Here is a 218,905-nt window from a genome sequence, read left to right on the forward strand (position 1 = left end):
TAAGCATAATTTGGTGCATGGGTTTGACCAGAAGCCTACAGTGCCTTCTATTTTCAGGGGGGTGTAAAGGAAATTGCCTCATAGCAGCGAATTTCTTTGACAAGATACAGATAAAGCAAAGCCACAGTGTTACTTAGTAGCAGTAGCAAGTCCCAAATACGCTCAAATACTGAGAATATAGACTGGTGCAACCAGTGTGCATTTGTTCTATAGTTGTAGTTCAGTTTAATTACCTGAATGTCTGAATGTGACATTTCACAGCAGAAATGGTTTCTCAATTCAATTTTTATTTATTTTCATATAAGGATATATTACAAAATCATTTTTTTAATGAATTATAATAATAATAATAATAATATGAATAATAATAATTAAATCAAGAGCCAATTAAAACTAATTAGAATGTTTTCTGTAAAAAATTCTTTCACCTGACTGGCCTTTGGAGGAGCTGCTGCCGTTACAAAATTTTTTGAATATCCATCTACAGATAGAAAAACAAAACTATTAACTCATTATATACAGGTATCTATACAGTTATTACATCAGGAAAGAAACATCAATTCAGTCTGCCCTAAATACTGCAGTGTTTAATGCATGAACATTTTAACTGGCTTTTCCAACAGGCTTACTTTACATTCATCAATAATCAGGTTTCCTCTGCTAGCATAATGCATTCTAATTTGGTTAATTAATGATTGTAAAAGGCATTCAATTAACTTTTTATTTATTTATTTTTGTCTTGAAATGACACTCACTGTCAGGAAACTAACTTCAACCTCTCCCTGCATACACAGTGTGCATATTCTGTCAAGAAAGCAATACAGACCAATAGCCAACGGCATCAAAGTAGTAACTGCAGTAGCTTCCACAGGTCCTAGTATGCCCAAGTTTCAATACACTGTTAATATGGAGGGGGGACTAAAGAACATTTTTGAGGGTAAAACAGGTCTAACAACCTCTATGGTGTGCTTTATAAATGTTTGGACTGTACTCTGTATGTTTGCTCATGGTATCCTGAATGAGCCGCTGATGTATCTACATTTCCAATATCTTTAGATCAAGCTTCATTCAGAGCCACACCTTCAGTCTATAAAATACGTGCTCTAAGTCAACAGTTTTTAACCTTTGTAAAAAATATACAGACACAAACCTCCCAATGCAGAAGTGTATGTAGCAAGTGTACGTTGTTGATGACACATAATGCAAGATTAGTTATTCAATGATGATCCACTAATCAATCATCCTTTTTCATTAAAGACAGTGTGTACATGTTTATCTATGGCAGCAAGGGACTATAAGTGAAACTAAATCATATTCACTCACTGCAGTCCCTGCAGTAATAAAAGTATTAAGAGATTTCATTTTACAAAGAATTCAGTAGTTCAAAGTATTTGTGAGGTCTACCAATTCTTATGTAATTTTGTGACAGCAGACTTGCTGTCCTTTTGCTCATCCAGAAATGTACATGTTGAATCTTGTATGACTATGTATTATTAATTTGACAAGTATTTCAGTGGCTTTGAAAAATGTTTTCAAAAATTATTTTAAATTGGATCTGTAAAATATTTACATGGAGGCATTTCCCTGAACTTTGTTAGCAACATAATGGACACTGTATACAGTATATTGCCAGTATAAACTGGCATATATGCAGTATTCAATTGTCTGCCTTTGAATACATATGAATTTGAGTGACATTCTTAATTCAGAAAGTTTAATATGATGTCGGCTCATCCTGCTATAACAGCTTCAACTCTTCTGGGAAGCTGTCCACATTTTTGAGGTCAGACACTGATGTTGAACAAGAAGGCTCTATATTTTGGCAGTATAGGAGTTGGGTGTATTCTCACAGAGTCTGTTTGGGTTTCCTACAGGTGATCCGATTTCCTCCCACAGTCCAAAAACACAGGTTGGCAGGTGGATTGGCTACTCACATGTCCATAGGTGTGAATGTGTGAGTGTGTGTTGCCTTACAAAGGACTGGTTCCCCCCTCCAGGGTGTGTTCCTGCCTTGCACCCAGTGATTCTGAGTAGACTCTGGACCCACTGTGACCCTGAACGGGATAAGCGGTTACAGACAACAAATGAATCAATGAGAACGCTGTGAACAAAGCTATGAACCAGCGAGAATAAGCCAATCAAAGTAGTCAAAAGAAACGTTGACTCATACTCATCCTCTGTCATATTTTATTTATTTGTTTTTGCAGTGGCTACAGCCTCTGCAGGGCCATGCTAGTTTGAGAAGTACCTCCCTCCTTTTGTTTTCATAAAAAGAATTTGGAAACTGACTGCATTTGTGTGGTAAGAGAGAAAAATATGTCTGAGATTGGGTTGTGGTAAACTCAGGATGACCTTGGTGTTTGGCAGTTGATCTGAGTTAGGTTTAGATTTAGCTTAGACTTCATGCTGGCTCTCCTAGGTCATGTTATTGCCTTCCTGTCATCTGAGTACTGTAGTTTTTGGCACTGATTTTGATACCCTTTTTTCAGTACTTATTTAATGCTGACCAGGCCTGTTATACACACACTGAAAATATCATCAGTAAAAAAAAATCCCCAAACAAATCAACTACTTTTTTGGCCCCCAAAGATTTTAATAGACTCTTGAGGGTGTAATAAGTAGTAGATTAGTATGTGTGTGGGGTTTTTAAAACACATCATCCCATTCCACCTTTAACCTTTATTTTTCCAGTTAGACAGATTTAAATATCAGCAATTTGAGAATAACTCTGTGATATATTCAGTGCTGTCCTGCAGTGTGAATCCCTACAGTGATTTTTCTAATGTTTTTCCTCTGTCTGTGATCTGTCTACTGTTACTGAATGTTGTTTAAGGCACCACTCTCCTCTCTGAAATTACACATTTGCAGTATAAGGTAGCTTTTGATTCACTATTTTCATTTATTTTCAAATACATTTTAATTCTGAAATGGTGGCTAGGGGACTTTATACAAACAAAAGAATTCAGATGTTATTATATGCAGTCTGCAGTACCCAATAAATGATAGACTAAAGCAGAAGTATGAAGATAATCATATAGTTCTTGCTAATGCAGCATTTTGGGTAAAGTGGAAAAATACAGAGCAGAGATTTTAAGCCACTTTAAGTAGTTTCTGTTGGACAATTTAGCTTGAATTATTCATACAATTTCATGATCATTTGATGCAAAGAAACCGACATGGAGTTGCCACAGAGACACAGCAACAATATGCTTTGGAAATATATGTTGAAAGTTATCTGAATGTTATCATACATTTACTAATACGGCAGCTACACAACGAAATGACATTTTGTGACTAGGGTTTTAATATCTTTTTATTTTCGTTTTGTTACCTCAGTAACATTCTTTCTAAGCACTGTCACTGACCCAGAGGCATCTGCCAATGCAGTGTGGCAATGTTCCTGTTAGTTATTCCACTTTGTATTCTGAAAACTATTCTTTTGTGTCTGCTTCCAGAGTACAGTCACCCTTTAGCAAGCAAGTGAAGTCATTATGACCTGTGTCTAGATTACTTTACTGGAAAGAGGGTGCAAATGGATGATTTTGTTATTTGATTTTTTTTGTTTTATTTCAATAGTTTTATTGCATTTACATTCTATCCAGCGTATGTGTGTGTTTAAATATCTTGATGTTTGCGCAAAACAATTTTTTTTTCTGCAAACATTGCTAGCATCAGGAGGAGCTGAAATAGGAACAAAAACTTTCAATCGCATCAGAGGAAATTGATGTAATACATTAACAAGAAGTGATCTCATGACTGCTCATTCTTTCTGCCACAATTTTTGAAATAACAGCCTTTAGCTTCAAATGTGATCTTAGTCATGATTTCAACATTCCCTTTTGTAAACCTTTAGAGAGGAGTCTTGCTTCCTTATGGCATAAGAGGCACTTCTCTATAGTTATTTTCTTTGAGTGAGTGAAACTGAGTAATAAATGTTAACTTCCTTTCCCGCAAAGGATTCTGTGTTTTGTTGGTCTTTTTTTTTTTTTTTTTTGTGCAGATTACTATTATACATAACAAACTTTGATGCATGATATATTATTTGCTGATACATGTTATTTTTATAGATCTGATATTGGAATTTTAGCCAATATTACAACCAATAACTTGGCACCTCTTTTGTGCTACTGTAAATACACCACTGTAAATACACATCTGTGTAATACAGAAACTTTTCCACAGTTTCTGCAGAGAACAGTTTCTGAGATTATATTTCTCTGTAGTGAAAACTGACTTAAAATATCTGTTACGCTAAGTACACGCACACACGGATAGTGGTATAAACACACAAACACACTCACACACAGCAACAGCTGGTTAAAAGACAGAAAGATTATTTCAAACAGCATGGTGCAGGAGCTGTTCTTATATAAAACACATGGAATTTGATATAGAGTCATTCAGCTAAAATCTAATCTTTCATAAGTTGTGTTTTGTGATGTAACGTTGTATATAAATTTGACCAAAAAATATTTTTTAGTCATTGTACTGAGCAAACCTTTTGACATTGGCACATCAAATTATTCACACAATATACTCTTAAACTTTGCTATTTGTCAGAGTTTTTTTTTATCATCTTTCCACAGGAGAGTGTAACTTCAGGCGTCTAGCTGAAGGACACCTTGGCATATCAGAGGCATTTCAGCCTGGACAAGGAATAATTCTTTTGGCCTTCTGTGCGCAGGGCAGAAGTTATCTGCTAATTGTAGTTAACTAGGCCCATCGATGGCACTACCAGCAAAAGATTTGGTTTCAGCAGGAAGATGACTGGAAAAAAGCCATTAATACAATTTTTAAACAAACAGAAGAAATTATAGAGCTTATTTTTGACCTGTCCAGAAAGTTTATTCTATAAGTATACAAATGTTTTCTCATGCCCTGCCTAATACTTTTCCTGATTTATCTGCTCACATTTTAGGTCTTCTCTGCTCCTCCTGGCTCCTCTCCTGGCTGAGGCAGAGGTTTCCTCTCGGCCTCCAGGTTCTGCTGGAGCTGCAGGACTACACTCTCGCTTTCACTGGATTGCTGACCATGTGCCGGCTTTCCAGGTACCTGGAGGCCGAATCCACATCCTGCACTCCCCTGATGAATTCTACCAGGCTATGAAGGTGTGTGCATGCATGCAGGAGTGGAAGTTGGATGTGATTCCACGATATATATTTCTTTTAATGTTGCTGTTTATCCCCATAATTTGGCCGCCTTTATGTCATATAACATGAGGACTTTGTGATGAATTGTAGCTATAAGATATGTAAACCAAATGTCAAGCAAGATTTGTGTATATGTGTATATATATATATATATCTTATAGGAGTTAGTCATATGACTAGTAGATCAGCTTTGAAAGCAATTATGAAAGGAATTTAAAATGACCTAATTCCTGCTCTGGAACAGAGAATGAAAGTACTTCCAGTTTGCCTAAAATTTAACATTAGGATGATACAGATCACTATCAGTGATAGACCGATGCTTTGTGTGTGTTCACTGCCCCTATTCACTTATGTGAATGTGTTCATTGCCCCATTCACTTGTGTGTGCGCGTGTGTGTGCGTGTGTGTTCACTGCGTTCACTGCCACTATTCACTTGTGTGAGTGTGTCACTGCCACGGATGTGTTAAATGCAAAGGTCAAATTTAATGCAGTGTTGCACAATGACTATAAAGTATACTGTAAATTCACTATGGGTCCAGGTAAAAATATAAATGTTTATTTATTATTAAAGTATGGGTAAAGTGAATGGACCTGGAGGTTGTGGGTTTACGTCCCGCTCCAGGTGTCTGTGAGGCGTATTCTCTCTGTGTCCACGTGTGTTTCCTCTGAGTTTCCTACCACAGTCCAAAAACATGCTGGCTACTTAATTGTGTACATAGGTGTGAGTGTGTGAGTGAATGTGTGAGTGATTGTGTTGCCCTTTGAAGGATTGGCGCCCCCTCCTGTGTGTGTTCCCACCTTGCACACAGTGATTCCGGGTAGGCTCCGGACCCACCATCACACTGAACTGATTAAGCGCTTACAGACAATGAATGAATGAATTAATAATGATTTGATCATTTTCAAGACAACCATTGGCTAAACCAGAAGATTTGTCAGATCAGTCAAAAAAATAAAGATCTCACTAAAATTATAATACACAATTCATTTCCAGAACACAAATTTATATTTATCATTTAATTAATGTGATAAAACTGTATAGAGTACATATAGACGAGAGTGACGTTTAGTGCATTATAAACAAATTTAAATGATCTATTTTATTATACTGATTTATTATACTGTTTTGATTAGTGAGTAGACAGCATTTCCTGCTTTTTTTCTGGCAGGCTTTCTGTTACTACTATGTTAGGGAGTGTAATTGAATTGAAGCAAATATTTTGTGTTGTTAGTTGCTTCATGTCCAAATTTTCATTTACCCCACCTTTACTGTCTTCTCATTTGTCCTTGACTCTCCCTGGTCATCATTAGATTAGATGTGAACGGCTTTCTCCATTTGAAAACAGTAATGACTCCTCCTGTGTTGAATGTTTTTCTATTAATAAGAATGTGATTTTATTTCAGAACATCCTGAAATGATTTAAAGAAGCCTAGGAGTTTTGTAGGTTTTGAAAATGACCTTGAAGCCACATTCTGCATTTGAGTGTGATTTATTTATAGCAGCCTTCTGATTTGCAGCCACTTTTTAGTAAAAAGCATATATTTGTACTGATATTTCTTTTTCTTTGAAAACATGAATTTCAAAAGCATTCTTTGCTTGCTTGAGAAAACATTACAAATACAGTAGCTCAAATATAAGATTGCACAAAACATGGAATGGTGTGAATATTTATATTGAATCAGTTTTAAAAATCAGTAGGCTTAATATATTAATTATTAAATATGGAATCAGCTTCATATAACTTAGGGCTGTAACTATTCATTATATTAGAAATAATGCTAACAACTTATGGGATGTTTTAAAAACGTCACACGGACGGCTATAAACTAACTTTTAATACAGAGAATCACAGCCTATGAAAAGTTTAAAAAGTTTAATTGATTATTTATAAAAACCATAATGTAATGCTGTAGTCTTTAGTAAACATTTGGAAACCTGATAGCTGAAAGTGGAATTGGGAATAAGGAATGATGTTGATAGAGGAAGTTATTACTGCTGAGTAAGGTAATTGTGGTATAATGTAGCATTTAATAAATAAAAGTATTTTACACAAGGGTCTTTATTTGCTACAGTTACTCTTATCTCAGAAGATTCTATTTAGAATAACCAGTGAATGTATAATTACCAGGATTTTGGACTTATTATTGCTCAGAAAATAAATGATTATTGCACAGATTGGTTTCACAAAGAACTTCAAATCTCCATGTAGTTCCGTATTTTGGAGTATAGTACACGCTGTGTTTCCAGAAGGTACGATGTTTCATCGAATGCGCTAAAACAAACTCTCTGATAAAAGTACAAAGAAAAGATTTTCAATGTTTGGCCTGAACTTTATTTGTATTTTTAAAAAATAAATAGATTTGTAGATTTTTCCCCATCTAGTGTGCAGGTAATATTCTTAAAAGATCTTGTTAGGGTACATCAGAAAGCCATTGTCATTTAACCTAACAACCTGGAATATTATTAATGCCAGACCTCATTGTGTATATACTACAACAACATAGACAGAAATGGCATTTCATTGACTGGCCTGCTTGCACTACAGGTCTGTCTTATGTAGGATGTCATTAAGAGACGCACAGTGAGTGAGTCATTTTGCAGTTCCTATACAGTGAGTGATTTCTAGAAAGGCACTATAAAAGTGTAACTTTTAAAAAAATAATAAATACATAAATAAATGGTAACACAGTTTATTTGAACAGCTGATGTGTTAAAGTAATATTTATTGCTTTTTTGCAAAAATCTCATCTTTCTTGAAATGGTATATAGAAAATATCAGTTAGCCTTATTCATTCATTCATTATCTGTAACCGTTATCCAGTTCAGGGTCGCGTTGGGTCCAGAGCCTACCTGGAATCATTGGGTGCAAGGCGGGAATACACCCTGGAGGGGGCGCCAGTCCTTCACAGGGCAACACATATATACACACACACACACACACATTCACACCTACGGACACTTTTAAGTCGCCAATCCACCTACCAATGTGTGTTTTTGGACTGTGGGAGGGAACCCACAGGGAGAACACACCAAACTCCTCACAGACAGTCATCCGGAGTGGGAATCAAACCCACAACCTTCAGGTCCCTGGAGCAGTGTGACTGCGACGCTACCTGCTGCGTCACCGTGCCGCCCCAGTTAGCCTCAGTAGTAGCATAAATCTGTTGTACTGTAGTGTAAATGTGCTGTTTCTTTAATATGTGTAACATAAAATGTGTGTGCATGTGTGTTTCAGACACGTATCAAGACAGCCAAAAGACGAGTGGTGATGGCATCCTTGTATCTTGGCACAGGACCTCTAGAGCAAGACCTTGTATGGGTGCCCCACCAATGTTTTAGTGAAACTGTAACGCTTAACCATAAGTAATAATTGTTGAATGTGGAGTACTCACTGTTTTTCTAAAGGTTCTGGTGTCACATGTTTGGTTTCTAATTGCTTATGAATTACACTGCATACTGTGTTTGTAGACAATTGTAGTCACTGTAATAAGACAAACAATAAGTGTTGCACGGGAATTGCCTGTAATGATGTTTATGGTTCTAGGTTAATTGTATGGAGGAGGCCCTTAAGCGTTCTCAGGAAGACGTTGCTGCTAATTTAAAAGTGTCTATACTACTAGATTATACCAGAGGATCAAGAGGTTAGTGGGCTGCTTTTGTTCTTCTTTCTAATGTTCTCCTCTGTTCTCACTTTCTCCTGCCAAGTGTTACCCTCATGTTTAACACATAAACATTTACAACCAGTTTAACAACATAGCATGATCATTACATTTGAGTTCTTGAGAAAGCGTGATAAGGATTAAACACATGGGGGAAAAACCCAGTCTCTTACTTCCTTTTTCTGGATTGATGGATGTGCATAACTAACAGTGTGGTATGGGCATAATTTGGTAATTTTGTTGCTTATTGCATGATGTACTTTTCCTCTTTAGTAATGTACAGTTCCCATGTGCAAAGCTTTTCATGGAGCAAGTTTGAGCAATACAAGGAAAGGAAACTTTCAAGAATTTGCAACTTTAATTTTTTACCTAAATATGTGTTTTAAAATGTCATGCATAATTGGCTACTGAGGATTTGTGCTGCTTGTTTTGCATAGTGACTTCCGTGTCACAGGATTGTAATCACACATCCAGTGACTCCACATTATGCACCTATTTGTGTTTTGCTTCATTTACAACTGTGGTTCCCAAAATTTACATAGATAAGAATATTTTCGAGCCCACCCTCCCAGATTTGTTGTGCCCCCTACTTTGGGATCATCTGACCTAGCACAGGGATCAGTGAACTAGTTTTATACCAAAATTGGTTATAATCCTGGCAGGATGTGCAAAATGAGCGGTATATTTTTCTAAATAAACTAAATGTGTGAGTTGTAGGGCATTTATCTGATTTGCTATTTGACAACAAGTTAATTAATTCATTCATTAATGATCTAAAACCGAATATCTTGTTCAGGATCGTGGTGTGTCCGGAGCCTAGGCAGGAACACACCCTGGAGGGGGCGCCAGTCCTTCACAGGGTGAAACACATTCATACATGCATACCTATAGGCACTTTTGAGTAGCAAGTCCACCTACCAATTTGTGTTTTTGGATCAGGGGAGGAAACCCACATGGACAAGGGGAGTACACACCAAACTCCTGGCGTGGGACAGGATCCTGGAGCTGTGTGAGAGTGACACGACTTGCTGTGGCACCATGCCACCCAACATATTCATGCTTATTTTTATACAATCCTTAATATAAATTATATTAAATAACCCAATACTTATTTTTTTAACAAAATGCCATCACCCGCTCACTCGTTCCCCAGCTTTGGACCACCAGAAAATGCTTTGTGTCCCACTATGTTTAACCCATTCTACTCATTAATATAATTGACTAGTGTACTAGGCAAGGTGTATGGAGTAGTGAAAATACAAAAAAGTGCTGAACATAAGGTCCTCAGGACTGATGTTTGGAACCACAGAGTTTGCAGCATTTGGACTGCTGCTTGAAAGCCTGTTTTTATCTTTGGATCTGTCCTGTATGTGTGTTTATGTGCATGTGCTTTTGTGTTTGTTTTCTCCAGGAAAGAACAATTCTCGCACAATGCTGTTGCCATTGCTGCAGCGTTTCCCGGAGCAGATGAGAGTGTGTCTATACCACACTCCAGACCTGAGGGGTCTGTTGCGCCTTTTAGTGCCTGAACGCTTCAATGAAACCATTGGCGTGCAGCATATCAAAGCTTATCTGTTTGACGACAGTCTGATTATCAGTGGGTATGGACAGAAAAAATAACAGGCACACATCTGTCATCAAATGCCAATTCTTACAGTTCTGGTGTTGTGATAAGGAAATGCAAATTTGCTAAAATGATTTATGTTTATTTAATAATTACGTTGCCTGATTTATTACATTAATTAAAGGCTTGCCATACACTCTTTCCCATGATCAGCCAAGGCTTAATGCCAACACCAGAAAGTTGAGTTTATATGTTTTTATATGTTAGAGTATCTTTTGAATGGGAAGAAATAGCAGTACAGAAAATGTTTGAACAGTTCTCTGGTGCCGTAGACTGTTTATAATGCTATATTAATTTGCAGTATTTACCCTCCAGTGCCTCTTAAATAATAATGAAAAACACTGAAAAAACACTGAGTGCATGTAGGGTAATGCATGTAGTGCATAGGTTAATCATTTGTATTACCTTTTGTTACAGAGCAAATCTAAGTGATTCATACTTCACTAATCGTCAGGATCGCTATGTACTCTTGGAGAATTGCAGAGAAGTGGCTGATTTCTTTGCTGAGCTGGTGGGAGCTGTGGGGGATTTATCAATGCAGCTGGAGTCTGATGACAGTGTTCACATGAAGGAGGGAATGGTGCACCCATACCACGGTAAGTGGAAGTTGTTGAATCAGTGAATTGCAAAATCAGATTAAAAAGATGAAATCTTATCCTATATGTAATAACATAGCCATTGGTACAAAAGTACAGTCAAAATGTAGGCTTTATAGCAGGTACTGCCACTTGTATTTTGTCCTATGCAAAGTAATTTTGCACTTTTTAAATATCAAATTATTTCAAACTCATTCATAAACCACACATGCAAATCTATATATGATACCTAACTCAGTCCAGTCCTGCAGTGCTCAGTGGCAAGTTTGTAATGATTTAAGCATGCATTATTTAAGGAAGAACACACTAAATTCCTCACAGGCATTCACCGTGGGAATTGAACCCACAACCCCCGGGCCTTGTATCTGTGAGGCAGTGGAACTACCTGTTGTGCCACTGTGCTTCTCTGACAGCTCACAAATGTTTCTTACATTTTTGTTTGTCCAAATTTTTTTTTTGAAATATGACATGTCATGATGCACTTTCCCTGCTTCTATATTCATCCACCTATCAGAACTTCTCACTGTTAAAGCTTCGAATAGGAATTGCACCATTTGTATAGTTTTTAAACTTGGGGCTATTGCTGTAGGTTCAAACCAGTGCCAGCCCAGTTTTTCTAGGCTCCAGAGATGCTGGTAGTGGCAGTGGAAGTAGCATTGTTGTCCTGGTTGATCTATGACTGGTGTGTCTTACATTCAGACTGCTCCCCATGCTCCGAAAGGAGCACAGACGAGTGAATGAGCGATTACGTTCACTCCGTAAAGCCATATCCGTAACCTAAGCGCTGCTACTGAGAAGCCAGCCCCAGACCATGACATAACCACTTCAGAATGGGACTACAGTTTGTCACAGGTCCCGGAAATAGACTGGTGTCGTCACCTTGTTGGGGGTAAATGATCTGCAAAAGGAGGGGCAAATGGTTTTTGCAACGGATAGAAGGACATGAAAGAGTGAGCTAGGCCTACTTGGACACTGCCAAAAAGAAATGGGCTAACAGGCAAAAAGTGAAACCTATGAATTATGGCTAAGCATAGGAACTGCAAAATGGGGTACATGACATATTAATCATTGATGAGTGGGATAGATTATTGTTATTGTCTTAAAATAACAGCCAGTAATTTGACGGTTTTCATGCTAACAGATTCAGTCACTATTGGATTTGCATTTCTATTTAAAATGAATAAACGATGAACGAATTACACTCTCAAAATGAATGGCATAGTGGATAATCCCACCTGCATAAACATGGGAGAATATGTTTTATTTCCTGGCCAGGCACTGACACCACTGCTATAGCAAAAAGTTTCTTTGGCAAGTCTCTCAATGCTGAGTTTTTAACCTGTCTTATGTTCACTTCACTTCATCTATCACATTTTGTCCTAACTCCTCACACGGTCTTATTAAACAAACTACACAGAGGAGTAATAAAAGCAGGCCATACAAACTCTGCTTCCACTAAACTGCAACTGGATGACCCATTGAGAAGCCCATGTGCTGAGTCTGCACTTCACTGCCGGTGTAGCACCAGTAATCAGATCCTCCTGCCTGTCGGTAAGAGCGGCTGAACTCCAGGCCCTCTTAACTGGATGTGTTTGGTCCTCAGAGGTTTCAGAGGCTTGGGGTTGCTGGTGCATTGCCTGTGGGGAAAGCCCCTGCCCTTGCCATCAAAGCATGACTTGTGTTCTCCACACATATTTGTGGCTGTGCTTCCATTTTATGGTCAGTAGACAGTCTTTGTATTAGCCTCTCCTCCTCGATTTTTAACATATCCTCATTGTGCAGTACACAAGCAAACTGACCCCAGATCAGTAGTTTTTGGCCATACATTACAAACACACAGCACTTTTTTTTCCAGAAACTAATTCATTATTTACAGATTGCATCTCTTTCTATGACTCACCGTGGCACATTATGTCTAGCAGAGGCGCCAGGCTTTGACAGAGCGCCTTTCCAGACGGTCAGCAGTTATTGACCCGCGTCTCTGAGGTTTGGATCATGCATTTGCGAGATCCTTATATGTTCAAAGGCCTTTCTGCGAGGCATGGAACACAACCCCCCTAAAATTTTTATTTTTGACAGTGCTTTTGAAATATGCTGGGGAACAAACTGGGTTTGTGATTGAGTTGTGAATTTTATTATTATTTTTTTTTATTTATTTGTTTAAATCATATTTCTATTTAACCTAAAAGTAGTCAATGAACAAAGATATAAGCTTGCTTTTGTAGTTGTGCTGTGGAGCTATGTGCATTTTAGCAAACAATGGAATGTACTTCACATGATCACACTGATCTGAGATAGACTTTCTCATCTTGTTTCTGGCACTGTAGCACATGATGATCTATAATGAAAGAAAATATAGAAGAATTCATGCTTCAAGTTGGCTGCTACAACTGTTTTTAGCTGTTCAATTCACAGATGTCTTATTATCTTCTCGTTGTAGCCTCACATCTCCACCTCACCATAGTAGATGTGTCTTGGCTAAAAGACTAGTTTAGTCACAGAGTAAATTTGTGTAAATTGTACATTTATATGTTTATACACATTCTTCTGGGAAGCACTGAATGTATGATTTTCCAGAACACATTTTTCTTAGTTGAACCTCTGATTCTCAGGTAATCGCATGGAATTTTCAGCTGTAGCACGGCAGCGGATTATGGCAGTGATGAACACAGCTAAGACCCAGCAGCAGATGCTGGATTTGGAACGCTCGCAAGATTCAGACTTTGAACTGGAATGTGGAGAAGAGAGAATTGACACCTGGGTCTTCCCTCTTGTCCAGATGAAGCCTTTGGGAGTCCAGCTGGATGAGGAAGTAACTCAGAAATTGTTGTGGGAGGCAGATGGAGACTCTACTGTATACTTGACCTCAGGTTACTTTAATCTGACACAGACTTACATGAAACTTGTTCTGGGAGCTGCAGCAGATTACCGTATCCTCATGGCCTCTCCTGAAGTCAATGGGTTCTTTGGGGCCAAAGGGGTGGCAGGAGCCATTCCAGAAGCTTATGTTCATCTTGCACACCAATTCTACAGAAAGGTGAACAAGTGCTTGATTATGCACTCTTCATCTAGGAAACCATTATGCTAACACTAAGGGTCCTGAATATATCAGAGATTGTATGCTAAATACAGTATAATTTAAACATGGCTGCTACCATGTGGGGAACCGCTAACTGAGAATTCTGATTTATTTTGGTACTACAAAGCAGTTTGATTTGGAGCGAGTTACACTTCATGAAAAAACGTATAATCACTTATATATATGCTTAATGACTAAGCTTGTTTTTGATACATTTTGAAATATTCAATGCATATTTATAGATATATTTATTTGTTTATTAGGTATGTGAGCTAAGTCAACACGGTCGTGTCCAACTACATGAATATTTTCGCCCTGACTGGACTTTTCATGCCAAGGGTGAGTAAAGTTTATGCAGTCGCCTTAAATACACTTTATTATTGTTCCTCATATAAAAGACACTTGAGAATACCTGGAAAACTAATTTTAAGGAAGTGAGCTGGGTTTCCCAGCATCTCTTGTCTGATGGGTTAGCCTCTGATCCATTCCCGCTCTACTTTAGGCCACAGAGGCTGCCAGACGTTTGTGATGTTTTCTCTGTAAATCAGAGGAATGCACACAGCAGATTATTTGTCTTCCACTGAATTTTGAGGCACCTCATGTTTTCTGTTTTTGAAGACATAATGGAAAACCTTCAGGAGAGCCAAAAGTGACAGCATTATCCCGGTCTTTGTTCAGTTAGTGTTTTTGAAATCTAATGTGATTATATGCATGTGTACACTGACCTAGAGATGAGTTGAAGGGAGGGAGGAAGTAAGCCAGGGAGGGTGGGGTGAGACTAGAATAGAGCAAGCAGCAAGAGCAAGTGAGCTGAAGTTCAGTAAATATGGGCAGCATCAGTGGAATTCAATTTCACGCTCCCGTTGAGAAGTCCCGCTTATTAGATAAAGCTCTGTCAATGCCGTCATTTCTAGTAAACAGAGGAGCAGAAGTGGGAATAGACGGGGTGCAGAGGTCCCCTTGGTCAAGCAGGAAAAAGAATCAATGACCATTAGCTGGCATTCTGACGCTGGCCCTCAGCCTGCAAGGGACCTATTCACCCCAGGCAAGAGACAATAAGCTGGCCTAAGTGAGGGTGACTGAGTGAGAGAGTGAGAGATGGACAGAGGGAGAAAGGAGTAAGAAAGAGAAAGAGAAAACTGACTACTATATTTCAAGCGGTTAGGTGACATAAGTACCACAAAGGTATGTTGGACAGGTTATTGACAGTTTGTACTTGCAAGGAAGTCCAGAGGAATGTGTTTTGAGTGGCTTCCCATCAGCTGTTTCATGATAATCACCATCCATCAAAAAAAGAATGTTTCCTGAGGGCAAACTGTCTGCTGTTGTGACAGATTAAATGGAGCACTAACAAACACTTTTCCACTTTTGTCACTTTTTGGCACTTTTGCAAAGTATGAAAAATGACACTTTAATGTCGTTTTTAATTTTATTCAATAAAAAAGTCTTTTTAAAATGGCAAGCAAAAAGAATTTGCCACTTCATTTATTATGTGTTCCATAAAGGAAGACGTGCTGCAAAACACAGACTTGTTCTGTTGTTGGGGCTAATGTTGTATCCAAATGAATAGTTGAGGTTTGGCAATTTTGATGTTAGCTATTGTGGCGTATTACAATTTTTAATTATATATATATTTTTAATACTATGCAACACCTACCATAAAATGGCAAAAGTTTGGGAGAATGTTTGAATTTTGATTTACAGTTATATGTCACATAAAAGCACTTTGCAACTAATACATCATGGTTTGTTTTGTTTACTTTGGATTTTTTTTTTTTTAACTTCCCTGACGTTAAATGATCTAATAGGCAGCTGGGTCAATGTATTTGTACTGAAAGCATGAAGGATCTGTTTATTCTGCAATGCCAAGATATCATATTTCATGTTCAGGGTTTCCTGTAAGAGCTGAATGAAGGCCACATGTCATTGAGCTCATAAACCCTGTGCCAACAAAGGAATGCAGCCAAATTGAAATAATGCTATTTAAGCCAAGGAGTGTTCATACAGAAACTCTGTATGGACTTACAAACCCTTTTTTTTGTTAGGAACCATAAGTAGCTTAGATTGGATTTGCTCAGAATATCTGACTAAATATTTCTTTGAAATGCTGCTCCTTCAAGCTGAGCTGATTAGAACAGAGTGGGTATATGTGTGTATTTTGCCACTGTGTGTAAACACAGCAGGAGATGTTTCTGATGTTAATGTGGCATCAAATTCGGTTCTTCTCCAATAGTTCTTTTTCCTCGTGTTCATTTTGTTCGCATTAAGTCTTAATTCTTTTCTCACAGGACTGTGGTACTACCAGAAAGGAAAAGAGCACCCTTGTCTCACTCTTATTGGCTCCCCCAATTTTGGCTACCGCTCTGTACACAGGGATTTAGAGGCACAGATCGCCATAGTAACAGAGAATGAGGAGCTTCAGGCCCACCTTCAGCAGGTCAGCCTCTGTTATTTCATTAAATATGAGCATTGGTTTACTGATTGCAAATTTTTATGGACATCTCGTCTTATATAATCATGACTGATATTGTAGCTAATGTCCACGTTTAAACCTTTCCCCTGGTGTCATGTTAGGCCGTGTTGGTAAGCCCATTGTATCATTTACTCTTTAGTATATCCTTTAGCAAAGGCCATGTGATGCTTCTGGGAAACCAATACATGAGTGGTAATAAAACCTGGGTAACCATAAATAGGTTCATATACTCATTAACTGTTTAAATGACAAAATTCCTGTCAGTCCTTATCTTATGCAAGTTATATAACCTAATGGCAAGGGCAGTAAAATCATGTATTTTGATGGCCATCAATTGTGAAAACTGGGAATGGTTTCTAAAGAAGTCTAAAGATTAATTATTTTGTACAAGCTCCAAATGTTTTGGTAAAATAATCTAAGCAAATATGTCCAAGACATTCTGCCAAGTTTTATAAAACTCTTTAGACTGAAATCTGTTTTCTCTCTACTTCAGGAGCAAGAAATGTTGTATAAGAGATCCACAGAAGTATCAAGCAGCACATTTAAGCAACCAGACCGCTATGTTAAGTTATGGGTGAAGTTGGTAACTCCTCTTATAAAGAACTTCTTCTGAGGATCCATATGCCTGAGTTTCTGAAATTCCTACCATCCTTACCAGGTTAGTAAATGTAATACAGGGGTTCTTCACTGCACACACAAAGTTGAGCTCTAGGTGAGACTGAAGGGGCCTAGACTAAACCAAACTAAAATTGATAAAAAGCAGGTTGAAATTCAGACATTTTTTGTTCAAATGGCATTATTCTAGCTACATGTGAAGTGGGTCATATAACAATTTGTTGACTTTTGAAAGCCAAAACCTTCTGAGATTGAAGTTCACAATAACAATCAGCATTTTGTTTTTGGGTTTGTATGATCAGTTGTTCTTTTTCATTTAACACATATAGAGTTGCCATGAATATGGATATACACATAAACCCAAAGCTGCCAGACAGTGGCTTCTTAAGAATGTGCAGTGTCACAGCAGTGGTTACTCCAGCCTAAATCCCATATCATAGCAGAGTGTAGTGTGGCCAGACCACAGCAAACCTTGGCCATACAGTATTCCAGTGCTGTCAGTCTTTAACCTCTGTGCTGCACTGGCAGTGACCTCTTTCAGTCAACATCTGGAACTTTTTCTAGAGGTTTTGTGTCTGCTGTGCACCAGTCAGCCACAACATTAAAAAATTGACAAGAGTGAATGGCTGGCCCAATTGGTGTGACCCCATAGAAGATCTACACTGGCACAAACTGCAATACATGGTGCTGCTTTTTTTTTATTATTATTTTTAATAATTTTATAGATAGCAAAAACCCTTAGGGCAGTTGAGGCTACTCGGACTCTTCTGTGGTATCAGAACGGTTGCCAATATACCTGTTGCTAGTTGTCGAGTTACTGGATTACTTTCGAGAGTTACTAACCACTGATTAACGGGAAAACCTTACAATTCTTTATTTATTTATAACTTATAACTTATACCACACACCACACAAACCCATTCAATAGAACAATTAATAGAACAATAGGACTTCCCTCGCTTATAGGAAATATTAACCATAACAATAAAGAAGTAGCAGCTTGTGTAATTCCTGTTTATTATATGCTGAAATACCCATAGATTCTTTATATAAGGCTGCCCCCTTGTGAATGTCTGATGTGCAATCTGATCTTTTTAGCTGAGCAAAATCTTTACTGTGATAATTATTAGAGTGAAATAGTCCTTTCTGAGTCGTTTAACTGAGGTCATGTACTTTTTCAATTTGAACATATTCATTGCAGTGTTTGTGGATTAAACATTGACAAACTGGCGTAAACCAACCAGCACCCACTGAGTGTGTTTCTCTTTATTTTCAGGTTAAATGTCCACCCAAAGGTAAGCTCTCAAGTGCGTCTCTTGTTCCGTTAGACCACTGGGAAGTGGCTTTGATGAAGATGATGACAAAAATGGCTGGTGTCAGCTCCATCAGACGGATGGAGTGTCTCAGAGAGCTCCTGTTTTCCCACAATGTTGAATACCAAAGAGCACAGTCCATAATGCAGGCTTTAATACTTGCCCTGTACTATCATCATAACTGGGTATTAAACTGCTGAACTGAATCCGATGCATAGCAAGGTAAAAGCTAAGAATGTTAAGCTACCCTTACTCCCAATGTTTTACTGTTACAATCTAATGACTTGTTTTTTGGCATGTCCATGGCTACAGAAGGTGAATAAGATGTGAAAATGGGTGATATGGGTTTTTTATTTTCATAAAAAACACTTTAATGTAAGAATATTTATAAAAATAAGAATGCAGTATTGTTAGAAGTGACTACTGTGACTCTGTCGATCTGAAACATGCTGTTACTTTGCTTCCGTTAACAACTGTCATTTCTGTCCTAAGCACTGGTCATTTATTACACATCTTTATTTTTATATTAGTTTTAAACATGACAGCAACATGAGTGCAATTTGAATATAGAGGTGCATCGAAATTGTTGCTTCTGTAAGAAGATGTTTCTTTAACTGGAAAGTAATCCAGGCAATGGTGAATTAATACAGTTGGCCTTAACACACCTTTGCTCTTGTATTCAGTGACTGTGTATTTATTTTCAGCCCTAGAGGGTTTATACTGTGGTAAAAAAGCTGAACATGCATAAAGCTTCATGTTTATACATTTTAACTTAACGCAAACTAGGTCAACTTCAAAAACTGGCAGGTCCATAGACATTCACTCCTCATAGATCATCACTAAGCCCTACAAAATGTGTGTGAAATGTTTTGGTGAAGCTGTAACCTGTGTAAATACAAAGTGTGTAAGGAATGTGATGGTCGACAAAACGTTCTTTTTTTTTTACTTTTTTTTCTTTTAAATAACTCTTTTGAAGTTACATTTTTAAGTGTTGGAAGGAGACCAAAATGTCATTTGAGGAAGTACGAAGGAGTCATGTTTTGAATGGTTTCAGGTCTATAGTAAGTTGATTTCTAATCAAAGCGTTAGGTCGACTGGTTGAAAGAAATTTAATTCCCAATGCAGTATAATTAGTGTGTATTATTTTTATTGTAAAATTGTATTTTGTCTGTGAAGGAGCATTTCTTCAAAAATTAAATATGTATCTGTAATACAAATTGTTTTTTAATTAATCTACAAGCTCTCAAACACACACACACACACACACACGTGTGTATATTTGAACATTTGGAATTGTTCTTGGTGATGTAAATTGCACGCAGCTGCTCTGCCGTGGAAACTCGTGCCAGGGCGCCTGCACATGGATTTTCTGCTGATGTTAATGCTGAAGGAGGTTTGGAACTCTGCAGTTATTTAGTCACATGGGTGTTGATGATTTTACACACTATGCACCTCAGCACTAGCAGACTTTGCTCTGTAACTACATGGTCTTCCCCTTGACATCCACTTTTCAATAATAACTACTCACAGCTTATCGTGGAAGAAATTTATTACATCCTCTTATATTACCACACGTAGTAAGCTCTTTAGAAAGACCCATACTTTCAAAAAGGTAAAGGCTGAGTGTATGCCTAGGTGTGTGACTTTATTCACAAGTGGCAACTAATCACCTGAATTCAATTAGGACGTGTGGCCCAAAGCTAAAAGTTTTGTCCATATTGTTGTAGAAAATGCTGTATATTTATATATTAAGTTAATAATAGTTACAAATTATAAGTAACAAGGCAGAATCCTTTAGCATTTACTTCCAAGATACAAATCTACAAATAAGATTGGACAGTACAATAAAGAATTCATTGCATCCAAACTGACTACCAAGTAATGTTGATCCTATAGTTACATTTTCAAATCAGTAAATTCAGGAAAAGACATTGCAGTGCCCTCTGCTGGTAGATATGTGTAGATGTCCCAGTGTGCTTTCTCTGCTGCCTGGACACGGGCAGCCATAGCCATCACCTCCTGGCCCTGACCTCGAGATACATTGTGGAACGTTTCCTTAGCATTATTTCTGCATGTTAATTCATTTAATTTAAACATACACACATTGGTCTATTTGAGGTACCCCTATCATGACACTCAATTACATGTCCATTTCATTAGGTCCACATACCCTTGAAATAAATTAGAAATACAAAGTGCACCTATGTAATTTATTTAACCCCATGTCAGGATTCCCACAGAAGGTGACCAAGTACATTTAGGGTTTTGTATTTGATCACAAGAAAAGCATTACTATTTGCCATAAGCATTTTGTGCTGTGGGTGGCACAGTGGCGCAGTCACACAGCTCCAGGGACCTGGAGGTTGTGGGTTCGAGTCCTGCTCCGGGTGACTGTCTGTGAGAAGTTGGTGTGTTCTCCCCGTGTCGATGTGGGTTTCCTCCGGGTGCTCTGGTTTCCACCGACGGTCCAAAAACACACGTTGGTAGGTGGATTGGCGACTCAGTGCCCAGTGATTCTGGGTCGGCTCTGGACCCACCACGACCCTGAACTGGATAAGCAGTTTCAGACAATGAATGAGTGAATTAATTTTTTGCTGTTTTTCAGCTCTTGCCATTGGGAACATTCCCACCTGGAGCAAACGGGATCACTACAGCTGCAGTGACTTTGACCACAACTTCAGGGGTAAATCTAATACCTACTGAGCAAAATTACTTAAAAAACAGCATTAGTACAAAATCAAGGCTGATGCGAGTATTGATTAAAATCTGTCATGTTTTCAACAACAGTCTCAGTCAAAATCTGCACACAAATTGCAACCTGTTAGGACTGAGCAACCATACATGCCTGGTTTAACATGTTTAAAATGTCTAGTGAAGCAAGCAGAGATTTGGCTTTGGCCAGGTTTTCCCCACAAGACTTCTGCTTTTCATCTTGCTTTATACAAAATACATAAGTCACAATAAAAACTATATATCTTGTAGTCTCCATAATTACTGGTGAATTGCTAAGTTGTTTGAGCTTTGTGCTTTATGATTTACTAAGTTTGCATAATTTTAAAAGAGTTTTCCCCAGGCAATAACTTGCTGTTTCAGCACTTTCTCAGCAAATAATTTCTCCTTGGATGCTCCTATAGCTACAATCAGCAACTGCATTCTTAGCTTTCAAGTCATCTACATGTTTTAAGTACATATTCATACAGTGCACGTTTGGTCACTTCATCCTCAAGTCTGTCTGCTTTCCGAGAGCTCTTCACCCTAAGCAGATTTTGTAAAGCTTAAACATTCATTCATTATCTGTAACCACTTATCCAATTCAGGGTCACGGTGGGTCCAGAGCCTCCCTGGAATCATTGGGCGCAAGGCAGGAATACACCCTGGAGGGGGCGCCTGTCCTTCACACGGCAACACACATTCACTCACACCTACGGATACTTCTGAGTCACCAATCCACCTACCGACGTGTGTTTTTGGACTGTGGGAGGAAACCAGAGCACCTGGAGGAAACCCAAGCTGACACGGGGAGAACACACCAACTCCTCACAGACAGACACTCGGAGCGGGAATCGAACCCACAACCTCCAGGTCCCTGGAGCTGTGTGACTGCGACACTACCTGCTGCGCCACCGTGCCACCCAAAGCTTAAACATTAAAATGTTAAACGTTAAATGTTGCCAGTGAAATATCAAGATATCGCTGGTGATCACTTTCCTCACATTAATTATGTGGCAAGTCTTTGCAATGTACCAGTTTTATTTCAGCACATGCTTACATGGCAAAGATAAACAAAAACAAATTTGTTGTTTCAATTTCCTCTCAAATCCATACCTTTATACAAACATACAAAGCAACAAACATTCTGACACAAAAATACCATTTATATCTTTACACAGCATAAGTTAAATTGTCTTAATAGTCCCTCTTCTCTCAGTTATCAGTGCACAAAAAAAAACAATGTACACACTATGACTTACACATTGAAATATGTATTGAACACCATCCACACGTAACATGAAAAAGAAATCAAACAAAAATTAATACAGCATTATTTTCTACATTAAACCCAAAAATAATCATGCTTTAAAATAAATGGATTTTGAAATGTAAAATCTTTTTACCCAAGAATCAATCCCAGATGAAAAGTCAATCTTCACTTCCAGTTTCCGAAATCTGCTCCGAAATACGTAACCGGTTTATAACAAAGTAAAGCAAAATATCCAAAGAGAAATGTCCTCATGAGATCTGCTATAGATCTTTCTATAGAGCTGCTATTGAAGTCTTTAATGTAAGTAAACAAATATATATTTTTATAAGATATATATTTAAAAAAAAAAAAAAACAAACAAAAAAAAACAGATACATCAATCAAAAAAGCAAATAGTCAATATATTACCAAAAAAAAAATAGCAAGAAAGCCAACAGTCACATGAATGCGTTTATGGAGGATGATGCAGAAAAGGTTGATCAGATAACTCAGAGGCTGTGTAAAAATAAGTTTACGTTTCCTTCATTTATACATGTATCAAAGAATATGGAGAGCAAAGTCTGGGTGTAGCTAGGTTATAAAAACAGATTCAACATTCAGTCAGACCTGCTGATTTGAGATGATATATATTTTAAAGCCCTAACCAGAAACCAATGATACGGTGCCCCAAGAGCAGCTTGGAGTTTACAAGTGGAGTGCAGGATAAACAAGTACAATTTACACATTGTTATTTTCTGACGTGTCTGTCGTTTGAAATCTCCTGTTGTGCAGTGCCCTAAACTAGCCTGCCCCAAGCTGCAGCAAGACCTCACCTAGGCTCGTTTATACGCTGGTGTTTTAAACTAACACCAGAAGCACAGAGTGAATCCTGATAAAGTGTTCATGAGAATAATTCATGAAAACAGACTTATGGCTCAGACAAACTCTCAGTGCAGTTAACCTTCTCTCAAAATAACAGGGCATTCCTGAGGAGCACAGGTCCTATACAGGCTTATGGCTTTTTTGGGTTTAATTCGTCCACTTCCCAAACCACAGGCCCATTTTCAGGTCCATAGCGAAACTTTCTTAGCTCAAACTTTAAAAAAAAAAATAGGCGAGTCCCAAATGTCTGTGAGAGTGGCGAGGTCCTACTGCCTCTTTATAGACGACACCTTCTTTTTCCTGGCTGCAAGCATTTCATAGAATGGGTCCCTGCTGATGGCAGCTCTGAAAAAGAGAATACAAACTAATTTTACAGCAGAACAACTTTCCTTCTCACTAAGTCACATCATTATTGTTCGCATAGTTGTAGTTTTTGTAACCAGTACCGAGAGCTCAGGAATGCTCAGAAGACCACTCACTTGATGCTGTTGATCCACTCCTCTTTTTCCTCGATGGTTGGTGCTGAGATTCGGTAAAACGTATGGTTCCCCTCCACAACCCGTCCGTCAGCCTCTGTCTTACAGGCCTTAATTACCTGATCCTTATTGTCTGGGATGAACAGCTCAAAACAGTTCTGTAGAATGAATCATAGACAGCACTCAATGTAAAAAGCAACAGATTTACACAGGTATACAATACAAAACAAAAAGCAGTAGATATGACAAAAAGACAGAAATCATACTGGTTTCTTTGAATCCTCCACTTCCCTAATGCTGAGATTCTCCAGAGGAATGATCCCTCTTGGTTCTTTATCCTAGAAAACACAGATTAATTTGGAAAACTAATATAAAGCTCAGTATTATACATCTAAGTCCAAAGTTTGGGGTTACTTACTGTTGTGTATTCAAAGTAATACAAACAGTTGTCTGTGAGGATGAACCATCTTCTTTTCCATGTTTTTACACGGCCACCTGTAAAATGGGTAAACGTGTTATTAAGTAAACGTCACTATTTTTCACTTGTATAAGAAACTGGGTTAACATTTGGAAGAGCAGACGAAATGACAGCAGCATAGAAATGCAGCAGGATGAAGCTGGGGTACTGCAGCAGATAGATGTGCATGGTTAAGTCACATTAGTGAATGGGAATTTAAAAACTGTTTCAAACTGCATGTCACTAAAAAAAAAAACACAACAAAAAGACAACATATGCAATTAATGACCAAGAAAGTTTTCCGTTCGTTCTGTAATAACATGTGTTACAAATGCCCAATAATAATAGTACTAATATATTATTAAAAAAATAAAATGCATTTTTATTTTTGCTTGGTAACGGGGCCTTTCAGAAATGAAGGTAAATTTGATCTCTACAGTAAACACTTATATTCAGGTCAGTGTATTAATGAAACATCGATTCTTTGGACAATCCTGAAGGTCTTTACTTTGATACTTTTATTAATAAATCAAACAGTCAGACAGTTAAACAAATGACACATGCATGGGTTCCCCAATTTATTTGGTGGCCACAACAAATACCTACCATACATCCCCCAATATCAATCACAAAGGCACAAGTAAAGACAGCAGTAAAAAACTCAAAAGACTTAAAAGATTCTTTTGAGACATTAAAATGCACTACTGAAGTAGTTTAAACCCGCAGAATGCAGACACACTCTTTTATAACTGTTCTTTCTCTCACTTTAAACAAGTCCATGAAGGCTGCATTACAGGACTTAAAGTAGGTTTATTCTAAAACCAGGATTTCAAAGACATGACTCTCCCTCATTCAGTAAATTTAAAAGAAGGCTTTTAAATAACTATGAGCTCATGGAGCTCAAAGCAGCTCCAGTTATGAAAGCAATAAAGTATAATTTATAGTCAAAGTTTCTTTTAAAGCTTGTAGGATTAAATTGCACCAGACAGAGCACACTAGTATAGGACTACACAGAACACAAGTAGGACAGAAGTATCCAGAAAATGCCAGTTATAAGCGCAACATCTCAGCTTAATAGAGCAACAACAAAAAGAGATCAAAAGCAATAAATATTTCATTTTAATAAAATGAAATACTGGTTAGAATGGAAAAAAAAAATTGAGAAAAAAAGAAATGATGAGAGCAAGGCACACCACAAAAGCACCCAGAAGCAGAGCGTATCAGCTAATGTGAAAAGAACCAGTGTACATACCTCCTGAAGAAAGAGAACATGGAATAAACAAAATGAAGGGTGGAAGGAAAAATAAAATTAAAAATGAAAACCATAATCATCTATACATTAAAGAAATATTTAAATTTAAGGCAACATAAAAAAAATAAATGATAATACCTGCGGCTCTTGCACTTTCAATTTATGTCCACCAGATGACACCACAATCATAATATATTCATGCTCTGACTATGGATTATGCAAGTTTCAGAGTTTAGCTCGAGCTCATTGTGATATAATTGTGCCCTTCTCTACTGTCCTTCTTGTTTCACCAAATTTAGGGCACAGGGTGTCAGTGGAGGTCAATGTAGTTCTAGAAGATCAAGTATCTTTGATGATATACATCAAGCTGTAGCTGCCATAACGACCAAATCTAAGCTGACTGTATGAGGAAAAATATGAAATTGTGTTTACAGATGGGGAAAAAGAAAACTAATGTATTAGGTATGGAACATTATTGGTTAATACCAGGGTGGGACAATGACAGTGTGTGTAAACAGTGCTCTATTCTGTGCAGCATTACTTTTACCCTGCAAATTCATTATGTTAAAAAAAAAAAAAAAAGGAATAACTTGATATTCTAACTTTGCACGTATTTATATATAAATTCAACATTTGCAGGAAACCCTGCAAAACCCATAGGCCAAACAGAAAAACACTCCATACTCACCTAGTTTCAGCAGCCAGCCCTCGCGGTCCGGGTTAAAGAAAGTGTGTGTCAGGTCATTGCCATCATCCTCTGGTATTTTAAAGGGCTCATTCTTGATACTCTCAAACAGATTCTGTAGGTATGAATGAGGGATGAGAGATAAACACAAAATTCTGAATGATGTACTCCCTCTGTAAAGAAACTATAGAGCTAAGCTGAGAGATGGAATTACTTGCTGCAAAACAATAGGTTATACCAAATTATTGATTGTTTCAGATGCACTTCATGGTCTGCAGATAACCCACTCACATACATAATAATTCACATTTAGTATCTTGACCACAAGAAGTACTATTTGGTGCTTTGTTTTCAGTTACATTCTACATGATTTTTCAAGTAAACTTTTATTCCAAGTAAACCCAAATGAGTGAAGGCAAGAGAACTGTGCTCTTTCAAAGCATTTTTGAACTTCTGCCATGATGGAATCCCTATTTCACTGTTAAAAATTTAAAAAATTATTTAATCGTCTGTAACCCTTATCCAGTTCAGGGTCGCGGTGGGTCCAGAGCCTACCTGGAATCACTGGGCGCACGGCGGGAATACACCCTGGAGGGGGCGCCAGTCCTTCACAGGGCAACACACTCACACCTACGGGTACTTTTGAGTCACCAATCCACCTACCAACGTGTGTTTTTGGACTGTGGGAGGAAACTTAAGCACTCAGAGGAAACCCACGCGGACACGGTGAGAACACACCAAACTCCTCACAGACAGTCACCCGGAGCGGGAATCGAATCCACAACCTCCAGGCGCCGGGAGCGGTGTGACTGCGACACCACTTGCTGCGCCACCGTGCCGCCCAAAAATTAAATTAATCAATAAAAAAAGGCCAGAAAGAAACTTTTAAGAAAGAGCTGATTCATTCTGTAGAGAATATTTTGGGAATTATTAAGGAATGTTACATGGTATTAAAAGCACAGCTTGTTAGCGCACTCCTGCACATTTAGGAACTGTTCCACAAAGGGGTTCTATTCATTGCTTCACATCTTATTTCATTGTTATCTTAAAATGAAGCCTGTGGTACGTCTATAACTTATCATACTTAATGATCAATTTAGAAAAAAAAGGCAGAAACTGTACAGTGATGAACTGACCCTGAGCAGGTCCTCTGGTAGATCTCCTCCATCGTTGATGCCTCTGTTCATAGCTATGAAGCGCTCTGCAGAAGGCTTGTCCTTTACATTAGGGTTGTGGAGACTCGTATTCAGCATGATGATTGCAAATGACAGAACATAGCAGGTATCTACAGAGATTTATTTGTTATTGTTAGAGGAGATCTGTATTGAAGAGGACTCTACAAACACCATACCTCCTGACTGCTTACAACATGTGGCAAGTTAAATGGTATTGTCATGTCAGCTCTGTCACTGATGCTAGTTTAGTAAACATTCTCAGACTTTGAGATATTTATGCCTATTTGCCTGGTTAAGTGCATGACACTAAACAGAGGGGAACAGAATTGCAAAAGAAAAGTAAAATAAGAAGTATACAAAGAAACAACCATCAAAATAAGGACATGCCTACCTGTGGATTGAAAGACTCCAGGATTACACTGACAGTAGCGCTGGGCAAAAGCCTCCATCATGCGATCTATCTTTTGAGCTTCACCTGGCAACCGGAAACTCCACAAGAACTGCCTTAATGGTGCAATGAATGAAAATTAATTAAGATCTTTCTTATATTCTACATACTACATCATGTAAACATAATGTACAAATCGCATTTCCATGAAGTTAAGATGCTGTGCAATCTTAAATAAAAAACAAGAGTCTGAAATTATTTTAACCCTAAATTTAATTGACAATTGACAAAGACAATATTTTAAATGTTGAGACTGGGAAAGTTTGTTATTTGAGAAATAGTTACCTATTATGAACTTGATGCCAGCAACACATTAAAATAAATTTGGAACGGGGGCATGTTTACCACTGTGTTGCATCCCGTCGTCTTCTAACAACACTCTATAAATGTTTGGGAACCGAGGAGACTAATTGCTGTAGTTTAGAAAGTAAAATATTTTCTCATTCTTACTTGATATAGGATTTCAGCTGCTCAACAGCTTGGGGTCTCTGTTATTGTTTGTCACCGTTTGCTTCATAACGCACCAACTTTTTTCAATGAGTTATAGGTCTGAACTATTTTAGCTCCCAGAGTCTTTTACCAATGAAACTGTAGTCCATACTAAATGTGGATCGGCCTTCTGTAATCAGCAGACTTCCCAGCTTTTGTGCTGTGCACTTATAACCACGTCATTCATGATTTCCAAAAATAATTTAAAATGTATGATTTGGAACACAGGATACTTTCCCACCGTGCCTCAGTCCATCTTAAATGAGCTCAGGCCCAGCGAGGGTCACAGCATTTCTGGATCCTGGTTTCTTCTAGATATGTTTTCTTCTTTGTATTTGTGGAAGCAATAACAAACTGTGTTGATAGACAATGCATTTTAGAAGTGCTTATTGTTTTAACTAGAGAATCCTGTCGGTTTTTCAATGTCATCTTAGGGCACAAAGACCACAGTTAGGCAGTGCCAATTAACCTTAACAACTTTGCCAATCTTTTGTTGCCCTAAATTTTTTGGAACGGTTTGCGGGCATCAAATTCAAAATGGGCAAAAATAAATAAATACATCTCATATAACGTCTTTGTACTTTCAATGAATTACATGGTTTTAAATATTTACATCATTGAATTTTGTTTTTATTTTAATTTGGCAAAGTGTTCAAACCTTAATCATTATCTGGATTCTTATTAATATCACATTACAGATCTTTATTGTAACAACTGGGTGCACACTTCCCTCAGAGTTCAGTGCTTGTTTCAGATCTTGTTCTTGTGTGTGTGTATAAATGGACAGAATTTCAATGGGGTTCATTTTACCTGACAGGTTTGATGCGATGCATAAATGGCAATTGGATTTTAACTAAATATGAGAAATCATGTATATAGCAAGCATTTAGCTGACTGTTTGTATATTTAAAATCCTGTATGAGCTCAGCTACACTATCAGGTCTGATTTGTCTTAGTTGCGAATGATACCCAGACATGGTGTAGCACTAAATCAGTTTTAAAAACTACAGGAGATATATAGCCAACAGTTATATAGCCTAAAAACATGAAATGGACACAGACTGTTTGTCAAGGTTTCATAAGATATGCTTATATTTGATACAAGCGTTTGATACACACATTTTGTGAAGAGCAGGTATGACCTTGTCCTCAGCCTGCAGTTCATTTTAATATTCTTTACAAACATCCACTTAGATCTTTTGTTTCTTATCAGTTCTCCATTACTACAGTGTCTGTCTGTGTCACGGATTTTACCTGAGGGCCTGAACCAGGTTGAGGTCTGTGAATTCATGAAGTTCCACAAAGGCATGGAGGATCTCTATATTAAAATCATCTCTGCAATCAAGAAGAGTTATAAAATCACTGCTAGGTTACACATGATTCTGACAACTCAAGCAGTGCCCACATTGTATAGAACCAAGTGTTGTCTTTATTCTGTGTGTGTGTGTGTGTGTGTATATATATATATATATAGGGAATGCCAATACCACTCACTGTTAACACCTTAAAAACATTTTAACATAAAACAATAGTATATAACTGACAGTGTATGCTGTTAACGAAATTCAGTAAAAAGTGTAAATAACTGTTATTAGAAGGCTTAGATGTGATTTTAATTAAAAGCAAAAGCATACATCTGTGTTACAAAGGGTTTCCGAAGCAATTAATTTTCAATTTTTAAATGTGTTTACACCTGATAAAACCCCTCTTTCTGGCTTTAAAATATTAAATACAGACGATAACTAGACGTAAGGACTTAAATGTGCCTCATCTTTGAATTTTGATTCAGTGTGCTACAATGAAAAAAAAGGAAAAAAAATTGTAATTTATAAATGTAATTTTTAACAATAAGAATAAATATTTAAAAATCTCTCAAGATAATGTAACAATCAACCAGCTTTGGTGTTAATGTGGATAATATTAATACATTGTGAATACATTAACCTACTATGAGAATATCAATATACAGGATGTCCTCGGGTTACGTCAGTCCCGAGTTATGATGTTTCGTGGTTACGACATCTCCCATTTACAGTATAAAGCCTTGTTTCGACTTAAGTGGTTTTGCGTCGTAAACGTCGTAATGCGAACTTCATGTTTGATGTGCGCGGCAGAAGAATACACGGTTACACGATTCGGGACCGAGGAGGATAGGTGTTAGGATAGGATAAGTGCTTACAGTATGTACGTATGTTCCGACTAAATCTATTTACGACGCGACACAGGAACGGATCAACATCGTAAGTCGACGACCCCCTGTATAACTGCCCACAACCCCTCTCCTTACTATTTATTCATTCATCATATTAATACTACCACTAGATGAGAATGACCTTACATTACCAAACGAGTTCAATAATTCAGTTCACACGAGAGAGAGAGAGACTTGAAAAGACAAAAGTAAAATCACAAAAGAAACTTGATAATATTTTATGAAGTGTTTCATGGAGGCAATAACCTAGTACTGATAACCAATTTAAATCCATGAAAGAACATAGATCACAGCTGTAATATAAACCACAGTACTTTAGCAAGAGCACAGGCCATCTTGATTAAATAGATCATGGCTTATGACAGATGACGTCATTCTCCTCTAGAAGCAGTAAGACTGAGCTCACCATCCAGCGAAACAGAATGAAATGTCTTCTTTTAGCTGTATAAAAAGTAAAATATTCCACCATTTTCCCATTTGAATCTACACTATAAGGTTTAACAATTATGATCTGAAAAATGACCTCATTTTCACAGTCCATAAAATGATTTCAATGATTCAATGTAGCTGAGGATGGAGACCTAGGTCCTTTAAACTGTAAACCTACACTACACTGCCAAGAATCAATTATGAAGTCATGTCATTTTCACCTTTCACCAAGATAATCCCCAATGGCCGTCTTGTTAAGGCCTTCCCCTTTATGTAGGAACTGTGCAATGTCCTCACAAGTGTTCTTCAGCAAGTCATTCTCTATGAGAAACTGGATCCCCTGCAAAAAGACAAGATTATCAATTTACCTTGTGACTGGTCACTAAAGGGGCTCAAAAGCAACCAATTCTATTAATACAAAAGGGCACATGAATGTAACCTTGGTCAGCCATATTTTGTTATATGTTGTATTGCTTTGCTGGAAGTTTTATACAAAAAAAATTGTTTTAAAGCCAGTTGGCATAATAGGTCTTTGTTGCGTTAAAATGCTTAATGTGAAGTATAAATGACATTAAAGTGACCTTCACAGGGTCAAACCCAAAAGCAGAGAAAGTAGGTAAAAGGATGAGATCCAGTTAGATACACTCACACACTGCATACCTTTTTGGGATCCATGTTGAATTTCTTTCGGCCCATAGCAACCTGTTTATTCCTCTGCATGTTTTTCCTGTGGAAATTAAACATCAGCGCCATATCAGTAATACCTTTCCTCTATAACATTTCACATGGATGGATAAAATTAGCAGAGGGCAGGGAGAAAGTGTCATGAAACCAATAAATACTCCCTCAATATTTTCGATCACCGGTTCCTTATGACCTCATTAACAAGCTCATTTGCATATCTTACAATCAGCCATTAACTGAGTGAGCGCACAGCAACAGCTGTTGGTCTGACAAAAATGTTGTTTTTTTGGAGGTGTTGTATTCTTGAAATACAGAAAATCAAGACATCTACTTGTAATGTATGTAAAGCCAGTGTGCAGAGGGGAGGAATTAAGTTTTATCGAGCACCTGCAGAGTCATCACCTTAAGGATTATCAGGAATTAAAAGACAGACAACACCTGGCAGCTGACTGGTTTTGAGAAATGTGATAAATTTCCAGTAGACAACTCAAAAGCTTTAAAGGGTTACAGAGAATTTGTCAAACTTCTGTACTGGAAAAAGTGTGATTTTGCAGCCTGTTGGAACACTCAGAGCCCAGGTATAATCTGCCTTCCAGAAAATACATAGCACTAACATGACAAGAAGAGGATAAATATAAGGAGTAAGGTGATCAGGCCTATCACTAGTGCAAATATTATTGTGAAGGACCAGTCCCTAACCTGTACTGTGTGCTTCTCCTTCTTTTTAATTTAAACAGTTTTATTTGACTCAACTATCACAACTGTCTTCTCACTCACTATCATACACACGCTTATTTTTCCATTTCTAAACTCTCATAATTCCAATCATTTAGGTATATTTGCATATTGTGCTTCATTCCAATACATAATTGAGATACAAATATGCATACAAATCCACATGGCAATGGGCATTATATACACATTCAAAAGAAACAACAACATCATACAACCTAACACGCATAACAAGATAACAAAAGAAATATGATTACCACTGCAAGACTTCATCTAATGACATCCAGCAGGCTTTAGTTACATTCAATTACTTTGCACAACTGAATGAAATAATTTTAAAATTTGTGACTGATTGTAGACAAAGGATGTAAAACCTCTTCATTTTAAGCATCAATGAGGTACTGTAACTGTATGAATATTTACAACAAGCAAGAAATTCTACACTACCACTTTGATTTAAGCCTTGTATTTGTTCTTCCTTTGGTTGATTCATTTTCCTTTTATGAAACATCACATATTTCTTTCCTAATTCTTACGGACACCTTATCAAGTATCAAAATTAGTGAGCAATTAGAGGAATATTTTTACTATCAACTTGAATATCTCCTAAAATTTTGATTATAGTATGAAGCGCAGTAATTTGGAACAACACAATTACGCAGTCTCCTCAACAGATAAGACAGCGAGACAGGATTCAGTAGACCAATGAGTGAATTTCAGTTTCTATAGCAACTAAAGCTGCTTACAGTGTTTAAAAGTTGGTCCCAAAGATTGCAGCTTTCAGAATGCAGACAGTAAAGACAAGTGCCCCAAAAAATCCAACCCCTAAACTGTTATTACTCCCTTTCTCTCCAAAACAGATGTGTATAATTCAGAAGCATCACAGAGGGGAACTGTCATTAAACATTTACATAGGAGAAAGTGTGTGTGGGTGAGTGTTTGAGAGAGAGAGCGTGTGTGTGTGTGTGTGTGTGTGTGTGAGTGAGAGAGAGAGAGTGACAGAGCAGACAGCAGCTTCACCTGGTCATTACTGTTTAATGGAGAGTGAAAGTTACTGTCTGTGACTATGTTATAACTCCACACAATAGAGTCAAAGTCACACACAGAAAGACTGACCTTTCTTCAGTGGAGCCCAGGTTCTCGATCTCATTCGTCACCTCTGCTATCTCATCTTTCAGCCGCTACAAAGAACGAACAAACAAACAAACAAATAAGAGAGAGGCAAAGAAACAAAAGAGGATAAGTGGACCATAATGAGGTGCAATCAATATGAGGCTGGACTTGTAAAGACTTACATTTTCTTTATAAAAGTAAATACGACTGTAAAAATAAATGATTGGAGGTATATTATTGCAGGAATATATTGTAATTTTTATTCAGACATTTCAACAAGCCTGACCCAGTCCGGGTGATGTATTGAATGTGAAAATCTTGAAAAGGGAGTAAAGAAAGGAAGTAACATGATGAAGAATGAGAGAGTGTTTTCAAAAGAGAAATGCAATCCTTAGGCATTCTTTCATCTCTAATGAGAGGCTGGTGATACAGTAGCTGATACTAAGGGGGTTTTAAAGACTTGCGCCTGTCCCATCTGTGAGTCATTTGCTAGGGCCCAGGGGTGTCAACTGGTCAGCCTTTGCACGTACATGTGTGTGTGTGTGTGTGTGTGTGTGAAAGACTAACTCTGAAAAATCAAACACGAGCCTGTTGATATAAAACAATGCTCTGATAGACAAGCAATATTTCTCTGATACAATCGTTCTTATAATAAACATTAGTTGATGCCATGATATTACGTTAATTCTTAATGCTCTAAATTATAATCATTGTTAAAAATTCAAATCTGACAATATTATGAACAGGTCTTTTTCAATATCACATTTAAATAGCAACTGCAATAGTGATATGACTCAATTGTATAGCTATAAACATTATATAAACACTACTTGTATGTATTTATTGTGAAAACTGCATTAATAACTGGGATTTGTACATGCCTAGTATGTGTATACTGTGGCTATGGTTGTTTTTATACCCTTGAGTTTGCTGCCACTACCTCGGTAACCACACACCTTTTATTAGCCCTCAGTCATCTTCCAGTAGCTTAGGCATAAATCAATACTGCTCATATTTCAAATCCATCAAGAACAAACACACACACACACTTCAAAGTTAATTTCTCTTGAGCATTGCACTGAGTGAGGTCAGAGCAGCACCCTCTTAACACCTGACCTGACCCACTTACTGCTGAGCTCTTCTGTGCTCAACTGTGTGACCCAGAAACTTCACTTCAGGGTCAGGGTACTATATAGAGGACAAGCTAATCCTTACGTACTGCAAACCCCAGGACAGCACTGAATTCAGAGGCATCATGTTGTGTGTGCAATTACAGAATTAAATGCGTTTGTAGTTTTCTGCGGAGATTTAAACTAATGACAGAAAAAGATTCTTAACTCTCTCACTCACAGCTCATTAAACAATCAGAGAAATTATGCCAAAAAACAGAGTCAACATTTGGGAAAACACAGGGAAAATTTCCAGAAATAAATTATATGTGAGCAGTTTAGTCATGTTTTAACATCAAAGCACATATGAGTGATTAATGTAAATGGCATAATTATCTTTAATACATTCTGCAAATAAAATGCATGCCGGTCTCATATTAATAATACAACAAGGCTCAGGCCCAAAAAACATATGGCTAGACCTGAATATTTGTGGGGGACCAAAGTGACAGAGGAAACATCTAGGCAATAATATTACACAATATTCTGTACGTAAAATATGTTGAAATAACTGTTGAAAATAAGAATTTAATAAGTTAAATAATTTATCATTTCAGGCACAACTCAGAGAGACAGGAAGATGACTTGAACAGAGACAAGTGAACAAAGGTTCCAGTTTGCTTTTTTTGCTCTGCAGGAAAGAGATAAGAAGAGGTAACAGCTGCAGGACAAGGCCACTGATACTGAACGAGAACGGGAAATTTAAGTGTTTCATATCAATTAGTGTCTCATGACAGTAACTTGAGGTCCTCAGTTTCCACATGTTTCTTTGTGTCGCCAACATTTACTACTCCTCTTCTCCTGAACGTCTCAGTCTTCAAATTTACTGCACTGTCTCTGCAGAGAATGCTGATATCTGTGGTCACATTTACAGCATGTTGAGTTCTGTCTTTTTAACTAAGCACTATATAAAAAGATAGAATTATCAGGCATGCTAAAGGGATAATTAACTCTTGCAGGATGAAGTAGTATAGACTGATGTTTACCTTGTACACTGAACATTTGGACAGAAGACAGATCTGTTAATATCAATCATGATCTGATCATGAAGATTGGATTATCTTTAAGTCAATATACTGTGTGTTTACACTTGACATTTCCAAATACAGCTTTTGCATCCAGATGATTGAATCTTATTTTCCTTAGCAATATTCAAATTAAAGGATGTCATTTTCAGCATTCATTCTCATTGAACAACACCTTTCAAAGATGGAGAGGGAGCTTCAAGACATCAGACATAATGTGGACAAGCTGGCCCCACTATGTTGATACATTCACAGATGCAAATTTATTGTTGACTACCTTGAGATTAGTATTTTTCATTCTGTTTATTCAGAAAATAAAATAAAATAGTACAGTGCAGTCAAAAATAAAATTATAATCTCAAGAGCCAGACCAGAAACCAAATTTACCCATCGCTGATGTGCAATAATCAACATAAATGTTCATATTTTACAGTGCCTAGGGTGCATATGAATAAATTGGTGTGATTTGTACATTTAATTAAATTTAAAATCTGTTATTCATAAATGCCAGAAATACCAATGTAGCAAAGACACTAGCAATCAAACAGAATCATTGATACCCGTCAGTGGCCCTTATAAGAATGAGAGTGCTGTTGGACACCATCAGTAACTCACAGTGTATGTAAACCCCAACGCTAATTACAGCTTATGTCAAGACTGGGACAGACTCACTCGGGGGGGAGACCATTGCTGGTCCAATGAACAACAACAATAGCCATTTAGCACAGACAGACAGCCACTGATACTCAGCCTTACCTGCTATTGAAGCAAAAAACCCAAAGGAGAACTCAGAAAAGAGAGACTGTTACTTATATATGAGCCCAGTTCCACAGGTATGTTTTACCAGCCAGTGTGCTTCATGAACATGAGAAACACAGCATCAGGCAGAATGTTCTTTTCACATTTCTTCATATCCTGCTATAAATTCTATTCAGTATATGTGATATCACCAGTGCTGGTTTGGTAGTATGACCTATCAACACAGACTACAAGCCATGCGGCTCAACAAGCATGCAAAGCTGCCAAAGTTGCCCCAGAAAACACTGCCCGTTCTAAGTCAGAGGGCAGTTTATGCGCGGACAGGGTTCCCCTTAGGAGCATCACATGGCTCATCAAGTAAAACCATGTGAAGTTCTAGCAGCAGTTGAACAAAATTAGCCTGAAGGTCTGACAAAAGGCCAGTGAACTGCACAAGAACTCCACTCATGAGCAAGGAACACCAATGTTTCTAGCAAACAAAATCTCTGCCTATTCCTCTCTTACTCAGAATGTTTGAGTGGAATAAAACTACGTAACATAATGGAATATGTACGTAGCATTCTTACACAGTTCATCATGAGGCTTCATGTGATTTTGCACTCTGGGAGTTCTTATGACATTTTATTTTCCTGGAGAATAATTTTAATACAGCTGAGCATTCATCAATCAGCATTATGTCAAGAGAATTCCTCAAGTGGTATGTGCTGTTTCCTAATGTTGTTGTAAAGACAGCCTCTATACCAAAAGATATAATTGTGATTGTTCAATACTTCTTTAATCTGTCCAGGAATGAATCATGCAAAATGTGTGTGAGAATCTGATAAAAAAAACAGCAATAAAAGAAAATATATAGAGCTAGAAGACAATACTGCCTGAAGTTTTCCTTTGTTTTTTGTTTATCTATAATAAACCATGCACTAAACATACTGTTTATTGATGCCATCTGAAAAGTTCCAGAATTACGCAGGCTGGAAAGAGTAAGTGAAAAGATGACACTCCTGCATTTAGCGTGTAACAGAAGATTGACCTGCCGTTATTCTGGTGATTAAGGAAATGATGAATTACTCCAAAGGGACTCCAAACGGTGAACAGCTAGTCAAAAGGTATGCAACCAAAATTCTGTTAGTGTTTACTTAATTGATTAAGTAATTTAAAGAAATGGTCAAATGGTTTAAGCATGAAGGGGATCAATAATTCCAAATGCATAATACAATCAGTATAATTGAATTTGCAAAACCATCTGCTCCAATGTACCCAACCCTTCCCTCAATGAAGTGCACACATCACTGGAAATGTTCCACACTCATGCCTTACTTTTCTTGTGCAAGCAAGTTTATGAGAGCACTTCATACTCCAGTAGAGTAATTAATTACACAGAGAATTAGTTACTCAGAACAAAACAAACATTTGACAAATGAAATGAAAGCAAAACACCACCTCCCTAATCTCAAAATCCCCAACCAAATCTCCACCCAAACACCAAAATTACTTTTCATGTGTTAAACATGCTCTCAGCCACCCACAACCCACCAAAAAAAATAATTAAACCGGATGGGGTTATGGGTAAATAAACATAAACTCAGATCTGCTCAGTGATTTAAATTCAAACCCAAGAAAAAAAAAAAGATTGTATGCAAGTTATAAGATAAAATGTCAAATAATGCGATTAGAATTTTACCCATACCACAATAAAGGGGATGCCACTACAAATTACCATGAGGCACTGCACAGGCATATCAGAGCATAGACAGGTGTGCATTAAAAATAAAACCAGACACCAAAGTATTTATATAACAAAAATTATTTAATTTAATGCATGATCCTTAGGGTGTACTTTCTCTTACCCAAGCACCCTTGCAAAATGTATTAAAACCATTCCGGTGCAGAAGCTATTTTAAAACAGGCAGAGAACCCTCACCTGGATATCCTCAAGCAGCTCCTGTTTACGCCGCCGAATGTTCTCCAACTCCTGCTTCTCTTCTGGGGTCAGGTCATCCGGCACTGGGAGAAGGGAAGGGAGAATCATGAGCATGTGTCAGACAGAGCTTTCTTTAGGCTATGCATTCTAGTGGGTCAATACTTGAACAGACTGCAGTTAAACACAAGACAAGTGTGTATAGTGAAACACACGTTCATTGTGACATCTCACATCCAGCTTTGTTAGCTCTGCAGTTCAGAATACATTGGAGCATACCAAAGCAGTCTTATCAGAAACCTTTCCGTTTCAATCACCATTTAGAAAAAGAAAAAAACAAAACAAAACAATAGCTACTAGCTGCTATTATTTTAGGATGAACCATTACTACAATTGAGTATGATCTATAGGTATCAATGAATGTCGCTATTATTCCCCCCATTCTCCTAAAAACATACCCTTTACAAATATATAATTTTCAGCTGGGACAATATATTTACATGTAGACAAACATGGTAGACCATCTCTCCCCATCCATTCGGTTTGCAGTAGACTTTTAATGGAGTGAACACAATCCTGCTACTCCCCTCCCAATAATTAATTTAATAGACAAGGCAGGCAGAGAGTTAACAGAAAAAGGGCTGATATTGAAGTGGGTGAAATTGAGAAAGATATAAAAAGGAGACAGAATGAGAGATTTAATATGCCTGAGGCACAGCAGGTCCTGTAAACCCCACATACACTTAGCATCGTCTTTCTCTGCCAATCAATAGCTAGGAGAAACAGTGGAGTCAGAGGATAGGCCTTTGATTAAGAGGATACTGCATAGACAGTCTATTTTTCATGTTCTGGGAGAAAAAAATAATAATATACACACACACACATATATATATATATATATATAGAAAATAAATGAGTTGTCAATATAATAAATATTGACAACTTAGGCCATACCATGGTACATACACCTGAACTGCCCCAAGTAATTCCTGCACCATTGATTATGATTATCAACATATTTTAAAGCAAAATAAAAATAAATAAAAGCATTTGCCTTATATAGGGCAGGCCTCTATCTTAGCCAACTACAATGGTCAGCAGTTCTGATCTGCTGTGTACAGCCTTGATATAAGACCTATACTCACTGTAAATTTTACAAGGACACTAGATCTATTAGGCTTCATTTTAAGCAGCAGCAATTTCATTTAAGTGCTTTACTAAAGGGCAATAAAGTAATGCCCAGCCGCACCTGGGCTGGTGTCCAGCATCTCTCTTTTCAGCCAAAGAAAGCTAATACAAAATAAAATATTTTCCTTATACACACACACACACACACACACACAGGTGCATCTCAATAAATTAGAATATCATCAAAAAAAGTTAATTTATTTCAGTAATTCAATTCAAAAAGTAACTCATTATATAGGTTAATTACAAACAGAGTGATACATTTCAAGTGTTTATTAATGTAGATGATTATGGCTTACAGCCAATTAAAACCCAAAATTCATTATCTCAGAAAATCTGAATAGACAAATTTAAAAATGATTTTTAATACAGGAATGTTGGCCTACTGAAAGTATGTACAGTATATGCACTCAATACTTGGGAGGGGCTCCTTTTGTATGAATTACTGCATCAGTGCTTCGCCTCATGGAGGCAATCAGTCTGTGGCACTGCTGAGGTGTTATGGAAGCCCAGGTTGCTTTGATAGTGGCTTTCAGCTCGTCTGCTTTATTGGGTCTGGTGTCTCTCACCTTCCACTTTGACAATACCCCAAAGTTTCTCTATGGGGTTTAGACTGTACGCCATAATCATCAAAATTAAAATACACGCTTGAAATAGATCTCTGTTTGTAATGCATCTATGAGTTTTACATTTTGAACTGATTTACTAAAATTAAAATACAATATGTAAGTACAGGTTCAGCAGTCATGTTGCTTCCACGTCTGTCAAGAATCCAGCTGCTAAAAGTGAAGCTCCTTTTAGTTATATCATACTCTCCCCATGCTTCTCAGTCATATCATTAACAACCTTGACTAACACCCATAGCTCCAAATCAGTAGCCTGATCCTTTATGAAACCTTCATACAGAAATGGACTGGTGGGCTAGGGCTACAATAATTATTTATCTCATTTACATCCAACACAAAAATGAAGGGTTATCTCAGGATTACGCCTGTCCATAACAACTGTGTGGACAAACCATGGTCATCAAGTCATGAATTCCAAGTCAGCACAACCTCACTCCTCTAAGCAAACACCACTTTACCACTGAAGCAAATTTCTCAGAGTTCCTTTTGGTCACCATGGTAACACTCTGCTTGCATACTACCCCCCTTGATGCTTGACAGGCAGGATGTGGCGAGGAATGACTAGTCAACTCCCAAACTGCCCCACCCCCCCATCACTCACACCTACACCAAACCCTGCATCTGATGTTTCAGCAGCACTCATGTACACTGAAGAAATGCAGTAATAGCTGCTCAGATCTAGATGGAACATGTATTAAATGTACTGAACGCCTGATATGTACTAAAATTGCCCCAGACATGACCTGTCCACACCAATGGAAAAATTGTAGCTGCACTTATCAACAGCTCTGCTATAGGGAACAGAATCTGGGCAGCAGAGATAATCAATACAGCAACCACCAGAACATACATTAAAGAGCCTGGGCGTCTTATCATAACCCAGAAAAAAATACTGGTTATAATGACACAGCCTACTGCTGTTCCATTTAAGATGTGTTTATTTGGGAAACACTGTTTAGTCTTAACTTCTAAAGAGAGACAACGCAATTACCCTCTCAAGAGCAGATGTTTTGAGTCCTTACAGAACCCAAACCAATATTTGACTAAAAATAGAGTATGACGAGCAATCACCAGTGATGATGCAGCAATTTAAAACATTTAAAACATGTAAACATTCTGTTTTTACATTCTATCATTTCAAACACACAGCAGAACTACTCTACTCTTCGTAACACTAAGCTAAAATCAGAAACAAAAATAATAAATTACACAGAAAAGGAAAAATAGAATCATCTTCATTTAACCCTTTAGGGAAATTTCTATCGCCATTTAACCCATCTGTGTCAGTGAACACACAAACACACACAACTGTAAGCAATTCTTTACACACACTAGGGGCAATAAAAACACACAGCTGGAGCAGAGGGCAGCCAACTACTCCAGCACCCTGGGAGCAGTTTGGGGGATTAGGTGCCTTACTCAACGGCACTTCAGTTGTCCTGGGAATTGTACCAATGACCCTCTGGCCTCAAGCTTGTTTTTCTAACCTCAAGGCCATGACTGTCCCCCAAAATCATATCATGTACAGTAACCGAGGATGAAGAATGATATTGGATTCATAATATTATATAAAACTTCATGCCATTATCCTCACAATTTTAAGCCAGTATTGTGATGGTAACCCAGCATGCCCCACCACTCCACAACGACATCCAGTCTCTTCCTGAATGCAGTATCAGTGTCTCTGCTGCACAGGTGTAATTCATGCTCTGGATATGTACCCACATCTATCTGGCCTGCTAGTCCATTCTGCTGCTTACTGTAACAATAACCATTACAAATGCCATTATTTACATTTGTATTCGTATAACACCAACATGCACCAGTGACCAACAATGTACTTGTTTTTTATTAACTAATATTTGTATTAAGGCTGTGTTAAAGAAGAAGGCAGTGTATTCCTATCCTTTGTATGTGATATGCATTCCAGAGAAATTGGATTGGTACATTTATTCCGATGTTAATCATATTTTTTTGTTGAGTGAAATGAGAATTTCTTTCTTGATGTTAAAGCAAGAATACTCTATTAGTTGTCAATACATGTTAGATTCATTTTCTCAGACAAAGTAGAAGCATTTGTAAGAAACCATGTGAGCCTTTATTCCTAAAAGAAGTGGCATGGTGGATAGTCAACTTGAGACAGCTGCACTTTCATGTGGCACTGCAGGAAATGTGAATTGTACACTACCACAGGGAGATTCCGAGACATCTCATTTAAGTTGTGACACCGGAAGGAATTTGAGATTTTCTCAGATCCCAAGTGTATTGCACAACCTTGTTAACCTTCGAATTTAGGCCAGGAAAAGACAAGCCCTGGGGAACCCCATTCCCCACTTAGTTAATTATCACACACTCTAGCATTCTCTGTTCATGCACTAACTTGAGCAAATTCTCATAATAACTCTACTAACATCACACACACAACAATTTCTATCATTACGATTTACAGGAGAAAACTATTTAATTTCTATAAAGTTTTTTTTTAGAAGACATGACAATTTCCAGGCAATTATCACACTATGGTAGGGGTTATGGAGAAATGATAGCTAAAGAGAAGTTGGGATCATCTTACTATCTGCTTCTTTCCTCTTGAAATCTGGGATTATTAGCAGATGTTTTCTTAGAAATTCTAATGTATTCACCAAAAAGGGCAAAGACAATATGCATTTAATTGCATACAGCTGAATAAACAAAACTAGTAAAACCATATGTAGGGAACACTAAACCAGTCTGATACCGTTGTATTTACAATTTTATACTGAAACAGGACCAAAAAAAAGTCTAATTCATCCACTGCACCTGGCAGTCATGAAAGGACTGGTGAAGTCATGGTGTAATGGCACCGAACAGAGATGGATCACTGCATTTGTTTTGGTCTGTCATTACAGTTGGTGTCTAACCTGTGACAGTGCAACATATTGCATTTCATCTTCTGTCAGGTTACAGCAGCCAGGCCTGGAAAAGCAAATGTTAAGCATGAACATTTCATGCAACAAAGCACAATCTAAACAGGATATGGCATAAACTGAGGAACAGTTTAGTTAAGCAGGAATGACAGTAGGATATTTGACTGCATCAAGTTCATCTACTGTTTTATTTGCTTACAAGTATTTTTTTGCCACATTATATATATATATATAAATTTGACATAACCTCAATGTCAAATACCTAGATATCATGACTGCCATTATATTTAAGCCCTTTTAAGATGCACGCCATTACTGCTCTATGCGTACTGTCACCATACACAAATATCAACACACGTGATATAACAGGATATTTTGGAAAAATTTAAAACATTTACATACACTGCACCTGCAACTTAAGAAAATATGATTTGTTAATTTTAAGCAGAAAATAGGTTTAATTTCTTTAAGCTCTAAATGTGAAAGTGTATTATGAAGTAGTGATGAATGTAGCAGCAAACAACTGACTGACTGTTTATGCACTGTCATAAACACAAACAAATGCAGTTACTGCATAATATCACTCAGTCAGCCTTAGTCTGCTGTGGTTACTGAACCAACTACAGAGAGAAAAACATTAAGTAAGTAATGGGTGCTCCTATAAAATCATATAAATATTGCTATTTCGAGATCTAATTTTAAGGATTCTAAACAGCTGCAGTGGTTCTAGATGACAAAGTATACATATGAATATGGTCATAAAGAATAAAAACATGTTTATTGAAACTCCAGCAATAATTATCCTGAGATGCTCAAATGTGTTATAGCTAAAGTTGATACTAGGTTAACTATGTATATAAAATCATATGGATTCAGATAAGCTGCCATTCTCTGCTCAAAAGGGACAGTGTCCCTGCACATTTACTGATAAGAGAAAGGAAAACGGACAGTAGCCTTGAATCACCACAGAGCGACTGAGTAACACTGAACATACACAAACAGTCTCAGCAATGCATAAATAAAGAACCTAGTTTAACACGACTTTACTAATGAATCATCAAACACAAGACTGCAGTGACAATGGAGAAAGCCTAAGCCTATGCATATGTATCTAGATAAAACCTGCTTCAATAAATCTTAATCAAAAGTTTCTTCTCAAGATAGTCCAGCCAACAAAGAGTAGTACAGGGTAAGTGTGAAGACTGCTGTGAACACTTACTTCAGTTGTATGATAACCTTAGGTCCAGTTACCCGGTTAAATTAAAGAATGTGTCTGAGCATCCCACTGGCAACAGTTAGAGATCCCAGTGACTTCCAGTAATCCCCAGTGATCAGGAGCTCATTGATAAGACAATGCCATAGGAGTTGAGTCCCAGAAAGAGCAGGATGATGGTGAAGAAAAAACTGGAGAGGAGTGCAGCAAACCACTAGCGCTGCTCTAAATTTCTCTTTCTGAGACCAACCAACCTAACCCCACTCCATCAGCATAAACCCTCCTTTAGTCTCCTCCCAGCTTTAACAGTACACCACACGTTATCGCCGCCTTGTGGCCACTCTATACCCTTAAAATACTCACCCGTGTTGAATCTTTGTATGGAACAATAAACGCATGTGCAATATATATATATATCTGTTCAATCCAATGCACCCAACTACCAAACAGAATATTTACCAAAGCAGGGCAAGTATTCAATTAAATAATGTATTCAGTATAATAAGAATTCAACTAGTAAAGAAAATTGAGAGCATTGCTTTTCCCCCATTCCAGCTCATACTGAATGCTCAACATCTGAACAAGAGCAAAACATCTCTTGTTCAAATTTACTCAATTCTTGTAAACTGTAACTTAAATCGTAAGCTTGTTTAATTTAAAAAAAAAAAATTTGCAGTCATTTGTTCCTTTTCATTAAGCTTGTATTTCCCCACTGTTTATTACCTGTAACAATAACAAAATGGTGAACGAGGAACAGACTAAACATCAGTGAAACATGGTGGTTAAAAGAGATTATATAAAGGCTAATCCTTTGTTTTATGTCTGTGTTTGTCTGTTCTTTTTTCAAATCAAATCAAAACAGAACAATATGCCACTCTTTCATTAACATACTTGTGTTCAGACTCACATACCCTCCTCTACCTTCTCTCTGTGCATGGAAACTTACTCATACTTCTTGTTCATGTACTATGCCCTGCTGTAAAAATCATTAAGTGTAGAATGGTTCTTTTCTTTTTTCCCTTATTTACATTCAATATCTATAACACATATGTAATAGTGTGGAGTTTGTGAGGCTGTGTGCAGTTACACTCATCAACCCTAACACTGTGACCACCTTGTTCTACCTCCACTGTCCAGAGGATTACTTTGTTCTACAATTAGACTGTAGTCCATCTGTTGCTCTGAAAACTTTGTCTGCCCCCTTTCACCCTGTTTTTCTAATGGTCAGGACCTCCACATGACCACCAAAGAGCAGGTATGACTTGGGTGGAACAGACATGGCAGTGCTGCTGAAGTGAAACTTCAACTTTCAGTAACCTTGCTTGGAGTCCAGCTTGCTTTCCCCAATGCCGTTTCTGCGATTCTGATGGTCTTAAGTGTGAGTGTTTGGAAAGTGGGAGGAAACCAGAGCACCCAGAGGAAACCCATGCTGACACGGGGAGAACACACCAAACTCCTCACAGACAGTCACCCAGAGCAGGACTTGAAACCACAACCTCCAGGTCCCTGGAGCTGTGTGACAGCGACACTACCTGCTGTGCCATATTTGATAAATGCTGCTGCTTTGCTAATTAAAAGAAAATGTCAGGAAGAAAAATAAAAGAGTTAAATAAAAATAGGGGAGAGAGAGAGCGCCAAGCCGCTGCATCATCACGCACTCCCCATGTTAGATATCTGCAAAGTGCTAGTGTATGGCCAGTGGGGCTAAGAGAATGCCTTTTATCAAAAAATCATTTTCATTTATATACTGCTTCACAATGTGTTGCTATTTTGCTTAGCACCAATGACAATATTGGGTCCTCATTAACATCAGCTAGTGGCTACTGGAGAATATGCTGCATAAGCACATAAAATATTTAAAAGTTTTCTACTGGACATATTTGGATATTTGCTTTTTGTGTATAAAAACCAACCCATCTTTTTTCAAACACTGAATATCAGTTTTAGGTTTAAAAAACAGCACATTAGTGGTTTCTGAAAATGGCTATAAAAGGCCCAAATGAAGTGAACTGTGGCTTTATAGAATTTAAAGAGCTTGTTTCAGGGTGCCACCCAGTAAGTCCTGACTGACCTGGATTTCCAGGGTAAGGAGGGACTGGAGGAAAAGAGGATTGGTCTCCTCCACCTTTTCCTTAACATCTGCCTTTCCACACGCTTGTGATAAAACTACGCTGGGTGGAGGGCGGAAATTAGGGAAGAGGGCTTTTTCTGGCATACAACAGTGGAATGTAGAAATAATGACAAAATGAAAAGAAATAGAGCAGTCAGAAAAGGCTTAAAATTAATTCAGGGGTTGTAAAATATCACATTTTTAAATAAAGTGTCATAACCGGTACCACCATCAATAAAGTGGGAACTGTAATGAAACTACATAACCTTAAACCTCTGAAACCGTACTGTTCATAGTGTTATTATGAGCTTAGTGTTATTCTGATATTTTTGCAGAGTATAAGGCAGACAACAGAAAGCTATAATTTTTGTATTATTTATATCTCACAGTATTATGACTACAGTTCACAGGGACATACAATTTGTATTTTCTGATCCAGATAAATTAAGTTAAAATACATGTTTGAACCCAAACCCTGAAAACAGAAACACTCAAAATGGCACTGCAGGGTGAGCTCAAACACTTTTTATAAAATTCTGAGTATGTTTCCTCATCATTTGCTAGCATATTTGTGTGCTCAAAGCCAATTTAATGGGTTTATGAGACCCTGGTGTCAGTAAATGGGTAAACAAAAACAATTAAAAAAATAAATAAATAAATCTTTCCCATTCCTGTATGTTGGCCTTTCTCTCCCTCTGCTCGTGACAGAATAATGGTATCTGAAATTTTTTTAGATGAAGGTGGATCTTAAGGTGGATCGTCTCCAAAGTTGGAAGACCGCTATCTGCAGTACCAAAAATGCTACAAAACTAAAGTTACAAATTATTTTTAGTGGTAATTCCAACATGGAATAAAAACTTGCAGACAACTTAAACGTCAGCCACATGCTAACACCAGTAATTATACAATTCCACCTTAAAAGACAGAGCTTCTGAATTTAAACAAATCAGAGAGAACAGCTTCCCCACAATCGTAGAGATCCCCTTTAAATTATTATTGTCTAGGCTTCTCATTCTGTCCCTGGCACACATGCTGAGTTCATATTTTACAAAACAAAAATGCACAGAACCTTCATATTTTTTTTTCCATTTCAGCTAGAATAATGTTCTCAAACAAAAAGGAAATAAGAGATCAAGTGAACTATAATTACATTATTAGAGATTTAAAAGATTCAAAGGCACATCAAGTTTATTTTTTTTTAGAACAAAAAAACTGTGACACACTGAAAAAACACAATAAAAAAGATCAACTATTTTAGAAATGACAGCAGTTAAAGTGCACACTGAGCTGAAGAAAACCTTTTTAGAAATCTGCAGTCTGGACCAGAGTGCATTTTTTGTGTTTGTTTAGTTCACTAACTCAGCTGTTAGGGGTCATGTATGTTGAAATATAACTAATACATCTTTAATCATTCAATCATTCATTCATTCATTCATTGTCTGTAACAGTTTGTCCACTTAAGAGCCAAGGTGGGTCCGGTTTCTGGGAGCCTGTCAGGAATCACTTGGTGATGGCAGGACACACCCTGGACAGGGCACCCATTACAGAGCATCACAAACTCACAAGTACACTCTCAAACTCACACCCATGGACACTTTTGCATGGCCAATCCACTTACCAACATTTTTGGTCTGGTGGTGGAGGAAACCTACCCAGACACTAGGGGCTCAAACCCCCAACCCCAGCACCCTTGAGCTGAGTAACTGCAACACTACCTTTTGCACCACCATTCCACCACCTTTAATCAGTTTCAGTGCATAATAAGTAAGCTGAATGAATCACTAAGAGCTGCGTAAGTCTAATGATCTGAAATGATCATACATGTAAACAAAAAACCTTTTGAAACCTTCTGCTGGGTTTGCGCTTTTAATCAAAAACACAAAGGACTTTGCCCTGAAAATCAATAGCTTTATTGTTGACAGTTTTAGAAGAGAACATCCTGTTTGTGTGATATTACACTGAAAAGGCTCTGTCCCAAACCCTAAGCCACAATCAGAAAGGGGGATGGGAGTGGAAAAGTCAGAGAAAGAAACCAGCAGCAATTTTTTTGGATAGTGTGAATGATTTCAACTGAGAGAGAATCATCTATCTAAACACTGGAGTAAGCAACACATTCCTAAACTGTATTCAGTCTAATCCAGGTCAGCAAAACACAGACATGTAAAACAAAATAAAAGTCAGTTAGTTGAGTAAAAGGATTGTAAAATATCAAACAATAAATGCTTTATGTACAAATTTATTCTTAGTATTTCAAAAGAATTACTTTTCTCAATGTCAGTAAATACCAGAGAAAATGTTGGCAAAATCATCATTTTAAGATAAAAAGCTAATTTATTTAACAATTTTCAAATGTAAGTAATTATTTAGAGGGATCAAAAAGTCGACAAACTAGAATCGGGGAGAATAAACCCTTTATCTGACAAATTAACATATTTTGGACCCACTTGAACAGGCGGTTCTTGGTGAGTACACAGAGAATAAATGTGTGTAGCCCATTAACCCTCTACATATGGGGTTATCAGGCCAAAACAACCCAGAGGCTATGTTTAAACCATCCTGATCCCATCACTCACACTGGAAGACATCCATGTCCAACACTTAAACAGTGAACAAAACTTGATGGTACCAAGCTGGACTTCCCATGTTTGGCTGTAGGCTGGTGACTGGTATGGGCTTCTACGTCTTTCATATGACTAACTTCAAAAGCAATGAAAGCACTGGGAGGGTGTAATAAGACCCACAGGACTCGCGTTCTCTGGCAGAGGTCACTCGAAGGTTAGTCTGCTGACTAAGTCACATCAACAAGCTTAGCTCGCTAACCCTCTGTAGTGTGTAAACAGTGAACTGACCGCGACGTGTGTGGGCGTTTATTGAAGTTTAAATCGAAGCTGAGCTTTTATGTACTTTATGATTAATGACAACTGTCAGGCAGAAACAATTACACATTCATTGGTGACCACAGTGGCACACGGGCGGCTGGAGTCTGCTCGTGTTCATTTGCATTCGAAAGAAAGGAAACATGGGACCTGTTGCTTTTCGACGGACCTTAGATTAAGCGGGTAATAATAAATAAACTCTAAAAACTCTAAGAATCTCGTAAATAATAGCATCGAAAAGCAGATCATTGAACAGAATACAACTGAAAAAAAAATATCAGCAGAAATGTAGCAACGGTTGGCTTCTTATTGTTCGATTTTTTCTGTCCACCTTAAATAGTGCAGTGGTTACATTCTGGTGCCCGAGATGTCCTACGATCTGCTGTTCTTTTTACGAGGAACGGACATTATTAGAACCCAAAAACTAGTCTCGACTCCATGCAGTCACTCACCGACTCCATCTTCTGATTTCAGCACCATTGTAGACAGCTCTGACCAATATCCGAGCAGGCGTGTAATGAGGATGTTGAAAAAGCTCTTCAAACTTTGAGTCCCTGAGTTTACTCTCTACACTGTCAACTCAGTGTATTCGCCCTAAACTCAAGAAAACGTTTTCACAATAACACTTTAAAACACTTTCAGTAACTACAGTCAAGTGTCTGATATGCTGCTGCTGCTGCTGCTGCTGCCATGCCGTGTCCTGCTGAGCAAGAGGGGGAGAGGCTTTACTCTGAGCTCGTTTGGAACAGCCAATCACAAATTGTATTTAAATGAGCGCCTCTCCTTCAGGCGCATGCGCGCTAAGTGCCATAGAAATAGATTTCAGGTCAGTGTAACCAAATTCTGTTGTTTTATATAAATACAGTCTGTTGTTATATATATATATAGCAAGAGGTGGATCACAGTAGGGCAATGTTGTTAGTCTTTTGTTGATGTTTTGTACAGACTTCTCTGGGAGTTTTAGACATGTCATTTTTGACACTTTTCCATTCACAGTCAATCTACTAATTTTTCCTTCATTCATTTTTTTTCTTGTTATTATTCATAAATTAGATTATTAAATCATTTTCATCAAGTACAGTGTTAACATAATTATTTTATATGAGGCTTACTCATTATTGTATCTCTCATAGCTGTTGGTAATATTTGTATTAGTTTATTTTCCTGAATAAAAGTCCATCTATTATCTGTAACCGCTTATCCAATTTAGGGTCGCGGGGGGTCCAGAGCCTACCTGGAATCATCGGGCGCAAGGCAGGAATACACCCTGGAGGGGACCCCAGTCCTTCACAGGGCAACACAGACACGGACACTTTCGAGTCACCAATCCACCTGCAACGTGTGTTTTTGGACTGTGGGAGGAAACCGGAGCACCCGGAGGAAACCCACGCAGACACAGGGAGAACACACCAACTCCTCACAGACAGTCACCCGGAGCGGGAATTGAACCCACAACCTCCAGGCCCCTGGAGCTGTGTGACACTACCTGCTGCGCCACCGTGCCGCCCTGAATAAAAGTCTTGTGAGTTTAAAATGTGTTTAAGCAGATTAAAAACTACTAAGATGTTGTCCAGAGGGCAGTAATCTGAACAGTCCCATGGTGGACCAGCAGTCGCCTATTCAGTAGGGTATCAATCTTTTTAAGCCAATGGACCAATAGATGCTTGCTGTTCATAAGATCATTTATAACGCAGAATGCATTACTGCTGAAATTAGGTTAATTCACAAAAGCTTGTCTTTTGTGACTTTTGTTTTATTTACAAAATAAATGCTGAAGATATTAGTAAAACATATAATTTATTTTGGTATGTATAAAATCATATACAAATACATAAATGTATTTAAGGAATAAGTCCTAGCATTTCAATACAGTAAATCTACAGCTTCTTTGGTAGTGACATGGTTAAAACAATCTTTCTGTTGACTTGCATATATACCAAATAAATCCACAAATAGGTTTATGTGGATCAGTGCCATGATGTAATCACAGTATAGGAACAGCTGGAAAATAAACAGTCCAGAATTTAAAAGAAAGACTCGTGACCAGAAATTATTGGTTTGAGTTGGAACTGAACACAAATAAAAGACTGCTTTCATGACAGAACTTTCCACAAGAGGCCACTAGTAAAGACTGAGAGAAGGTTCCTACCCTCAGGATATAATGGAGGATAAAAAGCATGCCCTTCAGCTCCTGCTAGAAATGGGCTCTTGTTTTCTTTTTGTGTTCTTAAGTTGTGTGGCTTTTGGAGCTAGAACATGACAAATAGCTGATTATTCTTTAAATAATTTAAAACAGCACATCTAGAACAAATACTCTGTTACTTAATCACATCTGTGGGATCCTTTAGAACAAATCGGGGACAACATTAGCAGCACAGAATTTACAAACTCAAAAAATCTGTCTATTGTAACAGTCATTTTAAAACACATTTGTTTAATCATTTAAAACAGTCCATTTTAATTAATTTATGTCCAGAATTGAGGGAGAAGCATCTCAGGCAACTCCTCCTGGAGAGTGTATAAAATTGTATTAAGATAAAGTGGAGCTAATATTTTAACGAATTTAACATAGAGGATTTGGTTTGTTTAACATCTCTGGGTCTCTGAATACTTTCATATCCATTTGATGTCCTCACTTACTATGTCCACAGAAGCATTACAGACATACTCAAACAATAAACTATAACATATTGTCTATGGAGTGAATACAATGGAACATTGGTTTGCACTGACCTCCAGTGGACAAACTCAATATTATATATTTACACTCATTTTTTAAATTTCTTTGATTATCTGCCAAATTACATTATTCTAAGGATGATAGCAAAGAGTTAAATACGTCTAAATGCCAGAAGTAATGAGAGCAGGCTAATAATCAGAGAACAGAAACTGTGTTTTTTTCCCCTACTGTAAGAGTTAGAGCTAGTTGTCATGGCGATAAGTGCTTCTGAGTTCTTTGCTTATACTAGAATTTTAATTGAGGTGGACAGAGTTTGTGTGTTTGACCAATACACAATTACATGTACACTCCCACCCACGTGTACCCCCGCCACCCCAGCACACACGCATACACACACACACACACACACACATACACCCCCACACAAACATGCACACATGGTGTGTGATAATGAGGCCATTATGAAACATACAGTTATCAGAAACATCCCCAATACACAGACATACACAATGCATGTGCATATACACAAACATACACACAGAGATATAATGAATAATAAACAAAAGCAACTAACAAAACTAAATAGCTACAGGCTCCTACAGAGATGGTTGGGGTATATCAGAATTGTTACCATGGCGCTGGCTAGAGCTCTAAATTATCCTCTGTCTGAAACTGTCACCAAAATAAATACCAAAAACAGCTTACTTATGTTCCCCACAAATGTATCATCATTTCAATACCTTCTCAATGTTACAATTACAGAAAACGGGTTCTGTCTAATCAAACCCTATTGTTCTGCTGTTTATAAGAATCTGTTGACAATACTCTTCAATTGAAATCAGATAAAACATTGGATGGGATTATATCAGTGAAAGAAAATTCAATCTGAATGTGGTCAGCACTTTAGAAAAGGCTTTGTATTTTCATGTTCCTTAATTACACAAGGCATTCTCTAAGAGAAGTCAATTTCACAGAATTTATATAAGGGAGAAAAAACAGGACAGATTATTGGACCAGTGTTATAGTTTAGGAAGCAATTTACTGCCCCACATACAAATAAAATGAGTTTATGGATGATATTTATCTCCAATAAACTCACTCCCACCGGTCACCCACTTTGTGTGAACAATGCAAAAGAGTTCCCATGTTCACAGGTTTTATCTGTCAAAGATACTACTGTCAGAAGAGTCCTAAATCATTCTCACAGCTCTGTGTTCATTTTTCTCTAAGGTTATTTTAGGGATTATGTACCAGAACCTTTCCTAATCCATATTTCCATGAGAATTTTCAGAACACTCTTTATGCTGTCAGTCAGGATGGGATAAAATACACTTTATAGCATCAGCGTGAATAGGTACGTGTATTGGTTTTTGTGGTATCTTAAAACAATTAATATAAAACAGCTTTGTGTAAGGACTGTATAGACGTTGAAGTGAAGGGTGTTTTGAAATGAGGATTATATACTGTACAAGTAAGTATGCCCAAGTTTTTGGAGGACAAACAATAATTCAAGCAAAACAAAATGTAATGTGTTGTCTGCCCAAATGACATCTGCAAGTTCCTCTGACGTTTTCAGCCATGCTATCTTATGGTATATCTAAATCCTAATGGTCCGTTTGTGGTTGCTCCTTTATTTGGAGTTCTACTTTCTCAAAGCACTGGATAGTTTTAGAAATTTCACACTTAGTTTATTAAACACACACTCTTTTATTTATACTCACAGCCACATTTAGCCCAAAAGTTCTTTCATTCAGCCCAGATATTCTCAGTCTACTACTGAAACTTCATAAACATACACCAGGTACAGACTAAATTCAATATTTAAGAGTTGTAACTATGCTCCAGTGCATTTAAAATAACTGTCTAATGATTTAAGTTGATGGCGGCACGGTGGTGCAGCAGGTAGTGTCGCAGTCACACATCTCCCAGGAACCTGGAGGTTGTGGGTTCAAGTCCCGCTCCGGGTGACTGTCTGTGAGTAGTTTGGTGTGTTCTCCCTGTTTCCGCGTGGGTTTCCTCCCACAGTCCAAAAACACACGTTGGTAGGTGGATTGACGACTGTATAACTGTCCATAGGTGGGAGTGAATGTGTTTATGCTGCACTGTGAAGCACTGGTGCCCCCTCCAGGGGGGTGTTCCTGCCTTGCACCCCATGATGCTGGGTAGGCTCTGAACCCACTGCGACCCTGAACTGGATAAGTTACAGATAATTAATGAATGATTTAAGTGTACCCAAGCATTTGCACAACATTATGTGAGGTATTACAAATTAGCTCCAGGTCAAATATAAAGAAGCAAATTCTGACAACAAACATGTCTTCGCTTATTAACTAAATTTGGAGTTAATAAAAAATATGAAAATATTGTTAAATACAAACTAAGGCTTCAGTGCTCCCAGAGCACAGTAAGGTACAGCACATCCTTTAATAGGCATGACATGGAGCAGGGAGAAGAGAAAATCTATTCATAGTCCTGTATCTTCTTAAACCCCTCACAAACACTGAGGTCACCTCAGAGAGTACTGAAAGACTCAACTTCAGCACATTAATCTATAATAGAAACACTAATGTTCCCCCCACTTCAGTCTCATCAATATAAGCCTCGAAGTAAAAACACAATCCTCCAATCAGGCCCAGGCGGCCAGATATGGATTTACAAACAACAGGACAATAAACAACACTATTCAACCAGAGAAATTTGGCCAAATTTATTGAGCAAAGATCAAAATAACCCAATAACTGACCACCTGGGAACATTAGAGCTTGTTCTGTCTCATTTTCACTGACCTCAAATTTTCCAAGTAATTTTATCACCTTAATAACTGTTACCAGCCCAAATTCCTCTCTCCAGCAACTGCTCCATTTATCAGGTAGTGAGGGCCTCAGGTACTGAGTGTGTAGAAGGCAGTGTCACTTCAAACTTCAGAAGTTTACTTCAGAGCTACAGCATTAATAATGGATCTGTCATAATTAAGGCAAGCCATTAATAATTAATGCACATCTGAGTGACTTTCTGGAGGAGACCCTTGAAGTGGCTGAAGAGGGAGGTAGGGACTTTCTTAAAGTCACTCCCACACTCCCATAAACGCTTCAACACTCCTGCAGGGCCTGTGCTTATTAATGTTTGTACACTGCAACAAATTAGACAAAAGTGAACTGAATATATACAGTATGTATAGTGGAGTATGTAAATTAAAATATAATTAAAGCTTATATATTATTAAGCCTTTAAGGAAGATATATCAGATTGCCCTTTGTACATCATTATATTCAGGATATTGCTCTGTATTTTAACTTGTATTCTTGTGTATTTTCAAGATATACCACAAGGATACCTTCAGAAAATAAGAATAGTATCAAATTAATTTTTATGTTTGTAGTGACAGTAAGCTAGGCCACACACAGTATGGAAATCCTCTAATGAACAACCCCCACCCAGACCACTACTGGAAGATACTAGACTTTGGAAATCCTGGAAGCCTTGCAAAACATACACAGCTCTCCTTATTCCTCTCTCTCTCTGTGTGTGTGTGTGTGTGTGTGTGTGTGTGTGTGTGTGCATGAGCGTGTTTGTCACTCCTTGTGTGTGGACAGGCTAAGCCAAGCTCGAAACACTGAGTTTTCTGTTTCAGTTCTGGGCGGTAAAACAGATGTGGGCCTTAATCAGAAGCACCAGCAGTGCTATCTGAATATATTTAAATATCAATGTCACCCTGTTCCCTGTCAGGACTGCAGGAGTCATAGCACTCTTTTATACCCACCTCATTTCTGTCCTTGTTATGGTGCTGCAACCCGGTCTTCATTTACACATCCACTCTCTGTTATTATTGGAGATGAACCAGGGAATTTGAGGGGCTGGGGGCATTCCAAGAGCCTACTATGAATAAACATCATACCTAATCATTTTTGTTAAATCCACACCACAGTGTATACTGCCAGAATATCTCCATAGGACCATCCAGTATCAGCACTTGACCTGACAAATTTCCCTATGGCTTAATGCCATCAAATTATAACAAAAATATCTAATGTCATGTGACTTTCTTTCCCAAAGAGTAGAACCTGTTACTTCAGTAAAGGAGGACAAACTCGCTATTAACTACCTTAATTTCAGATGAAATGTGAATATGGTAAGATACGTGACCTCAAACTTTGGGTCATATAATAAGTATATGAGAGTATTATAGACAAGTAGATAAATGTTGTTTACCTGCCGACTGAGTGATCAATATCAATAAAATAACATCCCATCCAACGTCGCTCACAGTGCAACCACAGTTCTCTGCACTACTGCAGCCACATCCTGTGTTCTAAAACAATGTTGATTGTTTTCATGCTAAAAGTGTTTTCCTCCTTTAGGTTGACTTGAACAATGTACACATTCCATGCACCCTGAGCCAGACTTCAAAAAAGATAAACAAGTGACCCTTGGAACTATCCCTGTGCCTTCAAGCTGCAGAAGGACACAGTTGAACTGACCATATTTGATCAAGACCCAGATCCATTCAAATATCTAAATGGAGCATTTGAGGATGTGAGGTGACTGAAAATTGCAAAGAGCTGGAAAAGGTAATGATTAAAACTGCTACAGTAGGAATCACTCAAGGGACAGAGGCTTTGTTAACTATAGTGTAATTACGCTAGCTTGTATCTCTGTTCAGATATACTCAGCATATCCTGTAGACACACATTATAATTTGTGAATTCAGCTACTTTAAGCTGCACTTGTTGTAAACTGCATGATACATACTCTACTAGGCTCTACTTGCATTTTTGGCCCAGCTCTAGCCCTAGTACCAGTGACATGCAGTGAGGCAGGTGAGGCACTGTGAGATGTGAGATGGACAAAAGAGAGGCAGTTTTCCCAATAAGCTTCAGATAATCACTCCAACACAAATGAAAATATACATTGCATGGTTTACATTTATTTATAAATTAAATTCATGCATCTTTTCTTTAGGAGAAAGATGTATGTTATTTTGTTGGAGAAGGGGAGTGTTGTCAGTGCTTGGGTTCTCATTACTGAGGCAGAGGTAATGGCTGCCTCTCACGATTCCTTTTGCCATTTTCCTAATGTTACTATATAACCATTTCCATTAAACTGCCATTTTCAGAACAGTTTTTTCAATCAGACACAACAATATCAGTGGTGGACCGTAACGAAAAAATTTGTCATGGTACTAAGTGTATGTTCTGTATCTGTACTTTACTAAAGTACTTCCAATTTGAGTGACTATCTTTAACTTTAACATTTCAAAGCCTATATCATGCAAAATCTGTCATTCCTTTTGGCTTATGTGTGTATTAAACAGCGACATGTCTGTACAAAAGTCTTGGCTCCTCACAGTTCTACAAGCTGTGTCTATAAAGTGCCACCATCACTAGGAGACTATTGTATTATACTATCGCTGTCCAATTAAAAACATCTATCTCCCAGAATTATTGCTTTAAAGGAGAAGGTTCTTAACTTTCATTGGAAGTGAATGTAAAAGATTTAATTCCAAGTAATTTTGGAGCATTTTGGGTAAATTCATGAATTTTTTACACGATGTGAAGGATAGCTACTCAAATGTGTTCACATTATGTAGTAAACTAAAGAGATGCATGTTTTTAATGAAGGTAACTTATTGAGAATGCTATTAAGTAGTTTACTCTATTTGTTTCGTTACAGGTACCACACATAGAGAACCCATTATATTGCATGACAATGCACTGCTTCTTCATCTTTTAAATGTACTCAGTTTCCTCACTACTCTCTCTATTCTCTTCTGGAATAAATTATTGTTTAAAGGAGACTCAAACCTCTTGATTGCTGCATTTATGCATTTATTCTGACAGAAAGATTAGGCCTGACTGTGTAGACCAGCATTTCACAGCACAAAATCTTTAACTATGTCAAAGTGAAAGAGTGTGTTTAAAGAAAGTGTTTATTAACTTGTGCTTATGATAAATTTAATGGACATCCACGTCTGACTAATTCATTACATTCTATTAAAAGACTGGTGAACCAACACACCAAGGGCCTTCTTATAAAATGATAATAGGACATAAACTGCTCTAGATCCATTTGTATGGAGAAGGACTTTTTCAAATACGTTTTGAAACATGCAATGTCCTTCTGGATCTAAGACAGTGTAGAGGCTTTTGTGAAAGTATTCACTGGTTTGCTGTTTTCACTGAAATAGTAGCTATTACAGCAAGAGTAGTGGCTATTTTGATCCATTATAAAGTCTCTGCATTAACCCCAGTGCTCCGTATACACCCACATGACCCATAAGTGGAAGGAAACAGCTGAGAAAGTGCTGCTATTGAATAGCTCTGGTGACTCTTCCATCTGAGAAATGGAGACCTACCAGCTTTGTTGAGATAATAACCCAAAGCATTCACAGTGTCCATGCCTTAAATACAGAGCAGCGCTCCAGCTATAGTTTATCCCCTCAGTTTAAGAAAAATATTAGGGGGAAAAAAGCACTGTGATAAAGCACTGGTGTGGAGAGTAGAGTCCTCCTTTGTAAATGTACAGTTCTTGACCCATTTCACAGTATAAATTTAAATGTCAAATATAATAGTTGGAACATATTTGTGCTGAGAGCCTACAAAAGTTCATAAATGTCATGCATTCCTATGAAAACTGGATCTATCAAATTAGTGCCTTTGCCAACTCTTCTAACATCTAACATCATCTTGAAATCTCCTTTGAGAACTCCTTGGCCACTCTGTCTAAAACTGAAAGCAGACTTGGTGTAACTTTGAAAGACCAGTGATATGTCTCTATGTTTCAAACCTTATGAGGTCATGCAGGTTTCTCCTCTATACCTTAACAAAGAATTTGTCTCTTTCTCTCTCAGGAGGTTACCCAGGCGCTTCTTCACTGTGTTGTCATCTAAAGCTTTGACAACTGCAACTCCCTCTACATGCCATCAGACCTCTTTTGGTTAACTAGAATGAAGCAGTACAGCTGATCTTTAGTCTCCTGAAGTTAATTTTTGATCCCTTCACTTGCTTCCAGCAGCCAGGCGATGTCTGTACTGCTTTGAGTTTCAAGTACAGCTTGGCTTGAACCATCATCTTTCAAGTCACATGGGAAACAAATACTCTTCTCCATCCTGGCTCTCAGAGGGTGGAACAAAAGTGAACTGGCTTTCAGAACCGCAGAATCCTTCATTTTCTTTGAACACAGACTGAAGACTTATCCAGCCCCTGATAGCAAGGAAACGGCGGACCACTGTTGGCCCACTGCGGGCAAAGTTGGAGGTCCACTAGTGTTTTGCACAGCGTTTTCTGGGCAGACCGCTGGTGATTAAACAGAATTTTAGACAAAATACCACATTTTAGCACTTTTCCATTCACAGTCCAATTTACATTTTTTCCTTCATTAGGTTCTTTTTGTTATTCTTTATAAATAAGATTAGTAAATAACTATAATCCAGCACAGTGTCAACATTTTAGCATAATCATTTTATATCAGAGTGATACTCATTATTAGATCTCTCATAGTTGTTGGTAATATTTGTATTAGTTTGTTTTCCAGAATAAAACTCTCTGAATTTAAAATCTGTTTGAGGAGATTATAAATGAGTTATATCCTGAACACAGGACAGTAATCTGAGTGGTCTGATGGTGGACCAGCAGTGGTCTACAGTCAGTGGTGTACTAGCCTTTTTATGCCAGTGGACTGATATATGCTCGCTGTCTGGGGCACTGACTCCTGTACGTAGCGAAATCTTAGTCCAGTGGTATATCTTTGGCCAAGACATGTTCAGATTTAGGCAAATAATGTATTTTATTTTTAGTCATTGCCAATTCCAACCACTGCCTAGGACCTGTTGCACAATCCCTCCAAGCTGAGAGAGTAAAAGCTAGCAAACTAGTTTGCTGATGTCCCCTTGGTGGGATATAACTTTCCATTACCACATTAGACTTAATGCTCCAGGGTAGAACAGAAAAAAGCAAATACCAAACATGTCTTAGCTGATCAGTTACATTTGGGTTAAGAGGAAGATTGTGTAGTCTTTGGTCAAACTGTCCTTGAACAAGAAACATACATTAGAAGCATAGCAGAGAGAGAGAGAGAGAGAGAGAGAGATTATTTAGAAATACCTAGACTAAGCAAGCAGCACATACTCAGGAGGGAGAAAAAATGATGACAGTAGTGTTTTTGTGCAGCCATGTTAATAATCTTCCAATTAGAGTTAATTTGGGCCTGCACTCTGTGGCTCTTATGGATATTGCTTTGTCCCTCTCTGCCTAATTGGATGTGAGAGTCTGGCAAAAGCATTTTCTTTAAACATTTTTTTTTATCTCTGTAACATCAGGAAAGCTGGCTTTAAGCTTCAGCCTAAATACTAGGTAACACTAAGTGGAGCAGAGGAAAGTGAGTGAATAGCATGTCTTAGCCCGATCTCCTGGCTTAGCAGAGATCATGAAAATGCATTAGGAGATTTGCGGCATCTTAGTTTTGAGCACAAACCCAGAACCTCCACATTGTCCAGCACAGGTGGACGGACAGAGAACCACTTCAGATGGCTGCCTCTGTGTTTGCATGAAGTGAATACTATGCTAATATAAAAAAAAAAATAAGGCCTATTTTCATGGCCTAACGGAAATGAGAATAGAAGATTTGATTACAGAGTACATCTCTACTTAGCCTAGATGAATGGGGCTTCATAAAAAGCATATTAGACTAAGGGGCAGAATTCAGTAAAGGAAATGAACTCTTGTCTGGCCCCCAAACAATGCAAGGCCCATGGACCCTATACAGCGCACCAGTATCACCAAGTATACTGATGCCTAACTCACCGAATTAGCATATTATCATCTTCAGTTCTGGATTTTACTGTTGCTGTTGTACCCTCAAAAATTCATAACTTGTTATTCACACGTTGCTCTTATTTTGTTGTCTTTTTCCTATTCTGTGTTGAGCAGAGGAGGATGGATCCTCATTCTTACTCTCTCTGAGGTCCGTCATCATGTTATGAGGGATTTTTATTTTATTGTTTTTTACTACTGTTGCCTTTGGCAACACTCACTCGGTGCTAGGATCCAGATTTCTTCAAAGCTGTTTTCAAAAGCGATACACAAATAAAACAGAACTGAACTGAAATAGAGTCATCAGCTGTGGATAATAGCATCAGATTAACTGAGTGAGCACACCCTCCCACACACACACAAACACACACACACAATCATCATCATTTTGCTCCCAGCTGTGATGATGGACAGGGTGCAAATAAAGGAGCCCCTCAGACAGATGTTGCCCAGCTGAATACAGTCAGGTGGATAAGGCTTTTCACATTTCACACTTCGTCCTCTAGTTTCAGAACTTTATAAACAGCTGGAGAAAGACTAAACCTGCTAGAACCATGGCTCAGAGTTTCAGCATCTACAATGCAGTAATTCTCACAGTGGAGTTTCACTTCCACTGCCTATATATGACAGTTAAATAATGGGAAATTTGGCATTTCACATAAATAACTAACTGTAATTAAAAATACAGTAATTTGATTACTTTGACTGGCACACATTATGATGTTTAAAATTGTTGACGATTATACCAGACCTCTATCTTAATTCTTGCTGCTCCTTAATCTATCTTATGTGCTAAAATATTTAGTTTAAACCAAAATAATTTGTCACTGACTGCTGACATTTAAAAGATGATTTAAAGTGATATCCATGCTTATCATGCTATTTCTATGTTTAGACTCATTTTATGAAAGGTAATATACATGGGTGTTGCAGTCAGGTATTGACAGATCAGATACATTAACATGCAGATTCTATGGTGGTGCAGCAGGTAGTGTCACAGTCACACAGCTCCAGAGGCCTGGAGGTTGTGGGTTCGATTCCCGTTCCGGGTGACTATCTGTGAGGAGTTGGTGTGTTCTCCCTGTGTCCGCGTGGGTTTCCTTCGGGTGCTCCGGTTTCCTCCCACAGTCCAAAAACCCACGTTGGTAGGTGGATTGGCGACTCAAAAGTGTCCGTAGGTGTGAGTGAATGTGTGTGTGTACATCTCCAGGGTGTATTCCCGCCTTGCACCCAATTATTCAAGGTAGGCTCTGGACCCACCGTGACCCTCAACTGGATAAGCGCTTACAGATAATGAATGAATATGCAGTATTACAGTAGGTGGATTCAAATCAGGGGTGAGTCAGAAGTTTTATGGTGATTGGTCTGCATTTCAAAAAATCAGCAGAAAAGCTGTTTGAATTACTCTGAGTACAAGAGTTTTGAGAAAATATATGAAAAAAGAAAACTTTACAAAATTTAAAATGGGACGTACCCTACAGTGGTGCAATGCTCTAAACCTTCGAAACATCTGAGGATATATAAAGTGTCATCCTAATCACTCTCTCTATAGAAGCAGGTTACAGCTGACAGCTAACAAAGAAATGAGACCTTCCCCATGTAATTCCCATGGATTTAGTTCTGGCATTTATGGAATATACAGCAACCCACTATAAGGCGTTTGTTTAATTCTTGCGTCAGCCGAACTTACAAGGTGTAATGCTGATATAATGTAGTGAGAAATACTGGATCCCACTATACAACAGACTAGGGTTCAGTTCTAAGTTTGGGCAAGAAGTCAATGGGCAAGAATCCTAACACTACCTTAGCTTTATATACTTACATCTATAAAGATCACTCTGGGTTGGAGTTTCTGTGGAATACCATAATGTTATTGGTAAATGTTAATGGTAAATGTTGCCAGTGGGAGAGTGAATTGGTCCTGAAAGCTGTGGGCACTAAAATTGCAACAAATAAAATTTCCAGACATTTCAAACAGAATCCAATTGCATTGGTACACTCTCCCAAAGAGGGTTCTTTGGCTGGATGCTGCAGAAGAGCCACCTTTGCTTCCCTAAAAAAAATCAATTTAACTGGCAGGTCCTTTTGGGAACCATGTGATTTCTATAGTGTCATTCCAAAGTTCCCTGAGCAATATACTAGACATGGGTTGACATTTATTTCAAAATAACACATGTATCTCTGGGGTCTGCATTAAGGTTAGGGCTTGATAAGAGCGGGAAAGAGGAAATCAGTGGCCTCATTTATTCAAATATAAAAGAAGCCAAGGCTCTAGTGTGGATGCTGACAGTTTGCTTCAATAAAGGACAGGATCAGAGTGAGCTCACAGCAGCAGGGCCCCAGAAGCACCCTGTGTGTTTATGAGCTCATCACTCAGTGTTTTGGCAGGTGCTGCAGCACAACCTCACTAACAGTTCAACATATTAGGACACAAGCATGTCTCTGATCATCATTACAATCACACAGCACCACAAGGGATACTCACACACACACACACACACACACACACACACACACACACCATGGCTAGTACAATGATTTATAGAGGACAGAAGAAAGGGCAGGAGATGAAATGGCAGTCTGGCTTAATCGTTCATTCAGACTCAGAAATGAGATGCAAAATAGACAGCAGAAATGAGAACAAAATGGAGAGCACACTGACCATATGACCACCCAGAAATATGAGGCGCTCATAAATATGCCCCTATTTAATTCAAGCCTATGTTCACTTTGGCCAAATCTAGAGATGAACATAGCTATTTAACTAGCTACAAACACCCAAACTCAGTTTACCCAGATAGTTATGAATGTTTGGCCCAAGTGTGGCACACCTGCAGTTCTCTTATGGCCCACATTTGACATTGGATTCTTCCAGGGTGAGTCTTGCTGCCTTACCTCAGCCACAGATCCATCTTTTATGGACAAATACCTGTGGGTGTGCGGCATGGTGGCGCAGCAGATAGTGTCACAGTCACACAGCTCCAGAGCCACAGCAACCCTGAACTGGCTAAGCAGTTACAATGAATGAATATCTGGTGGGTTGTGGAACAAATCCAGGCCAATTCTGTATTTGGCACACATCTGGCCCACACAGCACATGCTGGAACCCAAGTCAAGCCTGCTTTGTGACATATGGCCCACATCTGGCTGGCAAAACACTTGCCGGCCCCATAACATAACTGTAAGTGCCAAATATGTCTGCTATTTAGGTAGTATTTGGTTACATCTTTGAATATAATAAAATGAATGTAGACCTAATATGATATAGACCTACCACAACACTGATCAGGATGTAGATGTTATAGTATGTGAATGAATAAAATATATATAATCCATATATAGTGATTTTCCTCCATTTAAAAACAACATATATTTGCAAAACATCTTTGGCCAAATTACACATTTTATTTCAGTGAGATTTTACAGGTTGCATAACAGTAAGCATATTGTGAATTCAAGATTACAGATTATTTTTAACAATGTAGCAGCATGTGGTACTGAACATGTATCCCACAAAACACAGAGCTCAACCACCATGCTGTTAAAAAGAACAAGGTAGAGATTTATCCTCTAAAGCACAGGAGATAAGTAGAGAAACATGATTACAGGAATAACTCATAACTGATGGTGCCATTTGTCCTTCAGTGTTTCTTGTCTCAGAGAATAAGTCCCTCAGATGGAAGAGTGACTCAGTGGGCATCATGGGAGATCCATCAGTGGGAGGCACTGATGATTCCTCAGCAGCATGGCATCAGAAACTCTCAGTCCAACCATGTGTCACTCCAGTCACGTCGCACCTTCATCTTCTTGTACAGTCATCCCTCACTCCTTCTCCCTCATTTATCTTTTCTCCACAACTTCACATATGTGCTTCACATATGGTAAAAATGTTACCTTTAACTCTCAAAATTCCATTGGGTTTTCAGATTAATCTGCATAAAGGTCACCCTGGTTAGAGATGCAGTGACTTTGATATTGGATTATGAATACATGTACCTGGCAATTCAATGGATATATTATTCACTGCTCCAGTTCTTAGAGTCATGAATATGCACATTGAGATATTGATGTGATAAAACTTCTAGCAAGTATGATACACTTCATGTATTGTAGAAAAGTAGCAGGACGAGCATTCATAAAATGAAATAAAGGTGCCGAAAGGAGTTATTTTTGTTTCCAATTGATGGTTCTGTAACCTTTAGACCAACAAGCTATTCCTAAATTCATTTTGATATTTTAATTTCAAAGTATACCCTTATCTGACTGCAGCTTGTAAGTGTTGCATGTCTATGAAGTCTTTGGGATTTAATCTACATTATTAATAAGGATTATTTACAGATACCTGGGATAAAGCTTTAGATTTTTAATAATGAAAAAGACTTTTTTGTTGGTATGTTTGTTTTGTCGAGGTACTCAAAGCTGTGTTCCTCCATCTGCAGTATTTTGTAGGCTATCCAGCAAAATAAAGCTTATTTGAAAGCAGGAATAAACTGCTGTGTATTCCCAATTACTGTTGGATCCAAAGCAATGACAGATGAACTGGAATGCAATTTTTCAGTGGCTCATGCAAATTAATATTGTAATGGCCTCTGAAGACAGGAAAGGCGAAACAGCCATATTGCAAAACAAATGACCTTCATTAAGTGCACATAAAAATGGCACTAATGCAGTGAACACTGCAATGTTTGGCCTTGGTGTATGACATGTGTATGACATAACACACACACACACACACACACACACACACACACACACAAATGAACAACAACAACAACAATAAACAAAATTCCCAAAAAGCTGCATTGCATGCTGTGAATTCCACCAACACCCTGTGAGCCCCCAGCCCCATGCAGAATCTGGCAACCTTCAGACAGATCAATTCCATGTCTCAGCAGCCACATAATAATGCCAGTATACTCAAGCACCTGAGTCTGCTTAACAGTATATGGCCTGACAGATTTTATTGATATTTATTGACTGTTTTGGATTTATGCACTAGCTATTGGTTATTATACAAACAAAATGAGCACTTTTCACATTATCCAATCAGCTGTGAGGACCATGACTACAGATTCATCCCATTTCTCTCTTGCACCAATTAAGTTTAGCATGCAACAATAGCTGTGAAAAAAGTCTAAAAAAAGTGTCTCTCTAGTAAAATGGACAACGAATTTCCTTTTCATTGAAGTGAAATGAAAGTCATTATGTTTGAGTTGTGAAGAAAGCTCTCACTGTTCTCAAGAAAAGCAATTTAAGACATCACACAACCAAATACGCAAACTATGCCATTTAAAAAGAACAGTGTGAGCAGAGAAAATTAAGGTGCTCAGTACTTTTTAGCAAGCTTCTTTCCGTCCAACCTTAAAAAAAGAGCTGGATGGCTGGATAGATGCAGGGTTAGTTAACAGATCACAAAAAACTGAATTCTGAAGATGGGTTTGTGAAGCAATATTTTTTACATATAGCCCAGTATATATAACTGTTGCAGCCGGGGCGTAGCAAACGGCGGGATGTGGGTGTTTTAACACCCCCACTTTTGCTGAAACACGATTACACCTCCACACTTTTGTCAGATTAAAACAATGCTAAAAATATTCTACGCAGGGGTCAGCAACCCTAGGCACACACAAACACATATAGACGATTTTCAGCCAATCACAGCAAATGTGTCAGTTAGTGTCAGTGAAAAGGGAACAAGAGCTAAAGATTTCAAAGTGGGCGAACGAGGTGTGTGAGTGAGCAAAGTATAGGAAGGTCCTCCTGTCTTGTAGGATTTTAGAAGAAGAGTCAACACTCAACAGGTAGATTGTAGTGATATTAGACCCTGCATTATGCTAAATTCATGTAACAACGTTCACTGTCTGCCATAACATCAGCATTTTCTAGAAAGCCTAATATGAATATATATAACAAGGTTAATCTGTGAACCAATGGTATTGCTTTACAGTACCATTAGGCTATATCTAGCCTACTTGGTAGGGGGTAACTTTAACATTAGTGCAAAGCCAAACCTGAGTGGGTTTTTTCAGTCATTCCCTTGCTATATAATATTGTCCTATTATACAACTTGACTGTGTTTTGAAAAAGTAATTTCCTTTTCGTCATGCAATATTAGGATACACAAAAAGAAAAGACAGAGCAAGATAGACGTTTTTTTCAAGCAAACCTATGTAGGTGGAGTTGACAATTTGCTACCATAGGCTTTCAGTTTGTAACCCCTCATGTTTGTCTGCTTTGTGGTTTACACTCAAAGATCGAGGAGACGTGGAACCATGCAGCGGTTTTATTTACCTGGAACAAACAATACAAATTTGGGACTCCACGCAAGGCAGCATAGGTTTAAATGCATGGCTAATACTAGTATGGAGAGAGAAGGAATATTAGCTATCCACACATGTGATTTCAAAACAGCGTCAAAAAAAGCCTAGATGTACATAAAATATAGAAATTCCGGAATTGATTGTAATTATAATTTAGCTATGATCATTTCTGAGGGGATTTTACTTCCCCATCCCAGAACACCCCCACTTTTAAAAAGCTTGATACACCTCTGGTTGCAGCGTGTGACCAGATTTGTACACATTAATTGGACCCACTGTGAAAAAATCGTTCCCCACCCCTGCAGCAAAATCATTCTGTGAGAACTGACTGGCATCTTCTGACCACAATAATAAAACCTGCATCACAGGGATAATTGCGATCTCATGCTGTCCAAAAGCTTTAAGAATATTTTTGTGCATAAGATAACCTTCTAAAAAATGTGAAGAATCTCAAAATAATGTAGAATTTCAATATCTAGACCCACGTGCCCAAGACAAGTCTGAATGTTAAAGCATATCATGTAAATAGCGGTCAAAGCTTTTGAACCACTCTTGAAAATGGTGCACCACAATCACGACTCATTTCTCTGGTGAGCACTGATCTGTGTACTTACAGTATTTGAGGTGGGAGGGCAAGAAGTGTGGGAGTGGAGTGGAAGACGTGACTATGCAGTGGCATGCAATTAGCATTCTTAAGAAGGAAATCGGCACCCTCTATCATACAGCTAGAGGACTGTGGAAAACAACACAGTCTGGAAAGTTGTGAATAACTCAAGTGCTTCAGTCTTTTTCATGGAAATGAAAAAGAAAACAATGCCTCCAGAAAACTGAAAATAAAAGACATGCTAGGCTGCATTTTCATCTCATTTAAATTTAAGGACTTCATTACGCAGCCCTTTATACTGAGAAGGAAAAATGTAATTTTCTGAATGTTCAAGGCTGTAATTACATGCACAGATGCAGAAAATAATTTTTCAATTAGGAAAAGATTAAAAGGACAAGACTTTCAACTCACTAGCTGTTACCAAGATAATAGCCATAGAGCTAGCATAGCAACAGATGTGTGTATAGCTGTGTATGTATTTGTATGTGTGTGTGTGTGTGTGTGTGTGTGTGTGTGTGTGTGCGTGCGTGCGTGTGTGTGTGTGTGTGTGTGTGTGTGTGTTGTGCCCTTACAAGCCTATTAGGTCTGTTATTAGGTAATTTGTTATTACTAGGCCTGTAAAATGTAATTACTTTTTAGATGTATCTAAATTTACAGAATAAGAGAGCATCTTATTTGGATTAGAATTGACAAATTTATACATAGTCAGAAATACTGTAGAGAAAGATATAATTTGGCAAAAAAAATGTAAATATCTCAATATTGAAATATATATAAATAGTAAATATATCAAAAGTGGCTTTTAAATATATCAAATGTGGCTTTTTTGACAACAACCTAAAGAGATGCTATGCAGCTAACATGCTTATCCAGTAATTGTCAGAGTAAATCTTTAAGTAGAAAGGTTTACTGAATTTTTTTCCCCTGTTTATCAAGCTTTGTGAAAAAGTCTGCACAATTATTACAAATTCCATCCCTCAGAAAGACTCCACCTAGTACTATGAACATTGGGAGCATCATAAAAACTATAACAAACGCTATAAAAAATGTAAAACTTACATGTATCAAAATAAAAAGGATTGTTTTATGATTACATCTACTGAATCAAAGCATTTCCCAAGATATTCCCTCTTCTACCTACTGGGCATCTATTGTTGGGTAAGTAAACAGAAATGATGGTGAGTGCAAGTAAATAGCACAGCAGTGAATAAATAATAAATAAGGGACATTTCAGAGAAGCTACTATATCACATTCCCAAAACACAAATGTACTTTCTAGAAGGGCATTAGGTCCTAATTCTTTTACATGAGCCTGCTTTTACAGTGTATATAAAAGCCAATGTGTGTGTACAATGTGTGTCAAAGATGTTTTTACTCATATCCTCCCACCACTCTTTAGTTATTTTCTATTTCTTTATCATTAATATGCATATACACATACACACGCAGTCACACAGTGTCAGAAATGAGGAGGATAATGATAAATGCCACCCGCCCAGAAAAAAAGGACTGATTGAAATCTTTATTGACTCATCATCATTACCATTAGCAATCCATGGCTCCAGGAGCATTCAGACCCACTGGTTCTGAATCACAATCAGTTTGCATGTGTGTGTGTGTGTGTGTGAGTGTGAGAAAAAAAAACGCCAGTCACCTCTACATCCTACTCCTTTCACCTCTCACATGCTGCCTGCTGCTTTCTACTGCTCACTTCTCTCTTCTTATTTATATTTCTTTTAAATGTGCTCTTTATCACAATAGAAAAATAACAAAATAAATACAGCATCAAAAATTAAAGTAGCTAATATTAGACGACTCATTTACTGTACTATAAAAGAGTAGTACATATATAGGCTCACTGGACCCTGGTGCTAACTGAAGTGTCTTAATTTCTTGGGATGTTTTCCCCAATCACACAATGCTACCAAGTGAAGAGAATGGTGGGTAAGGCCAGCAACTCTTCACAAAATAACACCATCACATCATTAGAGAACACTAAATCATTACCAAAATTACTAGACGTGATTTGGTGGATTTGATTGTGTGATGTCTAAGGGAACACACCCTAGAGGAAGTGCCTCTCCTTCGCAGGGCGACTCACACTCACAGAGTCACTCACCCACTCACACCTATGGTCACTTTTCAGTAATCAATCTATCTACCAACGTGTGTTTTTGGACCACGGGAGGTAATCAGAGCACCCGGAGGAAACCCACGCGGACATGGGGAGAACACACAAAACCCTTCACAGACAGTCACCCGGAGCGGGACTCGAACCACGACCCCAGGACCATGGAGCTGTGTGAGAGTGACACTACATGTTGCACTGCACACACCACAAGTGGTCCTAGATCAGATATGTATCCATTTCAAGAATATGTGACATGAATGTGAATGGTTTCCAGATTCCATGTGTCTTTTTGCCTGTATGCATTCAATTAGTGCTGTCATCAGCCAGCACAGGCAGCAACATACTGCATGCTGCAGGTAATGAAATTATGGCTTTTGAACCAAAATTCTGCACTGAATGTCAGAAAATGAGCCATGCAGATGATATATGAATAAAAATGTATTTTTGTCAGTACTAGAATGTTGAAGCTGTTATTTAAGGACATACACTGTGCAGTAAACGGGTCTCAGGGACACATTTGGGATGGAGCAACACAAACGTATCAATGTGTGCACGCATACCTTTTCAGAGACAGATTCGTTCATATTACAGACAGACACAGGTCACTTACATTTATGAATGTGTACCATGAGTACAGCCAAATCTGAGCTGACCAAAAATTTGAATTGATGAATGAGGCTTGTAATGTGAGCACAACCTAACAGTTCAACACTGTTAAGCCAGCTAACAGATGCCCTCATTTGTTATCATGTTGTGGAGTGATGAGAGGGAGGGAGGACCATCCTACCTCCTCCAAAAATAGAGTGAGTCCAGTTACGCTGTATTGACATTTAGTGAATAAGAATATAAGAAGAGTGAAGTGCAATGGCTAGGTCCCTGGTATAAGGAACATTGCGAAACAGATTACAAGCAACACAACAGGGTGTATCTATTTTGTATAATACATTCATCAGTACATCTGTGTCAAGAGGCATCGCGACCCTGAAATAGAGAAGCGGAAAAGAAAATGTATGTATGTACGTATTTGTCAAGAGGGAGAAATTACACTAATCCTCATCAGAGAAGATGTGCACAACTGATTCTCACAGTTTTATACTGGTCCACTGTGGAAATATTTAGAAATTTTTTCAGTGCAATGGAGAAGTTTTGATACTGAGACACACTAGAAATCTGCAGATTCCTTGGGCTGGTCGCCAAATATTGAATTGGAAAGCTCTTTGAGACACACCCTTGGAGAATGTAGTGGATAGTTTTGGACATAAGATATAAGAACTAGTCCAAAGCTCTCATATTGTTGCATTAATGCTTTTTAAATTCTTTTTCAAATGACTTTTCTTGAAATCTCTTAATTTTATTTTTTAAAATAATGATGAACACTTTATGCAGCAGGTAGTGTTGCAGTCACAAAGCACCAGGGACCTGGAGGTTATGGGTTCAAGTCCCACTCCAGGTGACTGTCTGTGAGGAGTTTGGTGTGTTCTCCCCATGTCCACGGTCCAAAAACATGCGTTGGTAGGTGGATTGGTGACTCAAAAGTGTCCTTAGCTGTGAGTGTGAGCGAATGTGTGAATGTATGTTTCGCCCTGTATAAGACTGTTTCCCCCTCCAGGGTGTGTTCCCACTTTGTGCCCAGTGATTCCGGGTAGGGTAATAACCCACTGCAACCCTGAGCTGGACAAGTGGGACAATGAATGAATGAATGAATAAACACTTTCTCCCATTTTCGTAATTAACGATTTTAAATAAATGTAATTCCACTGTCCTCAAGTATAACCATAACCTTACTATTACCCTCCATATGGCATAACCATAACCATACCATTCCTCTCTAGACAGAGTCTTCTAACCTCAGTTTACCCCCGAGGATGGTTACCTGAGAGAATGATTACCCTTATCAATCCCTCATGCGACAGAGAACATAAGAATAATCTTAGATTTCAGTACTAATATAACCACTTCCAACATGTGCATGTTTAGATCTGGCTTAGGGCGAGATATAGAGGAAACATTTCATAAGGCATCTTATGAAATGTGACTCTGAAGAGCCACAAGGTCTGACTTCACTGTGGAGTGATTATGAGGCTCCTGTTTACGTAGTTCAGGTCGCTGTCCATGCTGTTCTTACAATGACTCACATTGCGATTCAATAGAAACTCCCATTTCAAAGCAGAACTAAATAAAAAACGAGAATGAAAACTTAAAACAGTGCAGTATTAACTTCCTGTCCTACAGCAAAACAAGCTTACTCGTGAGACATGAGCATATGACATTTTAAGTACATTTTCACAGAAGCAATAGAAATAGAAGTTACTACCACAATCAGTAACCTAGAGGCCAGCTCAGATGAAAGTTTTATGACTTGAATGTTGATTATGTCATTTTGAAAATAGCCCATATATGAGATTTAAGTGAGAGCAGCCACATTAAAACTTTCACTTCCATTACAACCCAAAGCAAAGGTGTTACTACTGGAATGTAATCCTGGCAAGGTCAGTGGAACATTTCAGAGCCAAAAGTGTATTCAGTGGTGTCAAATGTCTGCTATCAATGGTTGACAGTGTGACCATGGCCCCAGAGTGTGAGGACAGTACAATGTGTGTGTGTGTGTGTGTGAGTGAGTGAGTAAAAAAACTAAAAAAAAAAAAGAAATAAAAAAAGAAATAGAAGGAAGCAATCCCTCTTAACAAAATATTATTCCAAGCAATAAGAATTTTGAACCATGGGTCTATTCATCACAACATTTTGACAAATATCTCCAGCTAATGCCAAACATAAAAAGGTGGGAAAAGAGAGTTTATGAAGATGACCCTCACCATGTCCAGGTCTCCTGACAAAAAAGGTACTTTTTTTGTAGCATCAGTATAAGTAGTAATGACAATAGACTGTAATTCCACCAGATACAAGAACAACGTATCAGCAAACTGTAAAGCCAGATGTAGCTGCTGTACGTTGTCAGCAAGCAGAGTTACTGCAGTTGGCACTGAGGACTTAGGACTGAAAGGTCATTGGTTTGTTTCCCAATCCACGGCTGTGGCAAGGCAAGGCCCCAAACCCACAATTGCTCCCCGGGCACTGGGGATGGCTGCCCGCCGCTCTTGGTGTGTGTTCACAGGCCCTAGTGCACTAGTGTGTGTGTGTTCAGTGCCACGAATGGGTTAAATGCAGAAGACACATTTTGTTGTATGTAGTACAATGACAAATATTTGCAAATTGCATTATATATATATATTATTCCTATTGACTTGATCAAAAAAAAAAAAAATTACTTAAAATATCACAGCTCATTTTATCAGATTAATACAAATCATTGCTGTGTGAAGAAAGCCTTGCATCTCCTGTACATTTGTTCACTTTTTCCAAATATATTAAAAAAGCCCAGGCTTTTAAATGTATGCAAGTCATGATATCATTATTATTCATTCATTCATTCATTCATTGTCCGTAACCGCTTATCCAATTCAGGGTCCTGGTGGGTCCAGAATCACTGGGTGCAAGGCTGAACACACGCAAGATGGGGCGCCAGACCTTTGCAGGGCGACATACACTCACACATTCAGTCACACCTACGGACACTTTTGAGTCGCCAATCAACCTACCAACTTGTGTTGTTTTTGACCATAGGAGGAAACCAGAGCACCCGGAAGAAACCCAGGGAGAACACACAAAACTCCTCACAGACAGTCCCCTGCAGTGGGATTGGAACCCACACTTTCTAGGTCCCTGGAGCAGAGTGACTGCGAGAGTACCTGCTGCGTCACCAAGCCGCTCTTTATTTTTCTATATTAATAGAAAACTAAGTATATTTTATCCTACACCTAAAAGTCATTATTATGGAGATATATGGTTTGGCTCTGATAGTGAGGAAATACTTTCGAAGTTTGCATTAATACATTTAATGAACCCATGTTTCCTCAGCAGCACTTCATGCTAAAAATGATCATTTCTTTGTGTGGTTTTACTTCGTACCAATAAAAAATATAGGAGAATCAAATAAAAAGGAGAATAACTCATTCATTCATTATCTATGACCGCTTATCCAGTTCAGGGTCGCGGTGGGTCCAGAGCCTACCTGGAATCATTGGGCGCAAGACGGGAATACACCCTGGAGGGGGTGCCAGTCCTTCACAGGGCCACACAGACACACATTCACACACACCTACGGACACTTTTGAGGCGCCAATCCACCTACCAACGTGTGTTTTTGGACCGTGGGAGGAAACCGGAGCACCCGGAGGAAACCCATGCGGACACGGGGAGAACACACCAAACTCCTCACAGACAGCCACCTGGAATCGAACCCACAACCTCCAGGTCCCTGGAGTTATGTGACTGCGACACTACCTGCTGCACCACCGTGCCACCCAAGGAGAATAACTGTTGTTTTTTATTCATTTTAAAAGAAAACTAGTACCCATCAAATGACCAATATGCAGTTAAGTAAGAGCTTGGTATCTAGCGATACCATTCATTCATTCTTCAGTAACAACTTGATTCTGGTCAGGATTTTGGTGGGTGTGGAGACTCCAGAACATTGGGCATAAGGCATAAGGAACACTCCATGGACAGGGATTCATCCATCGCATATCTCTATCAATAAGTATAAAGCTAAAAAACAATATTTATAGACAAATCAAATGCTAGACCATTATAGACAATCGGCAAGCACAAAGTAAACAGCAGCAGGATGCCTAAACCCCTCCTCGTTTTCTCTCTTATGCTATCTTCTCCTCCTGCTTTTATCAATCTCTTACTTATTACTGTTACGACTTTAGTCACTTGAAAACAGACCCACATCAAGATAAAAATCATTCAGAGCGAAGCACACTCTACAGTACATTTCATTAAATCTCCACTTCAGTGACTAAGGATCATTTTATCATAACAGGTAGCGCTCCCCAATAAATTGGCTTTTTGTCTTCAATAAATCATTATTTCACATGCTCCTTCTCTTCCCCTCCCAACATACAGTACTTCCATAAGCTGTGTTCATCACCACGGCAACAACACTGGGCTGATATAACGGTCTGTCAGAGAATACTTCAACTGTGAATATACAAAGACCGTAAATATTTACACCAGTCAAGGCTTCACAAAATATATTCTGATAGTGATTTATCTGTAGAAACATCTGGAAACAGATGATAGAAATCACACACCCACAGCACTGGGCAAAGGTCAGAGACCACAGAGAGTTTACTTAACTCCCATTCAATTGTTTACGTTTATGAGTAGATATAATTAACAGAAGCCTCAACACCTAAATAAAATATCATTTTTTCAGTATTTACTGTGTTCATCTTCCAGCTTCTGCTGTTTTCAAAAGATTTGCTTTCAGTTTTTACAAAAAACTTACTTTACTCTTCTAAGAGCATCAGCATCTTCATTTATGTTTAATTATTTTTTCTCAGGTACAAGTCACTTCAGACCCACAGCATTGTGCTTTCTTCAGGACAGAAACACCTGTGGTATCAGATCTGATGCAAGAATCAATTCGATTCTTTCCATCTCTCTGTTTTAAGTGCTGTTAGTCTGATTGGGTGGTCTACTAAGTCTTACATGGCTATTAAAGGTCCCATTTCCTCTAGGCTTTAATACTTTAAGACACTCCAGTTTAAGAAACTCGTGCTGTTCCCCACTATCAAATCTCCACAGAAATATTTCCTGAAATTGAATACCTTTTTAACTCTTTTAGCTGGTGATAAATGGCACGTGACTGCACACTAGTGTACATACAAACACATACACACACAAACACGATAAATAAAGACAGACCCACCTGCAGGGGCAGCTGGACGAACAGTGGGACACATGAATGCCTGGAAGCTCGAAGCGCAAAGTTCGCTCACCGTCCCCATCTCTGAGAAAGCTCTGAACTATGACTCCACACACACCTTACTGTACTTCAGGGAATGCTGGAGTGAGTGCTTTAGAGAGAAGTGAATATCTTTCAGAAAAAGATCGAGATTTGAGAGAGTGCCGGACCTTTGTGTTCTTCCTCTTTCTTGTCCTTCTTAAGCAGAAAGGGGAAGTTCTTTAGAATGGATTCAGATACTGCGGTGTTATTCTCTCCAAATGAAAGCACTCTCAGAGCAGTGGAGCTTTTCAAAATGTTCTCTCTCTCTCTCTCTCTCTCTCTCTTTTTTTTTTCTCCAAACCCCCTCCAACTCGGTTTCTATGCTGTCTGTCACACACTCTCCTGTTCTGACTGCCTCCTCTCCTCCCTCTCAGTAACTCCATCTTTCTCTTTCGTCTCATCACTGACACATTTTATGTTTATTTATTACAGACAGGGTCTCTCTCTCTCTCTCTCTCTCTCTCTCTCTCTCTCTCTCTCTCTCACTTTTCCTCCTATCTATGTTTGTGTTTCTGTTTGCACTGGGCTCTATTGTGAAGTCTCAGCTCTTGCCCTGAAATAGTCTGAGAGCAGATAGATTTCATACACACATGCAGGAGCTCATTAACACTTCTCCACACACCTCCTCACTCACGCCCACATAAGGCACACAGGCCAGTTTAGTCAGCGCACAACAACGCTGGCATTTAAGTCATGAAGGCCATAGATCTAAATATACACAGAAGAGGGAAGCCTCTTACTATACATGCACGGTAATACATATTTAATAAAAAAATCAAACAACCACCAAGACTTATCAGTGGAATCTGTATCTCTATATTAATGCACACTGTTGAATTACAACATTTTATATTAGATCAAATATATAATGATATATTCCTGATGTTTTAATGTCCACATATGTCTTCAAAGCAGTGCCTTCAGTTTCTTTACGGTGGTTCTGTTTTATTTACAGGCAAACTATCCCACTTTATTAGGTTATTAATTCATTCATTCATTATCTGTAAGCGCTTATCCAGTTTAGGGTCGCGGTGGGTCCAGAGCCTACCTGGAATCATTGGGCGCAAGGCAGGAACACACTCTTGAGGGGGCGCCAGTCCTTCACAGGGCAACATACGCAAACACTCACACCTACGGACACTTTTGAGTCACCAAGCCACCTACCAACGTGTGTTTTTGGACTGTGGGAGGAAACCGGAGCACCCGGTGAGAACACACCAACTCCTCACAGACAGTCACCCGGAGCGGGAATCGAACCCACAACCTCCAGGTCCCTGGAGCTGTGTGATTGCGACAACCATGCTGCCTTATTAGGTTATTTTATATTTATTTTTAATATCCAAAGTTCACATAGTTTGGGCTAAAACAAAAGCATGTAAAATATTGTATTTTCAGCCAACATTTGTACTTTAATGGGCCAAACTGGCAATTTTAAACAGTTGTCTATGTAAGCCTATTTTGTGGAAAACAAGTCAAGAATCATTCATTCATTCATTGTCTGTATCTGCTTATCCAGTTCAGGGTCACGGTGGGTCCGGAGCCGGCCTGGAATCACTGGGTGCAAAGCAGGAACACACCTCGCAAAGGGGCGGCAGTCCTTCACAGGGTGACACACACACTCACATATTCACTCACACACTTACACCTACGGACACTTTTGAGTCGCCAATCAACCTACCAACGTGGGTTTTCAGACACTGAGAACGGCTGAGAACACACCAAACTCCTCACAGACAGTCAAAAAAACTGCAACAATTTGATAAAATGAAATCCAATAAATCACACCAACAATGAGTCTTCATGCAAACTCATTCATTATCTGTAAGCGCTTATCCAGTTCAGGGTCGCGGGGGGTCCAGAGCCTAACTGGAATCATTGAGCGCAAGGTGGGAATACACCCTGGATGGGGCGCCAGTCCTTCACAGGGCAACACACACACTCACATCTACAGACACTTTTGAGTCGCCAATCCACCTACCAACGTGTGTTTTTAGACAGTGGGAGGAAACCAGAGCACCTGGAGGAAACACACACGGACACGGGGAGAACACACCAAACTCCTCACAGACAGTCACCCGGAGCGGTAATCAAACTCACAACCTCCAGGTCCCTGGAGCTGTTTGACTGCAACACTACCTGCTGTGCTACCGTGCCACCCCCTCATGAAAACTCCAAATACATAATTCACTTACCACTGCAGTAGGATTAAAATTATAAGCTGCTCTTGAGAAAACCTTCTACAAAATGCTGTAAAGTGTAACTTATCATATACTACTATGTTCAAATTACATATCGTGCTATATAATCTATATAAGTTTTATTCTAGGAGGCTTCTTTTATGTCGTTACTCGTTTTTAAATTACATAAACATATACTTCATGAGTTATATTACTTTTACCTGAGAAGCTTTCTGTAATCTCTTTTTAAAGAGAGATTTTTACCAGAGGAGATACATAACAGTGGAGTTGTACATTATAAAATATCTTTTTAATTTCCACAAATATAATATCCTTGCCTGGATATTCATATTAGCATTACTGGGCTCCACATTTAATAACAATAACAAACCAGTACTTGGCCATATCCATTACCAGGTTTGTTTATTAGGTCATTGTAAGGTTGATTTGAACAGAACTGCAGTTACTGGGGGAGTCTGAAGTAACAATTGACAGAGGGTGGTTTACTCTTATAAAAATTACAGATATTTCAGATTTGAACTTGGTGAAATTCATGGATCAAATTTGTGGTACACATTTAACCACCTCCCTGCATTGAACCAGCATGATTAGTGCTAAAGACAGCCATTCCAACTTTAGGGTTATAAATTACGTCATTATGCTGTAAGTGTGTGGTTTGGAAACTCAGGACACAGATATGTGAGATCCTGCTGGAAAACCCACCCAGAACTTTCCAGATCCCTCCTAAACTGAATTGTATCTGCTCTTCATGCAGTGGGTCACTCCCTTCCTACTCTTTCATCCCACACTCTTACTGCTGCACATTGCACCATCAATATCCTTTTTATGAGACAGTTTTCTATTTATATACAGCAACTATAACCTAATTATTATTTATTTCATCTTTCTTAACCACCTTACTCAATGTGGCCATTCTTTCCAGCCAGCCTTTAGCCAAGGTGGCAGCTATTAAAAAAATAAATAAATAAAAAACACATGACATCAAGATATCTGCTAAAATAGATCAGCAGAAGGTGAAATACACCACATGGGCCAAGTGTTTGTGCATAATATGCATCCACATGTCTTATGAAATCAATGACATTAATTAGTAGTTGGCAACATTTTGCTGCAGCAATAACCTCAGCGCTTCTTGGATAGCTCTGTATATTTGAATATTTCTGAAAGGATTTGATGGCATTCAGCCACACAAACATTAGAGCGATCAGGTACTGCTGGATGATTAAATCTGGAACATAAAAAACCCACTCCAACTCATCCAAAAGCTACTGGATGGAGCCCTAGTGAATGCATTACCACATCTGTGTCTACAATGGGTGCACCTTCAAGTAACTGAGTTCTCTAAATATAAGGGTTGTCCAAAGATTTTTGCACATTTACAAAAATCTAGCACCTCTCACTTCCCCGCTCCCTGTTTGCAGCCAGTATAGCGCAGTGTGCAGTGATCTGCACCTCCGCAAACTACAGATATCCTGCATAGTTTTCACCTTTTCTAAATGCCCAAGGATAACAATGAAGGAACATTAAATGATCTCTGGAGTCTAATGGCAGCCAGTAGGAATCTGTACAAACATCTCAATGAAGAATTACCATGGTTCCCAGTAGTGCTGGGGGGAATGACCAAAATCCTGTATCACAGTATTTTTCAATATTATATCAGTTTCAGGATATTTTACTTTTTTTTTTTCCATGCATGATGTGTTAACCACATTGATTGTGAGGAGAATTCCTGCAGTAGAGTGGTTAAGAGTACCCTAATCCACTGTTATGACAATTGTACATTGTACAAAAAATAAAAAAACATTTCCACATTAGTGTTACATGTAATACAGGTCTGCATGGCCCCACAGTCACAATCAGTTTTTAGAGGGTGGCACTAAACTAGTGAAGGAATCATATGGCATGACAGTTGCAGTGAAAACGTTGAAACTTTTATTTAACATATTTTTCAGACAACTTCAAAACTATAGGCTAATTTTCACAACTTACGTAAACTAGCTACACTCTGTTAAAGTTATCAATCTCTCACCAGTTTTGTTTGATTTGTTTTTGTTTTAGAAAACTTTATCTTCATTAATTTACAACATATTTAAACAAATAAGTGGTATTTAGATATAAAGTAGCCAGTGCTGTTTATTCTTGGTTGTAATTCACTGAAGAAGTCCTAAATATCATCATTAAATAACAATATTTAAACAAATAAATAATAACAATAATTATAAATAGCAACAATGTGCAACTCCCAACAATAATACTATTTATACTTTAGCTCGACAGCATTTGCAGTAAATATTTGTTTGGTCCATGTCCGAACTTTTAAACCCAAAGTACCTCCAGACAACAGACACGGCCCCTTTGTGGCAAAAGATCTTCAGGGTCATGATCTTCTACCTCAATGTCTGGTACAACTTCTCGTTCAGAACTTCCCCTGTCCATTTTCACCACGCTCAACAACTCCACTAATACTTGCACTCTGTTCCATACGTGTTTAGTGACACAGCAATGAATAACCACCCTGTGAAACAATTTACCACTGCGTTCTGCACATGGTTAGGCTTTTTAAACCAGTGTGGCCTTTATAAGAAAAATTCATATCATAACAAAAATAAACGTTTTCAGTGCCAACCGCCCAACACTAGTACCCAGTGTTTCTTTTATTGAAATGAGACAGAACTGACATTGAACTGAATGCTTCTTCAAAAAACAATTCTGTGTATAAACATACAGAGGTTAACACTCCAGAGGATACTCAGATTTGTGAAAATACACATTAATGCATCATTAGACTGCTGAAAATAAACCATGTTCATTCACTGGAGGCTAAGCGAGATGAGCAGTGACTTGTTTATACCTGTTCGCCAATTTAAGTGCAGATAGGGCAGCTTTATTCTGTCTGAATGTATTTTTTTGTTCAGTGATGACAGAAATTAGATTCCAAAGACATCAGACAGAGGCACTGCATCCAGCTGGCCTCTAGAGCAATTACAGTCCACCTTACCCTGAGAAAGTGATAAGACCATGTAAAAATGATGTTGCGACAACAACAAGTCTGTTAATTCATTGCTAAATTGAAGACTGATTTCCAAAACCAAGACCCGACTCGAGTACTACATCAGTAAAAGCTTGTAAAGTAAATGTTTCCTCAGCTGAGTAACATGACTGATATCATGCTTTCTGCCAGCAGATATTCTAGTATGTGTATCACATGTCCAGAAGTGAGAAGACACTCTCTAAATGTTTACAGGTGTCCAGCAGGGCACATGAGCTTGTATAACCTGAACAGTGGCTGCCCATGAGCCTAAGGGTGCTAGAGCATGCATAATGCCACCAAGCTTTGGGCTGTGGAGCAGTGGAACTGTTCTCTGGAGAACAATACCTTGGTGAAGTAAATATAGGCTGAAGAAGTCAATGAAAACATTTCAGAAACAATGTGTTTTTGTGAAGAGTGTGATGATACAGTTACAGTGAAGGCAAACTCTTGTCAGGGGCCATAGCAGCACTGATGCAATTCACCAATAACTTCTGTCAGGGTTATATGTGACTTTGTTTTGCTTTCACCTCAGTACACCTTGTCAGAGTGAGACTGAAAGGCTAGAAACTACTGGAGCAGAATAATGTCCAGATGTTTTTAGTCTCACATTGTATTCTTAGTGAGTTGCACCATCTGTTTTACTTATTTTTTATGTGCTATTTTGTTCATTTAATTAAGGAATTTTTCACCCTAGCTCTGAAAATATCTGAGACAATAAAGATTACGTTTTGTATTTTTGAAATAGTTCTTGGTATCGGATTTTAGTGCTTTTATTTTTGAGAGTGTAGAGTGTTAATGAGGTATGGATGCCTATCTGAGCAAAGCTATTAAAACCTTAACAACACATCTGTTTTAAAATTTCAAAGCTTTTCCATGAGTCATATCTCAAGAGCATATAAGAGGTACATAATACATTCCCTCGCAGGCACTTGGCTTTGATTAAACTACAGTGGAGACTGTGCAAGCCAAATAGCATTTGTTGCTTAAAATCATAAGTTTTATATTTGATTTTTAAAGATAGCAATATTGAAAAGATGTATTTCTGACTCAAAGCAGAAAGAGCTGAATACACATTTCAAAATGAGTGTGTTAAAAAATAGTTTAAAAATACTGTCTGTGAGGAGTTTGGTGTGTTCTCCCTGAGTCCACGTGGGTTTCCTCTGGGTGCTCTGGCTTCTGCCCACAGTCCAAAAAACACAACGTTAGGTAGATTGGCGACTGAGAAGTGAGACACTCGGTATGAGTGTGTGAGTGAACATGTGAGTGTGTGGTGCCCTGTGATGGAGTGAGGTGTGTTCCCACACTTCACTGAGTGACTCAAGGTAGCATGTTGGGCTGTCAGTGGCATGGTTTAGAAGTAGTTCTTAATGAAGCGGTGGTTGGTTTCATATTATCGCTTTCCAATGAAAAACATTTTTCTCCAAAATAGTAACTTTACAAGAGAAGGAAAAAAAATAACTTAACTAATTTTATTTCAATGGAAATCAATATAAAAAAAAATTTTCCAATTAATTTTGGAACATTTCTCTTGGTTCATTCATCATAAAATGTTTAAACAATGTGAAGAACAGCTGCTGTGCTCAAATGATTTGGTAAACTAAAAATCGACAATAAGTTCCAGAAGTTGCTTGTGCTTCGCTTTTTCCAGAAGGTTTTGTGACACTGTGTGTTTGATTGGGGAAGACCAGTATGTACACAGCAAATTCACCAGTGTTAAATCAACAATATTAGTGTTAAATTAACACTGAGAGTGTTGACAAGTTTACATTTTTACACTAATGGTGTTGATTTAACACTGGTGAATTTGCTGTGTAGGTAATTGGTGACAGATAATGACTGGGGAGAAAATAGGGATAATTTGGTTTTAAAATGTGCTTGTATTTCATAAAAAAAGTCTAGATAAAGTTTTACAGCTTTTTCCAATGTTATTAGGTTAAAATTCCGCTGAAAAAAAATTGAGATACCATTGAAAGAAATCATCAGTATTGCAGCCCTTTTGATTTGATAATTGCACTTTGTCAAACCATGATTTCAATGTAGAAAAGATTCATAGCTCATCCTTAACTGAAAAACATGTCTGTCAAGAAAGAAAATCAGTGGAATTTCCCTTTAATTTACACAGAGTTCTATGTGCATCAAAGAAACAAGAAATCCTGCTAAAACTGAAACTGGGTTTGTTTTGAAAGACGTAAATATTCGAGCTGGTTATCTTTATGATCAGGGCCCTTTGTGTTGGTTGTTGCTGGTCTGGTTTCTACCCGCCTGCCTGCTGTTTCTACCAGTGTCTTATCATAATAACATATCATATGTTTGAAGTTATTTCTCTTTCTGTGGCTAAAGATTAGTGTAGGAACTATCAGTAAGGAAGGGACGTTTAGAAGAAGAAAAGGAAGAGAAACCTGTGAAGTGATTCCAAACATGTAAATGACAAATAGGCAGCAAGAAATCTATAATGATGTGGGTTCCAGAGGTTTTGTCACTCCTGCTCAATAAAATGAAAACAGAGGTGTTGAATGTACACATTGTCTGTTATAAAAGCACAGCAAACTCTATGTGCTATAAATACAGTCAGTTGCCAATTTATTTTGTATTTGTTAGGATTTACCTAAACTCATCTGTCATTTAATTAGGTGAATTTTGTAGGTGTGTGATAAATTGAACAACGACCTTCAAGCCACCATCAGTAATTTTACACAAACTAAATACAAGCCCAGGTATTGGGTAGAGAGGTATAACCCCCACCCCTAGCACTCTGAAGATGGAGATCTGGAGGGCTGGAGGTGGAGATTGAATAAGCTGAAAATCATGCGATTACTCTAACAGAAAAAAATGGTTTATTTTCACATATGATAGTGTGCACATGAGGTAATAATAGCTTTATTAATGTGTCAAACTTGTCACAAGGCAATATGAAACAAAAAGCAGAAGACCAGTGACCACATATTTAATCTTATCATTCGTGTTTGTGTTATTATTAATGAATTAACTATCTAAATCACATCAGTCACTTTGGGTGTCATGGCTGCTGAAAGGTCAATGCAGCTATTTTAATCATTCATTCATTCATTATCTGTAAGCGCTTATCCAGTTCAGGGTCATGGTGGGTCCAGAGCCTACCTGGAATCATTGGGCGCAGGGTGGGAATACACCCTGGAGGGGGCGCCACTCCTTCACAGGGCAACACACACACATTCATCCACACACTCACACCTACGGACACTTTTGAGTCGCCAATCCACCTACCAACGTGTGTTTTTTGACTGTGGGAGGAAACCGGAGCACCCGGAGGAAACCCACGCGGACACAGGGAGAACACACCAACTCCTCACAGACAGTCACCCGGAGCGGGAATTGAACCCATAACCTCCAGGTCCCTGGAGCTGTGTGATTGCGACACTACCTGCTGCACCACCGTTATTAGTCACCTTGTGACGTGTCAGAGATTTTATACTAAACCTACATTAAACATGACTGCCCCATGAGAAAATGTTAAAATAATACTTAACCACTTTCATAAATATTGTTCACTACTGACAGGTTGCCCCTTTAATTCTGCCTCACAGAGTAGTAACAAAAGAAAATTTGCAGTGGTTTTGGCTTTAGGAAAATATAACACCTGTCAACCAGCAACATGAAAAGGTACAAGCACTACTCTGAGTGTGAAAGTGAGCAGGGGGTTGGTTTATCTAAAGACACCCCTCTATCATCTTTCACATTGGTCTGTTTATTTCTCACATCCCCAGTACAGTGACCTCATCAGCTCACACAGCAGGGAATGACAGCTTTCACACAAGGCCTCTGCTTCACAGAGAATTCAGAAATAAGTAAAAAAATATATAAACACTTGGTCATGGGCCACAATGCATCCACTGGTGGCCCTCAGGTCACTACTAAGGGGGAAACAAGTTGCCCTGTGTGGGTCAACGACAGCATGTTATCATAAATATCTATGGAGAAATAATTGACTTAAAAAGAAAGATAGGCATTTCTATTGCAAATGGTATACAATACTGGTCCGTATACCTTTAGTTAATTGGTTTTCCATTTCTAATCCTGCAATAGAAAACGGAGAATGACCCATTTCCCTATGTTGAATGTTATCAACAGTACCAGAGATTGTAGATTTTATTAATGAAAGGTACACGGCCCACAGACCAATACTGATATAACAACAATGTTACCCCGAGCAGCTGCATGTATTTTTGGCCCTTGCTTCTAAAACCTGCATAAAGTCCCTGAACACTTCTGTGAGTGGTGTGAGAAATTCATATATTTTTTCAGATATATAAACTCAGATATTTTCAGAGACTTGCTTGGAACAAAATTAGGTTTTGTTTTCCTATGGGCCTCCATTTCTTTCTCATGATAAATAATTTATTCCTAAGGTCCCTGTTATAGAATATACAGCACAGTCTCTCCCTCAGGCCTTTCCTACTATCCTCACAGCTCATTAAAGTACAAACTCTCATATTAAGAGTACTTGTGCTATATTCAGTACAAGAGGCTCTCAGAAACCCTCAGTGACCTGCACACTCTCACCCCTATTCCCTGCCTCAGACTCACTGTCGCCATGCCAACTGGCCAAACCTCCCTCTCTCTCTCTCTCTCTCTCTCTCTCTCTCTCTCTTGCTCTTTCTCTATCCATGCACTGTACACACTCTACTATCTGTCCATGAGTTGTCAATTAGTACTGTATTAATTTGTAACATGTTCTTGTAATGTTTCCAAGTATTTATATAGTGGAGTACTCTTAGATTTTGTGGCCTAGTTCCCCCCCTACTGAGCATACTGAAAAAGTACAAGATTTGATTACATCTCTAAGTCCCAACAAGACATTTTCTACAAATATGTATTTTCTAAAAATCAATCACATTACGTGTGAGAGCATTACTCTGTTTGTGTTCTTTATAGTGTCTGAGAGGATCTGAGAACAAGCTGAAAAAGCTTATGTTGCTGTGGTAGACCAAAAGATGCAATGAAGCCTACATCTTTCTGTTCCTGTATGAGTCACTTTATCATTTTCACAAAACTGATATCAACTACAACCATGCTTTCAGTAAAAGTATAATTATCATATTACAAACACAAGATAAGGTTACTAAAAGCGGTTCTGGTTTAGTACGAATTATTCAACCAGTCATCACTGTTTGTGTAAAACATGAGTCATGTAAAAACATTTTGTCCGATATTTGTGAGGATTTGAGTGAACACTAAACTAATACAGTAACAAGAACAAATGCTACAACAGCATCATTGTAAAAAGCAAAGCAAACAAACAAACAAAAAATGCCTAAATGTAAAGCTTTGACAGAGAAAGCCAGAGAAAACCACCCGGTCACTGAAGTGACAGCAAAGCAGGAGAATGGAGTGCAGAGAGGAGGTGAACTGAGGACACACTCAGAGGTTTCCTGTGTAGTTCTGCTCTTTCCTGGATGCGACATATTGCCACGTCTGCAGCTGCAAGAGCTCTAGCTATAAGAGACCTCAGTCACCTGCATCAACTCCTGCATAACCACACCAACATCAAACCAGCCTCAGGCTCTCCTGCTGCCAGCTGCCACAGTTCATACTAGAGGTGTATCAATGCATACATTTAATAATACGTTACATTATGTGGTTTTGCATTACGACATAATAGACCTATATTACACAAAATACATGCATTCTCAGATTCGATGCAAGGTCCACTCTTACGTATTTAAGTTGTTTTACTATTTTCTTTATTTTACAGAAGAGACCTCACAATTTCAATATTTTCCAAAAACTGAGTTTGAAAAAGTCGCAGTCACACAGCTCCAGGGACCTGGAGGTTATGGGTTCGATTCCCGCTCCAGTTGACTGTCTGTGAGGAGTTGGTGTGTTCTCCCAGTGTCCGCATGGGTTTCCTCCGGGTGCTCCAGTTTCCTCCCACAGTCCAAAAACACACGTTGGTAGGTGGATTGGCGACTCAAGTGTCCGTAGGTGTGAGTGTGTGAGTGAATGTGTGAGTGTGTGTGTTGCCCTGTGAAGGACTGGCGCCCCCTCCAGGGTGTATTCCCGCCTTGCGCCCGATGATTCCAGGTAGGCTCTGGACCTCCCGCGACCCTAAATTGGATAAGCGGTTACAGATAATGGATGGATGGATGGATGATTTTGCCCAACTATTCTTACATACCAGACAGAATGGTTTAGCTTAGATAAATACTACAGAATTTATAATCTATTAAAAGAAAAAAAGACTTGTCATATGTAAGGGTGTTTTCATAGTCCCCGCCCACTTTAATTTGTTAGGATTCAGTCAGGTTTGTTTCATCTTTAACAGTGTTTTATCATGAAAGATAGAGATATTTGATTTTTTTGATGAGAGGAAGGAACATACTGGCAATACGGTTCTATATTTTAATATGAATAATCACATTGCGCTCGCTCCAGGGTGTGTTCCTTCCTTGCGCCTTGGGATTCTGGGTAAACTCCGGACCCACTGCGACCCTGAACTGGATAAACGGTTACAGACAATGAATAAATAAAAAATAATCACATCCAATTCAACTATACAGTATATAATGCAATGGTTACACTTCTAGTATACCAACTATTAAGGCCTTCTGTGCATGCTTACTGAGCAGCGTGATATATGTTTTTCCTGTATATTATTGTTCTGCATCTTTGTATTTTATTGTGGGGTTATGTGACCTGGTAAAGGTATCCATTTATTTTGATAATACTTAATGTGCAGTCACACTACATTGTTCTTAAAAATGTATCCACACAAGGTCCAAAGGCACAAGTTACCATCATCTTACTGTTATTAAAGATTGGACTGTTCATAATCTAATCCCTTGACTTATCAATAAATAAGTACTATATTTATTAAAGTGAATGAACATTTGAGCAAGACAATATCTTGACATTAAATTTCAGCACACACACAAGTAGCAGAATTTCAGATCCATCAGCTATCAGCACAGACTATAACAATACTGACAATTCTTTCTGTGAAATGCTTCTATATTTAAAGAAAACAAATTAAGTTGCTGTATTTTTTTAGTTACTGTTCATTTCTTACCACTTTGAAAAATTTATTTCTACTCATTCATTCATTGTCTGAAATCGCTTATCCACACACACACACACACACACACACACACACACACACACACACACACACACACACACACACACTTTTGAGTTGCCAATCCACCTACCAGCGTATGTTTTTGGACTGTGGGAGGAAGCTGAAGCACCTGGAGGAAACCCACGTGGACACAGGGAGAACACACCAACTCCTCACTGACAGTCACCCGGAGCGGAGTCCCTGGAGCTGTGTGACTGCGACACTACCTGCTGCACCACTGTGCCACTCTTATTTCTAATCACGCTTATCCAGTTATTTCTGCACAGGAGCATACGGTTTCATGCAAAGATCTCAGGATCCCTTTTAAAACAAATTTTAATGCATAATCACTTTAAATGTGAGTAATGTAAGAAAGCTGATTTTGTCACTACAAGTCCATCTGCTGTTTTATACTTTTTTACAATTTGGTCCACACAATTCTAATGTTTCAGGGTACACAAATCTCTTATAAAGTATTAAATTCATGACACAATATGTATACTGATCAACCATAACATTGAAGCCACCTCTTTGTTCCTACACTCATAGTTCCTCTTGCCATACAGGTGTAGAACTTTGTTGTTCTGAGAGGACCGCCACAGAGCAAATATTTTTTGAGTTTTGGAGTATTTTTGGCATCGCTATGACCCTGATGTGGTAATGGCATGTTACTCAATGTTGTGGTAGAAGTTCCTGTTTTTACTCCCGTCATTGTCAATGCTGGACCTAAGAGTCATCCACCAAACCAAAAATATCCAGCCAGCATTCTCCTGATGATATATGTGTGTAGCAACAGATAGACTGCTATCTCTGATTTTACATTGACATGGTGGACCATCAAAGAAGGTGTGTTTAATAGAAAGCACAGTGAATGTCACAGTGGTGGAAAATTCCGACTGCAATGCTGTGTTTGATCCAGTGCTACATATACTGACACACCACCACGTCAGTGTCACTGCAACACTGAGAGTTGTCCACCACACAAATTATACCTGCTCTGTGTGGGTCCTGACCGTGGGGAGAAGAACATGGAGAAAAGTGGCTAATCAAGACTGACGGAACAACAGACGGACTACAGCCTGTAAACCTAGAGTTACAAAGTTCACCTATAGGGCCAGTGGAGCTGATACAATGCATAAAGGGTGTAGAAACAATCAGGTGGTTTTAATTTTATGGATGATCATTGTATATTCAATTTATGCTCAATTATTTTAAATGGCACACAGCTCTCCTTCAGGAGATGCTCATGGATAGATTAGTGGTGATATATAAATGTTGGAAATTGAGTCATTAACCTAAATAAGTCTATCAAATAAAAGTAAAACATAACAGTCAGTGTTATAACACACCATGCTGTGGTTTATAATGAAAAGGAGCTTGTATGTAATTACAGTAAATTACTCTTGGCCCCGTAGTGAGGTATCAGGTGTTGACGGTATGTGTGAAGTGGAAGTGGGTGGAGTGCTCAGAGTTCCTGTTGTTGAAGCGTTTTGAAACGTTTTCTTTTTCCTGTCTGTCTGGCTCATTTAAGTTTCATCTCAAATACATGTAACATATTACGTTTTTGATGACATTTTAATAATCATGTAAATACATATCTGATCCTCAATGTCTCAACAATGTTTCCATTAACACACATACACAAATGCACAAAAGAAAGGTGCTTGTACCTCAGTAGATGTCTCAGACAGGAAATCCTGTTACAAAATGTCTGGTTGTCTAACACTTTATGAAGCACACAAAAGAAATGGGTCTCCACAAAGCAACATCTGCACACAAAGCTTCTTTGTATACGAATAAGAGATGAGGCACAGAAACCTCTGTTCTGTACCCTATACTACATATTGACATATAAGACTGTAGACTCTCTCTCTCTCTCTAGCATAACAATCCTCTTTAACTATACTCCTCTTACTCATATAATTTCTCACAACAATTTAAACACAGCCTGCACAAATCAAGACTTTTATTTTAGAATGTATTGGTCAACTAACCCAAACTGACAGTTACAAACCCACAGAAACCCTATGAAACCGAGACTAAAAGCTACATCATGAACCATGTTTGCATACAAAATCATAGCGTTGTTGTTGTTGTTGTTACAAGACAAACTCCAAAAACTGAAAATGTATAAAGTTCAGTATAAGTACTAGTATAAAGTTCAGTAATTCAATTACTTCAATTATAAACATTTAACTAAATTCACGCTTCAGAAAAAAACATATATATATATATATATCGCAATTTTACCGTAAATGTCCGTCTCCATCTTCAGTTATAGTTTGACTGGGTTATGTATTCCTATTCGGTCCGCCCTCTTGTGAACATAACTGTTTTGGTGTTACACTACTTACATCCCTCTCATTTACACGTGGCCACCACATCCTCTTTCATCTAGCGGCTCATTGTACAGGTGCGAAGCTAAAGGGGACCAACGTGGTAAATATTTTCCACCTGTTTTCTGGAAAGCCCCGCCCATCAGCTCTGGGGTTGGCTAATATTTCAGGCCACCGCCAATTAGCGAGCCGCTGGTGAGTATTAACGGCTCGTCAATAGGTCAAAGCGGCATCTGTACGAAAACGGGTAGAAAAAAGTTCCTTTATCTGCAACACACATTTGAAAGCGTGTTGTGTCAGGTTTACTCACAAACTGTAGCGACAGAAATAGCTAAAATATATATTTCCGGTTGAAGTTTTGTGCATTTCTGCATAGTCCAGTAAATAGTATTTTAAAAGTACTCCAGTATTATACTAATTCCTGTCTTTAGAACTTCAGTACGTGATTTACGACACGACCGCACTCTTTATTTATTTATTTATTTATTTATTTATTCATTAGTTTATTTATAGGTTTGTGTAGTGTGCTCCACAAATGCACTTCCGAACCAACCCACCAGGGGTCTCTCCGCATTTATTTATCTTTCATTTATCTGACGGTTGAGGAGTTGTCTACTATTCAAAACAGAGTTTTGCACATTCGCTTTTGAGAATGAAGGCAGAATACTTAAAGAGTATATCTTTCACATTTATGTACAGAGGTAAAAATGTGCTTTGAATCACTTGTAACGTGGGGCTGTAATGCAATTCAAGGTCTGGTCCACTTTTTCCTTTAATTGCTTTTTAAATCTTTCAGAAATAGCATACGAGGGAAAAACATGTCTCCTCGCCACCCTCCTCCCCCTTTTTTTTCAATCCAGCCTTTTAAAATTAAAGCCTCCCAATACATCAGTATATTGTACCTCTTGAGAACAGCCTGAAGATAATCAGCATACAGCCAGAGCAGTGCTTATAGCCATAATAAAATATATTTATTTGTTGAACAATATACTGAAAAGTTTTTTTTTATTTTTGTCCCCAAACATATTTGGTCTTTTTGATTTCATATATCTGTTGAGTCTGTCTCGGTTAGGCCTAGAACTTTTCAGTCCATTCCACTGGAAAACATACAATTGTTAACAAATGCTATATAGTCAAAGTTAGGCCCAAACTTACCCAATATTTCTCTTGAAATTAAGGGTATAAAATGGTAGTTTGCCCCTTCTTTGCTGTAATAACAGGATCTGCTCTTATGAAAAGGCTTTATATTAGATTTAGGAACATTGCTTTTAGATTTTTATTGAAGTTAGCCACAAAATCATTACTCATTTTGTTTGATTATTTGGTTTGAATCCCCAATCCAGCTTTTCCAAAAAGGTACTGTATTTCCGTCCAGCCCAGGCTTTGCATTGAACCATAAACTTGTGCAGTTATTGGTTAGCGAAATATAATCTTGAGCAAATTTGAATGCTAATTACACATGAAGTGCTTACAAATGGAAAATCTTTGTAAAAATCTGTCACAGAAGTAAACTGTCCTGTTTAGGATTTGATGTTTTTATGTTGTTTCTTTTTTTCAAACGACACAGAAATCACAAAAACATCCCTTCTGGGCACCAACTGTGCATTTTTGACATAGTTTCCTTGTTAAGTATCTCCACAGACGTTAAATTGCTTTTGTCTGCTACACGCAGGCTGTGTGTGTAAAACTAGGCACTCAGTTATAATATGGAACATTTCATAAAGACACATATTCATACATCACAATTTTTTTAAAGCCTCAAACTGGAACTTCAGAAAGCTGAGGAGAAACTGATAAAAGTGAGTAGAGGTCAGAGCTCCAAGTCAAGTTACAGATGCATGCGATTGTAATGTTTAGAGTCTTGCCCAAGGACTCTTATTGTTGTAGCAGGGGTTTGAACTTTTTTCTGCTGTGCGAAATGATATGCACAGAAATGTTTTATTATTGTTTTCAGTGTATAATTTTCCTGATATCTTGGTTTGTGATAGAAAGGTATGTCTTCAATGGAAATTTCCTAAAACACACTGGAGGGGTTGTTGGAATAGACAGCAATGATTCCTTTACACTACACTGGGCTCATACTTTATTCATTACAATAAATGTAGTTGATGTAATCAGAGAATTCAAGGGCAGGTCATGTTTTCGGTATGTTGGTAGATTTCTTGGAAGGTACAAATATTAAAGCCTTAACAGGAGGCCACATTAAGTGTTATTAATTAACACTTTAAACCCTAAATGTCTGTACACTCTCAGAAAAAATAATGTATGGTATTGGGATATTATTGTCACTAATGGTACAAACAGTGTAAAGGTAACTTTAAAGGTAAACTGTGGTTTTAAAGTCCAGTTTTCTTAAATGTACACTACATTCTCTTCTCCAGGGAGGTGAACATTTGTAATCATTCATTATAGAACTGTGTAAAATAAATGATATACCACCACAGTGACAGTGACTGACAATGTATGTGGGTCCTTAATTCACAATTTAAAGTTATCGCATGACAAATATAGACCTTGTTTGTACAGTTCTCTATGACTAATTCTCTAAAGACAAGAACACACTTGTGTTCTCAGAGGAACACTAACAAACTCAGACTTTTATCAAGAGGACAATGTTAGTGGTGAATTAGTGGAAGGTTCTACAGTGTACTACAGCCTTCAGACTGTTCTAGAACATTCTCTGGATTTCACATTCTTCTAGAATGTTCTCTACTGTTTTCACAGTTGTAGAATATATTCTGCCAAATAAATTGTTCTTGAATGTGTCTTGCCATCAAAATCAAATCTGTACTACTGTTCTTCCCTTAACACAATCTTTTAGAATGAGCTCCAATTACGCTATTTCAGCACATTTTTCCCCATTCTTATTTTTCTATATTATTCTCCTCCATTCAAACTGTTGTATAGTCTTGTCAGAGTGGAAATAATGAGAGTGGGCCAGACTTGCTGGCAGGCTGAGGAGCACAGGGAGCATTTTACCGTCCCTCTGAGTGGGAAACGATAAAATAAACAGAATTTCAGTAGGTTTATGACTGAGAGCGCAAATTCCTCCTGGATGTGATAGCTGATAATAATACCAATCCCACGTCTCTGTTGTGATTTCTGTCTATTTATATTTTTAGGAAACAGATCTTTTTACAGACAATTTCATCCCTCTTAAAGCTTGAAATAATGTTCAAGTAAATTGCCTTGTTTCAAAATTATGTTTTCATTTAGTTTTATTGTCACATTGGGGCGCATGCCCAGGCATTTCAGCTGCTTCATGCCGCCATTTGGTAATATGACTAGTCGTGGTCTATAACAAGTCATAAAATTTAATGAGCACATTTTTTATCATTTTTAAAATGAAATTTTAGGAGTGAAGGTTAATTGTAAATTACATTTAGTCTTATACTAGAAAATTGTTTTACGCACACTGACCAAAAACAGGTACTTTGCTATTGCATTTTTTATCCACAAAAGTACAAACCATGTAAGTGTACCAAGAAAGATACAATCACTTTCCTGGGGGAGGTGCAGATATGTAGGTTTTATACTTAAAAATAACATTTAAAACAAAAAGGCACAGTTTAATTGTGCAGCAGTTACGTTGTTTTACAAGGCATCAGAATGTAGCTGCTGCACAATTTAAGGCGAACAGGTAAATTCAGTTAAAGAGACTTCTATTAAGGAGCACCTACTCACACTTTGCCTGTTTTGACTAGAATTGGCTGTTTGTTGCACTGTTGACCTGCTCACTTTACTGAAGCTGGTTCCATGAGTGTGATGCTGTTGTTTGTCTCTATGAAGAAGACTGTGCTCTATTTGTGCTCAGTTATTTGTGGTGGAAGGAAGTGGCTCATTTGATATCGTGTACAGGGGTTTTTTGCTGTGAAGTATCTAGCCAAGTAGGCTTGTAACTCACTCACTCACAAATATACTCATTCAAATAAACTCATTCAGCCTGCTCCACAATGGGGTCTGTCTACCAAGTCTGTATTCTGAGGGAAGAAGATGCCATTTTTCTAAATCAGTAGATTAATGAGAGAAAAAATTCTAAATAAATTAGAAATATAGTAAGTGAGCTGTAGCTATGGCCTTTTTAGGAAGTTTTCCTAGAAACTTCTCCCTCATGCCCATGGTTCCATTGCTTTGTTTTTGTTCTGGAATATATTCTGGAATTTTTGTTTGATAAGATAGACCAATGTGCTCTGGATTTATCTCAGAATGTGTAGTGAAGACTGTTGAGTTAGAGGATTCTCAACAAAGCCTGGCTATGTGACCTGGATCTCTTATCTCTCTGGAGTTAGGAAAGGCCTTAGAGTTCAAAATGTTCAAATGAAATGATTCTCAGAGATGTTCATTTTCATGTCTCTCTCACTATATTCTATGAGCCGTGGATGGTATTTCTTGTGGATACATGGACTCATGATCAAATTTATTTCAAAATATGAACTGCCATGGGTGCAGCAGGTAGTGTCACAGTCACACAGCTCCAGGGACCTGGAGGTTGTGGGTTCGATTCCCGCTCCGGGTGACTGTCTGTGAGGAGTTTGGTGTGTTCTCTCTGTGTCTGTGAGGGTTTCCTCTGGGTGCTCCGGTTTCCTCCCACAGTCCAAAAACAGACGTTGGTAGGTGGATTGGCGACTCAAAAGTGTCCGTAGGTGTGAGTGAATCTGTAAGTGTGTGTGTGTTGCCCTGTGAAGGAGTGGCGCCCCCTCCAGAGTGTATTCCTGCCTTGTGCCCAGTGATTCCAGGTAGGCTCTGGACCCACCGTGACCCTGAACTGGATAAGCGCTTACAGATAATGAATGAATGAACTGCCGTGTTATATATTATCATCATTAGTCATATCAGTAAAATACAGATCTTCTACAGAACTATTTTGTCTCATATTTGGGATGAAATCATGTTCAATAAATACTTCTCTTGTGTAAAAATGTGTTTTAAATTTTATTTCATTATCACCTTAAAATATCTTCCAGCGCCCAATGGTTATTTTTATGTTAATGTTTTGTCCATTCCTCTGAGAAAACTGTGGGAATCCAGTGATTTCACAAAAAGTACAATTTTCTTCATCGGTTTACTAGCCTACGCTATCAAACATGTTGATGCAATGTCTTATTTTTATTTGGGAATGATGTACACATCTAAAAATAATTCTGTGACTCAGAAGCAACAGAGGAAAGGGGGTTTTTGGTGCAATCACCAAATCACAATTGGTGCAATTACTGAGAACACAGTCATCCAAGTCATGTGTACAATCAGAAGGCATATATATACATATATATGAAACAGAATTATGTTTTAGATTTTCCACAGTGCTGTGTAAAAGTTTAAAAGGGGAATTGTTTATGCGCTGATTGCTAGCCTGAATGAATGAATGAATTATTTAAACTCTCTCTCTCTCTCTCTCTCTCTCTCTCTCTCTCTCTCTCTCTCTCTCTCTCTCTCTCTCTCTCTCTCTCTCCCTGTGAAGGCGTGTGTGTGTGAGCAGCGGTGAAGTGAAGTGAAGTGAAGTGAAGCGCCTTCCTCCGGCCAGATCCGGCTGAAGGGGAGGAGTTCTTAGCGGACAGTGTGGCTCTAAAAGCATGAGTCTGGCCTCGAGTCTCTGAAAGAGAGCCATAGAGGGCACTGCGCGGATACCGAGCGACTGGAGACGAGCTCAGAGCGACGCACGGCGCAGTTTTGTTTATCAACAGCCTGTTAGCTTTGGTTGTTTTGAAAGCGACACGCTGTATCCGTGACTCGGACGCGCGAGTTTGTTTTTTTGGGGCTCGCGGGTGTGAGGGGTGTTTATCCACGCACGCGCTGCTGCGGGCGCTCCGTGTTGGGTTCCACTCTCTCTCCCTCTCTGTCTCTGTGACTCTCTCTCAGTAATGAGCGCTGAAATGCGGTGTGTGAGCGGCTGGCTGTGCGTGCTGGTGCTGGCGCTGGTGTTCGGGGTGGAGGAGAGAGCAGAAGCCTGCAGCTGCTCCCCGGTTCATCCTCAACAGGGCTTCTGCAACGCCGACATCGGTGAGTAGCTAAATCTGCGGCGGCTTCTCAGAAACCCCCCGCCTCATAAGCGCCAGAGATAAACACTCGGTCTTTTCCCGAGACCCCGTTTGCTGCAGGAGTTCAGAGTCATTCCTGCACGGACAAGACGAGTGGTCTTCGCTGTCGTCCCCCAGTAACTTGTTTTGTAAAGACATGTTCAGTGCCTGTAACATTGGGTCGGATCGTTATCCACAACTCCGCAGTTGATGAAACCCCTTTCCTGTAACTACTATTGTTACTACTTAATTAAGGTTTTTGTAATTGTAATGTAATTAAGAGCTATTTAGCTTTTGGTTGTAATGATAGGTATTGGGTAACAAAAGCTTTTTGTTGTAATTACAGTGAACCAACAGTTAAGACATTTTCTGTTGTAACTGCTGTATTGTTTTTGCTGTTTATTTGTTTCTGCTGCTGCTACTGTTTTTTCTTGTCTTCCTCTTCTTTGTCTCTACTGTGTTTGTTGCTGCTTTCTGCTTCTCGTGATTGTTTTTGTTATTATTTTAATGAAAAACCCCCGTGTTTATTTATTCTTTTGGCAGTTTAAATTGTCTAACCCGAGTAAATTTTTCAGACTAATCGTCATAACACAAGTCTAAGCTGACATAGCTAGTTTTAGAGCAGCAGTGAGTGCAGAAGGTTTCATAGTTGCTTTGATCAGTGTGCTTCTAGTCCAGTGTGTCTGTTAGATTTGACAAAAGTATGTGGTATGAGGGGTTATTGTGGTATTTGGTTGTGATGGTGGTTTCACTGTAACTCTGTATCTTTTGGCCTCTTATCTCGTCTTTATTTCCACCCTCATTCCCTCAGTCTTTCTGCTCATCTTCTGTCTGAGCCCACAGTCCAGATACGGCAAGGTGGGGCCTGCTTAGTGGAGAGCATCTGGAAAATAACTTAAAGCGCTCATCTATTTATATCTGTCCCCTCTACCTGTTCTCTAGCTGTGAAACAGACTCAAGCATCAAAAGTAGGTCTCAAGGACATGTGTTGACTTTGAGATACAGTTCATTAGCTTAACTATGCTGCTATATTCCTGGGATTTAAAATGTGGGTTTGTTTGTTTGTTTTTGTCTGTTTTTTCTTTATTTTTGTCTTGTGCTGCTGAAAGATGATGGTGTGAGGAAGGGTGACCATCCTGCTTTATGTATATCATTGTGTTATTGTTTAGAATGACCATGTCAAGTTGAAGTCAAACAGGATTTTGGTTTGAATAGCTGCCTGAAACCAGCACCCAAACACAGCATGACACATTCACACCATACTGCTGCTCTGTTTACTCACACTGATTCACTGTCTAGTTGCAGGCTGTACCAGTTCATCAGTGGAAACACAAAAGTAACATGTTGTCGCTTCATTAAACATTGTCATGGGATTAGGACAACTCTGATTTCAGTGTGGTTTTACTCACAGCCTAAAGTATATTTTAAGGCCTGAGATATAAGCAGGGCTTGGTTTAAAGGGGGATGCAAAGGGATGCCACTTTTCCTGGTCCCATACAAAGAGAAATAAATAAATGCCACTCGTAGAAGGGCCGTACCCTATTGATTTACTTTTAAATTCATTTATATTTCTTTACTTTTCTATAATCAATATCTTAATACCAGCTCTGTTTGAGAATTGTTTACAAGATTGCCCCAGACTTCTTAGTCCAGTTATTAAAACTTGGGCATTTATACATTGTTCTGCAGTTTTGGCATAAAGGGCTCTGTAGCACACCTCTGAAAACATTAAGGTGTTACATATAACTGTGAGTTTGAACTATTTGGCATGACATATCTTCTTCATTTAACAAATAATTCTTGAAGGAACCGTTTTTCCCTCCTAGAAAATATATTTAATAACATCTTGAAGAAAGTTCTAAATGCCTTAAAGAACAATAACCTTTTTGTAGTGTGTATTTTAAAACAAATAAAAGCTAAAACAGCTTGTTTTTCCAGTGATAAAATCCTCCCTCCCTCTTGAAATATGTTGAAAGTTAGTCATCAAGTTGAAATGTATGTAATACATTTGTGCCACACAGAAAATAAGGAGGAGAGAGAAAGATTTACTCAAGGATAAAGAGCTACTGACTGAGGTCCTGTCTTGCATGATTCAAGCAACTCCCATCTATTCCGTTTCTCTCTAAGATGGATGTAAAAGCCAAGGCTCTGAGCTAAAAGGTGGTGCTGCTGCACAGGCCATGAAAAATTGCAGGAATGTCTTTGTGTCCCGCTGGGGCTTTCCCAACCACCTCATGCTTAATTCATTGGGACACTGCTGTCCAGAGACACTTAGGTAGATACTGCCAGCACTTGGAACAAGATCCAAGCCTTGCTGTGAGCTGGTAAAATAATATCAGGGAAAATGCAGATGGCCATGCTCTTTTGAGAGTGTTTTTATTGGGGGCGCTCTGGGTGCAGTCTGATTAGAACCCCACCCTGCTTCAGAAAGGAAGTGGAACCATCTGACATCTGGCTGATAGTTGCAGATGTGTCAAGAAGGAGAAAGTCGAGGACTTTTTTACAAATATGCCTGGCATTCTTCAAACGGTGAGAAAAAGAGCTCTCTTCCCCTCTGGCAGCTCCACCCGCCTTGCCTCAACTGCCTGGCTGTGAACCAGCCCCTTTTGGATCAGGAGAGAGTTTTTTTTTTTCCATCTGTTTGCGAAAGGTTAACTTCAGTGGCTGTGCTAGCAGGCTCACTGCATTCAGGACCTAGCAGTCAAGCACTCTCATTTTATACGTGTATAGGGATCTGCCCTGATTAATACTGTGTCAACAAGCAAGTTAGCAATGCAGTCGCATATACCTCTGAGCTCACTCAGTTTCATTGCCAATATTCCCCTCAAAATGACCTTAATATTAATGAACCCTGTGCTTTATGGGCATGTGCCCCCTCACAAATCAGTCAGTAGAGTCTTATTAACTTTTCTTTCTCCTTTAAATGTACCCTCAAACAGTGCTACTCATTCTAATGGGGCTCTTTAGTCACCTCACAACACATAGCCTCTGCTGTCTTTATTAAAGGCTGTAAATGCTGATGTACGTGTAGCTTCATGTTTTTGCAAAGACTGGTAAGATATGTCGTCTATGACACAATTTAAAAGGCCCTTTGTGGTCTTTCTAAAGAAAGATTGACATAAAACTGCAAATGTGACCTAGAAAATACTTGACATCAACTAACAAATCACACTGTGTGCTGTAGTTGACTCAAAGTCCATTTTTACACTATGTGGACAGAGTTATTTATGGTGAAATGGCCATTATGAAGCTGAATATGTTTCTTTTATATAGCAGATTGTATATTCTAGAGCAATGAGATTAAAGCTGCCCCAGACAAGTTTTGAATACACTGGTCATCAAGATGTTTGTGTTAAAACTCTGTTTGAAAGTGAGTCATGTTCTGGCCTGCTTCCTTTGACTTGCACTAGCTAAACTCTGCAAAATTCATCTCATTTCAAATCAAATATATATTAGACATATTCAGAAAGAGACACATGGTTTGAATTTCAGAAATGGAATAAGGACAGTTTGCAAATAGAGTTTTTACACTCTGTAAATTCATTTTCTGTTTTTCAGATGCTGGCAACCACAGACATTTATAAACTATCATCTTGACCATGCCAAAATACTTTAATTTCTAAAGATGTTTTCAGTAAATATACTACTAAACAAAAGGCATGACAACAGCTAATAATGTAAGATTTTAAGAACTGTAGAGAAAAAAACAGAAGCATAATTTTTCTGACTCTTTCGGAGAAAAATGATAAGCCAGGACTGAAGTTGTTTTTGTAGATCCATGCCAAACACCTGGTCTAACTTGGTAATGGAGCAAGGAAAGCAGCAGTTTATTCAGGAAGTAGTAATGTTAGAAGAAATGAAAGATATGGTAAGTAGATATGATGGGTAAATGTGATAAGTATATTTTTATCACATCTTTTCTGGGCATTTTATGGGTATTGTCAGTACAGAAACTGACCAAATGCAGGGAGAAGAGCAAGGAGCATTTCCAGATATGCAATCATGATCATGATTATAGTCGATTTCTGAATTTGCAGCTTTGAAAAAGAGCCATGGGCATGGTAAGAGGTGTGGGGTAGTTTTTCATGCTGTTGGTCTGCTGTGTGATCTCCAGAGACATTCTCAAGACCCGGTGTTTTTCATCATGCCATTTGCTGTCCTCTAGTTGTTACTGTCTGAATGCTTTTGAATCTTGTGAAGTGTAACATAGCTTATGTGAAACATCAGGTTTAATACACTTCTTAAGATTCAAAAGCATGCAGACCGTAACAACTGGAGGACAGCAAATGGTATGGTCAAAAACTCTGGGTATACTAGAAGGAAGTCACACAGCTTGTCAACAGGACTTTACTCATCTCTGTGTCTTTCCACATCCTCTCTAGCCCCCTTCTCCTTGTTTGTGCACCCAAACGTATAGGCAGTCTCCAGCAATCGGTTGTCCAGTATAGCATAGTCATTTTTTTTTCCATAGCGGTTAACCCCAGGGCCTAAGGAACTGGGCTGTCTCACCAACAGCCCTTTTATTTAAGAGCCACAGTGACAATGCCGATGAAACCATCAAGTTGCTTTCTCACTGTGAGTCAGACTGGGTCTCTTTTTAGACTAATCAAACATAATCGGGCACACACAATTGAGCAGACCTGTCAGACCATCCATTTTGGTGGAAGATTGGTAGAAAGATACTCAAATCTCTAACATTGGGCTTTTATTTTTCTGAAGGAGAATGACAGGTTTAACAATGATGTGAGAACTTGATTAACAATGCAAGTGAATCATTGTTCCGCAGTCTGGTTTATGACTACAGAGCAAAGCCTGAGGGATTTTGCAAAACATTTTGCAGAACCAAGACTTGTGTTCAACACAGTGATATGAGTCGCTAGCATTGTTGTCCAAGAGAAATGTTTGTTCAGAGGTTTTAACAACAGAAACCATGCCAGCTTAGCAGGTATTGTTAGCAGCAAGTGTTAAATATATAGGAAAATAGCATGTGAGATAAATGTATAGAAAACATTCAGCTCTAAATATATATTTGAAGAGCTCTAAATACTTAAGTTTGACTCGATTTTAGCATTGTATACATACACAATCTAAACACAAAAAACTGGCTGGCACAGCTAACATATGTTCTTTCTCTGGTTTGTACTGAAAGGTTTAAGCATGAGTTAATAAGGATCTGTGGGTCAGTAAATGATCCAGCTGTTAGGAAGGCCTTGGTTGCTGTGACTGGCAATGAGCCTGCAAGAATTCACACTGTGAAGAGGGCAAGTATACAGTGTTGAAGCCAGATTGAATTACTGTATTGTCAGGAAAACTGGGGTTCAAAAAGCCTGAGATACAAACTCTGTAGAGGTGAAAATCCTCAGTTTTGTTCTGGTTAGTTTGGTTTTTAGCTTACACTGACATAATAAATATTGCATATTATTGTTGCTAGGTTAGAAGTCGCTATATTAATGTGACTGGATATCAGCGTGAGAGTTGTACTGTATGTAGCCTTGTAGCTATTTGATACGGCTGTATTAGCTGTCAGCCTACACATGAACTTGTCTTGTTCTGGGCTCACCTTATGGAGTGAAGTTAGTGGCCACTGTGCTGATACGCTAGTGGTTTCATTTGCATGCACAGCACTGGCCAGCTGACCTTTTTTTGGTATCCTTTGATTCTAGGAAAGTCCAAGGGTGCTGTCAGTAAAGGTAGGAGTGGGTAGCGAGGTTTGGGCTCAGAATTGGTCATGATTACTAAAAGCTGCGCAGTGAAACGGAACCTCAGGATGTGGCCAGTGCTCGTGGTGGGTATGTTTTCATGGAAACTATGACACACTGATTATGATATGTGCATATGTAAGAGAGTGTGTAAGTCATGGGCTGAGGGAGCGGGCGCTGTGGGTTATGCACGATTATCGGGGAGCAGGAATGTGGGTCAGCCTGAAAAAAGAGCTGAAGAAGTCTGAACAGAAATGGAGCTAGCTGTTCTAGACAAATGCACTGCAGACTTTCTACAATGGCAACAGCACTGTTTCATCATTAAAATGTTCTTAATGTAGTGGCTGAAATTATATCCCTTGCTTACAGTGTCAAGGTGGGTCATACCACTGGGATTTTAGAGGGTTACAAAGCAGTTGGTTTGATTCTCATTGGAAGGATAGCAACTAGCTAGCCATAGAATGCAAAATGGCACAATGTGACTTTTCTTTTCCGATGCTAATAGAGGAGGAAGTTTGAAACCACAAACTAAATGTTAAACTAAATCTACAGCGTTAGTTCAAAACAAAGGAATTTCAATCCAATATATTACTTCTAGACTAACTGTTAGCTTTATGCTACATTCTCATTGTTCTAATGTTACTGTTAGGAAGTACATTATTATACTTTATTACTACTCCAAGTTAATTTATGGCTCCTGAAAATTTTTGGCTAGATAAAGTAATTAGTCATTGGACTGGGCCATCGCTTAAAGCATTTTCTATAGAACAGGTAGATGTGACAGCTTATGTTGCTTTAACTTGACTGTTTAGTAGCATGTATGTAACGTGTCAAAACAGAGTCAGAATGGTTCTATTGTTAACTTTATTTATATAAATTTGAAACTTTCATTTGTAACTACTCTTTGCAGTCAATACACTGCAGTAAATAAGTACACAATAATGAATGACCCTACTTTTATGCTTTTTGAGCTAAGGTCAGGATCTGAAATGGTGTACAAAAATTATGAGAGGGTTCAAAATAATATTTTCTTCTCAGCAGTTTGAAAATATTGCTGAAATTTCATAAGCTGAAATTGTTACCAACCGTGAGCCTGAACTGGAAAAGCGGTTATAGACTATGAATTAATTAATTAATGAATATTACAGATTTACAATTTGTCAGAGATTTCCATTCCACATTACAGTACAGTAATCATTCATCTATATATACAGTGGAACCTCTACTAACGAACGCCTATACTAACGAACATTCCAAGATACGAACCGGGCATTTGAATATTTTTTGCCTCCACCAACGAACCATGACTCTTGAAACGAACCCGAGCCTCCGCCGAGCCGGCGGCTGGAAATGGCCACTGACCCCAATAGACGAGTCTCCCAGCGCGCCCAGACTCGAGTGAGCTTATTTAGCTTATTAAGATTAGCAAATTGTAGTTTTAGCAATTTAGCATTAGTGTAAATAGCAGACATCGAAATTCGTAATAAGTTAAGCCGTATCTACGCTTCGTCTCCCCACATTCACCCGCCTACTCTCCGTTATTCCACCCACCCCCCACCTCCCGTCATACAGCCAGTGCCTGTGTTACTCCTCCAGCCAGTCGTCACGTCTTCAAGGTAGTGATGTGTAACCGCTTAAATCTTTATTTCTTTTTTATTACTGTTACCACTGTATTTCTTTTTTATTTTTAGTAAAGCTACATGTATTTGTTTTACTAATTTGAGGGTTTTGTAAACATATATCAGAGCAAAAAGGGTGAATTTTGGGGTGGGCTGGAACGCATTAATTGCTTTTCCATTATTTTAAATGGGGAAAATTGACCCAAGAAACGAACTTTCCTACTTACAAACCGGGTCACGGAATGGATCAAGTTCGTAGGTAGAGGTTCCACTCTACCTACGAATATATATATATATATACACATCAAGGTGCCTCCCATTTTTAATCGATGTAGTCCCCATTGCCCTGAAAAGTGATAGTATTATCTATATCTGCCCCTAAACTTCTAGGCCCTACGTTGATGGCCTTGTATGCAGACCCTGCAGAATGCAGCCCCTTAATTTTGGTGCTATTAACCAGGAGACTTGACTGTTGTATGAAGGACTATCTGCATCTTGCTGGCAGGAAATAAGGGCCAGCTCATCTGTGTACATCTGCATGTTGAGAGAAAATCACTCTCTTGCATCACTCTCATCAGTGTATATGGAGAACAGCAAAGGACACACGCTTTTAGAAAAACACAGTCAAAACAAGATGGTTTTTTAATATGGAGATGGTATCAGAGATTCTGTGGTCCAACACAGTATTTATTTGTGGGGAGAGTGCAATTGTATTATTAAGTGAGAAAAGAGGGTGATAAATATCAGTGATGGTGAAGACACGTCAGCATGATATTAAGCAATATTTTTTTTTTGATTGATTGACTACTGTACTGTATTTGCTGATCTGTTGAGAAATACCAAGACAAAATGAACTCTCAGTTCTCAAGAAAAAAAAAACACTGGAGCATATGACTCATAGTCAGGCTGACAGGCTGGCTCTGATGCTGAGAATATTTTTTCAATCTCTGGACACAAAGTTGAATTGTACTGGAATCCTCACATTTAATCATATTTTTAAAGATCTCTATACATAACTGCAAAAATTCAATGCATGTATTTACCAGCTTTTTCTCACCACTCAAAATGTGCATCAGTACAAGAAAAGGAAAGACAGCAAAGATTAGATTTTGGTTTATCAGAGGTCACTCACTTGCAGTTACGTTAGTATTAATGCTCTGCCTGGATAAATATGTCAACTTTCTGATGGAAAATATTTTTTTAGCTCTTTATTTAGTTTTAGTTTTAGGTCCTTTTTCCTTGTTGTTTGTTGTGTAGCCCTTAACCTGCTAATTAGCATGCTATTTGATGAAATAATATAGAAGCCCATTAAATTGACTGTTGTTGTTTTGGAATTATGACATTTTTTTATTATACTAATTACAGTGGCACCCAATGCTATTTATTGAAATACATCAGCTCAAATCTCACTCTCTTTTATTTATTTATAATTTTTATGAGGAGATTTAAAACCTAGTGCTGGAAGGAATAATGCAGGCATATTTTATTTTTATTTTCAATAGTTACTCTTAAAACTGCACAATAATTTAATAATATTTTTAAACAGTTTACATTGTGATTCAGGCTTGTCTTTTATCCTTCAGAAAGTTGATGGGAATTACTTTAATAATGATTCACTGGTACTGATGTTAAACTTGAATTTAGTAGGATTTTCCCGTGTGTAATTTGCTACTAACACCTTAGCATGCTGCACACTCCAGTTCTTCAGACAGAGGAAGCGTTGACATGTGCAGAAAAGCATGCAACTAGGAGGGGACTATCGTTAACTTTAAAGAGCAACAAACCCTTCATATTTGTGTCTTTTCCAGCCCATAAAGTGAACCCATGGGTGTGGAATGATGGCTACTACCCCAGCGTACCTTGTGTGTGTGTGTGTGTGTGTTTGTGCATGTGTGTGTGTGTGTGTGTGTGTGTGTGTGTTCATGTATATGCATGCTTGTGCATGTGTGTGAGTGAGTGTGATATTCTCCCACTGGTTATTTTATGTCTCTGCATGCTATATGCCTGGCCTCATATTTTCCACGGTGAGCAAATGCCCTCAAAAACAGCAGCTGTTGCACACCATAACACCACTGAGTCTTTCCTTTGGTACTTCACCCTCCATCCATCTTCTGCCTCTTTATTTATTCTTTTCTTTGGTTCAGTTATCTTTTTCACATCTGAACCCACCTTTATCACCACTCTGTTTATGTTATGCAGACGTCTCTAACTTTAAACCCTGTCAATATGTCCCAGCCACCTGAATTCAATCTCTTTATCTCTCTCAGTTTTGACTTTAGTAGCGTGACAGAAGTGTTCCCAAATGTACCTCTATTAAACAAGTACTATTGCCAAAACACATGGCAGCTGCTCAGAAGGGGACAGGTCCAGCAAATAGTTAGGCCAGGGATCAGTCTCTTAGTAAACGAGTCAGTATTTTGGAGCTTTATCTGCTGGTATTATCCTTTTTGCTAAATCCTTTGCAATAGGTCAGGTGATGAAAGTGATTTGGCAAAACAATAACTGGAGCTTGGGTTCATTGTGCACAATAATTAATGGAGCAGTGCTGGGGAAGCTGTTTTGGCCCATTTCAATCTGCAGTTGGTTAACTGTGTCTGGCAGTGAAAATCATAATTCAAAACTGTAAACCCTTTGTTCTTTGCTGTAAGGCTGGGTGATTAATTGAATTATAATTTCATTTAAAGTTGTGGCTTCCAGACATTCTGAAAACAATGTAACTGAGATAAAATGCTTATTGTGCCACATTCAGTTTTAAAGTGATGCTCTTGTTTTGTCTTTGTGTCATAAATTTCTTCATCAATTCCCAAATGTACTCTAAGCCACCTCAGCAACTTTTAAAAAACAGTTACGTATAGTGGCATGTTGAAATACAGATTTCATACAAATTATTCTAGAGTCTGGACTGCAAAAAGTTATTTAAAAGGGGTGACATAACAAAAATAATTATTTCAAAGTGGGCTTTTAAGCTTTGGGCTGTGAAGCAAATTTTACAGCTTAATTTCCATATAAAACAAGTATGGACTGTTGAAAGAAGTGAAAGAATGCTTTTGAACTTTCTCAGTGAACATAATAAGTTAAAGTTTTTCCTTAAACAACAAACAAGTAAAATTAATTTTTTATTTTTGATATGTTCCTTTTAAATCTTTATTTCTGTCTGTTTTGGCCACTTTTGCCCTAGCATTAGGTACACATTTGGTGAGTTTGTTGTTTGCTTTTTTGTTTTCCTCTCATTTTGGACTTTGCTGGTATTTACATATGCATTATACAGTAGTTGTGTTTTTATGGGGATTAATAAAAGCATGACCTGTTCTACTGACTTCCAGTACATCAGTAGATTCCTGGGAACAAAATCAAAAGCTACTCCAAATGCCTCCTCCACATTCTAGCAGATTTTCCATAAGCTTACCAGACAAGTTTTGCTCCTAATTGTTTCCATGTTTGTTTTCTTTGCGAATGTGCAGAAGCCCAGTAAGAAAACAACATGGATTTTTAAATGCAACGATGATACTACAGACAGTATTTCTATTGCAACTAGTTTTACCTACTTAAAATAGTCTTTTTTACAGCCAAACTTGGAAGTTATTTTGAACCGTGTTTTATATATTGTGTCTTCTCAAATAGCATAATGATAGTCCAACACCAGCCCACCACTTACAAAACAGTACAAAATTAGATCTGAGTCCTGTATAATAAACCACATTTAAAAGTAGTTAAAAATGTGTTATGGCACTGTCATCTGACACAAACCATATCCCTTCTTCAAAACTGAAACCTGAACTTCTTTCTTGACCACACCAAGCTGGGGTGTAAAAAAAATGTGCTTCATTAAACATCTGTTAAAACAAGCTTTGTCAGTGTATCCAAAATGGGAAAAAAATTATCAGCATCTGTCTGACTCTTTTAGCACGTTTAGGTTTAAACAGGGCGGGCTCGGGTATATATGATGTGTGTGTGTGTGTGTGTGTGTGTGTGTGTGTGTGTGTCTGCGTGAGTGTGTTGAAGTGGTTGCGTCATTGTTTATTCTTGTACAAATAGAACACTATCATCAGCACAGCTCACATGGTCATGACACAGATTTTGTTGAAGGCAGAAAAGAAGGTTTAGTTGCTTTGCTTAGCTGTTATGCTATTATACTGTACCTCTGCACAAAGTGGAAAAAAGAGCAGCCCTTTTGAAAACTATTAAGGAAAGTAAGGAAAATAAGGGGGGGGGGCAGGGAATATAAAAAGCGAGAGAATGAATGAGTCAGCGGAAGGTTGCCATGTGTCAGCTCCTCATGTGCAAGCGTTTCTCCCACATGTTGGCTGACCTGACAAAGGGAGCTTAAGACGGTAGGGCAGCTGCAAATATTCAGCCTGCAGGAAATGGGACTTTGGATGGGTTCTTGATTCTATGTGCAAGATACCACTCACTGCTGAGCCTCAGAGAGATAGGGAATCTTTACAAGATGAGAACCTATACTGTCTTGTATATGTTATGAACATGTGTAATAAATGATTAGTGTCATTGGTGCATAAACCAACATCATTGAGTGTATCCCAATAACAAAATATAAAAATATCAAATAAAGCACAGTTAAGTGATTAGTTCATTAGATTAACCTCATGTCTCTTTTTGTCACAGTAATCAGAGCTAAGGTGGTTGGAGGAAAAGAGGTGGATGCTGGGAATGATATTTATGGCAACCCTATCAAGAGGATCCAGTACGACATCAAGCAGATCAAGGTGAGGACAGAAGAGGGACAAATGTATGCTTTTCATTTCATGTTTTTTTTTATATAGATTTGTATACACTATGTATTCTAAGGTTTGCAGTTACCTATTCAAATTAATCAATTTAGCAACTTTGTTTTGCACCCATCGCTGATACTGAAGTTCAGCTAGCTGCACACTGCTTAATTTCCCAATGGCAATTACCAACTAGAGGGGTATAAAGTACCAGGCATTCAGCTGTGTATCAGTGGAACTGCATTGTTTGAGACAGAGTACCATCCAGTACATTTTTGATCCAGATCATGTGACCGAAAGTCTTAATTGTCTGCAAGCAATCGAATTCTTTCAGCAATGTTCTAGCATCAAGTATCAAGCCTTCCTAAAAGAGTAGAAAAGAAACAAATAGAAAAATAAAATACCTATTAATACTCCTTTGTTTCCAGATGTTCAAAGGACCTGACAATCCCATTGAAATGATCTTTACTGCACCTTCATCTGCTGTGTGTGGTGTAACCATGGAGACCAATGGAAAGAAGGAGTATCTCATTTCAGGTACAGTGTTAATTTGGGCCACTGGTTCTATTAATCTCATGTAGCCAAATAATTATTGTTAGATTTAGTCTATGTTTAGTCAATAAAAACATGAAGCATTTAGTCTAGCTTTTTTAGCTGAAGGATTTGGATCCTTTGAGAGTCAAATAGGGCACGGTGGCGCAGCAGGTAGTGTCGCAGTCACACAGCTCCAGGGACCTGGATGTTGTGGGTTTGATTCCCGCTCTGGGTGACTGTCTGTGAGGAGTTGGTGTGTTCTCTCGGTGTGGGTTTCCTCCCACAGTCCAAAAACACACATTGGTAGGTGGATTGGTGACTCAAATGTGAGAGTGTGTGTTGCCCTGTGAAGGACTGGCGCCCCCTCCAGGGTGTATTCCTGCCTTGCGCCCAATGATTCCAGGTAGGCTCTGGACCCACCGCGACCCTGAACTGGATAAGCGCTTACAGATAATGAATGAATGGGAGTCAACTCATCTTCATTATACTATGTGGCCACTCTCATTGCCCTGTTTATATTTATATTTACTTGCAAATCATAAACGATGAGTGAATTATCATCTTTCACGTTTTCACTTTAGTTTTTATTTGCTGACAAAAAATGAAAAACATTTTGTGACAGTTCTTGTCTTAAAATTAATATATTTATTTAGTTCTCGTCTAGTTATTTCATATACATATATTGTCATAATTTTGTTAACGAAATTAAAACTGCTCAAGTACAGTGACAGAATTAGAAATGGAATTGAATTTAGTTTTCTGAAGGTGAATATGACATTTCAGCACCAAACCACATTGTGAAGCAAAGTACTCTGGGACACTCTTGACTTGTGCTAATGTTTGGCAAATGGTTGAGTTATGTACCGTATTAGAAATTATAATTCATTTAAATCCTCTCAAGGGTTCTGTAGGTTTGCTGATCTGACAGCAGTAAAAGTAAAAGGTCATGAAAAGATGAACACAGACGTCTTCTGGTTTCTCCATCTTAGACTGAATCAGCATTGCCCAAATTACAGAGTGGACGAGGCAGAGGGCTGTGCAGGGTAGCAATTGCCTTTTAAGCTAAAGTTTTAGGGGAAGAGGGAGGTAGCATAATGAGGAAAGTCTGAGCTTGTAGCACACAGTAACTGCTGATGATGCACATTACATTCTTCTTAAAAAAAGAAAAAAAAAAAGACAGACAAAAGATGTTTTGATGCAGATTTCTCCTTTTCCTGTAAAGTTAATACAAAATCTTTTTTAGAGGTTTCCCCTTTTCTTCCACGACTTCACATACTTTGTGTTTTTCACTGGCTTGACCTCCAGCACTCTGTGAAACCATAATAAAATCTAGCTGTCTCCTCAAAGTGCAAAGTGTGATTCTAAACTTAACAAGCTTTTGGCTTTTTTTTCCAATGTGCTCTTGAAAAGCTCGTTTCGTCTCACAGCAGTGTTTGTCGCAACAACATATTGTTTTGTCTGACACATGTTCTCCAGGCAAGGCAGATGGCAGTGGGAAGATGCATGTGACCCTGTGTGATCTCATCATGCCCTGGGAGTCCATGAGTCCCACCCAGAAGAAGAGCCTGAGCCAGCGCTACCAGATGGGCTGCGACTGCAAGGTGATCAACAACACAGTAGTTGTACCAGCTCTACCAGACGCAGGAGAATGATAGTGGACTCATAGCTTGCCCCAATAACTGTCTAAAAAGTTTTGATTCACAATAACATGTTGTATGTTGAGTGCCAGGTTAGGGCTAGGGGTTAATAGGTTTGAAGGTTAATTTAAGGGACCTTCTACGTGCCCATCTCACAGATGTGTCCCAGCTTTTTAAAAACGAATTTGATATAGTGCATAAACATTGATAGAATTAGAAAATAAACTGTGCAATAGGAAGTGCTTGAGCGTTGCTGTTGTGAAACTACATTGAGCACTCAATTACAAAACCTGCCTTGTATCTACATCTCTTCATTTTATCAGCTCCACTGACCCTACAGGAGTACTTTGTAGTTCTACAATTACAGACTGTAGTCTATCCGTTTCTCTGCATACTTTCTTATCCCCATTTCACCCTGCTCTTTAATGGTCAGGACCCCCACAGGGCAGTGGTGTGATTTATTTGGTGGGTCATTCTCAGCGCTACAGTGACAGACGTGGTGGTGGTGGTGTGTTAGTGTTTGTTGTGCTGGTGCGAGTGGATCAGACACAGTGGGCGGCTTTAGTTTTAAGGCAGAGAGAGTCAGAAAAAGAGACATTAGCTCATCTGTTGCTGCCCAGTTTGTGTTGGCTGGATATTTTTTTTGGACAACAATTTTAGATCAAGCAGTTATATACAGGCAGAGAAGAGACAAACAATTCCAAAAGAGTTCACAGTGATCGAAAACAAATTATAAGAGAATCAGAATAGCTGCCCTGCTGCATTTGATCCACTCATATCAGCACAACCATATCAGTGTCACTGCAGCGAGGAGAATGATCCACCACCCAAATCATACCTGCTCTTTTGTGGTCCTGTGTGGGTCCTGACCAATAGAGAGCAGGGTGAAAACTGAATAAGAGAGTTTGCAGAGAAACAGATGGACTACAGTCTGTAATTGTCAGTGGATGGTCAGTGGAGCTGATAAATTTGACAATAAGTGTAGATGCAATGTAGGTGTTTCTAATCAAGTGATCGTTCAGTGTATTAAGGAAAACAAATTTGATTTAGGTAATTGATAAATACTATTCAATCAATCAATCAGTCTCAAAGCTACCATTTTACTCTCTATGAACAACAACTGGTTTGTATGTCTTTTTCTGTAACTACTGAATAATGTGTGTAATAATAGGCCTGGAATTTTAAAGGCTCAGAAACACAGAACTCAAAATGAAGTTATATATAATTAAAGAGATACGTTTTTTTCTCTTTAACTGTAAATAGCCACAGTTGTTGTGTGTTATTCTTAACAATCATGTTCTTTTTGTGACCAGATTACCCGCTGTGCAGCCTTCCCATGTGTGGTCAGCACCCCAGAGGAGTGCTTGTGGACAGACTGGGTGACGGAGAAGATCATCCATGGACGCCAGTCTGACCACTACTCCTGCATTAGGAGAGGAGATGGCTCATGTGCCTGGTATCGTGGAAGTGCTCCACCCAAGAAAGAGTTCATGGACAACGAGGACCCGTAAATCCAAACCCATTCCCATCTCCATTATCTGAAGTTGCTTAAAAATACCATATATTACAGATCTGACATCAGGCAGAACAAAGAAAAAGAAAAACTGCACCAATTTAAATTGTTAGAATACAGATTAGATTACAGTCCTCTTTAGATATCAGAACATCAAACAGTGGAGCTGGTCAAATGATGTGATTTCTTCTCCAAGGCTTGCACTCAAATCATACATTACCATCCAATGATGGACAATCCTAATTTGTGAGCACTTTCTGCCCCTAACAGCGCTTAATGTTTCTTCTCTTAAATGACTGAAATGGCCTCTCAGTCTTGTAAGGTTGCAGACTTTTGCAGACTTGCAGCTCATTTCACATTTTTAATTTGTTGAGTCTTTGTCCAAACCCCAAATAAAGAGACAGCTAAAATATTACTCATACTTAGTGTAGTTTCCCAAAGCAATGCCAACTGGTCCAGTCGGATAAATGGTGAGGCAGGACTTCCCAGATACTTCAAAGATGAACTGAGACCAAATGAAGAGCATTAAAACAGGCATATGCATGGGGTTTTAGAGAAAAAGAAAATTAGAGACCAAAGTCAGTGTCAATCCACGTTGATTTTTGTGGGACAAAGCTTACAGTTTTGCTGCTGACCAAATTCCAGAATGTGTAACTTTCTAGTACATAGACAAGTTGTTGTTGTTGTTTTTTCTTCCACAATAGTGGATACTCTTTTTCTTTTAATCAGAAAATCTTAGGGACCTTGAAGCACCTGGTAAAATAATGAAGGAATAATAAGGCAATACCTAAAACACACTGAAAAACTTCTTGGCAGGAGACTTGTAGTTCCTTCCTAATTTGGAATATGGCTATATCTGGAAAAGAAGCCTGCTTGCCTTGTCTTCATTTCTTTGTCAAGTGCTTCTCACAGATTCTGTCCGTTCTGTACTCCTTTAATCTTTCTTTCCCTTAACTACACGTATGCATTTGTCTGTGCTGTTTTTTTTAAATGTTAGATATCTGCCTTTTTAAACGTAATTTCTCTGAAATCAGTCTTCATCCTGATTGAACTTTGCACTTTTGTGGGAATCGCTACAGTAAGATTGAATCCTCTTATCAGGATTTGTAACTCTTCTCTTCTCCCTTCTCTCATGAGAACATCATTGAATGCCTTTTGCTTATTTTGCAGATGTTTTTGTGATGTTGTTTCTATAAGGCTTAGATAGTGATACTGATATTTGTCATTTACAAAACGCTTGACAGCAATTCTTCTTCAGTCGTGTGTTGCCGTGATCTGTCACCTTCTTTTCAACGTATTGTTTTTGTTAGTTGACGTGTTTCACGGGACCCCAGGAGGAAGATGGAGGTAGGCCTCCGTAAGTGTTTAGTTGCCATGGCAATGGAAGCCCAGAGTTTTACATTACAGTTATCAGACTGAGTGGATTAACATGCAAGGGCCGTTCTATACGTGTCTATAGCATCCACAGATCCTTCTGCACTGGGAGAGAGCAAACAGAGGCAAAGGTTTCTTCGCTCTGTGAGGTCGATAAACTCTTGTTTATTGGCAGTCTGGGAGGAGTGCACAGTGAATTATGTTGTTGCAACTGTCTCCTGATTGGGCACTGCCAAGTCATGTGACGGACAGACAGTAAGGTTTGAGGGTAGTAGTTGCTAGGCATTTTGTCTGGGTAACCCATGGTGCCACGATGCGGTCAGATTGAGAGAGGGAGGGAGTGTGAAAGGGAAAAAGGCAGAGAGTGGACCATTGTGGAATGGAGGACAACAAATACGTCATTTTTGGTGGGCTGGGGACAGTTAACGAAGGTGGATTTCAACATTCTTGCATTTCACTCAAAGCCATTTTGTGTGTATAGGGGATTTGTTTTAAAGCTGTACAAAATCAACAGTGATGTAGGCCAAACAGACAGCAGCATTTAAGTGAGTGTAACTCAGATTGATGCCTTTGTTTATTTTGCCCTAAGCAGCAGACTTTGAGCCTGACGCAGAGATGAAGAAAACGCTTATGGAGCTGTCTCAACAGCTCCCAGTAATCCGAGGTGTGCTTTAAATTAAAACCTTTACCCGTAATCATCTTTACCTTTTTCAGACTTGCCATAAACAAGCTCACAAGTCTTCAAGGGTAACGTTGGCAGTGTTTAATATGCATCATGCTATATCTACTTAACTGCTTTGTATTAAATGTAATGGAATATAAATGGCATAATTTAAATGTCTGTTGTTGCCATGTTTCTACATTTTTACTGTGTCATTACCTTTTGATTTATATGGTGTGTTATTTTTACCAGTCTTTTTGTCTATCTCTTGAAGATTTGCTGAAAGCAGGGAAATGTGAGTGCTTTTGTGTGTAAACCACATGAGAAAGCAGCAGTATGATGAGAACCAGACTATGCATGTCTTTGATGCTTTGTGTAATTCCTATGTGGATGTTCACTTGATGGGCAAATATACAGTATTATCAAATAAAAGAAAAATTTAAAGAACATTAGTGTGTCTGTTCCTTCTTCTTTCCAACATAAGGGAGGCTTGTAGTGCAGTTTGAATCAAATGGTGCTGATGTCTGCTTGCGGGATTTAATGCAGGTAATAAACAGTGCAGAAGTGCACGAGACAGTTTCCTCTTACTGATACAACACAAACAGCACACTCCCAGCCTGAATACCCCAAAACTCACATTATACATCACACACCTCTTGTGGTGAAACTATAACATTGCAGGTGTTTCAAGACCTACTTTCCAAAGTTTTGTAACACTTCATTTGTAGGTCATTGCACACTAATCTAAATGACACAAACATTTATAAAAGCAAACCGCAACAAGTGTCATAATATCTTCTAATGTGCATCTGACTAAATCAGCTTTATGAAAAGTGCTTGGTGAAATACATTTTCATGGATGTCTTTAAAAGGGTTATGAAGTCAAATGCATAACGGCCAACAGTAAAGTGTTACTAGAAAGGACCCATTGTTTTTAACTGCTTAGTAAACTCTCACAACAGAACATACAACAATGCTGCATTTATTGTGGCTCTGAAAATGCATATGCATTGTACTAAAAATGCAACAGAACATGAATGGGGATGGTACAGAACATAAAACTAGGACAACTATGTTTTTTTCTTTTTTTGGTTTTGTTTTGTCTTTTTATATAAGGCACTGTCTAAAACAGAAACAATAAGTAATAAACTGGTCATTGACAGTCTGCCATAACCTTTGTGCCAGAGGCAGGTAGAGTAGCCAAAATACACTCTCAACATTTAGAGGTTTCATTCTTCTCTTTTTTTTTTGAAGGCTTTTGAATTTTAATAAAATACTTAAGCTCTGAAATGTCAGTGGCACAACCAATCACAGACCAGCACACTGACCAGAAACACTGAAATTCAACACAGAGGAGTAACTAATTAGGAATGGCTAAAGTAGACTCCTTTACTCACTATTACAGTTGAGATGCTCCAAATATATTTGACTAGTAAACATACAATTTAACTGTGTTTCAAGTATTAGACTGAGAATTAAAGCCTAAACTGTTCCTGAGAGATTGGCACGTTGAACACTGACAGGATCACACACCCCTCTCCTCACTTTCTTACTTACAATTAAAACAGTGCTAATCTAAATCACTAAATCTACTCCGGATTAACATCTGGCAGCAATAAAGCCATACTGACAAATTAGAGTTTTCCCATTAAAAATAAACTAAAATCAGCCACTGTAAATGGTCATAACGACAAAGTCATTCAAATCATTCTCAAATTACCTCACCTTGTCTTAATGATGTAAACCAATGTTATAATTCTGGAGAAATTACAGTCTATATTCAACCGTTCCATTAAAATTGACCATCCACATTTAGTTTTAAATCCAGCTAGCAGCTTATTACCTGCCCTTTTTGGTTCATGATTTTTGAGAACTGAAGCAATACAGATTTGGACAGGGCTTGAGGTCCATATAAGGTATGCTGAAACCCCTTATTTCAAGGCATTCAAAGTAAAGCACTTGTAGATGTGTAACATGACTAAAAATAAACAATTTAAACAACTAAAATATCCTTAAATGGGCAAAAAGGAGCCGCTCACTACAATCCAGATCAAGATTAGCCCAGGTCCCTGTGTCCTAGCAGAGTCAGGTGTGAGTATCACAAGCCCTTGTTGAAGTAGACATACTTAACACTGTCTCCGTATTGAGAGACAATGGACTCTCTGAGCTCTGGCTCCAGTTTCGACACAGCCAGGGAGCTGGAAAACAGAAAGAACAGGATCAGAGATGTGTACAGTTCACTGAAGTCACAGGTCAGTTGACAGGACCTATTATCCAAGAGGCTGTGGTTACACTTTCTTCCAACCAAAGATGGGAGTTTATGCCTTAATGTAATTTAATTCTGATATTTACCTGTTCTGTGGAAACAGGGAACAGGCTGCAGGCACCATGAAGACCAGGCTGAAACACAGAACGGAGGGGAGATGAGCAATGTCAGATGTTTGCAATGGACTAGTGATTGACAGCAGCTAATAAATATAACAAAGATAAACAAGTAACTGAAATAAATGTAACTTAAAGAAACGTGTCACTTACAATACTCCAACCATCATCACTTGCAACGGTGCGTGCAGAAATGTAATTTTCTGTTAAAAACAAGAGAGATATTTACTATAAAAAAAAAAAAAAAAAATTGCTGCACTATAAATATAGCACGTCTAACACTCTGCCAAACCTACCTGCATAAATCTGTATTTTTCTAGTCTCTGCATAATAATAGGAAGGATAACTGTAGAGAGAGAAACAGAACATGGTTTAGGAAGAGAAAACCTCAAACCAGTCGAAACAAAACCCTGGTTTACATCTCCATAGTGTGACATTTTCATGATGAAAGATCCAATAGAATTAATTAATAATGATTTTAAATAAAAACTTTATTTACATGGACTTCCACTGGAAGTTTAGAAATATTTTTCCTTCTTTAGAACACAAACCATCTTGCTTGATATTGACGATGAGGGACAACATCTGGCATTAGAGCCTTCTCCTCTATAACTGGAGTCTTACAGTACTTACTCATGCCTGGTGCTGCCATGGTGACTCGAGAAATGACAACCTGTGTGATGCCCTTGACTGCAGCTTTCTGCACCAGAAAGAAAGAGAAAGAGAGAGAGAGAGAGAGAGAGATGGCTGAAAATCTATAAATACATTACAGAAAAGCCTGAGGTCTGTATTATAAAACTTAGACCCTCCACTGCTTGATAACTTCAAAGGAAAAAAGTGCTTAAATTCAAACTAAAAAGAGATCATTACTGGCTTTATGAGAGAGAGAGAGAGAGAGAGAGAGAGAGAGAGAGAGAGAGAGAGAGAGAGAGAGAGAGAGAGAGAGAGAGAGAGAGAGAGAGAGAATGTGCATAACCAAAGTGTATCTAAATACTTCAGCTGTGTTAATGATACACCAAGCTGCAAAATACCTAGAGGCACTGTCTCTGCCCTAGGCTTTTGTTTTGCTTAATGCTCTCTGCTTGTGTCTCTGTTCAAAAGGCAGTTGTATCATTGCTCAGTGTTACTCACTCTGGAGTGGCCGAGCTTATTGCCGTTTTCATCTGTGACTGCAATGCCATTCAAGATTTCCCTGTGTGTGAGAGAGGATTGATGAATAAGAAAAAAGCTGCACTGGCCCTGCAGATTCCAATTAGCAGAGAGCAGAATACAAATACATATTATAGGCTCAGAACTCACTGCTGCCTCATCATGGGGATGTTTACACAGTTAGCTGCAGCCACGGCTACAAAAGGCACCCAGCGAGCCACCAGAGGCGGAGCTTTCTGCAGGGAAAGCAATTATCAGCATTCACTCATTAATTATCATGTATTAAGATGGTTCAGTTCCTCCTGTAATTTCCTGATAAAAATGACTGTGCATCCAACAGTGTGGAGAGAAGATATTCATTAACCTGTCCTTATGCATGCACCCACAGACTGACGGTACCTTTGTGTAAAGGTTCAGACCCACAGCCGTGGCCAGGGCAGTGCTCGTGGCTGTTACATAAGCCACCCCGATCTGTCTGGAGGAGGCAAGAACACAGAGGAGACAAACTGTTTACACACAATCCACTGCACTAGTACGCCATCCAGCATAATTCACTGTGCACAGACCATCAGAGTTCATGTTTTGAACCAAACAACCATTAAATGCTAATATATAGTAATATACAGTCACTGTCAGAATAACCTTCATTGTGTTAGATTTTAGCCATAATGTGAAAATGTTAGCTGCTTTTCATATTTTAGGAAATATTCACGTTAAGGAAATCAATAGAAATTCCCTAAAATTACTAGGAACAAATCATTTCTATATAAGCTTCCATTAAAGGTAAGAAAAGTTAAATTATCTGTTTGACATACTATACATAAATATACAAAATAACATTTGTAAGAAAAAACCCTGGGTTGTTACTTTGGTGTGATTGGAGAGGCAGCGTTGCGATTGGTGTAGTTGACCAGAGCGTTGAAGGACTGGTTAACCCACTGCCAAAACACCACAGCTGGAACTGTCCTGGAGGACACACCCACAGATTTGTTTTTTTAATTAATTAATTATTAACATATGCAACATTATAGAAACATGGATCATAATCAGAAAAAACAAGTGATATCTTGTATACGGAAGTAATATCTTCACTAACACTTCAGAATTGGGAGAACATTGAAATAAACCAGTAGTTATATAACAATTTATTTAGTTAATAAATAATTATTCAATGGTTTATTAAAAACTTGTTGAATAAGGTGCCAGAGCACGTTGTGTTGTTCTGATTAAGCCTTAATCACATCATCCCTCCTCTGTAATTCACCATTATTTGTATTTAAAGTGTAAAAAAGTAGAAATTCTCTTTATAAGTCAGTTACCAGTGATATGCTGGATAATACGGACAAATTAATAAAATAATAATACTTTGTAAACCATTTTTATTATGAGCAATACTGCTTGGGAAAATGTTAAATTCACCTCAGATAAAGCTTAATAATGTAATGACAAGCTGCTTATATTTGTAGATAATTGTAAATATTCTGAGATCTGCTGAGGGGCTGGGGACCTGTAGAACTGCAGCATGAAGCCGGTGATGGCCATGCCCCCGGGCACTTGGAAAGACATTCTGCCAATCAAGTTCATCCTTTCACCAGTGTCTGGGTGAAATGCTGAGTCATAAAGCTTCTTGGCATAGTGCAGCTGGTCCACTGTAGTACCTGGAGGAACAGAGCCAGCTCTGGAGGGAGGAAGTGAAATGAAATATGAGAGGGAGAAAGAACAAGAGAGAGAGAGAGACAACTGTAACAGTGTGTGATTTATTAGACTGTAATGGACAATATATCAATTTTGTTCAACACAAATTCAAATAAACCTTCTAATAAAACTGCTAATTATCACATAATTGTAATGAATTACTAGGAATTTCTGGGCTGAGGTAATATAAACAATGATAAGTCAACGGGAAGAAACATGAGAAATATGAATGTTCATAAGGAAAAACAAGAAGTACCTGCAAATATGACACTTCATACTTGTTCAGTTAAAAAAAAGCCACTATTTTGATCATCTCTTGGATTTTTTGGGGGTTTACCTGCAGCTCTCCACTAAGGCTTTGGCTTCATCAAGTTTGGAGTTAGACAGGATGGCAGTGCGAGAGTCCGTAATGTTAAAAAAATGTTTAAGACGTCCCATAAATGTGGTCTGATCCCAGCGTGGAGCGTCAACATCAAAGCCACTCAGAGCCGCCATGGTGTACCCTTCTGATCCACAGTTCTAAAGCAACACAGCAGGAAAAACAAGTGACCACACAGAAAACAATGTGTATATCCACTTATGTTAACTTTTTGTGTGAAGATCAGGTAAATGTATTGATCCTCTTGTTTTTGTAAGTCTAGTTGGTCTAACATTAAAAAAACCATCATTAGTGTTTATTTAATATTAAACGTTTATTGCTACACCATGGGTCTGAGAGTAACACAACTTCTACTATATCTTGTACATATTGCAGTATTGAGAATAAAGCAGAATTTGACTAATCCTAAATCAAATTTTTTCAGTCTAATAGCCATCTGCCACATTTGTAACATTAATTTAACACAATAATTGTGACAGGTGTATATGAAATAAAATGTTGAAACACACACTAAACAGAATCAATGAACACTCGCTTCAGTTAATGACTTTTCTCTTCTCTCAGGTCAATCATTACTCATGACAAATCAGTTGTATTCCAGAAATTAATTAAAATTACAATACAGAACCTTTTTTTTATTCACCATGAGCAAACCAATCATAATGATACACTGATTTTGTTAAACTAGTTATTAAAACACAGATATAATAGGAGAATATGTTCTGTTAAAAGAACCACAAGTACACTGATATGTAGTATTGATTGTTTTTTGTGGTGAATAACCTATGACAGACTGAGGTTCACAGCTTTGATAAATCACACCACAATATGCCAATAAGAGTCCTCAAGAAAGATTGCAAATGCTACACAGTACAACCTCCACATAAACAACAGCTTCTCCAACCCAAAAACCATTTAAACCTCTAATCACACGCACAAGGCATCAACCTGTGTGTCACCAGCAAAAATATGGAAAGTTCAGCAGAATGACAATGATTTGTGTTAAAAGAAAGCGAAACATTCAGGGTCAAATGCCAGTGAAATAAACATAGTCCAGCAGAAGAGCTCAGTCTGGAAGAATGGTGGAGGAGCTGCATTGGTCTCAGCGTCACTGAGTGCACAGAAAGAATGCTGACCCACTGATAGAGTTTGACCTATTCAGTTTGTTTTGCCCCTTCAGTTTATACAAGCCAATTCCTTTGAACCTTGTCTCTTTGCTTTTCATGAGAATTAATTACGATATAAAATGTGCCTGAAAACCTGATTGTTTTTAAATACCTATTATTTCTCAAAATGTTTAAAGGCATCTAAAAGGAAACCCCAGGTTGTAGTAAACACATTCTATATAATCGTCTCCATGTTAATAATGACTGAACAATATTTTGATGAGCAACAAATTAATAAATTAAGATCCAAAAACTCAGATTTGGTACTGTTAAACAGAATAGAGTGCACAAAGCTGAACTGGACCACTGGTTTCAGAACTTTGCTGAACCAGTGACAGCTTTATTTACTTTAACAAAAAAAAAAAAAAAAAAAAAAAAAAAAAAAGATCTTGCAAAGTGTTTACTCCAACAATCACACTTAGAAATCCATCTTGGTTAAAAACATACAAACAAAGAAAAAAACAAAAACAAAGTAACAAATGCTGTACCTGAGTAAAGCTCTAAGGATGAACAGTGCTAATTAGTAGAAAGCAACTATACTTTGGGTTAGATATGTACTTCAGTTTAACAATGGGTGAGCAATTCTATGTTATATTTTTGCCCACTGAACAAACAGCTTAGTCCTGGACTTAAATATGATACTTGTAATTTGATTCTGTAAAATCTCAAGTTATGGATTAAAATTTTACTTTAACTCTGGCCTTATTTCAAGAATCAGGTGAGTTTTCTTTGGACAAAAATATTATTTGCTTTGGTTTGATGCAACATCAAACAGTTTTGTAGAAATGTTTGGAGCTGGGTTAAGGTGGATCTATACTTAACTAAAAATAGTGGTCCTGGGGTAAACTAATGGCTCAAGTTTAACCATGACTCCAAAGACAAGTTGAGTAAATCATCAAACGTAGCGGCTGAAAAAAAAAGCTTACCGAGTACCTTGAAGAACAACATCTTCAAAATCTTGCTATCATCCGTCAGCACAACTATCATCTATCAGAACCACTATATTCTTCTTTTTTGGATTTTTCTGGGCCAAAGAAATTGCTTAAATTAAATGTATTGTTTACACACCATTAATCACATGAAAAAGGCACAGTCTGGGTGTATTGTTTTTAGCTTGTGAAGTAAGACTTCAAATAAAAATGTTTCACCCAAGTAAATGGGTTCGAATGAAACATGAAATAATTGAACTAATAGCTGGACTTTAAATATTTGAGCCCAATGACCTGATCAGCAAGTAAAGGCTTTTGACATTGCACTGCGTATACAACAGCAACTTCTTCTAGGTTAATTTGAAACATTAACATTACCAACATAAATTCAAGTAACAAGCAGACAGACAGACAAACACACACACTGCTAATGCTGCAAGTTGACTTGCTGTTAACACAGACCACAACCCGGAAACATGCTGCATGAATCTTCATTATAATATTTCATAATTAGTGATCAGAGTGAGGGCTGCAATTTCAAGGACCACTTACAGTAAGTCTGGATTCGTTAGGGCAGTTTCAATCCTGTGGTCCGGTGTCTGTAGGGACAGTTCTGGCTCGAAAACGTGTTTCCAGCTTGCATCCGTTGATGTGCTGTAGGGCTGAGTAAACACGTGGCAGCTTCTCGTCCAATCAGAGAGAGGGGCATATCTATCCACCAATCACAACCACGGACAGATCCGTCCACCAATCACAGCCTTGAACAGTTTCGTCCACTAGGCGGCCTCTAAATAATACACAATGGGTTTATTGGGTCTAACACAAACTGCATGTTTTTAATACGATATAATCCATCTGAAGTACCAATAACATTTAATTTACAACACTTCAGAAGATACAAACCTGAGGGATGTATTGCTGAGGTAATTTTCTGAACTCTGTAAAAACACATATAGGTTAGGTATTTGTGAGGTTCTCCACCAACTTTACCATGAAAATATTATTAAACATTTTAAAGTACACAGTTTTATGTGTTTAACATCTTATTCCTGACACCCCCTTTCATACGCCTTCGTTGTGTTTTATAATGTGCAATTATTTGTCATTGTACAAAGAAATGTGTCTTCCGCATGTATCCCATCTGTGGCAGTGAACACACACTTTAGTGCACTAGGGGCTGTGACACACACAGAGCGGCGGGCTGCCATCCCCGGCGTCCGGGGAGCATTAGGGGGTTCAGTGCCTTGTTCAAGGGCAATTCAGCCATGGAGATTCCTGCCGGTCGAACCTTCCGGTACCGAGGCTAGTCCTCTAACCATGAAGCCAAGGTTGCCCTACCATTAGGCCAAGCTGCCCATTTTAGTTGTGTATTTTACATTTATTCAACCTCAACGCCTTCACCCCAAATCAACATACACTAGATATTAGCATCACACAGTTCTCTTCTAGAGCATCTGTATTCAGTAGTATGAAGTTCAATAACAGGGGCCATTTTCAAAGTTCGATCATGTTAGTATAGATGGCAAGTAAATGATTAAATAAAACAGTATAATAAAACATCAGTATACTTATTATGTCCTTGTGCTATTAGCAAGTATCAAACATTTCACTATTAATATTTCACATTTTAATTTAAAATGTTTTTATTCATTATTCACAGCAAGGAAATCAAAAGGTGAAGAAGATGAATGGTCTTAAGTTAGATTAATTTTTGTGTGGTTAAAACACACTGTTGAAAAATGCTTAATAGTTTCCTAATAGAAATTAACTTGGTTACAAACCGTTTTATAATACGTGCACTGCGCAGTGGTGACCGTTAGGCATGACATTATCATTAATAAAATATAAATAATCCCTGTAGACCTCTCTGTGTCTCTGCCCCCTCCCTCGCACTTCTTCCCGTGTCGACGTCACTAACCCACCGCCTTCCTTAGAAACCCTGGAGAAGATACAAGCACAAGATGGTGAGTAAAATCCTCACAATAATGTTTCCTTTTAGTCAGTGGATTAAAATCGTATATGTGTAGTACTAGACTGTTTTGATTTTGTGTCTGCGTTTGAAAATGATGATGCCAAGTAGAGGAAACTTGCGTAAAGTGTAGAAACGGTGGCTAATATTCCTACAAATCCTTCAGGAGCAGCGGTAAATCAGTGATGAGATTAGCTTGCTAGCCACCTAGCTGTGAGCTAACGTGACGTGGGTGTCAGTGATGCTGGACACTAGTGCTGCGTCTTACCTCGGTGTATAACATTAGCGTTAGTCGCAATAATTCAACGGCAACATTTTATGTGCCAGGTTCATGCTTCCTCGTCATATAAATCTAACGAATATGACATGTTTTATGTTTATGGTTCAGGCTGGAAAGTAAGGCCTGTTTATATGGTCCAAACTATTGCAGGTATATTTATAGGAGCGATGGTCTTGTATCGATGTATCTTCTCAAAAACAACAGGGAAATCAAATGATAAAAAGGTACAGATATTTTTTTTGTTCCGTTATTTCTCTTCAGACAAAAACTGAAGTTAAAGCTCATAATTCTTAACTTGATTTTTTGTTCAACAGTCATACAGTCTCCCCTGATTTTACCAGCAAAAAAGGCTATCTATCTATCTATCTATATAATTTTTATTTATTTATTTATTTTTAATCTAGTGCTGTTTTTAGTAACACATTCTAGCAGATGCAGTGAGTGACATTTAGTTAAAATGTTCCCGGGGATAGCATCACAACTATTGTTTATTCTTAACTCTACTGTGTCTTATTTCAGGGTTTGCTGTCCATTTTGCGAAAACTGAAAAGTACTCCGGACCAGGAGGTTCGTATTTTGCTCCTCGGATTGGACAATGGTGGTAAGACAACTTTGCTGAAGCAACTGGCCTCTGAAGATATTAGTCATATTACTCCAACACAGGTACGTTCAGAATTCAGTGTGCCCTGATCCTCTAATTTCTTTCTTACATGTTTGTTTAAAGAAACTGAATGAGCACTGCATGCTTTTTATTTCTGTCAAAAGGTTAGGGAATAGATTAAATCACAATATTCGACTGCGTTGTATGCTTTGTGACCTTGTTCTAGGGGTTCAACATAAAGAGTGTGCAGTCTCAGGGTTTCAAACTGAATGTGTGGGACATTGGTGGGCAGCGTAAGATCAGACCCTACTGGAGGAACTACTTTGAAAACACAGATCTTCTTGTGAGTCTTATGACATAAGTATGAATAATTTACTTGACTAGTGAGATTTACTTTGAAACCTCTCTCAACAAAGGGATTGTAAAATCTTTTCTTTTTTTCAGATTTATGTTATTGACAGTGCAGATCGAAAGAGATTTGAAGAAACAGGACAGGTCTGTTATTAAATACAAATCTTTGTGTTTTATTAATTTTTGAAAAGAAATGCTTAACACTAATTATGTTTTTCCAGGAATTAGCTGAGTTATTGGATGAGGAGAAGCTAAGTGGGGTCCCGGTTCTCATCTTTGCAAACAAGCAGGACCTGCTTACTGCAGCCCCAGCATCTGAAATTGCTGAAGGGTTGAACCTGCACACCATTCGGGACAGAGTGTGGCAGATCCAGTCCTGTTCTGCCCTCACTGGAGAAGGTGTCCAGGTAATTTTGAAATTGTGAAATGTCTCTACACAGAAAAATGCCAGTGTCTTGTTGATCAATATCTGTAGATTTAAATATTATAAAAACAAACATTGTGCTTAAGAGATTATTTTCTTTTTTTTTTTGTTTTTAGGATGGCATGAACTGGGTATGTAAGAGTGTGAATGCAAAGAGAAAATAGAGCTGGAAATTCCCACTGCAATCCCTCAGAGGAAGGGAGTGTGTACCACTGAATGTTCAAACAATACATCCATACAGCTTTGAGACACTTTAAAGTTATGAGGGATTAAGAAACCTCAGTGAAATGAAATTTATGTGTCATATTTACCTCTCCTTTGAGGCCTGCCGTGCTCAAAAGAAATTTACCTCAAGCCTATTTTTATACTCCCAGCCACAGAATCAATCTTCCTTAAGATGACATAACAATAACAATTTATGAACTACAAATTTCTCAGCCTGTTATGTCATATTTATAAAACGAAAAATGATTTTTAGACTCCTGTTTAGGCTGTTTTGAAACTGCATGATCTTTGGTACATTCTTGATTAAACAATTTCTGCCTTCATATTATAGAATGATTTTTGCATTTAATGTCAATATAAATAAGTAGGGGATCTAAAACTGTGACATATTTATACTTTTGGATTGAGAATCTACATATTTCATCTTTTTACAGAAACACAAGCCTTGCTTCCTAGTTGTATGTGACTGATGTTTATGTTTCTATGAACAGAAATTCTTGTTGCTCCATATTTTATTGTAGTATTTTTGACTATTTGAGTATATTTTTCTAACTAATTTTAGGACGCTTGGATGTTATGTTGAAAAAAGGCTATGGTGTTCAAACAAAAAAGGAAAAAAAACCTTGAGAATGTGCAATTCAGTGTAGTATAATTTTATATTAAATGAATAAAGAAATAGCAAACAAAATTATATATGATAGATCATTTTGTCATTGGAAAATTATTTATTGGATATAACATTTTTCTGTATTTGTTGTGCTGATTTTTTTTTTTTTCTTGTGCTGAGTTTTGTGTTGTTTGATTGAAGCTACACAAAGTAAATAATGAAAATTTATAAACATATGGTGTAATGTTGTTATTTATAGTTCCTTTCCCCATTATTGTTTATTTTTAAAATGTAATATTTATTATTATTATCATTTTTTTGTTTGTTTTAAAGAGTATCTCCTTGTTCCCCTCCCCCATTAGCAGTGAAACAGATGGTGTTGACAGAACTCAGGTGCTCACTGTGTTCTTGTGCACTACAGCCCATCTCACCTGCATACTACATCTTTCCAAACTAACCTATTTTAAACCTTCTGGTTATTAATTTTCCAGATAGAAAAATCAAAGCTGTGTTCCTTGCTTATTTTATATCTGCACAGGCACTGCAGATGGCGCCGCTGTCAACAAAGTGCTCTATTTTTTAACTGCAGTTTGGTAATAGTGGCACACGTGATTAATTATCCCTAGGGTTGACCATTTTTTAATAATCAGTAACATCCTACAGAAATACTGAAGACATTGAACTGCATATGTGTAGTTCATTTTTAAGTACTGATGCTTTTATGCATCCTTTATTTCTCATGCAGTGATTGTGCAGCCTTACGTTGTTATAAGCATTTGTACAAAATGTTAAAAATAATTAAATATCTTTTTAGTCTTTGGTTGTGCTGTTTGCTTCCAAACATATTCTGTGATGCTCAAATCTGGGCTCTGGGTTGACCAATTAATTATGCTGAGAACACTAGCAGCTTGTTAGTTTGATTTGGAACTGGTTCTGTCCGATTCCTCTTAATTGGATGACTTGAATTTAATGTTCATTTAGGAGATTAAGTTAAAATATATATATATATATATATATATATATATAATGTCCATTTCTGACTTTTGCAGCATACTGCATTATAACAGTAAAAAAATAGATAATGTTAGATTTTAACATTATCTATTTAATTATATATATTAATTATACATGTATAGTATATATACTTCCTCTAGACACCTCAGACCAAGTTCTGCCACCTTTTCAGTGTGTTATCTTTGATAAATGTAATAGCTGGCCATGAATGAAACTTGATTCCATTAGTTAGTGCAGTGAGCATCAATCATGTCTGGTAACTGCGGTACAGACAATGTCCCTTTAAGACTTAAACTGTATTTTGTTTCATGTTGATGCCATTCCAGTGGAATGGACAAATGAAGACAAACCGAAGTATTTGTACTACTGTTCCTGTCATCCTCCACCTCTTTCCTCATAATTTTGAGTGCATTACTTTAATGGGGCCCTGAGAGGTATTTGAACTGTGCCTGTACTTGCTGAATAGTTAATGGCCTGCATGCTTGAATGTGAACACACCCATCCAATTGCACAGATTCCACACATATACATTCTCTGTGAGTGACACTCTCGAGCTGACACATGCACTCTGTGGGTGAGACGTGCAGGCTTTATTAAGCCTGAATAAATCCTTCGAGTATCTGTCTCTGTGAGACAGGCAATTAGACCAGCCTCCCAACATCTCTCTGCATTCTCTCCATAGAGCCAGCCCTCATCCTGCATTCTTATCTGCAGGCTTTTCCTTCCATCTGCCCTGTGGACAAGGCCCAGTGAAAAGCCTGATAGAGCACTGGCCTTTTTCTGAATTCTGCTCATTGAAGAAAAGGCCCTTTTGTAATTCTGTCTGTGATGTAAATGGCCACGCTTCGAGCAAGGGAGTTTTTGATGGACACAGCCTGAGATTTTTGTGATGTGTATCAAAGTTGTGGGTGGATGGATTACCACTGAGTGAAAAAGGGCTCTGGGAATGCATAACAAGCATAATGCTGGATCCACAGGATCAGATGTAGGTAGACAGGAGAAATAAAGACCCATTCATTTTCAATCATCTATGGCATGCCATGTTAAAAACATTATGTTCATTTTAGTGGATTATATCAAAATACAGCCCTGCTGTACAGGTTCTTTTGAATTGAACTTTAAAAGCCATCTTAAAATCATCAATCAACCATTAACCTTGGTTTCACAATAATATTTTTCCTGCTGTTCTTCCCTAATCAAGTTAGACCCAGTCAACACCTTAAAAAGCAGCATCATTATTCACATATAAATAAATTAAATATTTATTTGAAAAGTGAAAATATAAAGGGAAAGTCAAAATTCATAGCCTAGTTTGGGCATTGCAAACGTGCAAAAAACAATTATACATATGTTACATGTTGTAATAAGTGATCTAAAATTTCAGTCATTTCCTATGTCCTAACATTTTTAAGTTTAAAATTATATATTTGTTTATATTTACAAAATAAATTTGTATTTGTTCAGTGAAAACACGAAATTTTATGTTCAGGCTCAGAATGAAAATATCACAGATTTTTAAATGTCCCATATTTTCTGTAAATGGGGTTTGTATTTATCCATTAAGCCTCAGACAATTTATGTCCAATAGTGTAACTTTAATGAGTTCTAAAGGGAAACTATTTTCACTTTCAAATCGGAAGGAGGAATTTATTATACTTCTCCCAACCTATCATTATAAAACATGTAAAGCCTGGAGTCAGGACAGGATGTATGAGGATGTCTGCCTAAATTATACTATTGACCTACTGACTGAGTGTTTGGAACCAGACGGAAACACAGATTGGATTGGATTCGTATTTTTATTTGAAACTGTTTTACAAAACTGAAGTGCATGAGTATTTTTGAAGGGTTAAAATAAATACAAAACAGAAAAAAGCCTCCTTGTCTGCACATATTAACAAACATCTATTGATGCTTTTCCACTGCATGGGATCAGCTCGACTCGACTTGGCTCAGCTCACTTTTAGCTGGTCACTATTCCACTAGCACTGCTCCCCCACAAAATGGTGCTGGTGATGTCACAATTTGTCCTGGAGTTGTGCATTTAGAGTACCAGATTTAGACAGTGCAAGAGCAAAAGAGCTGGGTGAATTTCATATCTATCAGTTCTCACTTTTCAGATTCACAATTTGGCTTTGAATTCTGGTTAGCAGTGCAAAACTCTGGGTCCAAGTGTGCGGTAGCCAGTCTCTGGTTTGAATGGTTAAAAGCCATGCTGTGCAGGTGTACTCAACCTGTAACCAGTCACCTGTGGTGATGTAACCAGTTTGTAACCAGTATAAAATGATAAAATGTAGTCAGTGGTGGTCACACTGGCTCTTGTCAGATGTCATTTGGAGTTGGCTTTCTTGACAACAGTATCTGTGTTTTAATCCCACCGTAAATCAGACTCCTTTATACACTGTCAGAAAAAAGGCACATTAGAGGTAAATTGTCCATAAGAAACAAAGAGTGCAAATTTACTTTAAATGTAAACAGTTAAGGTACAATATATTCCCTAAGTAAAGTACAGAATATGTACCCTTTGAGGGTACCACCACAGTGACAATATTTCTGACAGTGTAGTACTGCAGGACAATAACATTTGTCCTGACAAGCAAAGAGGAAATGGTGGGGGTGGGTTCTTAATAAACGTCACAGTCATAATACAGCGATCCCTCGTTTTTCGCGACCACACGCGAAAAACGAATTTCCGCGAAGTAGAGGAAAGATATTTATTTATGTATTTAACGAGTATTTGGACTTTTAAAACATTCCCTGTACTCTTAACAACCCACCCTTTGCATTAAACAGTCATTCTATAATGTTTTTCAGCTGGAACTACATGTGATTATCCTGCCAGTTTCTTTGATAGAATATTTCCTAAGCAGTGATTTAGCGTAAGTAAATTTCACTCGGACGTAGACATGAACAATACATGTACTGTAAGAAATACTTAGGTTTTTCCTAGATTTTCCCTCAATATCCGCGATATAGCGGCCATAGGCCCCCTTGAAAAACCCGCGAAAGATGAACCGCGAATTAGTGAGGGATTACTGTACTACATTTGCTTGGAATTAATTTAATTTGACTATTGAGCACCCACCTGTCTAAGTCATCTAGAACACCAAGTGGAGGTGTTATATCGATCCTTTGGTAAGAATGAATGACACTATTTCCTCGTGGTCATTCTGTGGCAGCATCCATGAGGGCTAGAGAAAGGATAAAAAACAGCACAACCACGTCATTAAGGTGGGTCTGACACAGCAGCAGGCAATGCTTCATGGCAAGTGTTAAATCAACTTTGACAAATACTTTTCAAAAATTGGCTGTAATAAATTTGCTGCTAGTATATGGAGTATTTGAAGCCTGGTGGAAAGGATATACTTATTAGAGCATGAGTGGTTGATCTTCCAGGCCTGCTACCAAACAGAGCAGGGTCAAGGTTTGTATGCATAATGTGTTTTTTTACAATTTGCCATGAAGTCCTCTGCTATCTTGCTAATTTGAAGCATTAGTGATACTGCTTGGATTAGCTCCCACCTCGGAGGTTAAGTTTGTGAAACAGGAATGACATTTGCTTCTTTCCACTGAGGAGGAATCTTTTTTGCAGAAGGATGTATTTAAGATATCACATGCACAGTAATTTAATGTATCCACATTGTTTTGCCCTTCACTCTAGAACCGCCCCTGAATTATAGATGTTTTCTAAAATTCAGACCATCACATCAAACCTGTAACAAAAACATGCTTGATTTAAAAATAAAGATTTGAAATCTATTTACATTGAAAATCATTTAAATGTTTATCTACAGCATTATAAAACTTGACAAGTAACGCTGTACCAACTCTATCGGTCCATTTAAACATTTCACACAGTATAAAGAGGACATGCTATGATCACATTTTGTACCTGTTTGAATGCCACACCTAAAATATAATCATCTGTAAACTATGATCTGTCTAAACTTTCTAAAAAGATAAGAGGCAGTTCAGTATAGTATATATTAATACCCCATCAGTTCAATCTCAGTGGGCACCACTTCCAACTATGTAACCATGGAAACTCAGTGGCACCTTATTATGCTTTTAACAGTGCATAAAAAGGCATCATTAGGGGTCCAGGCACTTAGCAGTGGAATTTTCTGAGTTCCTTTTTCTTCATTTCTAGACCCATAAGGCTAAGCTTAGAAACAGATATTGTCTGGACGGGTTTGGTATTGTACACAATATTTCTTCCTGAGAAACTTTTTTCTAGTAAACATTAATTATGAAAGTACTAGTACATACATAATTTTGCTTGATATGTGTCTGTGAAAATGGCTTGTTTAAAAAATGTTACCAGTTCATAAATCCTATATTTATATGATTCATAATCATATATATTTATAGCTGGAAACTGTTATTTATGGCCATGTATGCTGATGTTGCTTGAATGCCTGTCACAATACTTTGTAGAAGGGAGTGATTCAGAGCGCAGTGGATTCAATGAACTGTCACATTTGCCACCACAGAAAAATACCGGTTAAGGGCATAGACAAAAATGACTTTGACAGATCAAATGGCTATTGCAAGGCAAAATATTTGGCTGTGTATTGTTCAAGTTTTACAAATGTTTTATTCTATTTATACAATTTATTTTATGTAGGTTTTAATTAAATTCAGATTTTGACTTCCCATAAAAATCTGCCGAATTAGTGTATAAAACAGACAGGTGCTAGCTTTGATGAGTATCCACATAGGGGTTTTTAATAATTGTGTGATATTTTACATATTAAAAATTACACTTATAGTTTTAAAGCACCTCATTTGATTTTACAATTAAGCATTGTATATAATGAGATATATATACATACATATATCCTCATTATCAGGATGAAACCTCATAACTCCATTTTGTTTATCTTTCTTGGTATTATTTTGAAATCCTGATAATAATTATTATGTGTCTTGTGTCATGATGACTTGACCAATAATCAATATTATTAAAAATACAATGATTGCTGATATATATTCTATAACGTGTTAATACATTTCCTTCAACACAACTGATGTTCTGGAGATGTGATGAATATTGTACCAGGTCATTGAAACTAAACAGTGATGGAAACTGATGTACCATTATAAAACCTAAAAAAAAATGATCCTATACAAAATGTCAAACCTTGCGTACAAGATGGCACTGAAAGTGTATCACTCTATATTTAACAGAGGTAAAATCCATTCCTCTTAACATTTAGCACATTCTGAAATTCCTCTGTGCTTGGACTCTGATGATTGCTGCTCATTGTAATGTTCTATTCCATTAGTCCATTTTGTTATTGCATTGGACTGTCTCCTTATTTGTATTTATTTTGGTTAATATATGATATATATATATATATATATATTATATTTCTCCTTATTAAAGAAAATCAGTAGTGTAAGAAAAAGGTACTTGTACAGTGGGCTGCTTACATATTATTTTTAAGAATTAATGACAGACTTTTGCTATCGGCAGCAGTAATATGTCTATTATATGATATGGGCTTTATATCACCGGCTCTCATCTTTGATTTATTGAATGATTGTGCGGCTGCAGTTTCCTTTATGCGTGCAGGTGTGGACAAAGACAAATTGCATAGCGTTAATGCACACACATCCCGGCTTAATCATCAGTTTAGGCACTCACACCTCTGTTATTGAGTGCCATTAAGATGCTGGCTGTCAGAGGGGTGCAGTGGAGGAGACATAATTATGCACCTCAGCCAGACACAAAGGGCCCAACACCCACACGGAGCGGAGACTGCTGCCTTCTGTACAGCATAACCAGCAAACTCTCCCACAGCCATCAGGGACCATCAGGAAAACCTCAGCAAGCTGTCGTAATGCAATATAACAAGCATGGAAATTGTCTAAAACAGAAAAATTCATAAAGGATGTGCTGTGATTCATTCAGTGATGCAGGGTGGAGTCTAACAGGGACAAGGTCATTTCCATGGCAATTCCCTCATGTGAGATAGTGAGTGTGGGTATGGTGCTTATCAGAAGGCCCAGTCGAATTCTTTTCTCTTATTTACAGTATCTCTCCAATGGAAATAGGGCAGCTGTTGTGCAGCTGCTGTGTGAGCAGAACCACCCTGAGGTTTAGGAGATCTATGCTGCCTCGGGCTCGCCCAGACCATACATTCCACACACGCCTCCACCTATCAGAATTCTCACAGCAATGAAAGACAAACCACTGGAGCAATAAGATCGCACTGCTAATGAGGTAACAGGCCTGGAGTTAACGCTGACTTACATCACACCCAGGGGGAGGTGCTGAAAAAAGCATTTGGGAAAAACTCAACAGTCCCTGTTAATATCCTGCTTTAAAGACTTTCTCACATGTGCACCAAGTTACACAGTAACAAAGAAGAAAGTGCCACACTTAAATAAGAGAGTATGGGGATATTAGCTTTCAGTAGTGAATTCGCATATCTGCTAAAATAAATAAAGCCCAATAACACAAAAAGCAGTTTGTTTTAAAATACATTATTATTCACATATATGTGTATATGCACCAATGCGTGCACCTGTACACTAACACACTTAGGTATTCAGGAGAGTACACTTGATTCCAGCCATCACAAACCTATAATGAGGTCTTGAAACATATTTTCTTCGTCAGTTCTTCAGATCTTTTTTGTTTAATCCCAACGTGACAATAAATGCCATGATTCAGTCTTGTGTGGGGAGGAGTTACAGCTAAAAACTATGTGGCAGGATTGAATTACATTTACGTTGAGGATTTTTTCCCCCCACTGTTAAACTTATAAATCAACAGGAAGGGGAGGGAGCACAGGGTGATTTCTAAACACTGAAAAAGAAAGTGGGAGTGCAGAGGCAACACCCTGAGCTGTTGGCAGGTGTGTGTGACAGCTCACTGGGCCTCAGAAGTGGGTGGGTGGGATTGGTGTTGAATTACAGCAGCGGCTGCTGGGGGATGATCTGGGTCACAGGATTTCCATGCAGGATCTCAAATGAAACGCGCAGGGGACAGCAGAAAATCATTGTCATCATCATCATCATCATCATCACCATTATCATCATCATGAGAGCTGTTCACTCTCCATCCAGTCTGTAACATCACTCAACAAAAACCCTACAGTTACATGAATCAAAGGGCATATAGACTAAATAGGAAACCAGGACAATGAGAAAGAAAGATGTCATATAAGTGTGACATATAAAAATATTGTAATACAACTTTAGAAGCTGCACAGACCAAGAACAAAAATATGTTAATAATATGGTAATGAGGCAAAACAACACAAATAAAATAATCTTTCTGGATTAAATTAACCTTAAATATGCTGCAAACTATAAAATCCACTATGAGATTAATCAGATTATGTTGGTAATATATATATATATATATATATATATATATATATACAATTGTATATGTAATTGTAAAAAAAAACACTATACAAATATGTTTATGACATTATAAACATATAATTATATAAATATAATTGCAAAGTATATATGATCTAAAGTTAATATATATATATATATAATATTTCTGCAGAATTAAATGGTATTGAAAGAGGAAAGGGAGTTTTGTCCCTCATTGCTAAAGCAAAAACCTCTACTCTTCTAGTGCTGTAAGCTCTATCCAACAACTAATATGCTTGGTCCATGCTAATTGCTAATGCTACACACAGACACACAGGCTAAGATGGTAGCCCTAATACTTTTTCATTTTTACATAAATTGGGTTAATTTTTATATGTTGAATGACAGTTAAAAGACAACATTTCACAGTACAGCATTTATTTATCAGCAGTAAACAACAGAAATATTCAGTTACATGCTTCAATTCATTCCATACTTGAGATCTCTGAACGTGTTTTCTCTTTGTGGACATTTCAGTGTTATCTTTGTGCATTCCTTATATATTTCCAAGCAAAATGTACTCTTTCTACATCCCACAGCTCATGCATTAAGTAATTAGATTCAATGGCTTGGGCATCTGTCCTGGAAAATCAGAAGAGATGATGTCTGGCAAATTTGCTTTCATCAAGTCTACTGTCACATCTGTAAAACATCAGAGTGGTTGTTTTCAGCCCATCTCACTGTGACCACCGTCTCCCCTGCCATTCTCCCAGGCTCCATTCGGCTCATTCCCCATGCATGTGGGCAGGAGCTGTGGCATAACGGGTTTGATTATTCGGAGGGCCATCTTCTAACGATTTTCTATTTTCTTTTTTTTTTCCCCATGGAAAACTGCCTCATTGACACATACTTATATTCATTCATATGAGAGGAAAATGGCCTCAGGTCATAAAATCTTTCTTTCAAACACACACACACGCGCGCGCACACACACTCACACACACACACGCACACACACACACAAGAGGCCCACAGCAAGAAGTGGGAAGATATATTTAGTGGCAGCAGAGACAGTATCTCCTGAAACATGACCAAAGCCATTTTGAAAAAGGCCTGCTCCCTCCCCCACATTTTCAGTGCTAGAAAAAAGGGGCTACAATCAGACAGAACTGTGGGGAGCTTCACCAAACAGCAGCACAGTGGAGGCCAGCATCTACACAAACCAGCCCTATCCACTGAAAAGAGCACACACTCTGAGCCGGGCTACTGTCAAAATAGATCAATGAGCAAACACATTTCCAGCCTTGTGGGAGACATTCCAGCCCATTACAGGGATTTTAAACCTCTCTTCGGGTTGCTTCCTCTGCATAAGTACAACTAATAGCATTAAAAAAGCACATGAACCGCCAACACATACATGGAATCTGCCCAAATTGTTCAAGCAGTGAACAGTCCACATGAATTAGTTTAGCCTATCAAAATGTTTAAATAAAAGATCATTACTGGAGAACATTTTCAATGTAACTATTTGACATACAATTCCTCAGAGGCCTGTTAATACACCTTAAATATCTGTTTGCTAGTCTAAACTGGGGGCAGCACGGTGGCGCAGCAGATCGTGTCACAGTCACACAGCTCCAGGGACCTGGAGGTTGTGGGTTGAAGTCCCGCTCCGAGTAATTGTCTGTTAGGTGTTTGGTGTGTTCTCCCTGTGTCGGTGTGGGTTTCCTCCCATGGTCCAAAAACACATGTTGGTAGGTGGATTGGTGACTCAAAAGTGTCCGTAATTGTAAGTGAATGTGTGTCGCCCTGTGAAGGACTAGCGCCCCCTCCAGGGTGTGTTCCTGCCTTGCGCCCAATGATTCTGGGTAGACTCTTAAAGATAATGACATATTGTGCAGCACTGGTCTTGTGGTAGATTAGTTTGTCACCACATAAGGTCATGCTGAGGTGCATATAAGTATTCAAAACACAAAATATGTGCAACAGGCAATTTGGAGCTTTAGTTTCTTTAAGCTTGGGGCTAAAGCAAATATGTTTACACATATAGAAAGCTTTTTTTACTTATAAACATCTTACAATTACAGTCACAATTATATGAGTCCAATAACTGACTTAAAAACTCATTGCATCTGTCACAAGGAAAAGTCATGACTGAATTATTAGCAAGACATTGTCCCAAAACATACCTATAATATGAAGAATCAATTATCTCATATTCCTCCATACATACTGCCACCTGAAAAATAATTTTATTTAATTTTTTTTAAGTTTTCATATTGGGATGTGTGGGACATTTACATCTGTGTCATCTGTTTAAAAAATTCCCCCCAAAGCTGCTTAGTATACCAGTGAAGCCCTTCAAAATCAGTGAATTTCCTGCTCTAGTCAGCTCTTCCCCTCTCTGCTGCTGTCTGTAAATTTCAGCAAATTTTTGCCCTGTGATGTTCCCAAAATATTTTAACTGTCTTCTGTTTTGTTTCCTTAGAAAAGAAAAAAACCCAGAGGTAAAGGAACCTAGTTAATCACAGGTCATGCAAACATTCTGTAAAGAACCTATAGGCATACACACAAACACACACACACACACCAAACGTAAACTCAAATGTAGCCTCAAAGCTCTTTGGCAAACATTTAGTTCAGTAATCTTTTTCCATCACACTTCTGCATTGTGGTAACTCACCGAATATATTTTTTGTGCTGGCATAGCAGATGAAAATTACACCCACCTTTTGCAATTTCTCATGCAGTAACAGTTCTGATGAATGATCCTGACTGCAATGCAGCACTATCTGCAAAGCCCAACACTACATCACTTCTCACATTCAATTCAGCATTTGTTACTGCCACAAAAGCAAAGACACATCATTCTGAGAATGGTCTTTTATCCTCAGATTTCTAAAATAAAAATTTTAAATTCAATACAAAGACTCACTTTCAAAATGGATTACCTTCAATATGTGGTGTCGGTTACTGTCAGCTAAGAGGTGAAAATCAGAGAATAATGGCAACTGACCTCAGATCCCTCTTTAGACACCTATTAACCGAGACATAAGTTATATGACTTCTCTTTATTCTGCTTCTCTATTAATCTCAGAGCCATCCTTCATATCCTCAGTTTTAACACAGAATATCAGCCTTTATCTTGCACTATGACCAGGTTAATTCACTAAATGGCTCACAGTAATTTTTCATATGCTTTGAGGATTGAATAAAAGATAAGCCAAACAAACGATATACAAAAAAACTGCACATCACAAGAATGAACCATTCTTATTTGGAAATCATTATTTATTTGAAACAGTTCTTTCCAAATTACAAGTCTTCTGTGTGAGTTTCACAAAATATTTACAAAAAAAATTATAATCAGTTTCTCGTTTTCTCCTCTTGAGAGTCCTTGGTCAGTTTTAGACATTACTGAAGATGTTTGTTAAAAACATCATTCCCTGCTTCCCAAGTCATTTTATATTTCTTGTGGGTTCATTATTTTACTACAGGTACTCAGAGACATGTTCCCACATGCAATCAATATCAAAACAGGAAGCCAGATACTTATTTGTATTTTTTTTTTTGTGACAGAAAAAGAAATGAATCAAAAGAAACGATCGCTGCATTGATAATAAAGTGTGAGGAATGTACCAGAATCCACGTTTAGAATGTTTTATATTTTAACCATTAGCTCAATAATATTAAAATTTGGTCTAAAATACCAAGTAATGATATGGATAACAACAATAAAATATGAAACCAAATACATTCCAGGTTTCACATAAAGGGTTAAAGAAGCACTTTGTGTGGTTTTGCAGGGTACAAGGCAGAGCCATCAGGGTGGAACATGCTGGACAGCTGCTCAAGGCCTGGAATTCACAGCTGTTCCGAGGAGGGCATTCCATCAAAAGTCAACTCTCAGAAGAGAAATACACACAAATGAACAATGCAAGTAAGGAAAATAATATTGCATCACTAAAACTTCCTTTCATGTCCATCAAAAACTAAAAAAATACCTATGACAAATAACAATGATGCCATACTGCTGTTTTTCCAAAAGCAAATAAGTATAGCTGTCTCTCATGGAAAATAGGGAAGTCCAAACTCTGCTAAAAAGCAGAAAAACAGGTGATTAACATAAAAAAATACATTGCTTTTATTATGATCCTCTGTGGAAATGAAATAAAGAGTCAAATAAAATATAGAGGGCTAGATTTATGAGGGTAGTAGGTATGGACATTTTTTCTTCACAGGAGATTTGACTTTAAAGTAGTAAACCACAGGTTTTAATTGGAAATCACAAATAAAAGTGCAATGACCATACTGTTTGAATTCTGTTTTTGTCTGTAGGTTTTACAAATGCTCTGTATTTCTCTGTATTCTTAAGTAGTAACATAACTGTTGGAACATCATTAGCTCCTAGACAATGTGCAAAGTTATGCTTTGTCTTGTAAATTTTACTTCTTTTTAGTAATGATTGATCCTTTTTATGTACAAAAAAAAAAAATCCTCATTCGCTCACTTTAAGACATTCCCTGACCAAAAAATATAACTCAACTTGTGACTGAGGGTCAGTCACTGAAGGCAGGGGTTAACTGGTGACATAATGCTTGGTGGAAGACTGCCCGTAGAGGCCATAGAAGTCAGGGTGTCTGTGCGACTGCGAGGCGTCAATCCAGTCACGCATGGACAGGCTCTGGAGGGACTGGGACATGGTGGGAGCAGAGGGAAGTGGTGGGTGGGAGTATTCCTGTGAGCTTACTGGCCAAGGGAAAGAGCCTGATCGAGGGTAAGGTGGGTGCCCCCTGTGGTTGGACACTGAAGGCACCCCAGAGCAGTAGCAGTTATCTACCGTACACATTAGAATCTTCCGTCCTCCGTACTGAGGCAGCTGAGAGCCGCTGCCGTTGGGATAATGAGAATGAGGAAACACGGAGCTGGAGTGGTGAATGGACTGAGATCCGGCAGCAGAGCTGCTGCTTCCCACATGCTGAGCTGAGGCACAAGTCCCCAGAGCCTGCTGTGAGGACTGACCCTCGCCCGGGGCAGGGCCCGGAGCCAGACCCAGGCAAGGTTGCTTAGCAGTAGTGCCTGAGGAGGATGATGACTCCATGAAGCTAGAGATGGACCTGCTGCTCCCTGCACCATCTGGGAAAGCCATGGAGTGCCTGCGCTTCTCAGCACACAGATAGGCTGGAATAGTCTGGAAAAAGTTTGCAGGGGCACTGAAAGGAGCTGACACAAAAGGCAAAAGAGGAAAGAGATTGTATTAAAGGGGAACAAAGGAGAAGGAGGTGTTTTTTTTTTAATAATTCACATATGAAACAGTGGTGCAGGGATTATTATTTCATGTCTACCTTCAAGCATTTTGCAGAGGGTTTTCTCTCTCTTTGAGACTTCTGAGAGGAACAGCTTAGAATTGAGGCTGCCCACTTTGTAAGGTTGTAAGGAACTGCCGACAGATGACTGTGACCTGTAGCAAACATGATAATGTTAGACTGTCTCCCCTGTAAGAAGGATGACACATACAGGTTCTAAAAGGCACTGTAGACTTACCTGTCCATCAGTATCTTCACAGACTTTGTATTCTAAAAGAAAACACAAATGTTAGTACATAGAATTTACCAATAAATTGTAAAAATCAAAACTGCCCATCACTTAGAAAAAGTGTATTTAAACAGAACAGCTGAAGTTGCTAATGTAGAAGGAAAAGACAGTAAGGTGCTGAAGTCCAGTAACACCACTGCGTCATTGCGTAAAAGTCACAATTCACAGGCATTTTCAAAGGAAGTAACTTAGTAGTTAGCTAGTCATAAACTCCCAGGAGACACTTTTAACGAAAGGCTACAGCGATACTAAGCTCTTCCCCTTTTGTAATGGCAGAATTTTTAAGGAGAAGTACAATAGCGTCTCTTCTGCCAAGATACAAATGACATACTACAGGAACCACAGCTTGTGGAAAGAAAATGTAAAGCCTTTTTTCCTGTCAGAGTCATGCATTTCTGCTTAAACTTAGAGGGGAAAATGGCTAAACATGGACAGCTAAACAAGAGATTTGATTTTACAGGTGCTCAGGGTGAACCAGATTCCAATGCCCTCAGTTTATTTGTTAAACCAGCACAGCCAGATGTCTTCACAGCTTTTAGAAGCAATTACCTTACAAAGAAAAGGAAGAACAAATGAGCAAGAAATTCCCTCAACTATGAGCAATCCTTGACCATATGTGGAAAATACAGTTTTTCCACATATGGTCAATTTACATGAGGACAGTTAACACAATTACACCACAACAAAACCTTATTAATATTATTGTGTCCTGTATTAGAAACAAATAACCCAAAAAACACAGAATAAATGGAGTCACCCTCATAAATTTGATATCCTCTGCTTTATCGAAGACCATCTGTATGGAGCCGAGCAGTTTCTTGGCCTCCTGCCGTTTCTGGTTTAGCTGCAGAGCCTGTGAGGAGTTTTCCTGACAGAATTTGGAGTGAGCCTGGTCCAGCACCTCCAGGGTCTTCCCCAGGTCCTCCTCCAGAAGCTGCTGCATCTTCTGATATTGCAGCTGAACCTCCTCTTTCAGACGCTGCACTTTGTCCTGAGGAAGCAACGGCAAGAACGTTATGGCAAATGATACTGGCTTTATGAAGAGAATTTCTATGTTAATGCTTAAAGAACAGTTTACGGCATCGTCCATAAAATTTGCAATCTATCCTTAGAAAACTCTTTTCTATTAACCTTTACCAAGCAACTGATATCAAGAGTGTTGTTGGGGAAAACATCATCAGTAATAACATGTTTATGAGCAGTGGATTATCTGGATTATGAACAGGGATTATGACCATGGATTACCCAGTAAACAAAAGAGTCATGGTATAGTCATACATCTGGAAAGTTCAACAACCAAGTACATGGAGAAGGAATAGAACTGCACCTCTACAAGACATTTATCCGACTCTAGTTTGTAGAGCTGTTCTTCTATGTCCTGAACTCTGTCCTCAATCCGGTCTTGCTGCTTCATTAACATTTGCTGTAGAGGCAGAAACAAAAGAGAAAGACTGTGTCAAGCCACCATATATATAAATAAACAACAGACTTTAAATGAATCAATGAGCTTTTAAAATATCTCAAGAAACCTCAAAAGCAATGGCACTGAAATCGTGTGCTGTATTTTATTGTTAAGACATAGTCTGTTTCAACCATGGTAACCACTTCTATGTTCATCTATTACAGAAAACAAACTTAAAATGGATTGTCTTCCTTTGAAAGACAATTAATTTAAATTTGAATCATTTTGTCATAAAACCAAAGCTGCTATTCAGAGATAGAAAAGACAGTTTCTAAACCAAAAAAGTGTTTGTCCGTATGAAACAGAACTCATTTTTCTAACTTCCTCTTCACTTTGTTCAATGAATACAGTTTTCCAAAAGCCCCTCAGTGTATGACAGCTTGAAGAAGAATTTCAATTATGTTCATGTTCATATTCATTCCCAAACAAAGGAGAAATACAATCAACAAACGGCTCACATCGCTTGACAGTAGTTCGGTGGTAACTGGAAAAATAACAAAACAAAACAAAAAAAATTAGTTTTAATTAACCGAATGCTTGATGCAAAAGGCAGTCACAAAGGAAAAGGCTGTCATGGCAACAAAGCTGTTTTTTAATTTCTGCATATTCAGGGGGAGACTATGAAGGAGGCAAGGGTGAGAAGAGAAAGAGCCACTGAAAGCAAAGAGTATTTGAAGAAAGAGAAGAAACACTTTCATTTCACACTATCGTTCCCCATTTTGTCTTTGTCGGCCCCTGTGTCAGAGAGACAAATCACTGTGACCCTCGCTCTGTGTATACTGGAGCAAAGCCTGGTAATGAATGCAAGCTGGCTGGCAGATAAAAAAATGCCTCCAGTACAAACCTCAACCACACCATGCAACGGATGCTTTAAAGCTTCTAACAATGGTCAGTGTCTAAATCAGTGACATGTCAAAATGCATCCTTCTTTGAACTCTTTCTTATATGTTGAATTCAGTTGTAGCCCACAGCAATCTCAACATGCACTTTGGACAGCACTGTCTCAACCCAAAACATGACCATGCGGAACATTCCCACAGATCACATGATGACAAATATACATCTCGAATCCTATTGCAGATATGCCCTCTGCATCTTGTCAAATTTTAATCAGCTTTAATATTAGATATAAAAACTAAATTAGACACAGTGGGTTTGATCCATATTCTTTTGTAAACTCTTTACACACACACACACACACCAAATAAGAATTGTTACATTTTTACACTGGAATATTCATAAACTAGAATATAGGCCAAGGAAATGCTCACTCCTGGCTTTTAAATTGTGCAGAAAAAGCTAAAAATTGTGACATTATATGTCTGAGCAAGCCATGAGGATCAGAGAGGTCCAAAACAACCATGGGACAAACACTGTCAGCACAGACTGATGAGCTATGGAGTGATGGTCTTCAATCATGCAATGTGACCACTACTGATAAGAGCTGACTCTGCCCTCAGCATAAAATTAACTGCATCAATCACAAACAATGATTGGAGTAGCTGAACTATTTCTTTTTGAGACACTGTTTTCACACAACAAATGAATCCATAATGACAGCACACTTAACGGCTTAATGAACAAAGAGTTAGAATGAGCCCAAAATGAATTAAAATCTAGACACAGAGTGCATTAACTGACTTAGCGGATATAAGCAATGTTTTAATGCTGTAACATTTCATTTTACAAAAGTTTTATTTACACACAAAATTCCTCTTCATGGAAAAAATATGAATCAGTTTTAAAACTCAACATAACACTACACCTAAGACTGTTTTGAAATAACCTACTTTAATTTTTTTTTCAATTATTAAATTTTTTTAAAAATCTTTCCTCATAGCAGTTCATTTATTCTCAACTAGAAATCACATTCTTCAAGATGTCCAATATAATCAAATTACTGTATAAATCTTACATATATCATCTGCTTCCATAAACCAGATGATAAACTGCAACAATAACCCAGTGTTTATATTGAATATATTCATAGTCCAACAATGTCAAACCTAGTACTACAAATAACTGGATATTTTCCCGTGGGACAAAAATAATTCTCATAAATTTTGTGACTCTTTGAAAGACTCTACATCAATTCACAAACTGCCATTCACAGACCTTTTCTTTCTTTGTCTCTGCATGTCCACAAAACCATTGTAAACCTGACCTTACCTAAATATGGGACCTTGTTTAACTGCCTTGGAACCAGCAATACTTCCTATAGACTCATAGAGGAAAAAAAGCAAAATGTAAAGGAAGTCAAACCAGATTGTAATGCAGGATATAAACATCAAAAACAAGATACATGGAGAATCATTTTTAATCGAATTAATGGCAACCTAATTTGAATTTTAATCTAATCAAAGGGCTCCTAAAGATTCCCAAGTCTAGCATTTTCCTTGCAGTCTGAACTTGCAAGTTGTGACAGTGCTTTAAGCTATATTAAAAAGTATTCCATAGTCACAGTCCAGAATATAACATTGTAGTTTACACAATCAAAATGCATGAACAGAGGGAAAAGAGACAGACAGTCTTTGGAGTCAGGATCTAAGTCTATGACCTAATTGTAGTGACTGATGAGCTTGAGCTGCTGGCAGAAGCCTAGAAGGCGGAACCTAATACTGCATGGCAGCAGTGGTATTGCCATGCAGGGATGTTCCCCTCTCACATGGAGTGGGGGCAGGGTGCACACAATCACTGTTATTTCAGGGCAACATCAAGGTCAGGATGAACATGGCAGTTTCTTCTATGCCTTCAGGTACAGCCGATGACCCTGCCATTCAGCCTCAGCTCCACATGCACTTACTGGTCTCTTTTGTCCACTGAAGCAAATCGCTCAGAATGCACTGGAATGAATAATCTACAGATATGAGAGTGATAAAATTTTTTACCTGAGCAGTAATTTATTAAATGATAAATAATAAAAGAATTACAGTCTCTCGTAGTCTTATATTTGCTGTGGATCTAAAACTAAAAATAGGGTTGGGCAATTAATCAAAAATGAATTGACATTCTTTCATCTAGTCTATATCGATTATGTCAATTGTTTTTATTCTGTTATGTCCCCACTGTGTTCATGTACTGTCCCTTTAAAACCACGCTACCAATCTGCAGTCACATGATTCTGCCCCTATCTGCCACATGGAAGCAACCTAAAAGCATAGGCTGACCATGCGACCTGAGCAGCACGTACCAAAGAAAAACACTGCGTCTCTGGTTTGGATGTACTGTGTTTTGACTATAATTAATACGACACTGAACAAAAAGAAGTCAAATGTAAACACTGAGAAAAAACAGCTTCAGCAACCAAAGCACAATCACACAGCAAATATGAACAGTGCTCAAAAATCAAGAGAGGAACAAGCTCCCAGCAACAATAGAAAAAAAAATATCCCAGCTTTAATAATGGGGCATATTTACAGTTCAAGCCGCATCACTGAACTATGAGGGTCAAAAATAATCGTTCAGTAATCGTAATTGTGGTAAGATGTACAATGAATCGCGATAATCGTGGCTCATATCACCCAGCACTAATTGAAACCCTGCCTCCAAGTAAATTTACAGTCGCCAGCCAGTTATTTTGATTCTTTGCCACAAGCCCAGGGGATAAAATTACATTATTCTTATTCACAGGAGTCTATTCATTAAGTGACCAAACCATTGATGTCCATGTATACCAACTGTTTTTTTTTTAAACTCTAGCTGATTACAGCAAAATATTAAAACTGTAGTCATTATATAGCAAATGGGTCCTAAAAAATGCAAGACATTGTTAAAGACAACTGAAATCCAAATCAGGCCTTTCCCTTCATCTGTGCCACAGAAAATAAGACTCCTCATTTAAATCTTCAGTCACAACCCCCGCACCCTCCCCTAAATGCCACGCAAGGATGCACCTGTGCTGGAGAGATAAGCCCAGAAGAGCGCTTCTGTATTGTTCACAGTTCTACCCAATTGTTTACCACTCAGATGGAAGTAAAATGGGAGAGAGGGAAGGGAGAGTTCAGAACATTCATAAAACTCTTTTTCCAGGCTGTTGAGTGAGGAAGCAGCTTTTAAAAAATATATAAATAGTGTTTGGGGCTAATACTTAAAAGATAAACTCAATTAAAAATACATAAATAAATAAAAACCTCATAACTGTATAGGAAATGGAAGGAAGCAATTTTTATGGAAGCAAACATTTTAAGGAATGTGTATTCCACTTTCAGCAAATGCTTTACTTTGTAAACAAGCAAAACGAAACACTGAAGATTACAAAATCATTCCAGAGTGAAACTGAAAAATGAAATGCTGTATTTTCAGGGCTAATGATATACATACATATACGTTTTTAAAAAGCAATTACCATGTCATATTATACAACATTTTGTGACACAATGCCCCATGGTCCTGGCCAAGTAACATGTTCCCATCATGATAATGTAATTGCAAAGACTCATCTTTTCTGAAATTATGAGGTAAAAAGTTGATGCCTTAAAACTGTGAAATGTTTTGTTCACTCTCTAGTCTATACACGTCATAAAGCTGCAAGCTTAAAGCTCCTGTTTGAAATTTTATTATATTTACATATTCATTATTTTATATTTTGTGAAGCAGCCTGCACTAGGGTCTTCAGGGTGTTGCAGTGGCCCTATCATCAACAGATGAGATTGTACGATCCCCATTGAGAGCCCCAAGGTTGAGAGGCCTGGAGTCACAATGGGACTCGTTGTCTGGGTGGGTAGGATGGCCCTGTTCTCCCTCCTTTATCTGTCCACAGTGCTAGCTAGCATGGGCATCTGACAGCTGATGTGACAGATTTGCACAGTTTACATTCCCCTTTGGCATTGCAGTAGCATCAGTTTGAAGAGACGTGATGAATTGGTTTAGCATATCTCACAGGAAGTTCATTGAATGTGTTTGGGGGAGACTCACAAGTATAGAATTGGCCAGTAATAGCTGACAAAGCTAAATTTTATATAAGAGATTTAAGAAATCCAAATGCCAATTTTTTTAAAATATAGCCTTATTCAATTGGATTTAACTTGGTTTATTATGTGATTTCATTTCATTTCATTTAAAAAATTATGCAACCTGAACTTGTGATGTAAGTTTGTAAATGGGTCATTACAGGCCCAGATAACTATTTGGATTTTATGGACGTGTTGAGGGGTCAAAGTTACTAGGAGGGCCATCATGATCAATTATGACAAAATCTCAACAGTTGCTCAAATGATGTACTGTACGTCCACACCTTCATTAGCAAACATTACTCTGTTTTTATCCTTCAGTTGGCTGCTTAGCAACAGCTACACAATCTGCAGTCACCTCTGTCAAACTGTCAGTTTTTTAGTAATATGCCAGAGTTATTTCTCTGAAAACTCTGAATGTTTGAAAGATGAGCCTGGGAGATCTGTCACAGTGAGACCTGATACCCCTGATATTAGAGTAGAGTATTGCTATTTTCAAAGCCAACATAAAAAGTAGCGTTTTTCACATGTGCTGATTCATTTTTAGCATCCAAGTGTTTGATGCTAATGTGACACTAATGTGCATACATATTCCTGTATCATGGAATTTATTGTTTTTAAAATCCATGGTGCATCATAGAGACTTCAAGCTGTGTGAGGGGAGCACCGAGGGGGGGGGGGGGGTATATACTGATACATTTATATAAGCTGATTTAATTTTGGATGCCACAAGCACTAAGCTGCTGTCAATTTTTCCTTTCAATAAAACGTATAAGCTATTGTTATGAGCCAACAAAAAAAAACGTATTCCCATGCACCTAGAAACAGATCAGAGGTTCCTGCTTTTTCTAACTAAAGAACAACCTATTTTTAACTAGAACATGTTAATGAAGGCCCACATTAGCTTTTTTTGCAAGCTAATTCTTGAGAAAATTGTAACTAAATATGGGCAATGGGCCTGCTGTGTGTCATTACTGCAGAGCTATTAAACACTTCTTGCCCTCTAAAGCCATTTTATTTTTTCATATTTATTATTAAGTCAATTACAGGTTTATTGGTTTTTATTACAATCTGCCTTTGACGGCCCACTATGGACCACTTGCTGGGCGTCAGTGTAGCTCTGAAGACCACAACAACGTTCATTGTGGTCCACTCACCTTCCACGGCCAAATGGTTGGGAAACCCTGAGCTGATTAGGGTCTGCCTCACTGTGCCACAATAACACGATACATATCATGATGCGACGGGCCACATCATCTGGCTCTGTGCTGAATGTGGGTGTACTTTGTTTACCCTGATATCATTGCGCCGAACCTCCACGTCGCAGACTGCGTGTCCGTGGCTGGCGGCGCATCTGGAGAAGCAGCAGTACTGGCACACGGCCACCTGCTCGGTGTCGCAGTGGTAGAGCCGGTACTCGTCGTGCTGTGGACAGATCCACGCCCGCACGTCCCCGGCGTCCACCAGCAGGTGTCCGCCGCTCGAGCACGGCTGCTGCAGGTGCGCGTGCACGTGCGACTGGCAGCACGGAGCCTTGCACCGGAGGCACACCTTGAGCGCGGGCAGCGCGGGCCCGCGGCGGCAGAGCGCGCACTGCAGCGGCGCCGGGGCCGCGGCCTTCTCCACACTCAACGCGCTGAACTTCTCCACGATGTTGGAGAGCTTGTGGTTCTTCTCCAGGCTCGGTTTCTGGCTGTAGGCGTGGTTACATTCCGGACAGCGCACGAGCCCCGTGTCTTTCGCCCACGCCTCGCCGATGCAAACGCGACAGAAGTTGTGCTTGCACGGCAGCTGCACGGGCTCCGAGAACACATGCAGGCAGATGGGACAAATCAGCTCTTCCTCCAAACAGTTCTTCCAGTTGTCTGCCATTTCGGCTATTTATTTATTTTTTTTTTTTAAGTTTCCTTCCTTCTACTCCTCAGGGCCCCTGCTGCCTCGTCTCAGTGCTCATGTGAAGACTACAGGCTAGTCACTTTGGAGAAGTGAACTTATAAAACCCATGCAGTCAGATCCTGTTCCTCCTCTGTCCAAAGTGATCGAAAAGTACACGGGAAATCACGCGGCCTTCTGCTGCTTCTTACTCTCACAGTCTCTCACAGACCTTGGGGTCTGTTTGGCTGAGGGAAGTATGCACACTCGGCCACATTTGATCACCCACTTTTGAGTCACTGTGTACCACAGGCCTTAAAGTAGTCTCCCGTGTTTCCCAGGGGGCTTAGGCTGTGCTCCTCTGTTTAAAACGCTGAAGGTGTTCAGGCTGTAATCTGAGGACTCATCTGAATGTGAACGATGTGAACTGTCAGCTTCAGGCGATGAAAGCGCGTTAACAACACCAGGTCTTTCGAGAACAGACTGAGTTTAATGTTAATAAGGTCACGAACGGAGCCTTTTATGAAACAACCCTCCGTTTACCCGAATAACCTAACTAAGGCTAATCCTCTAACAAGCACAACCACAACCGAAGCCAACTAGAGGCTTGAGTTACTTTCATTTTACTTGAAATACCAACGGAGTGAACGTTAACCACTTCGAGCACTGTGCTAGCTACGGCTACACTCTACTAACCTTTCCTCTAGTTACAGCCAGTGTGGAAATGTAGAGGATATACTACTGGTAACTTATATATGTCGTCGTCAGTGGAACAAATACGATTTAAATCCACACACCATTCAAATCTTAATCACACATGGGTCCAAAACGTCCGGGAAATGGCCCGTCTCTACACTTCTCTATTCTGGGCTTTCAAATCGGCCCAAAGAAAAACACAGCTTCACTAAAGCGAGCTGAATGTACCGCTGAGCTAATGTAGATACCGAAACACGTAGCGTTACAGTGCTTTTAAAGCCGTAACCCGAGAGGAGACCGACCCGACACAAACCCAGCGTCCCTTTAACCTTATTTATATCCAGCGTGAAGTCGGAGCTCAACTAACGCTAACTGCATCGCTATGTGTCCGGCTTCGAAACGCATCCAGATATCCGGACAGATCGTTCACAGGTTAAAGGGAACGGCGCCGTCCTGTCCTTGTTATTCGCTCCTGTCATCTGCCATCTTGCGTTCCTTTTTAAAAAAAAGAAAAAAGAAAGCGACGAAACGAAACCTCTCCACGTTTGTCTGTCCTCAAGCCATCAGCGCGGGGCTAGGAGACCCAGCGCTTTCTCCTTCATTTCCGTCGAGCTCTCGACATCCACTCCCAGGATTATTGTCCGTCCGCGGATCTCTTCTATCTCACCATGTTCTATCTCACCATTTTTAATCTATCACTCCTCCTCCTCCTCCTCCTCCTCCTCCTCTTTTACAGGCAACAGCCTTTGATGAGAGCAGGAATGCAGAGACCGAGTTTGAACACACATACACCTCTCTCTCTCTCTCTCTCTCTCTCTCTCTCTCTCCCTCTCTCTCTCTATCACACACACAAACACACCGCCAGTCACGTGACTCCTCATAGTCTGAGATATACATACACACACACGCACACACACACAAAGGAGGGGCTTCTGAAGGAAGAGGATGAGTCTCCTTTAAAAGGGCGACCACATGGCCGAGCAGAGGCTACAGAATGATCTGCGGTGATTTCACTAAATTGGCGTAGATACAATCAGAGATACACTGGGTAAATGTAATTCAAAATGTAAATTCAGTTACATTTTAAAGGAATTAATAGTGTATCAAATTAAATGGTTAATTCAGTCATTTAGAGAGGTGTTATACAGTGCTCTGATGTACAGTGTTTTGATGGCCTGATGCAGTGATTCTGAGTCCTGGTCCTGGTGGGCCACTGCCAGGCATGTTGTAGCTTTCTCATCACTTAATTCCTACTTTAACATTAGACAGGGTGGTTTATTAACTGATTATTTGCATCAGATGTGCAGGGCAGTGGCCCACCAGGATCAGCACTGAATTTAGCCCACAACACCTCCAGAAGGCTCAACAGTGAAGTCTGGTGTCCCAGACCCACTCCCCTTCAAACCAGTTTTACATTCCTACCTTACCCTTTACCAGCAACAATTGTAAATCCACACTGACCTCCCTGGTGCCTACGGCTGTACCGAGCCCTACTGGCACAGTTAATGCATGCTCAGTACAACCAGTTCTATGTGAACTTTACGTGCTACATCACCCACCATCACAATAGCATCTCTACAGTGCATTTCCCCAAGTAATCTGTGCTCATTTATCCACAATCACTGACTAGACCTTTCAGCTGTTTCTGATAACTCCTTCACAGCTGCCCTTCGTTTCCAGCTCCTGATGCCAAACTGCATAAGCATGGGATGTGGCTGACTTGTGTTACATGTGCCTGCTACCCGTGTTCCCTCACATCAGCTGCATACTTCAGTTTCTTCCTTTCAAATTCTTAATCTACTGTATTCTCAAATGGAACTGTTAACTGTATGAAATAAACTATCTGTTTAGATTAAGTGTAGAGCACCATGTCTGGCCTCAGTGTAGTTAACACAATACACTCTGGGACCTGCAGCTTTTTTTCCTACGTCCACCAGTAAATTCTAATCTCGTGCCAGAATATTTGTGGCCTGTGCACGTTCTTGAAAACATTGCTATTGAAAACTTTACTATTTTATTACTACAGCCACTCGTCAGTGCATTAACCTCTAGCCATTTGTGGTCCAACAAACATGCTAAACCCTTAGCACCTGATTATGTCTCCATGTATACTGACTCTGTGACAAACTAACTTTACAAGCCGATAGTGTATGCTTCAGCATAACAACCCATGTACATAATCCACAACTAGGGTCTTCTCCTACCCACTGTCCAAGATTTTGTGGAGTTGGAAGGACATCATAAGTTGCTCCAAGCAAAAACGTAATACGACTTGCCTACATCGCCCACAACTCTTGCCAGGAAATCTTTCGCTTCTTTGGATTCTCCCATCAAAGCCACTGAGTTACCCGACCCAAGGCCTGCTCTCCCATATTGTACTTGGCAAATCACATCCCTTAGCTCCAATGAGCTCCTGGCTACCTGCATGGCCACTTTCTTCCACTTCCTTCCTGCTTTTGTGTCTGGTGCTGCTGCTTTTACCACTACATTTTTCAATCCTGATATCAACTCAAGACTCACCTTTGCACAATTAAATACTTCAACTAAACTTGTGAGTGGTAACTCCAGTATCCCTCTCCCATACCATGCCATGCTATTTAAATACTGCATCACCCCTAGCCACTTCCTTATGGTCTTGTTCATAACCCTTTCCATCATCTCTACGTCTGTGATTGAAACATCATAAACTGTCAATGGACACCTAATACAAGGAGGTAAGCAAAACTGCAGGCACCACATATCAATGCTATTAACAGCCTTCACAAGTTCAACTTTTAGTCCCACAACTTGTTCAGTATCATTTAGCACTGCACTATATCATCAACCTCAACTCTTCACTGGTCTCTCCAGTACTGTAGGGATCATTTTTCCTTCCATCAAAACATTTTCTTGCACAAGTGTTCCTTTGACAATCAACAGACTTCTAGACTTGCGTGGTTTAACTTTCAGCCTAGCCAACCTTAGATTATCATTTAACTTCTCCAGCAATAGTACAAGGCACAAGTTCTCCAGTACAAGGCACAGTAGTCATTAGCGTCATTATGTCATCCATATAAGCCCTAACCGAGTACTGTCATGCAACATTTTCCCCGCCTACAACCCACTTAGAGGCCACTAACTACCCCTTACTACCTTCATTGCCATTGTAAATGCTAATGGTAAAACCATACATCCAGCCATTATACCTATTTCTAATGGCTGCAATAATGCAACAAATTCCACTGTACTAAATCAAAACTGAATATCCTCAAGGTATACTTTAACCAGCAAAGTAAACATGTTTGGCACCTGGAACAATTCAAAAGCTTTCCACATTAGTTTATGTGGCACTGAGCCACATACTAAAGCCACATACATTACTAAATCTAGGAAATCCCTAACTTATTTTTTGCTGTCTGAATCTGATGCCAGATCATGCTATGTTCCCAGCATCCTGCAAAACCAGAACCTTTGCCTTTTGTATTGATGTATCAATTAATTTGTTAATTAATTGATGTAATGTGCAGCACAGCGTTCTGTTGTACTATGGGCTGATTGCCTGTTCCCACTAATACAAAAGAGTGTAGAATTTGCAATTTTACTGCAGGCATTTATTACATTAATTCCTTTATTCATTAACTTACTGAAATGTCTTCATCAGGGTCAAAGTGAGTCTAGAGCTTACCTGGAATCATTGGACACAAGGCACACACCCTGGACAATGGCACTAGTCCATCACAGGGCATCAGACTCACATATTCACTCATGCTCTCACACCTATGGACAGTTTTTAATAGACAATCCATATAGCAATGTATGTTTGGACTGGAACATCCAGAGGAAACCCATGCAGACACAGTGACCTCCAGGGATGGAGGTCCAAAGAGACAGCCCTTCTTTGGGATTGGTAAATTTTGAGATTGGCCCAAAATCTATTCAATAAACAGTGGGTGTAGCCAAATCATAAGCTCTCAGAACATTCATTATCTGTAACCACTTATCCAGTTCAGGGTCATGGTGGGCCCAGAGCCTACCTGGAATCACTGGGTGCAAGGAAGGAACACACCACGGAGGGGGCACCAGTCTTTCACACAGCAACACACACACACTCACAGACACTTTTGAGTCACCTATCCACCTACCAACATGTGTTTTTGGACTGTGGGAGGAAACCGGAGCACCCGGAGGAAACCCATGCGAACACGGGGAGAACACACCAAACTCCTCACAGACACCCCCGTGTCACCTCTCAGAACATGCACAGGGCAAAATCAATGTCAACTGATATCAGAATCCTCCACAGGTCAAGGTTCTGGTTCATGAAAGCTGGGTCCAGAACAGCTGGAATCATGCAGGTGCCAGTGCAAAGATTGGGGCCTGATAGAGAGTGCTAGAAAGTGTTTGCAGTCAACATATTCATTTTGCCACACAGAAAATGAGCAAGAAAATAAGGTCTTCAAGGAGACTATTTATGATCTGTCTGCACCAAAGGCTCAAAAGTGCCTACCTATGAGAGACCTACTAGGATAAGGCAAGTCAAATATTTGTTTTTTTTTTTCAAAAGGATCATGGGCTTGTGGTTTCGAGCCCCACCTTAGGTCACTGTCTTTGAAAAATTTGGTGTGTTCTCCCAATGTCTGTGTGGGTTTTATCCACAGGCAGATAGTGACACAACTCAAGAATCGCATTTCTCAGACCTGATTCAGAAGTGCAAATCATGTTATTAACACTTTTAAAAACCATTGTCTATGAACACAATTCTTTGCTGCATCTACAAATACAGTCTTGCAAAGAAGGAACTATGTATAACAGGATCCAGAAATGCCACTGCTTTCTTTGGGCTGAGCTCATTAAGATGGCCTGAGGCTAAGTCAAAACATGTCATGTGGTCTGATGAATCAAAATTTGAAATTATTTTAGGAAATTATGAATACCTCATTCTTAAGGGTTAAAGGAGAGAGGAATTATCAGACTTGTTAAGTGTGATTTGCACATCTGTGAAGGCACCGTTAATTCTGCATAATATATACAGGCTTTTCAGGATAATGCTGCCATACAGACTTTGTGTGATTCCACATCCTACACGGATTACAACAGTATTGTACTAAAATACTTCAGATCAACTGAAAACATTTGGCTATGAAATGAAAAACACTACCACTAGACCCTGAGCTGTTAAGTAGGTCAAATAATATCAAACAAATATCATTATCTATATCAAGCAAAACTGGGAAACATTAAATTTTCAAAACTAGAGCAAATGGCTTCCTCAGTTCTCAAACATATACACAGTAGAGGTGATGAAGCACAGTTGTAAACATGCATTCAATTAAAAATGGTCATATATTTTTAAGAAACAATGAGATTTCTTGGCTTCAATAAAAAATTGTATCTTTGTGCACAATTGTGTTTTCAAATAATTATAAGGTTTAAAGCTAGGGTTAGCTAACTGCTTCTTGCCAATGTGTGTGTGGATTGAGTGTTCTGAGCGTTCTGAATTATAAAGTGTCCTTGGGTATCTAGAAAGGCACTATATAAGTGTAACAATAGATGGATAGAAAGGATTTGCACCTCGATGTATTTACATTTTCTGGAAATGGGGTTTATACTTTGGAAATACCAAAAATGAAAGCTTACAGGCTGTTACTATCACTTGCACGAAGACTGTGACTCTTAGTGCTTCAGCTAGCTGATGTGGGATTCTGAGTGGGAGGTCATTATAAATGTTTAGTCATTTCTCATATCTCCTCTGAGTTAAAGGGACTCTTCCCATGACCTACATTTCTAAAAATTAAACTGAAACCAAAACTATCTCTGTCCAGTTCTCTCTCTCTCACCAATTACAGTCCAGCAAGAATAAGTTGTATTTTTATCCTACCATCCTTTCAAAAAATAATTTTGAAGAATGTTAACAATAATTAAAATCTAAAGTGCAATTTAATAGTATGTAACTCCTATATAGTCTTTTATTGTTATGGGACATTATATTAGTAATAGCAATCGTAATTTTTGTTTTAATACACATTTGAATTATTTAGGGAAAAAAGGGGCTCTTGGAAAATCTCAAAAAATCTAACTGCAATTAATTTATTATTATTATTATTATTATAAGAGCTTATTTCTTTCCATTTTTTCTGTGTTTAATGCATGAAGTTAACTGACTGTAGCTTACATTACTGAATATTGAATCAATTTAATTCACACTGATTTCAAAAGTTAAAGTTAAATGCTGCAGCTAAATTCTCTGTAACTGTTTGGATTAAACAGATTTTAAAAAATTCTATTTCAAATTCTATCCTGTAAAATTTCAATGTCAATTTTTATTTATTATTCACTAAGACAAGTCACATTTGCTTATAGTGCCCTATCGAGAAATCAGGCATACATCATCAGAACAAGTATGTGATGAACTAACGCCAGTATCTTCATTTACTACAAAATTTATTATTAAGGAATTATTGAACAACTGCAAACATTTAGTTATAAACTGAATTTATTTTGCAAATATCAAACTTCCTGAGTCATACAAACTGTCTCCATGAACTTAAGTCAGAAGAATTGTGGATATACCAAAAAGTTAAACGGCAGTCTGTTAAACAATTCACTTTTCAGTAATGTTCTGTTTGTAGACAAGTAATCACAAATAGAAGATGTAAAAATGATTTAATGCCTTTAAAAATGTTACTTCTATGCAAATATTTGGAAATCCTCTGTACACAAATGTACTTTATTTTCATAGACTTCATTTGTGCAGCTGCAATAAATACCCCAGAATAAAATGATCTTTAACAAGTTGGCGTCAAGTTATGACGTTATGACAGAATTACCATGTTCTGCTGAAACTATGTGAAATACTTGGTATAAAAATATATGTATTTTATTTCCACAGAAATTAAGCAACAAATGGAGAGTAAACATATTCTAAAGTTACAATAACACTTAATTCACCAGCAACAAAAATAACTGTTGAAAAAATTACTCTGAATTCTCCATGGTGGCCCATGCGATAATGTTGATTAAATGAAATGCTGGCGTGGCAGGTAAAGAGCCATTCAGGCCAGAGACTGAAATGGCTATTTTTTTGTTGTACTGTAGAGACAAAGTGCAGTCAAAGGGAAAGAGATGCTACTTTTCAGTATGGTCCCATAACTCATGATTGTTTTAACAGTTCATATTTGGTCCCTAGATCATATAGATTATAAATATACACATGCAGACATTTTCTCTTCATAAGTAAATAAGGCAAATTTCACAAATATCTCACAGTCCTTGTTTACAGAAAGAGACATCAATCATCAGCCTCCATCCTGATTCATTATGAGGCATTGAGGAACTCGTTGGGCAGTATCAGATAGCCTTTACATCTATAAGCTGACCATGGTGAGCACCCTGTCTCAGGGCTTTGATGCTGTGTAATCTGCGACCATGGAGGGTGAAACGAGACCAGGCCAGTAGCTGCAGCAGGGCACAGGTGATGGGCACAAACACCAATAGGTAAAAGCATCCCTGGCGCAGTGGCACAGAGCTCTCGGCACCTGAGACAGACACAGCTGCAACAGAGTCCTTAATAGGATCCCTCTGAAAGATGTCATAGCCTGGAAAGACAGAAAATATGCCATAGAGATGGATCCATCTTTTTTTCTTCCACTACTGAATATTAATGCGGCTTGGTTACTAATAGCAAATATTCTGTATTTTCCTTATGGTGTTTTTTGAGACATAGTGATAGTACATGTGTTTTTTAATCCTAAAAGCAAATATAATTAATTTTTAAATGTTATTTTTGGGCCGACATGATGGCACAACAGGTAATGTCACTGCCATACAGCTTCAGGGTTCTGAGTTCAAACCATGCCTTGGGAAACTGTAAGTTGTATTCTCTCATGTGTGGCTTTCTCTGGGTGCTCCAGATTCCTCCCACAGTCCAAAAATACACATTGGTAGGTGGACTAGCTGTTCCAAAGTGTCCATAGCTATGAGTTTATGAGTGAAAGTGTGAGTGTGTGATGCCCTGTGATGTATTGGTGTCCCATCCATATTGTGTGCCCAGTTATTCTCTTTAGGCTCCTGACCCATTGCAAACCTGAACAGGACAAAGTGGTTACTGATAATGAATGAATGAGTGGATATAATGTGACTGCACTAGTTTTCAAAAGGTAGAAATTTTAATTAATTCATTCATTTTTGGATTGTGTGGGGAAACCCGAGTACCTAGAGGAAACCCACAGACACGTGAAGAACACACCAAGCTCCTCACAGACAGTGGATTTTGAACCCGCAATACCAGAACCATGGAGCTGTGTGAGTATGACACTGTGATGCCACAGTGCCACCCAAAGTGAATTATGGGTTATGAAACACTGTTTCCAAATAAGGACAGGAATGTTTTATTTAAAACAAAAGCTTTTAAAAGAAACAGAGATGCACTTTTATTATTTCAGTAAAAATGCACCAGTTATTTCAACACACACATGTTTACCCCAAGTTCAGAAATGTTGGGACAGTATGTGAAATGCAAAAAAAATAATTGAAAAAAAACCCAAACATTGAAATAGAATCTTATTTTTTAAATATTAAATACATCATAATAAAATAGAATTTGATGCCTGCAGCACACTTCAAAATAAAGTCAGGTCAGAGACCAAACAACAGTGAAATGCTTACACATAACTAAAGATAGATTTGAACCTTAAAATATTCCATAATTAGCCGGTGAATAAATAACAAGGACATCATTATTGGGTACAAAAGGATCTTCCACCAATGGCTCAATCTTTACAAGCAAAGATGGGTTGTGGCTCAGTACTTTGTGCTAAACATTGTGAGTAATGTTGGTTTTGAACTGTTCAATACATGATTTCACTGTCTACTCTCTACTGTACACACTACTATAAAACAATTGGACATTTTCTTTGTGCTTTAAAAAGCTTCAAGGGAATCAACAAATCACAAATACAGTTTTTAATTGTATTTTAGAAAATGTCCTGACTTTTCTGGAAATGGGGTTTATACATAAAACAATTCATGAAATATAAACTGTGTCATCTCTAAGTCTGGGGTGTTGTCCTAATGAAAAATCTGGTGATACAAGCAATTATTAGATAATATAAATAAGATATGTTAAGATATTTTAATTCAGACTAGTACAATCTGTAGAAAAATGTGATAAAGTTTCCTAATTGTTCACAAACACTCACCTGTGTATACACAGAGCAGCCAGGTGCCAATGAGGGGGGCAAATGTTTGGCCAGGTTTTGTTACCAGGGCAACCATTCCAAAGAGCAGAGCTGAGGCTGCATGCTGTCGTTGGTTCAATACAAAGTCCTCATCAACCAGATCTGTGATTACCAAGTTTAACAGCTTACAGGTTCCTTCTGTGAACACCCGATTACTATAAAGAAAGGTTTACACACAAAACTTAATTTAATAAAGTATCCAGAAACTAAATATAAAATTAATTACATGAATATACACAATATAAACAAATGCAGTTTTCACCTGGCGATAAACAGGCAGAGCAGGTACACCTGGTCTGCTCCTGCCAGCAACATTGCTATACTAAGCCCCAGCTTCAATAGAAAAAGCCAGCGAATAACCTGGTAGACTCCCAATCTTCGGCACAATGTTAAAAAATAAAGATTGTTGAGATGTGGAGCTATGTAAGAGACGCCTGTAGTTAAAAGAAAAAAAAATTAAACCACATCCCATACATTATACTAAACAGCACCTGAGAAAATGAGATTTAAAAAAGCTATTCATCTGAGCAGCAAAAATATTTAAATAAATAAAATATAACAACAATAATAATAATAATAATAATGAAATATCTATTCAAATATTAGAATACAAATTATTAACATCATCACATTAGTGATAATCTGTGTATGAATGTGTTGCTGAAACCCTTTCCAGAATACGTCTGTCTATAAATGGTGCAGTAAGGCAGTTTCTTTATTTTTACTCTGGAACTTTGGTATACCTGACATCTCATAAGCCAAATTTAGTCCCAGCAAACCCATCACAATTTAGATAACTGTTAGAATTTTCAAAATGACTAGGCCCCATCCTTGGTAAACGTATCAAATCTAACCTCCCCTGTGAGAAGGCAGATCATGCTATTGGTCTGAATGTATGTGTAGCTGACATTACTGGGAAAAGAGTAACGTCTGCAGATGAAACAAACTCACAGCCCACTGGTTCATATCACTAAGCCCAGACCTCAACATCCTTGCACATATGATTAATCTGATCGTGAAATAAAGCAACAGACTTAAAGCTGTGTTATTTTCTGAACAAATGTTGTTGTTACTCTGTGTCAGTGGCTTTGTCTTGTACTCTTACCCAACAGAAAGGAGCCTGTGGAGGCAGAGATTCGGTCTGACAAAAGGTGTTCCAGGAAGAGAGGGAAGAAATTATTATTAAAGTGGCAGTGAAATACCTGCAAAGGTAGTGGAATAATAATCAGTTAATCAAACGCTACTTAAGGATTGATCAAAAATGTTTAAAAAAAAAATGTTAGAAAGTAAACAATACAAGGTCAGTAAAATATTTACCTGTACAAGGTTCATTGAAACAAACCACATAAAATTTCTGTGTCGTGAGAGCTGCTTTAGATATTCTCCAAGAGTGACAGGCTTCTTGGTGGGGGCATTCGGTACATGGCCAACAGAGAGCCTGAGACAGAGAAACAGAAAGCCAAACACTCAGAATAACAAGGTGAAACTGAAAAGACAATTTCAATCTCTCACACAATGAGAAGCGCACAAGGGACTGAGACAACTTTGAAACTAGAGAAGCCTTTCTCATCTATTGGCATGCAAGACTGGCAAGTACCTGTATGCTACTCTTCAAAATGCTTACACTTCAAGTACACAAAGCTTCCTCTCTCGTTACACCAAACAATAGCAAACTATAAACTTATAGTAAGTGAGTAGAGTGATAGGAGTGTGTTGTGTTAAAACAATGCCATGAATCTGGCTGTCCTGTTGAACAACTCAGTGAAGAGATAGACAGGATAAAATGTTTTAGAAACATGAGTGGGCAGAATTTATTTCATAATGAATTCAACAGCTTTCACATTCGCTGTGGTTATGAATCACTTGCAAACTGTCTGTTAAATCAGTAATGCGAGTCCAATATGAAGCCCTCTACAAAAAATAGTAAAATTCATTTCTTTTTGTGTTCGGTGACCAGTTACAACTACACTATACAAGTATTATGCATGTCGTATTAAACAAGTTGCATGAAACTGCAGTAAAATATTAGCTATTGTATGAATTGTTATACAGCACTCTAAGCAATAAAGTAAGCATTTGGTTTCTAAATGAAAGTGCAAAATTTCCAAATTGAACATACTCTTTAAGCAATTCCTCTTCATTATTCTTTGTTTGGATCTCATTCTGAAACCTGCGACGCAAAAGACGGGATACCACAGCAAAGCCAAGCATAGACATGACAGCTAGTATTACACAGAAGATTCTAAAGGACATGAAGTCCTCTTTGTCCCAGAAAGAGTAGGACAGGAAGACAGACAGTGAGCCCAGCGCACTGAACAAGGAGCTGTGGAAATTGAGGCGTGTGCGGTCATTTGCAGACACAGCCAGATCAGCCAGCAAAGCATTATGGTTCAGGTCCACCACTGTGAGAAACCCGTCGTAAAGGCAAAGGCAGACGAGGAACTGGAGACCAGGGTGGGCCCAGGCCACCCAGAAAGCTAGAAAAGAAAGAGCAAAAAGTGGTCCATTCCTGGAGAGGGACTGCAGGCGTTTTAGCACAACCTCAGGAGAGGTGATCTGCGATCCAGACCTGGGTAATCAAACACAAAGCAAATATTATGATGGGCAATTAAAAATAATTTATTATGAATTCTTTCTTTTACAGATGAGAAAAATAAACATTAGGGAGAGGAATAAGATTGAATGAATTAAAAAATATTGGTTACGTGTTTAGAGCATTGCACAGTTCTTACTGAGGAGAGCTTAGGAAAGATCGGTCACTCAGCCAACCAAAGAGTGGGTCATTCAGGCTGTTCCATATTAGGAACACAGTCTGCAAAAAATATATATAAATAAATAAATAAAACTGTCCTACTTTTACAGACTACCTTATCAAGAACAACAGCTCTGAGAACAACATGGCCACAGTCATTTGTTTCCTTGATTTGAATTAAACCATTAACATAGTAACAAGGATAGAATCAAATTGTGTGTGGGGTGAAACTCACCTCGCCTATCCAGAAGGAGACTTTATCAATCTTGTACACGGAGACAAAAGTGTCTACATAATAAAGCAAGAAGACATTATGGAGGATGGAGACAAAAAGGGAAAGGGAGCCATACAGCAGAGCTGTGGAGACACCCAGACACCAGCTCCACACCCTCTTTTCCATTCTTTTCACGTTCTCTCACTTTCCCTCTGCCTCTTCTCCACTTCTTCACTTACTCCACAAGCCAAGCAGGATCTGGTCATCATTCTAAAGAGGAATTCTGGGATATACAAAAGAGAGGTTCTGTAAGATTGTTGACAGAGTTGTGATGGTGTACGAATGAAATGAAATACATAGTTTTATTACTCATTAAACAGTGAACAGTGCTGACACTTTGAGAATTCTTCTGTAAGGATCTTCTGTAATTCAGTTACTGCACATAACTGCCACCCATTAAAAAAAACCACAAGCACTCATCCTACATTTTTAAGCACAAAGCTCACATTTGGCACTTACAACAGAAAAATACATGAACAGCATCTGGCTCCCAGCAAGACATCTGAATATTCTAAGCAAGTCAGTACAAGCCTCAGCCTTGACATCACAGGAAACACACACATCTGAATTGTTTAAAGAGTTATATAGGCATGTTTGGGATATGAAATAAGATTTTAGATACAGTTCAAACCATGAAGTTATCTAAATCTAAATTGTTTGTGAACTTGTAACTCCTAGTCAGATTACCATCTGATCCTTGCAGTGAAGTAAAACCCCTGATTACACTGTGGTACACTGTGAAACACTTTGCCCACACATTGATTTCCATCTCATCTCATCTGGCAGAACAGGTGACTGGTCCCTAGCAGCTATAAACGCAGAAATCTCTGATCAAAACAAAGTTCAGGGACATCAGTGCAAAAAGAGTGAGCTAACTGGAAGAAATATAATACAGTGACAGGCTGCACGCCTGTGCAACATGAAGCAATATGTTTTTCTTCATTTAGACATGAACCACCATACACTCTCAATTTTACAGAAAATACAATCCAAAGTAATTTAAATAACAACGACCACCAGCAAGTTTCCTTACAAATATAGGGCAATCAGTCCTGCTTCACAGAAGGCAGGTCAGCACAACATATGAAATGTTCATATAAAAAAATATTGTGTAAAATCTGACCTGTTTATGTGGGATTCATTTAGTGCAACGTTAAATAAATAATAGTTGTAGTTTTATTTAAATGTGTCATTAGTGAGTATTTTGTCTGATCCAAATTAAATGTCATAAAGTACATATTTTGACATTTCAAGTGTCATGAAATAATTTTCCAATTTTACACTGATAAAGGTCTGCCCTATCAATTCCATGTGTTGTAAACACAGTAACAGTAAACAAAGTAAACAAGAAATAACAGAATTTATGGAATTGGCCATAAGCTTGTTAAAGACACCCAGCAGGGAAACTCAAGTATTTTGTTAACATATGTGTGTTGTATAGTTTTTACTAGTTTTACGTTCTTGAGTGAAATAACACTCAAGGCCTGGCTTTGACACTGCAGTGATACAAACAGTCTCAAAAGGCAAGTTCAGACAGTTTCTTATGTCATAAACCTAAGAAGCCAATCAATTTAACCTGCGGGGCGGCGCTTTCCAACAGCAGGTGAATAGCGTCTGCTTACGCACGAATATTTCATATTCATAGATCATCTTTAACTAAATGAAGGCGAATGTGCTGTGTTACAACTAAACATTTAAGTCTTTTGAGATATATTTTTCATGGAAAATGCCTTCTACATATAACGTACTGATAAAGAATGACGATGATAACGCACATACTGACGGGACTATATCTGCTGTGATAATTTGAACAGGGTAATAGATTTATGAATTAGCTATCGCTAGAAAAATTATAGCAACAGGTTCTGTATTTTAGTGAAATAAATGAACTAAATAACAGTTATATGAATAAACTAACGTTACATATTCCAAGCCAAGTGTACAAATTCAGTAGCTAGTTTGTTAGCCAACGATATCTGGCTAGCAACGGTTAACTCGCTAGTTAATACTGGATTTTAATAAACCACGAACATGCTAACGTTAAACGAGGTTCAAAAGCCTCAGCTAAATGTTTAAAATAATCATTCTGCTTTCAGCTTACATCTAGAGGCTTTAACCTGCAAGCCCCGTTTAACATAGTTATTGTTAGAAGCCTGAGGCTGGGGTCTTATTTAAATTTTCAGTTCCACCTTAAAAATTGCAGCCGGGCGAAATTTAAGGTGGAACTGAAAACTAAAATAAGCAGAAGTCAACTTCTGAATCGTTGTTGTTCTGTTTATATCCAACCCTAACACACCGTCAGATGAACTGAAATGAACGTTAAGGACAAATCAACTCGACTAATCCTAACCAAGTCAGATAACAGGTAGTGATAGATAGCCATCTACTATAGTAAATAAATGCAGGCTAAGGTTAACGTACTCGAATAGGCGAATCCACCACGAGTGAAGAACAGAGTGAATCTTAGTAAACTTATCTGCTAACGTAAGCTTCCTGCTCAGTATCCGCTTCATTTCGATACAAGGCGACGTGTACAGTCCCGAGTCTCACAGCAAACACTGAACACTTAATCACATGAGCTGTCTTCGTCTCCAGCCTGTGTCTGTGTTTTACAAAGATCTCACCAACTTTACACACTCACCATGCGGACACAGCGGCTACTCAAAACTGCCCCGACGATCTGGATAACAACCGTCAGACACCAAATCCACACAGGTCCCGAAATTGTCGGTTTTTCGTGGCCTCCTGTGGAACCCCCTGAAAATGAGAATCCTGTCATGAGTGGGCGAGGAAACATGTGACGTCAATAGATCCACACTACACTACACTACACTACAATACCAGACCCAACCAACTCGTCCTCCAGCTGCTCCAGCTCCTCCTCCACCTTCAGTGTAAGCACTTTAGTAGGATAACAATCCCTTATTTACACATTATAATACATATTCGGACATCTGAACACATCATTTTCTAGGCTGATATGTGTACCAGGATTATAAGGAGAAGTTATTTAACTTTTATGTTGACTTGACCCATCCTTGTTGGCAGGCCTAGCGTTTCCTCAAAGGGAAGTAAACATATTCCAATCTGTAAATGACTTACTGCACTTACATTAGTGTTAATAATAATTTTTAAATAACTCCTCTATTACTATACTTTCACCTACATCCTCTACAGCAAGGGCTCCTAGTTCCAGGTATTTGAAACCAATAGCACATGTTTAGCATTATCTGATTTACAGGGGACAGGGATGTTAGAGTGTGGTAAATAGGACTAGGACTGGGAACCAAAGTCCAGGTAGAAAATGTATGTTTTCATAACGCAAATAAGCATGTAACAATACAGTATATTCACTGATTTACACAGCAAAGAATGTCAAAATTACTGAATGAATGAATAATCAAATTGACCTATGAACAGATAAGATTTGTTTATCACTTTTAACTATTATTTACAGTTATCTACAACCTTAAAAAAGGGAGTTATAACCCGCACATTACAAATGAACAACACGTTTCAGGAGACACTAAAAATCTTGGTAAAAAGGTTTATAAACTAAAATGTTATTCTGACTCCAAGGTCTTGTGTGGTAATGTTTAAGCTGAGTGTATTATTTAGCATTATTCATTTTACCGGCATCTGGTGGCTGTTTGATGAAAGTAGGAAATAGTTAATCTAATCATGCATTCGACATTGTGTGTGTGTGCGCGCGTGGGTGTGGGTGTGTGGGTGGGAGGGTGGGAGGTTGGGTGTGCACGCGCGCGCGCCTGCAGGTGGCGCCCGACACAAAGCTGCTGAATTAGTGAAATAAGGCTATCTCACATAAGCCAACCCTTAAATAACCAGTACATAATTAATGAGCCGTGGGCATGTGTGCAGTTTTCTTGAAACGACCTATTCCTCCAAAATACTTACTGTGATTATTTGAACTCGTGTGAATGTTCCCTTTCATCTGCAATGGAAAATGTACACTTACACGCGTGATACTGCAAGTTTCTTAAAAGCTTGTTTTTTTTTTTTTAGAAAAATGTGCATTACAGTTGCGAGGAGTACAATAATGACAATGACAAGATGACCGCAGCCTAGAACAGAGTTCAAATTCATAGGGAAAAATTACAAGAGAAATTAAGCCAATCTGTGGTTATGATATCAGGAGAAAAACCACAGATATTAAACTTTTTGTGAGTGTTTACTGTACATTAGAGTTTCAAAATCATTAGAAAGTTGTGTCCTAGCAAGTGGATATGTGCTAGGAAAATGTCGTGGTATAGAGAGAGGATTAAACATGATGGAGTCTTTACTTTGTCCAGTGACGTCTCTTCTGTATCAGAGAAAGGCTCTAGTGGGGGGCGGGGTCTTTGAACAGAATATATGAATATTCATTAAGAGGCGTGTCCTCACCTGGGACAGTGGACCGCATGTGCGTAAGATCGGGGGCTGTTTCTGAGGGATTCAGAGAGGGAATAGCGAGGTTTCTTCACTCCACATGAAGACTGTACTTACCCCTTTTGCTGTTTGGATGCAGGATCGCAGGTACTACGCTAGAAATATTTTAAACATGTTTTCTCTTTTCTGTAGCGAGCTCTTTGAATGATGTGTTCCGGTGTTTGATTCAGTCTTTTCTCAGTCGAGCTGATGATAATGTTGCTGAGCTCTAAACACGCAGGTGAAGGTGACTGATAAAGTGCTGGCAGAAGTGCCCTTTAAAAATGCCGCAGTGGTGTGGGCTCGTGCCTGATCCCTGTGGAATTACACACGGAGAAAGACCATTTTGGGAAAGTTTTTTTACCCCTTTATAATTGATAGTTGAGGAATTAGCTTTGCCTCAGGCATGCAAGGAGCCAATTACTGTTTTTCAGGTCATATGCAATTATAATATAACTCCGCTAATTCTCATTTAAGTCATGAATAGAGGTGATGATCACAGCAGCAGCAGTGAAATCCACTCATCTCAAGGAGTGCTACTGGCAGAATTGTCCTCTGTATGCTGCTTAAATGTCCAATGGATATGTCAGTATGGCTTTCTGGGCTTGACTGCGGGGATAGCTTTTGGTTCTGTTTCTTCTGGAATAAACAAGCAATGGAGAAACAGGCAGAAAACATCTGTGTCAAACTGAGTGAAAATCAATGTAAAACCCTAACAACGCAGTTAATGCAGACTAACTACAAAAGTAATTATAGTAAAAGTCACAAAAGAAGCATTATCTGCAACTCTTAATCTCGTTATCATAACCCTTAAAGAAGGATGTTAGAAAGAGCTTAGCTTTAACACATTGTTTATATTCTCAATCCTGAGAGTAATTCAATCACCAAATTAGGCAAAGTGATCCCTTTTCTCTTTTTAACAAATATAAAATCTACAATGTCATACTCATTGTGTTACTGGCAATGTCTGTCCTATGATTTTGTCAAATATTTATTATGCATAACAAGACTAAAATTAGTTACTGTTGATTAGTATATGTCTGTTACTTGGTTTCAGAAGATCATGTCTCTGCAGAAGCTTTCACTTTTGGCAAAAACTTGAATATTTCCAGTAGTCAATAAAATCTTTGTGTATTATTCAGTAAGAAAGTTAGGAATACCCCAAGTTTCATCTGCAGTTCTTGTTGTGGTCTGTGCCCATGCTATGACAGCAGTTTTGCTGTTGATTTTTATTCTGATGTTGTAACCAGATTTCCTTACACTGGCTGAGAGAAGCATTTGCGTAGGTTGAGCAGCTCCTGCATTTGCATAAAAAAGCAGTTTCCGACAGGCTTGTCAAAGGCTAACAGAAAGAAGATTTCAGACATTATTCCAGGATGACTATTAGGTCATTAAAGTTAAATTTCAGAAGGCTGTTCCTAGCATTTAGATTTAGTTTAGCAATACCTTTAGTTTTAGAAATTTTAGGAAAATCTGTGTGTCTTGTTATTAAATTTGGACCTTTGGGCTTATTTAAAGTATGTGGGGGATGTTCTGTGTAATTCTTATAGAAAAATGCAGCTTGTATTAAAAGTCTTGGTACACATTTAGTGTGTGACAAACAACTGAAACATGAGATTATATTCCAGGAATATATCAGTGTTACTTTGTACTTGACATGACTACTCTTGCCAGCATTTCAGGACAAATTTTCGCAAGTTTTCATGTCTCCCTATGCTTCATGCTCTCATAATAAAATCAGGCTGAGCACCGTTTGACGTAGTCATTTTCCATGGAGTTAAACATTAGTTGGGAGCTTGCCATTGTTTCTTAATTATTATAATATAATTATAATAATATATATATAATTACAATATATAATCTATATATTGTTATATAGATAATTTAATAAGTAATCATGGATATTTTCAGGCCAGTTTTAAACAACAGAGATGTAAAGATAATAAATACAGTGCCATGGGGATGAACGCTTAAAGGTTAAGGTGCAAAAAAGATTTATGATGTTTAAATACAGATGCAAGAGGTTTTATTCTTACAGTTGTATATGATATGTTTATGTATGGGTGTAGTGATAGTATATTAGTTTCAGAAACCACTCCACTTCCTGTATTAAATATATAAATAAATGGCCATTAAGTGGAGCCATATCTTTAAGATATACATCCTTTTAGACCCATCATGCTTGGGTCAAATGACAAATCCCAATTGTCATTTTTTCAGACCAGACAAGAGTGGAGCTTGATTTTCTCTCTGTATCTGCTGTAAATCTGATGTTGTCATATTTCTTGGTCTATTAGTTCTTACTTTGATTGTTCAAAGTCTTTTTTTTAAATGTTTTTTTTTAAAAAACATGGGGGTGTCTCTGAATTTTGTACACTGTTGTGCACCACAAACAAACATATTATACTGATGGTTTTGTAGGGTGATGGGTTTGTTATGGGTCTCATTTTTCAAATATTTATTATAGCTGTGGAATTTCCAGCTTTTTTCCATTTTCACATTTACCTTATTCACATAGATTATCTTGCTGCTGTTGTCCTCAGAATTAACTCCTAAAGCGAATATTGTGTATTTATTGTTCTACTGATTGATCTATTTGACTACATTTTGTCTAAATAAAGTGTTTCTGTTTGCATGTAAATAAGTTTTAGTCTTAGTACAGTACACAGATACACGTAGTACAGTTTTAGTACAGTACAGTAAACCGATGATAAAGAACAAATTGGAAATATATTGAGTAAAATAAATGTTTTAAATGATGGCAACTAAATTTCTATGACACTAGGCTCTATTGTAGACATAATATTTGATGGCCTGTTTTTTTTCCTCTTAAAAACCTCTTGCAGTATTTTTGCACCCTCCTGCTAGATTAACTGCTCTCAGATGGAGAATTAAAGTCAAGCCATAAAAGCACATACTTGGGAGACTGGATTTGATTTTCGGAGCCATCTGTGGGAGTAGGACACTAAGCATTTATTATAGCATGCCTGACAGATGGCTTAATCAGAAATTACCTATCGATATATTTTATATTGTCTACAGTTTTTTAAGCATTAGTGCAGCTATTAATAAATTGAAAAAATGAATAAAAAAGGAGTGTGGAGTTAGAGTTTGGAATATATATGTATTTTCCTGTTAGAAAAAGCAAAGAGGTTGCATTTAAGAGAAAATTACACAAACGCTCTTTAACAGAATATATAATAGCACTCTCAGTGTTGACATGCATACACAAACACACACAAAAAGATGTGCTTCACAAAGACATTCATATTCACAGAAGCAAACACACTATAGCTGCCTCTATTTCATGTTCATCTATAATGGCTGGAAAAGATATTTCTAAGGTCAAGGGAAAACATGTAGAAAAATATGCTGATTTCCAAAACTGGAATTCTGGACCTGAAGGATATAAAGAAAATGGGAGTTCTAACAACTGTGTAAGAGATGGCATACCACTAAAACTGTCACATAAGATAAACATTACATACACCTTAATCTTTGGGATATGATTAAGCTCCACTCTTTCATTAAACATATCAAATCAGAAACTATTTTTTTCTGTCCATCCTCCATTGTGAGAAGACAGTTCAGTTTAACAGGTCTGAAAGGATAAGTAGCTTTTGAGTAATAATAATAACAAGTTACACTTATATAGCAACTTTCATAAACTCAAGGATTCTTTACAGAAAGTAGCTTTATTGTAATATTAATAAAAAAAAGACAGACAATAAAGAGAAATTTGTACTAGAACAATACAACTGGATGGAGCTTTGAAAAGTTAAATTTTATGGATTGATACGTCTACAGTTTGGATTGTCACTGTGGAGCAGTTCCTAAGTTTATGTCTGAAAAATAGCACCCCTGGTGGTGCAGTTCTTAACTGTGAGTGAGTATGTATATATATGAATGTGAGTCAGCAAATTAAAAGCTAGTTCCATGATGTGCTTTGAATTTAGAGACTTAACTGCCATGTAGGGCAGCACGGTGGTGCAGCAGGTAGTGTCGCAGTCGCACAGCTTCAGGGACCTGTAAGTTGTGGGTTCGATTCCTGCTCCGGGTGACTACCTGTGAGGAGTTTGGTGTGTTCTCCCTGTGTCCATGTGGGTTTCCTCCGGGTGCATCGGTTTCCTCTCACGATCCAAAAACACACGTTGGTAGGTGGATTGGCGACTCAAAAGTGTCCGTAGGTGTGAGTGTGTGTGTGTTGCCCTGTGAAGGACCAGGGTGTATTCCCGCCTTGCGCCCAATGATTCCAGCTAGGCTCTGGACCCACTGCGACCCTGAACTGGATAAGCGGTTACAGATAATGAATGAATGAACCACCACATACTAAAAATACTGATTGGGTGCAATTTTCATTTACAAAATATCTGAATTAAGAAAGGGTGCACAAGTCTCTGATTAGTATACAGTTTATATTATGAGTTTTCCATGTAAAACTGGAGTGATTTTAAAGAAATATGACATCAATATGATGAAGGTAAATATATAAACTAATACATAAATCAACATTCAGAATGCATCTGGATAAAACCCAAGTGGACTGGAAAATCATTCAGATGGACAAAGGCTTTTTATAGCTCTGTTTTATTAGAGGATAATGACTTCAGAAAACAGGGATGAGGAGGATGCTCGGACTCATTAAAAGACCATCTATCGTTATATGGTACATTTCATTTTTGTTTGGAGCTTGCAGTTCCACATAACAGTAATTTGTAACCCTCTCATGAGGTGGATGTGTTTACCTTCACATGTGTAGCTGTTTTGATTCTGCAAAGGGGACGTTTCATTTGTCCTTGACACCTAGAGCTGGGCAAACAATGCAGAAGAAGATGTATTGGAACTGATGTGTGTATGTGCAGAGCTTATGGATGAAAGATATGTATCAACATGAAACATGAGTCACAAATGTTCAGAGAGCAGTACAAAAATTGACACATATAAAATCAAACCTTGATTGAAATTTGTTATCATTTATGTACATCATAGTTTACACTGAAAAATGATATCTGTTAATTGAATTTTTTGATGAGAGGTTTAGAATTAGCATAACACAAGGTTGTATATCATATATATGTATGTAGATGATTTTATTTCATGCCACCCCTTGATGTGCTTGAAATGTCAAGTGTGTTCTATTGTGTGAACTATTGATGATATGTGTATTTTATGAACAGATTTCTTACATTTTAGAGATATTGTTTGTGCAGTGTTATGTGTTTGTTATGTAATTGCTAATCTTACTGTCTGGAAGTAAATATGTTTATATAGCATGGCAACAGCATGTGAGATTCACCAAATGATTCCTCTTGAGACAGTTCCCTGTAAGGTAGATACAGTTTGGACAGCCATTGACAGCAGTCTGCATGCAAGTGGGATTCATTTGCTCGTCAACTCATCTGTGATTATATCTGAAGGGAGGAGAGTAACTAATTTCTTGCTTCTTCCTTTCAGAATGCAACTTTTGACAGCTGGAGGATGAACTAGCAGCCAGTAATTGCTTTTCTGGACAGAGAACTTGAGCTGTGTACAGGAGAGTGGCGGATACAACAAGCTTAATCTGGAAAATCTGAACAAAGTTGTCTTAGAAAGATCTGTAAGGTTTCCAACCTCTTTTATATTAACAGCCTGGTGGTCATGATGTGTCCTGGATTGTATGTGCTGACACAGTTCTGCTGCCTGATCTCTGCATTTGCTTTTCCATTTGGACCTGTGCTGGAGCTAGATGTCACTCCTAGGATCACAGTAACTATCAATGGTAAGAACCACAACAGTACACGATGGTATGTGCAATTTTAAGCTTTTTTTTTATTTTTTATTTATTTTTTTTAAATGAAGCCCTTACTTCTCCACTTATCATACCTCAAAGTATAATGCTGAACATGCTGCAAGTGTCTGTTGAAAGTGACTGAATCAACTGAACTGGCAGTTAGTGTTCTTCTCCTAGTGAGCTGAATGGCAGCTGTGAGTTGTTTGAAAAGCTTTATTTTTCTGGGAAAAATATAGTTTAAGTCCTCACCCTCCTAGCTTGGTTCCACTGTTTGATAGCAGGAGTTCTAGTTCAAGTGTAGAACTAACAATGATTACATTGGGAAAAAAAAAATGAGTAAAATTCCCCCCACAAAACAACAAGCCAAAATCCAGGTTCATTACTGTGGGTGTTGTCCTGTTTTATATCAGTGTAACTGTGCATTGACTAAGGCATTTACTAGGAGGAGAGGGTAAGGGAGAACAGACTGTGCGTGGCATGGCTGTAACTGTGTTCCAACAGAAAACTATTAAGAAAAAACTTGTTCAGGTCCTTGAAGTTTATTCACCCACACTACCAACACCCACACTATAATCAAAATATCACAATAGAGTGCTCGCTTTTAGTAGCTCTTATGTTTTGTGTTGAAAATATCTGAAGTCTCATTCTCACTTTAAATGAGTGGCACAGTTATGTATGGAGTGCTGAAGACAGCCTGAGCGCTCTGGATATTATTAGTGGCCTCTCTCTAGCCCTGGCCTATTTCATGCAGTTCATACAGCTCATGTTATGAAGCAGTAAACCTATTAGGTGCTGCAACTCCTGCTAGAGAAAACCTGTACCTCAGAGTAAGGGAGCCATCATTAGGAGTGGGAAGGATAACAATTGATCAGATTGATGACTAAAACCAGTGTTTTTTTCATAGATATTATCAGAAGTTAAAATTAACGTACAATTTTCAACAAGTGAACACAGTTCACTCTTAATGTAATGTGTGTGACATACTTTGGTCAAAATGGCACAAAGATTAAATCTCACAACATTGTTTCTCAGCCCAGTGTAAATGAACCAATTCCAAATTGCAGATTTTAGCAGCTGTTACTTTAAATGATAATGAGCCATTGTTCTTCACACCCCAAACATGCAGCAGCAAGACGCGAGGGACAGAACTTTTATTTTCACTACTTTTGCTTGCTTCTTTTATATCCCTGCTGTTGTAACGGGTTAATTGTGTCTCTGTGTTTTAATACAAACAGCTATGAATGAAGTTATTCAGATGAGGGAGGGAATTTTTAACGAGTTCCCAACAACTCTGAGAGGGGCAACCAAATCTAAACAGCTTGTTCAGCCATGGCCATGTTTTTTGACCTACAAACAAAAATAACTCCATGGTCTTATTTCAATATTTGTGGTTGGTAGGCACTTCAGATATCAAAATGTTTGTGTACAAGCACTGAAAAGCGAGTTTTTCCTAGTATGTCTCTTTTGAAAATGATGAGCAAATAGCCACATATTGGCCTAATTTTATTAAAAACCGAGATTTTTGACTGAAACCAGACATTAACGTATATTATTTGTTGTTTCCCCACTAATTGAATACAGTATGCAATAACAAGTTATGGAATCATACACTTGATATGATCTTATGCTTCTGTAGATATTCAGAAACATGACTAAAGCTGAATTTATGACTATAATCATAATTTAACCTGACCTGGGTAAGCACATTGCATGCCTTACCAATAGGAATCCATGCGCAAGATGACTAACGCTACATTAATGTATCTGTGTAACATGATTGAAAGTGTAGGTTGTTTTGGATAAAGATGTACCAAATACCAAAAATACCATTTTTGTTTCAATATTAGTGACAGCACTGATATTAAACACACAAACTGAGCTAGTAGATCACATACATGGAATATATACTTTGCTATTTCTAATTATTTCATAACAAAGATTACTAAAAGCAAACAAAAATATATCAAATGAATATCACCTGATTTTCACTGTGCATTTCTGACTACAAACTAATCAGAAATTCAGAAAGCAATTCTTAGCTCAATGTAGCATACTGCAGAAAGGACGACCCTTCTGAAATTTCACTGAATGACATCAATCACACCATACAACAGTTAACATGCTTGGTGCCATATTTTTTTGTTTCGAGTAACATATGTGTGTGTTTCAGTTTTGTGTGCATTGGCTCAGTGTTAAGCGCGAGAAGATGGCTTGCAGTAGGAGTGAATATACGCCTCTGATTTGGCTCACACTAATGATGCTACAGTATTATTAATGTTTATTCGTGAATATGCTCTTATGTTCTTAATCTGGAATAGAACCAAATATTTGAGTGAATCAGTCAAGTCCAGCTGCTTCTTGTTCAGTGTGAACATGCCCTTCACTTACAACAATGGAGATGCATGTGAGTAGAAGAATTAGAAGTTACAGTGTCCCTTCTGGGGCTGTATTCAAATCTAATTAAATCAAATTTGTTTGTATAGCACTTTTTACAACCGATGTTGTCACAAAGCAGCTTCACAGAATTCCAGTAAAGACAGAAGTTTTAACATGATATGTAAAAACACCCAGGTGAGCACGCAAGGGGTGACGAAGAAACCTTGGGAACCAAGGCTCACAAGGAGGGACCTATCCTCCTCTCTTCAATCTACTGATACAATCATAGTATAAAAAATAATGTAAGCAATGATGCCGATGATGATATTATTTTTACCTTTATAAATAGTAGAAGTAATAGTTAGTAATGTAGGGTGGGCAGCTAGTCCAAGGCAAGTGGCGGTAGCTAGAGCATGGGCAGCTGGTCTGAAGTGGGTAGCAGGAGAGCTTGACAGTCATCCAATCAACGTCCAGCCGGGCAGGTGGGCAGTCATCCACTCGGAAAAATGTAGAGGGATGGATTTAGTTTAGATCTGTTTGGGTGTAAAACAGAGAATGTGTACATTTCCAGAGTGTGGCTAATGACTCCAGCAGATCTGACTATAACAGCTTTAACTAAAAGGAGAGAACCAGAAGGACACACAGACACAGGAGCATCCTGAAACATTGACATCCCTCCGTTCCACTGTCCACAAACCTGAGTGATCGCGTGCAAGCAGCGGGACAACAGCACCAGCGTCTCAGTTTACTATAATTCCCTGTGTCCATAGACCCCCTGGATCTGCCGCCTTTATCTATGGGGGAGCATTAACGACCAAATGCAAAACTGAACAAATGAGCAAGTACTCTGTGATCTGAGTAATAGTGGTGACTCTTAATAGGATGTAAAAAATTGTCCTAGTTATGCGGCCTATGTGTTGATTGAATGATAAATACGGGTCAATTATGACGGCAAGATGTTTCAGTGCTGAACCAGGTATAACTGGAAAGTCAGCGAGATTTAAAATTAAATATGATCAGTTGTTTCTTGCCACTTTTAGACACAAAAGTAGGACCTCTGTTTTATTAATGTTTAGCAGGAGGAGGCCTTCCACGTCTTTTACACAGTCCTCTATTTTCTTTAAACTGTGTTTGTAACCAGGCTTGGCTGATATGTACAATATTCACTGTGGATGACTGGTGACATGCAGAAATACTCCAAAGAGGCTGAACTTGCAGTATTTTAATCAAACTGTTATGCAATGAGCTTAATACCTAAGGCCAGATGCATGGCTCACAGTCCAGTACATAATTAAGCTGTAAACACTAAATTGATAATGAAGAAATCTGATAGCATCTCCGTGTCACTTAAAAAGCATTAACTGCCTTAGTGTTTTTTTTTTCATTATTGCCGCAGTGATTGTTTTGATACAGACCAATCTATGGCCTGGACCCATATAGCAAATAGTTTAAATTATTTTGATGAAAGCATTTTATCATAATTTTCCTCCTTGGTTCAGCTGCCCTTGACCTACATTTGTACTTCTTTTTTCAAGGCTGAGAGCAGCTGTAGCAGTTCTCCAGGTCTCTAGGTTTGCTGGTGTCTCCCATGGCCTGATTTCTCTTTTGTAGTGTCTACCAGACATGAAGTAATGTTACAATGAAATATTGATGTTTATGTGTAACTTGTCTGGTGTCACAAGCCAGGGAAAGTGCATGTGCTGTCAGAGGAGATGAATCTTATATCTGACAAAGATGTATTTGTCACCTGTTTAAAACATGACTGTTTGATGCCGGATAGGTTTGGTAGAAGTGTATACAGTATGAATAGATCTAGGTTATAATTCTTTGGTTAAATGTTATTAGTGCATTATATTATTTTATATTTTATGATAATATATTACTAGTTTGTTCTTTCATTCGTTCATTGTCTGTAACTGCTTAACCAGTTTAGGGTCACGGTGGGTCCAGAGCCTACCCAGAATCACTAGATGCAAAAAAATTCTGAAATTTGTTATGAAGGACCTGCATTGACTTCTGGACGCAAATCTAGCCTGAAAGCAAAATGATTTTCATTTACAAGCAGTGAAACATGCCAGCAGTCCATGTCTGTCAATATAGTCTTTCAGCCAGAATCCTGATGATATTTCCCTGTAGATTGGATGCTTTTATACAGATGCAATTAATTTCTTTAACACTACTGTCTTTGGCACGCCCATATGCAAACCTTTTTGCCAATCATTAACATATGTTTCGCGACTCATTTTCCACACATCAAATGAGAGATCCACTGCACTGTGCCACCTCTTCTCAATCTATGAATACAGTCGCACAACCCAACGTTATTTATCCTGATTATCCTTGTTCAACGTTATTTGCAGGAGCCTGAAGTTACTGTCACTTTAAACACTAAGGGTGACTAATTCCTTGTCCGGGAAGATATATTCCTTCAAATCTGGAAAGTCAAATTAAATGTCCTGAAAAGCCAACTTTGGGCCACCTGCTGTAAAACATATATTATGCCTACATCCCAACTCCCAAATCCCAAAACGACTCTTTATAAATCACCCACTGAAAGCTTTTAAGGAACATCCTTTACTAAAAATGATATTCCTGCAAATATTTTTTTTCAGTTTACTGTTGATTTGTTCTAAACTTCTGCAGCTAGTATTAGCAGGGGCTAGTGAATTAATTTTACATGCAGTATTTGTGAAAGCTTCATATTTCTTGGCAGTGGCTATCCAATTTACATATTTCATGTGTTCACCCCTTCATTGTTTTCTGAGCTTGTTTGCCTGTCACATGTCTCCTTTGGGAATAGCGAGAACCGAGGCAGAGAGTTAGAGATGACTGCACGTTGATTTGAGTGTGATGATAGTGGAATCAGAGAGTCTTCAGTCTTTATGACTAAAATAGCTGCAGAAATAAGCTATGCACCCTTTTTGCTTGTTTCCCTTTTCATAATTTTGTCCATTTTAATTCAGGTGGCTCTGTTGCTGGGGAGATAATATTTCAGATTGGAATATGCAGTTGATTGGCTATGATTCCGTCCATGTGCTGGTTATACAACATTATATTTATGCCACAAAATGAAGCACGCTGATGGAAACAGACACACACATTTTCGACTCTTTAAAAATAATCGGGACGTTTGTATAAATAGTAAATCTAAAGTATAGTAAATGTTTTAAGTTAAAGTGCACTGGTGTAGTGCATCACAAACACAACCACAGAGCTAAAATCCTGACTGTTGCACCCACGCTTTGACGAGATGAAGTGCTGAATGGCTGAATTAGATCATTATAGAACCTGCTTCTCTCTGATAATGAGCTAAATGGAGTTTAATGAATGCACCATCAGTGAGCGCTTACTCATGCATTTTGCTGGTTATATGTTAGTGAAAATAAACAGCTTCATTATGGATGAGATATTTACTGTTGGTGAAATATGATTATAGTTATATAATGTTCATTATTTCTGCTGCTGACAGTTCTCACCCATGTCACTTGTGCTTTACTGTCCTCCAGCTTGCACCACTGCCAGCCTAACTCCCTTTAGATCAAGAGGAAGGAGTGAATCAGCAATGAGACAACACACACACACACACACACACACACACACACACACAGACATGCACCACATATGCAGTATGTGATCTGCTCTCTTACTCTGAAAGATACAGAATATGTACACTTTCAGGTTTGATTTTTGGAAATAAAATACATGTTGATAGAAAAAATAAGCCCCATATAACTGAAATGTTCATATTTTGATACAGTTCTGTGCACACGTCTCCACAGTTATTTCAGGAGAATTGATCTTGACAATACTGTAATCAATAGGTCACCTTGATAAGAAGATGCTGGAATCAGGAAGGATTTGGCCTTTTGACCATTAATTCACAGTCACAACCATGAAGCTGAAATGAATTAGCTTTACAACTAAACATGAATTAAACACAAAACAAACTTTAATTCTCTCTGCTCCTTGCTCCCTCCTCAGCTCTCTTTGGCCCTTTATACCTGCCAAAACCTACACAGGAATTAAGTTATATGGCTACACCCCCACCTCATTCACCTCTGTGCTGCTAGGGGCTTGGTGCCTGATTGAAGTTTATGGTGTCTCACAGTCTTGGACTTGTTACCTCACCAATGAGGTGGGGCACAGCCAGTGGTTACACTTTAGTGAGCCCATCTCTAGTGGAAGTCTGCAAGTCTTAGAAATTGTTGCCTGTTTGCAGTACATTGTTCTGTATACACACCTGTATCGGTTGCAGTTTTTTTCTTTTACCTTTACCACTAACATGGTCAGAAGCTCACATGTATGTTTGTTAAAGTTCTGAAGCAAAAGTGAAGTTTTATTTTTGAAGTATGAAAGCTTTTAGAACTCTTTATTTGATGCAGACTGTTTTTGATGATCTACCATATCCTGCATGGTCCTGTTTTCAGTTTTGGAAAAAATAATTTCTTCTTTTTTTCATTGGAAGAAGATGCATAAATTTCTTAATGTCACACTAGTATATTCTTCGGTTTGAGTGCCTTTTCTGTTTCATGTTGGAGCAAGGTCCATGGTGAAGCCTGAATTCATGAGTCAACAGTCAACAGTAACTAGTACACACACATATGCAAACAAAATATGACTAGAGCCCTTGATAGCTTTGTTGACTCTGTCTGTGCATTTTTAGGCCAGTGTGGCATTCAAAATGTATCTGGTGTGGGCAGTGCTTTGCTTATGGGGTTATGTTTTGCATGCAGAATATACCAGTGCTATTTTTAATGAGAACAACCTTTGTATGATAGTGATTTATGGTCAGGTTACGGTGTCCATTTGCTGTAAAAGGCAGTAATAGCCTTTTTATGTAAAAATGTTATAAAACATATTTAAAACCTTGAAATCCAGATATATTCATGTTGATTTGCTATACATATATTTGATTTTGCATATAAACATATGATTATGTAATTACCCTTGGACTCGAACTCCGCAGTCTGCGGGGTAAAAAGCATAACTTATATAATCAGCTTTATAATTCTTGAATGCCTGAATGCGTCTGTGAGCTCTGCATACCATTGGAAAGCGCAGATCCTACCGTTTCTAAAAAACGTTTCACAGCACATCACGGTGCTGTGAAGCCTCTGGGTGTAATCCAATGTGAAAAACCACCTAAAAAACAAGGCACTCCTTCAAAATCTATGTTTTATGTTGCTGTCATAAAGGATTCTAATCATATTCACTATAATCATAACTGAGGACTTTGCTCAGGAAAAGAACTACAGTGTTTACTTTCAGTTTTGTTTTGACTCTGATGACATCAACGCTGTCTCCTGTTGGAATAATATGAGTCATCAACAAAAATATATTCCTATTATTGATTTATAATTTTTCAGATTTTTGTAGGTTTCACATCAAATTATATTGCATTATATAACCAAATATAAACTAAAATGCTTAAATAATTCTTCATTGTGTGTATTCTAAATGAACCAGTATTATTTCATCATATTTTTAAAAGATTATAATAATAATAATAATAATAATAATAATAATAATAATAATAATAATAATAATTGTTATTATTATAAGCAGCTGAGAAAACTGCCAATGTACCAAAACAAGTTTTATTTGTTGGGAAATTGTCCATATTTGCTGAAAAAGCAATTCCTGAAAGTCTGGGCCTGCTATGACTGTGAAATCTTTATCAATCATACATCCCAGAGCTTAGAATATCAAGAAAAATAAATGCTACAAATTTATTTTGTTACAGTAATATGCCATGTAATAAATTAGCATCAAAAATGCTTATGTTTGACATATTTGTATATAGTACATATTTGAGTAGCCAAGGGTCTTTAGAAAGTTAAACAACATATTGAATATGGCTATGTCACATAATTACTGTTTAAATGCAACTGAAAGAGGCACTGAAAAAAAAAACGGAATAGCAAAATAGCTGTATAGATAGGGTCCATATGCAGATACATAATATATTTTTATACAATCTGTTTCAACAGATTTGCATATGTAGGTTTTATCTTTCTTTTAACATCAGAAAGCATGCTGTGGGCATAAAACTCACTGGCACTGAGTGTAGTGACCAGTGTCACGTGCAGCTGCCCCAGAGCATGCCATACCACTGAATGTTTTTTCTATAGACATCACATGCAGCAATGAATACATCTTAAAATATCACTCAATAGAAAATGTGTCTTCAAATGTTCAGACCAATGTTTAACCGTTCACCAACCTCCAACTCCATCAATTAGGTCAACTTTAAGGGAAGACAGGGACAAAAATCCTCACTCTTGTTAGAAAAAGAGATCATTCAGCCAAAATTATGATGTGGGACATATCTACAGTGGATATGAGCCACATATTCAAAAAAGAATTTACAGAAGTCTTTTACAGGATATTAGCCAAAATCTACCCATTTAGGAAGGAAATGTCTGGTGATTCGTTCTGCCATAGAATATCATTTTGCAGCTATAGAGATGGAAATATGTTGGTGAGGTACAATTATTGTTTGGTTCATCTGCATCAGAAAACAAATCATTTAATATAAAAATGTACCTCCAATCCAACATCACTCTGGGAGGGCTGTGAATATTTGTTTAAACACAGCTGCAACCACACTGGGACCTCAAGAGGGTTAAAATCCATCCATCCATCCATCCATTATCCACCGCTTATCCGGGTCCGGGTCGCGGGGGAAGCAGTCGGAGCAAAGAAACCCAGACCTCCCTCTCCCCAGCCACCGACTCTAGCTCCTCCGGGGGTATACCGAGGCGTTCCCAGGCCAGTCGAGACATATAGTCTCTCCAGCGTGTTCTTGGTCTGCCCTGGGGCCTCCTCCCCGTTGGACATGCCCGGAACACCTCTCCAGGAAGGCGTCCAGGAGGCATCCGAACCAGATGCCCGAACCATCTCAGCTGGCTCCTTTCGACGTGGAGGAGCAGCGGCTCCACTCCGAGTCTCTCCCGGATGTCCGAGCTCCTAACCCTGTCTCTAAGGGAGAGTCCAGACATCCTGCGGAGAAAACTCATTTCAGCCGCTTGTACCCGCGATCTCGTTCTTTCGGTCACTACCCAAAGCTCGTGACCATAGGTGAGGGTTGGGACGTAGATTGAACGGTAAATCGAGAGCTTTGCTTTTCTGCTCAGCTCTCTCTTCACCACAACGGACCGGTACAGAGCCCGCATTACTGCTGACGCTGCACCGATCCGCCTGTCAATCTCACGCTCCATCTTTCCCTCACTCGTGAACAAGACCCCGAGGTATTTAAACTCCTCCACTTGAGGCAGGATCTCACTTCCAACCTGGAGAGAGCACTCCACCCTTTTCCGGCTGAGTACCATGGACTCGGACTTGGAGGTGCTGATCCTCATCCCTACCGCTTCACACTCGGCTGCAAACTGGTCCAGCAAGAGCTGGAGGTCCCGGCTCGATGAAGCCAACAAGACCACATCATCTGCAAAAAGCAGACATGGAATCCTGAGACCACCAAACCGGACACCCTCCGCCACTTGGCTACGCCGAGAAATTCTGTCCATAAAAATTATGAACAGAACCGGTGACAACGGGCAGCCCTGACGGAGTCCAACTCTGACTGGAAACCAGTCAGATTTACTGCCAGCCATACGAACCAGACTCCTGCTCTGTTTGTACAGGGACTGGATAGCTCGTAACAAAGAGCCCAGTACCCCATACTCCCTGAGCACCCCCCACAGAATACCCCGAGGGACACGGTCGAATGCCTTCTCCAGATCCACAAAACACATGTAGACTGGTTGAGCAAACTCCCATGCACCCTCCAGGATCCTAGCGAGGGTAAAGAGCTGGTCCTGTGTTCCACGACCGGGGCGGAATCCGCATTGTTCCTCCTGGATCCGAGGTTCAACTATCAGTCGGACTCTCTTCTCCAGTACCCCCGCATAGACCTTACCGGGGAGGCTGAGGAGTGTGATCCCCCTATAGTTGGAACACACCCTCCGATCCCCCTTTTTGAAAAGGGGAACCACCACCCCAGTCTGCCAGTCCAGAGGCACTGCCCCCGATGTCCACGCGATGTTGCAAAGACGTGTCAACCAGGACAGCCCCACAACATCCAGAGCCTTGAGGAACCCGGGGTGAACCTCATCCACCCCCGGGGCCCTACCGCCAAGGAGTTTCCCTACCACCTTGGCCACTTCAGCCCCAGTGATAGACGAGCCCCCCCCGGGGTCCCCAAGCTCTGCTTCCTCTGCGGAAGACGTGCTGGTGGGATTGAGAAGATCCTCGAAGTATTCCTTCCACCGTCTGATGACGTCCCCAGTCGAGGTCAACAGTTCCCCACCCCCACCATATACAGTGTTGGTGGAAAACTGCTTTCCCCTCCTGAGTCGCCTGACGGTTTGCCAGAAACTTCTTGGAGCCGACCGAAAGTCATTTTCCATGTTCTCACCAAGCTCCTCCCACACCCGAGTTTTTGCCTCAGCGACTGCCGAGGCCGCAAGCCGCTTGGCTCCCCGGTACCTGTCGGCTGCCTCCGGAGTCCCCTGAGCCAACCAGGCTTGATAGGACTCTTTCTTCAGCTTGATAGCCCCCCTCACCCGGGGTGTCCACCACCGAGTGCGGGGATTGCCACCCCGACAGGCACCGACAACCTTGCAGCCACAGCTCCGTTCAGCCGCCTCAACAATGGAGGTCCGGAACATGGCCCACTCGGACTCAATGTCACCAGCCTCCCCCGGGATGCAGTCGAAGCTCTGCCGGATGTGGGAGTTGAAGATCTTTCTGACAGGTTCCTCTGCCAAACGTTCCCAGCAAACCCTCAGCACACGTTTGGGCCTGCCAGGTCTGTCCGGCATCCTCCCCCGCCATCTGATCCAACTCACCACAAGGTGGTGATCAGTTGACAGCTCAGCGCCTCTCTTCACCCGAGTGTCCAGAACATATGGCCGCAGGTCAGATGATACGACTATAAAGTCGATCATCGAAATGCGGCCTAGGGTGTCCTGATGCCAGGTGTACTTGTGGACACCCTTATGTTCGAACATGGTGTTCGTAATGGACAAACTGTGACGAGCACAGAAATCCAATAACTGAACACCACTCGGGTTCAGATCAGCGGGGCCGTTCCTCCCAATCACGCCCCTCCAGGTCTCACTGTCATTACCCACGTGAGCGTTGAAGTCCCCCAGCAGAACAATGGAGTCCCCAGAATGAGTGTTCTCCAGCACTCCCTCTAGGGTCCCCAAGAAGGCATGGTACTCTGAACTGCTGTTCGGTGCATAAGCACAAACAACAGTCAGAGCCCTTTCCCCAACCCGAAGGCGCAGGGAAATTACCCTCTCGTCCACTGGGGTAAACCCCAACGTACAGGCGCTAAGCTGGGGGGCTATGAGTAAGCCCACACCTGCCTTACGCCTCTCACCCTGGGCAACTCCAGAGTGAAAGAGCATCCAGCCCCTCTCAAGGAGATTGGTTCCAGAGCCCATACTGTGTGTCGAGGTGAGCCCAACTATATCTAGCCGGTACCTCTCAACCTCGCGCACCAGCTCAGGCTCTTTTCCCACCAGAGAGGTTACGTTCCATGTTCCAAAAGCCAGTTTCAGTAACCGAGGATCAGAACGTCAGGGCCACCGGCCCCGACCGCCACCCGATCCACAATGCACCAGACCCGGATTACTACCTCTCCCACAGGTGGTGGGCCCATGGGAGAGTGGACCCATGTATTTCCTTCGGGCTAAGCCCGGCCGGACCCCATAGGTGAAAGTCTGGCCACCAGGCGCTCGCCAAGGAGCCCCTCCCCCAGGCCTGGCTCCAGGGTAAGGCCCCGGTAACCCTGCTCCGGGCAAGGGAGGCTGTGTCCTCGTTGTTATCTTATTCATCCATGTCTTTATGGATCACTCTTTGTCTGGCCCATCACCTAGGACCAATTTGCCTTGGGAGACCCTACCAGGGGCTATTGCCCCCGACAACATAGCTCCTAGGCTCACGCAGGCACGCAAACCCCTCCACCACGTTAAGGTGGTGATCCAAGGAGGAGTAAAGAATATCCTTATTTTACAAAATATAGTGTAGTGTACCTACAGTTTGATGCAGTTGAAAAAACTCATTCAAGCCATTTTCAGCAAAGAAACCTTGAAAAATAATAGTACATTAACATTTTTTGAATGAGGTGAAAGGCATGTTGTTTTAGATTCAATGTTGAATCTACATCAAGTTTCATGTTTAAGTGTTACAAGGATTTAAGAATTGAAAATAACTTTGCTTTATGGTCCATTTTCACAATTGCTAAATTTGTGGTGCTGGAATGTAAATGTTACTGTGGATTTGTGTGTGTGTGTGTGTGTGTGTGTGTGTGTGTGTTTGTGTGCATGCTCCAGCACAAGTGGGTCCAAGGACTCTCCACGCGACTGCCCTGGGATGATTGCTCCTTGCGTCATCCCCAGCATAATCGTGTCTGTGCTGTTTTATATCAGAATCTCTTTCATTTATATTTATATCATGTTTTATTATATGAAAATAAAACATTACAGACACTGGCTTTGGTCACTAGGGCCTGAGGTCCTGAATATATATATATATATATATATATATATATATATATATATATATATTTTTTTTTTTAGGAATTATTTTTATTTATTTTGAAGGATCTTGTTGGATCGTGCTGCGTGTGTGTGTATGTGTTTGTGTGGGTAGTGAGCCTCTGTGCCCAGCAGCGTGACTTCTGTCCATTCTTCACACAACACACACACACACACATTCCATTGCCCCTTAGGTCTGTTCTGACCTTTTTTGATCCACAGTGGCAACTCTCCTAGATCTGACATGACTCATCCTCATTGGCTAACAGCATTTGAAGAGGCTAAGCAGAGTGCATGCTGGGAGCCAAATGGGGTGCGCAGTGGGGATCAGATGTCTTTTTTAGGTTTATACTCCACAGATCCACTGACATGTCTCCCTGTATACTCACTTTTTCTTTGCTGTTGTTGTGTTTTTACTGTATTTAAGGTGTCCGAACAGGTTAGCCTGCATAACATTGCATCTTACCTCTCCAGCCCACAGTATCTGTGGGCCATAGGGCCCCACGCAACCATGTGTACAATTCACAATTCTTTACAAACAGTTTTTGAGCATATACTCATCCAATATTTCTTTATAAATGTAGAGAGCACTTTGAACGTTTGTCCCTTTTGCTGCATCAACACCATTTTGTGAAGGCTTTAGTTTTTGATGTTTGTCGATTTCTGTGATGATCTGATGGAATCAAGTCGTAAGAACATCAGTGAAATCAAATGCTAATGCTGACTTCTTTGTTTTGTGTTAGAAATGCCAGTCCAATTCATCCAACTCATCCCAAAAGTAATGTGCACCATCACCCCAGAGAAGCAGCTTCTTAACTCTATGTCAAATTGGGGAGTGGGCGTGAGTGGGCTTTACAACCTCTAGCTCATACTTGGCACTGGATATGGTGGCCTTAGGCTATATGTGCAGTTCTTCCAGAGAAGATTATACTAACAGAAACTGCCTTGACCCACTGTTGTTTATTGTTTTTACTGTAATGAAGGATGGTGTGTGGTGAAGGCTGGGGGCTTTGGTTTTTGGTTGCTGATGAAGGAGGAGGTAAGTGTTTGAGGGGGGCAGTGATGATGGAAACAAAGTGTCAGTCACAGGGCATTTTGAGGTCATGCTGTTTGATATATGGCCTAGTAATGCCAACTCTCATCAGTATGGTCATCCCTCTCACAACATGGGGGAGGAGATATAAGTGCGTGTGTGTGTGTGCATTCAATGTGTGTCCATAATTTAAGGAAACAGTCTGTCTGAAGTGACCCTTGCTTTATGAATATTTTAAGGATTATGCCTGCAGAGCAAGCTGCTTTCAATCCTGGAAAAGACTATATGAAACCAATGGAAAAATGTCATGTCTTGGTTCAACTTTCCAAACACTTAGTCTGTTTGTTGCCCTTCTGGTCATTATGAAACACATTGTCTGTCTGGTTTTAATATGATGCTAAAATGTATATGTCCAAAAATGATGGGATGAATTCAAAAGTAGAAAAGTGTGTAATCAAGATGTTAAATATTTCCAGCAATTAACTGAGCAGTCAAGATTTTGAAAAAGCCAAACGCTACAAGCAAGTTTACTATGACATGCACAAAAAATAATGGTGGTAAAATAATATTCTGGTTCTGCTACATAAAGCATGAAAGGATTAAACTGAACATAATTATCATGCATGCACCAATTGAAAATTGCTTATCCACTGAGAAGACTTTTGCAATTATTCATTCTTTAAATCGTATAATCAGGTTTAATTGAACAGTCATAAAATTACCACTATGTAGACTAGCTACTAATCCTGCTACTTTACCAACTAACAATGAACAAATTTGCATTAAATGCTTATAAACAATATGGAATCTAGGCATTTTGTGTAAGTGCTGTGATGATATTATTTCTCTCTCTACTGTTTCAGCTGTGGTTCAGTGCCACTGGCAGTAATGAGTGTGGGATGGAAAGAGATAAAGGGAGAAAGTAGCAAAAAGATTTAAAGATGAGCATGAGTCAGCTTAATGCAGATTAGCCTTCTTCTCCTCCTCCCTCTGCATTAGGTCCCCTCTTCCTCCTCCTTCTGTTTATGCTTCTGGAGCTCTGCCTGGATATTATTTTTTATTCTTTGGAGAATCCATTTTATCCTCTTTCATTGATTTGTTGATTTCAATGTTTGATCAGCTGTGGCACAGATTGCAGTCTTTCATTCATCTCTGAGAAACTGTCCCCAGAGTTCTGACTATAGACCAATTGGATGCAAGTATGCCGTTGTGTTGTTGACACCATTTGGCCATGTGTGTCCTTCTTTTCTAACTGGGTCTCTGGCTGTTTGCAGGGCTTCTGGGATGTAACCGATTCCAAGGTTTGGCTGTAAACTACAGCACTCTGCTGCTGGAGGATGAGGCTGGGATGCTGTATGTTGGGGCCAGGGAGGCCTTGTATGCTCTGGACTCTGCTAATATTTCCATTACACATAACAACACTGCTGTGAGTTATAATTAGACCTACAATCCACTCTGATATTTTGTTTTCCACAGCTTTGTTATTGCTTGGCTAAGAAATGTGTGTTGTTGTTTTTTATTTATTTATTTATTTATTTTAAGATTGATTGGGCTGCATCTGCAGAGCAGAAGAGGCAGTGCTTAAGCAAAGGAAGAGACAATCAGGTATAACCTTGTTCTGTCTCTGGAGATCCTTCTCTAGTTAAGATCTCTTTATCACATCACCTGTACCTGACCCAACTCAGCGTGCTTTACAAGTGCTTGCTATTCATTCCTTTCATCCTGCTAAATGGTGTAAATGTATATGTATGAAAATGGTTTCAGAATGTCAGTGCACAAATAATAGGCTTTGTTTTAAGCTATCAGCTTAGTACTATGAAGTATATTCACTATAACCAAACATACGCAGCTTCCTGTTTTGTTTAAAAAAACAACTATAAGTTAGGGTTCGATTCTCCTCTTAGGTCTGAGGAGTTTAATGTGTTATTCCTGTGTCTGCCTGGCTTCCTCTGAGTGTTTCACATTTTTCCCACATTCCAAAAACACATGTTAGTAGGTGGATTGGCTGTGAATGTGTCCATAGACAAGGTGCGTGAATGGATAAGTGTATGTTGCCTGTGATGGATGTACTGGTACCCTGCCCAGGGTGTGTTCCCTTGTGCCAGATGATTCCAGTTGGACCTGTCTATAATCGTGGTGGGTCCGGAGCTTACCCAGAATCATTGGGCATAAGGCAGGAACACACCCTGGAGGGGGACGCCAGCTCTTCAGAGGGCAACACACCCTCACACATTCACTCACACCTATGGATACTTTTGAGTCACCAATCCACCTGCCAACATGTGTTTTTGGACCATGGGAGGAAACCGGAGCACCTGGAGGAAACCCACGCAGACACAGGGAGAACACACCCAACTTTTCACAAACAGAGCGAGACCCAGGTACCTGGAGCTGTGTGACTGTGACACTACCTGCTGCACCTGCATTTATTTTGTAGTTGTTCATTGCCACATGCCTGTTTTGAAATAAAGCTCCAAAAATACTTTGTGTTGTCACACAGAAAACCACCCATTCATGATGTTATATTGTCTAAGAACATTCAGCAGATTTACTTATATCAAAAGTAATGGGTCAGGAACAAAACCATCCTGTCTAACAAAGGAATGAAGTTGGAATGTTTTAGTGCACCGATAACATAAATGCAATACTTGGACCTCAAGATAAAATGTGATATATTTGTAAACACAACAGAAGCTTGATCGATGTTAGATAACTTTTTAGTAATGTTAGAATGGGTCTCTGTTGTGGCTCAAGGTTTAAAATCCAGTTTTAAATACACATTAATCTAGTGACACAGGAGCTAGCAAGCACACACAATTTTGCCTGAAGTGAAGTTATCTTCAAAATATGTAGCTCTGGATATTCTGTTTTATTTTATGTGAAACTATTATGTGAAATGAAAATGATGCAATGTTCTTGTCATTTTCTTACAGTAATTTCATGATAAGGAATACTTGTTATGCTGCTTGGATTTAAGACCTGCCAATTATAAATATTTTTTCACTGTATCAAGGTGTAATGAATGTTATCTATTGTGTCTGTATCTTTGTTCTGTCTTTACAACTCTGAAACTGTGGGCTAATTGTTTAATTATTGCCCTGCCACAGACAGAATGCTACAATTACGTGCGGCTCCTCAGTCGATATAACGAGACTCACCTCTACACCTGCGGGACTCACGCCTTCCGACCTCGCTGTGCTTACATAGTGAGACTTTCTGCTCATTAATCTCTGCTGATTCAAGTTAATGCGAATTCATATGTGATTAAGTTCTGTACAGTTCTAAAAATAACTGATGATGCTGTATTTTTCAGGAAGTGGAGCGCTTCAGCTTTGTGCGATTTGAGGAGGGCAAAGACAAGTGTCCCTATGACCCATCAAAGGGTTACACAGGTCTCATTGTAGGTAAGAGCTGTGTAGTGCTGGTGCTCAGAATCAATCAGATTAGATTGTTTGTAGTGTGCGTGTGCATGTGTGTCTTTGTGTGTGTGTGTGTGTCTTTGTGTGTGTGTGTGTCTTTGTGTGTGTGTGTGTCTTTGTGTGTGTGTGTGCTTTATGTGTGTGTGTGCTTTGTGTGTCTGTGTGTCTTTGTGTGTGTGTGTATGTATCCATAAAACTCAATAAATTGAGTTCCTAATAAATTTTATATAGTTAGTCACAGCCCACTTTCTTCATTTCTCTCAGCTCTCTCTGTCTGTCGTTCTCTCATTCTTTCTCTCACACTTTCCCTGTCTTCTGACTGAGACTCAAGCAATCTGTACAAAATTAACATGACATGTGTTATATGAATTACTAATGTGCAGAATCTGAAGAGGCAATGTATATGTTATATGAGGGAATGTCAGTTTTTTTTTCTTTTTGCCAGATGGAGAGATGTACTCTGCTTCTCAGTATGAGTTCCGCAGCTCCCCTGATATTCGGCGTAACTTCCCTTTCCCCAACCTGAGGACAGAGGAGGCTCCAACAAGGTGGCTTCTGGGTACGTATTGGCCTCCAATCAGTACATGTTCTGGTGCCTGTAAACATCTAAAATAGCACCCTGTAATATTTGTGCATGAGTGTATTTGCTCTGTTCTTATACAGGGGAAATACATCTGAATTATTGCTCATGTTAATCACTTATACAACACAGAGGCAGCAGATGAAAATTACATTAAAAGTAGTGGTTTACCCCTTGTCCAACAGCGTGGGACTATTCAAATTCTTTGAAAAAGTCCCTTGCACACTTAATGTGGTCTTCTCCTACCAGTGCAATAATGATTTTAAGACATCATTCTTTTGTTATTGTGTACGTGGCAGCTAAGCCCTTTGTGTTTTCTGCAGAGGCGGACTTTGTTGGCTCAGCGTTATTGAGAGAGAGCATCAACAGCTCCACTGGGGATGATGACAAACTTTACTTCTTCTTCACGGAGAGAAACACAGAGCAGAGCCCCTACTCCAGTCAGACCAAAGTGTCCAGAGTGGCTAGAGTCTGCAAGGTAAAAGCCCAACAATAATTCAAAGGCTGGATTTTCTGTCACATGAGAATTCTACCACATTTTTTAAATACTTTATGAAATAATAGATGTATTGATGTAAACAGTTGTAAACAGCCTTTTGTTACACTTATATAATGCCTTTCTAGACACTCAAGGATGATTTATAATCAGTACAATGTTATATGTAGTCTATTAGGCAACTTTGTCCTCAAATAAACCTTTTCTCTCGGTTAGTTCTATTTTATCATGAACAGTATTAAAAATCTGAACAGGCACATGGATTACTAGTCATTTTGAAAGTAGAATGACCAAGAAATGGCCAAGAGCCCATCATATAAACAAGACTGTAAACAAACTGAAGTTGATAAGCTTCTTTAAAATGATTCATTTCATATCAAATCACTTTGGATGCATTTGTTTACATTTCATCCGGTGAATTATGAGGAGAGACTTGTGGCTGTTGATTTGGGGGGGGGGGGGGGGGGCTCTGGACCCAGGATGAAGTGAATGCAGAATATTAATTCATTATTTAACTCATAAGCAAAGTAAGGCCACTTACAGGATATATGATAAACTGATCTCTGAGATTTTGTGTAAAATTGCTGGAATGTGCTTCAGTGTCCCATATTTAGTCCAGCTCAGTTGATGCTCCATTTGGTGTGACTGCGCAGATCTTAGCCCTGTTTTCCTGGGGGCTCTGCAGTGTACCACTGTTGCCAGGCAGGGTAGACTCCACCCCCAGTCACTAAGCACATGCACATTGCACCCCCTACTCTAGGATCTCATTAAGAATGCCTTCACTCACCAACTCAGACACAATGCCCAGAATCTGCGCCATCAATTGCTCTAAATCAGTAACCTCCTCAGAGCTCTGTTTTATTAATCTCCATTATTCAATCTCTCCATCATTCTGCTGCTGTAGACTTCACGTTATGTGGAAGCAGGTCAGGTCCCAATATGGCTGCTTTGGCGGGAGAGGAGCTCAGAGAAGCTCCAGAACAAAGTAGGCCACAATATGGGAGCAATCACACACACACACACACACACACACACACACACACAAACACACACATGCACATGTAGGCACAAAACATTTCTCACATAGGACCCAGTTACATGGAATTTACATTTGCAGAAGGTGACTCGAAAGTTTCCCAGATGAAATATAGCACTTCATTTTGCATAAACCTGCCCATGAATACCACTAAAACTACCTACCATCCCTTACCGCGATTATAAAACAATACCTTTGAAAGAAAAATCATCATAAATTCAGCCAATATATCTTTTACTTTTTATGCTGAGATGAGTGAATTTATTTGTAGATATGTCAATATGTTTATGTTAATTTATCAGGGGAAAATGTCTTATTCCATTGACAGATTATTTTTGCTTGTTTCAAGCATCATTTCTTGAAATAATGTAAAGTCAAGTGGCTTTATTTAAATATAAACAAATTTAAAAATTCAAATCAAAATGCATTTGTATACCTCTGTTTACAAAACATGCCGCAAACAGCTTTACAGAGTTAGTAATAAGAACAAGAGATAACGTTGTGAATCAGAAAGCCCACAAACAAACTAAAACCTGGACTTGTCTAACCACAGAACACATTTCCATGATGTTTCAGTCCAACCCATCACTACTTCTGTGCAAATTAATATATGGTGGATAGACTATGTTAATGATCTGACAATGGAATAAGACCATTTTTATAGATAACATTATACAATTAAAATATTGAATACATTTCAATAATGTAGTCATATTTCTTGCAACAATCTCAAAAAGGGAACATGGACCATGGTACGTGGAATGTGGTAGGTGTGTCTAACAGAGTAGATGGTGAGTGGACACAGTGTTTAAAAACTCCAGCATCACTGCTGTGTCTGTGTTTTGTTCCAGCACACCATAAACTAACATTCCACCACCACATCAGTTTCACTGCAGCACTGAGAATGATCCACAGCCGAAATCATACCTGCTCTGTGGCGGTCCTGTGGGGGTTCTGACCATAAAAAACAGAGTGAAAGGGGAAACAGTGTATACAGAGCAACAGATGGACTCCAGTAAATAATTGTAGAGCTACAATGCTCCAATGGACAGTGAAGCTGAGAGAACAAGAAGGAGGTCATAATTTTTCACTAGATTTATAATAATTTTACTTACTATGCATCCATTAACATTGCTTTATTTGTTCTGTTTCGGTCAGTCCTTTGCAATAGCGTCATGGTAATTTCAGCACATTGTGGTCCCATTCTTTAAATGCAAGTCTTTAAACATAACCACATCACAACAGAACAGCAGGCACTGAGAGAAAGCCTCTGTGATTCCTCTTTACATTTATTGTCTCTAGTTAACATTACACTCACGCATCACACTTGGGCGTGACTCCAATGTTGAGGAGATGTGAAGTGACACTGTGATTAGCTGTCAGAATGTTTCCTTAGGCTACTGCTAGACTTAGATTGTATCTGGGTTCTGAAGCAGGGTGTTGCTAGCTCATTTAGAACAGAGATTCTGTAGGTCAATAACACTGCCATCTCAAACTTAATATTTAATTTAGGGGTCTAAAACCACCAGGAGGCTTAGTTGGAGCTTTGTGCTGCCAGCCACTCTCAGAGGATTATGTGTGAATTGTGGAAAAAGCTATTTGATGGAAAAATATGGGGGAGGTAGTAGGGGTGGGTGGAACAAATATAATTATAAAATACATCAAAACACTGTGTATTACAGTGTTTTTTTTTTACAGGTTAGATGAGTTGAAGAAAAAAACAAGGTAGTTAAAAAGCACTATAGAAAAATTTGATTAAATTATTTTAGTCAATGTTTACACTGCTTTAAATCCTGAAAATTCCTGAAGAAGCACCAAAATGGTGGTTCACGTGTTGCCAAAGCATTCAAAGCAGTTGCTATCATGCTGCTCTGTTGACAATAAGGTGACAATGGTGTTTTTTATCAGCAGGTGCTATGCTAATTCTGGTGGTTGCAATTGTGTTCCAAGTGGTTGCTATGGCAGTTGCCATGATATGTCAAGTGGTTGTTAAGATGTACTATGTTGCAAAAGTGTTGCTAAGTGGGTGCTATGTTGTTGCAGAATGTTTCTTGTCGGTTGCTCAAGGTAAGTGCTCAAAGTAATTGCTAAGCTGTTGCTAATAGGGTGCAGCAGTGAAGCCAAAGTTTGTGGGTGCTATGGTGTGGCTATATGTTTTTTGGTGGGTGCTTTGGCATTCTGTGGCTACTAGGATGTTTGCTAAGGTATGTGAGATGGTTGATATGTTGTCTAGGGTAGTGCCTATGGTGGTTTTTGGAGTTTGAATGGTGTTACCCTAAAAACTGTGAGACAAAATATTTTGTGCATTCTTGGTATATACTTTCACTGTTATTGATTATGAACAGACTCTGTAATGTAGAGTTCCCCACTGTGTGTGAACTACAGGTAATCCAAATGATGGATCACTGGTGCTTTTTCTAATTACTGTTGTATTACATTGTATCTTATTTACTATAGATATACACATAATTTTAGTAAGATGTTACTTACTTGGATATATGTGGTGGTTTAAAACACAAAGTTAATGCAGTATTATACATATTATATATTGATTGATTAATTGATTGGTAGTAGCTCTTTGCATGGAAACATGTTCTGTACATTTTAGTGTCTTTCATATTAAATACTTAATATTTAATATGAGATGTAACAAAGTAAGGTAAGGAGAAATAGAGTTAGAAGTTGTTTATGCAGACTGTAGCCTTGGTGATTAGTCTTGAGATTTAGCTGTGCTCTAAACAGCTTCCCAGATCAATACAGTATTCTACTGAGACTTAGTTCCCATCTTTTCAGTGCCAGTGAAAAGAAACTGCAGCAGTTCCACAGGCTTCTTAAAGACAGCATAATACAGAAGTCAACTCAAGGACCTATTTAGCTGTTAAGACCCTCAATAAACCGCCACCTATTTTCAAACAGCATGTTAAATTAGTTATCTTGGGTAATGCCATCATAGATTTGATGTTAAAAAATCACTACTTATAATTACCATGTGACCATATAAGCATCAAAACTCTTGTTTTCTCTCATTTACAAGAAGAATGTGTGGTTCCAGCTTTACATATATAGCTCTCTAAAAACACAATCTACAGACATCAAAATTGTTAACAAACTGGTGAAACGCAGTAGATTATTTACAGTGTTGTGGTCAGGATTAGGATCATGACTAAGGGTAAGATTTTGGTAAAGGGTTAGGGTAACACAGGTTTTAAGGTCAATACTCGGGTTAAAATTAGGTGTAAGGGCTAGATGTAGGAATAGAAAAGTAAAGTTGATTAAACAGACATTTAGTTGATTGTAAGTTATATGCAAGAATCTACAAGGTGCAAACAGTGAATATCCAAATAAATTTTTCACCAGTAGAACATCAGTCAGATTTCATTTCATGTCACAGCTTCTTTGTGCGGAGAAAAGTTTAGTGGTCCTCCTTGTAACACATTAAAAAGCTTGATTTAAGTTATCATTAGGTTATTTAGAAGCTTTTGAGGAGTGAAAACACTAATCTCTGCAGCCTGGAGTGAATCCAGTTTGTCTTCCTGGTCTACAGCATAAATCATTAAGTTTCCTAAATGGCTTGGATGTATAGATCTTAAATTTACAAAACTTTAGGTTATGTGGACTAAAACTTCTTCAGAATCTAGTTCTCTAGTTCTCAAAAATTCTACTTAGAAGAACCATACAGTGGAAGGTTCTTCAGGGAAGCAAAAGTGTCACCTTAAAAGTGGTATCACTCCATATATCTCAGTTTTAGCAGTCTGGAGGCCTACATAGCAATAAGATTCACTCATGAAGTCCAATGCTCATAAACCCAAAGAATTGTGGAACTACTGAGATCAGCAGAAAGTTTGGGTGATAAAAACTGCTGAAGGGATATTACTTGATAAAGCAGATAATAATAATATAGCAGAGGATTCAAGTAACTTTTTTGCTGAACTTTGAATGGACAGCAAGACATTTGCTGTCTTACTTTTTCTAACAGCTGTGGGGAAGATGAATTATGGGGCATTGGACAGCTCAAGCAAGCTCAGGGTATGCTGTCCTATGAAAACAGTCCAGATGGTAGACCCTCATCTCTGAAGAAAGAATTCATCCAACCCACTTTTAAATGCAGCCCACAGAGATGGCAGCTGAAAGAGTCTTCAGTAAGATAAATGAAAGCACTGTGGTGGGCAGTATTTAGTACAGCAGTACAGCATATGTGTGCAGCAGGATCATATATTTCATGAATCCTATGTCATCACACCTTGAACACTCTTCTACATTCAGATTTAAAATCATAGTTTATTCATCTAAATAAAAGTCACACAACACATGACATTTCATCTAATTACTGATGCACAGTATCACCATCCATTGAACCTTTATTTATAGCGCAAAGTTTGGAGACAGATCATTCTCTGAACCTCATACCATTTACAGTACTCTACAAAATTCAGTTATACATCCTTTTGCAGGAATTTAGCTATCAATCCTGGTATAGCTATAGTCTTTCTGTAAATGGTCCATTGTAAGAGGATGGAGTAAGGGATGTTGGAGGATAGGGAGAGGGAGAGAGAGAGAGAGAGAGAGAGAGAGAGAGAGAGAGATACTAAAGCACTGCAGCCTCATTGCAGGGTACACTGAGATGTAATTAGAAGGAATCTACTTGCACAGGCACAGTGTGAACCTACGCATTTACTCTCACCCCCGCTTTGGAAAGATGTTTGTCTCAGGCCCAAGCAATATAATCTCCTGGTAGTTAAGGTTCTCTCTCTCTCTCTCTCTCTCTCTCTCTCTCTCTCTCTCTGTGTGTGTGTGTGTGTGTGTGTGTGCGCACCATTGTACATTACATCACAGTCATTTTCAAAATATTTCTCGAATTCAATTATAATACTTTAGTAGTTTTACTTTTTATAATATTATCTGGTATAAATGAACAAGGGCAGTACAGTGACACAGCAAGTCCCATGCAGGTGACTGTCTGTGAGGGGTTTGAGGGTGTTCTCCCCATGTCCATGTGGGTTTCCTCTGGGTGCTACAGTTTCCTCCCATGGTCCAAAAACACACGTTAGTAGGTGGATTGGCGACTTAAAAATGTCCCTAGGTATGAGCGTGAGTGAATTTGTGAGTGTGCGTGTTGCTCTGTGAACGACTACCGCCCCCTCCAGGGTTTCCCAGTGATGCCGGGTAGGTGCCAGATCCACCGTGACCCTGAACTGGATAAGCGTTTACAGATCATATTATGAGACACAATTTATAAAAACATGCTGTCAGAAATTCTATTCTGAATTTGTTTTTGAACAAGGCTACCACTCACTTTATGTAGTACCTGCTTTATGAAGCAGTTCATTCAGAGTCTACAAAGCAATTCGATTTTTCATCTTAATAGAAATTATATTAAAAAATAATAATCATAATATTGTTTGAAATATTTTTGATGGTTAACAAATATTCATTTCATTCATTCATTCATTTTTCTTTAACTCTTTACCTCAGGGTGACATCGGAGGCCAGAGGAATCTTCAGAGAAAGTGGACGTCATTTTTAAAGGCCCGGCTTGTGTGCTCCGTTCCTGAGTATGAGCTGCAATTCAATGTCCTGCGCAGTGTGTTTGTACAGGAAGGACCTAGTGTTCATGACACCATCTTCTGGGGTGTGTTTGGACTTGAATGGTGAGAGAAATGCTGAATCAATACAATGATACATTTTATCATGAATCAGAAAATTAAATCTTGAAATTGTCTGTATTGTAGGAAACTGAAGCTATTTTTTAAACAAATAGACAGATGACATATATGTAAACTGTATTGAAATTTTCCTTTATTTCCCAGTTCATACAGTAAATATATGGAAACGGAAATAACAGCTCTGTAATAATTTTTGTAATACCACAATCTAATGCACAATAACATCAGTCTTTTTTGTTCTAAAGGTTAAAGACTAAAAGTTTAAATAAGATTATAAAATGGACATATGAAAATAAATTATTAGTGAGTTATGTGCTGGAACCACTTCTAATGTGTTTACACATTCCTGGTGTCAGTAAACAAGTAAAAAAAAAAAGAAGTGGCTAGTTAAGCATGCTAGGTTTCCTCTTTCTTTGCTCACAGTAGAAAAGTAGCAAAGAGTCCTCCAAATGTTGAAAATCATGAAAAGAGATGAGGATGAGGACTTATTGTTGCTATTTCAGATTACAAACAAACAACAAACCAGAGAGAACTGCAGTTCACCACAATTGTAGATGTTCCCTTTTAATAAACTCTCACATATCAAAATGTTGGATGACCAAGTGTCCACAAATGTGGAGCCCTTAGTGTATATTGCAGTAAATTAAAATGTTTGTAATTGAGACATTACATTATATTTTATTTCCCTTCTACAAATCTTCAGAAGATTCCAGAGGTATAGAAAGGGATATTCTCTGCTCCAGCTTATTATCTCATTAAAATGATGTGAGCAGAAGCAACATTAATCTGCTAACATGTGACTATCTTTTGGATTCCCACTCTGCGGTTTTATGACTGAAGAAGCTTTAAGGAAAATGAGTTAGAGAGAGCCTTACATTAGCTATTCCCAGCAGCTCACCTCTCTTCGCACACACACATATACAGACAGTCGAATGGAGGGCAGAAGGCCAAGACTGGAGCTGGCAGATGTGTAGGTGTGTGTTAAAAACAAGCAAAAAATGAGTGCATGCTGCATCAAATGGTCCTTCACACTGTATGAAGCTTAAACAAAGGCTGAATCCCTATTATCCTCTACCATGGGTTTATCACAGGACAACACAGCCAGCAATTATATTCTTCTTTTATAATGGTAATGATAATTACTACAATGAAGGGTGTAGTGCGAAACACTTAACCAACCTACTTGTTTTTATAAATACTAGGAAGAAGTCCAGTGTGTTTAAATGCAGTATGAATGAACAAAAATAAATGAACACAGAACTTCAAATGTATTCAATGTATAACCATTTACCGTTTCAAATTTACAGTTAAATACATATCTGTAGCTTGATTTCAGCTGAAGAAAATAAGATCATCCAGGACTAAATACAATTAATTTACCATTTAAAATGGCCTGTAATCCTCTTTTTCTTTCTTTGTATGTGTTGATGCACTCAGAACAGTCACAGTTACTTTCTACATGACCATGATATGGTGTTGTGGCTTGTAATTACCCAGTCAGGTTTTTGTACACTTTGCACCATCTTACATTTTTTATTTAAGGGCTCAATCTGGCACCGATTTAACCATTAAAATACCCCTAAAAAGGTTAATTAAATGTACGCATTTAGAAGTAATTTCCAAGAAAAAAATCCTTATTGCTTTAAAAGGGGCTTAGATAGGTCTCTACACCTTCTCATTCATTGAGAACCTGTGTGTCTATGAATATGTAGTAAGTCCCCGCTTCTGTCTCTCCTTACATGATTAGATGATTGGTTCCTTAGGTTTATGACATAAGAAACCCTGGTGGTCTGAATCTGTCTTTGGAACACTGCCATGATGCTGACTGTTCATGCATGATACATACTCTAGCATAAATACCACACCACACTGACCTGTTCACAAAGTCAAAATCTGAATTATGTGTGAAGTTATGCAGAATTTTGTGGAATATGTGCATTATCTTTAAGAATGTAACTGAGCTCTGTTCTTATTGACTGTCCTCCTTGTGTGTCATTTAGAAAAGCATGCCAGCCTGAAACACTCCTTATAACTTCATTGTGAATGACTAAGCTGCTTTAGACTGAACATTTAAATACATATAAATACGCTGGTATTGTGACATTGTGAAATAATGAATTGATAAGTTTTGCAGCTTTCTCTCTATATGTGTATTGTATGAACATAAGGGTACATTTAGAAACTTGAGCAATTCTTACATAAGATTTTTTTTATTTTATTTTTATTTTTAAATGGGCCCATTTAAAATATTTTAAGTAATATCGGTTATGTACATGTCAAATGTTAGATTCCATTGAACTATACACATTTCTCACACATACGAATCAGTTCTAGTTCATACTCTCTCTCTCTCTCTCTCTCTCTCAGGAAAAATTTCAAAGCGTCTGCAGTCTGTCGATATTCCCTTATCGATATACAGGCGGCATTTGATGGGCCCTATATGGAAATCCAGGACTCTAAATGGAGGGAATATACTGGGAAGGTTCCTGACCTTCGTCCTGGCTCGGTGAGTGCGCTGGGTGATATGTTTCAAACCTAAAGTTCTTGCCTTGCCTTGCCTTGCCTACAACAGTCTGGTTCATATAGTGTAGTGTAAAATGCCATACTCCACATGGCAGATTTCTTGCCCTATTTTCCCAAGCAAGAAATATATATAGTTTGTTTGTTTTTGGACAGCTAGCAACCTTCATTCTCTCTGTACACAACATAACAATCTCTCTCTTTCTCTTTTTTTGACTGTCTTCTCTGAAGTGTATAACTGATCAGCACCGTGCTCAACTCATAAACACGTCCCGGGACCTCCCAGACAGTGTCCTCATGTTTGTTCGGAGACACCCTTTGATGTCCACAGAAATCCAGCCAATTGGAAGGCGACCCCTACTGTTCAAAAAGAGTGTGGACTACACCAGAGTCACAGTTCAGCAAATCACTGGCATGGACGGGAAAAGCTATAATTTGCTCTTCATTGGAACAGGTGCTTCAGCTCTTGTCTCTTCTGCTCTCGGTAGAAATAATAAATATTATTAGTGTTGTAATATGGTAACTTGGTAAAATTAGAATACACTCTACTAATATATACTATACATATACTAATGTCACCCATTCATTAAGAAATATTCACACAGCTCATAGGTGACCTGTTGTTCCATTTGTGTGAATTATAATTATAATAAAGAATTATAATAAAGTTTAACAAACATTTTATTTAATATGCCAGGGACTAGGTGTGGATTTACACTACAGTTCAAAGGTTTAATAAAGAGGATAAATAATAATAATATTAATAATAATAATAGTAATAATAACAATAAATGTATACAATTATTTTAATATGAAACAATAGTCTGTTATTTTCTTTCAAATATTAAATATAAATCTGTAGAATAAAGTTGTAGATATTGCCCCAATAAAACCTAGCATAGATCAGTAATGTAGTTTTGCAGTAGAAATAACCAAAGAAATTACATTTTAATGTATGTTAGTATAACATACATTATATAAAGAAAGACACTGCTTATATTTAGTTTGTTCAGATAAGTTTGGCACCCATTATAGACATTAAGTTGTGCCTACACAGCCTGTATAATATCTAAGGCAAAATATGAAATGTAATAGGATGCTCTGTGCATGAGCAAAAAGTTATTGTCAGTGCCAAGCAAGAGATGATTAATTCCCAAATCACTGAACTGTGGTGCAGTGGAGCTATGTTCTCCATATTAATATTTTTAATTTCAGAAAAAAAGAATTGGCCGTATACAGTCATCCTAATCTATGTGCTATTTTTCTGTGTGCAATTTTCTAAGCTCAGATGAGGGCTGGCTGCATAAGGCTGTAGAAATTGGAGATCGAGTGCACATCATTGAAGAGCTACAGCTATTTAAGGAGTCACAACCCATAAACAACATGGTTATTTCTCATAAACAGGTACAATATATCTATACTGATTTTTTAAAAATATTATATGTAGCCTTTCCATAATGTCCTGGGTGCACATATCACAATTATTACAGTAGGAGCAGTCATGAGGTGTTCACCCACAAGCTTTCTAAGTATAAACAAACTGAAGAGGTATGCACTGGATTTTTCCTTGTTTTCTTTGAATTTTCCCCAAACAGAGGAGTGTGTATGTGAGTGCTGCCTCTGGAGTGGTGCAGGTTCCTTTCTCCGCTTGTCAGAGGTACAACTCTTGTTACGACTGTGTGTTTGCCCGAGACCCACTGTGTGCTTGGGATGGAAGAGAGTGTGTCAAAATATCATCCTACTTTGACAAGTAAGGGGGAATCATTTTTTACACCTCTAATCTTTATCTGTTGAATTGAATTTGGAAAAAGCTACACACTATTCTACTCCATGTTAACTGCACTTTATCCTGTGTACAGATTCACTTTGACTCTAACAGAAGAGTAACTGCTGTCTAAATCTGTTTCCAGGTCAAACCTAACTCAGGACATTCAGATGGGGAATAGAGGATGTGATGACATAACAGCTGATGGTATGTGTTTATAAAACAATCAATTAAATGGGAATCTCAAGGATTCTTCAACATTTCAGCATAAATAATTTGTTAAGATAAAAATAGTTTTCAAAGTGAAATGCTCCTTAAAAATGTACAGAGTATGAATTTTGTTTACAACATTGGTGATAGGAATCAAACATCCGAAGTGTTTAATTGCACTAGTTAAATTGAACTAGTCTAACTAATTTGTTTTCTCAAAGGAAGCTCCAAGATGTAAACAGATGAAACACTATTTTAACATTAACAACATATATATTAAAGGAACACTAGGTAAGACTTGGTATTTTGCTTTAGGGCTCTACAGTTGCAGTGTAATTCACTTTTACAGCACTATCCTGAAATCAAGGTGGAGGGAGAGGGAGGTGGGGTGGTGTCCTACCCTCCTCCAAGCATTACATAGTGCAGTTTCTGCAGTGCTGAGCTCAGAGCAGCAATAACAGAAGCTTTACTCTCATTACAGGACAGTAAAGCATCAACATGATTTTGAAGCGATAATCTTGGGTTGGGCGGCACGGTGGCGCAGCAGGTAGTGTCGCAGTCACACAGCTCCAGGGGCCTGGAGGTTGTGGGTTCAATTCCTGCTCCGGGTGACTGTCAGTGAGGAGTTGGAGTGTTCTCCCCGTGTCCGTGTGGGTTTCCTCCGGGTGCTCCGGTTTCCTCCCACAGTCCAAAAACACATGTTGGTAGGTGGATTGGCGACTCAAAATTGTCCGTAGGTGTGAGTGAATATGTGTGTGTGTCTGTGTTGCCCTTTGAAGGACTGACGCCCCCTCCAGGGTGTATTCCCGCCTTGCGCCCAATGATTCCAGGTAGGCTCTGGACCCACCGCGACCCTGAACTGGATAAGCGCTTACAGATAATGAATGAATGAATAATCTTAGGTTAATTTTACTAGTGTTACTGAGTGTTCCTTATGCATCAAAAGACAATGTGAGTTCACAGGTCATTTTGGATGGTAAATAACATTTCTATATGGCTATATTTGGTTCTTACCAGCACCACGGTAAAGAAATATAAAAGTCAGCAAAAAAGTCTCTAAATGCTGCATTTGACATCATACTCTGACTTTATTTCCCATTTGTTGACTTGTACAGATAAAATGTAATGCTCACATTCCACTCATAAAATTATGTCCATCTCTTTGTTTCTACACTCACTGTCCATTCTCTTAGCTCCACTGACCATAGAGGAGCACTTTGTAGTTTTACAATTACAGACTGTAGTCCATCTCTCGCTCTGAATATTTATTAGCCCCTTTCACCCTGTTTTACAATGACACTGACATGGAGGTGATGTGTTAGTGTGTGTGGATCAGACACATCAATTCTGCTGGAGTTTTAAAACCTTCAGTGTCACTGCTGGACTAAGAATAGTCTTCCAACCAAAAACATCCAGCCAACAGTGTTCTGTGATAAGTGTCCTGCGTCCAACGATTAAGGACTGAAGGATGACCAACACAAACTATGCAACAACAGATGAGCTACTGTGTCTGACTTCACAATTACCAATGAGGTAGCTGTCTTACAGAGTGGTGAAATACAGCAGCAGGTGAAATACAGTGTGTAGATGTAGAACTACAGTGTTCCTGTATGATCAGTGGGGTTAAGAGAATGGACAGTGAGTGTAGAAACAAGGAGATGGTCATAATATTATGACTGAACTGACTGTATATATAAGTACATGCTGGTGTGCTGCCTTATTAAGGTCACGGGGCCTTTGAATAAATCTGGCTATGTTTTTTTTTGTGTGTGTGTGCCAGGTTTAGTGTCTCATCGCAGTCGTTCAGTAATGGTGGGAGACGATGTTCTCTTACAGTGTGAACTTCACTCAAACCTAGCAGCTCCACGGTGGACACTGAATGGTGAGCAACTGCAGGGCTACGGCACTGATAGAGGTTACCGTACTGGCACAGATGGGCTACTTATTATTGGGGCTCAGAGTAGGCAGGGTGGTCATTACCGTTGTTATGCTGTGGAGAATGGTGTTTGGGTTCCTATATGCAGCTTCATGGTGAGAGTACAACCTGCACCTCCAGCTTCACCACATCTACCTACAGACCCCACTGCATTGCCAGAAAGACTCTTCACCACTACCAGTGTAATAATTTTGACACCCACTATTGGCCCCACTGAGCAGCCCCTGCACTCCCCACCAGCCGCACTGCCCTCTGGACCAGAGTTTCAAACCAACCGTCACATGGAGGCCATGTACATCTCCTTGGTGGCTGTGTTGGGTGGACTTTGTCTTGTGCTTACAGTTGTGCTCCTATATGTAAGCTTCTGCGCCCACAGTTGTCCTGCTGACAGAAAGTATTCTCAGCAAGGGCTCTCAGTTTCCACAGTCACAGAAAGAAAGAGGAGCTCCAACATAGAGCTGAAGACCATCTCCAGCCACTGCAACGGAAGAGCTGATATGCGAGGTAGAGCAGCATCCACAGATGGAGCATTCCTGCAGATAGTTTCAGGTGAAAGCCAATCAAGCCCAGACAAGGAGGTACCTCCAGCACCTCCGCTGCCCCTGCCTCCACCCCTACCAGCAACAGAATTCACAAATGGCCTCTCGGCTACATTACCCAGCGTCTTGAGGAAAATGAATGGAAACAGCTATGTTCTCCTGAGGCAGGCAGACTCAGAGATGACTTCACCACTCTACCATTCTTTCACAGAAGAGCTCAACAGAATCCTAGAGAAGAGAAAACATACACAGCTTGATGTGGAACCAGATGAGAGCTCTGTGTAGCCCTTTTTCTCCTCATTTCTCCCTTTTCCTAGTAGCGACCCCTTATGGTGGGAAGCATAATATTGTAAGCTGTTAAAAAGCTGTGTTTTAATCAAAAAAAAAAAAATACCCATGGTGGTGTATGTTTCATGCTGTTATTGCACTCAATCCTCATGTACACCTCCAGTATATTTAAAGCTGTTGTGTATTATGGGTTGTAGATCTGGGTATTTGTGGACATTTGTGGACTATAATGACACAAGTTAATGCTGTCAGAAATATATTTATTTTATCTAAAGTAGTTGGAAAACAAGCCACAGATAGAGATCAAATTCTCTAAGGACTGTTGGCCAACAGGCTTGTTCCCAGAGCATGGTCCCAACAAACTGAACAACGGAAATGAAACCAGACAGTGGAAATAACTTCCATGAGTCCATAAGCGTAAAGGCCATTTTTCAGACCCAAAAGCAAAGTAAATGTATAGCTTATCAATTTATTTATTGAAAATATTCAGTCAGATAAGTAAATTGAGAAACATTCTTTTCTCACATAGCACTGTGCGTACATAACACTGATTTACACTTGTATTTTTCTGTACGTCATTTAATATTGTGCAAAAATCAGAGACCATCCTCTTCTATATTTCATTTCCAGTCAAAATGGCTATTAGGTACTATTTATTTATTTATGTATTTATTTATTTATTTATTGATTTAATTCGGAAAGAAGAATTAAACAAATATTAACACTTGTGTATATGTAATAACAAAGTTTCAGTGTTTAAGCAGCTTATCCTTTGCATGTCTTTCAGCTTCCATTATATTCAGAAGCCTTTTTTTAATTTTCCAAAGAAATCTCCCAGAGAAATGAATCCCTTTCTTCAAAGTTCAGTCTTAGAAGTAGAAATCTTGGAGAACCCCAGAAGCAGATTTTCGTTTTATTATTTATTTCCTTTCCTCTGTAATGCCAGTTTTTTTATACAGTTACACATATTTTCATATCCATAATGCTGAGTTATCTACCTTAGAGAAGGGTGGTCATTTTTTTTTTTTCAGATCTAGAGCAGAAGCTTTTCCTGTGTCTTAAATGTAAAAGTTATGTTCATCTTATGGTTGAATTTATTATTGTCATTTATCACTTTTCCCATTTGCAAGTGGATAGGCAAATATTCAATCTAGAAAAACATAGTATTTGAAAAAATATATTTTTAACTGGAAATTTAAAAAATGGGCTGTGGTCTCTTACTTTTGTACTGGGCATAATGGACTACCCACTGTTATATAAGGGGATTACTGGAATCTATAATGATATATGAAGTGTTTGCAAATCTAACCATAAATCATAGCTCACATCATATCTTTTGGATACACTGTAAGAAAATTCAGAGCAGAAAGGTGGACAAGGCAGTCAAGCATCAAGCAGACAGAATGGGGAGCTTTCATTTCTAGAAAGAGAGCATTCTCTCAGTGGCCAGTGGTATAAAAATTTCAGAGAACGTTGTTTTGTATTTCATTATCATATACCCACAGGGAATAAGAAAAACTGTGAAATATGACTGAGTAGTTATGAAGGTGCCAACCAGTAAAGTGCCCATAAAACCAAGGCAACATGGAGACACTTTCCAAGGGGGAAATGGCAGCATCATCAAAGTGGTCCATCCTGGTCTTACCAAATTGCTGTTATTATAAAAGTATTTGCTTTGCTTAATGCATGGCGCCCTTGGCAAATTCAGATGTCTTTCCAGCTGTTGCAGTGTACTGTACATTCTGTCCGAATATTTTGGGACTGTATGTTTTTTATCAATGTGATTGCAAACACACAACAGCAGACAGCTGCACGTGACATTTTTAAAAGCAGTACACTGTATGTAGTGCTCTTATCTAACATAAAACATATGTCCAAATGTTTGTAGACATCTGCTTCTCTGACATTTCTTTCGAAGATAATGGTATTAATAGGTAGTTTACCCCTCCTTTGCTATGACAATTTGATTGCATTCAGCATGGTGAGCATTAGGGATGTTGTACTGATGTTGAGCGATTAGGTCTGGAACACGAAAACCACTCCAGCTCATCCCAAAAGAATTGAATGGACCTCAATCACTTCAGAGAACACTGTTCAACAACCCAACTTCTGGGGGCTTTATACCCCTCCAGTCAATGCTTGTCATTAGTCCCATTCTATTGGCAATATGTATGAATAGTGATTATACATATTGTATTATAACATTTGAACGTAAATAATGGCTGCACTTTAAAATAGTTGAATTCCACAACTAGAGGAGGTGTCTACAAATGTTTGGGCATGTAGTGTTTGTCCATATTTTGTAAAGCATTATCTTTAAGTGGTATTTTGGGGGGTTTGGACATTATATTAAAATAAACATAATTAAGAAGGAACTGTTTATATTTATATTTACATCCCTCACAAAGAGCCTGAGTAGACCAGAAAAACTAATCAGATTTCATCCACCCAGTATGGGCAATCCACTATATGAAGGGTGAAATATCTTTTGCAGGATTGGAAGGCTGTAGCTTACTGTAGACAATAATGCAGAGTACAGCCTTACCCTAGTTTTGCACTGTTAATATTATACAGTAACACAGGCTTAGAGGAAATGCTGAATCAGCTTTAGCACACCTGTCTCCACTCGGCTGCTGTATTTGTCACTGTGTAGCTGACAGTAACAGCTTGGCACTGACTCTTTAACAGAAAAACAGACCGGGGAACACAGTGTGTGACACTGAGCTGCTGACATGACACAATGTACTGTACACACATTTTTTTCCTCACTTTAATCTGTATTCATTCATTTTATAGCCATCACCTTGGTTAATGTTCCACATTATGTGCAGTTGCTTTTCTTTGTTAAACACTTTCATTTTGCACAATTCAGTCACATTCTTTGACACACAATCAAAAAGTCAAAGAACACACAAGGTGTATCAAACTTGCAATAAAATCCACCAGTAGTTATTAAATATAGTACCTTTATTTAAATATTTCCTTTTCTCAGTAACAGCTTTTTTCAGACAGACAATTTTCAGACCCAGTGTTGTTGTTTTCTCACAAAATTCTGTAGTTCCACAATTACAGCCTGGAGTTCATCTTTTGCTCTGCATACGTTTTTAGCCAGATTTCTCCCTGCTCAATTGTCCGGACTCCAAATAAGCAGTTATTATTTAGGTGCTGAATATTTCCCAGTGACAATCAAATGATAGTGACATATTATTGTGTGTCACCTCATTGGTCTAAGAATAATCCACCAATCAAAACTATTCTGCCAAAAGGGTCCTGTGGGGCATGCCCTCTGACCACTGATGCAGCACTAGAGGCCAACTAACACAAACTGTCCTGCAAGTGGAATTTACATCGACAAGTGCACCAACAAGGTAGGTGTGTCTAACGGCATGGACAATGTGTGGGCAATATGTGTAAAAACTCCATCAGCACTTCTGTATCTGATCCAATTTTAACAGCACAACACACCCTAACCAGCCACTACTACCACAATAGTGTCACTGCAGCGCTGAGATTAGTCCATCCCCCAATATAGAGTTTTCTCTGGTAGTCCTGGCTTAAAAAGTGGCTTAGAAAAGGTAAAAAGGGAGCTAAGAAAGTATGCAGAGCAGTGTCTGTAACATTTTAGTTTTGAATTGTCATTAAAATAAAGAAGGTTATGGGGTGGCACGGTGGCGCAGCAGGTTGTGGGTTCCATTCCCGCTCCGGGTGACTGTCTGTGAGGAGTTGGTGTGTTCTCCCCAAGTCTGTGTGGGTTTCCTCCGGGTGCTCCAGTTTCCTCCCAAAGTCCAAAAACACACGTTGGTAGGTGGATTGGCGACTCAGAAAGTGCCCATAGGTGTGAGTGTGTGAGTGAATGTGTCTGTGTGTGTTTTGCCCGGTGAAGGACTGGCGCCCCCTCCAGGGTGTATTCCTGCCTTGTGCCCAATGATTCCAGGTAGGCTCTGGACCCACCGCGACCCTGAACTGAATAAGCGGTTACAGATAATGGATGGATGGATAAAGAATGTTGATTTAATTTGGCATAATTCTGTATTTCATCAGCATGGAACACATCTCAGTAATGATTTCTGTCTTTTCTGTTCATTTAACAGTCATTAGTGACTTGTGACCAGGATTGGATCTTCACCTTGTCAGTTATCTTTAAGGGCACTTCATATTGCAAGTTTGATTATGCATTTATTTATCTCTCTTGTATAAGTATTAAACCTTGTGAACATTTCCTGAAACAGTGAAACAATTTCTGGAATCTATGTCCAAGAGATATATATATATTTCATATTCTTATGTGCAGTACATTGGACAAAAAAAAAGATGTTGCTATAACGGCGGTTCCTATGGTGACTGTACTGAACCACAAATTCCAGCAACTCTCACAAGTAAAGTCTTTATGGACATTTTTAATAATAAAATAATACACAACAAACTCAACCCACAGTATTAAATCTGACCTGGCTGTCATCTGACGTGGCTGATATAAAGCATAACGTAATTGTAAAAGAAAGACTTGAAACCTTTTACCCACTCCCACAGTTAGAACTAGAGAAGATTATCACCTCCGCAAACTGTACAACTTGCACACTGGATGCAATTCCCACCAAATTACTTAAAGTAGTAGTACCAGTTATTATCAATCCCTGTTTAACTATAGTAAACTCATCCCTTAGACTGGACCATGTACCCAAAGCTTTCAAACTAGCAATTATTAAACCTCTGATCAAGAAAGCAAATTTTGATGCTAGTGTATTGTCTAATTACAGGCCTATTTCTAATCTACCATATACATCCAGATCTTAGAAAAAGCTGTGGTCCAACAACTTAGTTCATATCTACATAAGAATCATATATATGAAAAATTCCAATCTGGATTCAGGCCACTTCATAGCACTGAGACAGCCCTAGTCAAGATAACAAATGATCTTCTTCTTGCCTCTGATCAAGGCCACGTGTTCCTGTTGGTGCTACTTGACCTTAGTGCACCTTACTCGACCTTTAGATACAATAGACCACAATATTCTCCTAGAAAGGTTAGAAAACATGGTTGGAATCACAGGGATAGCCCTATCATAGCGCCGACCTGTCCGGCTGGACATTGATGGATGACTGCTCCTGCTCAATGTTTCAGATCAGCTGACCACACTCCAGCCACCACCACCACCTTAGAGCTGCCCCCCCTACATTGACGTTTTCGTGGACTCCTAACTATTATTACCGATAGATTGACCAGAGGAGGATAGGTCACCCCTTGTGAGCCTTAGTTACTCCCAAGGTTTCCTCCTCAGCTGAGGGAGTGTTTCCTTGCCACTGTCACCCTTGGCTTTCTCACCTGGGGCATTTTTACATTCTTTACATATTTACATTTCATATTAAATCTTGCCCCCTCCAGGTTGTATTCCCGCTTTGTGCCCAATGATTCCAGGTAGGCTCTGGACCCACTGTGACCCGGAACTGGATAAGCGCTTACAGATAATGAATAAATGAATGGATATTAAAACGTTTCTTTACTGGAATTCTGTGAAGCTGCTTTGTGACAACATCAGTTGTAAAAAGCACTATACAAATAAATTTGATTTGATTTGACTTTTTATCAGCATCTATATTGAATGCTAAATTCCAAATGATCCACACCTCAAATACTGGCAACATGGGTAAAAAACATTGCTCTAAATATGTGGGACAAATACATTAAAAATGCCCCATATTCTTCACAGTTACTGTACTATTAAATTGTCCTGTTCATAAACATTATTTGGATTAAAATTGGAAAAAACAGAAGTCAGGCTGATTTGTATGTCCCATATGCAACTGTCACCATAGTGGTGCTTTTCCACCACATAGAACCTACACGACTCTACTCGACTCAGCACTGCTCTTTTGCTTTTCCACTGGCCAAATCTGGTCCCTGGAACCGGGTAGGTTTTCAATCCCAGCGCCTTTGGGGTTCCAATCGTGCCGAGTAGGTACTAAATGGTGACTTGGCTGATTGGCCGGAGCCATGTAGATCACCAAGAAATGCAAACCTCATTCAAATCCAGCACAAACATGCTGCTTGTAAAATCTCTTAAATTACAGCAGCTTTCACATTTATTTTTATCAGATTCACAACAGCAGCTTGTAACTTTACCTCGAGGTGTTTTGAAGAGGTATCCTTGGGTCAGAGGCCGGCGAAAATTTACAGTGAAAGCCGTACATGCAACAAGTAAAACTGATCTGTGAGAACTGGGGCATGGAGAAGTTTGGAAGTTTAGAAGTTTGTTCAAACCACATTATAGGTCAAGCTATTTCTCACAGGGGACACGTGATGTGACTGAAGCACATTACTTCCCTCTGGCTGACAGAAGTGTAATATATTAATAGATAACACCGCCAGCAGTGACAAAATTAAGTAAGTCCAAAATCAGTTACACTCTACAAGTTAGAGGTCTATGCAAGCTCACAAACACACTTGTTCAGTTTAGCCTTTGACAACTAACCTCTGTTTAGTTTAAGGTTGTGGTTTCAGGAACTCATGGACATGGGGAATCAGGGTAAACCTGTTTTACTGTTTTCTGAGAAAATGGTGGCCCACTGATGGAAGATTGTTTGCTGGATTCTCCTGCGGCCCAGACCAGCTGCTCACCTTATTATTATTATGTAGCATAATGACACTTCATTGGTGATCATTTAAAATTCAATCTATAGTTTGATCAGAGGAGGATGGGTCCCCTTTTTTGAGTCTTGGTTCTTCCCAAGGTTTCTTCCTCCAGCCTCAAGGGAGTTTTTCCTTGCCACTGTCGCCTTCGGCTTGCTTGCGTTGGGCTTTGATTTAAATGTTCTGTTCTGAAACTGTGAAGCTGCTTTGTGACAACGTCAGTTGTAAAAAGGCGCTATACAAATAAATTTGATCCTTTTCAGGATTTATCTTTGTACAAGATGTTTGACCAAAATTCACTGCTATTCCACACAATGTACAGAAAATGAACGTGAAGAGTTTCCGTGCCGTCACTCAAACATTTCTACTGTACATTTTTCAACATGTAGTTGTTTGTTTGTATATGTGCAGAATCTTCTCCTTGATTTTGAGAAGAGATTGAATTTAGTTTAGTGGTTTCTGTCACTATAAATGTTTCAAATATATATAGTGTCTCTTTAAGTCAGTGTAAAGACTTGTAAATCATACTTTCTTCATTAATTTATTAGCACATGATTGCAATATTAATACTCTGCACAGGTGTCCAATATTTGTTTCCCTGTATCCAATAAACTCGTTTATATAATACAGAGATGTCAACCAAACATTAGACCTACTCATTTTCAGCACTTTATTCCATACAACATTTTGTCTCAGAAAATAGAGTGGCAACAAAAGAGAGGCCACAGTTCATGGAAATCCTACAACTTTATGTCAATTTCAAATAAGGTACAGTTGTTAGTAATGAACTGGTATCACAGAAATAGTTTAAATCCAGTCCTGGAGTACTGATAATTACTAATGAAAGGTTTCCAAACCTTTGTTTAGCTTCTCGCACCATATACAGATAAACCCTGTTTCCACAACGAACTGAACACGTTCCTTGTGAGATGTCAAATGCAGTCCAGTGGAAACACACATCTGTAACCAAATGGCTTACATTCTTATGTGAGTAGTTGGGAAGTCTTTGCAGTATAAATAGATAATGCCCAGCTCCTCATTTGGCTTGTGGTCCGACAGGATCTTTGCTGGGAGGCCGATTGGTGAAGGGATGCCACTGGCCCTGGATGCTAGGGCTGTCGGTGTGGAAGGGCTTTCGGATGCGGATGATGTCCAGACCTGATTGGTTGGACAGCTTAGTGATCAGCTCTGCAATCTGCTGTGACGTTTTGTTGGTGACAAGCTCTTCCTTTACATTGCCGTTTACTGTATGGATAACATACAAATGTCAAATGAGGCACACACTATAATAAAACTGGAATACTGATCAAAATTACACTTGATGCAAAATGACTTCTCATTTTATATCAGGAGTGCGGTATGAGGTGTTTCACAAGAAAAATTTAAATATACTTACAATATTCAGCAACTACTTTGGGAATTCTGCAAGACTGGGTAGAGACATAAACCACAATTCCTGGGTTCTTCTTTGCAAAATCAACTACACCATCCTCAATAAAGTCCCTGTCAGAAAGAAAATCATGAAATGGACAGTTATTTATAGGGAGAGAACAAATACATGTAAGATTTGATTTTAAAGACAATAGACTAAATGACAGCCCGAAGTTGGAAACATCTTTCTCCAGAAGAACGACGTTGTCTCCTCTCTCGTACCTGACCCCTAGAGAGCTCTGGCCGTTCTTGGAGAAGATGAATGAGACGCGCTTCAGCTGACACACGTATCTCCCGACTCCGTTCTGAAGGACACTCTGTAAAAAACGACTCGGAGTTCCGCGAGCAGTCATTTCAGTGTCCCGGGTTTATGACATACACAACACTCAAAATCCCTTCTCTCACTGCAGACCCCCACTGCTATCTCTGTGTAGAAGGGAAGGAAACCTCTCTGCTAACGGCGCCGTGTAAAGGACAAACATCTATTAGGGATCCGTCCCCAATACCTCCTTACTCCCTAAATAGTGCACCATATTGAATTAAAAACAATGGCTCCTGTACTTGAACAATACTTCACGTATGTAACAAAATGGTCAAGGGAGATTTTGTAACAGGGTGTTCACATTAATACTAAGTATACAGTGCACAATTTGGTTGCCATGTCAACTCAGGAAGTGCACTATGTAGGGAGTAGGCCGTAATTTGAGTTTCAGCCCAAAAAAACATGCACATGAGCCTCTTCTTGTTCATACAGCGACTTTCATCCGGGTGGAAATCACACAAGAGCAGACTGTGGTTCTCTGAAATGGGCTGTTATTAATAATCATTTTGTTTCAAAATGTACAATAGAAATAACGTATTATTATAGACATACTGATTAAATACACTATTACGTGGGATTGTATGCTTCTTATTTTCATAATTCATTTAAACTAAATAATTGGTTACTTTTTGTTTTACACGGACTTGTTTTGAAACTCTAGCGCTGGGGATTCTGGGAGTTGTAGTAATTTGATGGCGGGAGACGGAGATGGGTCAGTCTGCAGGTTGATGCTGACATTGAAGTGTTTCTAAGCTGCGTTGCTCAAATATCGACAGGTCTGTTGTTTTATTTATGTATTAAAGCCATTTCCTAACGAAAGGGATGAACAAATTTTTCTCCTGGGCTGCTTTGTTTGCACACACGTGTTCGACACTTGTAGTCATGCTCAAGCAATAACCGTTTGTTATCCAGGTCGGTAAATTTAGGTTTATATATTTTGAAGAGTAGATGTTTGTATAAAAGTGTCCATATTAACGGGTAACTTCAAACAGTAAAGTAAATATATGTCGTTGTTACTTAAAGAATCATGGACATGTAAAAATAAAGATTGTAGTAAATAAGTGGTAGGAACTATGTCCTTTCCCTTAGTTTCTGGTAATGGTACTGGGATATTGGTATTGATGTTTTTGTTTTTTAAATGTGATATCACCCGTTACTAATTAAAATAAGCTACACAACCGCTGTTAATGGTGTTTATGCTGTAAGTGGTATTAATATTGTTTATTCTTCATCTGCTGCAATCTATTGGACACAGTGTCTTCAACTGTTTATGACACAGATCTGTTTTTATTAATGAAGAGTAAATGTGGACGGGACATATCCTGAGGGTTGCAGCAGGTCCCTTCCAAAGAACATGCTGTGGTCCCAGTTGTCCCAAACTGTGGCGGCTTCAAGCCAAGAGACATTACTCCAGCCTCAAAGTGTTTCACCGCCCAGTGCTGCAGCATCCAGCAAATATTCCTTCGTGGCAACACCTCAGCAAAGAACGGAAGCCTTCATTGTTGTTTGCTTTGTACAGAACTTTGAAAAAAGATACAAAGTCAACAGCAGTCTTTCCTGCTCATCCAGTCACAGTGACAGAAATCAAACAGTATCTACAAGCTAAAGGCATCCCCTTCCATGATGGCTACAGCTGCTTACATGCTCCCAGTATTTTTTGTGAGACAAAATCAGATGACACTTGTGGGAAAGAAAGCTTCTCCATGTTCATTGACAAAACAACTGGACAGTTCCTCTGTAAAGAAACGTTGGTGGAAGGCAGTTGGGAAGACCTACAAGATTGCCTTGAGGTGATGCAGAAAGAAGGGCAGATGTGGATCAGCCCTGATATCTTACTGGGTTACGCAGACACCTTGGAAGAGCAGGAGGAGATTGAAATGGAACTGAAGGAGGTGCAGAGAATTTGGAGCAGCTCTGTGAATTTAGTAGATCTCCATGAGGAGGAGGCTCAGCTTATGAAAACCATGTTCCAGATGAATAAGCTAACTAATGCCACACTAAAGAGGTTCGGGGTGAGGGTTTTTAAACCCACCAAAAGCCTAGTGTTCCCCTGGTTTAGTGGACGAGACTCAAGTATCCGTGGCATAAAACTACTGTCTGCAGCCACCAAGCAAGATGGCCAGGTGGTCTATACAGAAGCTACTGTTCCAAAGACTTCTAACTATCACAACCTGTTTGGACTTCCTCTAGTAGGACGGAAAGATACAGAGGTGGTACTCACAGGAAGTGAAATGGACAGCATGGCAGTCAGTCAGGCCACTGGTTTGCCCACTTTGGCTTTGCCTCGGGGAGTCAGCTGCCTGCCCCCAGTCCTCCTTCCATACTTGGAGCAGTTTAAGAAGGTCACACTTTGGCTGGGAGGGGACATGCGCTCTTGGGAAGCCTCAAAAATCTTCTCAAGGAAATTAGGACTGAAGCGCTGTTCTCTTGTTCGGCCTGGAGAGTTTCACCCATGCCCCAGCGAGGCACTGGTCTGTGGTAGAAACCTTGCACGTATTGTAAAGGCCTCCATCCCTGCTTCCCACAAGTCCATAGTGTCTTTTAAGCAACTTAGGGATGATGTCTATGGAGAGCTAGCTAACATAGAGCACGTGGCTGGCATAAAATGGGCCCGTTTTCCAGAACTTAACCGTATCCTAAAGGGCCATCGGAATGGGGAGCTAACAGTATTCACAGGTATGGTCCACAAAAAATTTAATTTTTGCCTTAATATACACATAAACATGTTCATAACTAAATGTGTAATTGAGATGCTTTTTTTTTTTTTTTGTATTTTTCAGGTCCCACTGGCAGTGGTAAAACTACATTTATCAGCGAATATGCACTTGATCTGTGTATGCAGGGTGTCAACACACTATGGGGAAGTTTTGAAATCAAGAATGTGCGTTTGGCCAGAATCATGTTGACACAGTTTGCTATGCAGAGACTGGAGGAGAACCTGGAGCAGTATGACTCCTGGGCTGATAAATTTGAAGAGCTTCCACTATACTTTATGACCTTCCATGGTCAACAAAATGTTAAGTATGTGAACAATTTAATATCATGACTTTTGCCTGCGTTGGTATCCTCTTAATACTCCCACTTCCCTGAGAAATGTAGGAAAAGCATATCTCTTCATCAAGTTGAGGCTTTTTTATTTATTTCTTTTTTCAGGACAGTGCTGGACACAATGCAACATGCTGTTTACCTCTATGACATTAGTCATGTGGTCATCGACAACCTGCAGTTTATGATGGGTCAGGAGAACTTTTCTGTAGACAAGTAAGTAGGGATGCATATTTGAATTGTATTCCAAACCTTTAATTGGGATTCAACTATTTTATTATTTTAATAAATCACCTCTGTATTGGAATTGTTTTATATGCTGTATTTTTGCGCTAAAAAATAAAAATATAAGACCGATTCATCTTAGCAGGTGAAAATTAAAACATTTAAGCTTTTGTATTTATGAACAATGGTGTGGGAAAAAAAAAATCATGAAGGTGGCAAACACTGTCACACCCCTGTAAGCACTTGCAAAAATGTCTTCTAGTTCATTCCATCTCAGTGTTTGGCAAAATAAACTTGTTATTAAATGTCTTGTGATTTCTATCCAAGGTTTGCTGCACAAGATCACATTATTGGAGCTTTCAGGAAGTTTGCAACCAACAATAGTTGTCATGTGACCCTGATCATCCACCCTCGGAAGGAGGAAGATGACAAAGAACTACAGACAGCATCAATCTTTGGCACAGCTAAGGTTGACACATTGTTTATAAGTCATTTGTTTGATGGCTTCATGTCATTATTACTCCTTTTTGTTATTGTGTATTTGTATCCTATGGGTTATATATTTAAGCATTTGTTTTTTTTCCCCAAATGGTACATAAAATTTTACTTCAATAAATGATTTATTGTTCTTTGTCTACCCACAACAGGCCAGTCAGGAAGCTGATAATGTGCTCATCCTTCAGGAAAAAAAACTTGTGACCTGTCCTGGCCGTAGATCTCTGCAGGTGGCTAAGAACCGCTTTGATGGGGATGTGGGCATCTTTCCGCTGGAGTTCAACAAGTCCACACTTACTTTCATTTCTCCAGTGAAGGGCAAGCAAAAACTGCGCAAGGTCAAATTAGATAAGACTGAGAACTCTGAACAAACAGACAATGATGAAGCCAAAGAAAAGACTGAGAAATCCATGAAGCCTGCCAAAGCTCCCAAAACCCCAAGAAGCATGAAGGGTGAATCAGCAGGAAAGAATGGGGATAAGGAAGAGGAGAAGAAATAGTAGTAAATGAACTGTGAAGCAGTTGTTAAACAGATACATGGTGACTGTTGGGTTGCAAACATTTTGGTCTACCTCAAAATATGAGATTGACTGCATTTTGTCCGTTAAATGCTATCAGCAGACTATTAAAATGGTCATTACATTTCTACTACTAATGTTCTAAATAATGAAGGTGACTGATAAAACTGTATTAAAATACTAGTGTAACATCTGATAAGTATCTCAGAGAGACATGTTTAACTGCAACGATGCAGTTAATTATTGCTGATATAATTGTGTAGAAATATTCCAGCATTGTGAGTACATTATAAAAACAGGTGCCAGATCTCTTTTCCAGAAAATCTGGCAATAAAATTCACTTTTCATTTATTGTTACGTTTTATTAATTGCAACCAATTGTAGGTACTAAATGTTTGAAATAACTATGGATATCATTGAAAGCTCTCATACTGAAAGTAACATTTCATACAGTTTGTACTATTAATAAAGGTTTTAGATGCTTTGTAATATTCTGTGGGTTATTCACTAAGCAGCTACCTGAACACTAACCTCGGTGTGTTAACTGACAAGGTTTATGTAATGTACCGTGATAAATTTAGAGGTGTTCTCTAAAACCAACAAAATTTACATTCCCTGTAGTGCCAGCCATTTAGGCAGTTAGCCCACCCATTTATCCAATAACCCTCATAAATCCATTATCCTCCATAAAACCATTATAATGTTACAGACAATGAATAAATGAACAATGATTTAAAGACATGACTACAATAAGACTGCAGTTCAGCTGTATTTATTGACAAAAGAGCATCAAAAAAACCACCTCCAATCAGGTCAATTAATAGGTGGGTGAAGGTGGGAAGCACAAGTTCTTTGAAAATAAACATCAGGTCTGGGTTTCCCAAAAGCATCTTTTTTTAAGAGATAGAGTGAGCGTCACACTGAACGCTCTCTTTTTGTTAAAGTGATCTTAAGATGTTTTTGGCCTATTTTGTATTTCCCAGCTGCTGTCGTTTGCTGGGCACTTTTGTGTTTTTCTTGATCCTACATCAATAATGATTATGAAGATAACAATCCCCTATATGTTATTTACATTTATTGATTATCTAAACGGTGTTGGGGCAAATTTAATGATCGGTTTAACAGAATCATTTCGGTTAAAGGCTAAGCACCACTTAATGGACCTCCATAAATATTTCACATTATTTTAGTTACTGACATATATAAGTATTAATTAAAATGAAAATAGCATGCTCAATTTGCTTTAAAAGTGACAATTTTATTAAATTGACGAAAAACCCGAGCTCGCTCCGGAAATTCTTGAACGAAACCGTGTGACGTCACTGGTGGACAACAGCTGAACAACGCCGCGGTAAAACACCGTTATGACTGACTGTTATGACAGTATCTAGCTAAATAACCAACATTATTCATAACAATAGCCTAGCAACGAGCTAAATTCAAATTTAGAGGTACCGTTATTCTTGTAAATGTGATCGAAGTCGAATTCGAACTCATCCGACACTATAAACCTCCGTAATGCTACTGTCACTACGTAGCCGAGTATAATCTGAGCCACCGAGTTTAGCAAGTCAAGCTAACGAAGTAAGTGTCCTTACCCTGTTTGCCTCCATGTTACAGAGGCTCTTGAACACCTTTCGTTGGTGTCCTTACATGCCCATATTGTTGGAAAAGCGCCAGTGAAATGAGCTACAGATAACGGAGTGAGCGGATGGTCCTTTCCAAAGTGCCCGTTTAAAGTTGACAAATGTAGTTCATTTTCTGGATATTTTGGGATCTTTGGGTCATTTGTGCACAGATGTCCCACTGTACATTGAATGATTGCAGCCAAAAACAACACACCTCTTCTCTATTTTGCATTAAATTAAGTGCAGTTTCTAGAGTTGTTGTCCACCATCTACGTCACAGGCAAGACGCCTATTAGAGTTTACGAACACCGTTGTTGGGGGTGGTCGTTTAAACCTTATTCCTTGAATTTGTAAGAAATAACATGTTTTCTGACTATCAATAAACACAAGTTAGGAACTCAAATTCCACTGTATTTATTTGTTTGACACTTTCATAGAGCTGGTGCTTAGCCTTTAAATTTAGTTTCATGTGCTGAATCATTAGTCCAATATATATGAAAAGGACAAGCTATATATTGGACAAACAAAATGAACCGATTTTATGTTTTCAGGAAAAATGTA

The 218,905-nt window shown here is 38.6% G+C and overlaps 10 protein-coding genes across 16 annotated transcripts in view; 5 read left to right on the forward strand and 5 right to left on the reverse strand.

Annotated features, from left to right (window-relative positions):
* Window positions 1-19,685, forward strand: part of LOC136692098 (CDP-diacylglycerol--glycerol-3-phosphate 3-phosphatidyltransferase, mitochondrial) — a 21,033-nt gene extending 1,348 nt beyond the window's left edge. Inside the window, exons 2-11 of the mRNA XM_066665203.1 lie at window positions 4,919-5,108; window positions 8,388-8,465; window positions 8,697-8,793; window positions 10,223-10,412; window positions 10,853-11,031; window positions 13,644-14,068; window positions 14,374-14,449; window positions 16,399-16,547; window positions 17,077-17,241; window positions 18,475-19,685. Coding sequence (XP_066521300.1) covers window positions 4,919-5,108; window positions 8,388-8,465; window positions 8,697-8,793; window positions 10,223-10,412; window positions 10,853-11,031; window positions 13,644-14,068; window positions 14,374-14,449; window positions 16,399-16,547; window positions 17,077-17,196 — 1,504 coding nt within the window. The 3' untranslated portion in view covers window positions 17,197-17,241; window positions 18,475-19,685. The remainder of the gene's footprint in view (window positions 1-4,918; window positions 5,109-8,387; window positions 8,466-8,696; window positions 8,794-10,222; window positions 10,413-10,852; window positions 11,032-13,643; window positions 14,069-14,373; window positions 14,450-16,398; window positions 16,548-17,076; window positions 17,242-18,474) is intronic.
* A 3,161-nt stretch (window positions 19,686-22,846) lies between these two features.
* On the reverse strand, window positions 22,847-90,402 carry cyth1b (cytohesin 1b). 4 transcript variants are annotated; one of them, XM_066664229.1, is made up of 13 exons: window positions 90,262-90,402; window positions 38,378-38,460; window positions 33,510-33,574; window positions 31,638-31,704; window positions 31,199-31,317; window positions 29,591-29,671; window positions 27,791-27,903; window positions 27,361-27,509; window positions 26,227-26,339; window positions 24,249-24,327; window positions 24,097-24,168; window positions 23,834-23,988; window positions 22,847-23,699 (listed from the first exon to the last, which is right to left on the reverse strand). In XM_066664229.1, the coding sequence occupies exons 1-13, from the start codon at window positions 90,278-90,280 to the stop codon at window positions 23,621-23,623; spliced, it is 1,194 nt and encodes a 397-aa protein (XP_066520326.1). In that variant the 5' UTR covers window positions 90,281-90,402; the 3' UTR covers window positions 22,847-23,620. The 4 variants fall into 4 exon arrangements, with proteins under 4 accessions (XP_066520326.1, XP_066520324.1, XP_066520325.1 ...); XM_066664227.1 differs by lacking the exon at window positions 90,262-90,402 and adding an exon at window positions 75,612-75,825 and having other exon boundaries at window positions 24,249-24,325; window positions 26,228-26,339; XM_066664228.1 differs by lacking the exon at window positions 90,262-90,402 and adding an exon at window positions 49,746-49,904.
* A 5,450-nt stretch (window positions 90,403-95,852) lies between these two features.
* timp2a (TIMP metallopeptidase inhibitor 2a) lies at window positions 95,853-114,385 on the forward strand. Its single transcript, XM_066666712.1, has 5 exons — window positions 95,853-96,344; window positions 108,303-108,403; window positions 108,835-108,943; window positions 110,417-110,541; window positions 111,891-114,385. The coding sequence occupies exons 1-5, from the start codon at window positions 96,206-96,208 to the stop codon at window positions 112,086-112,088; spliced, it is 672 nt and encodes a 223-aa protein (XP_066522809.1). The 5' UTR covers window positions 95,853-96,205; the 3' UTR covers window positions 112,089-114,385.
* Window positions 114,386-114,391: 6 nt separating this feature from the next.
* sfxn2 (sideroflexin 2) lies at window positions 114,392-123,709 on the reverse strand. Its single transcript, XM_066666710.1, has 14 exons — window positions 123,607-123,709; window positions 122,729-122,763; window positions 122,378-122,612; window positions 119,689-119,870; window positions 119,164-119,334; window positions 118,524-118,622; window positions 118,056-118,131; window positions 117,807-117,892; window positions 117,639-117,699; window positions 117,141-117,207; window positions 116,804-116,853; window positions 116,661-116,710; window positions 116,478-116,525; window positions 114,392-116,323 (listed from the first exon to the last, which is right to left on the reverse strand). Exons 4-14 carry the CDS (start codon window positions 119,844-119,846, stop codon window positions 116,224-116,226), a joined length of 966 nt encoding a protein of 321 aa, XP_066522807.1. The 5' UTR covers window positions 119,847-119,870; window positions 122,378-122,612; window positions 122,729-122,763; window positions 123,607-123,709; the 3' UTR covers window positions 114,392-116,223.
* Window positions 122,707-126,455, forward strand: arl3b (ADP ribosylation factor like GTPase 3b). Of its 2 annotated transcripts, XM_066666713.1 has the most exons (8): window positions 122,707-122,748; window positions 123,687-123,789; window positions 124,225-124,298; window positions 124,594-124,737; window positions 124,902-125,018; window positions 125,120-125,170; window positions 125,248-125,433; window positions 125,567-126,455. In XM_066666713.1, exons 3-8 carry the CDS (start codon window positions 124,242-124,244, stop codon window positions 125,612-125,614), a joined length of 603 nt encoding a protein of 200 aa, XP_066522810.1. In that variant the 5' UTR covers window positions 122,707-122,748; window positions 123,687-123,789; window positions 124,225-124,241; the 3' UTR covers window positions 125,615-126,455. The 2 variants fall into 2 exon arrangements, with proteins under 2 accessions (XP_066522810.1, XP_066522811.1); XM_066666714.1 differs by lacking the exons at window positions 122,707-122,748; window positions 124,225-124,298 and having other exon boundaries at window positions 123,689-123,789.
* Window positions 126,456-137,910: 11,455 nt separating this feature from the next.
* On the reverse strand, window positions 137,911-149,921 carry trim8b (tripartite motif containing 8b). The gene is made up of 6 exons (XM_066665701.1): window positions 147,934-149,921; window positions 141,557-141,652; window positions 140,987-141,220; window positions 140,179-140,210; window positions 139,980-140,095; window positions 137,911-139,857 (listed from the first exon to the last, which is right to left on the reverse strand). Exons 1-6 carry the CDS (start codon window positions 148,510-148,512, stop codon window positions 139,214-139,216), a joined length of 1,701 nt encoding a protein of 566 aa, XP_066521798.1. The 5' UTR covers window positions 148,513-149,921; the 3' UTR covers window positions 137,911-139,213.
* Window positions 149,922-155,673: 5,752 nt separating this feature from the next.
* Window positions 155,674-164,299, reverse strand: mfsd13a (major facilitator superfamily domain containing 13A). Of its 2 annotated transcripts, none has more exons than XM_066664874.1 (9): window positions 164,091-164,299; window positions 161,411-161,672; window positions 161,156-161,235; window positions 160,543-160,992; window positions 159,741-159,861; window positions 159,529-159,625; window positions 158,686-158,857; window positions 158,385-158,578; window positions 155,674-156,782 (listed from the first exon to the last, which is right to left on the reverse strand). In XM_066664874.1, the coding sequence occupies exons 2-9, from the start codon at window positions 161,573-161,575 to the stop codon at window positions 156,535-156,537; spliced, it is 1,527 nt and encodes a 508-aa protein (XP_066520971.1). In that variant the 5' UTR covers window positions 161,576-161,672; window positions 164,091-164,299; the 3' UTR covers window positions 155,674-156,534. The 2 variants fall into 2 exon arrangements, with proteins under 2 accessions (XP_066520971.1, XP_066520972.1); XM_066664875.1 differs by lacking the exon at window positions 164,091-164,299 and adding an exon at window positions 163,871-164,032.
* Window positions 164,204-207,013, forward strand: sema4gb (sema domain, immunoglobulin domain (Ig), transmembrane domain (TM) and short cytoplasmic domain, (semaphorin) 4Gb). The gene is made up of 15 exons (XM_066664873.1): window positions 164,204-164,343; window positions 171,329-171,632; window positions 186,875-187,026; window positions 187,143-187,205; window positions 188,708-188,806; window positions 188,914-189,004; window positions 189,465-189,578; window positions 189,923-190,077; window positions 196,604-196,779; window positions 199,162-199,300; window positions 199,546-199,768; window positions 200,603-200,718; window positions 200,910-201,064; window positions 201,225-201,286; window positions 203,070-207,013. Exons 2-15 carry the CDS (start codon window positions 171,512-171,514, stop codon window positions 204,047-204,049), a joined length of 2,646 nt encoding a protein of 881 aa, XP_066520970.1. The 5' UTR covers window positions 164,204-164,343; window positions 171,329-171,511; the 3' UTR covers window positions 204,050-207,013.
* Window positions 207,014-211,248: 4,235 nt separating this feature from the next.
* mrpl43 (mitochondrial ribosomal protein L43) lies at window positions 211,249-212,716 on the reverse strand. The gene is made up of 3 exons (XM_066665796.1): window positions 212,334-212,716; window positions 212,077-212,183; window positions 211,249-211,925 (listed from the first exon to the last, which is right to left on the reverse strand). The coding sequence occupies exons 1-3, from the start codon at window positions 212,462-212,464 to the stop codon at window positions 211,717-211,719; spliced, it is 447 nt and encodes a 148-aa protein (XP_066521893.1). The 5' UTR covers window positions 212,465-212,716; the 3' UTR covers window positions 211,249-211,716.
* Window positions 212,717-213,108: 392 nt separating this feature from the next.
* Window positions 213,109-217,164, forward strand: twnk (twinkle mtDNA helicase). Of its 2 annotated transcripts, none has more exons than XM_066665138.1 (6): window positions 213,109-213,209; window positions 213,733-215,109; window positions 215,214-215,454; window positions 215,587-215,694; window positions 216,031-216,172; window positions 216,351-217,164. In XM_066665138.1, exons 2-6 carry the CDS (start codon window positions 213,738-213,740, stop codon window positions 216,696-216,698), a joined length of 2,211 nt encoding a protein of 736 aa, XP_066521235.1. In that variant the 5' UTR covers window positions 213,109-213,209; window positions 213,733-213,737; the 3' UTR covers window positions 216,699-217,164. The 2 variants fall into 2 exon arrangements, with proteins under 2 accessions (XP_066521235.1, XP_066521236.1); XM_066665139.1 differs by having other exon boundaries at window positions 213,117-213,209; window positions 213,713-215,109.
* Window positions 217,165-218,905: the final 1,741 nt, after the last annotated feature.

The sequence above is a fragment of the Hoplias malabaricus genome, chromosome 3 (genome assembly GCF_029633855.1).
Source record: "Hoplias malabaricus isolate fHopMal1 chromosome 3, fHopMal1.hap1, whole genome shotgun sequence".
NCBI classification, from domain to species: Eukaryota; Metazoa; Chordata; class Actinopteri; order Characiformes; family Erythrinidae; genus Hoplias; species Hoplias malabaricus.

Excerpts from the sequence above, each read along its gene's own strand:
- cyth1b (XM_066664227.1), bottom strand. The coding sequence starts at position 75,690 with ATGGGGACGGTGAGCGAACTTTGCGCTTCGAGCTTCCAGGCATTCATG. Across the intron at positions 33,575-38,377 it reads AGCTGCTTGAGGATATCCAG|CGGCTGAAAGATGAGATAGC; the intron begins GTGAGGGTTCTC and ends CGTTCTTTGTAG. Across the intron at positions 27,510-27,790 it reads TGGAGTCTTTCAATCCACAG|ATACCTGCTATGTTCTGTCA; the intron begins GTAGGCATGTCC and ends AAATCTCTGTAG.
- sema4gb (XM_066664873.1), top strand. The coding sequence starts at position 171,512 with ATGATGTGTCCTGGATTGTATGTGCTGACACAGTTCTGCTGCCTGATC. Across the intron at positions 200,719-200,909 it reads TGGTTATTTCTCATAAACAG|AGGAGTGTGTATGTGAGTGC; the intron begins GTACAATATATC and ends TTCCCCAAACAG. Across the intron at positions 201,065-201,224 it reads ATATCATCCTACTTTGACAA|GTCAAACCTAACTCAGGACA; the intron begins GTAAGGGGGAAT and ends ATCTGTTTCCAG.
- mrpl43 (XM_066665796.1), bottom strand. The coding sequence starts at position 212,464 with ATGACTGCTCGCGGAACTCCGAGTCGTTTTTTACAGAGTGTCCTTCAG. Across the intron at positions 212,184-212,333 it reads CAGAGCTCTCTAGGGGTCAG|GGACTTTATTGAGGATGGTG; the intron begins GTACGAGAGAGG and ends TCTTTCTGACAG. Across the intron at positions 211,926-212,076 it reads CAAAGTAGTTGCTGAATATT|TAAACGGCAATGTAAAGGAA; the intron begins GTAAGTATATTT and ends TTATCCATACAG.
- twnk (XM_066665138.1), top strand. The coding sequence starts at position 213,738 with ATGTGGACGGGACATATCCTGAGGGTTGCAGCAGGTCCCTTCCAAAGA. Across the intron at positions 215,455-215,586 it reads CATGGTCAACAAAATGTTAA|GACAGTGCTGGACACAATGC; the intron begins GTATGTGAACAA and ends TTCTTTTTTCAG. Across the intron at positions 215,695-216,030 it reads GAGAACTTTTCTGTAGACAA|GTTTGCTGCACAAGATCACA; the intron begins GTAAGTAGGGAT and ends TTTCTATCCAAG.
- mfsd13a (XM_066664874.1), bottom strand. The coding sequence starts at position 161,575 with ATGGAAAAGAGGGTGTGGAGCTGGTGTCTGGGTGTCTCCACAGCTCTG. Across the intron at positions 160,993-161,155 it reads TCTTTCCTAAGCTCTCCTCA|GTCTGGATCGCAGATCACCT; the intron begins GTAAGAACTGTG and ends TTGATTACCCAG. Across the intron at positions 159,862-160,542 it reads GAAGAGGAATTGCTTAAAGA|GCTCTCTGTTGGCCATGTAC; the intron begins GTATGTTCAATT and ends TCTCTGTCTCAG.
- trim8b (XM_066665701.1), bottom strand. The coding sequence starts at position 148,512 with ATGGCAGACAACTGGAAGAACTGTTTGGAGGAAGAGCTGATTTGTCCC. Across the intron at positions 141,653-147,933 it reads TTCGGCGCAATGATATCAGG|CAAATGTTAATGAAGCAGCA; the intron begins GTAAACAAAGTA and ends CTGCCTCTACAG. Across the intron at positions 140,096-140,178 it reads GTGAAGATACTGATGGACAG|GTCACAGTCATCTGTCGGCA; the intron begins GTAAGTCTACAG and ends TGTTTGCTACAG.
- sfxn2 (XM_066666710.1), bottom strand. The coding sequence starts at position 119,846 with ATGGCGGCTCTGAGTGGCTTTGATGTTGACGCTCCACGCTGGGATCAG. Across the intron at positions 117,700-117,806 it reads ATCCCCATGATGAGGCAGCA|GGAAATCTTGAATGGCATTG; the intron begins GTGAGTTCTGAG and ends TCTCACACACAG. Across the intron at positions 116,324-116,477 it reads TCCCTGTTTCCACAGAACAG|CTCCCTGGCTGTGTCGAAAC; the intron begins GTAAATATCAGA and ends TCTGTTTTCCAG.
- arl3b (XM_066666713.1), top strand. The coding sequence starts at position 124,242 with ATGGTCTTGTATCGATGTATCTTCTCAAAAACAACAGGGAAATCAAAT. Across the intron at positions 125,171-125,247 it reads GATTTGAAGAAACAGGACAG|GAATTAGCTGAGTTATTGGA; the intron begins GTCTGTTATTAA and ends ATGTTTTTCCAG. Across the intron at positions 125,434-125,566 it reads TCACTGGAGAAGGTGTCCAG|GATGGCATGAACTGGGTATG; the intron begins GTAATTTTGAAA and ends TTTTGTTTTTAG.
- timp2a (XM_066666712.1), top strand. The coding sequence starts at position 96,206 with ATGAGCGCTGAAATGCGGTGTGTGAGCGGCTGGCTGTGCGTGCTGGTG. Across the intron at positions 96,345-108,302 it reads CTTCTGCAACGCCGACATCG|TAATCAGAGCTAAGGTGGTT; the intron begins GTGAGTAGCTAA and ends TTTTTGTCACAG. Across the intron at positions 108,404-108,834 it reads ACGACATCAAGCAGATCAAG|ATGTTCAAAGGACCTGACAA; the intron begins GTGAGGACAGAA and ends CTTTGTTTCCAG.